General features: G+C 44.9%; 4 protein-coding genes and 1 pseudogene across 10 annotated transcripts; 1 reads left to right on the top strand and 4 right to left on the bottom strand.

Moving 5' to 3' along the window:
- Nucleotides 1-68,899: 68,899 nt before the first annotated feature.
- On the bottom strand, nucleotides 68,900-129,002 carry Papola (poly(A) polymerase alpha). Of its 5 annotated transcripts, XR_007831185.1 has the most exons (23): nucleotides 128,775-129,001; nucleotides 112,800-112,973; nucleotides 111,622-111,688; nucleotides 108,188-108,269; nucleotides 106,423-106,532; nucleotides 105,809-105,862; nucleotides 104,417-104,528; nucleotides 103,523-103,612; nucleotides 103,293-103,431; nucleotides 101,742-101,814; nucleotides 100,384-100,504; nucleotides 99,466-99,550; nucleotides 93,382-93,435; nucleotides 92,841-92,960; nucleotides 91,187-91,296; nucleotides 87,396-87,517; nucleotides 83,448-83,590; nucleotides 81,407-81,507; nucleotides 80,640-80,860; nucleotides 76,132-76,194; nucleotides 74,426-74,500; nucleotides 71,975-72,296; nucleotides 68,900-69,102 (listed from the first exon to the last, which is right to left on the bottom strand). XR_007831185.1 is itself a non-coding variant. In XM_051151069.1 (22 exons), the coding sequence occupies exons 1-22, from the start codon at nucleotides 128,780-128,782 to the stop codon at nucleotides 72,201-72,203; spliced, it is 2,217 nt and encodes a 738-aa protein (XP_051007026.1). In that variant the 5' UTR covers nucleotides 128,783-129,002; the 3' UTR covers nucleotides 71,329-72,200. The 5 variants fall into 5 exon arrangements, 4 of the variants coding, with proteins under 4 accessions (XP_051007026.1, XP_051007015.1, XP_051007034.1 ...); XM_051151069.1 differs by lacking the exon at nucleotides 68,900-69,102 and having other exon boundaries at nucleotides 71,329-72,296; nucleotides 81,407-81,504; nucleotides 128,775-129,002; XM_051151058.1 differs by lacking the exon at nucleotides 68,900-69,102 and having other exon boundaries at nucleotides 71,329-72,296.
- A 9,610-nt stretch (nucleotides 129,003-138,612) lies between these two features.
- On the bottom strand, nucleotides 138,613-200,227 carry Ak7 (adenylate kinase 7). The gene is made up of 18 exons (XM_051151998.1): nucleotides 200,086-200,227; nucleotides 196,950-197,138; nucleotides 194,014-194,122; nucleotides 189,877-189,971; nucleotides 185,510-185,620; nucleotides 179,784-179,864; nucleotides 178,755-178,843; nucleotides 174,669-174,759; nucleotides 172,603-172,680; nucleotides 171,414-171,563; nucleotides 170,068-170,196; nucleotides 169,172-169,301; nucleotides 158,119-158,247; nucleotides 154,269-154,337; nucleotides 150,101-150,298; nucleotides 146,609-146,829; nucleotides 140,403-140,561; nucleotides 138,613-138,651 (listed from the first exon to the last, which is right to left on the bottom strand). Exons 1-18 carry the CDS (start codon nucleotides 200,185-200,187, stop codon nucleotides 138,613-138,615), a joined length of 2,169 nt encoding a protein of 722 aa, XP_051007955.1. The 5' UTR covers nucleotides 200,188-200,227.
- Nucleotides 198,367-199,892, bottom strand: LOC127195405 (U6 snRNA-associated Sm-like protein LSm6; annotated as a pseudogene).
- Nucleotides 200,228-203,770: 3,543 nt separating the features above from the next.
- On the bottom strand, nucleotides 203,771-218,533 carry Gskip (GSK3B interacting protein). Of its 2 annotated transcripts, none has more exons than XM_051151038.1 (3): nucleotides 218,448-218,533; nucleotides 206,554-206,812; nucleotides 203,771-204,655 (listed from the first exon to the last, which is right to left on the bottom strand). In XM_051151038.1, exons 1-3 carry the CDS (start codon nucleotides 218,459-218,461, stop codon nucleotides 204,494-204,496), a joined length of 435 nt encoding a protein of 144 aa, XP_051006995.1. In that variant the 5' UTR covers nucleotides 218,462-218,533; the 3' UTR covers nucleotides 203,771-204,493. The 2 variants fall into 2 exon arrangements, with proteins under 2 accessions (XP_051006995.1, XP_051007003.1); XM_051151046.1 differs by having other exon boundaries at nucleotides 218,390-218,484.
- Nucleotides 218,534-218,743: 210 nt separating this feature from the next.
- Atg2b (autophagy related 2B) lies at nucleotides 218,744-288,014 on the top strand. Of its 2 annotated transcripts, none has more exons than XM_051151026.1 (42): nucleotides 218,744-219,230; nucleotides 229,219-229,381; nucleotides 232,660-232,812; nucleotides 233,224-233,326; nucleotides 235,951-236,113; nucleotides 238,244-238,423; nucleotides 240,455-240,551; nucleotides 241,054-241,239; nucleotides 242,168-242,322; nucleotides 242,413-242,515; nucleotides 244,720-244,981; nucleotides 247,140-247,290; nucleotides 247,808-247,900; nucleotides 248,025-248,213; nucleotides 250,053-250,326; nucleotides 251,822-251,924; nucleotides 252,179-252,374; nucleotides 253,197-253,339; nucleotides 256,045-256,202; nucleotides 256,557-256,729; nucleotides 257,280-257,430; nucleotides 258,875-259,074; nucleotides 259,178-259,258; nucleotides 261,611-261,717; nucleotides 262,194-262,286; nucleotides 262,764-262,834; nucleotides 263,217-263,293; nucleotides 264,142-264,312; nucleotides 265,489-265,630; nucleotides 267,682-267,884; nucleotides 269,018-269,244; nucleotides 270,970-271,075; nucleotides 271,649-271,843; nucleotides 272,645-272,746; nucleotides 277,729-277,807; nucleotides 278,344-278,551; nucleotides 281,095-281,164; nucleotides 281,629-281,711; nucleotides 282,723-282,844; nucleotides 283,276-283,430; nucleotides 284,138-284,287; nucleotides 287,227-288,014. In XM_051151026.1, exons 1-42 carry the CDS (start codon nucleotides 219,069-219,071, stop codon nucleotides 287,455-287,457), a joined length of 6,231 nt encoding a protein of 2,076 aa, XP_051006983.1. In that variant the 5' UTR covers nucleotides 218,744-219,068; the 3' UTR covers nucleotides 287,458-288,014. The 2 variants fall into 2 exon arrangements, with proteins under 2 accessions (XP_051006983.1, XP_051006976.1); XM_051151019.1 differs by having other exon boundaries at nucleotides 270,967-271,075.
- The last annotated feature ends 344 nt before the right edge of the window (nucleotides 288,015-288,358 follow it).

The following is a 288,358-nucleotide window of genomic DNA, read 5'->3' as shown; positions in this document are numbered from 1 at the left end:
AAAATAGTGCCACTCCCTGTGGGCCCATGGGGGCCATTTTCCTTCAAACCACCACAGGTGACCTGGGCTGGACTTGCAGATCGTTAGGAGCTGCATCATATAGGTTTATGAGGTGATGGGAACTGGACCCCTGGACCCAGGGCTTTAGCCTTGCTGGCAAGCACTTTGCTGACAGCTCTATTTGCAGCCCTGCATGTATATTATACGTGATTTGAGTCCACAGTAACCTTGTGACAAGCAGCATACCAGACTCTTGCCATTTTACAGAAAAGGAAACTGAGGCATAAGGTGGTCCACTGACTGGCTCAGGCCTGCTAGTGCGAGTACTACAAGGGCAGATGCCAAGAAGGATGACGGGAGGAGGAAAGTGGAAAGTATGAGCCTCCAGACATGGTACTGGGCCCACACGTGGGCAGGGAGAGCAGAACGCAGACAGAGAGAGCTTCGAGCAGCAGGCAGACTTCTTGGCAGCCCACAGTATGAAAGTGGCATAGGGTGGAAAAGCCTCCCCTCCCCCAATGTGGGTGGTAGACTTTCAACTCTAAAGCTAAGTGATGCAACTGGGAGGTCAACTGACATGGGCCACATTATAAAATTAGAAAGGGGTGGGCTCAGGGCTTAGGGCTCAGGGCTGGGCATCTGACTACCAGAAAATGAATAACACAAGGGCTTCTGGAGCAGGAGGGAATTGATGGGACAGCCCATGGGGCTGAGCAAGTCCCTAAGCTGTCAGGGAGAAGGGTGGAGACTCTGACCTGAAATAGCATCACCAGGACCTGCTGTCTGTGCTTGCCTTTCATTTCTGCAGCTGCTGGCTCTGCACTCACAGCAGGTAGGAAGAGGCCAATCCCACAAGCCTTTGGGAATGCTGGGCCCAGGGCCTCCTTGTTTGAGGAGGAGCCAGGAGACAAACCAGAGAAGGCTGTGGGGGCCCAGGGTGTCTGCCTCCCCAGGGTGACCTTTCCTGGTAGCTGCAGAGAACCTCCCACTGGTGTCTCCCGTCATGCCTTTCACATGATGCCCTGGCGTTAGAGATGCTATTAACAGGTCTTGGTGTCACAGGGACAGGAAGCCGGTGTCACAGAGCCTGAGTCACTGTGGAGCCAGAGACAATTAGACAGTGGGTGCTGGCAGGGACCTTGACGTCATCTTCTGTGTGACGCTCCCCACCTGCCATCTGTACAGATGAGGACGGTGAGGTCCAAGGAGAAGTGGGACCCTCTAGACAACAAGGGGTTCCCTTTTATTTTTTTCTTCTATCCTCTCATTTATTTATTTATTTTTAAATTTTTTTGAGACAGGGTCTCATGTAACCCCGGCTGACCTAGAACCTCTGATGCCCCTCCCTTTGCCTCTCGAATTGGGATTACAGGTGGGTGCCACTGTGCAGTGCTATCAATCAAACCCAGGGACTTCTGTATGCTAGGTAAGCAGTCTGCCAACTGAGCTTCAGCCCCAGGTCCTGCACTGGGACCCACAGCCAGGCACTCTTGACATCTGAGGGCAGATAAGCCTTTGGGGCTAGAGAGCATACGGAGAGACCAGTCTGTGACCTCAGGGTGTGCAGCAAGGCCATTATATGCCAGAGATATCCCTGGTACCGTGACCACAGATGTCTGCAGATATTGCCTGAGTGCCCCAGCGACTGGGCACTGGGTTCACAGCTGAGGTGACCATCACCCAGCACTGGCAGCCACAGCCTGGGTCCTTATCATAGCCACAGCAGAGATGCTGGGCCAGTGATGCCCTGAGACCCTGGGAACTTGAGAGGATGCTGAACGCCACTGAAAAGTCCTGGCCACAGCCGAGGCCAGACAAGGGGAATCTGTGCTTGACTGGCTTATAATCCAAAGAGCTCCATTTTATCTTTAGGTTGAGGCTTTTCCTTAAGTGTCATATCTGCAGCACAAAAAAAAAAAAAGACAGACAGAGAGTTTTCTTTGCAGGGGTCTGCCAGGGCTCCTATGCTGGGACCTTGGGTTGACAATGCCTCGTACTTGCATGTCACAGATCACCTTTCAAGCATCTTTCCTGATTCTGTCCTTATAGTTATCATAACAGCCTGTCACCTTCTGGAAGGTTCTCAGCCTCACTCCTTGGTTCAGAGACAAAATTATATTCTCAAAGGCATGGTGAGGATCAAACCGCAGCAGGAACTCAGGGTTCCCGGCTGGGCATGACTTTTGCAGGGGATTGCACAGGCCTGCTGCTCTGGTCCCCAGATACCAGTGGCCTGTAGAAGAGGTTGGGGTGGCCCTCAGCAGTGGCAGCCACGAAAATGGATGAGGGACTTCAGAGCCTGCATGACACAATCATGAATTCAACAGTGTGACTACACATGAGTGTGCAACGCCAGGAGCTTCAGGGACTCCCCGTCCGCAGAAGTCTTCATCACACCACACAGCTACTCAGTCACCTCCATTGGAACAAGAGGAACACATTGTGGGGCCGGGGGCGGGGCATGACACTGCCTCCTTTGTCACCGGAAATGCCTCTGGTCCAAGGATTCAAAGCACAGTGACACTAGACCAGACTAGGGGCGTCCTGCTGAGGGGCCCCTTCCCGACACTTCATTACAAAGACCTGAGGTCACTGACATTGAGTTAAAAGGTGCCTTAAGTTCCATGCTGCCACCTGCTCCTGTGTGTGTGTGTGTGTGTGTGTGTGTGTGTGTGTCTGTGTGTGTGTGTGTGTGTGTGTGTGTGTGTGTTTGCATGAGTGTACATGCACAAAAGAATACGCACCTAGAGACTAGTCAGCCTCAGATGTTTTCCTCAGGAACCATCCATCTTGTGTTTTGGGACAGGGTCTCCCACTGGCCTGCAGCTTCCAAACAGGTGAGGCTGGCTGGCTAGCTGGCTGTAGACCTGCTGGATGCTGCTTCCCACCGGGCTGGGGGCATGCTGATGGGATTCAGATCCTCCTACTTGCATGGCAAGGCCAGTGCTTTTGGTGACTGAGCCAACCTCCCAGCTCATTGTCTGCTTTTAAAATGCCCGTGCACCTAAGAAAGGAGGAGGACCCTCACCACCCTCCAGTGAATATTCCAGAAAAGATACAGGAACTGCTTGAAGTCCAAAGTTCTCATCTCATCTCATCTGTGGAATTTTGAGCAAGCCATTTTCCTTTTTCTTTCTTTCTTTCTTTCTTTCTTTTTTTTTTAAGATTTATTTATTTATTATTATGTATACAGAGCTCTGCCTGCATGTACACCTGCAGGCCAGAGGAGGGCATCAGATCTCATTATAGATGGTTGTGAGCCACCATGTGGTTGCTGGGAATTAAACTCATGACCTCTGGAAGAGCAGTTGGTGCTCTTAACTGCTGAGCCATCTCTCCAGCCCCGAGCAAACCATTCTCAGTGGTGCCCCAAGCAGCTGTACTGGTAGCTTACTGCACAAGGCAGTAACTGGAAATTGGAGATACTAGGTGGGCCAATGGTAACCCACTGCCTTCTTAGCAGCCTGCCCTTCTCCAAGGACCCTGTCCTGAAGATCCCCCTTTTTTTTTTTTTATCCATTTATTATTTATTTTTATGTCCTTCCTTGAAGAGGAAAAAAAAGGTTGTTTTACCTGTGAGTGTCCAGGAGAGAAGATGAGGAGAGATGGAGAGGAGGGTTGCGTCTGGAGAGATGTGCACGGCAGATATCAGAGGGACCAGCTGAGGATGGATGTGAATACTCCTCAGGCTCCCAGATGATACAGGAAACAGGGTCCGGGACTGGAGGGAGTTATACATAATGAACTTGCTCTGGTATCCTGGGCTATCAGGAGAAATATTTAGCCCAGAACAGCTGTCTGCGCTAGGCACAATCTGGGGAGTCATGAGGCACATTGTGGGAACCGGTCAGTCTACAGGAAGTAACTCTGAAGCAGTCACACCCAGCCCAGCTTCAGAAGTCTGTTCCCATGAGGGACAGCATGCTCCAGTTACGCAGGGACTCTGGCCTCACCACAGGCAGAAGATGCCAGAAAGCCTAAGTTGGGCAGAGCTATCTCCTTGAAGAGATGGATAGCTAGGGACTGAGGTCACAGAGATTTGGGTCAAGCTTTAAGGGAAAAAAAAAAAAAAAGTTCCCTGTCCGGGACATCTTCTCTCACCTGGACCTATTTTTAGAAATTCCTGTTAAGGCAGTGAGGGAAGCCATGAATTCAGCAGCATATGTTCCCCTGGGTGCTTTCCACAGCACATTTAAAGTGGAGTCACTGAGAAAAGCAACTGGGGACACTCAGCAGGGTCAGCCGATGCCCTTCCACGCTGTACTGTCTGTGATGGCTGGCCATCAGGAGTAACCACAATGGCAGCTGCCTGGAACCCATCACACTTGCAAGCTGCGACTTCCTGAGCCACTGGGCCACCACATCAGCATGGATGAGTTGGATGAGGAAACTGAGGCTAAGTGCGCTATAGAACAGTCATCAGAGGCCATGAGACAGGGCTGCAGGGGTTTGAGCCCAACATGTCTCCCACTGGCTACCCTGCTCCTCCTCCTCTTCTTCCTCCTCATCTTCATCCTCATCCTCATCTTTTTTAATAGGGTCTCATGTATCCTAGGCTGACGCCAAACTCATTATGTGACTGAGGATGGCCTTGAACTCCTGATCATCCTGCCCTAGCTCCCAAGTGCTGGGGTTACAAACATGTACCTCCACTCTCAGATTACATGACGATGAATCCCAGGGCTTTGTGCACGCTAAGCAACACCCTACACTGAGGCACAACCCCAGGCTCAGGTTCATATTTTGAATGCTTTATCTCTACCCAGGGGCACTATTTTGAAGGTTGTGGGACCTTTTAAGAGATAGAGGTGCCAGGCAATGGTGGCATACACTTTTAATCCCTGTACTTGGGAGACACAGGTGGATCTCTGAGTTCAAGGCTAGCCTGGTCAACAGAGTGAGTTTCAGGACAGCCAAGGCTGCATAGAGAAACCCTATTGAGCAAAGCATATCACTAGGGGTGGGCCCTTGAAGGCAGTGTCAGGACTGTATTCAGCTGTGGTCTCTGGCTCCTGTCTGTTGCCATGTGAACAAGCCATTGGCACTTGTTCCCACTGCCATGTACCAAGACCTCTACGGCACTTTCTCTGCCATGATGGGGTGTGACTCTCAGAAACAGTGAAAATAAATCTTTCCTCTCTGGTGCTGTCTACGGTGACAGACATATGCAGATAGCAAAAAGAGTGGCTTCAGGGATACGGAGGAAAGGGCCGTGCAGCATCATCCCTCGTTCTAGAGGACATGTTGGAGAAAGGGGGTACCAGCCTTGTCATTCTGCATGAGAATCTCAGGAGAGAATCTGATTGGCTGAACTCTTCTGTAATTTGTCCCTGTTTAAGGGAGGGATGGCATTTTGATTGACAGGTCCCTACACACACACACACACACACACACACACACACACACACACACACACACGTTGACACCCAGAATCACTCCCCATGTGCAGGAGGACGAACAGACCCAGGAAGCAATGGAAGCTTCCAGAAAGCACTTCATTCTTTAAGAGCTGCTGGGACCAGCATCCTAGTGAACAGAAATGGGGTTACTCTGCCTGCTGGCTTCCATGTTCTGCCTTTATGTCCCCTCAGAAGTCTCTGTGAGGAAGGTCACCCGGCACCATGGCTGTGCACAGCCACTTGTGACTTGGACCATTCCCTTGTTCAGTCTGCAAATTCAAACATCAAAACCATGCCTGCAAATGTAGGAGCGGGGCTGGCAAGGGTCCAGTACACCCGGAGCAGGGTCAAGCCTAAAGGGCTGATGACACTGGAAGCCAGGAACAGCAGCAGTGCCCTGTTAACTGCTGTGCCGCCCCCAAACAAGCCCAGGGCCCGACGCCATTGTAGCAGGTGAAAAGAGGCTAGTCTGCCTCGTGGCATGCTCCCAACCACTGCTCTGCTGCAGAGAGAAAATTACAAAGGGCTGCCATCCACCCCTACTGACTCTGGGTGCCTTTCCAGTCTCCCGCTGGCCTCAAGGCCCCTGCTTTTCCTCACTTCCTAACTCACTCTCCTCCTACTTACCCCAGAGAAATAAAACCTTTCCTGCGGGCCCCTCTGCCTCTGCCTCAACTTTGTCCACACCGTGCTGGTTTCGCAGCCCTGGCTTTCTACCCTCCCAGGGGCCTCTCTCCGTGTTCGTTCAGTACCCAGTGTGGTCCCCAGCTGGAGATGGGTGCTGAGGGGACCACTGATGGAATGGTGCCCTAATGAGTGAGTTGGTGGATAGAACAGGTCGCCAAAGCCCCATGGGTCGCTAGCTGATGGCAGAGCCCCAGCTCTCGCTGCCAATCTTCCCGATCCGGAATAAGCCACCCCCAGGTGAATTGCTTCACCCTCCCCTCCTCTGCTCCTTAGATGCACTGACTCTACCTGTGCCTATTTCCTTGAACTCTTCATTCCGAAACCTGCACCTCCTCCAGCTGAAACTTCGTTCGTTCTTCCGCTTTGCAAACATGAGCCAAACTGCTACTCCATACCCAGCTCTGTACTAAAAGCAGACACCTTCCCCTCAAACAGCACTGTGCTGCGCTGGCCAGCAGGAGGCGCCGCTGTGCTCTGACCTAGATCTACACTGGGTTCCCAAAACCAACTTGGGCAACCATGGGTCTGCCAGGACCCGGATGTTGGCAGGTAACTGAAGCCTTGAAGTCCCAATCCAGCCCAGCCTTTCATGTTTATAGCAGTTATTCTTAAACTTCCAGCGTCGTCAACCAAGCAGTGGTGGCCAGCAGGACCTAGCTTTTAGAGGATTTTTATGTGACAGTAAAAGGGGGAAATCTGTTAGTGGCAACTCATTCTTGGAGTGAAGAGAGGGAGGGCAGAGGTGTCTCGTATATATTCAAACTGTTTCTTCCCCCCTCTCTCTGTCAAAATAAATGTCAACTATATGGATTCATGCATGTGTCTGTCTCTATGTGTGTTTTTACAAAGAGGACAGGAGACAGCGCTTCTTGCCTTAACTTTGAGACGCGGAGGTCCAGGATGTAACTCTCTCCTTTTATCCTGTTCCTTCAATTTCAGGCAGTCGATTTCTTCCAAAAGAATCTCTGTTCTGTTACTAGCCCACAGAGCATCTCCAGATTTCAGTTTCCTGCAAAATAAGAGGGGTTCGTGTGCACTGCTAAGTCCCTCGGAAGACTAATGTAGCAGTTTACTATCAATGAAATTAAAAAAAAAAAAAAAAAAAAAAAAACCTTCTGCCTCCATGACTGCACTCTGTCACTTTTCCCACAGGCGTGGTGCACACAAATCAAATCAAAACAGAAGTCATCACGCCCTGTTATGGATCTCAGACACCGTTTCTTTTAATAAAATATGCAAATACTCTGCAGTAAATTGATTTCCCAGTTTCATTCTCTTATCTCTATATTTATTATTCATGACTCCCCCACTCCTCCTTGAAACATAGAGGTGGGGGTGGGGGAAGACATGGGAGGCTGAGTTTCCTCGCTTTCTTACAGTTAGTGCTGGCACAATGTTATGCTTCCGGGAATAAAAGATACCTGCAAACATTACTTCCTGCCTCTGCTGAGACTAAGGACAGAAGGCAAGAATGTTTGCATTGATTTTGTTCTGTGCGTTGAATACCCTGGCCAGCGCAGCGTCTCTTGGCTAAGGAAAATGATGAGAGTTTAAGCTAGAGTTTCTTGTACTTTTTCCAGCTGCAACTCCTTTTTACACAAGAAAATTGTTGCCTGACCTTGTATATATAGGTATATAAAATATTCACATAAAAATTTACTGGTAATAAATAATCAGTGGACTTATTTTAAGCAAGTCTTTGATATATATATACTGTCACATCTGTTAGGGATTTGAGTAAATGTGTATATTGTTTCTTTTTTACATAAAGAATTAAACTTGGAGCCAGTGAGATGGCATTCAATCCCTGGGACCCACACGGTGGAAGTTAAGACCTCACTGTGTGTGCATCTACTCTGCTGCTGCTGTCGTCGCCGCCACCACCACTACCACCATCATTGACTGACATGGAAACCCAGCTTCCAATATGGAAGACCAGCAGCTCTCTAGGAACCTTCTAGGCCTCCAGCACCAGATTGGTACTGCCTGGGCATCCAGCCTCATGGGCTGAACAGCTACTAAGTCTCAGTCTCCCTGATATAGTGACAGCCACGGTTGGACTGCCCATCATTGTTGGACTACCAACAGAGAAGCCAATCTAATGAATTCCCTCTTACTATACACCAACTCCATTAGTTCTGTTCTTTGCGAGAGCCCTTTCTAATATGCAGAACAGATCTTGGCATAAGGACACTGGTGCAAGTGGCTCCCTCTGGAGGCACCTCCAGGAAGTTCAGGAGAGGAGGTGGGGAATTAGGGCAAGCAAAGAAGAAACCTAGAAATACAAGTGCCGTGGGCTTGGGGATCCAGGCTAACTCCTGTTGACCCCTCTGATAAACCTCAAGCATAGCTAGTCCATGGAAGTGTCCTTGTTGGGGGCTGAGGGGAGCCGGAGTGGTGGCCCACCATTGGCCGGGAGATTTCCAAGAACAGCCTCAAGACAGAAAAGGAGTCACAGGGGGCTTGAGGTGAAAAGCTGCCTAAGACTAGAGACAGCGGCCGGGTCCCAGCATCTAAGAGCGGGTCAGCCCAGTACAGCATCTGATGCCTAGAGACAGCTGATGCCTTCCTGCATCAAATGCCAGAGGGCCAGAGCCAGAAGATCTATCAGGAGAATGTGTGACTGTTCTGTGTGACCATCCCGGCTGTCCTGAGTGGGACAGACCAATAAACTACCAGGCCCCCAGCAAGAGAAGGAATGGGTGCTGAAGGTAGACTGAGTCACCTTATCTGCAGGGACAAACTGAGATCGGGGCCTAACTGCCCACTGCCAAAGCTACACACTGCCTGGAAAGGAGACAGGCTGAGCCTCTTGCTCAGTGGATAGCTCAGCCTCTTGCTCGGTGGAAACAGAACAGGAAGTTGCTGTAGCTCTCTGTTGTAGCCATAACTGGTCATCCGTAATGACTCAGATTCAGGTGGCCAGCTGTGCCTTGTCCTGCGGACTCCCCTCCCCCAAAGCTCATGTTTCCACATCCGTCTTCTCCCAGGACGCACTCTGCTCCCTACTGCTGGATGAAGTGTGGGTGCACTTTAGTATCCTAGACAGAATGTAGGGCATCTCTCAGAGCATGAGTCCAGCCAGCTTGGAACGATCCTCACTGTTTAACGGTTGGCGTTAGGGACCATCTTCAACCCTCAGTTGCAGAGATGAGATGCTATGCCAGATGGACAATGCGTCCTTTCCCAGTGAAGACCGGCGAGCCCTCAGGAGACTCCAGAAGTCTGCAGCCTCCTTCTGGGGCTTAGCTGTAAAACGTCTGTTTCCACATTCGTCCCCCAGGCTGTTGTTTCATTATTCAAGAGATGAATTTTTCAAAGAATTTTCAGCCCTATCAGAGAGCAGGTGCCGAGAAATCTAAAAAAGATAGGGCCCAAGACGGCACTTTGTGGAGGGCAACTCCATTCAAGTTAGGTTCCAAGGTGCACGATGGGAACCCAGGATAATCCAGATTAAACCCAGCTGGAGCTTCTTCTCGTGGAAGAGAGAAGATAGGAAGGAGGCAATGCCAGGATGGAGAGGCAGTTCTGCACGCACACACACACGCACGCACGGGATCCCAGCTACCTTGCTTACCTCTAAGATCTTTGTTTTCATTTTCAGTTACCTCGTGATCCAAGATGGCTGTCAAGCTCCAGCCAACTCAATTTTTTTTTTTAACTCACTTTTTTGGGTCACGTTTTCTGGGTAATTTCTCCTCTCTTAGGAACATTTTTATCATCCCCCTGATTCCTGTGCAGCTCGGGATTCAGATGCCACCTGTGACCACAAATGAAGCTGGCTCCCACCTGCAAGGTGCATTAACAAGCAGGCCTAAGAGCCTATTCCAACCCTGCGGTTGCTAATCCTGATACAACCCATGCTGTAGGAAAGAAGGAAGGCTGAAGGCCAAACGGGTCTTCTTCCCCGCTGGAATCTTAAGAAGATTCCACAGGTTTGCCCAACTTCTGCAAGCACCTCATTGGCCAGACTGTCACATGACAACATCTAGCTGCGAAGGAGTCTGGGAAGTGTAGTCTTCTAGCCAAGACCAGCTTGCCTCCATTAGTGGAAAGACAGATAAAGGAGAAGGGAAGAGTGTGCAGTAGAGACACAGTCAGCCATCTAGGATACCTGCGATCCCACAAGCAGAACAGGACATAGAGTTCAACTAGCAGCCTAGAAGGCTGGTGGGAGGCTGCAGAACTAGTCCCTGACCCCTATCCCCATGGGGGCCAGGAAAGGGCTCACAGCCCAGAAAGTTCAAGTTGCCGCACAGCTCTCTGCTCTTATCTGGCCAGGCCTCAAATGCACCAGCAACTGCAGGGCTGCAGGAAGCTATCGGGCCTGCTTGTTAATGAACCTTGCAGGTGGGAGCCAGCTTCATTTGTGGTCACAGGTGGCATCTGATTCCCCCGAGCTGCGCAGGAATTGGGGGGGGGGGGGATGACAAAATGTTCCTAAGAGAGGGAAAATTACCCAGAAATGCGTCCCAAGAAAAGTGAGCTTTAAAAAAGTTTGTCTCTCGCAAAGCATTATCTTTAAGTCCTCCAGCTAGGCTAAAAGCCTGTCCCGTTCCTCCCCGGATTTCTAGTGAATTAATAATGCCACTGATGAATATTCAAAAGTAGGCAGCTATTGTGCCTCCAAGCACATAATTAATTATTCATTACACATTTTTACTCACTGAATTAAAAAACACAGGGTGCTGTGGGAAATGAACTGTGCTTCACGGCAGGGGCATGAAATTCCACACTGCCCCTTTAAGGACTATTATTCTCTATTTGTGGTTACCAAGCAACATAAATGCTGGGCAATTAGATCATGGGTTGTCCCTGAAGACTGATGGGATAATAAGCTGTAGTTAAGTATTAAGTTGACCCAGTGAAGGTCCCATCTGAATAAACCTGGCTAGGGCCACAGCTGGTGTCTTTTAAATGAAACTTTTACATTAAGACCATACAAAAGGTGACTGTTCTGGGAGCATGCGCAGAAATACGCTCTCTGTAAACCCGGCTAAGGTTCAAGGTGCCTTCGCTGGGCACCTCTGTCTTTGTGAAGCGGTGCGGGCTTCGAGTGGCCTGCACTCCTATGGGGCTAACTGGGCTGGGGTCTCACAGTCCAGCGTAGTGGAAAGTCACTTGGAAGGCTTGCGAAAAGGGTGCAGGTACAGGTGAGAACAGGGTCTCTAGCCAGCTAAAAGCCAGACATCAACCTGGCTGGGACCAGAACAGAAACAGGAGGCCAAACAGCCCTGGCAGGAGGAGCTGGAAGAGTGGAAAACCTTGGCTTCTGGGTCCCTTGGCTTCTAGACTCCAGCAGGAAAGCCTCCTTGCCCAGAGCTGGAACTCCAGATACAAGCGCTATACGTCCCCACCCCCAGGGATCGATCTAGGCCTGAGTTCTACCTACATCTTCAAGACAAGTGTCTACTGAGTAACTAACTATTACAATCTGAGGGATGCCTTCATCCCAGGCTGCCGCTTGGATGTGAAGCAACGCTCAGGCTAACGGTCGCAGTTTGCCATTTCTTCCCGTTACACTACTGTTGCTAAGTCTCTTGTTCCACAGGGAGGCTGTGCAGAGTTGTACAAGACGTGCGCGCGGCAAAAGAGTGATTGGCCGTGGAGAATGTGGTCCATTTACTTAGTCATTTTCCTGTCCAAGGGCTGCGTGAGGAGCATGGGGTCTACACTCACATCACCCTAAACACACAGGCTCCTGTCCAATTTAGGATCGTGGAGAACCAGACAGAAACCAAAATATTTGCATTTAGTGTAAGTCTCAAGGCCCTGTGAGCATGTGCAAACTGAGGCTCAAATAATTTGAACAACCTGGCTAGCACATACCACACAGCTAGACTGGGGCCAGGGGGCCACCCGTAGGCTGCTGCCCAGGCTCTGCTAAAGATGAAAGAGAATTGAAATGGATAGCACCCGCGGACTGATGCAGGGCCCAGAACCCACATCAGGAGGCTCACAACTGGCTGTAACTTCAGGATCCTACACCTTCTTCTGGTCTCAAAGGTAACCATAAACACGTGGCACACAGACACACAGATATGCATAAATTAAAGGGGGAAAAAAATCAGGCTACAAGAAGAATCGGTTTTCAGGCCTGGTAAAGCCGCTGACTCAGGTGTCCCTGCACACAACCCCATTTCCCTGCTGGTCAAATCCAGGCTGTGAGCTAGAAGGCCCCCAGGGGAGCTCTCATAGTGACACTGTGATTCTGTGTCTAGCAAGGGCAAACAGCACTGAGGGAGAAGCAAAATCCCTCTGCCTCTGCCTCTGAGGTTGTGCAGATTTTTGCTGCTCTAGTTTGTTGAACTTGAAATGTCCCATGGCTTCTGCTCGTAACAGGAGATGGTTTCGTTGTAGTTGTTGGTCACTCATTTCAGAGACCAAAAGGTGCAAGTTCGGCTGATCTCTGTCTGTGGACACTTTGCCACTCAGAGTCTGAAACAGGTCTCAGTAGAGGGTGTCTAGCGCTGAGACAGGAAGCAGAGGTGGAGGCAGAGATGCAGCGGCAGAGCCCGATGGTGAGGATTGTTGGGAGGCAGGAACAGGCAGGCCCCTCTCTACCGCACCGCCTCCCAGCCTAGCTTCTCATCCGTGGCTTGCATCCTTCCGGTGTGTACTTCCGAGGAGCAGGATTGTTTAGTTTGCGTTTCCATCTCTGGGTTTACAGCAAAGTGCTAAGACAGCGAGTGAACGGTTGCATGCGTGCATGAGTAGGGGCACGCCTAGATTAATGGAGGCATGGGGCCATGGATGGATGCATGCATGGACTGGTAGGTAGATGCCTGGGTGGAAGCATTGATAGATGGGTGCATGGTGGCACGGATGTGTTCATGCAAGCCTGGGTTGTGGGTAGATGCATAAATGAATAGATACATACATGGGTGCATGCATGAATAGATTGGTAGGCAGATCCAGGGTAGGTGAACGGGTAGACGGAAACATGTATGACTACATAAATGGGTGAGTGTATGAATGGATGGATGGATGCACGTATGAGTGGATTGGTGGGTAGATGTAGGGTAGGTACCTAAATGGATAGATGGACGCATGGGGACATCTATGTCTATGGATGCACCCATGAACAGATTGGTGGGTGGGAGAGCGGATGGAGAGAGAATGCATGGATTTATGCAGGGAGGCATAGGTGGATGGAGACACAGATGGGTGGGTGAGTAGGTTTTCCAGGGATACTTAGCCCCACCTTCTCTTGCTCTTTGTGAGGAGTTGAGGTTTGCAAGATGTGGGTCACCAGAAGGTTCTTGAAAAGTTTCTTCAGGTCCCTGTGACTGTGATTGACCACCTTTAAACTGTGAGTCCGTCAAGGCCACTGGAGGCATAGCTATCCAGCACGGCAGAGTGAGCAGCTATGATAACCCCTTATCATTCTCAGAATCAAGTAATTACACAAGAGTGTCGCAGCAAACAGAGGCCTGGTCAGTCAGGAAGAGCACGGAGCTTAGACAAGAGCACCATAAGTGTCTAGCTGGCTCACCTGGCATTGCTCCCACATCAAATCTCTTTTCCAAGACTGAGGCAATCAGAAAATATTGTGAATCCTTCACATCCCTCAAACCAACAGCTTTGGTGCCAGAGAAATGAACATGTTTGAGGAAAGAGCACAGATACCTCAGGCCTGGCAACCTTGGTGGTGATAGACACAAACCTTCTGGCAAAGGAAGGCTGTGGAGTCAACTAGAGTGGGATCATGGTTCTGGTTGGGGAAAGAACAGACCAGTGAGCTAGCCAGGAATTGGACAGAGAGATATAGGAAGTGTGAAAACCATCAGGAGCCTTGGTAAGCTCACTAGAGTTCTCGAAGAAGAGACCTTAGCATGCCCAAGTATCCAGACTCCCAAGGATGCCTCTGGCCTAGGTATGTATACTGAAGAGATGTAAGAGAAAAGGCCAAGTGGTCTTTGAGATGCCTTGAACTCTGAATGGCTTTCTGTAGACATACACACCACAGACCAGAAGATGGAGGATGCTGCACACACCCGTATGTCCTGGGAACTAGGCTTGGAAGCAAACAGAATGAAGCTGATGAGGCCAGTTTAGCTGATGGTGTACACATCTGTAGCTACACATTTCTGTCTAATAGACACCAGGACTTTATCTCAGGCAAGTTATGAGCAAAAGTCAAGGGTGACAACAATGACTCTTAGAAGCAAAAAAAAAAAAAAAAAAAAAAAAAGCAGAGCCACACATTCCAGCCTCCTTGTCCCTGTGACAAACACCTGAGAGAATACTGAGAGAAGGAAAAGCTTATTTTAGCTCGAGGTACCAGAAGTTCAGCCCATGCTTTCCCAGTTTCCTTGCTGTGGGCCTGAGATGAGTCCGGGCATCACAACCTAGAGGATGTGTGAAGCGAAGCAGCTCACCTCATGGCGGCCAGGAAGCAGAGAGAAAGGAAGAAGGGGCCAGTGGCCGGATATCGCTTGATAGGACACACCCCTAGTGACATACTTCTTACAATTAGGCTGCTCTCCTACTTCCCCAACAGTGTCATCATATTATGAAACTCTCGCCTCCATTCCATTAGTGGATCCATCCCCCACTGGTTACCTCCGAGCCCTCAAGTTCTAATCACCTTCGATGCCAAGCAAGACCTCGATACAGGAATCTGAGAAAAGCATCTCAGATTTAACCCATAACCCTGCGCTATCAACGAGAAATTATGAGATCTTCAAAAAAAGCAGAAAAGCAAAGGAGGTGAAGACTCATCGCAGAAACTTGGTCTGAGAATCTAAATATTGGAATTGGCAGACAAAATATCACCTGTTGTAAAGTATGTCTTTTTAAAACACAAGGAACTGCCTTTCAAAATATTAAATGAAAGCATGATGACAATGACTCAAGAAATGGCAAATGCCATTGAACAGAAATCATTTTTTAAAAAATAAAATGAAAATTATGAAACTGAAAGATACAGTAACAACAAGGGGAAGAATTATGAAGTTCCCAGCAGCAGATCTGAGCTGGAGTAGACATGGAACCCATAAGTTTATGAGTGGAAGCAGAAGAATCGATTCACTGGTGTGTGTGTGTGTGTGTGTGTGCCTGAAAGTGTCACCATGGAGCCAATTATCATGTGCTGAACAAAAAAAAATCATTAAGAAACAAACAAAAATAAGTGATCTATCCTTTTAAAAATGGGAAAATACTAGGATGCAGAAAAACGAAGAGAGGTTTGACGACACACAGATGGCTCTGAGCATGCCAACACGTGAGTGACTGACACATAGGAGGGGAGAATGATTGTGAAAGAGCGATGACCCAAATTTCCCCAACTTAATGAAGACATAACATATTCTGCAACATTAATGAGCCACAATAGAAAACTCATCATAGCCGGGGTGCCAATAGAAAACCTTGAAAGAAGGAGTAGAAAAATGACTGGTCCTCAGTATAAACAATACAATTAGTGGCCACCTTCTTGTCAGGAACCATAGAGGCCCATGCACAAAGACAGACACATTGACAGTGTTGAAGAAAGAAACTGTCAACTAAATCCATGTCCATTAAGATGGTCATCCCAAGAACAAAAGTGAAACAGAGACATTTTCTACAACTGAGGCCACTTACTTAGATAAAGATAACGTGACACACGCATACAGAGGGATACCATCAACCTTTAAGCTGAAGGAATCTTGTCATGCATCCACATAGTCAAGCCTGGAGAACATTATGCTAAGCAGAAGTGGAAGTCACAAGGGAGTTAACCCATGGATTCATTGTGTATGGCTCAGTGGATAAAGTGTGGAAATAAGAGGCCCTGAGTTCAGATCCACAGAGCCTACCTGAAGACAGCGGCAGTAGCAACGCATCTGTAATCCCAGCGCTCTGTTCCAGGAAGTGGTGATGAGAGAATCCCAGAAGTTCATGGGCCAGCTACCACATCACCCAAGGGGTCGGCCTTGATGAGCTACAGGGCGTGGTGGCGCACGCCTTTAATCCCAGCACTCGGGAGGCAGAGGCAGAGGCAGGCGGATCGCTGTGAGTTCGAGGCCAGCCTGGTCTACAAAGTGAGTCCAGGATGGCCAAGGCTACACAGAGAAACCCTGTCTCGAAAAACAAAAACAAAACTAAACAAAAGAAACAAAAAAAGAAAACTCATCATAGTCGGGGTGCCAATAGAAAACCTTGAAAGAAGGAATAGAAAAATGACTGGTCCTAAGTATAAGCAATACTTTCGTGTCAGGAATTGCTTAAAGCACACGGTTACAATTCACAATGTCCGCTCCTGTCCAAAGTTCTGGCCTTATAGGACCCATCCAGAAACACTTCTGAGAACTAATGGAGGAGCCTGAGCTCCAAAGCCTATCCCTGTGCCTTCATGTCTAAAATAACAGATAGGCAGACACGTGATAAATAGATAGCCGGGGCCACACTCCCACTTTCCCAGGACTTGACATTCTAGGTCTCACTTCCTTGGAAATGAACAGCAACATGGCTATTACCTCTTTGCACACACACTTTATCTGAGCCACCGCTTGTGCATTTTCTCATATGATCCTCCCAACACTATAACAACGTGGCATAATGTGAACTTTTCCTGGGAAGACATGAACTCGCCCCAGATGGCATCAGCAGACCAAGGAGCCATTCCACCCAAGGGCAGTTTGCTAAAGCAGTGACTTGGTTGTGCTAACTTAAAGGGGCATGGGTGAAGAGGGGTAAGTATGACCCAAGGCCAAGAGTCCACAACAGCACAGTCTCACCTCATCATGGATGACAGCTTCACCATAACTATTATGGTGGTTTGAATGAGAGCGCCCGACTCCCCCTTAAGGTTTATACGTTTGGATACTTGGTGCCCGCCCGCACTCTCCCACCTGCTGCTGGTGGAACTGCTTGGAAAGGATTAAGGGGTGTGGCCTTGTTGGAGGATGCGTGGCCTTGCTGGAGGAAGTATATCACTGGAGGTGGACTCTGAGGTTTTAAAAGCCTGCCCTCATCCCCAGTGCTCTCTCTGATCCTGAGTAGATCAAGATGTGAGCTTTCAGCTGTTGCTGTCATCATGCCTTTCGCCATTGTCATAGGCGTCAGCCCTCTGAAACCACAAGCCCAATTAAATGCTTTCTTCTATAAGTTGCTGTGGTCACAGTGTTTTGTTACAGTAACAGAAAATTAACTAATACATTTATATAGCTAGAGTGAGCCCTTTCGCCCTCTACGTAAGGCAGTGTCTCCTGAGGTCATGTGCAGATGGCGTAAGGTTACACACAGTTGGGAGGAGGTTCAGAAGGGATTAGCTAGAATCAGGAGGGAGGGGTGAGGACCTCATGGTCATCTACACTCTCTCCTATGAAGGGCTGAGGCAGGACTGACCTAAGGCATTCTTCAGTGTTCAAAGCTGCCTTGAGAAAGTTGATAATGGCTGCTATGCTCGGAGGCGGTGAGACCCCCCCTACCTCTGAGAATATCCAAGCTACTATCAAGACTATGAGAAACAGTCAGCACAGCAACCAGAAAGGCCACAGCCAACCCTTAGAAGAAGGAATCATCTGACGTGACATCCAGTCCCCCAGCACGATGCTAGCTGACCAGAAGGCTGCCACTCACAGTGGCTGGAGGAGGGGCATAGCTGTACCAGGACAATAGCTCTTAACCGAGAGTGATACCTACCCTTGCTGAGACACTGCCAGACAGGTGGTGATCAACCTGACCACTGGAGGCCAGTCACGTGACTGTGGAGGTCCTTCAGAAGCCACAGTGTCCTGACTGCAGCCCACCAAGTTCCCAGACGATGCCCCAGATGCACGTGGCCATGAATGCCATTGGTCTAGAGTGGCAAAGCCTATGGCAACAGATGAGGGTTCAACTTGTGCAGCCCCAGCCCTCTCCCACATGGGGAGGAGCAGGGCACACCGTGGAAGGCTTGAGTGTCACCCGCAGACCAACTCCAGCAGGAGTGTGGCTCCAGCTTGACTCCACTGTATCTGCAGAAGGCAAGAGTGCCTTGTCACCTGACTAGTGACTTGCTTGTCAGCACCGCCTTGTCGGGACAGTATGCTTTGACCTGGGGCACTTCAAAGCCTTTCCTCAAATCAGTTCACACCATTTTCAATCACCCCGTCAGAGAGCGTGAAAACCAACAGGACTCTCTTTTGCAACACCACCAACTGGTTCTTTGATTTTTTTCAAAACAGGGTTTCTCTGTGTAGCCCTGACTCTCCTGGACTTGCTCTGTAGATCCACCACCACCCGGCACCAACTGGATTCTTTAGTTTACTATTTTTACCTGGAACTCATTATTTATTTAACAAGCAAGCCCCATTGTGGACTCTAAGACAAGGTCAGAAGAGACTGACTACCTCAGGTTCTAAGGGCCAGTCTACCTCAGTCACACTCAGTGTTACACAGAGTGTGAACCAATGAGCCTGGCTATGTGCCAATAAAACTTTATTTATAAACACATGCCACAGGGAGACTTGGCCTACTAGCCAACTTCTGACCTAGGAACACAAAGAATAGATATGTGTGTCCAGAGCAAAAGAAAAGCAAACTCCTGAAATTGTATTTAAAGGAAAAAAAAAAAAGCTTTGATCTAACTGATTTTGCCATGCAGTGACAAATGCACAGCCAGTGAATGGCCCTGACCTGAATCCCAGGCAGCCCTAGATCAGGAGATGGGTTATACAGCTTGCCAATGTCTACCTCACTTCATTGTCTTGGATTCCCTCTCCTATAAGCTGAGACTGTTAATGCCTAGGTGCAGCATGTGGTTTTTAGGAGGATTACAAGTGTGGAAGTGCTCCATCAATTATAGAAAGCTGTGGCAATGTGGGAATGCTGTGCGCCTCCCCATCCCATGCAATGCCTCAAGGTGGACTCGCCCTCCTAGGAGATGTGGCATATGGGCAGGACCTCTCATCTCTTCACCATGGTTTCCTTAGTGCTCTGAGAAGAAGATAGCAGAGCTTTGGCTACCATAGGGAGTTCACATTTGAGCTTGCTGTCCCAACAACACCATTAGCTGACAACGGTCATGATCTTATATCGTTATAACTGCCTTTTGTAAATATCTGAGACCTGGGCTGGAGAGATGGCTCAGAGGTTAAGAACACCGGCTGCTCTTCCAAAGGTCCTGAGTTCAATTCCCAGCAACAACGCTGTGGCTCACAACCATCTATCTGGTTGCCCTCTTCTGGTGTGCATGTGTACGTGTAGGCAGAACACTATATGCATGATAAATAAAAAATACATATTTTTTTTTAAATCTGATACCTATGCCTCAGGAGCTTCCCATGCCACTCTGCTCCATCGTCCCTTAGAAGGGACCTTCCATGCCTCCATCCCAGGAACTGTCCCCAGTGCTCAGCGTCACATGGCCCTGGTAAGGAATGTCCTCTCTGTGGCCCTTCCCTCTTTGTTTGTCTCAGGAGCCTCTCCTGGCACTCTGATACCCAAGGCCCTGAGCCATGGATGCATGGCTCTGTCTCCCTCAAGACCCCACCCAAGCCTTCCAGCCCACTGGAACCTCATGCCAATAGGCTGAAAACACTTCACAAATAACATAACAAACACCCTCACCCCAGATGCCCAAGTCCCACGGTAGAACCACAAATAATGGAGGAAAAACGGGGTTTTTTTCCTTGCAAAAACACCAAGCCCACAGTAATAATCCCCAAGAAGAATAATTTGGATGAATTTCAAAACATCGAATTCAAAAGAGCAGTTACAAACGCATTCGACATGTTCAAAGAGTTTGAAGACCTCAAAGAAAGCATGGAAACACCTGGATGTACTTGGGGCAGGAACAAACTGATCAAAGGCCAAAGAGTCGCCAACACCTGAAGGAGCCAAGCAATTTAGAATATGAAAACCGAGCTCAGTAAAGAGAAATAATGAAGAAAGCTCAAAGTGAAACGAGGCTGGAGATGAAAAGTCCCAATGAAGGCTCAGTGGGAAAGCTCACCACCATGTGAAAGAAGGGCTGCCGGCCTTGAAGACAAGACAACAGCAGCTGGGTGGCCCTGTCCAGGAAAAATGATGTGAAACAAACAAAAACCACCTATGTAAGATCTTTGGAGCACCATGTAAAAAATCTATGGTTTCTGAGCTTACAAGAAGGAAAAGAATTCCAAGTCGTAGGCACAAAAAACTGTTTCCCACAAAAATCCCAGAAAAAGCTGTCCCAAATCTTAAGAGATGCCCGTGCAAGTACAAGAGGCCTACAGAACACCATGCAGGCAGGACCAGAAGACATGTTATAGTTAAGACACTGACACCTAGAACAAAGAAAGGGCATTAAAATCTGTAGGAGGGAAGGGCCAGGTCACGTGCAAAGGTGGGACCATAAGAACAACATCTGATTGTCCAGTAAAAACTTAAATTAAGCCAGAAGGCCTTGGAGAGATGTAGTCCACGTTTTTGAAAGATCATAGATCAAAAAAACAAAATATTATACTTAGAAAAGCTTTATTTTATAAGTGAAAGATTAAAAAAAAGGTTCCCATGATAAAGACAGGCTTAAGAAATTTGTCACCACCAAGCCAGCTCTCCAGAGGATACTGAGAGGAATTCTTCAGACCACATAGGAAGTTGAACACATACAAGAGGCCACAGGGATAAACAAAGTGACACCAGAGAGAACAAGGACATTGCCACAAAACTGAAAAAGTGAGATAAATTTATGTATATTTGTCAATAATGACTGGATATTTTAGGACTTTTATTTATTTTTAATTGTGTATATTATGTGTGACCGTGTGCATGTGAGTACGGGTGCCCTTAGAGGGTGTAAGTAGATCCCGCTGAAGTTGGTTTTATGTTTGCAAGTCACTGGAACCAAACTCCAGTCCTCTAAAAAAAACACATATTAGATTAAGAAACAGTATCTATATGTTTTCTGCCTCCAAGAAACATACCTCAGAGTCAAAGATAGAGACCACCTTGGGGTAAAAAGGACAGAGAAAGGTATTCTAAGTATGTGAAATGAGAGTAGAAGCAGCCACAACTATTCAAGTACCTAGCACAGTAGACTTAAAGCCAACACTCTCGTAAGAGAGAAGGTCCCTTTGCGTCCCTTAAGGGGACAGTCTATCAAGAAGACATTACAATTCTAAGCATGTGCACCAAACACAGGTGCACCCAGCTTTGTAAAACACATACTACTGGGGTTGGAGAGATGGCTCGAAGGCTAAGAGCACTGGCTGCTTTCCCAAAGGTCTTGAGTTCAATTCCCAGCAACCACATGGTGGCTCACAACCATCTATAATGAGATCTGGTGCCCTCTTCTGGCCTCTAGGTGTACATGCAGGCAGACCACTGTATACCTAATAAATCTTTAAAACACACACACACACACACACACACACACACACACACACACACACACACACACACACACACGATGTAAAGCCACAGAGTAACCCAAAACCAGCAATGAGTGGACTCAGTATCCCACTTTCTCCAGCAGACAGTTCATCCAGACAAAATATAAGCCGGGAAGCATTCGAGTTAATTAGTACCACAAATCAAATGTACCTAACTGACATTTACATAGCGTTCTGCCTAAATGCTAAAGACTACACATTCTTCTTGGAACTGTTTCCAAAGTAGATTATAGATGAGAGCACAACACAAGCCCCAAGAGGTAGAGGATGGTGGAAATAACATCTGTATTCTGTCTGACCACCGGTGAATAAAACTAGAAATTAACAGCAAGAAAACTTACAGAATGTACATAAACTTGTGGGTACTAAACAACACACAATTGATGGCAAATGGTTCACTAAAGAAATAAGATGGACTCATAAAAGCCCTAGAATTGATTTTCATCCAATTGGTATCAAAATACAACATACCCATATGTATAGGATGCAATGAAGGCAATCTTTTTTTCTTAATTTTTTAAAAAAAGATTTATTTATTATACAGTGCTGTCTGCATGTACACCTGCATGCCAGAAGAGAGCACCAAATCTCATTATAGATGGTTGTAAGCCACCATGTGGTTGCTGGGAATTGAACCTAGGTCCCCTGGAAGAGCAGACAGTTCTCTTAACCTCTGAGCCATCTCTCCAGCCCCAATGGGGGCAATCGTAAGAGGAAAGTTTACGGTGATAAGTGCTTACATTAAAAAGTCAGAGAGAATTCAAATAAATAATTTACTTGTATACCTTAATGCCTTGGAAAAACAAAAGTAAACCAAACTCAAAGCAGTAGATAGAAATAATACTAGGGCAGAAATTTAAAAAATGTAAATAGGAAATAAAGTATAAAGAATCCATGGAATAGAGAGGTAGTTTTTTGAAAAGACAAATAAGATGAACAAATTCTTAGTCAAATTAAATATAAGAGAGAAATCCAAATTAGTAACATTAGAGAGAGATGAAAAGGAAAACATTATAACAGATACCAATGAAATTCAGAAACCATAAAGACATACCTTTAAAAACCTGTATTTGATTAAAATTTTAAGGTCTAAAAGAAATTAATAAATTGTTAGATGAATACAACATACCAAAATTAAACCAATATGGAATAACTAATTTAACTAGATCTATAACTAGCAATGAGATTGAAGCAATAATAAAATTCTCCCAACTAAAACAACTTTGGACCAGATGGATTTTCAGTAGAATTCTGATACACCATCAGAGAATAACTAATACAAATACTTCTACAATCACTTCATAAAATAGAAAAGGATGTTTTTATGTCTAGATAGATGCTTTAAGCTGATATAGATGAGGTGATAGATTTTGTTTTACATTCAGAATTTTAGACTCACCAAGATAGGAAAGATGTTTTCTTCAAGATTGCCAAATACAAATAGCCAAATCACTATGAATGTAACATATATATAATTCCTGATTGTTTCATGGTTCTTCTTGCTGTATATAGTTTATTTTATTTATGTGTAATAATATAAATGTATATGTAAAAAGAAATATAATTAAAAAATAAAAGGGAAAAAAGAAAAGGAGCTGAGCGGTGGTGATATGCTCCTTTCATCCCAGTACATCCTAGAGACAGAGGCAAGAAAATCCCTGAGTTTGAGGCCAGCCTGGTCTACGCTTTTAGTTCCAGGGCAAGCAGAGCTACACAGAGAAACCCTGTTTTGAAAAACAAACAAGTGAAAGGAAGGAAGGAACAAAGGAAGGAAGGGGAAGGACACAAGGAAGGAAAGAAGGAAGAAAGAAAAGGAAAGGAAAGGAAATATAATGGTTGGTTCTGTCAACTTGACACAATGTAGAGTCACCTGAAAAGGTGAGGGACTATCTAGATTAGGTCGGCCTGGGGGTTCATCTGTGAGAAATTATCTTAATTAGTTGGACGATATGCTCACTGTGGGTGGCACCATTCCCTAGGCTCAAGCATGCATATTCCCCCCCCCCTTGATTGTAAATGTGACTAACTGCTTCACATTTCTGCCAACTTTTACTTCTCTGCAGTGATGGACTAAGACCTAGAACCATAAACTAGCATAACCTCCCTGCCTACCCCCATTCCCTAAGTTGCTTTTCTCGCATGTGCAGGGGTGGGGTATTTAACCACAGCAACCAAAATGAACCTAATACTCTTGCTGGTCCAATCTTCTGTTTACTCCCCTGTTTCCCCACATGGACCAACCCCAGGGCCTTGGTTTGTGCTAATCTTCTGCCTGCAGTGGCCCTTTACCTTACTACGTGAGGCTCATCCTCTATTTTCTTAAACCCAGTTCTGATAGCATCTCCTACAATAAAGCCCACTAGGTTGGCCCTCTCCTCCCCTCCCCATCCCTTCCCTCCCTGCCTCTCCCCTCCCCTCCCCTCCCATCTCCTCTTCTCTTCTTTCTGTTCTCCCATTCTCTTCCTCTGCCTCCTCTTTACATCTCTCTGCTTTCTTTCCTCTCTTTTCTTCACTTTCCACTTCCTGTATCTTTTTTTCCCCATTGGTTATTTGCCCCTCTTCTCTCTGCCTCCCTCTCTAATGCTCTCTTCCTCCCTCTGTCTCCCTCTTCCTCTCTCTCCTCCTTCTACACCCCCACTCCCCACCCCTGCTGCTCATCAAACAGTCCCGTCTTCACTCCACAGGCTGAGAGAGGAATTTCCCCCTGTTGCCTGCAGGCAAGTTGGTGAAGAATGAATTTTTAATTTGTTTTTTTTTTCCCCCTTATTTGGCTCCTCTACCCAGGAAAGCAGACCTTATGGACCTCCACATGGGACTAGAGATGACACACCTTGATCTCTGAGTTTGGTTTTGTCATTTCCCATAGAAATCAAACTCACACACACAAAAAAATCTAAGCACAAGGTCAGAGAAGGCCAGCCCGGGACTCACAGTGGCTTCACTGTGGCCTGCTGGTGCCGCAGCTACAGGGATAGTGCTGCAGGGGACAAGGAGTCTTCTGTGGGGTTCAGTCCCCAGCGGAGATGCCAAGACACTAGGAACCTGCAGTCGGGTTCAGGAACAAGGTCCCTGGAGGGGACCCTGAACAGATGCACCCACAGCCTTCTTGGAATATTAATCCCAGTTGAGTCTGGAGTCACAGCGGACAACGTGATGCAAAGCTGTGTCTCTGGCGGGAGAAGGAACTTGCCTGGTGAGGTTTCCCTTCCTTGTTTTAGCTGCAAAAGAGAAACTGAGTCATGGTCAGCCTGACTGGGTTCCCACCATCTCCAAAATGTTCTCAGTTGATGGCACAGAGTCAATGCCACACAGGAGGCTCGAGGGGACACTTATCACACCTGGGTCTGTTTTTTACCCTCTGGGTCTAGGCTCAAATGTCACATGGGTGCAAAGTCGGCTTGTGGCCCACATCTGCTTGCTGGCTCTTGCCTCTCATCGCTTGACTACTGCCCTTCCCAGTACCTCTGCTACTCAGCAATTTTTCTTGTTAATTTGTGTCACTTGTTGCCACAACACCTCCTCCACATAAATGTGCATCCCGTTAGACAGGGGCCTTGCTGTTCTCCTGGCCCTAGTACACTCCCTGCCTGGCACAGTGCCTGTTATGTGAGAGATAGCCAGGAAATATCTATGGGGTGGCGGGGGGAGGGGGGGAGTGAATAAGTGATGGGTGAATTAATGAATGAGATTGTCCTTTCTAAGGTTCTGATGTCATCAGTGATGAGACTGGGAGGTCTCCTGCAGGACCAGTGGGTACCTGCCTATGATATGGGCTGGATCCACTCAGCCCCTGCCAGCACTTTGCCACCACCACACTATCCCAGGTCTTAACTGAGAGGGGCTTCTCCCTCTTACCGCTCACTGGGGCCCCACTACAAGAGCCTCACACTCACCAGCCTACTATCCTTTTAAACAAGCCGCATATCTCCTTTGGAGTCGTAATTAAAATAACATATTCACCAGCTGGGTTTTTTTTTTTTCCCCTAGATTTAATCTGCCCAGGCTCTGATTTGCATATTAAAAGCACTAATTAGCCCCTCTGAGTGCTTGGGCACGGAGAGGGCAGTTACTGGTCACATTGTCCCTGCAGACGGGTTCCCAGTGCTCCGGGCAAGGATCCGGTGGCGGCCAAGCCCTGGGCACAGTCAGGCAGCCTTTGTTTCCCAGTATTTGGGGACTGGGAGAGTCCTCAGCTTCTTCCTCATGGCTCAACTTCTCTTTGAAGTGTCGTGTTTGATCTGTTTGCTTGTCTGTCAATTTTTGTTTTAACTCCTTTAGAGTATATGTGTTTGAACCTTCCCGGGCCACACTGGGCCTCAGAGTCCCAGAAAGTGCAGCTAGCCTTCAACCTATGTGACAACCATGAGCCACAAATCCCTAGTCTGCAGTGCCCTGTGTCCCTGCCCAAGGTTGGCCCCAAGGAAGAGCAGGGGCAGTTTCAGCCTGTCGGTCCTTTTAAATTATGCCTTTACTGGAACCATTCAAAGGAGTAGCTAATCGCTGTTGTTATTATTTCCTTAAAAATAAATCGGCGCTGTGCGGAGGCAACCGTAAAAGCCATCGGCCTGCAAAGTGGGGTTCTAAACAACTTCCAGAGGACAGGCCCAGAGGTAGCATCAGCGTCTCCCCAAGATAGCTGCGATTGTCTGCCCCATCTAGGCTGAGCCACTCGTGGCTATGGCAGGGAAACTGAGGCCTAAGCATTGCCGCCGGAACTAGCAACAGCCAGCCATGGTGACAGCTAGGGAGATGGTCCTAGAATCTCATACACTCCAATCCAAGATCCTCTCCTCAGCCCCCTGCTTCCCTGCCCGCCTCCTGCCAATTGCTCCCAGACTCCAGGCTTTCCCAGGTACACAGCAAGAGCTGGGCCACAGTGAAACAGCTAGGTGGGGCCAGTGCTAGCTCCAGGGGACAGAACCAAACCTGAAGTGAATGAAGGCACTGTTTAACAGTGATGGAATATGGCTCTAGACTGGAATGCAGAAGCAGTCTGCAGACCCTGACCTTGGGGACCCTAAGAAGGATACCATGCCCTCTAGGTTACCCTAGAACTAGGGCCAGCCCTCTTCAAGCCATCCCAGTCCCTCTACCCATCCCCGCCTGATGTATCCAAGAGGACAAGTGTAATCCTGACTCTGCCTCCAATGACCTGCTGCCTGGAGGAGCTAAGCTAGCAGCCATCTTTGAAAGGAGTGTTAGAAAGACAGGCTGAACGCTTCAAGGCCAAGTGTATTCTATGTCAGCCTCTGAGTATAGGGAGGAGATAGTCCCAGGATGTGCTTTTTGGAGAGAAGACGGGAGTTACTTGAGTCTGAGGGCAAAACCCTAGAAAGCCAAGGATGAGCTAAAAAGTTTATATCACGTGGTCCAGACAGGAATCTGTGCAAGAGAGAAAGAGCCAGCAAACAATGGGTGTCCTGGAACAAGTGTCCAAAGAACACTGTGGGGGCAGGAGGCAGGAGCTCAAGCCTAGCTGTCACTGGAAGAGGTGGTAGTAGGGTGACTGATGGCGGGACTTGGCAGGTCTAGACTCCTGACCAACCGGAGAAGAGCCAGCCTAGGACGCCACCCGGAGAAGACACAGGGGTGGGGTGGGGTGGTAGTGAAGAGAACTGGGGGCTCGATTTGAGTGGGCTGATATGAAGAGGGGACACCTTGTTCTCAACAAGAGCCATCCGGAAGCCTGTCAGAACAGAAGGCAAAGAAGAGATGATGGAGAAGGCAGTGGAGGAGAAATAACCCTAAGGCAAGGAGAGGCTGGTGCAGTCTCAGAAGTGGCAGGCTTACTACCTGTGAAGACCTGGGCTGGAATATGCCTGAGCGTGGAGGACCTGCTTGGCATCTACAAAGCTGGAGTCCCATTCTCATTATTAACTTCTTTTCTAAATCCTAAATCCCACTAGGAGATTCACATGTTCTGGAATGTTCTTTACACAGGCATGGGGAGTAGAATCCTTTTCAAAAGGAAGCAGGAACCCCATTGCTGGTCACATCTCCCTAAATGTACAGAAGGAAGGCCCATGGTGGACAACCCAAGGCCTAGCACAGAAGCTGAGCTACCGCCATCTCCTCAGAACACACTTGGCTCTGCCCGGAGCCATACGCTTTAGAAACCCATTATCCATGGACAAAGACCCAGACTCTGACCCCCACAATGGGTCCAGTGGGGCACACGAGAGCTGATCTGCAGTCCCCGCTGGAGCACTGATTGGCTGAGGTCTATTGGTACACAGCTGGCAGGGTGTTCAAAAGAGGCCTGCAGGCCCAGGGGCTGTGCAGAAGTAGGGCAAAGGGTGAAGAGTAGTGTGCTGCATCATCTTCCTCTTGGGCTTGTGGATAGAGAAAGCTAAGTTGAAAGCAAGTGTTCTCTTACACTGTTCAGGACACCTGCCTAGGGAATGGTGCTGCCCACAGTGGGTTGGGTCTTCCTTTATCAATTAATAATTAAAACAATCCCTCACCAACATGCCCAGAAGCCAAGCTGACCCAGTCAACTCCTCACTCAGTCTCTCTTCCCAGGTGATTCTAAGATGTGGCAAGCTGACATTTAAAAGTAATCGTCACACTGTGTTTGTCTGACCCCAGGCCTTATGGCCCAGCCCAGGAGATTCTTGGCATTCCCCGCCCCAGCTCCTCAGGAAGCATGCCAGCCTTTCTGGATTCATTTGTAGTTAAAGACTCTCTCTGCCCTGGAAGATCTAAAAATTCATGAGTCCTGCTCCTTCCCCACAGCTTCCTCTTTCTGGGCCTAGGAGTAAGGCCTGGGGTCATGATGGGGTCTTTCTACCCTCCTTCCTGCTAGATGCTTGGTCTAGGGACAGGCCCCTGAGCCTGTCACTTGCTCTTCCTAAAACCAGCTCATACCCCAAAGAGAAGCTGGGACGGAGGCAAGAAAAGGCCAACACCAGCTGCTGGTGGTCAGGAGAGGCCACGCAGGCAACTTTACTGAAGGGCACACAAGTGGATATAGCTCCTGTCACCCACAGGCTGTGTGTGTGTGTGTGTGTGTGTGTGTGTGTGTGTGTGTGTGTGTCTGTCTGTCTGTCTGTCTGTCTGTCCAACAGGTCGCATGGGAGTAGCAGCCCTCCGGAAAGTCAGGCTCCAGTCATGGGCCTGGCCACAAAGCATGAGGTAGGAGTGTAGACTCCGCTGTTCAATGAGAGTACCCTGTGGTTTCCAGCCAGCATCCCACCACCCAGCGGCTTACACACACTGACAGGTACAAGAACACAGCACTTAGTCACAGTGAATTGCAACCAGCAATTCTGCTGGGAGAATTTAGAAACGGAGAAACCATCCGTGAACCAAATAGCTCTCTCCACTGACAGCTCAGATACCTTGAAAGCCATGTTGATTGGGAAGACTCCAGCTGTAGGAAGTAACTAGTTATCAGGGTGTAGTTTTTAAGGAAATGTTTCCTATTTATTTCTTTTCTGTTTGTCTGTACATGGCTGAGCTCAGGTGCCCAGGTACCACAGTGCACCTGTGGAGGTCAGCGATTTCAGGAGTCAGTGCTTTCCATCACTTTGCTTTAGAGGCAAGGTCTCTCTTGTGTCTGCTGATATGCTGCATACTCCAGGCTAGTGGCCTCAGAGATCCTAGCCAATTCCTTCTGTTTCCACCCCACCTTAATGAAGAGTCTCTGAAATTACAGATGTGTGTGTCGCCAAATCCCACTTGTCTTACTAGAGTTCGGGGAGCAGGTCTCATTCATGTCCTCAGGCTTGTGTGGTGAACGCGTGTACCTGCTAAGCCATCCCCACCCCTTGGCCCCTTTGTCCTATATCTAACAGACATGTAACAATAGTGCACATTCCCAGGGTGCCACGTGATGATGCAAAAACACGCTATGGAAAGGCACAATCAAGGTAAGAACATCCATCGCGTCTAACAGTTGATGATTCCTTGTGGGGAAGACTCTCAAATACTCCTCACCATTATCAAGTAAATATAACTTTATCATTATGTTCTATTGCCTTTAGTGCATGCAGCACTCCAGAAATGACCCCTCCCCACTGTGACCTCACTGTCACTCATACCCATTTTCCAACTCTTCCCATTTCTCCATTCTGTGCTTCAATCCCCAGCTCTGGTTACCACTGCTACACTCACTACGAGATCAATGGTTTCAAATTCCACTCAAGGTATCACTGGCTTATTTCACTGACCGTCATGCTGTATGGTTTGCATGTGCACAAGCATGCAAACATGTGGAGGGGAGGAAGCCAAGGCACCATATTGGTACAATGAGGAGGAAGAGGGAGCAAGGTGCAGAGGTGCAGCTGGGCTGGGCAGAGGATGAAATCGTGTCTCCGATGGAGAAGAAAGGTGGATGGACTGCTCAGCCCAATGCATGCATCCAAGAGCCAATATGCAAGGTAATTTAAGAAGTGGGCAGAATGGAGGGAGGTGAAGGCCGTCAGTGACATCATAGAGCCCACACTCCCATGTGTCTACATCAGATAGCAGCACCCGGAGCTCTGGCCTTTCAATGCCATTCACGAGGTGGAGTCTTCCTCTGAATGTGCTCCGTCAGAAAGGGCAGGCCACTACCATTCTATAGCTGGACAAAGTGGGAATCAGCCATCCGTTAGAGTTTGGGGTGGCCAGCATTATGGCACTGCAGTGCGCCACCATTTACACACATGTTTGCTCTCATTCATAGCTATCCTGGGACGCATGTGGGCCACGGGCCTCACATTACACATCCCTGGCTTCATCGACATAAGGCAGCTGAAGCTGTTCCCCAAGTGGGGCGCTGGGGAGATGCTGTTAAATTCAGTCATTTACCGAGTACTTTGTGTGGGGGATGGTATCATCCTAGGAATTGAACCAGGTGACCCAATGACTACGGCTTCTGTCGTCATGGAGGCCACCCATGGACCACTCAACCCAGCAGGAAGCTGCCCTGGGGACTTGTGCACCTCTCTTGAATGATCTTACCTGCTGTGGCTTCACAACTGAGCACATTATGCCAAGGGAGGGGAGGGTGTCAGGGACCTACAGCCAACAGCAGGAGAAAGCAAGAGAGAAAAATTTTCCCTTGGCTTGGGCCAGGTCCTCCTCACTGGCCTCCTGCTCCCCTCACCTGAGCCCTGGGCTCCAAACCCCTCTTGCTGAGCGCCACCCACACCCCGCCCCTGCATGATGTTTCCTTATTTAGAGCCCGAGGCTTCTGGTCCTCCATTTTCCATTGCCTTCCTAGATCTTTCTAGATCCCCACTAGGAGAGACATAGAGGAAAGCATGGAATAGCTGTCACTGCCTTAACTGCCAATAATCCAGAGTTTCCTTTGCAGGGGCCTGTGACTTTGGGCTCCAAGAGTAGAGGGGCTCTGAGCAGGATAAAGGTCTATAGGGGACCAGGCGGAGGCCATACCCGTCTTCCCGGATTGCTTTCCGCCCGGGTAAGTCCCCTTCCTAGCTCTTCATAATCCTGCATAAGCGTAGGGAAGAACTACCTCATTGGAAAACTTAAGACCTAGTCAGTGATGTCACGGCCTCTGGGGAGCCTCCCCATGCCTTGATACACACATGGAGGTCAGAGGACGATGTGTAGGAGTCACTTCTCCCCTTCTACCATGTGGGTCCCAGGTCTGAACTCGGGGGTCATCGGGCTTGGTGGCAAGCACCCTCACCTCCTGAGCTGTCTGTCTCTTCACACCCAATGATCTTTAAAAGGGCCTTTCCCCCTACACATTTATTTGTGCATGTGGTGCCGGGATGGAGCCCAAGGCCTTGCATATATGACGACGATGATGCAAGCACTCTACCACAGAGCAACACCCCAGGCTAACTCTCAGTCTCCCAGCAATGGCAGCTGACTGCACAAACACTACGTATTGGCTCTGTGCTGCGTGTTGGTGCAGAGGTGGGAATGGGGGGCTTGGGAGAGAGATGACAATACATGATGCTCCCAAAGAGATTCGTGGCAGTCGGCAGTTAAGAAATGAACTGCGAGATGACAAACTTAAAGTCAATAGTGAATGGCATAGTGGGAACACATGAGGCATTTGACTATCTTGGGGGCCATGCAAGGTTTGGGGGGGAGATACTGATGGTAGAGGTGAGGGGTGCATTTCTTTGGCACAGGAGCGCAGTTAAACTCCAAGACCTTTTGTGAGGTGGCCCTTGGGTACCCTAGCCTTGTTCTATCCCATCCCCCAGTACACAACTCCCTCCCAACAGATTCCATCATCACAGCAGAGGGCAGGGGCCACGGCCTTCGATTCTGGCCTCAGAGCAGCACCTTGCATCAAGGACTGCACCGATTTGTGAGTTGGCAAATAGGTGCTCAGATTGCATGCCAAAGTCCACAGTCCTAAGTTTCAGTGGCAGAAAGATATTGCTGAAAATAATTGTGCCTGGCAGCACTGGGGCCGGTTCCAAGAGCTGTCCGGTGATCCAGCGCCTGCCGAGCCTTCCATCGCTCTCTACAGCAGCCAGCTGCCTCCATCTCCTGCCCAATTAATCTGGAATAAGCCAGAGTGTGATGGTTTTCCCTTCTCAACAACCTGCTTCTCCACGAAGGATCGCAAAGCCACTTCTCAGTCTCTTCCCTAGTCCCAGCCTCTCTCCTCTCTATCACTCACCCCTAGGCCCTGCAGCTGCCAGCCCCGACAGGTAGATGGTACCAGCTTGTGGCAGAAAGCAACAGAGCACCGTGGAGCTGGCAGCAGAGACCCCTGCGCTGCCAGCCGTTAGCCAATGACTGGAGTCCTGCTGGCTCCGACAACAAGGCCCACAGATTCCCACCCGTTGCCTCCCTCCAATAAGAATGCAATGATGAGCCCTGCCCAGAGTGTGGCTTTGGCCCAGCTCATACCACTGAAACTCCAGAGGCATTCTCCTACAGGCAGGGACCTGTTTCTTTCCCCCACTCCTGGTGCTCAGCAAAGAAGCCGGAAAGTGAGAGGCATGAGGTGTGCAGGAGCAGGAGGGGAAAAGATGCCCAGGTGCCATCAGTCTTTGAGTCTCTCTCTCTCTCTCTCTCAGCTGCAGCCTCAGAAGACACATGCGTCCCATCCTGATTCACAGAGGTGAGCATGCCATGCATGCTGTGTGCAAGGAACCCCTGATTCAGGCAAGGCCTACTGACTTCATCAGGCCCCAAAGAGAGTGCCTGCTTCCTTGGGACTTCTTCTTCAGAGTATATCCATTACTCTATCCACTCATCATGGTGGAGGTGAGGGCAGAAGCCATACAGACTGGACAGTTCTGGCAGTGATTCGAGGTTTCTCCTTTCTTCTTCTATTGCCCTCTTTCTTGGCTCCCCTTTCTCCAATCCCCATTTTTTTTTTTAAGATTCATTTTTAAAAAAAGATTTATTTATTATGTATCCAGATCTCACTATAGATGGTTGTGAGCCAACATGTGGTTGCTGGGATTTGAACTCATGACCTTTGGAAGAGCAATCAGTGCTCATAACCTTTGAGCCATCTCTCCAGGCCCCAATCCCTATTCTTATGTGAGATGTCAAGGCTTCCTTTTGTAGGACTGTCCCCATGCCTGCTGCCATTCTTATTCTCTTCTGGGCTATTTTTGGCTCCAGAAAGGCCTTCTGAGCCCTGAGGATGGCTGCAAATATCCCACGGCTTGCGGGGGGGTGGGGAGTGGGTGGGTGTTGTTCTCGGGAAGTAAATGACCCAAAAAATTATCAACACTGTGTTCCTCTCGGGAACCTGTGAACTCTGGATTCCCCCTTTCCTGGAGCTCCTCTGAGTTGGGCTATATCTTTGGAGTATGTTTGCTTTTTTTTCTTTCACTTGGACACCCCCAACACACGTGCGCACATATGCACGCACAGCCTAGGGTCCCAGCCTCAGCTATCAGGATCTCTCCTCCCCAGCTCATACACCATGCCCCAAACTGCAGACTTCTCCACTGTCCCTTCTGCCCTCCTCTCCCCATGTGTCCCTCAGCTCTACCTCCACCCTACTCCTAAGATGGAGTATCTGCTTTTGGGCACCCACCTTGACTTATGAAAACGCCCCATGTTGGCCCCCCACAGGCACCCACATTTGCAGGAAGTTCTGGGTAAAGAATGGAGTTGGGAATGAGGAAGCAACTATAAGAGGAAGAAGGAATGGGGTAGTTAATTGTCCCCCCAAGATAAACACCATCAAAGTCAAGCAAGGTTTCCAAGTAGGGACTGGCTATCAGCTGGGTTCCTGGCAGCCATGTCAGCACACGAGGATGGGAGGGGCTGGCTGGTATCGGCCGAGCTGGCACAGGGTCTCCACTCATCCAGAAAGTGACTCCAACAATTAAGCTTGGTCCTTTGTTTCCTCTCTCTCTCCCTCTCCTCCCCCGCTTCCTCGAAAACTCTTGTGCCCCACTGTGCAGGGTACCGCAGTCGCCCTCCCTGTCAGGCCGTTTCGCAGTAGTACTGAGGCGCCATGGAGAGGGGCTAATTGGATTTGTTGTCACCTCCTGAAGCTGCCAGGAGCTCACGTCTGCTCTGGTTACAGATGAAGACATCACGGTGACAGGCTCAGAGACAGCTCAGCTGGCATCCCAAGGCCACTAATAGAGCCATGTTGATTTAATGTCCGAGTGGAGAGGTGCCGGCAAGCTGTTCAAGTTTTCCCGTCCAAAAGAAGCAGGGATCTACCATCCGTCATCTGTGGATCAGTAAATAAGCATCCGTGTGCCTCCAGGACCTCGTCGCTGGTGCCACAAAAGAATGGTAAAGTACTTTAAACACGGAGTGGGGACTTTGAAATGGAGCAGCTCTCTCTGGTTTACGCCGCCCTCAGGGAGCCCAGCTAATTCCGCCAAACATAAATTTTACTTAACTGTGTAATTATAAATGAGTCCTGTTAGCTTTAGAGAGGCTGATGAGCAAAAGGTGTGCCCCCACGTGTGTGCCCTGAGGCGTGCAGACATGTGGAGAGACACCATTGAAGATGAGGAAACCTCTTTCTTTTCGGTGGTTTACTGAAAACCTACTGCGTGCTGGGCACGGAAAGATGGACCCTGCCTCTCAAAAGCTCCTTGGACAGCTATAGCCTGGAATGATACAGGGTTACTAATAGGCCAGGAGAAAGACGGATGAGGGGCAGCTTTTAGCTCTGTAGACACTCAAGCCCAGGGTCTGCCTGTAGAGGTCTGGCGGGGGCTACAGGATCCAGACTCTACTGCCTTAGTCCACTCACTGTCTCTTTTGGGCCCTGCTTCATACTCTTTCCAGGCTAGGTCCAATGAACTTGGGTTGACAAGTCTTCTCCCATCAGTCCACTTGTATCCCATGGATCATGTGGCTCAGAGGAGCCTGAGACCAAGAGATATCCTGACAGGGTGCATGAGATCTAACAGTCAAAGTCTAGGATGGCGATGGGTGTTTGAGTAAAGTACCCTGGATGTCTTAAAGCTCAGGCTGCTCCACCCCCCGCCCACACACACACACACACACACCCCACACACACACACAGAACATACAGGGCTTGGCCCCATGTACTAAGAAAAACTCTCCTTCCAGATCCATCATGCCTGCCTCCTCTTCACTAATGCCCACTGATTCTCAGATGGCACCTCAACAGGTACCTGCTGAACACATTACACAGGGGACTGAGCGTCCCAGTACCCAGACCAGCCCCTGTTCACTTTGCTGTTGTTTTGAGACAGGATCTCTGCTATGCAGACCAGACTAGCCTCAAACTCACAGAAATCCTCCTGCTTCTGTTTCCCAAGTGATGAAATTAAAGGTGTGCCCAGCCCTGCTCTTCTCTCGGCTCCTCGGATGCTCTCGCCCCTCAGCAGCACCCATGCCATCCCTTCTGGCCTGATCTCTAACAACTCATTGGAAACAATGACAGAAGGGACCCTACAAGTCAACAGAGAGTTCTTGGAGCTCATCACACTGGGGAGCCATCTGAAGCACCCCCTCCCCCACCACTTAGGAAGAAATGTACCTATAACCAAGTTTTTCCTTAAATGGATAATTTTTAAAAATAAAATTGTAAGTTTTAATTTAATTTTTTTTATTTTATTTTTGTGGATGGGTGTTTTGCCTGCATGTATTTCTATGTACCTGGGAGTGCAGTACCCAAGGCATCCTGAAGAGAATGTCAGATCCCTGACAACCGGAGTTACAGACAGCTGTGAGCGGCCATGTGAGTGGTGGGTTTTGAACCCAGGTCCTCTGGAAGAGCAGCCTCCTCTCTAGCCACAACAGCTTTCTTTTAAAGCAAGATCTCACTATGCCACCCAGACTACTTTGAACTTCTGCGGCTCTTGCTGCTGCCTCCTGAGTGCTGGTTTACAAGCCTGTGTCACCACTTGCATATATAACTTTTTAAACAGATTTTTTTTTTTAATCTAGCTGGCACAAGCCTTTAATCCCAGCACTCAGGAGGCAGAGGCAGGCAGATCTTTGTGAGTTTGAGGCCAGCCTAGTCTACAAAGTGAGTCCGGGACAGCCAAGGCTACACTGAGAAATCTTGTCTTGAAAAAAAAAAATCTGTGTATAGCTGGGGTGATGGCACACACCTGTAATCCCAGCACTCAGGGAGGCAAGAGGCAGGTTGATCTCTGAGAGTTCAAGGCCCACCTGATCTACAAACCAAGTCCCGAACAGCCATAGCTACACAGAGAACTGTCTGAATAAACAAACATGCAAACAAAAAATCTGTGTAAACAGCTCTCTAGAACATAGTCCCTGGCATTGTTGTGAGGGTTCCTTTCCTTGGGAGACACAGACACCATCTACCCCCCTCCTCACTGGGCCCCAGTGACAAACCAAAGTACAACTTCACCCTGGGGAACTAACATGTTTTGAGGGCTTCCTTACAGAACATGGGTGAGGGATTACAGGCAGGACTGTGAGTGACCCAAATGCACTTTCAAGTCTTTAACCAGCATGGATGATGGTGTCTTCACTGCAGAATAGTTGGAGTCCTCCTTTCAATGAACTTCCCCAAGCACCTCCTAAGACCCAAGGCCACATGCAATTAGGGTAGAACTGCGTACAGATGGCTGGGAGAAGCTGCCAGGCTCTCAGGTAAGGGGCCAATGACCCCTCCCACGCCCTCCTTCTATGAGGAAGGTCAGTGGTCAACAAGCCAGATGTGATGGACGCTTGCAAAGGAGCACACCTGATCTGATGAAGATGGAGGCTGTTTGGTTTGGAAGACCACATTCTTTCTACCAAAAACTTGAACGTGGATGCATTCATTGTCTGCTTCCCTCACGGAGCATCGAAGACAAAAAACAGCTCTCCTGAGAAGGAGATAGAAAAGGCAGATTGTCCGCAAAAAAGGAAAACTTGCAGTTGGCTGAGATGCCTCTGTAGTAAACTCAACGCTAAGAAGCAGTGGGGTAGCTACTCTGAGAATCCAGAATAAGGAAAGAGTGACCGAGGGAGCCAGAACTCCCGAACTGACACGCAACCATAAAGAGAACTAGGCACATAGCCCCAACCCACAAAAAATACCACGCACTGAACCTGTCAGTTCCCCTTAAGACACAGGAAAGGGCCTGGCAGTGGTGGCTCATGCCTTTAATCCCAGCATGTGGGAGGCAGAGGCAGGCAAATCTCTAGGAGTTCAAGGCCAGCCTCTTTGGAGGGGACTGTCCAGGATGACCAATTACAGGTTCTGGTCTTTTGGTGTCCCAAGAGAATGACAAGGTGGCCACTAAGCCATCTTACAAAAAATAAGCGTCAGTCCGCATGCCTGAGACAAAAAGGTGTTCTTCCAGTGCTTTCATCCTCTCTCTTAATCACAGGAGGGCAGCCATGATGGTCACAGGACCAAGAGACATAATGGTCAGAGCTTGAGACAAGTCCTTCGAAGAGAAGCAGGAAAGCAGTCTAGGGAAACAGGAAGAGAGGTCATAGCATCCACTAAGCAGTCTTTGGGGCTAGTAAACAGTGGGGACCTCAAAGGGAGTGCACGGGGGCTGGAGCTGGGGTTTGCTTGGTACAGTATTTGCCTAGCACGCATGAAGCCCTGTGCATTCTCCAGAGTTCTCCAGAGGAACAGAACCAATGGGATGAATATGTTTTAAAATAACATATTAGCCAGTAGCATATGCCTATAATCCCAGCACTCAGGGAGGCAGAGGCAGGAGGATCTCCGTGAGTTTGAGGCCAGCTTGGTCTATAAGATGAGTCTAAGACAGCCAAGGCTACACAGAGAAACTCTGTCTCAAAATAATAATAATAATAATAATAATAATAATAATAATAATAATAATAATAATATAATCAATTAAATCAGTTTAAGTTGAAATAGTAACAACAGCTGGATCACACCAAAGAGGCTGAGAATCCAAGAGTTGCTTGGTCCTTGAGCCTCAGCTCCACACCCATCCCCAACCCTCACCAAAAATCTGGAAGGTTCCTGGAAAGCTAGTGCCCCTCAGCCCATGGTGGAGGCCTGGAAACACTGTTCTGATAGAAGTGCGGGAATCCGCAGCAACATGGTAAATAAGCTCGGCAGCAAGAGGGAAGGTCAGGTGAGCAGCAGATGAGGGGCCTTTCTTTTAGCATGCTGTTTCATCTGGGCTGCTGCCAGATGGGGCAACCCCTGAGATAGGTCTTTCCATATCAAGGTGACCAGGTGAGGTTCCCTACGCAGGAGATTTGAATGGACATTAACCCCAGCCATCAGATGCTGGGTCATGTAAACTAGGTGTGACGGTACCCAGCACTCAGCTGGTGGAGGCAGGAGAGGCAGAGATTTTAAAGTCATTCTCAGTTGTATAGCAAATTTGAAGCCAACCGGACATTCATGAGATGGGGCGGGGGACGGCAAGGGCGTTGGAGGGACTGGGAAGAGAAAGAGGAAAGTTTAGGCAGCAAGGGACCTGGCTTTTTCTTACAACATTAAACAGATAAGGTAGTCAAGCTGAGAAAAAAATCAGAGAAGCAAAGAGATACACAAAGTACAAATCCAACAGAACACTTGATGCAGTACACTGCATAGCTGCCTGATGTTTGCTTCTTTGTCAATCTGTGCGCTTTCTGAAAGGAATCAGACATATTCTCTGGTCAGAAGAAAACATCTAAGGACGAAAGCCTGTGCTAGCACAGGAGACAGCCTGTTGGGTGAGCACGGAACCTGCCTGCAAGGTCCCTGTTCTCCATGGGCAACCAGATCCATGGGCAGTAGAGGAAAGAGGCTTCCAGAACTCTCCTAAGTCAGTTTCTCCGTGGCTCTGGGCCCAGCTGGGATAGGAGCTCAGAAAGCATCCCAGAGCCTGGGTCCAGACAAGGTCTATCCCACAATTTCCAGAAAGGACCAGGCAACAAAAGTGTCCAGTTAGTTCCTGGGAGTTTCAGGGACATGGAGATCTGGGGAGTGGTCCCCCCAGACATCAGAGAGGCACTGGAACACACGTCTTTCCAGACAGGAAGACCAAACACCAGGCTAGCAAGCTACAGGGCAGCCAAGACAAGCAGGGCTCACTGGCCTGGTATCTGTGATGGAAGGAAGAGAGTGTGGGTCCCCTGGGGGTGCTGGCCCACCTATGAGTGTCTCTCTCTTGTCTCTCTGCTAGCACTGGCCTACCTGAGCAGCCACAGGTAAAAGATGGGGGTTGTTTTGTTATCAGCACCCTGGTTTCTCTCATCAGGAAAGCATCTGTGTTCAAGCTGCCAGGCACACAGAATGTACTTAGGTGATGTCACTGTCCTATGTCACCTCCTCCCCTTCTTTCTCCCTCCTGTGGTCTCCTTTGGCTATAAGCTGCTTCCTCGGAAGCCCACCATAGCCTCAGCTGCGCAGTTGGCCCAGGATGGAGGGTTTTCTTCCAAGAAGGCTAGCTCACACGGCTTTCCCTGCCTGTGGCCAGAGCCCTGTGGTCCACTTCACTGGTAGCTTAAGCTCCGTTAAAGGCCAGTGGCCAGATCCAAGAGTGTCTCAAGGAAGCCAAGTAGAAGCTATGTCATCTGTCACAATGTAGGCTCCAAAGAATGCCGTTTCCGCTGTGGTCACAAGCCCACTGTGGTGGTTTGAATGAAAATGGCTCCTGTAGGCTCATAAGGAGTGGCATTATTGGAAAGGATTAGGATTAAGTGGCCTTGTTGGAGTAGTTGTGGCCTTGTTGGAGGAAGTCACTGAGGGTGGGCTCTGAAGTTTCAAAAGCCTACACCAGGCCCAGACCCAGGCCCAGGCCCGCCCTGCCCCTGCGCACCCCCCTCCCATGGCGCACGTGCGTGCGTGCGTGCGTGCGTGCGTGCGTGCGTGCGTGCGTGCGTGTGTGTGTGTGTGTGTCTCTCTCTCTCTCACTCTCGCTCTCTCCAGACTTCTTGTCTCCCACTATGATGGTGATCATGCACTAGCCCTTTGAAACTAAGCAAGGCCCCAATTAAATGCTTTCCTGAGGTGGTTGGTGTCTGTTCACAGCAAGAAAACAGTGACTAAGCCAGGCCAGGCCCCAAGGAAGATGCTCAGAGGCCTGGTTCTGATCCTGGTGCTGTGGAGAGTCAGAGGGCTTCCAAGCAAGAAGTCACAGGCCCAGGACTGTGTTATTGTTGTGTTGTTGAGGAAACCCTCAAAAGACGCTGAATCTCAAAGGACAAGATCCCAAATCTGGCCTGGGTGGACAAGGCCTGGGAAACTGTGAGGCCTTGGCTGGTGCAGTAACCCGTTCACCAACAACCTGTGGGCCACCCACTTTGTTCAAGCCTTAAGCTAGGCCAGGGCCTTTCTTGGGATTCTCAAAGCTTTGGAAATCCACCCCTCATAAGCCTGTCTGGAGCAGGAAAGCTGTTTTCTGCCTGCCCAGATCTGGTCTGTCAGTGTGTATTGGTGAAGTGTAATAAATCTCCACACAATGGCTTTTGTTTGTTTGGTTGGTTTTTGAGACACTGTTTCTTTGTGTAGCCTTGGCTGGCCTGGGCTTGCTTTGTAGACCAGGCTGACTTCAAACTCACAAAGATCTGCCTGCTTCTGCCTCTGCCTCCCAAGTGCTGGCGTTAACATGCTCGGCTTCGAGCAATGACTTTTAAGCAAGCATACCTCACATTGACTTCAGCACGACCCTTTCCTGTATGTTATCTGCACATTTGCTCCAAGCTGGAAGCATCGCCTCTCTCTGTCTCTCTGCTGCAGAGCCTTCCAAAGGCACTGAGAAAAGAGAAAGACAGCATGCAGAAATCTGCTGGGCCAAAAGAGTCTGCTCAGGCATGTTTATCGTCTCTGCCCACTCGCTATTGGCCAGAGGAAGACACATGCCAAGATCAAGGTTGCTAACAGGGACCAGGTAAGCCACTCCAGAGGAGATGTGTGGACTCCCCACAGGAAAAGAGAACGGCACCCACTTCATCTGGCAGCCCCTGTGCCACAGGTGTCAACGCACAGACTCAAGCCAGGCCAGCAGAACCGAGAGAGTCATTTCCAGCCTCCCCTCCACCCCCGCCCCCCCCCATTTATTTTTCCTTAGTGCTCCTGAAAAGGTGAGCTTGAGCCTGAAGCCTCTGGCAGCTGTCTTGGTACCATGAGGAGACAGAGTCCTCCCAGTCCCTCATAGCGTTGCCTGGACCCCTGCCACCAACTGGGGCAGGAGCTGTTTGGTTTGTAAGGATTGGTTCAAGCTCTGAGTTGGGTTCTGTCACACGTCACCCAGGGAGTCTTGATGAATACAAGGCAACTGGAGGCTCACTCTGGCTATAACAGCTGGGCTTCCCACAGGCAGGCTCTGTGCCCTCGGCCACACAGATAATTCTTCAGGATGGAAACCGGCAGCACATGTGCTTGATCACTGTCTTAGGTGGGGTTTAATTGTCGTGACAAAACCATCATGACCAAAGAGCAAGTTGGGGAAAGAGTTATTTGCCTTACACATCCAGATCGTTGGAGGAAGTCAGGACAGGAACTCAAATGGGGCTGGCACCTGGAGGCAGGAGCTGATGCAGAGGCCATGGAGGGGTGCTGCTTACTGGCTTGCTCCCCATGGCTTGCTCAGCCTGCTTTCTTACAGGACCCAGCACCACCAGGCCAGGGATGGCACCACCCACTATGGACTGGACTCTCCCCCATTGGCCACAGCTGGATCTCATGGAGGCATTTCCTCACCCGAGGCTCCTTCCTCTCTGATGACTCTAGCTTGTGTCAAGCGGATGCACAAAGCCAGCCAGTACAATCACCTGGAAACTCAAACACGAGTCAGGGGAAGGCATTCATCGAAGTGCCTACTGTGTGAAGCATTGTGCCAGCTGTTTCACACATTTAACATTCCAGCCTTTGAAAACCTCTGTGGGGTGAATGCTACTGCTGAGACTCAAAAAGGCGGAACGGTCCACAGCCCACAACAGAGTCAGAGCTAGCTGGAACCAGAGTCACTGCTAGCCTGTGTGGTTGACGGTGCTATCTCCTACTGTGCCAAGCCAAGTTCTGATTGTCATCATTGGGAGGCATAGTGGGGACACGCCACTGCTCTTGACCTGACCTACTTGTGACTGGGGCTGGCATTTGGCCACCTAGGGCCAGGGCTGGAGTGTGAGGACAGAAAGAAGCCAGTGGCAGGATTGCTTTCTCCTAGCGTCCTGCCCCCACGCTCCTATTAGACCTCAAAACACCTCTCTCGATATGTTCGGCCGCCTCTCAAATCACTCCCGTCCTCGGCCATCTGTATACCTCTTCCCACAGCTCTCCCTGGCTGAAGCCCGCACCTAGCCACATTCTAAGCATATATCAGGACCCCAAACGTCTATGGACATGGTGCCCAAACCCTCTGCCTCATTCTTACTTCAGATCCTCTGCTTCTAGCCTTCTTACACAGAGATTATCAAATATAACCTTCATCTGCAGGAAATATGCAAAAACTGTTTATGTTTGGAAACTGAAATATATGAAACTGAGTCATCAGGCAATTCTCTGCTTCAGTAAGCGATACATGCTCAGGCCAGCAGGCCTGAAATAGCACAGGAAAGCCTTTTCCTTGCTCATCGTTCCTGCCTACGGAGCACTTTTGAGGAGAGTTCAAGGCTGGCAGTATGAGCTTAGGCCCCTCCAAGCCTTCCTCAGACTGAGCCACACTGTAGGGCAGGAGAGGCCAAAGACCCTTATTCCAGCCCGTGGTCAACTTGAGGGAGAAGTGGGTAGGTCACCTCTATGCTCCAGACGTGCCCTGAAGGGCCTAGTGGAGTTCAAAGGCCAGTGATAATTCTTTCTTTCAGCACCTGAGCTGGAGAAATGGAGGAGCTCCTTACCTGCATGGCTGCTCTTCTTGACCCAGAGAAGGCGCTTGGGCACAGCTTGACAGCCCAATGACCTGCCCCTGAGAGAAACAACAGCCTCTGATAGCCACGCCTCAGACAAGTCCTTCCCAACTTGTCCTCATTCCTTCATCCCCTTCCTCTCAGACGTGGCTACTGCCATGTGACTCCTGGCCATGGGAGACACACAGGAGATAGAAAGGCCCCATGGCATAGTGTACTGACTGTTACGAGCCCTGTGCTAGCCCTCACCTTCTGACTGACTCACTGTGTAACCCTACATCTCTCTGGGCCAACTGAAAGCACCCCAAGCATCCCAGATCCTAATTAAGCTCAAATTATGATAGCTCTCTCTCTCTCTCTCTCTCTCTCTCTCTCTCTCTCTCTCTCTCTCTCTGCCCCCCCCCCTCATTTTTCTTTTTTTTTTTACTTTTCAGGACAGGGTTTCTCTGTATACCTCTGGCTGTACCGCAACTCACTCTGTAGACCAGGCTGACCTCCAACACACAGAGATCTGCCTGCCTCTGCCTCCCGAGTGCTGGAACTAAAGTCGTGCACCACCACTGCACCCCTAGATTTTTTTTTTTTAAATCTAAACAGATCCTTGGGAAAGCCTGCCACAAGCACACATGCTCATTGAGTCATTCAACAAACTCTAGCGGAGCACTGTCAGGGAGCCAGATGTGTGCCAGACTAAGGGGTGCTGGGTACATTGAGGCAAGGCCCCACCAGGAGCAGATGCCCCCCCTGAATGGAGAGTACCCCAAGAAAACACCTGCCCAGTCAGTATGTTGCTTCCTCACCCCAGTGTGAGGCAGAGCCCTGTTCTGCAGCTTTTTAATCTAATTTTTAGTTTGCTGCAATGATTAAAGTCTGTGAAGACACAGAATTCTGATGATTTTCCTGTGCCTCAGTTTCCTCACTGGGGATGCAATGGAGGCTGTCTGCATATGTTTGGCTCACAGTAGGCAGTTAATCACGTCTGTGGTGGTTATGGGTAAGATGGCCATTTGTACCCACTGAGCTCTCTGGGGACAGGACACCTTCCTGTCATCTTCTACTGCCCTCCAGCCCTCCCCGTGAGGGTGAGCACTGGCCCAGTCACCAAGTTGCCTTGTGTCTCTAGCCTTGTTGCTTGCACCAGAAACACGGAGGTGCATCCGTTCCCTCCCACTCCTGAGCTGTGGGGACGGAGCTAGACAGTGCCTGGCTGTGACTTTTGCAGCCTTTTCTGTGAATGGACTTGGTCTCTCAGGAATGCATCACCTCCACACACAGATGAGGCAGGGGTGCTTGGCGCTTCACGCAAGGGGAGAAGTGAGGAGAGCGCCTATCCTTACGTTTTAACCCGTAACAACCAAGGAGGCCAATTAAGTGTGATATAGGGCAACTGCAGCTGACTCTCTGGAGCCTCAGCAGCTGAATGAAGATGGATGAGGATGGCAGAGGATGCCAGACTCTGCCCACAGGAAGTTTCAAGTCAACGTGTAGGGCTCCACCCTTCCACAGCCTTGTGCTCTGGATGGAGATGGATCTTGCCTGGTTCTGGAGAAGGATACCAAGGTGATGTTCTTAGGGTAACGTGCGGAGAGATAGAGACGTTTGGACACACATGTGCACACGCGTGCACACGCGCGCGCACAGGTCCTCTCTTGATGTATCCAGTCTGAGAAGCTCATGCCTACGCGGTGCAGACACCCGGATACACAACGGAAGCTGCCCCCAGGAAGCTGTGGGGGAGCAGCGCCGAGGCCTCCAGGATGCTCTGCAGCCTGGCTGGAGGCGTGTTCTGCGTGAGGCAGTACATAAACTCTTGGCAAAGTTGGCTTTTCCATGGTTTGCTGAACTCCGGAACACAGATGTCCCATTTGTGTTTCATTAGCGCCTCGGCCGCTCTGCGCCTCTCGACCTCTGCACCAGGCAATAATGCCCTGGCTCGGGCCCATCCGCACCAGCTGGCCGGGGACCTGCTCGGCCGACCAGGGCTGTGTCTGCTGTCAGCCCTTTCCAGGCGACTGGATGGCTCCTTGTCACCAGAATGTCTCCGCGGGGCTGTGTGAGCATGGGGCCACTTCATGAGACTGGGAGGGCGACTGTATGGGTCAGGGGGGTGCCACATGGTTCTGGTGGATGAGTGGGGGGGGTCTTCATGAGCCTGGGAGTGGACAATAAGAGATGTGCTCAGAGCCTAGCTACCCTGGGGGAGGCTAAGAGAAAAAGAAGGGGAAGGATGGGGGGGGGGGGTCAGTAGAAAGAAACACATAGCGGAGAGGCAGGGAGGAGCCAGGGGTGGATAAGGAAGAAGATAAGGAGGACTATGGGGGTGGGGGGCGGGGGGAGACACGGCAGTTGGAGGTGCAGGCAGCCTGGACCGGGCCATATTCAGCTGGGCTGGGCAGGCCACAGCCTGGAGCAAATGGCCAGGCAGCTTCTGAATCAGACCACATAGAGAAAGCTTTTGGGGGGACAGACTTCAAGAGCAGCCTTGACCTCCTCGGTCCACCAGAGGGCCTGGGCACTTGACGCTGTGTTTCCGGTATGACTTCCCGGGTCTGTGTTCTTGCGGAGGGCTGCATCAGGAGCAGACTGTGTTGTGAGGTGCACAAACACAAAGGCCTTGGGCCAGGAGGTGGCAAATGAGTGAAATCCTGCAGGAAGTCCTGCAGGAAGCTGGCACAGTCCAAGCTCCCTGCTTAGAGGCCCGGGCCCCCTCCGAGGCCCAGAGCAGGAATGCCTGTTGAGAGCTGTGTGTGAGGATGCTTCGGGATGTTGACGCTCCCGGGCCCTGAGCCTGCATCTGCCCCTGGCACACGTGTTTGCCTGTCCTTTTCATCTGCATTGAGGTTCGAGATGGGTGTATTGTAATCGGAAGCCTTGCTGTGGTGAGACTTGAAAAGACATATCACAGTCAAAAAGGGACCATGTTGGGAATGGAGGAGCACCCACAAGGAGAGGGTGTTGGAAGGGAAGGCAAAAAGGCCATTTTATAGCTACTGTGTACACTGTGCTAAGCACATTCAACCACAAAGACACGATGGGGAAAGAATTTTCTAGTTCTTTGGTGCGAAGGGAAGGGAGAGAAGGTAGGTTCTAGCATGCTTGTAAGTAGGATTCACACTCAGTTCCTCAGGCTTCTTGGGCCATCTTCTGTCTGCTCAGGACAGACACTAATGGGCTCAGGAGCTGGGACCTGGCAGTGACCACACCCATGTCCTCCACCATGGGTCAATTTGTAACATTTTCAGCTTTGGGGGGGGGGGGTGCAAAGTGATTGTAGCACCTTCAGGAGAAACGTTGCTTGTAGCTTTATGTTTGGATATTGCCCAATGCTGTGACCACAGATTACTGTCAATCTCATAATCACCAGAGAGAGTGACCAACACTCTACCTATGCTGCCTGCAGTGCTCCTTGCCAGGCTGTGGTCCAGGCACATCCAGCCCACGGTGTCTTCTGTGGGGACACCACCCCAGGGCAACTGGAGGATCAGCTGTCCAAAATCACGGTTGGGTTGAATTGTGTTGGGCGCTCCCAAGTGTCGAGGACATGGAGACAAACGTGCTTCTCACTGCTTGTTCACAACATGCGAAGTCTTCACAGATCTTCTTTTAGCTCATTTTAGCTGTTGTAATTTTGGGGTGACTTCATAGAAGTGTTATTTATATCAACAAATCCAATTACATGTGCAGTCTTGCAGGCTTTCTGGTTACAGTTAGTATTAATTTGTCAACTCGACAGAATCTAGAATTATGGTGTTGGGGGGAATACCTCTGGGCATGCCTGGGGGTGAGACCATCCCTCTGTGGGCGGTGCCTCTGGGCGGTGCCTCTGGGCACGCCTGGGGGTGAGACCATCCCTCTGTGGGCGGTGCCTCTGGGTCTGCCTAAGGGTGAGAGGTCCCTCTGTGGGCGGTGCCTCTGGGCGGTGCCTCTGGGTACGCCTGGGGGTTAACCATCCCACTGTGGGCGGTGCCATTCCCTGGTTGGGATACTGGGCTGAGAAAGTGGAGAAGAGGAGCTGAGCACTGCCAGGCATTCATCATTCTGTTCCTGACTGTTGCTGTTTCAAGTTCCTGGGGCCTTGACTTCCGGGATGCGATGGACTGCATCTTTGAACTGTAAGCCAGAAGAAGCCCTTCCTCCCTTGTTGCTGTCAGGGAAAGAGACTAAGACACTTTCAACCCCCAATTCTTCTGTTAAAAAAGTTTACTTATCTGTATTTCTTTTATCTGTGTGTATATGTCTTTCAGCGTGCCCATGTGTGTGCAAATGAATGTGTGCACATAAGTGCAGAGGTCAGAAGAGGCCACTAGGGCCTCTGAAATCGGAGTTATAGGCAGTTGTGAGATGCTCAGTTTGGGTGCTGGGAACTCAACTCAAGTCTTCTGGTTTTTTAAAATATATTTTATTAATTTATTCATATTACATCTAAATTGTTATCCCATCCCTTCTATCCTCCCATCCCTCCCTCCCTCCCAATTTCCCCTTACTCCCCTCCCCTATGACTGTGACTGAGGGGGTCCTACTCCCCCTGTATATGCTCATAGGGTATCAAGTCTCTTCTTGGTAGCCTGCTATCTTTCCTCTGAGTACTGCCAGGCCTCTCCATCCAGGAGATGTGGTCAAATATGGGGCACCAGAGTTCGTGTGACAGTCAGTCCCCACTCTCCACTCAACTGTGGAGAATGTCCAGTCCATTGGCTAGATCTGGGTAGGGGTTCGAAGTTTACTGTACTTATTGTCCTTGCCTGGTGCCATAGTTTGAGCAGGGCCCCTGGGTCTAGATCTGCCCATCATAATGTTCTTCTTACAGGTTTCTAGGACCCTCTGGATCCTTCTATTTCCCCACTCTCCCTTGCTTCTCTCACCTAGAGTCCCAATAGGATGTCCTTCCCTCTGTCCCACTTTCCTGGTAAGTGAAGACTTTCATGGGACATGCCCCTTGGGCTAGTGCCCAGATATAAGTGAGTATATGCCATTTGACTCTTTCTGCTTCTCTGGGTTAACTCACTCAATATGAGGTCCTCTGTTAAGCATGCTCTCTTAACCACCATAGAGCCATCCCTCCACTCTCCAGCAGTTCTCTCTTTAGGGGCTTCTAGAACTAAACACCTCAATCAAGAAGAGAGAGTGGCAGTCCAGGAGTGACCTTCTCAAGTCCTTAGTGAAGGGGCTTCTGGGTACGCTCAAAGTAGCTGTGACCAGAGGAAGGTTTGCTTGACTCCTGGCAAATAAAAGAGACAGGGTAGGTGCCAGGCACAGTGGTGCACACATGTAATCCCAGCATTCAGGAGACAGAGAGTTTGAGGCCAGTCTAGTCTACAAAGGAAGTCCAGGACACCCAAGGCTACACAGAGAAACCCTGTCTTGAATGCCTCCCCAAACCCCAACCAAACAAAAGTGACAGGTTGGGCCTAAAACAAGACTCATAAGCCCTTAGCTGCATAACAGAATTTCTCTCACTTGAGTCCTGGAGTATCTTGTTGGCTAGGGCAAAGATGGCTATGGATGACAGGCACCCAGAGAGAATGGAGACAAAGATTCTGCCCCAGGCTGCTAAGGAGCTGGCGTCAGCACTCTGCCCTAATGGGTAAAACCCTGGCCCTGCCCCGGGTTCCTGCTTGGAGATGAGTGGTGGCCCCATGTTCATCATTGGTTCAAATGGGCTACCCCTTCAAGAAGGTTCTCATTAAGAAAGTATGTGTCCTGTTTGTGTGTGTGTGTGTGTGTGTGTGTGTGTGTGAGAGAGAGAGAGAGAGAGAGAGAGAGAGAGAGAGAGAGAGAGAGAGAGAGAGAAGAGAAGAGAAGAGAAGAGAATAGAGGGCATGGGGGAGTGGAGAAAGGACAAAGAGGAGCCATCTGAGTCCCAGCCAATCAGAGCCATCTCTATGCTCCTAGGGCTCTCAAAGAACTCAGGGAGACCCAGGTGCCTCCATGAACTGATGGCTCTGGGACTGACGGTGTTCTGGTCACTTCACCTTGGTCTGCTCGAAGCTGCAGCTTAGAGAGGCCACTGCCCATAGCCCAAGAAGGCCTTAAGGTGGAGAGGGCAGGGGCTCTGGGCTCCAGGGCCAAAGGACAAGAAGGCTACTCCCTTGCACTTGGTATTTCTCTGGGTCTCAGCCTTGGGAGGGAAAGGGATCTGTTCTAGTCAGTGACTGACTTAGCGATGCCATGTAGCCTGGCCCCAGCCCACAAAAGGGCTGGGAGCCAAAAGGGGAAGTAGTGTGCACTGTTGGGTAAAGGCCACTTTACTGATGTGGAGAATGGAGAGGGAAGGAGGAGGAAAAGAAGGAGAAAACAAAAAACAACAAAACCATCCCTTTCTACCTCTGCGGTTCATGATGCCTGAACGGTGCATCTGGACTGGGGCAGCCACTCTGCTGCCATGAGGAGAGACCTCCTACAGATAGATCCACATGCTGAGCATGGTCAGGAAGTATCAAGAGCCCAGGGGCTCTGAGATGCTTAAAGAAGTATTGAGCTAGCCACCCTGGGGCTGCTTTTGTCAGGCGACATTCCAACATCTGAGGTTTCCCTTATCTGTAGCGATGTCTCGGGAGAGGCGCTGGTAGCAACGATTTGGGGACCCTGGATGCCTAGGCCAGTTGCTGCCCTTGATTTTACAGAGCCATGACTTGTGTCCTCTGGTGCACAGTCAAGTTCGTCACTTCTTTTTCACACAGTCAGAAAAGAGCACCCCCCCACACACACACACACTGATCAGTAGGGGCGCAAAGTTCTAGGTGCTGATGCTGAACTGATGCTGGCGAACAGTGGCCAAGGGTAAGAGACACTATATATGTGCTAAGATGGGACCCAGTGAGAAATGGAATCCCAATCCTGCCCCCACCCCGTGTGTATTTGTGCGTGTGTGCGCATGTGTGTGTGCGCATGCATGTGTGTGTACATGTGTGTACTCATGCGTGTGAAATACAATATGTGAGTCGTGTAAGAATGAACAATATAAGCTTAGATGTTTATTTTCAACTTTATACTTAAAACATTTCTGAATTTTCTAAAGAGAAAAAAATATTAGCATCTCCAAAGTAGAATGATGGCCCTGAAGAAACCCTTAGCAGGCATCAGGAAGCATGGAAGGGGGATCAGGGACCTGACAGTCAGGCACCAGCACCTGCCCGCCAAGAGGGTCTCTGGCCAGTGCAGAAGGAAAAGTCAGCGGGGCCAGCCCTGGGCTCGCGGCCAGAAGAAGCCGTCACTGCCTCCCTCCTCTGCCTCTGCTCCTTGGACAAATCCACTTCCCTCTAAGATCTCTGAGGTTTTTGTCCCTGAGCCCAAGACAGAGCAAAGGCCCCCAGAAGCAGCCGTGTGGGTGTCATAGACAACCAGCATGGGCTGGCTCCCAGGGAGCCCCTTAAGCTCGGGGAGTTTGGCATGTGGGAGGTTAATTCTCTTATCAAAACTGTACAAAATCCTAATTTTGCAGAGTGGCAATTTGGGGGGAAAAAAACCTCAGCAATGGGAAAATGTTGGTTATGCAGCACAGACATTCAGTTCTCAGGGGATCAATTATAAAAACACTCATTCAGCTATTTCTATTCAAATGAACACCTGAAGAGGAGGCCTCGATGGTTTTAAAAGTGTGTGGATATTACTGGATAAACGTTAGTCCAATAAAAGAGATCATCATCCGCTGCTTGTGTACATTTAAGTTGACACTAAAAAGATCTTTGTGGAGGATCGCACGCCTGCTGCGCCTCCTGCATCTTTTTATCTCTTCGGCCTTTAACGCTTTAGCAACTGAAGGAAACAAGCCAAGCTCAGCCAACCCTCTCAGGCCAGGATGAGTCTGACATGGGTGCTGGGAGGATCACACACAGGTGGGCAGCCACGGTCCTGCCCTTAGGACTATGGAGCATCCTTCTTCGAGGTTCTGCCACCAGCTCCTAGTAAGAACATGAAGCTTCTGCTTGAAAACAGATAGTGAACTGAATTTGTCCTGTGGTCACAGCTCATGAACCGTTCTTACTCAGAAATTAATTTTTCTTCTTTTCTCTTAAGGTCTGAAAATTTCCTGCGTCTGCTCCCCAACATTCACATGTACATGTGCGCGTGCACAATGCATGGATGTGGGTATGTACATGTGCTTACACATGACACATATGGCACATGTGTACACATATGTACACACATGCAAACACATAAACATGGATGTGCATATGTGCTCACAAATGGCTATGCACACACATGTTCATACATATACACACATACATACATGGATATGTATATATGGTCACACATGGATATGCACACGCATACACATGAATAAGCACACATACTCACACATGAACACACATGTGGATATACACATACATGCTCACACATGCATACTGACATACACATGGATATGTACCCATGCTCACACATGCACACACATACATATGGACATACACACGTCCTCACACACATAGATATGCATACACATGCTCATGTATGGGCATACATGTACACACAAGCGGATACACATACACATATGAACACATAGGTATAAACATATGCACACACACATATGCAATTTTCTACCTCTCTTTAAACAGAAATTAAGGAAACCCGTGATCTAGGCAGCCTCTCCACCTGCAGCTTTGGTACATGGAAAAGGATGCTAGACAAGGCCCCAGGAAACTCTCTTCTCAGCACATTTTCTTTTCACATCCAAGAGGCTTTGGTCCAGCATGAAATGTAGAATTAAAAGGAGGGAATGGTGCCAGGACTGTGGCTCAGTTGGTAGCATGCTTGCCTGACATGCACAAGCCCTGGGTTCAGTCTCCAGCATTGCATAAGTCAGGTGTGCTTGCACATGTCTGTAATCCCAGCACTCAGGAGGTAAAGGCAGGAGGATCAGAAGCTTGTTGTCATCCTAAGCTACAAATTTTGAGGCTGGCCTAGGAAAATGGGAAACCCTATCTCAAAAGAAAATACAGAGGGTATTACCCAAGGCTCTAGGATTGTCTCTCAACCTGCAGGTTCAGGACAAGAGCTCAGGAAGCTATGGTTTTGTGGATTAGAAGCAAACATCCTGGCCAGGCATAGTGGCGCATGCCTGTAATGCCAGCATTAGGGAGGCAGAAGCAGGCGGATCTCTGTGAGTTCGAGGGTAGACTGGTCTACAGAGTGAGTCCAGGACAGCCAGGCCTACACAAAGAAACCCTGTCTCGAACAAACAAACAAATGAAAACGAAACCAAAGAACCAAGCCAAAACAAACAACCCCCCAAACACCTCACCCTGTAACCCCAACACTGGAGTCCCTGAGTTGGAGGCCAGCTTGGGCTACCCAAGGAACCCCAGCATCAAAGTAGATGACTTTCAGCCAGGTGATTTTTAAAACAGCCTTTCATAAAAGGCACCTATTTCACCCTCAGCTCTGGAGCCTCCAATTGTAACGCAGGCCCATGCGTGCTCTGGCTTCTCTAACCTTTCCCTAAGGCCTAAGGTAGCAGCTGGTCCCCTCTCCTACCAAGAAGGCATGGCTGTGGGGCCTCCCTCCAGATTGGATCAGTGCTCCCCTCCCTCAAGCAGGCAGTGGGAGAAAAGGGGGCTCCAGGTATCCCGTGGTGAGTATAGCTCTTTCTTCAGGGTAAGCTCCAGTGGCTGGCTAGTATCTCTACTTTATTTAGGTATGGGCCACATCTGCCTGTCCCTGGGCTGAGGAAGGGACAGTGGGAGAGGCAGGGCACACTGCCAGTTGCAGCCACCTGGCGAGCAGGGCAGATTCCTTTGTAGGCTGCTCATTAGGCTAGCCCACTAAGTCCCCATTCCAAGGCTAACAGTGACACCTGCAGTTTAACCAGCCACATGTCACACTGCAGGACAGTAGCCTAGGAGGTGATGGAGTCTCAGGCCACCGGAAGACTCCCTGGAGCCAAGTGGAACCTTGCCATCGGTCCCAGGGATGCGGGGAGAAGACGCAGGGCCCTCCGTCTTACTACAGGGGCCAGCTAGGCAGTAACCAGGACTCTGGCTGTGTCTTCAAAAGCACTGACCTGGACCTGTTGCTGTCCTCATGCAGCCACCAAGCTGGGGTTTCAACTTAGTGTGAAGAGCAGAGATCAGACTGTCAGTTACCATGACAGCAGCATTGGACAATCATCCGTTGGCAGCCTTACCTTCCTGGGTCTCTCTTACTCAGTAAAAAGAGACCACTGCCAGGTGTGGTGGCGCACGCCTTTAATCCCAGCACTGGGGAGGCAGAGGCAGGTGGATCACTGTGAGTTCGAGGCCAGCCTGGTCTACAAAGTGAGTCCAGGACAGCCAAGGCTACATAGAGAAACCCTGTCTTGAAAAACCAAAACAAACAAACAAAATTAAAAAAAAAAAAAAATTAAAAGAGACCACCAACTCAGACACTTTTTACAGACCAGGAGACTGACGACCACAGAAAGGTCACCCATAGCCGTGGTTCCCTGTTCTAGCCTCTGTGTCACAGGATAGTGTACAAGACTAGTGGGTCACTTGGCTCTTGACCAAGGCCACCATGGTGGGCTGTACACAGCTTCTCTACAGACTGTCTCCTTGACACATCCCTCTGGTTTACCTGCACACAAGTATGCGCGCACACATACATACACACATCATGGAAGGTAGCAGGTCAGATATGAACTTCTTTCACCTCTCTGAACCCAACAGCAGCCCTGGCTCCGTTTCCTTCTGTACACTGCCTGTAAGTCTGAGAGCCAGAACACAGGAAAATGAAGTGAGGCAAAGATTTCTTTATAACTTTTCTCAATATTCTGCTGATTGCCAGCTCGGTAGCAGATGTGCTGTGCTTAATGATGCATAGACAAGAAACAGTCCCTAATCCCTAAATGAACTTCTTATCGCTAAATATATAAAGGGGAAGCTATATAAACTCCATTTAGCTCTCTGCTCTTGCAGCCCTCCCATTGAGGAGTGGAAGGAGGGCATGGGTGCCTAGGAGACCCAGTGGAGATACAGGAAACGAAGGTCACAGGCTACCCCACCACAGCACCTACCATCCACATTGTATAATAAACACTCTGGCCATTCCCACCACAGCACCTGAAGGGATGAGTAAGTTTGCAGTGGCCACAGAAGCACAAGTTCACACCAGCTCTTTCCTGGTCTCTCCTCAGGGGGCTCCAGTGACCCCCTACACTGCCTTTTCCCTCTAATCTCAGGTAGAAATGAAGACAAGGTTCAGCAAGGCTTGAAAACTGAATACTTGTGACAAAGGGGTTCATACTGGTCTAGGCATTCCTAGTGAGTGAGTGCTGGGCCACAGTCTCAGAGGCACCCAGGTCCAAGTGGACAGATGTGAGGTCCACGTGTGGATACATACCAACGGTGGGCATCCCAGACATCAGGAGCAGAGAGGGTGGAAGGAATAGCAATGGCTCAGGTCAGGGGCCAGCAAGGAGCTAGAAGGCAAGCTGACGGCAGCCTGGGAGAGGAATTGACCTTCACCCCCAGCAAGTGAAGACTGTCACCCGAAGGCTCCTCTAGCCATACTGAGACAGTGACCAAGAGGGCTGGGTTTGGGTTCATTATTCAGAGACCCGACACCCCACCCCCACCCCCAAGAGGCCAATTCAGGGCCTGACCAAGTAATTTTAAACATCTGTGTAGCCCAGGTGGCCTGCTAATCTCATAGGAAGTGCAAGGAAGCAGGAAGAAGATGGGAAAGGGTGCACATATCCTCAATCCACTGGAGCCAAGGGCCAGTTTATGGATATGTGATGTGGGCGCACTCAGAAGGCTTTTCCATGGCCAGACTCGGGGAAATCTGTATTTCACCTTACGCTGCACACAGCTGGGTTCAGACTGGCACCAGTGCAAATATGCAAATGTGGCTGTATCTGTATTCATCAGGACTTCCCAAGAAGCCACAGGGACCTGGGTCCTTCCCTTCTAGAACCAGCAAATAAAGACAGGAAAGGGGCACGCCAGGGGAAGTCAGGACTAATGAGAAAAGGGTCATTACTGTGTGTGTGTGTGTTGGGGGGTGGGGTGGAGGTGGGAGTGGGAGGGGGGAACGGAAGAGTCTTCCTTAGAATGGTCTCCTGCGGGAAAACATTAGCAATTGGATCCAAATGGCTGAGTCAGAATGCCCCCCAGGTACCCTCACCTAAGGGCCCCATTGATGAAAAACAGGCTCAAAGAAGTAACTGCTGGGAGCCACACATCCTAGTTTTTGTTTGGTTGTTTTTGTTCCTATGTGAATATAGGTTTGTCTTTTACTAATTTACATCAGAACCCAGATCCTTAAAAAGCCCATATGGAGGCCAAGAGTGTTACCTAAATGAGCATTAGGCCTGGCATGCCTACAGTGTGCACAATGCTCTGAAGGGAAGCTGAAGACCAGTGTGCATGCATGGAGGATGCCTGGGTGGTGCTCAGCACGCTCCTCCAGGAGTGTTGGAAAGCCATGAGCACGTTGCGTTGTCAGATTTGGGCCTGGGAACCAGGGCAGTTCTTGGAGCGCCTGCTCTTGGATCCCTTCTCCAGCTTTTCCTGGAGAACTCGTAGTAGTTTGCTTGTTATTCGATATGGCTGAATACACTCCCCAGGGGCTCAAGGTGTGCTGCCCTTAAAAGTTGGCAAGGGGCGGGCTGGAGATGCTCCTCCATCTGAGTTTGGTTCCCAGACCCACACTGGGCTACAACCACCTGCCTATAACTCCGGCTCTATGGAAATCCAATGTGCCTGACCTCCAAGGGCACCTGCACACACACAGACACACACTTAACCATAAACATTTTAAAAAATAAAGTCAGGGAGATGTTGAGACCTCCATGTGCAATACAACCCCACCCTGCCACTCCCAGTAATAGCAAATTAAATTAAAAGTTAATGATCTGGGAATAGTAACACACACATTTAATCCCAGTACTGAGAGGAAGAGGCAAGCAGATCTCTGAGTTCAAGGCCAGTCTGGTCTACAGAGCAAGTTCCAGGATAGCGAGGGTTACACAGTGAAACCTTGTTTTTAAAAAAAAAGAGCCTGGGGTGGCAAAGCACTTCCCTGACAAGTGCAAGGTCCTTGGGTTTGAGACAGCCGACAGTGGCTGTGAGCAGAAAGCAGGAACACAAGCTCACGGGTATCCTATCCTGGTATTCAGGAGAGCTCAGCAGCCCCAGTGCACCTGAAGAGGGCAGGCTTGACCTACAGGATATGGGGTTACACCCTCTTCCCTCCACTCTTCCTTTCCTGCTTGGTTCTGAGATTCAGGGCTGGGTTCCAATGGGATACGTTCCTTGATAGTCAGATCACCCTGAAGCCTGCCTGTCTCCCTTCCCAAGTCTTTACTTCATCCTCTTGGGCAAGGACCTCCTTTTTTGAGGGTCTTGGACATTACTCTGAAGTCGGTCTGCTCCTCAGAAGGACGAACTGTTAAAGTCAAATGTGAATTTGATGTTGTTCTCCCTTGATGCACTTAGCAACCAGCTAAAAAGGAATTAGGGCGGTGACACCATACTGGGCTTTGATCAATGAGTTCTATGCAAACACTGGTTTGTTGAGTTCCAGAAGCCACTTTCCAGGGCTAGCCTATGCTATGCTTCCTTTGTTCATGATTACAAATTTGCTTTTCTCAGTCAGACCCTGCCCTAGCCAGATGATAGACTAGGAGAGAGTGAGGAAGCGGTTACCAAGGTAAGGAGGGTTCACCTTTCAACTCAGTAAGGACTGTCCAGCAACCTAGCTCCACCCACCAGGTGGGTTTCCTGTCACAGTCTGCTCAGTAAACAACAGTACAGAACCGTCATGTCAGACAGAGCATAGACAGGACCACAGCGGTAGCTTCTGCTTGGAGGCCTCTTTGGTACTCAAACGTCAAGACCCAGGGACTGGTTCTTCGAGGGAAGGGTCATTGGTTTGAGTCCTAGCTCCCATGGCTCCCTGCTGATACCCTTAGGCAAACCGCTGGCTGTCTCTAAATCCTCAGGTTCCAAGTGGTGACGTTATCCCCATCAGACTGTTTTGGGATGTGAAAGGGAATTGTTGCGAAGTGCTAGAACTCTGCCTGGTATAGCCAGGTACCCTGCTCTGTCCCATCATCCTTATAGTCCCACATTAGCAAGTGGCTGTCTTCTACAAGGTACAGAACCTTGGAAAGCATTGTCTCTATGCAATTCTTCAGTTACAATGGGAACTGTTTCAAAGGCTTATTGGAAAAATGCAGTGAGATCATGCAACACACCAGCATGTCTAGGATATGAAGTCTCAGACATGGGTACATTATCAGGTACACAGGAGGCTCTTCATGGCAGAACTTAGTGGGTCCTTTCTTCCACTCACCAATGGTTGCTACAGGCATGCAAAACATAGTTCCATGGTGGCTCTCAGGAACCACTCGCTATACACCCACACCCAGTGCTAAAACTCTGCCAGAATGCTTTGAGAGCAGAGGACCTAATCCAGCCTGAAAGACCTCAGCCACCTCAGAACAGACAACGGTCTATAAAGTAGAGCCTGTAGTACAATGGTGGTCAGAGAGAAATTGGGACAAAAGCTTCCACAAAGAAGGGAGTGGCCTTGGAGTTGGACAGGCTACATATGCCCTGGGGTACTGATCCTACACAGTCCAGCCACGCCAGGTACCTGGGCATGAATATCAATAAAGACAAGCAGGAGCCAGGCCCTGCTAACATCAGGCTCTTTCCTCTTTGCCTGGCTGTCGGTCCTTCTGGGACAGATGAGGGCAGCCTAAGAAGCACATATTAGAGGATGTCAGAGCAGGCTGCAGGCAAAGCCCTACCACCCCTAGGTACCCATTCTTAGTATGGGCACAGGCCAGGGCCCTGCTACCGCTGAGTGACATGGTTGTGTGAGGCCAGGGGAGAAGGCAGAAGGCATACACACATTCTTGCTCTGCTGGGCTGAAGCCACTGGTTATGGAGGTGGACATCCACATTGCTTCTCTAGGAGAGGATCCCAAGGACCTGTCCTCATTTCTCCTCTTTCCAACAGCCCTGCTCATGTCCCGCCCCCAGCCCACTCCCTCCCAATAAAGCTACATATTGTTCACTATGTACCCTCCTCTTGAGCCTTCAGTGGAAGCTGTAATTAGAACCAACAGACAGACAAGCACCACCAGGAACCTATGCTTCCCCCACGCCTGTAGGATGCATGTCTACTGTCTTCTGTTCAGGCTGTGTGTGAGCTGCCACACTTGGGGTGGGGTGAGGAATGGGCACCATCATCTATCTGGTCAAGCTCCTGCACCTCCAGGCACGACGAGTACAAAGACTTGGGGGCTGCTGAGAGGAAGGTGGACCTGCAAAACGACAACCCCTCCACAGTAGGTCAGGAAAAACGAGCAAGAAGCAGAGCCTAAGTGAGAAGAGACCAGGAATAATATAGACCATGTTGGGGTGGGGGTGGGGTCCCAGCATTTATCAGCAAAATAGTAACAGCTGTTTCTAGCCTTAACTAGATTCAGTGATGGATGCCAAGGACTAAAAGGCTTCCCCACGGGCCAGCAAGATGGCTCAGCTTGAAGGCATTTGTCATCAAACACAATGGCTTAAGTTCAGTCCCCAGGACCCACATCCCACATGGTAGAGAACTAACTCCTATGAGACGCTCTCTGACCTCCACATGTGTGACACCGCGCCCAGAAAAAAAAATGTTAAAAAAAAAAAAAAAAAAAGAAAGGTTTCCCCAGAGAGAATTCTGTAGATGTGGGTCTTACCTAAACAGGCCATGCCTTCGGTCTCGACAGGTACTACAGCATGCTGCTCTCCCTGCCTTTGTCAGTCAGGTTAGCCATATGGCCCAGGAAGGGAGTAGCAGAGTGGAGCAGTATTCAGTCTCCAGTTAGGCCGATGTGCCAGCTGAGCCTCCCACCAGGACCTTGGGCTCTAAGCATCTATCCCATTCTCAGATACTGACTGCCTTGTGTGTCCTTCACTTTTTCTTGGCTTCTAAAAGCACTGAGCTTCAGTCAGGTCCTGGTTAAGCTGTTTTGACCCTCCAGCTCCTTCACCACACACTGCAACACTCCCAATTCCAACGACCCAGCTCGTAATTGCTTTGTTCACAGAGTCTGCAGCAGGCACCCAGCGGCACTGTGTTTGCAAGACACCTCTCTGCCCCTGGCTAACCCTGCTGTTTGAGGCTCAAAAGCCACATTACTTTCCGCAGCTTCCCAAGGCTGCCAGCCTGGAGCCTGAGCAGCTCTGGATTGCTAGTATCACACTGTCACATTGGGCATTTACACCCGACTCAAGCCCAGCTTTCAGAAACTACCTGTCCCTCCGCAGTTACCAAGCTCCTTCCTTGGCTCTTCAGGTCGGAGCCCTCTACAAGTGCAGCGCTCTTTCTTTCAGTGCGGTTCACATTGGCCATTCTTCTCGAAGAACTTGATTTTAAAGAGGACAAAGGCTACTGCCAGTTTTGCAGAACCAGGACTTCCATGAGGCAGGCTAATCCAAATGACAAGTCTGCCCTTTGGGACACCGCCAACTTGATCTAGTTTTAGACACACTACTTCTGTCCAGAGTGGTCCTAGCTAATGTGATGTCATTTGGAGCAGCTCCAGTGGCCAGCACCAGCAATTCCTTTGCATGTGGGAGGGATGGACTCTTCACAGGAAGAAAACTGTGCCCACTGGAACCATAAGCTTCAGCCCTGCAACTCACTGCTGTTGACCTTCAGAGTTGAGCGTCCTCTACAGTCCTGCACTCTCACCATCACCTTGCCTTCTCTGCATCCTCTGGGGTCCAGACAGCACCCAGCATCTTTTAGGCCAAAGGCCAGTATCCAGAGGTTATCCTAAACTAAGGAGGGACACCCAAGGTATCTTCTGGTTGCTACTAGTCAATAGCTGATGATATCAGGAAAAACATAAACCTCACTTAACATGACCTCAATTATGTTTGGGAAAAGTACAAAAGGAAACATACAGAGCAGTAAGGACTATGCTAGAAGCAGGGTTATGGGTAGTTTCTATTCATTTCTCTGGTTACAAAAGTTTGTGTATGTGTGCGCGCGCACATGTGTGATCATCTGTGTTTTGTGTATGGAGGCATGTGTGCCCAACAAGCATGGGAGTCAGGACGGCCTTCGGCCTTCAAGAGTCATTCTCTCCTTCCTCCATGGAGGTCCTGGTTTCTGGCTGTCAAAGTTGGAGTCACGTGCCTTTACCTGTTGCACCACCTGACCGGCTTGTTTCTTGTTCTGGTTTTCTGTAATTTTTGAAACAGTTTTACCATGTAACCTAGGCTGGCCTCAAAACTGACACCTACTGGCCTCTGCTGTGCATCATCACACCTGGCAAGTTCTTTGCTTTCTAAGTATTAAAATAGTAAGTGCACATTACCTCCATAGTCAGGACAGCACTGACAGACTCAAGAGCACCAAAATTATCTAAAAGCAACTCACCTAATGAAGTTTGCCAACTCTATATGCCACACGCTACCACAAAATCCAGTTAGATGCTGGCGAGCAGGCTACCCACTGACCCACCACCCCAGAACATTCCTAAGACACAAATCCTCTTCGAGTGCAGTGTCTGAGTGTATACCGGCTCACTCCAGATTAGCCAAGGCCTCAAATTTCCAAAACTGTTGAGGTTTCTCCACAGTTGTGCACAGATCTGCCCTTATAACTCTTCACCCACCCAACCATCCCATCACCCCTAACATAACAGCTCTAAAGGCATCCTCACATAAGAAATCCATTTTAGACATTCTAAGAACAGTCATGGCTCAAGATCAGGTTTATCAGAGTAAGACACAAGGTAAAATCAAATTTACTGTGAGGTCCCAAGCAAGTTGTTTTAGCAAACTAAGTCTGTTTTCTCATCTCTAAGTGCTCAAAGCCCCTGCTGTCACCATTTTCCTGGCATGAGATCTATACCTTGGCACCTAAAAAAGACAGTCTACAAATGCAGCCAGCACTGGTCATTTTGGAGGACTGCTCCTAGTGCCAGCGGTCAGCAGAGGCAGGTCTGCCTGATGTCTCTTCACAAGTGGCACACAGCATCTGTCTGTGAGAAAGCATCATGGTGGAGACTCCCATGCCCCCAGCCCACCACAGCTAAAGAGGGCTTTGCTTTACCCCAGATGCTTTCCTTACTCAGGTCCTGCCCAACTCTCACAGCAGGAAGACAGCTTTGGAAATAGGGTGGGAAAGGCTGGTGCTGCTCTGCTGTCTGCAGCTTGCCTTTGTGCCTGCCCTCAATAAGCCCAAATTAGGTTTGTATCAGAACTCTCCCCTCAAAAAGAAAAGACCTTACAACCCTTTAATTTTTGAAACTTTAAAAAACAGATTTTTATTTATTTATGTATGAGTGCTTTAGCTGCGTGTACAGCTGTTGGCTAGAAGGCGGCTTTATAGAAGATATAGACGGTTGTTAGCCACCATGTGGTTGCTGAGAATTGAACTCGGGACCTCTGAAAGAGCAGACAGTGCTTTTAACCGCTGAGCCATCTCTCCAGCCTGACATTACAACCCTTTAAACATATCCTTCCCACATGCCATTCCACATAAAATTCAAAAACAGAAATCTACAAAGAACGTGTTCTATGTTAGTCAGGAACTGAGGTGTCAAAACATGTTGCTGTGGTCACTAGGCCTGGGTGCTCAGAATATGAAGATTCTTTCCCGGAAGGTCAGGGCTTTTCTTAAAGCTCTGGGAGGCTCTTCCAGCACAGTGTACTTTAGATCTGGGACAGAATTGACTGAAAAGGCGAAGGTTTGCTAGCTGAACAGTGTCCAGGTCCCAGAGCAGCGTGCAAGTCTGGCATGATGCGCTTGCCATCTCTTTAGTTTGAGTCACACTCCCAGGCTAATAACCTTCCCCAAGCTCTCTTTTCCCCTCCTTTCCCGGTTTGTCTCGCACCCTGCAGAGGAGCTTACCTGCACTCTCCCACCTTGGGAAGCCTCCAGTGGGGCTATTCATACCAACCACATGTATACCTGCAGCATCCAGGATCATGTTGGCTGTATCATCTGGATGAGTCTGGACGTAGAATCCCAAGCATTCCACCTTCCAAGGTTTGCATTTCTAAATCTTACCTTCAACCCAAGTTTAAATCACCATACATTAGTTAGCTGCCCCAACTGAGAAAAGGACAAGAATTTCCAGCAGTTGAGGCCAAGGAGCACTGGGAGGTGGATAACCAGGGGACAGGCACCACTAGCCCACAGCAACACTGTCCATCTCCACTGGAAAGCAACGGGGCAGAACTCAGACCACACCAAAAGCATCTAACACACTGGGCCTTGGAAATGGGCATTCTCTCTACCACAAAGGTTGCTTGCTGGCTTGCTTTACTTCAGCTAATGTGTTAAACTGGCTTACAAAATGGCTCTGCTGGCACATTTTTATTATGTCCCAACCCTGCCACAGAGTCTCCTATTCAATTCTCACTCGTGAAGCCAGGAACCCTAGCCACAGTGCCACTGGCATCTCAGGCCTTGGTGCTTGGTGATGCCTCACACCCCAGGGTAGGGATCCCTCCTTGGCAATCTCCCTAGAGTAGCTATCTATGCAGCAAGTTGGTAGACAGTGCAACAAGCATGCCTAAGTCCCTGGGCTCACACTCCAGCAGCCCAGTGCAGCATAGATCTGCTCAGTAGTGGCTTTCTGTGATTACAAAACTGCTGCAAATAGCCAGAACAGTGGTGCACGCCTTTAATCACAGCTCTTTGGGGGTGGGGGCAGCGGCTGTGAGTTCAAGGCCAGCCTGGTCTACAAAGAGAGTCTAGAACAGCCAAAAAGCTACACTGAGAAACCCTGTCTCCAAAAAAACCAAAGGAAAACAAAACAAAACCTGCTGTAAAAGCCAACTCCACAAAGCCTGACTGAAGGACGGCTCCTCTGTCATAGAACCAACTAGGTCTCAGAAATCTCCCTCTGCATGCTATGGTTGCCAGAGCCTCCCTAGGCCAAGCACTAAGACCTTCCATTTCACCTTTCCTAGCAGGAATGAGTTAAGACAGCAAATAGAACAGCAGAAAGGGCCAACTTTGGCCGGTTAGTTACCACTGTCGTACACCAGGCTCCTCTCTACTGTCCTATCACAGTGGGCGCTGCTTATTCTCAAGCTTGAAAATGCCTAAAAGCCAGTCACTGTGGTGCCTGCCTTTAGGAGTTTGATGCCAGCTTGGTCTACACAAAGTTCTAGGATAGGTAGGGCTACATGGAATGACAGTCTCAAAAAACAGCACCAACAACAAAGGCCTGAAAGCCCATGACATGCCCTCACATACTAGCTGCTCAACATCATCACAGAGCACAATCCACCCCAGTGCTGACAAGGCAGAAGCTGCTTTTCTCTTCCTTCCAGGCTCCTGGAGAACATAGATACACAAATACAAGGATTGCACAATGCTGCGTACCTATAATCCCAGTATTCAGAGGCAGCTGAGCTACAATCATCTGGAGTTAAAGACCATTCTGGGTTACACACCAAAGTCTTCCAAAAGAGGGGGTGGCGGGGGGTGGTGCAAGCCTCTAATTCCAGCACTCAGGAGGCAGAGGCAGGTAGGACTCTGAGTTCAGGGTCAACTTGGTCTACAGAGTGAGTTCAGGACAAACAAGGCTATACAGAGAAACCCTGTCTCGAAAAACCAAACAGTGACAAACCTGAGAAATGTCTCCCATTAGAGATGGGCCAGAACTTCCTTCTGAAATCTTGGCTCAACCGGAAACTTTTGATATTGCCCAGAGATGGTAATTACAAAATATGGACATCTTCTAGTGCCAGCGTCTGAGCCAGGCTCCCAGGGGCACAGTGAGCTGAGCAATGAGCGAGATGCTACTTCTCAGACTTCACAACTGTGGGAGTTGCCGGGAGTAAATACACAGAGTTACATACTGGGGAAGTGACTAGAAATCAAAAATAGGGCGGCTTCATATATACTAGGCAAGTACAGAAAAGACTTTGTTACTGTACCTAAAAATTAACTTTGTGGGGCTGGAGAGATGACTCAGAGGTTAAGAACACTAATTTTTTCCCCAGAGGTCCTGAGTTCAATTCCCAGCAACCACATGGTGGCTAACAGCCACCAATAATGTGATCAAATGCCCTCTTCTGATGTGCAGGCGTGCATGCAGGCACAGCATTGTATACATAAAAATAAATAAATTCTTTAAAAAAGATTAACTTGGGCTGGAGAGATGGTTCAGAGGTGAAGGGCACTCATTGGCTGCTCTTCCAGAGGTCCTAAGCTCAATTTCCAGCAACCACACAGTGGCTCACAACCATCTATAATGAGATCTGGTGCCCTCTTCTGGCCTGCTGGCTTACAAGTGGGCAGAATAGAGTATAAGTAATAAATAAATAAATCTTTTTAAAAATTTAACTTTGTGGCATATGAATTTCAGTAGTTTTGGCTAGTGAAATCATTTCAAAAAGAAAAAAATTCTACTAAGAAAGAAAAAAATTTTACTAAGAAACAAAAATGTTCACATTTGAATCATATAATAAAAGCCACAGTGACTTTAAAAGTCTCCTTAAAAGAAAAATACTGCAAAATGTTACATTAAACAAAACCAAAACCAAAGCATGTACATGGAGCAATTTTTAAAAATTATACAGACAAGCCAGGTACGGTGGCACACATGTTTACCTCAGCACTTGGAAAACCGAGGCAAGAGCATCTATGAGCTAAGAGACCAGCCTCGCCTACACAAGGAGTTCCAGGCTAGCAACAATGAGACCCTGACTCAAAAACAACACCCCCACCCAAAATCCAAAACCAAAAAGGTGACAGGAAATAACTGTACCCTGAAAGTCAAGATTAAGAGTCAAAAATTGTGCATGTACTATCCTGGCTAATGTAGAATGTAGTTTGAGTCAGTACTGGACTCAAGGCATGCTAGCAAAAAGGAAAGCACACACTCCCCAAATCCTTGTGGCTAAGCCCCTCTGAGTGGCTTAGCGACAGCTTGGGAAGGTGAGCCACACTGGCCCTGTGATGACACTCAGGACCCCTGCTCAGCCAGTGCTTGAAGGATGAAGCCTAGAAGAAATATAGGCTTTCTATAAAAACTACAGGTTTTGTTTTCAGAATAAAATCCAAATTTAGCTCAGTCAAGTCAGGGTGAACTATGAGTACTCTTGAGAAATGACAATTACTTTGCAGTGGGAGAGTCGAAATGCTTATTTGTTTGTTCTGAATGTCTCCTGAACTTGGGATAAAAATGAGAATACAGGCGAAATACAAGAGAAATGCAGGAGCCTAACTAATAGTGCAGCAAGGCTCCAATAGTCTTGGCACAGTGTCCAGGCACGGTCGGCTCTCTGCTGGGGGCGGCATTCTTGGCTGTGAAGGCAGATCATGCCCTCTGTCACTCATGGGGAGCAGTTCTGCCCAACTGTCTCTTTTCGACAACTTTATCATCAATCTCTTTATTAACAACAGCTCCACTGCAGTTAGAAAACGCAAACAAGGATCCATTCTCGTGCCAGATTTCTGGAAATCACATAGCACCAGGCACTACACAGTGTGAAAGTTTGTGAAGAGGGTGTTGTGCCAAGAGAGACAGCGTCTACAAGACAAGCACAAAGCCGGGACATCTACCTTCTAACGACAGACCAGATTGCTTATGCCTAAACTCTGAAGCCCCAAATATCCACATCGTATACAGAGACAAAGGGGAGCAGCAGTGGCCAAGAACTACTCTGAAGCCCAGAAAACACCTTTGCCACTTCGTCTCCAGACACCCTTCAAGCAAAAGCTACTAAATTCCCCCTTGGAGATCCCAAATCTAAACTGTTCCAGGATTACTAGACATCACTATGGAACATAAAAGACTGAGATGGAAGCCTGTTAAGAGTGCTAAGAGCCCCAGAAAACAGGAATGCTTGAATTATTCAAGCTACATATTCTCAGTATTAAATGTTAGATAAAAAATAACTATCTTATAAATTAAGAGAAATGCTTCTAAGAGTGTTGTAAGATATTTTAAGACACATACACATAAATAAAACCCTCACATCTACTTAATATGACAAATGATCCCTGTTCTGCCTATGGCCTCAGCAGGTGCATGCTGACTATGGCCAGTCCCAAACTAAGACAGACCAACCTACTGACCTCCGACCTACCTACCATAATGTTGGACTTCCTGCTAACACTTTCCCTCAACTGACGTCTTTCACAGAGACAGGAGTGGACTACGCCTCCAGAGAACTGCACAAGATGGTTATGACTCTGGTGCTGTTTTACAGCTGGATTTACGAATGTTCTGGGAGCATGCCACGGGTTGTGTGTCTCAGCATTGCCTGTGTCCAATGGAAGAGGAGACTAGAAGACCAACATGGTGATGGAGAGCCAGTTTTTCTCCTTTGACTCGCCACAAAGAAAAATAAAAACTAATGCATCTTTGGGCTTTTCCCCATCAATTCTGGGACCTAGGAAGCACAATTTCACGAAGTCATTCATACCACTTAAAAACAAAAGAACACAGACTCTAAGCTAGGTGGCAGAGAAAAAGAGCGAAGTCAAAAATATACTTTAAAATGCACTATTTTTGCCATTAAAAATACGTTTTCTAGCCAGGCATGGTAGCGCACGCCTTTAATCCCAGCACTCGGGAGGCAGAGGCAGGAGAATCACTGTGAGATCAAGGACAGACTGGTATACAAAGTGAGTCCAGGACAGCCAAGGCTACACAGAGAAACCTTGTCTCGAAAATCAAACAAACAAACCAAACCAAAAAAACTAAACTAAAAAACAAACAAACAAACAAAACAAAAACAAAACCTACACATTTTTTACCCTGTAAGCCAGGGGTGGACAAGACAGCTCAGGAGGTAAAGGTGCTGCCTAACTTTGATACCTGGAACCCATGGTAGAAGACTATGGAAAGGCTGTTTCTAACCTCTATTGATGCTATGTCCCATGCATATTTACTCACTAACAACATACACATGTTGTAACCATACATAAAATTTACACAACTGAAGATTCCCTATAGGCTCAATTTCTGAACCAATATATTTTATTACAACTTATTAACTGAGCATCCGTCACTTATAACCCAACTAACCAAAACAACAGGAAAAGAGGATTAAAGACCATAATAACAAAACCATAAGGATATCCGTTCTGAGGAATGATTCTCCTGGTGTAATCAGCAGGATTTCTTCTGCTGGAACCTGGAGTAACCAGAACCCGGAACCCCAAAGCCTTCCCTCCAGCGGTTTTCTCTAGGAGCGGCTTGAAGTGGAGCAATGAACAGCCAAAACTATCTGAAGTCTCCAAAGGCCCCGCCTCCAGTTCTGGGTTCATTTACATATCTCCTTCCAGAGTCTGTTCATGGGATCTTTTCAGCTGGCAACAATCAAACTCCCACACGAGGTGGCTGGTCTTCTAGGGGATTAACTTCACCTGTTCTCTCAAGACCAGTTTACCATCCCACACTTGGGAAACAGGTTTATCTCTCCTTTAATTCCCAAATCATTTGAGTATGGTGGTACATGACTGTAACCCTAGCACTCAGGAGGCTGAGGCAAAAGGATGGAAGCCAATTATGTCTACAGAGAGGCCTTGCCTCAGAAATAAATACCCAAGTGGCAAATAAAGTAAGTGCAGTATCCTAATTACATTAAATAAATACTATCTGAGCCAGGTGTGGTTGTGCACCACACTCCAGGATTTTGGAGGCTGAGGCAACAGATCAACATGAGCTACTGTAGGTTTTGTAGACATGTTCTCACCTAGTTTGTGAAAGTATGACACGGGTACAGGATGATAAAACAAAGAGAGGTACAATCACGACTTACACACTGGAGTTTCTGGAGCCTAAACTCAAATCCAGTTGTAATAACTCTTTTAGAAAAGGCCTAGGTCCAGACCTGTGCCTGCTACCTTCTCACAGGCTGCCATCCAGCCTGAGAAAGACCTGGACACTCTGGGGCCATGTGTGGCAAGGCATAACTGCACCCCATCAGCAAGCACCCAAGAGACCCTGGCAATGCTGTAGGCATGCATCACCACAGGGTCAACTTTGACAAACACCCAATTGACTTTGGGAAAGTTGGTGTGAGGCATTACCACCTTTAAGAGGAGCCAGAGCTTCTGCTCAACTGTCAGCCTGGATAAGTTCTGGACATTGGTCAAGAGAGGAGCTGTCCACCACTGGCTTTGTGTGATTGAGCGACTACAAGGTTCTGGGGAAGTACAAGCTCCCTAAGCAGCCTGTCATCATGAAGGCCAAAGAATTCAGCACGAGAGCTGAAGAGAAGATTAAAGGTTATCAGAGGTGCCCGTGTCCTGGTAGTTTGAAGCCTCATTAAATGTTAACATGGAAGGCACACAGGAAGGCAGATCAGCCTAGGTTTGAAACAAGGAAAAGGAAAGTGTACTTTAATTCCTTTCAAACACTGTCAATTGAGTAGCAACTCAAGACATTACCAGAACAAAGGAGTTAAAGGTGGATTTGAAAGGGCTGGAGAGATGGCTCAGAGGTTAAGAGCACCGTTTGCTCTTCCGAAGATCCTGAGTTCAATTCCCAGCAACCACATGGTGGCTCACAACCACCTGTCATGAGATCTGGTGTCTTCTTGTGGTGGGAAGGCACATGTGTGGGCAGAATACTGTATAAATAATAAATAAATCTTTAAAAAAAAAAAAAGGGTGGATTTGAAAGAAAGAGCGAGAGCGAGAGGAGGGAGGGCGGGGCAGAAAGTGACCTCTCCAAATGAGTGAAGTCCCATTTAGTAAAGAATTCACTTCTAATGCTGTGCCCCAGGAATACCCATGTCATCAATCACTTGGAGTCAATAGTTATATGAACCATAACAAGACATTTTGAGAAAACCACGGAAGTTTGGGGTTGAGCATACATTGTTACTAGTCTCCATCACTGTTAATCATGTATGATGGGGCTGTTTGTACCTTTCAAAATCACAGATCGCCCTGGGCTGTGGGTGCAGCTTGCAAGCCATGTGCTTTGTCTGTCAAGTGCAGAAGATCCAGGTTCTGTCCCCAGCCCACCAAATAAAAGAGCAAAATAAACCAAATCAATAAATACACAAAGTGCCCCAAAACCCAACAACATAATCCTTCATCCTTACTCCTGGTTGGGGGCAGGGGTAGGTGGGGGTAATAATTTTTAAATTAGTAAGGAGGGGGAAACTAGTTCTACAACCACAAGGAATACCATACAGAGTTAAAGACCACTTGTTTGTATATACCTGAAGGCAGTGTTTAACACAGAACAAAACAGCACTTTATTCACCACGCTCAGGTCTAAGTAGGACAGCATCTATTTGTGGTTTTAACTTAACTAAAAAACAATTCAGGCCCAAAGGCAACTTATTTTCATAGTACTATTCATTTTTATTAGAATTAAAGTAAGCAAGAGTTCCAAACGTGTGTGCAATGCCTTTAGAAAACAATTCACCATTCTGTTGAACGCACGCAAGCACACTAGGGTTGAGTGGCTCAGCCTACAGTGTGAGCAGTACTGATTGGTCCTTTCATGTGTCAGTTACTACTTGGAGTTGCTGACCATTTGCTGCCACCTTGAATGCAGCCAGAATTAACATTATGCAGAGCTTTAAAATATTTTTCTGTGTAGAGAAAAAAACAGAGGTGCTAATTAGAAATATAAACGTTTTATTTCAGAATTTAACTGAGCCACAAGCACTCACTTCTCAATTATTATTTTACTAATTCATCAAGATGCAGAAAATACCTCTGGGCCCATGAGTTACAAATCTCAGGAAGCCAGGTCCAGTCCCATGGCTAGTTGTCTACCAGTGTAGAAACACAGCCAGCTCAATTCTGTAGTTATTAGTGATGGAGCCCTGAGACATTTTTTCCTTATTTTCACTTTTGCTGAATAAACAGCAAACTTACTACATCACTAAGAAGTACCCCCTGAAGTCATGTACTTACTGAAGGTTGTACGTATTTGGAGTTTTAGGATAGATGAATATGCACAGCTGTTTTGGAAAACAGCTTTTATATAAAATAGTCTTGCTACCCAAGACACAAGAGTTCGTCATCACAAATACCTCTTCTTAATGTAATGTGAGGCTTTAAAGGAAATGTCAGAATTTGATCCAGTAAAATAAACAAGATTCAAGCTGCTTGTTTGAAACAATTATAAACTTACCTAAAAAACAACAGTGCCACCTGCTGACAGAGGGAAATGCAAAGTGCTTTGAAAGCCAGTAGCATGAAAGAGCATGGAGTACACCAGCCATGCACATTAATACACAGGAAATCTACAGTGTGCAGTCCAGACAGAACACTACTGCAGAGAATAGAACTGCTCAGAATGAATTAGTGGGTGCTATACTATTCTCAAACTTTTCTCCCAAAAGATCAATTTGTTGTTCACAATATAAGACATATTAGTACTGCAAATAGACAACAAATCTGCCAAATATACCACACTAAATTCCAAATCTTCACTTTGGGCCACACTACATATTTATAAGTAGAACCAATTAGATCACTGGAGAGGTGGTGATGGGGACAACAGTCAAAAGAAACCAGCCAACTGTGGGATTGTGCTTTTTTTTTTTTTTTTTTTATTGTGTTTTCAATGGAGAAATACATCATCTGTTTACAAAATAGCTCTTGAAAAATACAAGGAGTACAGATACTATAAAACAAAGCAAACTCCAGTCATGAGACACTACTTACATCATGCGAAAGCAACAGTCTGATCTCCAGGTTATGAAAACTAGAATTAAAAAGTCACTACACAGAAAAGATCCACGTCTCCAGCCTGGTGAAGCTTGGATGCAGTTACATGGAACGTTCATTAAACTGAATTATTCCCCAATGTGTAAACAAAACGACAAGACTAAATCTGTGCCTGGTGATGTCAATCTAACTCTGAAGCTACACACACAGACACCATTACACATCACCTGTTAGCGGACTGTCTTCTTTACTCAAGTGGTGGGAGAAAGGGAAAGGTGACTGCAGAGCAAGAGGTGGAGAGTAGAAATACTGCATATAAACAAGGTAAGTGGTAAAAGAAAGCCTTAATTAATGCATAGCTTAAGGGAAAAGACTATACTTCAACTTTGGAAATTAATTTAGAAGGACAGGGGAGACTTTAAGTAATTGCAGTTTAACATGAAAATGCACAAATGTGTGATAGAATGCAGCGAAATGGAGGATTCAAAACCATGCTTATACAACAATCTGCTGCTACAGGATTGCTTTATCCAGATTAAGAAAGACTAAGTTTATCAACATCTGGCATCCCTCAGCCGCCACAAAGATGGACGAGAATTCTACTACTTAATTATGAGAAATTATTGTCTTTAAAGGAGGTTTCTCATTTTTTGGTAGAACAAAAAAACCAAACCAAAACAACAACAACAACAAAAAACCTTCAGAAGTGGAGAGCTGACTAAATGTCAAGTGCTTGCTAGAAATGATTTTTAAAATGTTTTTGTATGTAAAATTCACTGACAAATTTTGATAAACTGGTTAAAAATAAAAATTAGTTTAAAAATCTGGAAGAAAATGCCTTTTTGCTTACTTTTAAAATTGAAAATCAATTTGTCTAAGACAGGAACAGGAGTTCTGTGGAGTGTACAAAAATCCTCTCAGAGATCAAATGGCCATCCTCGGGAGATACTTCATAGGTATGGCTTTCAGTCATTCTCAAGTTCCAGCCATGGGACCAAAGTTAGTGTTCTGTGCCATGTAGCCACAGGGTCACCAGTTTCATGTCATGGCTTAGGAAAATACTGCCATTCTGGTTTCTGTGAAATAAGCCTTACCTTGTGCATACAAGCAAAAGGGAAAGAAGAAAAGAGGGGGTGGGAGGGTGGGGGGAGAAAAGCGCTTTTGTTTGTTTTGAAGATAACAGACTGAAGGCAAAAGAACAGAGAGCTTCAGAAAGCTCAACGACCACACTTGTTGGCTGACTGATTTGTATGCACTATAAAACAACTCTATAAATAAAAGGAATATATACTTCTTAATCATAACCCTATCAAAACCAAGTATCTCCTAATTTTTCTTTCAGTGTTTCAAAGTATACCTCAGCCTTGACAATTCACACTAAAGGTTACAGCTGCCTCATAAGGACTGAGCTAGGTGTCCTCTCTGAGGCAGAACAGTGCACCACTGCACAAGGTATCCAATTTAAAGACTAATTATAAAGAAAATTCTTTGGGAAAAAAAATTGAAAATCCATTAAGTTGAAAATCTAAAATTAGTTCTACTTTCTAATAAAAAATACATAAAAGTGCATCATCAGAATAAGGAATCCTTATGCCAGTTTGTATTGCAAATTTTCCAAACAATGCATCATAAATAAACCCGATCTGGATGTCAATTATGGATACAAACATAGTTTGAGGGGTCTGTTTTGCTTTTTTCCTTCTTAAAGGCAGTAATTTTTCTGAAATAGTTAATGCAACTGTTGCTAACACAATAAAAATAGTACTCCTGGCTTCACATACTAACCTGGACTTCCGATCAAGTGCTGATGAGCCCAAGTGAGGGAGGTCACCAAAAACCTAAATCCATTGTCAGTCAGGTCTAGTCTTGTATCCTCCATTCTCCTTTTTTTCTTCTCTTTTCTTTGTTCTTTCTTTCCTTTTTTTTTTTTTTTTTTTTTTTTTTTTTTTTTTTAGCATCTGAAGACAACAGGTTGAGTTGGCAGATACTGTTTATGGACCCTGAGGTGGTTTTACCGATTCAGTCTCAGTTTTATTGAATTCTTGATAACAGGAATAGGATTTGCAGGGAGAGCAGGGATATCAGAAAGGTCTGTACTGGATGTTTTCTGAGAATGAAACAAAGAATACATCATGGTTTAAAGCACCATGATTTACAATGGGATGTATTTGCCATTGTTTTACTTCCTAGAAAGAGATGGAGCTTTATTATGAGGCAACTCTAAACGGTATAGCATGCCGTTTAGTACAACCACATATTTTCTATAGTTGCAGAAATTTCAGAAAACATCTCAACATTTTCATGACCTATCAGAAGCCATTCTAGTAACTTAAAATACCCATCTTAGACATGCTTCCCAAATAAAGAAGAAGAAAGAGAAAGAGAAAGAAATTCTTGGTTAACAACACATATAAAATAATCATTAAGTTAATGTTGGACTGTGTTTAGTCACGATGGTAAGAGCTCTAACAAGAGGTGTTTGAGCACCCTCGTGTGGAGGAATGCTTCAATTCACCTGATACATAGAAGCAGCAGTTAGCCGTTATTTGACACTACGAATTATAAAATTAAACTGTATATAACCTTTAGGGGATTAAAACTTGCACTACACAGATTATACACTAGCATCTTTACCATCCCCAAATATAGAGATAAATCACAAAATGTTCTATGAGAAGTTTCCAAATAGATACTCAGGTTGAAGCATTTGTTAGAGAGTGATTTGGTTTTGCTTTTGGTTTTTGTTTTTTGAAGACAGGGTTTCTCTGTGTAGCCTTGGCTGTGCTGGACTCACTTTGTAGACCAGGCTGGCCTCGAACTCACAGTGATCCGCCTGCCTCTGCCTCCCAAGTGCTGGGATTAAAGGCATGCGCCACCATACCTGGCTTCCTGTGACCTTTAACCCTGAATTATTCTGAAGCTAAATTGGAAATGCTCCCAGTTCATCTGTTATTACCGTAAGATGTGGCAATACTGTATTTAGATACTAGCACCTCCTTGGTAAAGGCCCTCTCTAAATCCTACGACATAAGATGCATCCTTTAAAAGCATCATAACTGAAGTGGGTTTTTTTTTTTCCTTGACTGTCAATCATTTCATGTCAATGAAAAAACTATACTCATAAAAAAAAAAAATACTTTAAAAGGCAACAACAATGGAGTGCCATGGCCGTGAGGATGTGCTCAGTTAAGACAAACTGCAGAAACAGTGGTAAATGTGTATCAATTCAAAGCAAACTTCTCATGCTATCTTAGTTATCTCTCATATATTTTAGTTGATGAAAAGTATAGAAATAAATATGATTTCAGAAACTGAAACACTATAGGAGCTAACACATGAGGAGTATGCTTGCCATGACACACAGATTCCAAGCCACAGCAGAGCACCATCAAGCAGCTGGCTCACGGATGCTGCTCTGATAATCCAGTTAGTAGGTCCTTCGAGAAAACACTGGGTTTTGTGCCAGAATGACCTAGACTGCACCCCCTCCCCCTTAAAAGGATTCAAGAAGAAAACAGCTGTTTCAGAAACAAGATGGTCTGCAAATCAGTAAGATAAAAATGTTTGTGTGCATAAGGAATTCACAGCAAAACAATAGCACTAATCAATTACTCTAAGGAGTTATGTAGTATACGCTGGATAACTAAATAAAATTAGCACTAGAAACTAAACTGAGATAGAAACATCTTAAAAACAAAACAAAACAAAAAACAGGAAGGCTACATAGTGGCATGTCTCTCAAAAACCCAGCTATGCTTAACAGGGAATGAGTGAAATACAATGAAATTTCTGAGTGTTGCAAACAAGCCCATAGAATTAATGTTCCTTGTTTCACTCAGACCTATAAACAAACACATCATCACGAACACAACAGCCATGATCTGAAGGACTTGCAATGTAATGGAGGAGCTACAACTGCTCCTTTTTCTTGGATGGGGTCTCACCACAGGGCTCAGGATAGTGTCAGCTCAGAAGCTTGCCTCAGTCTCCCTGCAGCTGGGACACCAGTATATGCCACAACTTAGCTAGATAGAGCATCCTAACAGCTCAGAGCAACAGCTCCAACTCCAGTGTCTGTTTGCCTTTAAACTATAGAAAACTTACAGGCTTTAAGTAACTTCTCTTCCAAAAACAAAATAAGTATTCTAGTATGAATGCCTATTTTAAACGACTATACCACACTAATAAAAATCACTGACGAACTCGCCATGCTTTTATTTTTTTTACTCTTAGTACCTGAGAGGCCAACAGAGAAGCTGATGCCGGAGCAGTTTCTGACTGAATCACACTTGTCTCCACATCAACTGGTTCCTGGGAGACAAAGAATGGGGAGAGGGGAAGAGAGTTTTAAAAACCAACCAACCAACCAACCCGAAGAACATAAATGGGCATAGTGGCAAATAAAGGAGACAAATTAGCAAGAGGAGCGTGGAGAGAGATGTGCCCATACTACATCATATTGTGTCATCAAGCCCTGTTACAGGTCACTTCCCCATTTCAGATACAAATTGTAGGGCACAATCAAATACCTCACAGTTCCCAAATTGCTCTAACTTGGACATTTTAACAAGTACTAATTAAAGGTATGTACAGGCACTTCAGAAATGTTGCTTAGACAATAATTAGCAGAACAAAAACCCAAAGGAAGTTCTTAACTACGTGGGGGAATGCGTGTTAATAAATAATTACTCAGAGGCACAAAAATTGCCCACATTTGTAATTAAAGTACCCTATGCTGTCCAACAGTCAATGCCTCAATTTTACTGCGTCACAGGGTGGCACTCAAAGGGTGAACTGTGTCATTCCACAGCAGCTTCATTCTCATAAAATAGTATATAAAAACACACAAATGGAAACACAGATAAAAAACTATTCCTAAAATATAAAAATAGGAAACATCACTACCTTCCCTACAAAACTAAAAAGGGGAAATGAGACATGAATAATAAGAACAGAAAGACCCTTTCAGGAGACTATTTGAAATATGTATTAAGTTCTTAAAAATGTATTAAATAAGCATAACTGAATAGCAGATTATTTATAATGCCGCAATGCTACAGTGGGACGATGCAAACTTGTTTTTAATGGAAACAGTTACTGATGATAAGCAACTACTTGGGTAAGGTGTGATTTAAAAAAAAAAACAAACCAAAAAATTTCTACTGCAGTCATTATGCAGATTATATAATGTAAACATACTTTCTTGGTTTGCAAAGTGCATTATAAATAGAAAGTAAAAGGCATTGGTATATATGCATACACACAAGCCTAAAAGGTACCAAAAGAATGGGAATTGGGCTAAACTGAGAAAATTAAGCATCTGGCATATTTCAGTTTCTAAAAATATGTTGTCCTCAATCTTTCAGTTTGAACAGAACCATTCTTTTCCTCAAGCCAAAACCTGCTGGAAATGTTTCGTATTTCTTCTTCTTCTTCTTCTTCTTCTTCTTCTTCTTCTTCTTCTTCTTCTTCTTCTTCTTCTTCTTCCTTTCTTTCTTTCCTTTCTTTCTTACTTACTTTCTAATCAAACCACACTGCCAGACCTAATAGTGAAGGTCAGTCTCAAGGATTGCCTTCAACTACAGGCATCAGGCAAGTACTGCTTCAAAAGGTTACCATCTTCAGTCAAAAGCAGCACCTTCCTTTCTGCTTGTCCCACGGGATCCCCAGCGCTCACTCATTTGTACTGTCATTGATAACACATAAAACCCTTACATGACCATCTTACCTTCTCTCCCTAACTGTAAGTTCGTATCTTACAAACTGTTCTATTCCCACGAAATTTAGGCATTAACTGACACTAAAAGGAAACCAACAGGTCTCTAAAATCAGTAGTAGGGGGACCCCACACATTCCAGTGCAGATACAGTGCCACACTGACAGGCATCTCCACACACCTGCACCTCTACCCGTGCACATTTCTAAAGGCTAAGTTAGTATACCTTTGTTTCTGTTTTATCATGTCCACTCAAAGCAAGACAGTTAGCATCTTCACTTGTTTCATCCTGTTTTTAAAAAAAAAAGCTTTATTCTCCAAAATGAAAAATTTAGATTATTTGCCAATTAACGCTCTAATTTATAAAGTCTTCAAAACTATAAAGATGAAGTATAGTTTTAAAATAGATTGCAGAGTCTCTTCTAACGGGGCTTTCTGAGATTTAGTTAGTAATTTAACTTAGCTGGAATAAGCACTAAAAAATTTTAAACATGATAAAAACTGTTTTTGTAATCCCCGTCACATAAAGTACATTTCCCAAACCACAAAGCTCATGAAGCATTTTCCTTAAGGAAAAGACAGTTCCATGATCAAACAACCCTGAGAATGTAGAACAATAAGATCCCCAGTGAAGGAAGTTCATGTGCCTACCAGCACACCAAATGACTAGGAAATCTTATAAAGAACATTACTTTAACTTTCACAAGCATAACCACCCAAGAAACACTCCTAAGTGCAGAAACAAGCAGCCTTTCTCAGTACGGCATCACCATCCTAAAGAATGCAGAGCCTGAGGTTACTGTGGTCCTAAAAGCTACACTAACACAACTTTCTCGGTTGCAGTGACTTAGAGAAAGTAAACTTCATGTGTGTGTCTGGGCAGGTGTAGGTGCATAAGTGTGCACATGGAAGCCAGAGGTCCACCTCAGGTTAGTTTCTTTATGAGCCATCCACTTTGTTTCTTGAGTTGGTCTCTCAGACCATTTGCTTTCTGGTACTGGGAGCCCAAGCATGTGCCACCATGATTGGCTTTTCACATGATACTGAGTCCAAGTCCCTAATGTTTTAAATAAAGTTTCTTGTTTGTTTGGCTGGTTGGTTGGTTGCTTTTCAAGACAGGGTTTCTCTGTGTAGCCCTGGCTGTCCTTAAATACACAGAGATCCACACGCCTCTGCCTCCCAAGTGCTGGGATTAAAGGTGAGCACTGCCACCACCTGGCTTATATACATTGGGGGGGGGGGGGGGGCTTTGTTTTAAGCATAGAAACTACAGGCTACTTTAAAATAGAAGAGTAAACAATACAGTAAAAAACTAATGTTAATAATGGCCTTGTTTCTTACAAACAAGTTAAAAACAATCATTTGTTATAACTATAAAAATACTGACTAAATGGCATACTTTAGAATTATTGTTGATCCTATTGTGATATATAAACTGCTATGGTTGTTGTATGCTCTTAGAACAAAATGCAGACTCACATTCAAATACTTATGTATATCTAAAATGAAGGTGTGAGTGATATGTAAACGAAACAAGGCTGGTTAGGAGTTAAGTGCTGAGACTGCTGATAATATGACAGTACACTTATTACTTTTCTACATATTTAAAATTTTCCATATATAAAAGTCCCAAGGGCTTAGAAGTATGACTCAATGGCAGTCCACACACGCAAATGGCCACAGGTTAATTTCCAGTATGACATACACAAAAGTTAAAACAAACAAACAAACAAACAACAAAAAAAAACACCTTAAGTACATATGTATCTTAATTTAGCAATATAATATGATAGAACAAACTTGCTATATTAGGATACAATGTACACTAAGCTGAATTGAATTACCTCACAGTATATAAAACCCTCCCATATGAATGGACAAAGACCACTATTTCCATCAAGTCTTTGTTTGCTCTGGTTTTGTGAGATAGCCTCATTCATTATTAAGCCCATGCTAGCCTTCTATTTGTCTACCCCAAGTGCTGGATCTAAAGCATGTGCAATCATATCCAACACATGAACAGAGAACAAAGACCCAGTTAAGGAAGGTTATATCATTACACACGCAAAACAATCTCAATTCAATACCATGAGATGCTAGGCTTAGTACTTCTGACTAAAATTAGTTCTGTAACTGAAAGAGACACTGAGCTTCAAGGACTTCCACTGGGAAATGCACCTGTTTTTTAGAAAGTTCTATGACTGTGCTAACTGGCTCTAAGGAGCCAGAGAAATTCTAAGAAATTTTATATAGTGTGTACGTGTGTACATACACAACACACACACACACACGCACGCACGCACGCACACACGCACGCACACACGAAAAAGGAAGAAGGGCTCAAGAGAGGCTCAGAGGTTAAGAACACTGGCTGCACTTCCAGAGGTCCTGGGTTCAAGTCCCAGCAACCACATGGTAGCTAACAGCAATCTATAATGAGATCTGGTGCCTTCTTCTGGCCTGCAGGCATATACACAGGGAGAACACTGTATATAATAAACAAACAAGCAAGCAAGCAAACAAATAATCTTTTAAAATATATTTTTAAAAAAAGAAAGAAAAAGGAGGAAGCCTGTATTTTAAAGGACATTTAAAAGACACCAAGTAATTTTTTGGGGAGTGGCATGGGGTTTGAAACAGGGTTTCTCTGTGTAGCCTTGGCTGTCCTGGACTCACTTTGTAGACCAGGCTGACCTTGAACTAACAGCGATCCGCCTGCCTCTGCCTCCCAAGTGCTGGGATTAAAGGCGTCTGCTACCACATCTGGCACGATACCAAGTAATTTTAACACTGACATTTTTATCTTTATTTGGTCCCATGTTTAAACAACAGAATATTGTGAAAACAGTGAGATATCAGGGATGCCATATATCAAGTAGGCTAATCTGACTTTGTTCATACTCTTTCTTACATATATGACCTTAAAAAATTGTAATGATATGCAACTCTAGAGAATAACAATAACACCGAGGAGATTGTGTCCCAAAAGCACGTGGTAATGGATGTAGAGGGAAGCCAGGAAGTTTGAAGCTGGTCTGGATCACACAGTAATCAGTTCCAGGCCATCCTTAAAGACCTTATTACTTTACCTTAATAAAAGGAATAAATAAATGTAAAAGGTTGAATTGAGGGCAACGAGTGATTGAGCTCATTAGAACTGCAGCTATGCTGTGTGAACATAACAGCATTAAATGGATGTCTTCAGTGAGTATTTCGTGTTCTCCACACTAACTGCTAACACTTTTTATACTCCAATGGCCACTCTAGCTAGGCCCATGAGCACAAGCATCGTGTAAATACAGAGTGACAAGCCATGTGCATGGACATTCATCACAGCGTGCTCCTTATCACAAGGGAGATCAGCTGTAGAACCCAAAATCCAGCATTAAGCCTTACAGTACCTGAGGTACAAAGAAATCTAAAATTTGTCAGACACAATGGCTTATACCTGTAAATCCAACACTAAGGAAGCAGAGGCAGAAGGATAGCCCTAAAGCTGAGGCCAGCTTGATGTACTGTTTTTGAGACCGCCTCAAGAACAAATTTCCAAATCCAAATCCAGCTCCCGGAAGGGCTCCAATGCAAAAGTCTTTATTAAAGTCTAAATAAATCAGTAACCACACCCAGGAGACTAAGGCAGAAGAATCAAATAAAAAGTACTCTAAAATAAGTACCACAAAGGGCTTAGGAATGTAATTCAGTGGTAAGCCTAGTTAGTATACATATGGCCCTGAATTACATCCCTAGCACCATATACAAAACAAAACAAAACAAAAACCCACCTCACCATAAACACATTAGTTTTCAGAAGCCATCTTGAAAGGGTGAAATACATTTTATCATCATGAGTAACAAATTTTAAGTTACTCCATTAATTTTAGATGTTTCTAAATTTGAGTAGAGACAACTTCACCAATAGTGATCAAAGTACAATGGATACACAAAAGAAACAGGTTCTTTTTTTCTATAATAAAGTAAGTTCCTAAAAACAAAACAAAACAAAACAAACAAACAAACAAAAAAACCAAACAAACAAATTCTGGTACCTCTGGGCAATGGTGACTGTGCTACTAAACACAAACAACAGGAGAGTAACTCCAAAGATCGGACTGCACAGCTAGATTCCTCTTACTTTAGACTCACACTAAAGTGGTGGAGGGCAACACAGCAGCAGGGTACTTGTGTGGCACGCTCAATGACCTGGCCAGATTCTCCAGGACAGGATCCAACCATAAAGACTCCCAGCCATCAGTCAACATAATAATGCCCAGTATTTTCCTAACACTACTTGTATCTCAACACTGGTTTCGACAGTGACTATTAAACACAGATGGAAAGCTTCCTGGTGAGTTAGAGGTCCTAACCCTGAGGGCTAGGGCAGCAGTTCAGAAGCAGAGCAAGCTCTAAGTTCCCTTCAAGGAATATCTAACAGTCAACTAGCATTCAGTTATCTCTGCAAAGGCAAAACATTGTCCAAAGAGCCATAAAGAATCAGTACAAATAAAATAGTCACTAGAGAATAGTACATCAGGCTATTAAGTGGGTATTGCAGACTTGCATAGGAGCTACCCACAGAGTGGGAGAGATGAGGAATACATCTGCAGTAAAGCATGACTGCAGTAAACCACCACAGATGCCCCAAGGCCTTCCTGAAAGTGTACCCTACTAGATTCAAGAGCAGGTGAACCAGGCTGCCATGCCTGTATCTTTTCATATGTATGTATGCACATATACCTCTTCGGTTTTGGTTTTCTTAGGACTTTCTTCTTTATTGGGTGAGGACGTTCTCTTGACGCCTGCTATAGGATTAGGTACTTTCGTTGCTGCATTTCCTGAAGGTCTAGGCGATGGGTTTACCAGACGTGTTGAGGAGACAACTCTGGAGACCGTAGGCTTTGGTGGTGGAGAAATGGCTGGCTGTGTGGCAGTTTGAGGAATGCTTTCGCTTGATGGACCTAAAATCATTAAACATCAAGTCTCAAAGAAAGCTGGTTTCTCCTTATTCACTTCATGAACAACTTTATATGCCAACACTGAAGTGCTAAAGCCAAGTACCAAGCACACATCTGCAACCCCAGAGCACAACAAGTGGCAGCAAGAGGACCAGGAAGCTTAAGGTTAGCAGGGCCATCCTAAAACTCTGCCTTAAAAACAAAACAAAAAGGGGCTTAAGAGATGGCTCAAAGCTTAGGAACATGTACTGCTCTTGCAGAGGACCAGAAATCTGTTGCCAGAACCTACATTAGGAGGCTCACAACCATCTGTTAACTGATTACAGGGGCTCTGATGCCCTCTTCTGACCTCTGAAAACACCACACACATGTACTAAACAAAATATACAAAAGCAGGACACAGACATACAAATAAAATTCAAAATCATTTTTTAAAGTAGCACTAAAAACTGAATCCCCCAACTAAACCAACAGACCCATTTTCCAAAATGATGTATAAAATTAATCATAATGCAAGGACACACAAGAGTGGCAAACACAGCTTCTTACCCCCTGAGCTTTCACTGGAATTTGCTTGTGGCACAGAAACCTCGGAAGCCTGGATGCTGGTCACAGATGCTGCGGTCACAGCTGGAGCAGGACTGTTTCTGCTAAAACAGAAAACAGAAAAGGAAGGAGAAAAAAGAAGAGGGTGGTAGTGGAGAGGTCGATCAGAGTATTTTAAATACAAAACAGTTAAATGTTAACAAAATATGCTACAGATCTAAACAAAATGTTTCTTTGGTTTTAACTTCCCATGCTTCCATAACAATTAAAAAGCATATAAAATACAAACAGCACAAACATAAACATCCCATGGTGTACGCTTCATACAAAAACAGCAGCTGACAAAAATGATGCAGCTATTCTATACTTTAAATACAGCAGTAAGATAATTACTTAATCTGCCACTGAGAATGTACATGTTTTACCTGACTTATTAAGCTGAAAACTGCCAAACACGATTAGTGACTATATTGAACAAAATGGTTCTAAAGTAGCCAGAAGGTTGTGGCGCACACCTGTAATCCCAGGACTCAAGGAGGCATAGGTAGTTGGGTCTCTGTTTTAGGTAAGCCTGGTCTAAAAAGAATCCCTGTCTCAAAAAACAAAAGACAAAACAAAAGGGCTCTATAGTATATGCTATTGGAGTGTGACAGATTCCTAAAAAAAAAAAAAAAAAGTCAAGAAAACCTATAGGGATATAAATAAACCCTAAAAGCTCATCTATTGGCCCAGGTACACTGTGAAGACTCTCAAGTGATAAGAGGTTATTTTAGTATTTTATTTTAACCCCCTGGTCTCTCTCCAGTATCTTTTCACTTACTATGTCACTACCAAAGTCATAAGTCAGGAATAATCAAAGAATGACTCAAGGCTGGCGAGTGTGCTCTGTGTTTACTTCCTAACTGCCTCATGCCTACTGCCCCATCAGACAGCAAGCCCAATTCCTCCCATGTCTTAGATCCTGGCACACCTTCATCTAAAGAAAACCACTCTTTTACTTTCCCAGCTCAACTTCTTGTGCTCATGTAATTATTATTACATTGCCATGTTTAAAAGTTCAACTTTGTTTTTTTAAATCTTCTGAAAGAAGGGGAAAAAAAAAAAATCAGAGTCTCCGGTTACCCACTTCCTCAGCACTCATTCACACCTGAAGCTGGACAATAAAGCCAGGACAATGGCAGCCACACCTGGCTTGATTCCTGGTGCCTATGTTCACATAGCCTAGAATGTTCAGCTTTAAAACTATGGAGACCATGAATACAAGAAAATAATGAAGTCAACCGAGTAGGTAATGGCACTCAGGAAGACAAGTGCACACTGAAGGTCATAAACACTTCATCAATCAACAAGAAGCCTTTTAGAGTCGGGCATGGTGGTTCACACTCAATCCCAGCCCTTGGGAGGCAGAAGCAGGCAGATGTCTGCATCTGATGCCAGCATGATCTGCATGGAGAGTTTCAGGGCAGCTAGAGTTATGCAGTAAGAGCCTGCCTTTTAAAACAAAACATAAAAACAAAATTAAACTAAGCTAAACAGAGCAGGGGGGAGGGGGCCTTTTAGTGCTGAGGAACTAAATTTATTAAATTACTAAGTGTACATCATATTTTGTAATGTGTAGCCCCTAGATTAACTTCTAACTCTGTAAAAAGCATATATAAGTGAATGTAAAATAAAATGTGAATGTTAAGGCTACAAATGAGAAACGGTGGTAAAACCCCAAGACTCACAGGCTCTATCTCCAGGCTGGTGCCTTCCAATAAAGCATGGCCAGTTAGAAAACACCATGTACAAAAAGTGGGAAGGAAAACAGCAGACTTCTCAGTGAGCTCCAGCATTTTCTACTTTATACTTTTCCAGAAAAACCATTCCTGAATGACATCTATGCCACTGGTTAAACTTGCCATCTTACATAGCTAATAATTACTAATTAATTTAGAGAAGTCATTACATTAGAATAAAAGTAAATAAGACTATAAACAGAGAACCCTTCCTCCATTGTGTTTAGTAGACAAGCCCTTCATCTTCTGTGGTTCCCTTGTCTTACCCCTGAGAGCTGCCAGAACTGTTCAATGGACTAGTCTTCATAGCACTAGTGGGTGAAGGCACAGACATGCTGTTATCACTGTCCATAGACAAGTCAAGGCTGCTGTCATTCAGAGCTGTTAACTTGACTCCTTCTGTTGAATGCTGCAATCAAGAAATGGTTAATTTAAATGTCTTTAGGTACTCAAATTTACTAAATTTATATATGATTTCTATTGAAAAGCACTTATCAACAAGTTAAGAAAGTCCATCATGCCATGAGAACTATAAAAAGCAAAGAATTAGAGGTATCTCTTGACTTAACAACAAATCTGATGAGGGCTAGAGAGATGGCTTAGAGGTTAAGAGCACTGACTGTTCTTCCAGAGGTCCTGAGTTCAATTCCGAGCAACCACATGGTGCCTCACAACCATCTATAATGTGATCCAATGCCCTCTTCTGGTCTGCAGGTGTACATGCAGGCACAATACTGTATACATAATAATCAGTCAAAAAACTGATATGAAAAAGTGAATACTTATGCTCATTCACACAATGTAAATTTAAAACTAAAACAGGAAAGCGGTATTTGAAACTTCTATTGGAGGACTGTAAGCAGAGGTGCTTCAGTGCAAAGTCTCTGGCAACCACCTTTGCTAGGACAAGATGAGATGTTTTAGCTGGGCAATGGTGGCACACACCTTTAATCCTAGCACTCAGGAGGCACAGGTAGGCCGATCTTTGTAAGTGTGAAACCAGCCTGGTCTACAAAGGGAATTCCAGAACAGCCAGTGCTACACAGAGAAACCCTGTGTTTTGCTGCTTTTATTTTAGTATTCTTATTTTTAAAACGGTAAAAAGACTGGGCACAGAGGAGTACAACTTTAATCCCATCATTTTGGAGGCAGAGGTAGGAGGATTTCTCAGTTCCAAGCCAGCCTGGTTCCAGGACTGCAGAGAAACTGTCTTTAAAAAAAAATAAAATAAAAAATCCTCACTTTGCCTTAACCCCTGAGCCAGGCAATCCTCCTGTTTCAACATCCCAAGTAGCTAGAGTTACAGGCATATACTATACCCAACATAATGTACAAATTTGTTGTTGCCCCACAATGAACATACAAATTATGTTAAGTTAAAAAACATCACACATGGTGGTACTCACATTTAATTCTAACATTTAGTAGGCTGAGACAGGAGGATTATGAAGTGGAGGCCCAACCAGGGTTACATACTCATTTAGGCAGGCTTGGAATACAGATATAGTCCACAAACAAAACACATTTCTTACCACTCCTCGCTATTCTTTCAACAAAGATCTTTGAAAGAAGGAGATGCATAATGGTCACTAGACTCCTTTTTGAAGGAGGCATAGGGCACGGGGGCGTGACCAGTTCAGGCTAAGCTCGACTGTGGAAGTGGGTACAGATACAGATAGCAAAGTAACTGCATACAATTTGTGTTTACACCAACTTCAGTGTCCTACTTCCACAGTAGAAAATGAACAACAAAAGCCAGGCGGTGGTGGCGCACACCTTTATTCCTAGCACTTGGGAGGCAGAGGCAGGCGGATCTCTATGAGTTTGAGGTCGGCCTGGTCTACAAAGTGAGTTCCAGGACAGCTAGACCTGTTACACAGAGAAACCCTGTCTCAAAAAACCAACACCCTCCTCCCCAGCAAAAAAAAGAAATAGAAAATGAACAACAGCATAAATTATTTTAAACAAGGGACTAGATAGGAGCAAACAAACTACAACCATACAAAATACAGTAAGCACAAAGCAAGCAAAGTCACAAAAATGTGTTTACTGAGAACTTGTGAAAGTGAGTTAACAGTCTCATAAATATACAGATATATATGATCAGTCACTTTGCTGTATGATCAAACAGTAGATAAGAGAGTCTTGGTCACTAACAATCACCAGTCTACTGTTAGGGAAACACAGACTCAAAGTATAAAACCACTGAACAGGAAAACCCAATTAAAGCTATATACCAGTTAGTCAAATGTTCATTTAGTAGTAAGATTTTAAAAGGTATTAGGAACCTGTGTTTCTGCAAAATGTAATTATCTGTTATGAGTTTTTAAAACTACACATAGCCAAGAATAAAAAAACATAGCTTAATTGCATTCACTTTTGAAAACACAGTGTTTCCAGGTTTTATATACAGTGAACTTACATTGCAATGCATGCGTTTTAACCAATTACTGTAGGGCTGTAGTGTGGCTAAAATGGTCACACATGCTTAGCAGAGATCCTGAGTTTGGGCCTCAACACTGAAGAAAGCCAAAGAAGACCTAGCTCATATTTAAGCAACTTCCAATGGGCATTCCCTTATTGGGCCAGGTGTAGGGATGAACATATATAATTAGTTCTAGCAATCAGGAGGTTGAAGTAGGAGGTCTGCAAATCTGAGGCCAGCCTGAGTTATAAAATCAGAAGTATCAGAAGTATCTGGCAAAGCAGTCACCTGAAACTATCACTTCTAGGTATCTATGTACCTACTCCTAAGCTGTAAGAGATCTTGGCATTAATAACACATGGTAGCATGACTATCTACTAAGGCGCTAGGCACAAGTCCAAGTTATTCCTTCTATGTAGTGACGCATTCAATACCAGAAGGTTAAAAAATTGTGTTGTTATTCAAAATACAAACATCAGAATAAAATATCGCTGTACCTCTGGTGACCAGTGAGAGTGATGTCCTTTATAAGTTACTTATGTTGTAGTTACTGTACAAAGCATATCATATAGCCCAAGCTGACCTAGAACCCGCTATTTAGAGCTTAAGCCATCTGCACCTTGCACTCCTCCTTGCTTCCTACCAACCACTGGAATACAGGGGTTGTGCTACAATGCAGGCATAGCAACATTTTTCCTTTCCTTTGGCGGGGGATAAGAGGGGACAAATATGCACTCTATTTGACTTCTAAGCCTCCTGCCACAACCTTCCAAAACTGCTGGGATTACAGGCTTGGGTCACCATGCCTCTCTTATGCAGTGCTGGGGGTCAAATCCAGAATGTTAGACAAACACTCTACCAACTAAGCTACCTCCCAGTCCCATGTACAATACCTCTTAATTTTTCTTTTCTTTTCTTTTTTTTTTAAATTTCATGTGCATTAGTGTGAAGGTATCAAATCCTTTGGAACTGGAGTTACAGACAGGTGTGAGCTGCCATTTAGGTGCTGGGAATTGAACCCGGATCCTTTGGAAGAGCAGACTGTGCTCTTAACCATTGAGCTCACTCCAGCCCCTAATTATTATTTCCTAAATTGGTTAACTTATGAGAAAGAGGAGAGGGCAGGAGGAACAACACAGCAAGGATATGGAGGTCAGAGAATAACTTGCAAGAGCTACTTCTTTCTTTCTAGTCCTAGGGATTGGACTCAGGTCATCATGGACTAACCGCACAACCATCTCACAAGCCCTCTCTCAATTAAAAAAAAAAAAAATTCACCTATTCTCATATAGTCAACAAAAGAAGACATCTTCCTTCTTAAAAGTACAGTTTATTTAAGTGTGTAATGACAATTTTGCTCTTTTTGAAGAAGTTTAAGCCTGGTGGGCAGTGGTGCATACCTGCAATCCCAGCACTCAAGGAAGCAGAAGCAGACAGATCAAGGCCAGTCTGGTCTGCAAAGCAAGTCCAGGACAGCCAAGGCTACACAGAGAAACTCTGTCTTGGGGGAGAAAAGTAAAATAACACAAACCCTAACTTGTTTAGACACTCATGTTTCTCCTTCTGAGACAACATGGTGTATACACACTCAGGGTGTTAAAGGTCTCAGTAACCTCTTTCCAGTCATTAGACAAGTATACAAGCAGAGTGCTGAGTGAGATTTCACTGACAAGTCTGTGAAATGCTGTCCTCAGTTAATAGATCCATGATGAGATGGGCATTCTGAAATACCGGCAGGCAAGTGCAGAGTGTGGTATTGGTGATGCTATCGATTTCCTTTCTAACTTACCTTTTTCTTTTTCTGAAGCACGTGACTAGGCAGCAGTTGATGGAGTTGCTTTCTTTTCACATGCATTGCTGCAATCTTCATATCCAACTCAAACATCTTACTGTTTATTGCTTGCCTATAAACTGTATGACCAGACAGTGTTACGAAGAACAGATATATTTTAGTAAGGGCGAGTTTAACATCATTCAGAAGAACCTTTCCCAACACCTGTCCCTAGTCTGATGCAATCCAATGGTGGGCAAGTCATGTATGTAATAAAGAGCAAGTGCACACTCAACCCATTGGCATGCTAACTTTCTAGGTGCTAATAAACAGCAAGAATAACTATTTAGGAAACACCATAATTCAAAGTACTCTGCACATCTGTGCTCATCTCTATCAGCCACCTAGTCTCAGACTTGGTAAACCACCTGCCACACAGTTAAGGTCGAACAGAAAGGAGCCACACCTGAAGATGCCTCACAAGTCATAAGGGGCTGGAGACACTTGACTTTAAAGAACCAGTGCTGAGCCCGGTCTGTAGTCCCAGCACTGGGGAGGCAGAGGCAGATGGATCTCTTTGAGTTCGAGGCCAGCCTGGTTTACAAATAGAGTTCTAGGACAGATACAAAACAAACCCAAAAAGAACCAGTTGATGAGATTCAACAACAACAACAACAACCCCCCCCCCAAAAAAAAACCCAGTGCTGTTTGTACAGAAGACCTGAGTTTGGATCCCAGAACTCATGTCAAGCAGCTCATAATTGCCTGTAACTCTAACTCTAGGGAATCCAGCTCCTTTTCCATGAGTACCTATAGCCCCACAAACACACTTCTACATACAAAAAAGACCGGGCATGGTGCCACACCATTAGTCCTGACAGAGGTAGACAGATCTGTGAGTTCAAGACCAGCCTAATCTACATAGTGAGTTCCAGGATAATCAGAGCTATATAATGATACCCTGTCTCAAAAACAAAAACCTTAAAAAAGGCTGGGCATAGGCACATGCCTGAAATCCAGTACTCTGGGAGGCAGAAGCAGTCAGATCTCTGTGAGTTTGAGCCAGCCCAGGATAACTGAGGCTACACTGAGAAACCCTGTCACAAAACACCCCACCAATAAATAAATAAATAATCGGGACTAGAGGGATGGCTCAGAGGTTAAGAACACTGACTGTTCTTTCAAAAGTCCTGAATTTAGTTCCAGCACCCACATGGTGGCTCACAAGCATCTATAATGAAATCTGGTGCTCTCTTCTGGCATGCAGGCAGAATACTGTACACAGAAAAAAATCTTTAGAAACTTTAAAAGCCATACCACAAATACTGGTTGTACAACTATAAAACTATGTCAGAACAGTTGGAAACGGAGCAGGAAGAAGCACAAGCAAGTTGCAGAATGCAGTGGAGAAGTGAGTAAGACTGACTGACTGTCAGGTGGTAATAAAGACTATGAACACTGAGCTGTCATCCAACAGAACCCAAGCCACAGAGCCAGTCCCAGGACAATCTCAGCTACAAAACAAAATCCTATGTTAAAACCCAAATGACTTTAGTGCAAAGCAAGCTAACAGTACCTGGGTCCTAGGTTCAATAGTATTCCAGGAAGAAAAACTCCAAGAATCACACACCCCAAGCCTGGACCACAGAAGCCCAGAGGGAAGAGAGCATGGTCACCATCACACTCCCTCACCTGCATACCCCTAAATCTCTAACATAGCTTCCCTAGACTGCCATCAAGAATCAGCTGGGGCTGGAGAGATGGCTCAGAGGTTAAGGGCACTGACTGCTCTTCCAGAGGTCCTAAGTTCAATTCCCAGCAACCACATGGTGGCAGATTACAACCATCCGTAATATGATCTAATGCCCTCTTCTGGCCTGCAAGTGTATGTGCAGCCAGCACTGTATACATAATCAACCAATCAATCAAATCAATCTTAACAAAAATGACTCAGCTGGGAAACACTATGGGTTTAGAGAGGTGGTTTACCTGTCCACAGTCTGACTCAGCAGCTCACAAGCATCCAGAACTACAGTTTTAAGGGCTCTAACACCCTCTTCTGGCCTTTGCAGATATACATACATGTACACAAAATATCCATACACATAGATCCTCACAAAGTATTTTTTGGAAGAAAGCCTGATCCTAACTAGCATTAACTATCTGGCCTGTATCCATTCTATCTAAGTTCCAAGGCTTGCTTACAAATTGCTGTGTAATTACCAACTCTACTCCAGCCCTGCTGGGAACGTTATTCCCCAACTTCATTACCTTTTTAGTCCCAAAGTATACACAGACAATGGACTGTAACAGTACAATGGAGGTAGGAGATGACATACCATAAATTACAAGTAGAACTTGGCCCTTTCCTTCTGCATGAATTGGAAAGCCACTTATGGAAACATGGCCATTTGGCACTGGACCCATGGTGTCTTACAGACCTTAATGACCAAGGTACACAAACAGCCAGTCTCAGAACAACTTACATTGTACATTTTACTACAGAAGAAGAGCTCTGCATGCAGGCTGGAGAGACGGCTCAGAGGTTAAGAGCACTGGCTGCTCTCTTCCAAAGGTCCTGAGTGTGATTCCCAGCAACCACATGATGGCTCACAACCATCTATAATGAGATCTGGTGCCCTCTTCTGGCATGCAGGCATACATGCAGGCAGAACATTGTATACATAATAAATAAATATTAAAAAAAAAAAAGAATGAAACAAAAGTTCTGCATGTCTCTCAGATGGGCCCTGTCAGGAATCCCATGACAAAACAATCAACTTCCCTGTTGACAGTAATAAAAGGACTCTGGACTCTTAGTAGCACAGTGCCCTCTCTGGAACAATCAATTCTGTCTATTCATGCCTTCAGTAACTTTCCCACACCACCCCAGGAAGCAGCCTTTATACACTATCTCACATATACAGACTACTAGGTAACTGACAGCATATAGAATGAGGCATTGCTGAAAACAGGTAGGTTAGAGCAGGAGCAACACTAGGTTTCACCAAGCTTTTTATCTACTGTTTACAGGTTATGGCTGACTAAAAGTAACCCAAACTCCAGAAAATAAAACAGCAGAAAAAGGACTTCTACCTTTCTTCCCACTACAATTAACTGGTGTCAAATTACCTTCATTCTCCCCTCTCTCTTTTCAAGTACCTACTAGGTTAAATTTTTATTAAATGTTAAATCAATTTTCATTAAGGAAAAACTCAGTGGGAAAAGTGAAAATTCTAAGTAATGTGTTTTGAAGTGTGAGATGGCAAATGTTTGAAAAAGAAGAATTAGTCCTTCAGGAAGATGCACTGGCATCCCTTGTATGACTTAAAAAATCATGAACTGCAGTGGACATGTACATACAAATCACATAAATGTTGACAACTCTAACCACCACTTTAAGGCTTTTAACTAAGGCATCTCTCTTATCTTTATCCAAGGATCCAAATTCACCTACAGACACAATCACCCTGTTCCCTGTATAAGCTAACAGTCACTTGACCTATCTTTCACCTAAGTTAAATGTCTTCAAGTTACCAACATTTCCGCCTCATCAATTTCTAAGCTTCAAGATGATTGAAATAGGTTGTATCTTGTCTCAAAATAAACTGTGGCTCAATCAAATTTAAAGTGGTCCCACCTAACTTTAAGGCCTATCTCAACATAGAGAAGTTATTTATATTAAATACTACTGAATCCATTAATATTACTTTAATGGTTATTTTTCAGTACTCAACCACCACAAAGAGCACTATTAACTACATACATCAAGAAACATTTACAAGTTCATTATTCAAGCAAAGACATACCTGTATCTGTGAAAGACTGAATATCATAGGTGAGGTCGACACTGAGATTTTCAGAATTTTCAGTTTTTTTAAACACTAACCCAATCACCCACATCGTGCGAAATTCTTCCCTGCAGAGAACATGACCACAGGCCATTAGGTTTCAGGAGATCAAGGCTGTTGATGGTTTGACAACCTAGGTGAAGTGTGTGGGAAATGCAATCCAAGTGTATAAGCAAATAAGCTCTAAGCCCAAACCCATCAAAACAAGCCCATCCCCCCCCATACCTGTCCTCTAGGCTACTACTAACAAACTCCCTAGATTATACTCTTACTTTCTGTGTTTGTAATGATGAGTCTAAAGTATTAATGGTACTAATAGTTATTAAATGTGTTCACAATAGTAAAGGAAGGAATCATAACACTTCTTGGAAAGGTCTGGGACAAATACATATATATGTATATACAAATACATATGTATATGTATACTTGTACTTTTGCTGGGCATGGTAGCACACACCATGGTAGGCAGATCTCAGAGATTTCCAGGCCAGCGTGGCGTACACAGGGAGACTCTGTACTCTCTATAAACAGTCCCGTGGGGTTACAGCATGCCTCAGGCTTCAGAGGGTGAAGCAACAGGAATCCCAGTTTGAGGCCAGGCTGGGTAGTATGTAAGACCCTATCTCAAAGACCTAATTCAAATAATTCCTTTATATGATTTCAAAGGAGAAAAACAAATCTATTTGCTAGAATACACTGAGCAAATTCAAGTTACTGTTAACCTATTTCCGGATCATCCTTTTTTTAGAGTTTATCACTCACATTCTAACTTCCAAACGCAAAAGAGCAACAATAAAAGCATCAACTGATTTCTAAGACTCTAAACACAAAAGTATGCCTACTTTCCATTTACCATTCTCTGCAATAGCCCACATCCATCATGAATCAGATATTTCCAAGTTTAAATCAAAATATATTCCCTTCAAATAAAGAGCAAAGATAGATGTTTCATAGAAAGAACAGCTACAACTACTATATAAAACTAAAGGAATGTTGAATAATACTCAAAACTGTTATTAGAAAAGACCTATGGAACATCAATTCCTAATTAGACAACAAATACTTCATCATCAGGGACTATTAATGGAGAAAACTAATTTATTTCAGTGCTAATTCTTCTCAAGAAAGTCTTCAGTACTCCTGATCAGAAAAACACAGATATAAACACCAAATAACAGAAAAGACTTATGATCCACCCAAAAATGATAAGCCAGGGAAGAGAAAGACAACTAAGGTACACTACACTTCTTTACAAAAGTTATACTCAGAAGCAGAGAAAAATCAGCAAGTTAAAAATCAATCAAACCACTTCAGATATATAGTCAGGAGCTTATCTGTGGATCTTTGTAAAGCAGACCAAAAAAAAAAAAAAAAAAAAAAAGGAAAAGGGCAGCAGACACATCATCAGCAAAAAGTAAAGCCAGCTATAGTCTACCCACAGAAGGAAATAGTGGCATATACCTGTAAGCCCAGTAAAGTCCAGCCTGAGACAAGAGGACCACAAGTCCAGGGCAGTCTGGGTTACAACCTGTCTTAAATATCAAAATCAAATAACGCATCTACACACAAGTTGAAATGGTAGGGAATGGGATTCGATTGGAAACATGCTTACTTGTCAGGACTTTCTTTAGGGGCTGGAAATGACTGGGGATTCACATGAGCCAGTGTAATAAACTCATTCTTCTCCAAGCTTCCAACCAGGATGCGGATTTTTGATTCCACCAAGCCCACCCTGGACAAATGTCATTAATATTAATGACAGATTCTATTAAAATTCATATTCAAATCAAGTCTTTGTGCAAAAAAGATAATATAAATAGTGTTAATACATACATACATACATATATAAAATATACACAGCAAGGCTATTGACACAAAGATAAAACTAAGAGACTTAGGATCTACCAAAATATGCCAAACTGGATGAAGAAAAAGAGAACTGGACAACTTTAAGCAAACAGAAAGTTTTGAGAATTATACCTGGCATAAACATCAGCAAGCCAAGCCAAGCAATGCTGAACAGTCAAGAAATGAGCTGTGGGCCTTTCTAACGCAGTAAGTCAGTAGGCTCCTCTAGCACCTGATGCCTCCCACACTTGAGTGCTGAGCTATCTATCAGATTCATTTCGGGAATGCCTCCTCCAGCTACTTACCATTCCAGACGCTGCTTTTCCGTGGGCGCACTTGCTAGAAGTACAATATAATGCCTTTGAAGATAAAGACAACACGCTATTTACTTTATTTATGTGCTTTGTGCTGGATCTTATAACCACAGTGTAATAAGCTCCTCACACTTATAGACCAACATTGATGCAGCAAGGGAGTTTGCAATCGGTGTGCATATAAAATCATGAAAGCTAAACTAGATTCCACTATTGGCAAGTTGGATTTTCTACAACAACAGAATAGGAAGAGTAGCTCAATTTTCAAGGAGGAAAAAACATTAAGTGGTGAGTGTTCTACCTAGAAAATCAACAAAGTTGCTTATGGAAAACAATCTTTCAAAAGAAAAGAGTTTTCATGGAAACAAACAAAAAACAAACAAGCTGTTGACACAAACACAATCACTAATATACATACTGCTATAAAAGTTAACTTCAAAAATAACATCAAGCACATCAGGCTTCTGTTAGTATTATCTGGTCTTTATCAATCAAACTGAAGCTGGAGTCAGGCTCTCCACCTACCCAAAATGGTATGAATCCCTGCAACAGAGTAAGACTACCCTGAGAGTAAAGAATGTGAGTTTTACTCAGAACATAATTCTCATTTAAAATGTAGAAATGACATGTCTTTATTTCAATAAATACCACCATGGGCAAGTATCTATTCTTATGACTTTTAGAAGCAAGTACAACTAAATTACTAGACAATTCATTTTTCTTGCACTAAAAAATTGAGTAAATCACAGGGCACAGCAGCACCAGACTCTAATACTAGCACTCTAGGAGGCAGAGGCAGGTGGGTCTCTGTGAGTTCGAGGCCAGCCTGGTCCACAAAGCAAGTCTAGGACAGCCAAGGCTACACAGAAAAACCCTGTCTCAAATTAGCAAAACAAAAACAAAACCAAAAAACCAACAACAGACAAACAGAAAACTGAATAAACCACTCTGCATATTCCTTTTACAATCATAGCAAGCTGAGCACATAAAAAGCTTTGGCTCAAAAGCAAACTGACATTACCTAGTGGATACTAGACAGGAAAGTGGCAGCCTTTGAAAAGTCTGAGAACCTTCTAGTGTTCTTTCACATTTTGCAAGTAATGTTGCCACTCAAAAGCAAAATAGCTTTAGTCCTAGCACTTGGGAGGCAGAGGCAGGTGGATCGCTGTGAGTTCGAGGCCAGCCTGGTCTACAAAGCAACTCCAGGACAGTCAAGGCTACACAGAGAGACCCTGTCTCGAAAAGAACAAAACAAAAAAGCAAAATAGCTTGAAAAATCAAACAGAATTAGCAACCATAGTTATAAAAAATTCATGACTGTTTAAGTCTGATGAATTAGAGCATTTTTCTTCAGCAGTATGTCTCTAAAGAGCTTATCTAGTAAGCTGGGTGTGGTGGTGCACACCTTTAATCCCAGCACTCAGGAGGCAGAGGCAGGTGGATCACTGTGAGTTCGAGGCCAGCCTGGTCTACAAAGCAAGTCCAGGACAGCCAAGGCTAACACAGAGAAAACCAACAACAAAAAAGAGCTCATCTATTAAACAAATAACTCAATTGTTCACAACTTTTTAACTCTAAACACAGCTCTAAAAATTACATGCCACCCGGACAACAGAATGGCATTTTTCTTTGTGAAAAAGTATTGTCAGATTAACTAAATTATCAGACATTTATAAACTCAAGTAGAGAAAAATATACAAAAGTCCCAGACACACAGAAATGAGATGTGTCTATAGAATATATGAACTATACATAGCTATGGAGAACTTCCTTTCCCATTTGGTCAGCATTAGTTAAAAACAACCCAAATGCAGTCAATCAAGAGTCACATAAAAGCACTAAAAGTTCATGCATTTTGTTTATCGAGAAACTCATACAAATCAAACAAAATTCTGACATGCTTAATCACATTTCCAGTTTAATAAGTCAAAGAGCAGGTGACCTCATTATGGGAAAAGAAAGAGGAGATGCAAGCACTCTCAGGTCGTAGCAGCTGTCAGAACTGACAACCAATATAAAACCTAGGCATGCACATGGAACTTCACAAGCATCAAGCTGCCTGCTTTTGACATCGCACAGCTTTTCTAATTTCATCTTAGTACAGTTAAACTGGACTCATTACTCAGGCTGGACAGGCACTTAATCCTCTTGCCTCCACTTCCCAGGTGCTGGGATTACAGGCTAGCATCAATAAAATATCCCCCCACTCCCCTGAAAATTAATACTCTGATTGATCATCTGGATCTTCAACAAATTATTAGATGATGCAGCCTAATACTTTCTATTTGCAAATACAAAATATATAATCCACTTGAATATAATAATTTTGTTGGCAATTCCACTCTTTGAAGCCTATAATTCAATTTGACTATTGGGGAAATCTAATGGGTTAGGAGTTCAAATTTCTCTGTATATTTAGACACTCATATTTATAAATAAATATCTCATAACAAGATTTATAGGATAAATTTATAAACAGGTACATTTAAACAAACTTGATATAAAATCAATTATTCAAAAAGTAAGCTGTAGCTGGGCATGGTGGCACATGCCTTTAATCCCAGCACTGGAGAGGCAGAGGCAGAGGCAGGTGGATTTCTGTGAGTTCGAGACCAGCCTGTTCTACTAAGATCAGGACAGCCAGGGCTGTTACACAGAGAAACCCTGTCTGAAAACAAAACAAAACACAAAACAGTAACAAAAAGCCAGTTCACTAGAAAAGAAATGAAGTCCAAACTCTCCAATTAGTTTTCTAAAAATCTACACTTTTATTTTAGTTTTTGTGTGTGGGTTTTTGTATGTTTGCATGCAGTGCCCACGAAGGCCAGAAGATCTTCGATCCCCTGGAACAGGAGTTACAGATGGCTATGAGAGGCCCACGTGAGTCCTGGAAATTGGATCTTCTGGAAGGGCAGCCAGTGCTCGTAACTGCTGAGTGGCCTTTTAGTCCCAAACTGCTTTTTAAGAAACTAGAGCTGGTATTCAATTCCTATAATCCCTCTAGACCAGATGCATTCCCCTCAAAATGTGGTGATACTCTTCAGGTCTGCCAGGCATCAGCTAGCTAAAACATCTCCAAGGAAAATCTAAGGTTAATACTATTGTCATTACCATTCCCTTAAGATTTTAAGTTTCCCATTTATTTTATTCCTAAATGAATTAAAGTTTATGTGAAAATGTTCTGGGGCTAAGAACATAACCTCAGCTGGTAGAGTGTTTTCTTATGTAAAAAGTTCTAAGAATACTTAGGTTGTTATAAAGTTATTTACCAAAAAAGCATTCTGTAAGTAGGTTTCTTAGCCATTTCATCTCAATACTTTACCTGGGTAGATGACAGCTCAAATACCAATCACTGAAAGAAAAACCTATCTCTTAGTCAAAATCCATATAATTAATTCTGTTTATTAACTCCATAACCAAGAATTACAGTTCACTAAAGTTGTGTTGCTGGTTTTCTGTTGGGAGAGTGGGGGTTGAGGGTTGTTCATGTATCCCAAGCTGATTTTGAACTTGCTATATAGTTCAGGCTGGCCTTCAATCTTGGTCCTCCTGTCTTCGCCTCCCAAATGATAAGATACCGTGTGCCCCACCAAACCCAGATTTTATAACTAATCATAAGGCTCAAGTTTTATACATACATTACACTGATTTTCCTAGTATAGTTCTAGTCCTTGTGAAACATAATGACTAAAATGACTATTATTCACACTTCCTAATGTACATTTGTTATTAATTAACAAGTTAAAAATCTGAAAATACAACACTCAGGAAGCAGAGGCAGGTGGATCTCTTTGAGTTCAAGGCCAGCCTGGTCTACAAAGTAAGTTCAGGACAGGGCTCTGTTACACACAGAAAGTGTCCCCAAAACAAAACAAAAAAAACTTAAAGTATTTCTTAAAACTTTAAAAATTATACACAACAATGTCACCCCTTTCTTCAGGAAAATTCCCACCCTCACCGCCTTTGAAAATGGATGAATCTTCATTTAGGCTCAGGTCCCCTCCCGTCCAAGAATAACAGGGGTATTTCACACAATTTAAAATCCTAAGTAAAGAAAAGGTGCCAGGGCATGCTTCCTACAAACCCAACCAACTTTGGTCACAGCAAACTAAGAATCCCACTTCAAGGTACAGCGTGGTTTCACATGGAGAGACATTTAAACTACTTGAATCTGTATGCTCTGTGAGCCTAGGACAGACCTCACTGTGTTTTGAAAGCATTTGCACAGAGCACAGTGCCTTACATTCTCCAGGACACTCATGTTTAAAATTCTGTGAAATAAACGTGTTGCTACACCCTCATCTTTTTAGTCCTTTCAAATAAAAGTCTAACTGCCTCAGGTGTCAGAGAAAGTATTAATAGGCCCAGTAGTGATGGCCTTTAATCCCAGCACTCGGGAGGCAGAGGTAGGCAGATCTCTGTGAGTTAGAGGCTAGCCTGGTCTACAGACTGAACTTCAGGATGGGCAAGGCTACATAGAGCAAACCTATTTCAGTAAGGGTAAAAAAGAAAAAGAAGCGCTGGGTGTGGTGGCACATGCCTGTAATCCCAGCACTTGAGAGGCAGAGGCAGGTGGATCACCACTGAGTTAGAGGCCAGCCTAGTCTACAAAGCAAGGCCACCACAGCCAGGGCTACACACAAAGAAACCCTGTCTCAAAACAAACAAAACATAACAAAAAAAAAAGAACCCTTTTGCCAGCCAAGACCTTCCAGGTGCTACAGGAAAGACTCAGGTGTGGTGAAGAACCACCAGCACACCTTTTGCAGTCCTTGCAGTGTTGGAGTATAAAAGCTGGAGTAGGGGATGTTCCATGCTAGCATTTGCCTTTCCTGAAGCACAAGAAGCTAAGAAAACAGAAATTTCCATCTTTCTCCAGCTCTTGCAATTATGGGTATGAGACAGGAAAAGGAAGTGCTCATGTTTGAAACTTGGTAACTTAGAAATGCTGCTTTCTGCCTTTGGTGCCTTATTCTTTTTGATGTAACCATATCTCAAGTACGGTAGTTTTCAAGCACTGGCATATATGATTGTTAAATGTTCACTGGTTCTTTCCTCAACACTAAAAAAATAGAATTATCTGCCAATGGGAAGTAAGATCTATAGAGAATTAGCGATGAAACACAAGCATTCCAATACCATACTACTTAGACTTTTACTGACAAAAATGGTGCTCCCAGAACACAACAATAAAACTGGCTCCATCACTGCTTATTCATGCAATATACAGAAACAAAACACGGAGACATCATGGAGGTCATCATTCTCACTTTTAATTTGGGAAAAGTATAAAATAATTTTGCTTAAATTATTATAACAAAACACAATCCAACACAAAATCAAATGGTCAGGAAAGTCTCAAGCATTAAAGCAAAAATTTAAGTGGGACTTTGCTAAATTTCCAACCCAGGGCAAATAAAGCTCGAGTCCATATTTGGTTTTTGTTCTTTCTTTAAGATTTATTGTAACTTACACTTTTCAACACAACACAATTCATGAGGCTTTTAACCTCTAAGGTGTTAAAGCATTAAAGACATTAATAAAAATTATACCCACTTAAATTGTTAGAAAACTATTCGCAGACATATTTTTGAAAGGGGAAATATGCCACTAATTATTGAAAACATGTAATCAGCCAAACACTGACATCCTATTAGGTCTGTGCGTGTTCTCAAATATCCTGATAAGTTTTCAAATTAAACATTAACAAGTTTGTAAAAAGTTTCTTGAGAGAGAACCATAACTAGATTGTTAAGCGCTCACCCGCTTGCTAAGGTGCAAACTGTCCTGGTCACAAGTGATAGACCTAGAAGAACTAAGGCTGGTGACACACAGTAGAAATGCTAGGTCAATCAAACAACAAAACTGTAAGGCTGACACACTGTACTGATAAAGGAAAACAAAACAAAACAAAACCAGTTTACTAAAAATGCTAAGTCCTTTGTGACAGTAAGGAAACTTCTACAGACACTGGAGAGAGACTTGTTCACTAATCTTGTAAGAGAAGATACCACATATGCCACTGTTAAACCACTACTTAAGAGCAACATGGCTGACATGCCTTAAAATACATACTTGTACTTTTGAAAGAAGTTTGGAGCTTCAAAAAGTTTGGACCACTCTGCCTTACTCAGCAAAATTTCATCTGTGATAGCAAGACCTAAATTAAAAACATATTAGAATATTTATGTTTCAACCTAGCAATCTAGAATTTTAAGTAACTTTAAACACACCACATGCATAAGCTATCATCCTAAACATTAGCAAACAGAAGGTTTACTTTATGACCTTAGAGCATATTCTTACACATATTTCGAAAGCACTGGTAATTTTTCTAAGAACCATATTCTTGGTAACGCCATTATTAATAAAATGTCATGCTCACAGGAAGACTCGAGCTGAAGCACAGTAGTTACCTGAGGAAGAAAATTTCCTCATATGTCTTTCTGCCTTTTAAAAAACAACTTACTGCCATCTCTAAAAGGCCAAGAAGTCTTTCCCAATAAAAAGCTTCCTTGCCTGGAAGTCAAGAGCAGTCAACTTAAAGCTGAAAAAGGTACACAGCCTTTTCTACCTGATGCCTTTAGCCATCTTGGTCTTTGAGGAATTAAGATAGCAATTAGCAATACTTTTAAATTTACAATAATCTGGGGCCCAATCATACTCCAAGTTCTTTCCTAGGAGTGTTAAGAGCCCATACATGCCTTGAGTGACCCACGAAGACGAAATGGCATCAGTTCTGATGTTATAAGGCTCTGACAGAGCCCTGACCCAAGCCATAATGTCCAAGTTTTTCAGTGTTGCTTCGCTTTCCAACATACTGTCATAGTCAACTGCTTAGAACGCTGCTGATTACTCTTCAGTATGTAACCAAAAATAAATGCACAAATCCAGCTTGGCAATTAAGTTAAATTGCACAACTAGCTAACTATTGGGTCTGAAACAGTAGGCAGACCCTTTGTGTATAAAGTAAGCAGAAGCAGAAACACTTACCTTGCTTAAACTCCTCAACCATGACCATCCGTGTTGAAACGGACACATTGTACGTGGAGTTCTGTTGTGGGTATGCTGGTGTAATTATAGGCATAAGATGGTACCTATCACTGGGGTTTACCTACATACAACAACAGCCAATCAGTTTCTTCAAGTACATATACAACAGATACTTGGACTTTACCCCTTGTTAAACTGAACCAATGATTACATTTTACTTCATTCATAGCTGGAGGTGAGAAATAAAAAACTTGTCAGGAGATTTTTAATAGAAGCTTTTTACAGAATGGAAGATAAAGGCAACAGTCTGTTCCCATGCTGGAGGTGGGACTACCTTGCAACCTGACTGTGTGCACCTGCTAGGCAAAAACAAAGCAGAACAGAAAGATGTACTTGCAAATTTACTGCTTTTATGAATTCAGCAGAATAAATGAGGGTGCCTACAGAACTACACTTTTGTAAGTGTCCTTATAAAACTCACTTTAAACAAGATGGGGCTGACCTTCCAGCTTTCAGCTTTAGCACATTACCACAGGGTAGAACAGCTCTGGGTTGGGGAGACAACAGAATGACTGAGTAACTGCTCGTCTGTACACTAAGTGGTCCCTCCCCACAGCGGCAACTACAACTCACACTCTCTCTTAACCACCTTGAGGCTTAGGCAACTTGAAAACACTCAGATTGGGGCAGACCCCAACAGAACTTAAAAGATTTTGATATTGTAAAAAATAAAAATTTAAAAATTATAATCTCAAAGAACTACAGTTTTGATTCAAGTTAATTCCTTTTATCAACTCATAAAGCTAATGTTACTTAATTCTAAAAAGTGTAATAAGTAGTAAATGCTCTGTAACTTCTCAACAAAACGAATGCTCTTCCTTTAACCGATCCACTTCTGCATCTCTTAAACACCTAAACCAATTTTATAATTAAAGCAAGGTCACTGCAGTACTGCTTAGGAGTCATATGCTATATAGAAACATTATGCAAGAGCTTTCTAGAACAAGCCAATTTTAACAAACTACTTAGTTCAAATAAAAAAAAAATATACAGGGATTTTTAGTATCCTTTATTTTTTTAAGCACAAACTCCCACACAACTATGACTTACAAGATAGTTCTATATGGAATAAGTTGTTAGTGAAATCTGTATCAACTGTGTACAATTAAATGTGGTTTACAGGGTACATCATTACAGTTCTCACACCAGAAGACAATTAGAGAGCAGGTCAACTCTAACAAGTGTAATATGTGTGCATTCACTCATTTGTAAGGACTGGACAGCCTCCTTGAAGTTTATGCAGGTGACTTTTGTTATTGAACAGTGTGAATTTGTAGGGGAAAAAATAATACACTAACCCTTGGGTCCCACACAGGCAAATTAAGATTGCATTCTTCAGGCTGTTTCAATAGCACTGGATTTGGCCATTCCCTGTTCAAAAAGATTGTAGCACTTGATAAGACTACTGGACATTAGCATCTAAACGTACTCTGTTAAACATACAGCATTCGTGAATGTGACCCTACTTCACTCATTTGTCATATACACCATAGCCTCTCAGATCCTTTCTTTTGACGTTATATTCCTCTATAAAATTAAACCATTTGTTAGCTTTCTCAAACTCATGTCAAATATCTGCTCTGATAAAGCACTATTCAAATAAAGAAGCGTTGTCTTGAGACATCTAATGTGTTATTTACTCTCAACCTTTAAAAAGATTAATCCCATTCAGAGAAAAAAAAATCCTGCCTTCATACTAATTCCATCCATGTGCATGAGAAGTTACTTCTGACTACAGTCAAATGCTAGAAATAACTGTAAAAGTCAACAAGGGCAATCTATTACTCTATACATGGTACAGTAATATAAATATAGTCATGCCACTTCAGTCAGTTATACAGATGAAAAATGTTTGCTTTGCTTAGTATAAATCAAGCTGACCTACTAGAAATGTTTGTGTATTGCCTTACGAGAAGCTCTAAGTCTAATCTCTTCACAGCTCACTCTACATGATAAAGGCAAAGCAGCACAACCATACTGGGAAGATGCACAGCTAGAAACTAAACCCACGGAGTCTAACTGCTGCAAAATGACTACAAAGGATCCATTCTTTTTCCACATGGAAGAAAGGAAGGAATAGGGAATATGAAAGATAATTAGATTAAAACTCTAACTTTTGGGGTCAAGGTAACCAGAACAAACTGGCAGTGTCTCAGACTTTTTTTAAAAATCAAATTTTATCACCATGCACATCTTGATTAGTAAACTTTAATAGCTCTATCCTGGGCTAACAATGAGTCTCAAAGGATCCAGTGACTACATTTTTCAGCCACTTAATATATTTTTAAAACTTTCTCATAAAAGTGACACCTTTAAGGTCTTGTCAAGATAATGAACAGTAATGAAAATTAATGAAAAAAATTAAAGTAAAAAGTAAAGCAATCACAAAAACAATAGCCTATAGATTAAGAAACATTCAGATCGAAAGTAGTGGTGTGTGTGTAAGTTCTACCCAACCTATTAACGCATCAGATCTCAGCACACATAGAGTAGCTAAAGTTCAGAGTTTATTTGGAGGGTAGGCTCACACAAATAGCAGGTTTTATCTGCCTTATGATCCTGGCAGATTTGGGGAAAAGAAACAGCAAGTTAAGGTTTGCCTTTTCATATACAATGTCTCTTCCCAACATGGTAGCTGTTATCTTGAACTAAAGCTTGTTGGGTTTTTGGCGGGACTGGTGAATGAACACAAGGCCTGTGCATGTCAGGCAAGCATTCTAACACTGAGCTACACCCTCAGCCCACAAACTAAAATTGGAATCTGAAACCAGCTGTGGAAATGTCACAGAAATAAGACTAAACTTCAGTGTCTACAATCAATTTTATTGTAATATAATCTAAAAACATACCATTTAGAAAATACCAAGAAAAATTTATGTACAAGAGTTGATGCTATTGCATTTGGATAAAGCTGGCAAGTTCTTGCTACTAGCATAGCCCAGGAAACACCACCGAGGAAACCTAATATATTGGAATAGATGTTGTGCCCTGTTGATAAGGGAAAAGCAAAAAGATTAAGTTAGTGTTGATAAAGAGCTTAAATGTTTTTAATAAGCTAGCCAACAAATTCTGAACTCACGTTTGGCCCACAGTTTGATGGCTCTCAGAGTTAACCTGAAGTTGTCAATGTTTGGTACTAGATGTAAAATCTCATCGGTTACCCTGCAACCTGATTAACAGGAGTGAGAGAAACAGAACATTAAGCCATCAAAGATATTATGATAGTGCTACTCAATTTTCTAAGACTATCCTCAAACTGAGACCTTATTTGGCAGAACAAGTATGTGAACTCAGTAATTAAAAAGGCCTATCCCAAGCATCATGCTAAACCAGAACAGTAGTCTGCCTCCTCTCAAACTTGCAGCTCAAACTGAAACTTTTTCCTGTCTAGATGCCCTGAGGAATTAGTCCACCTAAGCTTCCAATAGCTCCCTAAAGCACTGTAATAAGCTATCCTAATACTTTTTGAAAGAGAAAGCCCCAACTGGGCATGGTGGCGCACACCTTTAATCCTAGCACTCAGGGAGGCAGAGGCAGACAGATTGCTGTGAGTTCAAGGCCAGCCTGGTCTATAAAGTGAGTCCAGGACAGCCAAAGCTACAGAGAAAAACTCTGTCTCAAACAAACAAACAACTCTTTTCACTTATTTGATAACATTATAAAGCAACTATCAAGTGCAAATTAATGGGGGCTACACAGTAAAACCTCAATCACTAGCAGCATTACAAATGTTAATCTTTTTAAGGATCTCAAATACCATTAATTAACAGGGAAAAGTAAGGTCATCGGTGAGCAAATAAACTAGCAGACACTACTCTATAGTCTATCAGGTAAAGAATGTTTTATTACATTCGTTATGCATTTACACTGACTACAAAAACCTTCATTACAAAGCATACATTTTTTAAAACTGTTATTTACTATTTGATAAAAAGCCATTCAACTTCACAAAAGGAAGCAGGCTTTTACATACCATTAAGGCTTCTTATGCATCTTATATCTAGGTTTTTAAGCAGACTGTCATCTCGTAGGTCCAAATCTTCTGGAATAGTCTGCAGTGCTAATCTTGCAAACAAAATATCAATCTAAAACAAAAATAAAATCTAACATTCCATATCTGTCAAACTAATCTTAAGGCATTTCTATTAATAAAAAATTCTTAAAGCCCTCTCATCAACCAAAAACACTGCAATAGCTACAACGGCCTCACAAGAAGCCCACACTGCAGACACAGGCATATTAATCACATGGTGATATGAAATAGAATGTAAAATAGTACATGTCATTTCAACCAGTAAGTCTACTGACTTTGCTACACAAAAACACTAGAATTAACTTTTGGCTTAGCATCTGTAGGAGCTGCAAGATGCCTCCATACTTATAGGGACAAAATATGAGGCAGATATACTCACCCTAAGCTCAGAAAGGAGCTCACATACTTATTTTCACATTAAAAAGAGTAGGTAATGGATGTTACCTTATATTTTAAATACAGATATCTTTATATTTAAATACTGGCTTTTAATATTTAGTTATCATTCTTGCCTACTTATTGAAACCAATAGTTCAACCTTTCACAAATATTAGGTATCTTATATAGCAATTCTAAAAACTCCTCCTGCAACTACATTCGAAAAGCCAGCAGCAAGTTACCATTCTTCCAGTATCTCAAGTTTTATAATCAGAATATTATAATCAGGGCCCCATTAATTTTACATTCGAAGTAAAGTAACTAAGAAACAAGTTCTGTGGCAACAGCTCTTTGTGCTCCAAAACGAGGGTTGGGCACTAGCTCTCCTGTCAAAGTAATTTAAGTGGCCCAGTGTGGTGGCGCACGCCTTTAACCCCAGCACTTGGGACGCAGAGGCAGGTCTACAAAGTGAGTTCAAGAAAACCAAGGCTACACAGAAAAATCCTGTCTCAAAGGAAACAGAAAAAAATAAAACAAGAATAACAAAACAAGGTACTTTAAATGAGGTCAGCTCACACAGCCTCTATCTTTTATTTATCTGTATTTATGCAAATGAACCCAAAGAGAAAGGCTACTTGCAAAAACAGACTGTGTGATATTGCCTGACCCAGAACACAAAGTTCCCATGGGAAGAAGCTACCACAGCACTCCTCTGCAGCAGCTTCCCATCCTAAATCCTTTGCTTCAGCTCATAATTCCACTTGGTGTTGAAAAGAACCTAGCACATATATTCTACAAAGAAGAGGCACCCATTTCCGTGACCAAAAAAAAAAAAAAAAAAAAAAAATTAGTATCAACCAGCTGAAAGTCTTACTAGCAATCAATTTTTTATCTAAACTGACCAAAATTCAGGATAGTCCATACCAAAAGTGGCTGTCTGGGAGTAGGCCTTACCTCTATTCCATCAAAACAGAGTTTGATAACAGGAACAAATGCCTCTTCAACAGCCTGTGAGAAAGTGAACAAGTTTGGTTCTCAAAGCTTCACCATCAGCCCACACTAAACACATCCACTACCTTTTTACTGTCTGTCTGAGCCAGGGTCTGAGTACAGGCTGGCCTCCAACAGACCACACACTAGCTGAGAATACTCTGAACTTCCTGATCCTCCTTTCTCTACTTCCCAAATGCCAGGAATACAGGCATGCTACATGTGACTACTACTGCTACTTTTTTAAAAAACACGGCACTTGAAACTGAACATAGTTTAGCATACAGCTCAACAAAAATAAGTTCTGATGTTCAAAATACTCCATTTCTATCACGAGGAATGTAGCTAGTCATAGATTTGCTGCGCTTGTTTCTATTTCATAATTTCTAAGGAACTTACATGTTTGTTATTCTAGTTTTATTGTAAAATACAAAGGCAAATGCATGCTGAGTGCTTAAAATAGCTTGGCAAATCAGTCAGCTCAATTAAGTGATTCCTCTATCTGTAATAAAAATTTCTCTCAACGTACTATATAGCATTTTTTAAACTCTTCCTCTCTTGCCCCAATATTTACATACTCTTAAGTCTTTTACTTCTTCTTGTAATTTCAATTTCTCATAGAATGAGGTGAAAAAGTCACTTCGATCAACATGTCTTGGTGCAACACACAATGCGTCAATATCAGCACCTTTAAAAAAAACAAACAAACGATCACACAGTGGTACAAAGACTGTCTCTTATGAATACAGTATTTGATATTGTTTGATGGGCTAACTGATGAGCATGGTTTTCTTCAGGCATGCTGTATTTAAAATAAGTGGACTCCATAAAGTCAAAACAAGGGTGAGCCAGGTCTTTCCTGGAAAGCACTTATGGATGGTCTTCATTTCATTACTAAACAAACGCATTTTCCTTTATGTCCTTTGCACTGGTGCTCACGGCGTCTCTGCTCAAAGTATTAAAACTAAAATTTTGAATAGAGAAATGTCCACTGAATGAGGTCAATGCTCAAGACTAGGCTCATACTCAAAGTGACCTGCAGAGCACTACAAAGCACACAGGACGTTATTAAAAGTAAACGTATTACATGAGCAATGAGACAGAGACAGCGGAGTGCCAAGGCATACACAGTCCTATCAGAAGACACGCCTTAGAACATATTCATTCTGGCTTAAGAGTGTGATCTCACCCGGGGCCCACAATTCCAGCTCTTGAAGAGACAGAAGCAGATGGATCTCTGAATTCAAGGCCAGTCTGGTTTACAAAGCGAGTCCAGGACAGGCAAGGCTACACAAGAGAGAAACCTTAATTCGAAAAATTTTTTAAATGATCTCTTCTACATGAGCTGTATACACTGGTTCTCCCTGCCTTTTCTAAAATTCTAACTTCTATTTGTTGAGAGTAAAATTAAGCCCAGTGGTGCTGTACACCTTTAATCCCAGCACTTGGGAGGCAGAGGCAAGTCAATCTCTGAGTTCAAGGGCAGTCTACAAAAAGAGTGCCAGGACATCCAGGGCTACACAAAGGAGCTCAGGTTTTTCAAGACAGGGCTTCTCTATGTAGCCCTGGCTGTCCTGGAACTTCCTCTATAGACCAAGCTGGCAAAAAAAAAAAACACACAAAAAACAAAACTGGCAGAGCACCCCAGATGGGTTCCAAGTACCCACATGGCAGGTCACATTAGTTGTTTAAATTCCAGATCAAAATAATTCAATGCCCTCTTCTAGCTTCTGCAGGTACTTATCACACATGATACACATACATACATACATACATACATACATGTAAATACGCAGACAAAAAAATCCATACACAGACAAAAAAATAAGTTTTTTGTTTTAAAAGAATTACTTTTTTTTTTAAGTAAATATTCAATGTGATCACCAATAGCTGTAACACACTGGTTTGATTTTTGGCTAGGCTGCATTTTACAATGTATCTACAATAAAGAAATGAAGACCAGAGTGACAAAACTTTCTTAGAACCTTGGCACTTTCTTCTCAAACCCAGTGATACTCTTCAGAAAGGAAGAAAGAATCTATAGAGAACTGTCCATAAACTGTAACAGGAGCTGCTCTGCACCTGCACTTTCCAATGAGGCAGCCAGCCAAGTGCTATTTGAAATTTAAAAAATGGCTTACTCCACTGGTAAACTGAGCTCATTACTGTACGGCATTACAGACATCGGGTATAGACATCTGTATGATCTTTCTGAAGAATTTAAGACTCTTTAAGGATTCTTGCTTCCATACTAACCAAAGCTTGAGAATGATTCACTAAAATCTGTCATAATCTTAAGAAATAAAAGTTCTACTAGCTCAAAATAAGCAAAATATCACCTACCTTTCGTATGTACTCCTAGTCTGTAAGATCCAAATGTAAAAATTTTTCCTCCAACATTTTCAATTACAGATTGTGGAAGGTTCTGTTTAACAAAACAATGGTATTAGTAAAGCATCAGGGAAACCAATTCAAATGGCACAACTTATTTCTGAGTTGTTATTTGATAATGGGGGGAGGGTGTTCTTTCTGGCTTTTTGTTTGTTACTCCCAAGTCCTGGAATTATAAAAATGTTATTGATGCTGTACTTTACAAAAGTAAAGGGATGGAGTTCATATTGCAGAGCATCTACCTAGCACGCATGGAGTCTTGGGCTGAAAGCAGCACTACGTTAACACTGGGATGGCGGCACACACCTGTAATCTTTAGCACCCGGGAGGTGGTAGAAAGAGGATCAAAATTCAAGGTCATCCTCAGCTTTATATCGATAGATAGATAGATAGATAGACAGACAGATAGAGAGAGAGATACTCAATCTAAAAACAAAAACAAACAAACAAAAACCACACACACACAAATACAGGGATGGAAAGGTGGCTCAGAGTTTAAGAGCACTGGCTGTTCTTCCAGAGGTCCTGAGTTCAATTCCCAGCACCCACATGGTGGCTCACAACCATCTACAGTGAGACCTGGTGTCCTTTTCTGGTATGCATGCACATATGTAGGCAGAGCACTGTATAAATAATAAATAAATCTTTAACTGCATGCCTATAATCCCAGCACTCAGGGAGGCAGAGGCAAGTGGATTAGTTTGAGTTCGAGGCCAGCCCAGTTTACAAAGCGAGTCCAAGACAGCCAAGGCTACACAGAGAAACCCTGTCTTGAAAAATCAAAACCAAAAACCAAAAAAAGAAAGGTGTACGTATGCACGCATTTAGTCTTTTGGATGAAAATGGAGGGAACCAAAGACCATGTTAAGCAAAATCAGCCAAACTCAAGCAAACAATAATGTATATTGTGTCTCATTTGTGCAATTTAGACAGACACAGAGGTGAAGACAACCAACAGCAGAGGAAGCTGATGGTGAAGTCTAATGCTGAACATAGATGAATGTTAAATACAAAGCCTCTGTTCTACCTATTTACTAAAATACCAAATGAAAGGAGCACTGGTTCAAGAAACTTAATCAAGTCCTCCAGTCCCTGGAGGGAAGAACAAAACTGCCCAACAAGACATGCATGGTACACTCCCTGCAATCCCAGCATAGTTTATAACCCAACACTGTGAAGCTCCGAGGAGGTGGAAGGTCAAGGGCAATCTGGACTACCTGAAACCTTGTCTGAAAAGACAAGGGAGGCCTAGTTTCACATAAGAACCAAGAGGTTCTGACCAGCAGTGGTAGCAAACAGCTGTACTCCCAGAACCAGGAAGGTACAAGCAAAGTCATCACTCGACTCAGGCATCAAGTCCAAAGTCCATCCGGGCTGCATATTAAAACCCTGTGTCAAAATACAAATCAGTTGTGGCTTTGTCTACTTGACTGGGGTCTTTAGGATTCTAAGAAAAAGTTCTCAAAAAACGCATGCTTCCTACACAAGGCAAGTACCAACCAACTTCAATGATTAAAAACACTTAAGCAAGCCAGAAGTGGTGGCAGACTCCTTTAATGCCAGCACTTGGGAGGGAGAGGCAGGAGGATCACTGTGAGTTCGAGGCCAGCCTGGTCTACAAAACAAGTCCAGGACAGCCAAGTGTACACAGAGAAACTCTTTCCAGAAATTAAAGTAGAAAGAAAAAAGAAGAGAAGAGAAAAGAAAGGAAAAGAAAGAAAGAGAAAAGAGAAAAGAAGCACTTGGGACACAAAACCCACCATTTAGAATGTTCCAGTTGCCCAATTTTTAATCAGATGTTTAAAACCTATTTTATGAACATTATCTATTTATCGGAAAACCAAGTCATTTTCACTCTCCCTCTTCTTCCTTTACTTCTCTATCATGTTTTCAGCTGAATAGGAATTAAATGCATGCATTTTCTATTACAACAGGAAAAACTACAGCTATTTATGGAACTTTTTTTAAAAATGGGTCAAATACATTCAACACAGTTCTAAAAACACTTTTTGTTTACCATAAGCCTCCCAATGGGCTCCTTGATTGTGTGAATGAGTACAGTGACATGAATCCAGAGATTTTGACCAGCAGAATAACTAAACAATGGTGTTCTGAGTATCTAAAACTGAAAACTTTAACAAAGAAAGGAGGAGGAGGAGGCAGAAGAAACAACAAAGGGGAGTTAGTGATGGCTTCAAGGTTAAGAGCACTGGCTGCTCTTCCAGAAGACCCAGGTTCAGTTCCCAGCAACCACATGGCAGCTCACAAAATCTTTAACAGCAGTTCCACGGGATCTGATACCCAATTCTGGCCTTTTTAATCACTAGACACATGGTGCACAGGCATACCTGTAGGTAAAACACCCATAAACATAAAAATAATTAATGAAAAACAAACGAAACACAAGCAAACTATCCAGGACTTCTTTAAAGACAATTGAGATTATCAAGTATGGTACAGACTGAATCCAGACCTAGAACATCCCAAAAATATAGTAAACATTTCTTTTTTGGTTTTGTTTTGTTTGTTATTCAAAACGGAGTTTCTCTGTGTAGCCTTGGCTGTCCTGGAACTCACTCTGTAGACCAAGCTGGCCTCGAACTCATAGATACCCCTGCTTCCACTTCCAATGGCTGAGATTAACAGCGTGCACCACCAAGCCTGGCTATGGTAAATACTTTAAACTACTTTCATTTTTGATTAGACATGGGAATCACAACACTGCCCAGGCTAACTTCAAACTCCCAATCCTCCTGCTTCCACCTTCCAACTGATGGGACTGCCAAACAGTGCCATGCCCACCTTAGTCGGAGGAATCCTTCCCTAAAGTAATTCTCAGAAGAGCAGTGCTTCGCAATTACTGGGACCAACTTTGAAATACTGCACACACATTTAAAAAGTCACTAATTTCGGGTGATATAGAGAGATGGCTCAGAGGTTAAGAGACTGGCTGTTCTTCCAAAGGTCCTGAGTTCAATTTCCAGCAACCAAACAGTGGTTCACAACCATCTATAATGAGATCTGGTCTCCTCTTCTGGCATGCAGGTGTACATGTAAGCAAAACACTGTATACATACTAAATAAATAAATCTCTAAAAAAGTCACTAATTTCCACCCAGGTATGGTGGTACACGTCTTTAATGCCAGCACTTTGGGGAGGGGGGCAGAGGCAGGAGGATCTCTTTGAGTTCGAGGCCAGCCCGGTCTACAAAGTGAGTCTAGGACAGCCAGGGCTACACAGAGAAACCCTTGTCTCAGGGGAAACACACACACACACACACACACACACACACACACACACACACACACACACACACAAGACTGAATCCACTTAGGTAAGGCCAATTGATGTAAGACAACAACTGGGCTCTGTGGCATCATCTTACCTTGCTTTCACTGATTTCTCTTATCCATTCTTTCACCAGGTTATTTAATTTTCCCAAAATTAAAATCCTGTTGATAAAGCAATTATCAAGTTACTTATTATTCACTAAAAAATAAGTTATAAATAAGAAGCTTACTAAATTTAACTTTTGTTGTTCTTGAGACATGGCCTTATTACATAGGCCAGGCTGGCCTAGAACTCACAATCCTCCCTCTTACTCCTAGGTGCTCAGGGCAATAGGCATGTGCTACCATTTCTTATTTCTTGTTTTATTTATTTATTTGTTTGCTTGTTTATGGATCTGGTTTAACTGTACAATCTAGGCTAGCCCTGTAATCAGAGAAATATGCCCATCTTTGCCTCCCCAGTGCTGGGATTAAAGGTGTGAGCCACCACATCCAACATCAAAATTTTTATTTTTAAGTAATCAGAAACTTAACAGTGGTTATACATTAGCACTGGTACACTAGATAAAGCATTTCCTTTTCTCCTGGATTATAACTAAGAGCCACCAGAATTTTATTTTATTTTATTTTTTATTTTGTGTAGGTGTTTTGCCCACATGTATGTCTGTGTACCACATGCATACCTTGTGCCTACAGAGGACAGAAGTGGGCACTGGAGCCCCCAGAAACTGGAGTTAGAGATGTGTGAAAACTATCATGTGGGTACTAGAAGTTAAACCAAGTTCCTAAGAGCAGCCAGTACTCTTAACCTCTAAGCCACCTCCAGGCTCCATCAAAAAAGTTAAATTGATCTAAAGGTAGCTCAGTGGAAGAGCACCTACATGCCTACAATGTGCAATGTTTAAGTCCTAACTTAATACTTTTCTGCTCCTCACCCCAAAGAAATCATCATTAAAGAAACAGAATTCTCTGTAGAACACACACTTTTTTTTTCTGAGACAGGGTTTCTCTGTGTAGCCTTGGCTGTCCTGGACTCCCTTTGTAGACCAGGCTGGCCTCAAACTCACAGTGACCCACCTGCCTCTGCCTCCCGAGTGCTGGGATTAAAGGCGTGCGCCACCATGCCTGGCCCTAGAAAACAAATTCTTGAAGTATCATTCTTATGTGAAACAAGCATATTGATTCAGAGTAACCTAACCTACTAAATGAGTGGAGAATGTCTCAAAATCCATTGAGTATAAACATCCTAAAGCTCATGCACACATCTCCTTACCTGCGCTGCAGTTCCTCTTCTTCTTCAAAAACCCCAAAGGGCTTCAAAGTCTCGATGAGTTTCTGTGTGAGTAGGCAGTCAGTCTCCTTGGGGGCTGCTAAGCTGATAGGAGAGGTAATGCCATAGTGCCTCTGTGGCGGCTGCGTTTGTTGTGATCCCTGCGTTGTAACTGGACTAAAAATGGAATTGGATAAACTTTCTTTACTGACAAAAAAAATTCTACAACTTGAAACTAATTAACATGGCTGGACTAGGTACTCTAGTAAAATGCCCAAACTTGTACTTTCTTTTCAAATAGCAACTGTTTCAAATAGAAACAGGCTGGCCACAACTCTATCTACCCTCCTGCCTCAGCCCCAGAATGCTGAAACTACAGCCATCTATCGCCATGCTCAGGTCCCAACTCTTACTTTCAAAGATATTTTGTGTCACAATTATATACATGCATCCACACTTGAAGTAAAATATATCAGTAAGTTATTTATCCTCCTTCAGGAGCTCTAACGCCACTCATTGAAACACCAAAATAAGTAGAAGACCCAGATCAACACACGGCATGTAATACAGAATGCACCTTTATAACTTTAACTTATTCTTTCTGTAGAAACTGTTATTTCTTTCTTTATTTTTGTTTGTTTGTTTGTTTGTTTTTCAAGTCAGGGTTTCTCTGTATAGCCTTGGCTGTCCTAGAACCATAGACCAGGCTGGCCACCAACTCACAGAGATCCACCTGCCTCTGCTTCTCAGAATGCTGGGATTAAAGGTGTTCACCATCACACCCGGTAGCACTGTCGTTTCTAAAGCTCTGATAAACACTGCAGGAAAAAGCAGATGTTTCCTCTGGGCATCTGATGTACTCAGAAGGCAGAGATAATATTGTCAATACAGAACCTGGGCTATCTCAACAGTAAAAGCAAATGCTGGCTATGATATAAAACAGTCTAAATGAGACTTAGAATGTGACTCAACGGATGACGCTCATGTGTAATGAGGCAAATAGCACAGACAAATGCCTATTATGCATTAAGTGCCAGAATACTTTTTTTTTTTTTTTTAAGATTTATTATATATACAATGTTCTGCCTGCATGTACACCTGAACACCAGAAGAAGGCACCAGATCTCATTATAGATGGTTGTGAGCCACCATGTGGTTGCTGGGAATTGAACTCAGGACCTCTGGAAGAAGCAGCCAGTGCTCTTAACCTCTGAGCCATCTCTCCAGCACAGTAAGGATACTTTTATGTACAGATCCACTGGGCTCCACTTTTGTCCTGTAAATACAACAGAGGTAGGCGTGCATGGAAGCCCATTCTGCCTGTTTCTGATAGCCACTTGGCTCTATGTCTTCTTATCACTGCGCCCTCATCTACTAATATGTTGTGTCAGCTTTTATTCAGACTGAAGCCACATTTATTGAATAACTAAGAATCTGACTTAGCTACTGCATCTATCAGTGAATTCCTCTGCCGTTTCTTCAACCTGTTCTTCTCAACTGTGCAGCTTGCTGGACTGCAAAAGCTAGGAATACACATGAACAGCAAACAATTTTCTTTCTTTCTCTCTTTCTCTTTCTTCTTTCTTTCTCTGTTTTTGAGATCAGATCTCTCTGTGTAGCCCTGGCTGTCCTGAAGTAGCTTTGTAGACCAGGCTGGCCTCAAACTCAAGAGATCTGCCTGCATCTGCCACCAAGTGCTGGGATTACAGGCGTGTACCATGGTGCCCAACTCACCAAGCATTTTTCTTTTTTTTAATATTTTTTAAAGATTTTATTTATTTATTTATTTATTTACTGTATATGAGCACTCTATTTGCATGTACACATGTATGCCAGAGGAGGACATTAGATCACATTACAGTTGGTCATGAGTCACCATGTGGTTGCCAGGAATTGAACTTAGGACAACCTCTAGAAGAGCAGACAGTGCTCTTAAATGCTAAGCCATCTCTCCAGCCCAACAAGCGTTCTTTCTTTCTTTTTCTTTTTTTTCTTTTTTTCTTCTGTTTTTGTTGTTGTGTTTGTTTTTCAAGACAGAGTTTCCCTGTGTAGGCTCTTGGCTGTCCAGGACTCTCTGCAGACTAGGCTGGCCTTGAACTCACAAAGAACCACCTGCCTCTGCCTCCAAGCAGTTTAGCATTTTAAAGTTAAAAAAAAAAACTAAAGACTTTATTTTTCAGAATTATACAAAATCTACAAGTAAGGTATAGTTAATCTGACTGAATTCATGTCTTAAGCACTACATATTTTCATTAGTCAAACAGTTATCAAATCGAAACTGGTATGAAAAAGGTAGCCCTTGAAACCGCACAGCTAAGCCAGGAGTGGCTGTACACACCTGTACTCAAGCACTCAGGAAACAGACAGGATGATGAGCTGCAGACAGGCTAAGGTAGCTCTTAGTAAAGTGCTTTTACCGCCCTCCCTTACACACTGACCAATGGCCCAGCACAACTGATCTACTTGATAGCCAATCCTCCAACTGAGATTTTCCAGCTACAGTCCTCCATGACTGTGTCAGTATGTGTGATCATAAATAACATTTGCTGTTTCAGTTTTGTTTAGACAAGTTTGTCATGTAGCCCATGCTAAGCTGTAACTTGTGAATGTTAGGATGACAATGTGCACTGTGCCCAGCTCACATAAAAGGTTTAACTTTTAAGTAAAGGTAGAAACAAAGCCAAGTCTAAGCTAAGTCTGTTTACCAAGTCTAAGTCTGTTCAGTACAAAGCTTTCACAAGTGGACACTGAAATCATGTTTTAGTGACTTTCAAGCACAGTCCAGCTCTGCCTGTGTTGTATAAGACAAACATTGCTCCTCTGCTTTTTTCACCTTGGCTGTTAGAAATTCCTTACCCATCAACTGAGTTTGGATTACCAGCAAAATGTGAACCACTCATTGTGACTTTTCTAAGTCTCATCATTCCTGCTCCCAGCCCTCCTCAAATCTTCAGGTTTCTTACTATCAGACATATAACACACAAAAGCTTGGAATGTTCCTATCAAGGTCACTTTTCCAGTGTCAGGAGACAGGTTCAGATTTATAAATCCACACAAAACTCTTTAATCTAGCTCAAAGCATAGTAGCACACATCTATAATCTCAGAACAAAGGAAAAGGCAGGAAGATCAAGGATTCAAGGCTATTCCTCCATTAAATAAGGCCAGCCTGGGCTACAAAAAAAGTCTCAAAAAGTAAGATAAAAAAGGGGTAAAAATAGTTGTTCACCCTAATTTTGGGGAAAAATTATGTCCACATTAGTCTCTATGATAAAATGATAGAGAGATAAACAATATGCAGAGTTTTTCTTCTTTAACTCAACTCAAAATGTAGCCATCTACGCCGGGTGTGGTGGCTCACGCCTTTAATTCCAGCACTCGGGAGGCAGAGGCAGGCGGATCACTGTGAGTTCGAGGCCAGCCTGGTCTACAAAGTGAGTTCAGGACAGCCAAGGCTACATAGAGAAATCCTGTCTTGGGGAAAAATAAAAGTAGCCATCTAGCTACTGTTTCATCTAACTGCATGATATGGTAATATGCCCACTATAATCCCAGCACTCCAGAACTGAGCAGAAGTTCGCAAACCAGTACACAGAGCAGTGGCAGAAACAAGAGACCCTTCAGAGTAAACAAAGTAAGCATTCCCAAAAGCTGTGTGACTCGTACACCATAGAGAACGTACAAGCATGGAGAGTGGATGGTGCGTGTGGTGTTGTGTGTGTATGTGTTGTGTAGGTACACACTCTCTTGTTAAATAAAAACAAACACTATGGTTCCTGTTTTGAGCATCCAAAATGCCCCCAGAAGAAACACATATTTTAAACAGAAAGCTCATTTGACAATAGTAATTAAATACAGAGTAATAAGCCTGAGGATGTAAGCTCACAGACAGAACACTTGCTAAGGATGGAGGAGACATGGGTACAAAGGAAAGAAAGCATAAGGAACAAAAAAATAAATAAAAATAAAAAAAATAAATCAAGTAAAGTGCTAAAAGCAATTTAAGGTATCTTTTTGCTACTGTTCAGTTTCTAACAAAACAAAAATATACGTCTCAATTTTGGAGAAAATGAACAAAAGCCCTACGAATGAAGACTATAAGCTAGGTCCACACCATAGATATCCCTGATTTATGCACAGCAGTCTCTCTTCCATCCCTGAAAATATCAGGCCACCATCTACCATCTTCCAGAACACTTAACAGCAGGTTTGACGTTTTGCTTTACCAGACATTCATTACTTTGTTGGGCCCAGTGATGCATATGCCTATAGCTCTAACACTTTGGGGTGCAGGCAGAAAGATCAACAGTTCAAAGTCATCCTCAGCTACTTATAACTTCTAGGTCAGCCTGACTATATCAAACTCTGACTCTAAAACATAAAAGATAAAGTCTGAATGTAAGTGGTCCCCAGCATCATGTTCAGCCTCACCTGAGGCCCGCAGCAACAGAACATGGTATAGAACCTGAGACACAGAGCCAAGATAAAGACTTCATCCTTTGAAGTTTATTTTCCTTAGGTATTTGTCACAGACAGAAAACTAACACAGCATTGTGAATATGAAAATGTAGACTGCAATCCTAGCACTGAACAGACAGAGGCAGGAAGATAGCACCAAGCTGAAGGCCAGCCTGATCTACATGGAAAAGTGTAGTGTGGCACTATTCACCAAACTTTCAAAGGCAGACACCAACTATTTTTAAAGATTTATTTATTATTTATACAATACTCTGCCTGCATGTCAGCCAGCAGGCCAGAAGAGGGAACTAGATCTCATTATAGATGGTTGTGAGCCACCATGTGGTTGCTCGAATTGAACTCAGGACCTCTGGAAGAACAGGCAGTGCTCTTAACTTCTGAGCCATCTCTCCAGGCCCCAGACACCAACTTTGTAAAGGCATTTATGCCTAACAATTTCAGCTCTAGCCATCCATCAAAAGCTGAAAGTTCTGACAGTGGGCAACACATTTTTTTTTTAATTTATTCACTTTACATGCCGACTATAGCCCGCTTCCCCATCTCCTCCCAGTTCCACCTTCCCTTCTTCTTCACCCCTCCCCCAGTCCTCAGAACGGGGGGAGTCCATCTGACCCCAGCCTATCAAGTCTCATCTGGACTGCCTGAATCCTCTTCCTCTGTGGCCTGGCAAGACTGTCCCAACAGGGGGAAGTGATCAATGAGTGGACAACAGAGTCCATGTCAGAGGCAGCCCCTACTCCCCATATTATGGGACCCACAAGGAGACTGTGCTGCCTACCAACTACATCTGAGCAAGGGGTCTAGATCCTCTCCGTGCATGGTCCTTGGTTGGTGCATCAGTGTCTGCAGGTCCCCCGGACCCAGATTTGTTGGCTCTGTTATTCTTCTTGTGGAGCTCCTGTCCCTTCAGATCCTTCTATCCCAACTCTTCGGCAAGCCTCCCTGCGCTCTGCCCTAAAGTTTGGCTCTGAGTCTCAATATCAGTTTCAATGTCCTCCTGGGTGGAGTCTTTCAGAGGACCTTTATGGTGGCTCTTCAACCACTTCCAGTGTCTGTTCTATTTGCCCTCTGAATGAGAATTAAGCATTCTCCCTAGGGTCCTTCTTGTTATTTAGCTTCTTTGGGTCTGTGTATTGTAGTGTGGCTATCCTGTGTTATATGGCTAACATCTGCTTATAAGTGAGTATATACATACCATGCGTGTCTTTCTGGGTCTGGGTTACCTCACTCAGGATCATCTTTTCTAGTTCTATCCATTGGCCTGCAAATTTCAAGATTTGTTTTTAATAGCTGAGTAGTATTCCATTGTGTAAATGTACACTTTTTTTTTTAAAGGCAAGGTAGACTAGACTGACCTAATCTACAACACATTTTTAAACATAGAAATACCACATAGCAAGTTGAGTATGGTGACTCTGGGCTTAGAATCCTAGTACTCTGGAGTGCTAAGACAGAATGATCATGAGTTTGGAGCCCTTCTGTGCTACAGAGAAGCTATCTTGTGGGTAGGGAAACAGTATCTAACATTCTGAGTTTCCAACCTGAATGTCCAACATACGACCTCAAGTTCCTATACAAAACACACTTGAAGGAACATAGTGTACTCTAGGGCTACTCCAGATGGAGCGTGTTCGACATCTACTCCTTTCATTTTTAGTTATTTCTTCTGATGATCTAACATTCTAAAATCTCACCCTTCAGGCTGGAGAGATGGCTCAGAGGTTAAGAGCACTGGCTGTTCTTCCAAAGGTCCTAAGTTCAATTCCCAGCAACCACATGATGGTTCACAATCATCTATAATGAGATCTGGTGCCCCTTCTGGCCTGCAGGCAGTATATGCAGGCAGAACACTGTATACATAATAAAAATAAATCTTTAAAAAACAAAATAAGCGTCTTTAATCCCAGCACTTGGGAAGCAGAGGCAGGCGGATCGCTGTGAGTTCAAGGCTAACCTGGTCTACAAAGCAAGTCCAGGACAGTCAAGGCTACACAGAGAAACCCTGTCTCAAAAATACTGCTGCTGCTGCTGCTGCTGCTGCTGCTGCTGCTGCTGCTGCTGCTGCTGCTACTACTACTACTACTACTACTACTAATAATAATAATAATAATAATAATAATAATAATAATAATAATAAATAAGGCCGGGAGTGGTGGCACACGCCTTTAATCCCAGCACACAGGAGGCAGAGGCAGGTGGATCACTGTGAGTTCAAGGCCAACTTAATCTACAAAGGGAGTCCAGGATAGCCAAGGCTACACAGAGAAACCTTCTCTCAATAAATAAATAAATACATACATACATACATACATACATACATAAATAAAGCAAGCCAGCCAGCCAGCCAGCCAGACTCTTCTCACAGAAGAAACACATATACAAATAAGATATCTAAGACTGTTCATTAGAGCCCTATATGCAACACCACAGAACAGTCATCACTGGAAAACTGTTTAATTACAGTAAAGGCTTAGGAAATAATATGCCACATAGAAGTATAACAGAATTCATGGAGTAGCATTTTAAAATGTCCATGATGGCAGGTGAAAAGGTTGTACAATCATGATAACAGCATTTACTGAAATCTCTATCTACATAGTGAGTCAAAACACTTTACATACCTACCAATTATCTTAACTCTACTACTACAAATAAAGACAAGCAACTTCCTAAGTTCACTGGGTCTCCATGTACTCTACCCTTTTACCCTTACGTTTCAAAAAAGCAAAGCATGATGGAATGTACCATAATTCTAGCTACTTTAGACATTAAGTGTGAAGTAAGAGCTTAAAACAGTAGAGGGTATAGGAAGTGGCACAAACTACAATCCTGATACTTGGGAGGCCAAGGCAGGAGGACCTGGAGTTGAGGGCCAACCTAGACTACAGAGTAAGACCCTATTTTAAAAGCAAAACAAAATATCTCAGAAAGCAAAGGCCACTTGCCACCTGACCACCGGAGGACCCTAAACCAACTCCCACAATCCCTACAACTCCCACAACTCCCTCAAGTTGTTCACGAAAGCTATGTGATATACACATGTTTCTACAAACATATAAATCCAATTTTAAAACTTTTTAATTGGGCCGACAAGGTGAATCAGTAAGTAAAAGCACTTGCTGACAAGCTTGACCACATGACTATACTCTCCAGAAGCCACATGGTAGGAAAGAAACAACTCTCACAAGTTGTCCTTGGACTTCCATTTGCACATTGTGGCATGAACAACAGCTCCCTCCCCCAAAACACACACACACACACACACACACACACACACACACACACACACACACAAAAGTGACTTTCAGGGCTGGAGAGATGGCTCAGTGGTTAAGAGCACTGTCTACTCTTCCAGAGGTCATGAGATCGATTAAGGACAACCACATGGTGGCTCACAACCATCTATAATGTGATCTGATGCCCTCTTCTGGCCTACAGGTATACATGCAAATAGAGCATTCATATACAATAAATAAATAAAATCTAAAAAAAAAAAAATTAAAAGGGGCTGGAGAGATGGCTTAGAGGGTAAGAGCACTGACTACTCTTCCAAAGGTCATGAGTTCAATTCCCAGCAACCACATGTTGGCTCGCAACCATCTATAACAAAATCTGTATATATAATAAATAAATAAATCTTTAAAAAAATAAAAATAAGAATAAAAAAATTTAAAAATTTTGCCAGGGAGTGGTGGCATACACCTTTAATCCCAGGACTTGGGAGGTAGAGGCAGGCAGATTGCTGTGAGTTTGAGGCCAGCCTGGTCTACAAAGCAAGTCCAGGACAGTCAAGGCTACACAGAGAGACTCTGTCTCAGAAAAAAAAAAATTTTTTAAGTGACTTTCAGGCCAGCCAGAGCTATATGAGATCTGGTCAACACCCCAAGAAAAATAACTGACAACCACCACCACCACCACCACCACCACCACCACCACCACCACCACAACAACAACAAAGAGAATGGCCATGGAGAAGGGAAAGGAATGGAGGAGGCAGCAGATGACTGCCACACAAAGGACATGTCTGCAGTAGTGTTTTACCAAATAGTTACTGTTTTAAATATTTTGCCAGACAATTTATACAAAGGGATTCTACTGAGGAATCCCTGACTCTGAATGCCGAAAATATGGAATAAGTTGTGATCCTTCCACCAACAGATCCACTATCTAAAACTATCCAATCAAAAACACACCATCATTGCTATGTTAAAACTGAAGCGTACCTTGCTGGCTATTCTTTGAAAGCAATCAAATATGCTACAATAACTTACCAAAAACAATTCCTATGTATTTAAACATCGTTTAAGCAGTTAAAAAAAAAAATCTGGGCAGAAAAATAAGGAACACCTCAAAGGTACTGTAATATGCATTTAATAATTCTGGGGACTGGAGAAAAGGCTCAGCAGTTAAGAGTACTTAACCATCAGAGCGAAGTTCCCAGAGGTACCCATATTGGATGGCTCACTACCACCTCTAACTCCCGCTGAGAGATCTAATGTCCTCTTCTGGCCTCCATGGTCACATTTACGCACACTTCCCACACAGAGACAGTAATTAACAATAATAAAACTATTATTTTAAGCATTAATTCTCAGCCAGGTATAGTGGCTTATCCTGTAATCTGAGCACTCACAAGGCTGAGGCAGAAAGATTTACAAGAATTTGAGGCCAGGCTAGGCCACATACTGAGTGCCAGGCTTTCACAAGAAGTTTAACATTTAACAATAACTTAACAATTTGGGGGGGGGGGGGGCAGGGTAGAATTAACCTCAGATTCTATGCCTAAAACCAGTAAAAATTTATCACTTACTCTATGTTAGTTATACTAAAGCTATTTAGAACACAGCTACTTTTCCTTTTCAAACTCAGGCCGGCTTGAATACTCAATCCTCTTGCCTCAGCCTATTAGCTGTTGGGACTACAAACAGGAGAGCATGCCTGGCTACAACATTAAAAATTTATGAAAAGGTGGGCCATCCATCCAGTATTTAGTAAGCAGCACTCAAACAAATGATGTAAAGGTTTTACCCAAGGGAAATAAACATAGTATTATGAAGCCCAAGACCAAACTTGACAATTCACGGTTGATTGTGAAGGATACGAATGTATGTTGGTCAGTCAAAGGCTAGGTCACTTTCCTTTTCTTCCTAATGTTGTGTTTTTTTTTTTTTTTTTTTTTTAATAAAGAGGTATTTATTTAATCATACGTGTGTTTTGCCTATGTGTATGCATGTGCACCGTGTGTGGCCTAGGGTGTTGAATACTCCACAACTGGAGTTCCAAATGGTTTTGAGCTGCCATGTGGGTGCTGGGAAATGAACCTGGGTCCTCCTCAAGAGCAGTAAGTGCTCTTAACTGCTGAGCCAACTCCCTAACCCCTAAAGGTGTTTCTAACTGTCCCTTTGCTACAGACTCGAAGCAGGGGGGAGGGGGGGACGGACAGGACACGGGCACAGACTTTCCTGTATCTACTTCCCCAGGGCAACTTGAAAGTGAATGGAACCTAGAAAACTTAAGAGTGCATTAGAAAAGCCAAAAATACATTCAATAAACAGTACTGAATATAAACTCCAAGCAGTACAATTTAAATGTTTCTTGTAGTGACTTATGCCTGTAATCTCAGTACTGGGAGGCTTTGGCAAAAGAATCAGGATTTTAAGGCCAGCTTGGGCTACATGAACACTACTGTCAAAAAAGCATTAAAATGCAGGTTGCAGGAACTGAACTTGGATGTACTTTATCTGCAGTCATCTCACTCACCAAAAGCTAATTTTTAAAACATATGGACAATTTTGGAATAGTGGTACATATATGTAATCTCAGCAAGGGAAAGAATAAGACATACAAGAAAAATACCAGTTTGCAGCCAGCCTGCAATGCAATGCATAACAAACCCCTATCTCAACCAACTTAACACACACACACCCTGGGAAATCAAACATGGTTCCCAACACAAGATGGAGTGCAATACTATAATGAGAATACAGTATGGAATCAGGAGTCATTTATGTACCAACCTACAAATCAGGAACTTTAAAATTATTATATCAGACTGGCAAGATAGTTCAATAGGTAAAGGCACCTGTCACCAAGGCCTGATAACCTAAGTTTGATTCACAGGACACACACGGAAAAAGAACTCACAAGTTCTTCTCTGACCTTCACATACTCACTGTGGCATACACTCATTACTCACCACATGCACACAACAGTCAATCCACACATATACACACAAGCAAACAATATTTTAAAAACTATCACAGGCTACTTTTGACCATTAATTTAACCAATTTTAAGGGGAATTATCTTAGGTTTCTATCAGCTGTTATAAAACACCATGACCAAGTCAGGCTTCATGGCCTGCATGGCTTTAAACCCAGCACTCCGGGAAGTAAAGGCAGGAGGATCAATGTGAGTTAGAGGCCAGCCTGGTCTATAAAACAAGTCCAAGACAGCCAAGCTACACGGAGAAACCCCATCTCAAAAAACAAGCCTTTAATCCCAGCACTTGGGAGGCAGAGACAGACAGACCGTGTGAGTTTGAGGCCAGGCTGGTGTACAGCCAAGGCTACACAGAGAAACCCTGTCTCAAAAACCCAACCCAACCCAACCCAACCCAAAGCCGGGTGTGGTGGTGCACGCCTTTAATCCCAGCACTCAGGAGGCAGAGGCAGGTGGATCACTGTGAGCTGGAAGCCAGTCTGGTCTACAAAGTGAGTCCAAGACAGCCAAGGCTACACAAAGAAACCCTGTCTCAAAAAACAAACAAAACAACATACCATGACCAAAAATAACTTGGAAGAAGGGGTTTATTTCAGCTTACAGTTTAGAGTCCATCATGAAGTCAGAGCAGGAACACAAGCAGGAGCCTGAAATCCAGTATTGAAGCAGAAGCCACGGAGAAACACTGTTCACTGCCTGCTCAGTCTGCAGTCTTACATACCCCAGGACCACCCACCCAGGTATGGTACCACTCCCAGTAGGCTGGGCCCTCCCATATCAATCATTGATCAAGAAAAGGCCCTACAGACTTGCCTACAGGCAATCTGACTCATTTGCTCAATCAAAGATGTTTTTCCCTGATAACTTCAGCTTGTGTCAAATGGACAAAAGAACTAACTAGGACAGACACAAATGCAGCCTATGTCACTGCTCTGTACATTATAAGCTGATATTGTACAATTAGTTAAAAGCTGTGTGAACACTGAACATACAGAATTAAAGACACTGTTTGAGGCCAGCCTGGTCTACAAAGCAAGTCCAGGACAGTCAAGGCTACACATAGAAACCCTTCTCAAAAAACCAAAAACAATTAAAGGCACAAAGAAATAAGTAGTAGCTAAGTGCCCAAATTATCCTGTTTTCATGGAAAGTAGTTTTTTAAACTTGCCTAGAGACAAATGAAGGTTAAATTGAAGTGTACTGCTAACATAAAGTTGACTTACCAAGTATGAAATGTTCTACTAGCTGGGCTTGGTGGCATTTGCCTTTAATCCCAGCATTAGGGAGACAGAGGCAGCCGGATCTCTGTGAGTTCAAGGCCAGCCTAGTCTACAAAGTGAGTCCAGGACAACCAAGGCTACATTGAGAAACCTTGTCACTAGAAAGAAAAAGAAATGTTCTGCTGAACCAAAAAATTAAATGTCAAACCAGAAGATATTTTTGCCTCAAGTAAAAACAATGAAGGTGTTCAGGTACTAGGAATCAAGCATATTCATAAATATGCTTATAGAAGACAGCACTCCAAAGACCATAAACAGCATTTACTGAGCAGCAAGCAATTCACTCACATTAACTTTGACACACATACACAATGAAGATCTGAATGAATGAAACACTGTCTGGGGAAAAAAAAAAGACTGAGACAAGAGGAGCACAAGTTAGAGCAACTGTCTCAAAAAAAAAAAAAAAAAGAAAAGAAAAGAAAAAAGAAAGAGAAAAAGGAGAAGAAAGGAAGGAAGGAAGAAGGGAAGGGGGGGAGCTTATTAAGATGGGACAAACTGGGTATGGTGGTGTACTCTTGTAATCCCAGAACTCAGAAGGCAGAGGCAGGCTGATCTCTGTGAGTTCAAGGCCAGCCAACTAGCCAGCATCTCAAAACAAACAAACAAGGGGAAAAGAAAAACAGGACTCTCTGACCTGGGAAAAGGTGGGGGGTGGGGATGGGGAATGGGGTATGATAGAGGAGGAAGTGGACAAGAGATGGAGAAGGGGTGAGTGAATGTGACAGAAGTACATCATATACATGTGTGAAAATGTCACAATGAAACCTATTTTGTAAAACTCAAAAACAAAAAAACCCGATATTGTACCCTAGTAACAGATAAACTGTTGTCTGCTGTATTGAGACAGGGTCTTACTTATATGTAGCTTAAATTGCACTCAAGCCAGCAGAGGCAGGTGGATCACTGAGTTGGAGACCAGCCTGATCTACAAAGTGAGTCCAGGACTAGACTACAGAGAAACCCTGTCTCAAAAACAAAATAAGGGGGCCTGGAGAGATGGCTCAGCAGTTCAGAGCACCGTCTGCTCTTCCAGAGGTCCTGAGTTCAATTCCCAGCAACCACATGGTGGCTCACAACCATCTATCATGAGATCTGGTGCCCTCTTCTGGTATGCAAGTGTACATGCAGGCAGAGCACTGTATATGTAATAAATAAATCTTTACAAAAAAAACAAAAGACAAAATAAAACAAAACAAAATTGCACTCAAGCCTGAAACCCTCTCTCCTCCACTTCCAGTGCTGAGATTATAGGTGTGCATCTCCCTGTGCACTTCTAGAAGTGCGGCACCATGGCCTCATGCAGCATTCCTCATGTCAAGAGCAAAACCAACAGAATTCTTAACTCTGTTAAAAGGACCTCTGTGATGATGGCCCAGGACCTTCCCTCCTGCACCAGCAGACCACACTAAGCCATACACACATTGTGTCCCCAGCAGGACCCAGCTCAGCCTTTGACTCTAGGCCAAGTTCTCCCATTCTCTTCATGGTAAGAGAACTACTGTCTTCTAAATTCTCACTAAATAGCTCTTCCAACAACTTCAACAACATTCTGAGAGGGTGACATGGATGCTACATCACTGATACTGGTACAAATAATGATTTGCCCACTAGCATATGGCAAGAATAGAATAAAACGCCCATAATGATAATGTACTTTGCGTTAATGCAGTGGTTCTTAAACCAACAAACTATTCACCTCAGGGTACATGTGGAAATCTAAAGACATGGATGTGTTTGCCACTATGAGAAGTTACTGGCGTAAACCACTGGCATCCACCAAGCAGGTCAGAGATACTATTTTTTTTTTCAAGGCAGGGTTTCTCTGTGTGGCCTTGGCTTTCCTGGACTTGCTTTGTAGACCAGGCTGGTCTTGAACTCACTCACAGAGATCTGCCTGCCTCTGACTTCCGGAGTGCTGGGATTGCAGGTGTTCGCCACCCAGCCAGAGGTACTATTAAATACCCTGGAAGACATTGGAAGGCCTCCCTGAAAAAACTTACGAGACTTGATTGTCAACAATACTTAGGTGAAGAACTCTCTTAGTAGACTTCCAGAACCTTCAAGTGTTTTTAAAAAGCTTTTGTTTTCTCTGTAACTTTTCAAAGTTTCACCACTATGGCAATCAAAAACTACCACCACTCTCCAAATTATATAAGCAATTATACATCAAATTTAGACAAAACATACAGCCGTGAGCACAGTGCTTTGCAGTGATTCAATACATCTGACCATTCACGTGAGGTGTCGATGATTCAGCCCCAACTTACATGTCCAAATTTGACAGGCAAAGCAAAAACCACACTGGATATTAAACACACTGGATATCTAGGAAATCACAACTCAACAAATCAAAGGCAAGAAAGCAATGGCAAGTGACACCAACACACACACACACACAAAACAAGGCATGCCATGGAGAAGTGACCTTAGCAGCCCTCCCTCAGAAAAAATTAATGAGGAGGAAGGCCTTCCACCTGAGTTAGGCAGTCTTTGGTTTCCCTGTATTGTTTAAGAATGCCGGCACATCCCAGGCAGTGGTGGCGCACTCCTTTAATACCAGCACTTGGGAGGCAGAAGCAGGTGGATCTCCATGAGTTCCAGGACAGACAGAGCTGTTACACAGAGAAACCTTGATTCAAAAAAAAAAAAAAAAAAAAAAAAGAATACCAGCACACTCTGGGTTAAGATAGGATAGCTTGTTAGAAATTGGGTGTAGAGTTCAAATCCCATGAAACACACCAAAAAGCGGTCATCTGCATGCCAATGTCTTGGCGCCTTCATTTTATACATCTAAAATTAATCGCAAAGATAGAAGCACTCAATGTAACTAGAAATTTCTGTACCTCGAAATGCCCATGTGTCTTTTGTACCGGCCCACTTTTCAAAAGTGTGCAGAAATACAAATGCAATGGAATCACACACTGTTCGACCGACCTTCACTCCCAGACACAAGTTACTTAACATAGTTTCTAACCCGAAGTCTCCCCTTTAGGGCTTGTGTCCGTTCTTTAAAAACCACTGATGTACCAGAAAGAACCACCAGCAGGCAGGGTTATCACGTGATAACACCCCACTCACTCACGTGTATCTGAATCCCCACTGAAAAAGACCAAACATCTTTACAGACTCTGTTCTCAGGTTTCTTTGCCCTAGTTCTATGAAGATTGAGTCAACGGGAAATTTGTGAATTTGACATCTATGTACTGGAGGTAATTAAGCCTAACAAATGTTATTATAGAAATACCCTGACACGCCTCTGAAGAAAACATCAGGGCTGAGTAAGGCCAGAGTATGAGAACGTGAAATCCATTTTTAAATTATTAAATACAATCCGAGAGATGTCCTATTGAGGCTCTGTCCAAATTAACTGCGTCGCCTGTTATGGAAGAAAAGCAGTTGCACAACCTAAGCCGTTTACATCAAGGTATGGAAGCCCCCAAGCCCTCTTCTCCTTTTCAATCCTAACAGTAGGCTTCCAAATCTTAATGAGGAATAAGTGGGAGAGGAGGAAATTTAAGTTAAAAAAAGGAATCACGGTAAAGCGCCTAAGTAGATCACGGAAGCCTCAAAGCCTTCACTCGGAATCACAACATGAGTGACCCCAGGGTTGGCGGGATCAGGAAGTGCGCCGAGGCCAGGTTGCCTAGTCACAACAAAGCAGGCAAGGCGACGCCCGCATGCCCGGCTTTCGAGAGCAGCCCCCGGCCGCCGCAAGCACGGCCGCGTTCGGCCCTGGCTCTTCACCCGCTCCGTGGAGGGAAGCGGAAGTCAGAGACTCAGGGGCCGGACGGCGCCATGGTAAAAACGGGACGGGAACCGGCCGGAGACGCTGCCCGTCAGTCCGCACCGGGAGCCGAGCTGCTTGGGGACCGTGCGGGGACCCACGTCCAAATAGCCGGAAGCCGTGGCCCGGGCCGCCCGTGCGCCTCCCCTCCCCCTCCGCCACCCCCGGGGCCCGGCCGGCGTGCGCCTCACTCAGCACGCCAATCACTTACAACGGCATCGTCTCTGGCGCCGGCACCGCCCAGTCACTTCCCCCCCGCGACCGCCGCCACCGCTGCCGCCCTGGGCATGATCCACCGAGGCGGGAGGGACGGGGGCCTGCCTCAGCCCCAGGACCAACCCAGTCCCACACCCGCGCCCCGCCGCTTTAAGCACTTCTCCTCCTTCCCCTTCGTCCTAACATGGCGCCCGAGCGCTACCACAGCAACGTTCTAGAACCGCTGACGCCGCCACGCACACAGAGCGCGCGCTTGCGCGTTCGCCGCACGACGCCGCACGGCCTGGCGGGAGATGTAGTTCGTGAGGTGGGCCAAGGCTGGCCCCGGTGAGCTCATGCATTCGTGATGCTGCGTGGGATTGGTGCGCGAGGCTACGAGCGACAGGCAGTAGTTCCTTGGCGTGGCGACGCTGTCGTGGCGAATGAGAATGACGCGGCCGGGACAAGATTGAGAAGGGGGCGCGGCCCAAGCAGGCGCCACGTGCAGTGCAGTCTAGGCGCAGAGGATGCCCAGGACCATGGGGTGTTCATTGCCAGCTGCCCCCCCCACCGCTTCGTGGGAGCAACAGCCTACTACATAGCGTTGCGAGGACTTAAATGCGTTAGTGCCAAGCACGAGTCTGACCCAGAAGTGTGGCTGTGGATTCCCTCCCCTCTCGATGGCTCTGCATCTTTGTTGCCCAGATGCCTAATGAGCAAATGTGCACGACAGGGGATTCTAGACCAAGGCTATAACCTCGGTAACCATTAGGATTTTGGTGGGGCTTTTTTTTCCCGTGAGACAGGGTTTCTCTGTGTAGCCTTGACTGTCCTGGACTCGCTTTATAGACCTGGCTTGCCTTGAACTCACAGCGATCAGCCTGCCTCTGCTTTCTGAGTGCTGGGATTAAAGGCGTGCACCACCACTGTCCAGCGGGGTTTGTTTTTATTTTTAGTTGATTATGGTTTGTGTTTTTATAAGACAGGGTCTCTTGTAGCTGGCTAGCCCATAGTTTCTGATCCTTCTGGCTCCTGGTCCTGAGTTTTGGGATTACAAGTGTGCACCACCACTACTGGTTTTATGTGATGGATTGGAATAACTTCAGGATGTGAACATTCACACCCAGGCCTTGCCTCTTACGATTTAATTCAGTTGGGCAGGTCAAGGTCCTAATCACGGAATCACCCTCAGGAAGGAGGAACCATGCCTAATATAATTGGGTTCATTTTAAAAATTATTTTGCCGGCGCTGTTGCATACGCCTGTAATCCCAGCAGAAGCAGGGGCAGGCAGATCTCTGTGAGTTTGAGGCCAGCCTGGTCTACAAAGTGAGTCCAGGACATCCAAGGCTACACAGAGAAACCCTGTCGCGAAAAAACAAAAATAAATAAATTGAAAGGACCAGACAAACTCCATTTTGAAAAAGAAACTCCATTTTGTGTTAAACCTAACCAAGGGCTGAACTCAGATTCCAGAAAAACCACAAACTAAACAGAAAAATATTCCCTAGCAACACAATCAGCTCACCTTGGGAAAGTCCAAATACACTCTCTGCTGCTCAAGCTGACCAGCAGGTGGTCTGGCACATAGCAACAACCAATTAGGAGAAGCCAGGCCAAAGTTCCTAATACCCCATGACTGCTTCAATCAACCTTTTCTATTGGCCAACTTGCCCCTACACCTATTACCCAACCAGGAAACGCCAAGGCTTGTAACTCCCTGCTTGCAGCTTTTCTGCCCAAGTGCCATAATCATACACTTTAAAACCTATTTCTTTGTCCAAAACCTATAAAAACCCTCTCAATTGAGACTCAAGGCCACTTCCCTGCATCTGCTGTGTCAGTGCATGAAAGGGTTGGCCCGGGTTCGAATCTGCAGTAAAGGCTTCCTTGTCATTGCATTTGGACTCTGCTTTTAGGTGGTCTGTTGGAGGAGTCTCAAAATTTTGGGCATAACATATGGTGGTGCGTTGGCGGGGAATCCCCCGCGACCCCCAAGACCTCCGACCCAATGGGAGTCTAAGCCAGCCAGCGGTAAGTGTTGTGTTTGCTGTTGTTTGTCTGGCTTTCAGTCTTACTTTCACTTTGTGGTCTTGAGACAATTGTGTACAGGTGGTGATCAAGTCGGCTGAGTGGACTCGCCACAGGGCCGAGAGCACAGGAAGTCTGCAAGATGTTCCAGATTCCATGGTGGTGGGGACAGAGTGGCCCTTTGTGAAGAACCTAAGGAGGGTCATGTGTAGGGACAAGGTGGTCACTCCCACAGCCGGCGTGGGTCGGTGTCCCAGTTTTGGTTTTGCTTCCGATTGGATCTTGGGAGTGCAGTTTCTGTTACTCTTATCTTTGTCTGATGTTTGTGTCTTTCTGCTCCTCTTTATCTGACTGAGACTTGGACGGACGATGGGACAGACTACCTCCAACCGCTCTAGATTTAATAACAGACTGTGACAACCCCCTTTTCCCTCATGACAGACAATTTTAAGAAAATTTGTTTGATTGTTTAAATATTGTTTTATGTTTTATTTTCAGGGTGGGGGAAGGGCCAAACTTCTTCTGGTGGCTGTTCTCATTCCAAAGATTCTCAAGAAAAGAAACAGCAAAAACTGATAAACTAGCTCTGTCCTTGGAGCCAGGCTGGGAGTCTCCTGCCTGGATCAAACTGACAGGAAGCCCAGGGCTGCCTGAACTCCTAATGATGTGCTCTGAACTTCAGCAAGCCCAGAAGCCTCAACATGCTGAGTTCAGGGTTACTACCCCCAATAGGGAGAAATAGGTGGCTGAGCAGTGGGAGCTAATGTGGTGCGTCTTTTTGAGGACTAGATGGTAAGCAGGGACCAGATGATGCCACTGGTAAGGTCCTTTTCAGTCCTAGTCACTATCAGGGGCTATGCATTTTTAACAGGGCCTTGTGTGCAGAAAAATCCTGGGCAGGATGCCAAACTCGGATAGTCCTAGCTTCTCTATTATCTTCCACAGGTTCTGCCTTTAACGTTTAACATTTAGGTGTAAGATGCTTTTAAAATTATGCGATAAAATTAATGAGAACTGTAATATGCTAACCAGACAGGCAGCAAGATGCTCCTCTTTTGAAACTATAGCTAGGAAAAAAAAAAAATTAAAGAAGACTTTCATCTATTTTACTACATGTTTGTTTCTGATTGGCTTTAAAGGTGTAAATTACTGTGTTCTATATATCTTGGTTATAAATGATTGGTTATGGTTGAAAATCTTTAACATCTGTGACAAATAGTTAAGCTTGTAATTTAAGACATGCCATTCTAAACAGCAAATGAAACGAAACAGATCTCCAACAGTACTAGACTTATAAAAGATAAAATGTAAAACAATGTTTCTTTAATGAAGATATTGAAGGCAGGAGCATAGTGGTGCACTCCTTTAATCCCAGCCCTCTTGAGGCAGAGACAGGCAGATGGCTATGAGTTCGAGGCCAGCCTAGTCCACACAGTGAGTCCAGGACAGCCAAGACTAAACAGAGAAACCCTGTCTCAAAACAACGCCCCCAAATATATTGAAACTGCATCTCCAGCATATACCTGTAAACTTTTTATCTAAGGATTTATAGTTTGCTTACTGACTGTGATGTTTAAAATTGAAGTTCAAACTCTTGTTTAAAATATATAAGTGCTATATTGCAGATTTTTTAAATGAATGATTCTAAAGATACCTTTAATTTGAGATATATTAATTTTAAAGATATTCAATTGTTTACACTGTGAAAAATCTGGTTTTGACTTTTAAAAACTATGGTTATACTCTATGACTTCATTCTTAAACAAATGTAAAAAGAATCATTTGTATTAATTATGTTACAGTCAATACAGAGTATTAGTGACTTAAAGGAAACTTCTGTAAATTATAAGTTAGATATGTTAGTAATACTGATGAATTTTCTTTTAAGAAAATTGTTACACTCTTTATTAAAATTGTATTTAAGTAGTTTATTCAGATTACATCTCAGTTGTTGAAAACCATTACATTTTATAATGACATGCCATATGGGAGTCAGAAAAGTTTCCAGCCCCTATATTTAGAGATCTTGATGCTGAAGTAAAGGAGCTCCAATTTAATGGTTGTCATTTTATTATTAACTGTTAAAAATGACTGAGAAGTGCAGATTATCAGTTGGCTTATGAATGATTGTATTTTTAAAATATCTTTGACTGTGCTTATGATCATGAGTGATCGCCAGGATGGGATTTATTTGGCCTCCTATGTTTGTCTCAAAATTAAGCAGAGGTAAATAACTAAATTATTACATATAACTGGGAGATACAATTTGATGGTCAGCTGTCAGTTAAGGAAGGTTATATTTGATTACAGCATACAATGTATCAACTCTTTTCATGTATGGTATATAATTCTTAAAAATTGTATGTGACTTCTCAAGGTCTTATTGTGCATCCCATTATTATAGATGGAGATTGTAAGGAGGAAATAAAAATTATGGTGTATGTAAAGCAGGAGATGCAAATTAATGCAGGGGATAGAATTGCTCAGCTGCTACTGTTTCCTTACATTAAGGGCAAAGCCCCTCCAGTAGAAAGAACAGGTGCATTTGGGGGTACAGGAAAATGTGTGTTCTGGAAAACAATGGTATATATTAACTTTATAAGAGGATATTAGCCTTATCCTCTGAGAGATGTCCTCTGAGAGACTCCACCCAGAGGGGATTTGGGACAGATACTGGGAATCATTGCCAGACTCTGGGCAAAGAGCTGTGAGTTGTATGGAAGAATTGAGAGATGGAAGAAAAGCACATGGCTGGCATGGATGGAGATTTGGCCCAGATGAAGAACATTAGCAAGTATTTGGGATTATGGATGGGAGGTAGCTTGATAGAAATTATTAGAAGCAGATGACATGGATTGGGGCAGGGATCCAACACCTGCCCCTCTATGGCAAGTAGTTTAGGGGATTAATATCTGCCCTGCCCCAGGTTAACTAAGACTTTATTTTATTTTATTTTATTTTATTTTTTTGGCTTTTTGAGACAAGGTTTCTCTGGGTAGCCTTGGCTGTTTCAGACTTGCTTTGTAGACCAGGCTGGCCTCAAACTCACAGCAATCCACCTGCCTCTGCATCCTGACTGCTGGGATTAAAGGTGTGCGCCACCATGCCTGGCTACCTAAGGTGTCTGTGTCTTGATGGATTGTTAGCCAATTAGAAAATACTGCCATAATAAGAATTATAGGCCTAATAATAAACATTTTTAAGCCGTACTGGTACTTTAACTGCAACAGGTATGTAAAGCTAAGAGCTACTGTCACAAACTGTTTAGGGTAATCACAACTTGCTTTTATTAGGTGCTAGTTCAATTTTCTAAATTAATCAGTCAATGTAAACAATCCAGATATGCTAAAAATAGATATACTATCCTATAGGCAGACACTTATCTGCACATTATAAATTATGACATCCAGTCTTATGTTTGTAGGATGTAGTTTACAGCTAAAGACAGACAAGGATTCAGTTCAGATATGCTGACCCTCAAGCTTGTCAGAGATCTGATGAATATGGCATTAAATATATTTAATCTAATTAAGATAGAGAGTCCCACATCCTAGCAGTAACTTCCTAAGGTCTCTGAGAAGATTTTTGGCATGGCAGATAACTACGTCACTGGATTGTGGTATTCTAACCACCAGGCAAAACTGTCCCAACGCTTGACCCGCTGCTAGGCCCAGCATGTACTGTGGACAACAAGCTGGACATCTGAAGAGTTATTGTCTCATGTTTCTGAAAACGAGGTGAGGTCAGTCTCTCATGTTCTTCTTCCACAGGATAGCCTCTCATCTTTTGTGCCTGATGGCCAGACTGCCTATGCCCATGATACCAGGAAACGACAGGAGCTTGGTGAGACAACTGTCTAGGTGGCAGACTGGCTAGTCATCTCTGTCATTTTAATTGATATATAGATTCATCTAGGTTACAATTTTCCCTTCTCAGGTCTCTGATCATATTGACGGCTAAGTTGATGGTAGTTTGACAACGAGGGAACAATTAGATCCAATGTTAGTTCATTAGTCAATTCGTTAGCTAGTTAAAACTACCAGATGTTAGGTAGTTTCTCTTATTTAAAAAGACAGACAAGCTTGCCTGGCTCACAGACTTCATGTTAAAAGATAAACAGATTCTAGTGTAATTTTTTACTAATCCTTCATTTGGATGACTGCTTCCAGTAATCAACTGCATGTGTCTCTTAATGAGTAACTGGAGAAGAAAAAATAATGTAAAGTTTGTATAAGGTCTGAGGATATGAAAATTTAAGTTAAGAGAATCTGAAATATTAGAAGGACTAAGAAGGTGTTTCATAAATACTAGAAGGTCTAAGAAAGTATTTAAAAGTTGGTAATAAAGAAAGTATTTGAGGGTCTAAGAAAGTGTTTAAATGGTAAATGCAAGTGATAAAGATTAGAGGATGTTAAGAAAAGCTTTAAGGTACATAAATACAAGTTGTAGAGTTACAAAAATGACTTAAGGCATATAAAAATAAGATCAATAAAGTTCTGATAAGCTGGTGAAGCACTGACTGCCTATGAATCAGTCACAAGCTCAAGATTCTAATTCCCCTTGGTTGTCTTCTGAATACAGACTTAAGGGTACTTATCATTATGCTAAAAACAAGTTTGTCCAATCTGTATATCATGGCTACTGGAACTGAGAAAAAAATTTTCATGTTTTTATTGGGTCTCAAAGGTATGAGTCTACTGCTACTGTCTTTTACAGTTGTAATATTAATGTGCTTCCTTTTGTTTTTTTGTTTTTATGAGACTAGAGTTTCTCTGTGTAGCCTTGGCTGTCCTGGACTAGCTTTGTGGACCAGGATGGCCTCAAACTCACAGCAATACGCCTGCCTCTGCCTCCGAGTGCTGGGATTAAAGGCGTGTGCCACCACACCCGGCCTAATGTGCTTCCTTTTGTAAGCTAAAATTCATATAAGCTTCAAGAGAATCAAAAAGTCATAGGAACTGGATCCACCTGCCACAGATCAAATGAACTCTAGATAAATTTACCTACCTGTTTCTGAAAATGGAGTTTTTCCCTGGTCTTGGGATTCTTCACCTTCGCCAATTACTAAAAAATTTTAATTCTGTTCCAAGTTTATATTTGTCTCAGCGGATTTTGACCTGGCTAACAGACTCCATCCAGAGATCACCTGTAGATTATAAACTGCTGAGTTCTAGATCTGCTGGAAGCTGATGTTAACCAGCTCCGCAGATATGACTGCTCCCTGTCTCTTCAACTAGATTGGCTAAGCAGATGCTTCTAATAAGTGCCCCATTACCTAGCCTTTGACTAGCTTTTCAGCCTTCCTGGGTCACTGCTAACAACATCCTAATGTCAGCTTGAAGAAGCTACAGAAGAGACTACAGAGTCCATTATCCCACCTAATAGGCTGAAATGCTACATAAAAACAAAAAGACCCTGGCATAAGGGACAAATGGGCCCTTAGTTCTGTTTCTCCAAGTCATGCTTTGTGCCCCTTATATGATAGACTCTATGTTATGTTTGTCCAAAACCACATTAATAATGGTTTGCATCACAGATCAATTCCTCTCCATGGCTGACCACTTTGGATATTCATGCTTTTAGGTCCTTTGCTCGTTTTGTTTCTCCTTCTCACCTTTCAGCCTTGTATCCTAAATATGCTAATACAATTCACATAAGAAAAACTAGGTAGCATCCAACTGATGGTTACCAGCCCCTACAAAATGCGGACCTAGTCAGCTATGAAAACAGAGAACATAGAAGCCCAAGACTGAGCTTCTCTAGTTACTAGGAGAGGGAGAAGTGAAAGGACCAGACAAACTCCATTTTGAAAAAGAAACTCCATTTTGTGTTAAACCTAGCCAAGAGCTGAACTCAGATTCCAGAAAAACCACAAACTAGTCTAAACAGAAAATTTTCCCTAGCAACACAATCAGCTCACCTTGGAAAAGTCCAAATACACTCTCTGCTGATCAAGCTGACCTGAGCAGGTGGTCTGGCACATAGCAACAACCAATTAGGAGAAGCCAGGCCAAAGTTCCTAATACCCCATGACTGCTTCAACCAATCTTTTCTATTAGCCAACTTGCCCCTATACCTATTACCCAACCAGGAAATGCCAAGGCTTGTAACTCCCTGCTTGCAGCTTTTCTGCCCAAGTGCCACCCAAATATACACTGTAAAAAACCCATTTCTTTGTCTAAAACCTATAAAAACCCCTCTCAATTGAGACTCAGGGCCATTTCCCTGCATCTGCTGTGGATGAAAGGGGTGGCCTGGGTTCAAACCTGCAATAAAGGCTTCCTTGTCATTGCATTTGGACTCGGCTCTTGGGTGGTTTGTTTGGGGAGTCTCTCGAAATTATGGGCATAACATAAATAATGTATTTTTCCTTCCTAAAATGTCCACCCCCGGCACACTCCTTATGATCCGCATGAGGTTTGGTGGGCGATGCTTGCCATTCTGAGTCAGCCAGAGTTTCAGGAAGATGCTTTTGAGGTACCTGGTACTTAGGGCTTCCTTATTCCTTCTCTAAAACTCCCTCCCCACCACGTGTGTGTGTCGGCCTCCAGTTGGCTGACCTAAATGCTGGCTTATCTCAAATGGCATGGCTCTTACCCCCTTTCCCCCTTCTCCTGGCAGCCATGAGATTTACAGCTTGCCTGCCCAGAAGATTTTCTTTTTAAACTCTACCCTCAAGCTTCCATTTGAGCCTTTTCTTAAATTGTTTCGTTTGGTTTGGTTTTTGGAGACAGGGTTTCTCTTTGTAGCCTTGGCTGTCCTGGATTTGTTCTGGCATTGAACTCACAGAGATCCGCCCAGAGTGCTGGAATTATAGGCATGTGTCACTCGCCTGGCTTCTTCTTAAATTCTCTTATCGTTGAGACTAGAAGCCCCAAGAAGGTCCCCCAATATCCCTGATAGCCTATGGTGGCTCCCCTTGACTTCCACTCACTTCTTTCCTGCCTTTTCATTAGTAATTGGCCCAGTGATTGAGCCTGATCTTGCACTCTTAGATGCCATCAGTGGGGATGGAACTCCATGTATTGTGCGACATGAGCACTCTACCAAGGGAGCAAGAGTCACTGCTACCCTTAGGATGGTAGCAAAAACTTTTCTTTCTTTCTTTCTTTTTTTTTTTCCAGACAGGGTTTCTCTGTGTAGCCTTGGCTGTCCTAGACTTGCTTTGTAGACCAGGCTATCCACAAACTCACAGAGATCTCCCTACCTCTGCTTCCCAAGTGCTGGGATTACAGGCATATGCCTACAGTTTTTTTTTTAAGATTTATTTTTTTATCTTTATTTGCATTGATGTTTTTGACAGCATGTATGTCTGTGTAAGAGTGTCAGATCCTTTGGAACAGGAGTTACAGACAGCTGTGGGCTGCCGTGTAGTTGCTGGGAAATGAACCTGGGTCCTCTGGAAGAGCAGCCAGTGCTGCTCTTAACCACTGAGCCATCTCTCTAGCCCCCAATGTAGTTATTTATTTATTTATTTATTTTGGTTTTTTGAGACAGGGTCTCTCTGTGTAGCCTTGGCTGTCCTGGACTGGCTTTGTAGACCAGGCTGGCCTCGAACTCACAGCAGTCTGCCTTCCTCTGCCTCCCGAGTGCTGGGAGTAAAGGTGTGTATCACCACACCCGGCCCCAGTATAGTTTTTAATGATTCTACTTTATTAAGATTTCCTCTTCACTACTTCCCGCACACACAGGGAAAAACAACAACAACAACAACAACAACAACAACAACAACAAAAAGAAAAGCATTTTTAAGAGCAGTTTTTCATGTTATAACTTTAACTTGAGCTCTCCCTCTGAAGATCCATGACCAACAGTAATGAATCTTTACTGCATTTCAGGATTGTTCTTGAAGAGATATTCTGCCTACAACAAAAAGAAAACCGTTTTTCGTGTTTTAAGTCTGTGCTTGTTTTGTGTGTGTGTGTGTGTGTGTGTGTGTGTGTGTGTGTGTGTACACACACATGTATCATGGTGTGCATGTGGCAATCAGCATACAACCTCAGGTATCAGGTCTTCCCTTCCACACCTTGCCTTAGTCCGGCTCTCTGTTCATGAAGTTAGCAGGCCTGTGAGCTTCTGGGAAGTCTCTTGCCCATGTCTCCCACCTCACCATAGGAATACTGGATTACAAACACAGGCTCTAGCACCCAGCTTTATATGGTTTCTAGACATGTGAACTCAAGTCCTCACCCTTGAGTAGCAAGTGCTCTACCCAGTGAGCCATCTTCCCAGCCATAAATTAGCAATTTACAACACATTTATTTATTGTCATTATTTGTGTTATAGGTTTTTTGTTTTGTTTTGTTTTCTGAAACAGAGTTTCTCCTGGAGTCCTGGCTGTCCTGGACTTGCTTTGTAGACCGGGCTGTCCTCAAACTCACAGAGATCCACCTGCCTCTGCCTCCCAAGAGCTGGGATTAAAGGTGTGTGCCAGCACACCCAGCCAGTGTTTATAATTTTAAGAGTATATAGTTATTTCCTTCTGTCTTAGTTAGGGTTTCTACTTCTGGGAGAAAACACCAATGACCAAAAAGCAGCATGGGAAAGAAAAAGGTTTAGTTGGCTTACACTTCCACATTGCTGTTCATCATTAAAGGAAGAGGACAGGAACTCAAACAGGCTGGGAACCTGGAAGCATGAGCCAATGCAGAGGCTGTGGAGGGTGCTGGTTGGTGGTTTGTTTCCCGTGACTTGCTCAGCCTGCTTTTGTTTGTTTGTTTCTGTGAGACAGGATTTCCTGTGTAATAGCCCCCTGGTTGCCCGGGACTCACTTTGTAGACAAGGCTGGCCTTGAACTCACAGAACTGCCTCCCTCTGCCTCCCAAGTGCTGGGATTTCAAGTATGAACCACTGCACCTGGCTGTTTGCGCTTTCTTATAGACTCCAGCACCACCAGCCAAGAAAGGAAACCACCCACAATCAGCTGGGCCCTCCCCTGTTGATCACTAATTGAGAAAATGCCCTATAGCTGAATCTCGTGGAGGCATTTCATAATCCTCAACTGAAGCTCCTTCTCTGACGACTTGGGTCAAGTTGATACATAAAACCAGCCTGTACACCTTTCATAACCACAGGCAAAAGGAGCATGGATGGGAGAATGGTACATGAGCTCCCAACCCCTGAAAGCTACAGACACTTGCTCTCTGCTAGAGAGGAGTCCGTTTTCTTTAGGTGTGAGGTCCAAGGTAGTTGCCTATGTCCGCAGGAAAGCCCTAACCAGACTCAGTGGGTTATTCAAACAAGCAAATGAAGGGCATGAAGTTGGAAGGGAGTTGTGGGGAGATCCAGAAGGAGCCTGAGGCTAAGAGGAGAAAGTAGGATCAGAATTGCATGTATATATGAAGTTCTCAAATACTATGTTTTAAAAAAAACCATCTGTATGTAGATACATGCAAACAAAACAACCATATGCATAAAATAGAACTTCAAAAGCCGGGTGTACTGGTGCACACCTGTAATCCCAGCACTCTGCAAGGCAAAGGCAGGCAGATCGCTGTGAGTCTGAGGCCAGCCTGGTCTACAAAGTGAATCCAGGACAGCTAAGGATTCACAGAGAAACTGTCCGGGGGGAAGGGGGGAGACTTAAAAAAAAGATTGTTTTAAAGAGTTCTTACCAGGAAATCCACGGGGTCTTCAGGTCTCACCTTGCAACATTCGTTGAGCCCCCGCATCAGTGTGGGCATCACATAAGTCATCAGGTAGTTCCTTAAGGGGATGGACTGGGCTTCCAGCAGTTCCCTCTCCTCTCTTTTCACTTCCTCTAGCCGTTTATTCTAAGGACATAATAGCACATGGGCATGCAGAGATGCACAGTCAGAAAAGAAAGAGCATGAGAGCATTTGACACTGCTGTCCCCACAGGGCATTAAGACTGGACCTGTTTCCAGGCCAGACTGGTCTATGAAGTGCGTCCGGGACAGCCAATGCTACACGGAGAAACCCTGTCTCGGAAAAAAAAAAAATTTGTTGTGATAGATTTTCGAATCTTTTGCTGAGTCATAAGATGGTTCTACTTTATCTGTTTGTTGATTATTGTACATGTATATATGTACATGGTGTATGTGGGGCCTTGCATGCTACAGTGCAGTGTAGAGACCAGAGGTTTTGAGAGTTGTTTCTCTTCTCTCCGTTCACCATGTGAGTCCTGGAGATGGAACTCCAGGTGTCAGGCTTATGAGGCAAGCATCTTTACCTGCTGAGCCATCTAGCTGGCCTCCTGTTTGCCTATATTGAACAAACATTGTATCCCTGCTATAAAACAACTTGGCTATAGTGTATAATATTTCCCAATGTTTTTCCTACCCATGTACGTGTATGTAATTGTATTCATGTATGTGTGTCTGTGTTGACCAGAGGACAGTCTCAGGTGTCATCCTCAGGAATACTGTCTATCTACTTTGACACAGGGACAGGGTCTTTCAGGCCCTGGAGAATCACCAAATAAGGTGGACTGGCTGACTACCAAGGCCCAGAGATCCTCTTGACTTGGCCTCCCCAGTGCTGGAATTACAAGAACATGCACTGTGCCTGGCATTTTGATACAGGTTCTGGGTTGTAGTAATGAGGAGACAGGGACACAGCTTTCACACTGCCATCTTCAAGAGCATGAGAAGCTGCCTTAATATAAGATTTATTTTTGATTTCAGTTATGTCTGTGTGAGTATATGCCATGTGAGTGCAGATCCCCAAAGAGGCCAGAAAAGGGCACTGGATCGCCTAACCAGGAGCTGTGCATGGTCACCAGCTGTCTGTCATGGGTCCTAGCCTCCAGAAAAGCAGCAAGTGATTTAACTGCTCAGCCACCTCTCCAGCCCCCAGCCCCTAATCTTCTAGGGATTGTGACTCAGGCCATTCCAGGAACGGTGGCTTTGACACAGAAAAGGATTTCATGCCTACCCAGTTGTTGGGGGAGGTTTCATCAAAGATATCAAGAGAGGCTCATGCAGAAGAGTTTTGGAGAACCAGAGAATTCCGAAAGAAGATCTTACCCAAGTGTGGGTGTGTGCTTCCCAAGGGAACGTGGCGGAGTGAGGATTGCCCAAGTGTGGGTGTGTGCATCCCAAGGGAACGTGGAGGAGTGATATCCTGCCTGGATGATGTCTGTGTGAGGGTGTTGGATCCTAGAGTTACAAACCGTTGTAGGCTGCCATGTGGGTGCTGGGAAATGAACCCAGCTACTCTGGAAGAGCAGTTGGTAGGAGGGAGTGGGGACTGAGATGTGAGAAGGCTGTGCTGGTGTTTCCTAATTTCCTCCTTGATTTCTCCAGCAACCCTGCTATTCATTCAAATTTGTGGTTAATAATTTGGAATTTTTGCATTTGTTAAGCTTGCTGTGACAATCTTAGAGAAAGTTCCACTTCCACGTGTGCCTTATCTGTTAGATGGAATACTCGATAGATACAAGTTAAATATAGTTGATCTGTGATACAGTTTAGCAGTGATGTACTCTCGGTGAGATTTTGTTTGGCAGACTCATCTAAATATGAGACTGGGGCACTGAAGTCTCTCACTACTATTGTGTCAGGACCTATGTGACGTCCTATGCCTTTTCATGATTGTTTTATACAAATTTACAATTGTTACATCTTCTTGATGACTGTTCCCATTATTAGTATGGAGTGTCCCTCTTTGTCTGACCAGTTTTGCTCTGACGTCTACTTTATGAACCATATGACTCTAGCCAGGTGTGGTGCTGCACACCTTTAATCCCAGCACGCCGGAGGCAGAGGCAGGTGGATTTGGCGGCTAATATGTCTGACTCAGCAAACTTTCGGCTGTTGAGGTTAACCAGTCCCTTAAAGTCATAAAAGATAGAGAGGCAATAGAGGACCCAGTGCATTTCCTACCCTGTGGGTTTCCTCTTCCCTGGGAGCTGTCAGCCACCAGCTTATGAAGGCTGGAGGAGCAGAAGGCCAGGCACAGAGCCTGGAGGCCAAAAGCAATATGGAGGATGGGAATCACTTCAAGGAGATAGTTGAACTTTCCTTAGGGAGAACAAAGGCTATATAGTCCCTAGGGAGTTGGCGCATGGGACCCTCAGGATAGGTGTATTCAGGGAGATCAAAGGCCATATAGTTCTTAGAAGGTGGGGGGCCTCTCAGGGAAGTGTTCATAACCGGTTGGAACTAGACACCCCAAGGATGTTTGGTTTGCATTTGGCAGCACACTCCAATTATATGAATGGGAACACTACCTAATTATCCTATGGGGGCGGCTAGCAGGGAACCAATGGCCATACATCAAATGTAGTTAGGGGCATCTGTGCCTAAAGACTATCTCCATACGTGATCAGGCAGAGCGTATGAGGCCCTGCTTGGGAGAGGGAATCCTCCATCTAGCTCAGAAAGGCTATCTTTAGTATTAAGCATTAACTGTAAACATTCACTTCTCTCACCTTCTGATTGGTTTAATAAATATCTGAACAGCTTATAGCAAAAGCAGGAGCGGAAGGCAGGACTTCCAGGCAGAAATAGAAACTCTGGGAAAGAATTCAGGTGGGAAGAGTTGCCAGCCAGACACAGAAGAAGAAACAGTGCCGGGACTAAGACTGAGAGATAAAGGGTTACGTGGCAGAACACAGATCAATATAACAAGTTCATTTAAGTTACGAGCTAGTTGGGTAACAAGCCTAAACTGAGGCCAACTTTTATAATATATGTAATATGTCCTCGTGTTATTATTGGGAGCTGGTGGTCCCAGACAGTCCCATTATAATTGGACCCAATGGTTATATTTGGAACCAAATATTTATACATATGCATTATTAATAGCTATTACTGTTCTAGTGCTAGAAAGAGACACCATGACCAAGGCAACTCTCATAAAAGAAAGCACTTAATTGGGGGACCTTTTAGTTTTAGAGGGTTATCCATTACCATCATGGTGGCAAGCAGGCAGACATGGTGCTGGAGCAGTAACTGACGGCTTTACGTCCTGATCCACAAGCAGAAGGAAGAGAAACACTGTGCCTGGCGTGAGCTTTTGAAGTCTCAAACCCCACCAACACTGGCACACCTCCTCCAACAAGGACACACCTACTCCAACAAGGACACACCTCCTCCAATAAGGACACACCTCCTCCAACAAGGACACACCTACTCCAACAAGGACACACCTCCTCCAACAATGACATACCTACTCCAACAAGGACACACCTCCTCCAACAAGGACACACCTCCTCCAACAAGGACACACCTACTCCAACAAGTACACACCTACTCCAACAAGGACACACCTACTCCAACAAGGACACACCTCCTCCAACAAGGACACACCTCCTCCAACAAGGACACACCTCCTCCAACAAGGCTGCACCTCCTAATCCTCCCCAAACAGTTCAGCAACTGTGGACTAGGCATGCAAATAAGAGCCTATTGGGTAATCGATCCACCATAACTATCAATCATCTGTTCGTTCTGAGTTAGCCATCTCCTGGCCCCAGCCCTGATTGGCTCTGTTGGAGCACAAGGTCGACACCAGCAGCCGCTAACTAGAGTGTTTCAAGGAGTCAGATCCAAAACATGTATAGAGTAAGTAAAGAGCACAAGGGGTAGTAACAAGAGAGGCACAGACCTCCTAGGTCTCAGCAATGTGCCTGGCCTTCTGCCTAGAAGGGCACAACTGAGCTCTAAAGAGACACAATGCTGGGCTGGGTGTTGTGGTGTGTGCCTTTAATCCCAGTACTCGGGGAGGCAGAGGCAGGTGGATCACTGTGAGTTTGAGGCCAGCCTGGTCTACAAAGTGAGTCTAGGACAGCCAAGGCTACACAGGGAAACCCTGTCTCAAAAAACAAAACAAAAACAAACAAACAAAAAAAAGAGGCACAATGCTGGCTGGGTGTTGTGGTGCACACCTTTAATCCCAGTACTGGGGGAGGCAGAGGCAGGTGGATCACTGTGAGTTTGAGGCCAGCCTGATCTACAAAGTGAGTCTAGGACAGCCAAAGCTACACAGAGAAGCCCTGTCTCAAAAAACAAAACAAAACACACACAGGGGGCGGGGGGAGAGGAGAGCGATGCTTTTGGCTTTTCCCACTCTACATAATTTGCTGGTTGGACAGGACATGGAAGGCAGCCTCACCCCCTCCCACCCCATCTCTCTCTTTACCCTGGGAGCTATTTCTCGTGAGCTCTCAGATTGGACTCAGGTCTAGGGCACCAGGTTTAAGCACTACATTCCCCCTTCCTGAGTCTTCTCTCAGCCCCCTTTAAAAGATGTTAACCTGCTATCTTCTCAGATCTCTAGCTCTTTGAATAAAGCATGACCTAAAGATGCAATTCCTAGGACTGGAAAGATGAGTCAGCGGTGAAGAGCATTGACTGCTCCTCTATAGGACCTGGGTTCAATTCCCAGCACCCACATGGTGGCTCACAACCACCTGTAACTCCAGCTCCAGGGGATCCAACACCCTCTTCTGGCCTCTGCAGACACTTGTATGCACGCAGTACACAAACATACATACACACAAAACACCCATACACACAGAAATAAAATAAAAAAGATTACATTCCTGTCTGTGTTATTGGTCTCTGTGATGACACACAGGTGTCCTGGCCACCAAAGGTGTGTGCGTGCATAAGAGCTAGTCCCCTTTTATTCCTCAGTATTTATTGAGTGTCTGGTATGTGTCAGACCCTGTTCAAAGCAGGAACGGTACAGCAGGGAAGAGCAAACATGGGTACCAATGCTCACACAATTTGTCTAGGCCAGGAAAAGGCAAGAAAAGATAAGTAAGTATATAAAAGCTACATTATGTCAGATACAATAAATGTAAAGGAGAAAGAAGAAGCATAAAGGGAGTTAATTGTAGCATACTATGGAGAGAGGCCCGAGTTGGTATTTTACATGCGGTGGCAAGGGAGCCTTTTGTTAATAGAGACTAAAAGCAAACAAGGAAAATGTAAGACTACATTCTTTGAGATGGGACTGTTAGAGGCTTCCAGGTCACACTGGACCTTGTGGGCCACAGGAAGTAGTACTGACTTTATTCAGGGGTTCTGGGAAACCCACGCAGAGTGCCACCCGAGCCTGGCCAGCTGCCAGTGGATTGTGGAAGTACCCTCTGGAAGAGGTGTGGAAAAAGACGAGATAACAAAGATTGGCCTTGTAAATCTTGCAAGAATCACTGACCGGAGCCAGACATGGTGGCTCTCTATTGGAATGTCAAGCAACTGAGAGGATGAGGCAGGAGGATTGCTATGAATTTGAGGCCAATCTGGACTTCATAGTGAATGAGAGACCAGCCTGGACCACAGTGAGACCTTGTATTCAAACAGACAAAACCTGACCCTGACCAGAAGCAGAGGGCCAGATTACAGTGCTAATTTTGGAAGCAGAAGCACTCAGTGTCTTAAGGGGTGAGCAGAGTGAGGCGTCCCGGCTAAGTTAGACAGAGAGACAGAGCAAGGAGCATCCGTCACAAGCTTGGCTCACAATGCAATGTTACGGCATGATGGTTTTAATAATTTTATTTGTTATTTTATGTGTACAAGTGTTTGTCTGCATGTATGTCTGTGTGCCACATGTGTACAGTGACGATGGAGGCCAGGAGAAGGCGTCAGATCCCCTGGGACTGGACCCACAGATGGTTTTGAGCCTTCATGTGGGTGCTGGGACTCACCCCCAGTTGCTCTAGAAGAGTGGCTGGTGGTTTTTACCCATATTATGAACAGTAATAGCAATGGCTACTTACTGGTACCAGGTAAAGCGCATGGATGCCTTCTGTAAATAGCACTCAGCACTCGTGACCAGTAAAGCTATCCGGAGCATTTCTATGCTGGCCTAAGTGACTTAACCCCAGCCTTACACAGCCTCGCACTCACCCATTCCTCCCAGCGGGCTAACTTCTCTGCCATCTCCACGGCTTCCTTGTGTTCACGCTCTGCCCTCTCAGCAGCTTCCTTGGCCAGGCGTTCCTCTGCGGCTTTCTTCTCCTCTTCGGCCTTTTCTTCATCTGTTAAGCCGTAATTCCGAGGCTCCCCAATCTCTTTGATGAGCTCTTTGATGGCAAGTCTGTTCTGGGCATCTTCAAGTTTTCCTACATCTTTAAATACCAGAAGAGAGGAGACCTACACATAGATCCTAGACGTGTCTGTGATTAAAAAAGCACTCTGGACAAGTGTGTAAGAAATGGTCATGTCATCATTGCATTGTCTAGTTGGCAGTGAAGTCCAGACTTTCATTTCTCAAGGGTAATTACCACAGTGGAATCTGAGAGTCAGAGACAGGAGGATTTGAGCTTTTCTCTTAGAGCTCTTTTTCTGTCTGTTTGCAATAAGATCACACTACACGGCCTTAAATAGACTGGAATTCACTATGCAGACTAGGCCTCTTGTTCTTCTGAGTGCTCAGATTATAGGCACTCACCTATGCCCTTACTGAGTTTTAGAAGTCATCATCGATCTTCGTGGATCCAAGTAGGAACAGACTGTACTATATAGTCTGAGGGTTATTTTGTTTTATTGTGTGTGTGTGTGTGTGTGTGTGTGTGTGTGTGTGTGTGTGTGTGTATGGTATGTATATATGTTTGCATGCTTTATAGGTGTGGGCATACATGTTGTAGGTGCACTATACATGTGTGCATGTGCATGTGGAAGCCTGAGGTTGACCTCCTTAATTGTGCTCCGCCTTCTTTTTTAAAATTAATTAATTTATTATGTATACAGTGCACATTATACCACATTATAGATGGTTGTAAGCCACCATGTGGTTGTTGGGAATTGAACTCAGGACCTCTAAAAGAGCAGTCAGTGCTCTTAACCACTGAGCCATCTCTCTAGCCTCCTTAATCAAGGCATGGTCTCTCAATTTAAGCCAGAGCTCACTGATAAAGGCCAGTTTAGCTAGCCTGCTTGCTTAGGTAATCTCCCTTCCACAGTTAGCATTACAGATGGGCCACCATGCCTGTCCACCATTCAAATACCAGCTATACCCTGCTATCATATGGACCATTTGTTTCCCTTTGTTTTCATGTTTATTTTATTTTTGATCATGTATGTGGGATGGGGGATATGTGCATGTGTGTGCCAATGCCTGCAAAGGGTAGAGGAGGGTATTAGAGTAAAGAGTAACTACCGCAGCTGGCTTCCCATGTTCGCTTCACAATAAACTAACCATTTCAGATAACTCACTTGACTGTGATGAAGGTCAGACTCCAGGAAGTCTGACTAACATTAATGTCAAGGCCAGAGAGCATCCATATGTGAGCCCCAGGCACTTAGCCTGTGTCTACAGAGAATGAGGGCAGTGACTACATTTAGGTTCTGTCTCTTTCAGACTCAAATTCAGACTGCCTCCCGGGATTAATGACTGGGATTAATGACTTGCATCACTGCTACCCAGCCTGGTTTTTTTGTTTTGTTTTGTTTTGTTTTTGTTTTTGTTTTTGTTTTGACACAGAGTCTGGATATATGGTTCAGGCTGGCTTTGAACTTGTGATCTTGATGCTAAGAACTAAGCCCTTAAAGGGCTAGAAGTATAGCTCAATGAAACATTTGCCTAGCAGTCATGAGGCCCTGGGTTTAATTCCCAATAACAGAAAACAACAACAACAAAAAACATTGGAAAAGTAAGCAAAAAGTGTTTTATCTGCCACCTCATCACTGCTTGACCTCTGACATTTCATTGTCCAAATGCGAAGCATAGCATGTGCATATTGCACTGTGCTCCCCCCCCCACCCCCCGAATATCAGGAGTAATGACAGCGTTCGTGTCACTAGCGCTGGAAAATGTTTTGAAAGGACTCTAGTTTTGGAGACCGTGCTGGCTCATGGGGAGCAGCTGCAGACATCTATCGACCTAGACTGGCAAGGCTTGGCCCTCTAGGGGTGTGTGGGATGGGGACAGAGTCTAGTCCAGCTCTGAACATAGCCTGCAGTGGAACTTGGAAATTCCAGGACCCTAGGAGGGTGGCCAGAGAGCCAGGAAAGCATGCTAGTCTAGAGAGGAGGAAGTCCAAAGAGAGACCAGATCTGGGAAACTGGGAGAGAATGATGGAAAGAGAGAGAGACAGACAGACAGACAGACAGACAGAGACGGGGGTGGGGAGATCCCAGCACCTTCATTTCTGGCTTTGAGGCACCCTTCACCTGGGTGCTTCTTTTTCCTTGCTCTTATGCCATCTCCCTGTTGTAGGCATGGCCATGAAGCCAAACAGCAGAGACAGGCAAGAACGGGGCGGGAGGGGGCTGCCCATTCATTCCTCTTGTCCTTTCTGCCATCAGTGTCTCTCCCTCAGGCCTTCCTGGTCTTGCTATTTTAAAAAACTGGGAGGTTTTATATTATGATTTTTTTTGTTGTTGTTTTTAGAGACAGGGTTTCTCTGTGTTAGTGTTGGCTGTCCTGGACTCACTTTGTAGACCAGGCTGGCCTCAAACTCACAACCATCTGCCTGCCTCTGCCTCCCAAGTGCTGGGATTAAAGGTGTGTGTCACCATGCCCGCTTGACTTTATGGAAAAGATAATGGTGAACATTCTTCTGAAATTCACCACTCTTCCATAGTTCTGTAAGTACAAATGAACATATGTGGAGGTGAAGGGCCCTCACATGTAAAATGAGAGCTTTCACATGAAATGTGCCTGACTTGCAAAAAAAGACATGTAAACGGAGGCAAACCCCAGTCACTATGCAGAGTGGAAAAACAAACCCCTCTTTCCTTGCTCCTCAACCCCGGAAGACATGTCAAGATCCAGAAAACCAAGAGGGAACTCAGGGGTTCACCAAGTCAAGGGGCAGAAAGCCAGCAGGCAACTCAGGGGTTCACGGAGTCAAGGGTACAAGATTGCTCTGCACTCTGGAATCTGGAGTCATGGGTGAGAAAAAAAGAGGAAGCTAAAACCTACTTCCTAGGTACTTCCTGCATGCTAAGCTCTGATACCTGTTTACAGGAAGCGAAGAAGTGTACAGAGGAAATATTTCCTGTTTTGGGGTAGCATGATGTAAGCTGACCAAACTTAAAGGCCAGGAGAGGTCTATGCTGAGCACCAGTGCTTGACAGTGCAGCGGGGACAGAGCCTTGCTCAGGGAGGGAGCCTGGGGCAGTGCTCAAAGCAGACAGCTGCAAACACATCCTTCTTTTCAGGTATAGACCAGTTTAACTTTCAATCTTGTAATCCACTCATATATTTCTGTATAATAATAGCATGTCAACACTCTACCCCCCCCCCCCCAGATCAAATGGCTGTCCCGGAGGAGTGCTCAGTTGATCCGTGGCTTCCAGTCACACATTAAACCCCTAGTCCTCCCTCAGCCCTACAATCCCAGTCTCACAATGCAACAGGGCTGGATGGTGTGTTAGAGGTCACTTCATACGAACCAATGTGTATTGGGTGAATTTCAATTTCGTCAAAGTAGTTGAAGACTGTTTCATCATCGGTATTGATGTCCCGGTAGTTGCTGAGAGACCGGAGGTATCGGTCCTGGCTGTAGTGAGTTCCCGCCATAACACTTTCTGGAAGGTTCATCACTCGCTCCTTCAGAAACTCATCCGAGGCGTCCAGACCGCACACAAATTCTGGGGAGAGGGAAAAACTCTGAGGCCAGCACAGCACAGCAGGGATGAACAGCCACAGCTAACCAATATGTCTGGCCAGCAGCTGGGACCTCACTTTGCTGCAAAGGGCCTGCCAGGTTGGCCTTCTTATCACCTTTCCTGGATGAGAGAAATGCAAGCAGACCTCACAACTCCAGAGAATCACAGCCCAATTGGGAGTATGCAGCATCTGTTTTCTTTTCTCTCCCTCCTTCCTTCCCTCCTCCCTCTCTTCCTATAAAGGCAGCAGACACTGTTAAATAGAAAATCTCTAATAACCCTAAAATGGTCACATCTCTAGGCTTTCACTCCTGCATCTGGCATGCGTGGGAAAGATGTCCCCACAGGATAGGGGAGGTTTAATAAAGTTTCAGCGTTGGTTTTCTAGCTTTTTATTTGTTTGTTTGTTTGGTTGGTTTGATATTTCAAGACAGGGTTTCTCTGTGTAGCCTTGGCTGTCCTGGACTCACTTTGTAGGCCAGGCTGCCCTTGAACTCACAGTGATCCTCCTGCCTCTGCCTCCGGAGTGCTAGGATTAAAGGTGTGCACCACCATGCCTGGCCAAGGTTTATTTTTTTACTTTTAGTTATGTGTGTGCCAGTGTGTATGTGTGTGTGGTGATCAAAGAGGCCAGAGCAGAACACTGGATCCGCTAGAGCTGAAGTGAGCAAGGCAAAGTAGGTACTAGGAACCAAACTCCAATCCTCTGAAAGACCAGGAAGAATGCTGGATTAGTTACTTTCTGTTGCTGTGATAAAACACCATGACCTGCCAGACATGGTGGTGCATGCCTTTAATCTCAGAACTTGGGAGGCAGAGGCAGGAGGATCACTGTGAGTTCGAGGCCAGTTTGGTCTACAAAGTGAGTCCAGGACAGCCAAAGCTATATAGAGAAACTTTGTCTTGAAAAACCAAAAAATAAGATAAAAAATTAAAAAAAAAAAAAAAAAAACCAAAACCAAACAAACAAAAAACCCACCATGACCAGGTATGGCGGCTGGGGCAGCCAGCTGAGAGCTCACCTCTTGAACTGCAAGCAGGAAGCAGACAGAAGGAGAGCAAACTCAAATGAGTATTTAAACTCTTAAAGGCTGCTTTCAAATAGCGCCACCAACTTGGGACCAAACGTTCAAATGCATGAGTCTCTGGGGGACATTCTCACTCACGGCACCACCAGTTCTTAACTGCTGAGCCATTTCTCCAGCCCTCAGTGAGGTTTTATCACATTCAATGCTTGATGCATTTTGAACTGAATTTTATCCAGTTGCCTAGGTGACAGCTTAGGCTCTACCATGGAATTTGCCAAAATGAACTCCTTAGAAGCATTTCACAATCCTAAACCAGGTAGCCCTGGTTTGTTAAAGCAATTAACTTCATTTTTTTCTTTTTCTAATGTGTATGTGTACATGAAGGAGACGACTGAGAAACCCTTTTAGGCATTTCATGTATCTGCACTAGTTTCAGGGTGCATGACTCTCATTCCTGAGCTAGAGAGATGACTGAGCAGTTAAGAATGCTTGTTGGTAGCCAGGCGTGGTGGTACACGCCTTTAATCCCAGCACTCAGGAGGCAGAGGCAGGCAGATCCCCATGAGTTTGAGGCCAGCCTGGTCTATAAAGGAGTCCAGGACAGCCAGGACTACAAGAGAAACTTTGTCTCAAAAAAAAAAAAAAAAAAAAAAAGTTTGTTGGAACCTGGCTGTGGTGGTATATGCCTTTAATCCTAGTGCTTGGAGTTCAAGGCCAGCGTGGTCTATATTTTAAGTTCCAGGGTAGCCAGGATACAAAGAGAGACCCTGTCTCAAAAAGCAAAAAAATAAAATAAACAAGAGTATGCACTTGGGAGACAGAGGCAGGCGGATCGCTGTGAGTTCGAGGCCAGCCTGGTCTACAAAGTGAGTCTGGGACAGCCAAGGCTACACAGAGAAACCCTGTCTGGAAAAACCAAAACCAAAACCACAAAAACAAACAACAACAACAACAAACCAAAAACAAACAAAAAAAAAAGAGTACTTGCTGCTCTGTTACAGAATCACAGTTCTAGCTCCAGAGTTTAGTTCCAAGTAGTCACACTGGGCAGCTCAAAACTACTAACATCTCCAACTTCTGGGGATCCACACTTCTGGGCTTCCAGGCTCCCTAAACACATGTACACAAACCCCCACATTGTGTGTGTGTATGTGTGTGTACATGCATGGGTATCACTAAAAAGAAAGTAAATCTTTAAAAAGTAAATTCTTTCTTGAAGATGACGGCTATCTGGATGTCTCAGTATTTCTAGAAACTTCTCTGTCAGCTGCTCCTGGTCTAAGAGGATGGATGGATACCCTGAACTTTGTTCCTGAAGGACCTGGTGCCAATGAGGTGACTTTTTAGTTACAACTTTGTCCAGAGTTAGTGAAAATGGCTGTTCTTGTCTTGATCACATGAACTCCCAAGTATTCACATATTTCATAAACCACTAAAAATGTAGGGGATCTAGGACTGGTGTGTGTGTGTGTGTGTGTGTGTGTGTGTGTGTGTGTCTACACTTGGGTATGGCATATGAGTGCAGGTGCCCACAGACGCCAGAGGCATTAGATCCCCTAGAGCTGGTGGTACAAACAGTTGTAAGTCACCTGGCTTTGGAGGGCAGCAAGTGTTCTTAACTGTTGAGCCATCTTTCCAAACCCTCTCCATCTTATTTTCTGAGACAGGTTCCTTCACTGAACGTGGAGCTCACCCATTCAGGGACAGATGGCCAGCAAGTTCCTGGCATCCTTTTTCTCTGTCTCCCGCTACGGTTGGCTTTCCCGTGTGTGGGTGTTGGTGTCTTTATGCTCAGGCATCATGCTTGCGGGACAAGCATTCTGTCAACTGACCATCCCCGGCCCTTACAGTGAAGGGCTTTAAAGTTCACTGAAAGGTTACAGAAAGGCCTGCTTGGTGCTCAGCCCAGCGGGTGGTGTGGAGCTGTGTAGGTCACCGTCAGAACAGTGAGATGCTTCTGAGAAAGCACTTGACAGAGCTCACTGCCTTGGCATCAAGGGTGGTCCAGGAAGCTCTACCCCGGCCCATCCTACTTCCTGGGCTGAGTGTCTTCCGGACAGGACCAGACCCATCTCGAGAGCAGCTACTGGGTAGGGAAGGAGCTGTGGATGCAGGGCCAGCCCCTGGGGGGGTGGGGGTGGGGAGACAGCACAACCAGCAGCCAGACCACTTGCATGTCGGCTGCATTGGGCCTGGTGACAGGGGGAGGAGTAGGAACAGGTGCTCTCAGGGAATTTGTGTCCTGGAACTTTAGTGTCTCTGATATTCATCTGTGGCACATTCTCTAACTTCCGAGTTTGTGCTTGAGCAGATGTCCCCCCCCCCTTTTTTTTCTTCTCCCTAAAAATGCATCTAATTCATTAAACTTGTAAAGATGGCTGCCAGCTGTGGTGGTGCATGCCTTAAATTCCAGCACAGGGAGGCAGAGGCAAGTGGATTTCTGTTAGTTTGAGGTTAGCATGGTCTATAGAGCAAGTTCCAGGACAGCCAGAGCTGATAGCAGAGAAACCCTGTCTTGAAAGGCTAAAATAAAATATCATATGGTATAAAAGAGATTGAATAGCAGTCCCTTATACGTGTCCTTGGAGAAGGGAGGAGATAGCCCTGTGACAAGTATGAGACCCCGAGTTCAATCCCCAGCTCCCCGAGAAAAGACCTGTGTGGTGCCATCCACCCAGATGCCCTGGGGAGACAAGAAACCCTGGTGCTCACTGGCTGGATGCTGGCTGAATTGGCAAGTGCCAGGTTTGGTAAGAAACCTTGTCTCACAAAACAAGGTGTATAGCTCCTGAAAAATGACACCTGAAGTTGACCTCCTCTTTCACAGGCATGTCTGTACATGCACATTTTTGTACATATCAAAGCTTACACACACACACACACACGCACACACACGTAGCCTTGGAGAAATATTTTCAACTTACCAGGTATAATTAATTTATCAAAGGGAAACATTTTGCCTTTGATTTCTTCTTCTTCCTCATCATCTTCCTCTAGTAAAACAAAAATATGTGTAGTTATGCCTTTTCTATATTCCTAGGGGTCACAGTAAAAGTTCAAGTGCTATTTTTGTTTTGTTTTGTTTTTTGAGATAGGGTTTCTCTTGTAGTCTTGGCTGTCCTGGACTTGTTTTGAAGACCAGGCTGTCCTCAACTCACAGAGATCCATCTGCCTCTGCCTTGCAAGTGCTGGGATTAAAGGCATGCACCAGCACCATCAGGCCTCAAGTGCTATTTTTTAATTAGAAAAACATTTTTTTGGCTTTTTGACACAAGGTTCACACTGTAGCACAGGCTGGACTTGCGTTCACAGCAATTCTTCTGCCTCGGCCTCTCATTATGTAGCCCAGGCTAGCCTTGAACATTCAAACTTCCTGCCTCTTCTTCCCCTATACTAAAATTACAGGAATATGCCATGCAGACCTGGCTTCAGATGTCATATTGTACATATATGTGTCTATACATGTGTGCTTCTGTGTGTCCATGCATGTGGAGGCCTGAGGTGTACACGAGGTGTCTTCTTCCATAATTCCTTACCTTATTTGGGTGAAGGACAAGGTCTTTCGTGGAGCCTAGTTCTCAGTGATTTGGCTAGACTGGTTGGTCATTCGGCTCCAGGAGTCTGTACACCCCCAATGGCAGGGTTACAGGCACAGGCCAGCATCCCCATCTGGGAGTTGGGCTTTAGCCCTACGACCTCATGCTTGTGTGGCATGGCAAGCACCTTATGAACTGAGCTGTCTCACCAGATGGCATATTTTTTTATTTTAACCTTTTATTAAAATAAAATAATTTATAATATTTTATGCACCAGAATTGAGGAAGTTGAGAGTATACAAACAGCTTACATATATGTGAAACCATCAATATTCCTGATTCCAAGCCTGAACAGGTAAGTACTCAACTAAAATTCCTATTGTGTGCTGCTGACACTTTTTATCTATACTGAATATCTATATAAATTGCTACAATTCCATTTGGTAATTTAGAGATTGCTATTTTGCATTGTTTCTATAGTGGTCAACATGTAAAAGTTACAGATGACATCCCAATTGTAAAAGTTACTTTTATTCACCAGATGTAATGGTTGTCTTGGAGGCTTACTTGCCTCTGTAAGCTAACCTAGAGCTAGTTCTGGAACCTTCTAGTCTCTGTACAATCTTATCTATGCCAAGAATGGTTACAGCCTCTGAGACTTACTCAGATGGCATTCTAACTAGCGGTCCTTAATGAAAACTAGCCATAAACAGACCACTGAGCTTAGTCATATCAGAACTCAATGCCCATCAACAGACAGGTGGATGAAGAAAATGTGGTGTGAAAAATGGGACACTATAACCACTCAGCAAAGAAGGCTAATTGCATGGGCAAACCTGAAGAGGTTATGCTAAATGAAATACAGCAGTCACAGGGCAACAAATAGTGTGTTAGTCCCCATATAGGAGCGGCCCGAAACACTCCAACTCACAGAATAAAACTTTAGCATGGTGATTGTCTGGCACTGGGGGCAGAGGGAAAAGGACCCTTTCTAACTAATGGGTGGGAAGTTTGGGTTAAGCAAGATGTAATCCTAGTACCTGGGGGGTAGAAGCAGGAGGGTCAGAAGTTCAAGGTCAACCTCTGTTACACAGTGAGTTTGACACTAGCCTGGGCTACATGAGACCCTGTCTCGAAAATGAATAAAACAGCAAACAAACACAAATAAAATAAAAACCAATTTCTATCAAGAAGAGTAACACCGGAAGTTAGCAGTGTGGCGCTAGAGATGCATACATAACCGCTGTACTGGTGAATTGAGGTTGCCATCTTGGACCACGTGGATGACAGCAGCAAAGGACAGTGGACTGACAAATATGGGAGGAGTCATATCTAGATCTGGGCACACTAGGGTTGAAGTCCCCTTGTCACAGGAACCCAAGCTCCCATCTCACATATAATTTGAGTGATGTATTCGACCTTACAGTTCTGGCTAGTATGCAGAGGATCTAGCTTATACCAAAAGACAAATAAAAGGGTACAGGGTACAGCATTAAGAGGGTAGATTTTCACCTGCGGTAGTCAGGAGCGCTGGCCCTGAGGGCATGAAAGTGGGAGAATTAGCCTTGCCTTCTCATTGGCTGTAATACTCTGGGAGAGTGGGCCCTGCTCCTCACCTGGGCAACATATTGGTCCTGGCCTTGATGGCGAAAGCGTGAGTGAGCCAGCCTCAAGGGTGTGAGAGCAGGAGATCCAGCCCAGTGCTTCACAGGCACCAGCACTTGGAAGAGTGGACCCTGCACCTTGCCTGGGCAGCACAGTGGAGCTGGCTCGGGGGGCATGGGTGCCAGTGAGCCTCCACAAGGGCATGAGAGCAGGAGAACAGACGCTGCATTGGGTGGCCTGGCCAGAGCAATGCTGGAGCACTCACCCTGGTGGTGTGGATAAAGGAGGACCAGCTCAGCCACCAGCCAGGCCCAGATCCAAGGCTCTGAATGGGCCCACCCTGACATCTATATTATCTGCAACTGGTTGGGTCTCAAAAAAGGGCCAGTCCTGCTGATTCGAAGCTGCAGGATCTTCACGACACAAGGCAACAACAGGATAACTGGGAGGAGGCCTGGTGAGGAGTCAATATTGACGGTGTCATAGAAGCCAAGAGATGACTCAACCAGACCAATGACTCATTGCAATGAACATTTGCAAGTGAGGATGGGTGGACAGAGGGATATACTGTGGGACACACTGTGACACACTGCAGCTTCCACAGTGAGATGTTTTCTATGCTTTGCTTTTTGTTATTGTTGTTGTTGATGATGATGATTATTTGTGGGGGGGGGATGTTATTTTGAGGGGGATGTCACAAGAGTGAAAGGCACATATGAGGGGACGGGGAGCTGAGCAGGATCAGAGTGCATGATATCAAAATCACAAAGAATTGATAAAAGGTAAAAAAGGTTAGTTTGGTTTTTTGTTTTGCTTTGTTTTTGGGGGGTGGCTGTCCTTGAGGTCACTCTATAGACCACCAGGCTGGCTTCAAACTCAGAGATCCACCAGCCTCTCCCTGCCTAGTGCTGGGATTAAAGGTGTGTGCCACCATGCCCAGCTAAGAGAGTAGATCTTATGCTCAGTGTTTGTGCTACAATAAAACAAAACAAAAAACTAAGGGGAATAGCTTGTTGCCAAGCTCCACACCCCAAACTCAGTCCCCAGCACTTACATGATGAAAGGAGAAAACCCGCTCCTCCAGGCTGTTCCCTGACTTCCACGTGCATGTGTGGCATGGACGCCTGGAAAACTGTCTCCACAGTGAACAGAACAGTAAGCTAAGAACAAACAATGTAGAGGCTATGCCCCTAGTGACACAAGCCAAACTGGGCGTGAGAAGCACACGCCTGTGAACCCAGCACTTGGAGGCAGAGGCAGGAGGTTCCGGAGAGTTCAAGGCCACTCACTCACTGCTAGACGGTGAATGAGCAAACAGGTTCAAAGTCAGCCTGAGCTTCGAAAAAAAGAAAAAGTCAGGCAAGAAAGAATGCAATCTTTTAACTAGGCAAATATTTAGACAGACAGTATAAATAAATAAAGCGCATTTTAAAAAAAACACAGATTCGCCAGGCATGGTGGCTCATGTTTAATCCCAGCACTCGGGAGGCAGAGGCAGGCAGATCGCTGTGAGTTCAAAGTCAGCCAAGGACAGCCAAGGCTAAAAAGAGAAACCCTGTCTTGAAAAACAAACAAACAAACAAACAAACAAGTGTATAAACACACAGGACAGACAGAGTGCGCCCACACTCACGGTTGAACAGGTCTTTTGCTTGATCATAGGTCTTTGGGAATCCATCCAAAATGTAACCTTGGTTCCTACAAGGCATAGATTTGAGCTTCTCTTTCACAAATCGAATTATATATTGATCCTCTAGGCGACCTGATTTAAAAGAAATACATACACATCTAAGTTACAATGACTCGTCCTCCACGGGAGAGGAGGGGGTCTAACCTGGGCTGGAAACTGCTATGGAGGCAAGAATGTGACTGAAGTCCCTTTCTTTTGCCCTTACATTAAAAAAAAAAAAAAAAAAAGCAAACCATGACATGTTTTAGTGCATATCTAAAGCAACGGTGAACTGGTCTGCAAGACAGAGAAGGAGCAAGCGGTGCCACCCTTATGTGGGACAACTTCTGTGACACACTGGTGTGTGGAGCTGGGTCAGGAGTGCACCAACATCAAGTTCTATAGCGCCAAGTCCTGCCTGCTGGAAGGATTTCCTCTGCTTTTACTTGTATTTATTTATTATTACTATTATTTATTGCTTTTTTTTGGTTTTTTGAGACAGGGTTTCTCTGTGTATCCTTGGCTGTCCTGGAACTCACTCTGTAGACCAAGCTGGCCTTGAACTCAGAGATCTGCCTGCCTCTGCTTCCCCAGTGCTGGGATTAAAGGCTTGTGTCACCATGTCCACTTAATTTTTTGTTTGTTTGTTTGTGTTTATTTGTTTGCTTTTCAAGACAGGGTTTCTCTGTGTATAGCCTTGGCTGTCCTGGACTCTCTTTGTAGACCAGGCTGGCCTCAGACTCACAGGGATCCACCTGCCTCTACCTCCTGAGTGCTGGGATTAAAGGCATGCACCACCACACCTGCTTACTTTTTATTTTAAATTAATGTGCTTGTGTGTATGCGCATGTGTGTCTGTGTGTATCCTACTGTGCCAGTGTCTTTTGAGGGCAGAAGGTGTTGGATCCCTTGGCGATGGGGTTACTAGTGCTTGTAAGCTTCCCAATGTGCTGGGGGCCTCTCCAGGGACAGCACATACACTCTTAAATGCTGACCCATGTCTCCGGCTCTCCTTTATTATTCTTTTTTTTTTTTTTTTAATTTTTTTTTTTTCTGAGACAGGGTTCCTCTGTGTAGCCTTGGCTATCTGGACTCACTTTGTAGACCAGGCTGGCCTCGAACTCACAGAGATCCGCCTGCCTCTGGCTCCCAAGTGCTGGGATTGCAGATATGTGCCACCATGCCCGGCTTATTCTGTTTCATTTTCTTTCTTTCCTTTACTCCCTGAGTCTTCTCACTGCCCTTCAGTTCTGTTTTCAGGTTCACCTTACTACACTGTAGAAAATGCTTCTGATGAGAAGGAGTTGATGAGACAGTAACGGAGTACTTACTGTGACTTATTGATGGTACATGCTTAGGCTTTAACTCACATGTAACTCCGTGGTACAGCATGGGTTTAGCACATCCTGTCCCTCCCCAACAAAAGTAGGTGCTCAATAAATATTTGCTAGCCCTGAACAGCAAACTCAAGGCCGACTTTCAAAAGCTTCAGAAAAGGGCTAAGGCCTGAGCTTAGTTAGAGGCTAATGCACCTTCCAGGCATAATTGAGGGAGATCCTGGGTTTATTCCCAGCACCCTGAGTGATAATTAACAAAATTAGCACTTAAAGAAAAAGGAAAGTGCAGTTAGGATGTGCTCGCCCAGCCCCCACACTTTTGTTCCCAGGGCAAACTTCTCACCTTTGCCCTTTGGTCAGTTCTTTCTTTAGCCCCAATCCAGAGACTGAGGGGGAGGAGTCTGCTCTCCAGAGCTCAACACCTCCTCCACAGTCAGCCACCCTTCCCCAGCTGTGGTCAAATTCAGGCACAGCCTGTCCTTGCACGTCTTTTTTTTTTTTTTAATTTAGTTATTTTTATTTTCTGTGCTTTGGTGTGAGGGTGTCAGGTCTCCCGGAACTGGAATTAGACAGTTGTGAGCTGCCGTGTGGGTGCTGGGAGTGGAATCAGGGTCCTTTTGAAGAACAGACAGTGCTCTTAAGCACTGAGCCTTCTCTCCAGGCCTCCTTACCGTCTTAATGAGGACTCAATGACAGTGTAAGTCTGGCAAGGCCCCAAAGACTTGCCCAGGGCACATATTGCACCTTCAGCTTATCAGCGAGTCTATGAGGTAAAATAAATAGTTTGAGGCCCCTTGGTGTCATTTTACTAATGACAATAAAATGATCTTATTAAAATACCTCTCAAGCTGGGTGTGGTGCCACAGACAGGCCTGGGGGCATGAGGAGGCTAAAAGATGAAAGAATAATGAGTTTGAATCCAGTCCAGGCAACATAGTGAGTTTCAGGCCAGTCTGGAATTAAAAAAAAAAAAAAAAAAAATATATATATATATATATGTGTGTGTGTGTGTGTGTGTGTGTGTGTGTGTGTGTGTGTGTGAAAACCTACATCTCAAAAATCTCTAAGTAGAAATGAGGCTATAGTCCATCTGATAGGGGGTTGCCCATCATATTCTAGACTCTAGGCTTGATCCCTCAGCATCGCCTCCAGGGCAAGGTGGCACACAGCTGAAATCCTGGCACGTAGGAGTGAAGAGGAGGGGGATCAGGAGTTCAAGACTACCCTTCACTATATAGCCAGTTTGAGGCCAGCCTTGGCTACATGACAGTCTGCCTCAAAATGAACAGACAGACAAAATATGTAAAAATAAGGCAAACCAAAAACTCTCTTTTCTTCTACTTTCAGGGTCACACAGGTCATTAGTAGTAAAGATTCAGAAAGTCTTGTCCTTCGGAAACTAGTATCACACTGAAACAGACAAAAGAGGTGAAAGGGACTGTTTAGCATAAGCAAATTCTTCCTAATGATTCTATGCCACCTTCTTATAAGGCTTGCTGTGATACAAAGAAATAAGAAATAAATACAAACTTAAAAAACCAAAGGACTAAGCTGGATATGGTGGCACTCACCTTTAATCCTCGCACTCGGGAGGCAGAGGCAGGCAGATCTCTGTGAGTTCAAGGCCAGCCTAGTCTACAAACTGACTCCAGGACAGCCAAGGCTACACAAAGAAACCCTGTCGCGAAAAACCAAAACCAAACAAACAAAAAACCAAAGGACTTACTAATTGTTGAACATAGACTTGATTTAAGCAGTTAGCTTTCATTTTATAGAGGGTCTACTTGTTTATTTCCATTTGGTGTACATGAGACTGCATGTGTGCATATGTATATGTGTGGGAGGAATATATGTGCTCTGGTGAGTGTGCCTTTGCGTATAGGCTCCAGATTGTGGAACCCCAGTCACTGTGACTCCATCTCGTTGTAAGACTTTATCTTAGGCCTGTCCTTAGGTCTGTCCTCAAGGTTACCCCAATTACTGTAAAAAAACCACAAACTGTTCCAGGAGAAGAGCCATCCTTGGCCTGAGCCAATTAGGGGACAACAGGAAAGCACCTAATGTCCCCAGATGTTAAGCATCTCGTGGTCAGGCTTGACCAGTCCCCTAGCACCAACCTGACCTTGCTAAATGTCAACCAATTCTGTAACTGCCAAACTGGAAACTCCTGTTCTTTGTCATAACCAGGATAAAAACCCTGCCTAATGGTGATTCGGGGCTCTCCTACTGATCCGCTGCTTAGGTGAGGTTTGAGAGCCCTCAGGCTCCAGTTTAAATAAAGACCCCTTGCTTTTGCCATACGGCTTTGGACTCCTGTTGGTCTTTGGGGATCTAGCGATCTGGACATAACCCAGAGAAGGTCTACTTTATTCCCTTGAGACAGGGTTTCTCAGTGGACCTGGAGCAAGCCTGTTGGCTGGCCAGGCAGCCCCAGCCATCCTCCTGTCTCCACTCTTGACCCCCAGCACTGGGGTTACAGGTATCTAGCTGAGATCCTCATCTACCTGTCTTGTTTGTTTTAAACACTGAGGGTTGCCATTACTTTCTGCTCATTCAGAAGCAGTGTCATAGCCTGCCTCACCCGCGTAAACTCTCTAGCCCTCCACTGAGACCTACTGTAGTTCCCAGCATAACTGTGGCTTGTTTGTTGCTTTTAGCATATAAGAAGCCATTTTGCCTCGAAGTCTCCACTTTGATTATAAAGTAAGATTAAGTTCAGGTTCTTAGGCTGAACTTGGCTGGGAGCTTGGACAGCCTTTTTTTTTTTTTTTTTTTTGGTTTTTCGAGACAGGGTTTCTCTGTGTAGCCTTGGCCATCCTGGACTCACTTTGTAGACCAGGCTGGCCTTGAACTCACAGCGATCCACCTGCCTCTGCCTCCCAAGTGCTGGGATTAAAGGCGTGCACCACCACGCCCGGCTTTGGACAGCCTTTTACTCACAATTCAATACTTGCTGAATTCTACTTGAATTAATGGTTTACGTTCTACTTAAACAGAACCACAATACCCTGCTATGTTCCTGTCTCCCAGAAAAGTGGGGTACTGAAAAGTCCCCAAACCTATATCCTAGGCAATCAACTTAAAATGCTTTGTCTAGCTACCTGGACATTGTACTCAGAAAAAAAAATCGATTTTTATTTTTCTTTCTTTTTTGGGGGGCATTTCTCTGTGTAGCCTTGGCTATCCTGGAACTCACTCTGTAGTCCATGCTGGCCTCATACTCAGGTGCTAGGATTAAAGGCATGCAGCAACACTGCCCGGCACAAAATAGATTTTTTTTTTTGTGTTTACCTAATCAAAATGATATAATGCTGCTCTCTCCCCTTGCTTCCCACCTGGTTACCTGGTTGTTACGTGGTTACAGGTTTTTCTTATAAAAGCCTGCCTTAGAAGCAGACCAACTTCACAGTTCAGCTCCCTAGTCCACCATGTCCCTGGCCATGGTCAGTCTTGGGGTGTGGCATTCTAATAAACCATCAATATCTCACTGAGACTGGTGCTTGAGTGGTTGGTGTGGCAATTCAGTATTATAACGGAGAGGCGTGTCCAGTAGGTGAGGGCAGGGATCTTGTGGCAGTCTGTGGTCACGATGGAATGACAGAGGCATGGCCAGTCCAGTCCAGTGGTTTGAGTGAGGAATGTCCCATAAGCGAGGATGTTTGAACCCGTGATCCCCAGCAAGTGTGATGCTGTGTTATGGAACTCTTAGGAGGTGCAGCCTTGACTAGAGGGTGAGCGTTGAGTGTTTATAGTCTCACCTGGCTTCCTGCTCCCCCTCTGCTCCATGCCTGCAAAGGACCGTGTAAGCCCTCCCCTTCCTGCTGCTACATCTGCTGCTTGCTGCCAGGTCTCCCTGCCATGATGGACTCTTAGCCCTCTGGGACCATAAGCCCAAGTTGCTTTGGCCATGGTGTTTCATCACAGCAATAGTAAAGACAAACCGAGAGGTACATTAAGGGATTGCCTACGTGTCTTTCTCTAGACAACTCTGACCTCCCTAGAGAGAACCCATGACCTCCAGGCAACTCTGTCTGAGACAGGGCACTGCCCTTTTATGTTAACTTGTTCAGGGATAAATGTTACTGTGTACATCTGAGGGTCGTGGTACAGCGTGTAGGATGCGTGCAGGAAAAAGGACGGTAACCATAGAGAAGCAGATAAAGAAAGCCCTCATCTCAGTTACTTGTGACAAGAACAGCCAAAATCTGTTCAACAGAAACCTCAAATAGAACATTAACTGTAATCTGCATGCTGTACACGCCGTCCTATGTATCTGTCATTTTGTATTTTAAAACAAAACCAAAAACATTTATTTTGGGGAGGCTAGAGAGATGCTTAGCAATTAGGGGCACTGGCTGATCGTCCAAAGAAACACACACACACACACACACACACACACACACACACACACACACACACACATATTGGCTTTTAGAGACAGGTTTTATCTTGTAGCCTTGGCTGTCCTTGAGTCACTCTATAGACCAGGCTGGCCTTGAACTCAGTGATCTGCCTGCCTCTGCCTCCCAAGTGCTGGGATTAAAGGCGTGCACCACCACGCCTGGCATAAATGTCTCTTAAAAGAATATGTTTTGTTTCGTTTTTTGAGACAGGGTTTATCTGTGTAGCCTTGCCTGGCCTTGACTCTTTTGTAGACCGAGCTGGCCTTGAACTCACAATGATCTGCCTACCTCTGCCTCCCAAGTGCTGGGATTAAAGGCGTACACCACCACACCTGGCATAAATGTCTCTTAAATTCAAAAACATTTATAATGAGTTACAGATAGTCATGCACTGCCATCTGGGTGTCAGAAGAAGGTGTCAAGATCTCCTGCCACTAGACCTATGGATGGTTGTGAGCCTCTGTGTGTGTGCTGGGAATGGAATTTAGGTATTCTGTAAGAGTGGCCAGTGCTCTTAACCATCGAACCATCTTTTCAGTCCTTTCATTTTGTGTCTTCTGACCCACCTCTCCTACCCACCTCTATCCTCCCCTCTCTTTAGCGTCTATAATTTCCCTTCTAAATTTGCCTTTTTTGTTTCTTTTTCCAGACAGGGTTTCTCTGTAAAGCCCTGGCTGTCCTGGACTGGCTTTGTAGACCAAGCTGGCCTCTAACTCATTGTGATCCACCTGCCTCTGCCTACCTCAGTGGTAGGATTAGGCCTGAGCCACCATGCCCAGCTTATTTGTCTTCTTAAAAGATGTCTCACAAACAAGATATAGTGGCTCATGCCTGTAATCTCAGCATTCAGAACCTGAGTCGGGGGGACCACTGAAAGTCTGAGGTTAGCTACATAGTAAGTTCCAAGTCAACCTGGGCTATCTAGAAAGAGCCTGTCTCTAAGTCTCAAAGAGAGAAAGGAGCAGTCGGGCATGGTGGCACATGCCTTTAATCCCAGCACTTGGAAGGCAGAGGCGGCTGGATCACTGTGAGTTCGAGGCCAGCCTAGTCTACAAAGTGAGTCCAGGACAGCCAAGACTGTACAGAGAGACCTTGTCTTGAAAAACCCAAAAAAAAAAAAAAAAAAGGGGGGGGGCATGCATATCATGTGTGCACTGTGTGTTGTGAGACCTTTCCTTATGTCAATTAGCAGATGCATCCATGTTGCCAGAAGAGGGCATCAGATCACATTATAGATGGTTGTGAGCCACTGTGTGGTTGCTGGGAATTGAACTCAGGACCTTTGGAAGAAGAGTCAGTACTCTTAACCTCTGAGCCATCTCTCCAGCCCTGTTGGATTCTTCTTGAGGTGTGGTCTTGCTGACCTCAAAGTCTAGGTCTTCTTGCCTTGACCTCCGAGAATACAGATGCAGAACACCTGCCTGGTTAACTTCCTCTTCAAAGATAGAATAAAATTCCAGTGTGTGTTGGGGGGTGGGTGCAGGAAAAGTGGGAGGGAAAGAGAGAGGGAGAGAGAGAACGCTTACAGGTACATGTGTCCATGTGGTCAATGTCAGATATTTTCCTCAGTTGCTCTCCATCTTATTTTTTTTTTTCAATTTAAAAAATTGCTTTTAGATTTATTTATTTTATTTGTTATGAGTGCTCTGTTCACATGAATGTCTATGTACCAAGTGCACACTTGGTGCCCGCAAAAGAGGGCATCGGATCCCCTGGAACTGGAGTTATGAATGGTTGTGAGCCACCATGTGGGAATCAAACCCAGGTCCTCTGCAACAACAACAGGTGCTTTCATCTGTGGAGCTGTCTCTCCACCTTATTTTTGCTTTTCAAGACAAGGTCTCTCTACATAGCCCTGGATGGCCTGGAACTCTCTATATAGATTAGGCTGGCCTTGAACTCAGAGATCCACCTGCCTCTGCCTCCAGGTGCTGGGACTAAAGGCGTGTGCCACCACATCCTACTTCTTGCTTCATACTTTGAGACAAGGTCTTTCCCTGAACCTGGAGGCGCCTAACGGGTAGCTGGCTGTCTAGTGAGCTCTAGGCATCCCCCTGTTACCAGCCCCTGTCCTCCAATGCTGGTGTTATAGATGTGTGCCAGGCCTCTAAATCTAGGACCTTGAGCTTGCCAGCAGGCAGTTGCGTCAATCGAACCATTTCCTTAGGCTCCCTCCCTCCACCAGCCACTTTTATATTTTGAGACAGGCTCTCCTTCTCAACCCCAGGCTGGCCTGGAACCCATGTTTCTCCTTCCGCAGCCTCCCCAGAGCTGGGATTACCAGTGTGAGCCACCACACCTGCCCGTCTACTCTTCTCTACCTCAGGAGTTCCCACACTGTTTCCATAATAGCTGCACTTGTCTACTTTAAAACGGATGAGTAAAACTCAACTGGACACAGCTTTTGAATTACCTGCTTTTCTTCTCTTTAACTTTCACTCTCTCTTTTCTGATATTCGTAATTAAAATGCTATTACTAACCCCACATTTTCAATGACTAACATGGGGTTTAAAAGTAGCTGCCAGCCAGGGTTCTCCAGTATATTCCATGCACAGGGAAGATACGGGGTGAAAACAAGTGTGAACACTTGTCCATTTTTTATTTAAAACTCCCAGGTCAGCTGGGTGTAGTGGCGCACGCCTTTAGCCCCAGCACTCGGGAGGCAGAGGCAGGTGGATTGCTGTGAGTTCGAGGGTAGCTTGGTCTACAAAGCGAGTCCAGGGCAGCCAAGGCTACACAGAGAGACTCTGTGTTGAAAAACCAAAAACCAAAACTCCAAGGTCAACCCTCCCACCAGGCTCAGCTCTGACCAGTGAGCACAGGAGTGGTCCTCTGGCTGACTGGCAGATGGCGTGGAGGGTATGACCAGGGCCTCCAGGTACCTCCCCGCAGGGCTGGGAAACTGGTGCTGCTAGTGACATTGGAAATGAGAGGGGATGTGTGAGGGAAGAGTGAGCTCCCCAGGTGTCCTGGCCACCTGTCCCCAAGAGGGTTCAAAGGTCTTGTTTTGTTCAAACATACTCTAGGTTCAAATTCTCAGTTCAAGTAAACACAAACGACAGGGATTTATAGACAAACTTGACGTCCTAGTTTCATGTCTGTTCCTGTGATAAAGTATCCTGACAAAAGCAATTTCGGGGGAGATGGTTATTTGTGAGATGGTGTGCTAGTACAGGTTTGGGGCTCATCACTGGAAGGAAGCCAAAGTGGCAAGAACTTTAAAGAGCTACGCCTGCCAGTCACATCCACAGTCAAGAACAGAGAGAAATGAAATTATGCAAGTGCTTAGCTCCCTCTGTGCTTGTCTCATTTTGAATCCCTTGCCTAAGGGTTTGATGTCACCCACGGTGGGTTAAGGCTTCCCACGTCAATTAATAATCAGCCAATCTGGCAGGCGTCATGGTGGCACACACCTTTAATCCCAGCATTCAGGAGGCAGAGGCAGGCAGATCTCTGTGAGTTTGAGGCCAGCCTGGTCTACAAAGGGAGTCCAGGACACCCAAGGCTACTCAGAGAAACCCTGTCTCAAAAAACCAAATAAAATAAAATAAATTTTAAAAAATCTAACCCTAGCACTTGGGAGGCAGAGGCAGGGGATCACTGTGAGTTCGAGGCCAGCCTGGTCTACAAAGCAAGCCTAGGACAGCCAAGGCTACATAGAGAAACCATGTCTTGAAAAACCAAACCAAACAAAACAAAACAAAAATAAACCAATCTGATAAGGTCTTCAAAGGCCTCAGAGACCTACATAATATGGCATTTAAAGATGTTTTTATTATTCTAAAGATTCTTTGACAAGACAGGTCAACTCCTGGTATACCCAGCCTACCTCAAAGAGGATGAGCATCAAAGAACTTCCTTATGTAGTTGGCTTTAAAAGTGGCAAACAAGCCACTGGGAAAAATGTCCTCATTTCTGTCACAGACAGAATTCTGTCTAAAAAAGTGCAAGCTTGGACACAGGCAGAGTCGACCATCAATCTCTGCCAATACAGGGTAAGCAGGTCCTCAATAGTACCTGCCTCACAAATATGTCTGACAGATATATTGGGCCTGAAGGCTGAAGACAATGCTCCAGTGTTATAGAGAGTTTTAGATTCAGTTTACTGTTCAGGCAGTAAACTGTTTCTGTCATTTTTTCATTTTGAAGCTGCTATTCTGCATTTCCAGTTCACTCAGGTAATTTTTATTCCTTCTCAAGTCTCTGATTGGGTTGATGGCCAGATAGTTTAGTCTTACAATTAAACTTAGTTGTTTAGGGGTTAAGATGTTTTTAGGAGCCAGGCATGGTGGAACAAGCCTGTTATCCTAGCACTCGGAAGGCAGAGGCAGGCGGATCTCTCTGAGTTCAAGGCTAGCCTGATCTACAAAGCAAATCCAGGACAGGGAAACCCTGTCTCCAAAAACCAAAACCAAAAACAAAACAACAACAACAACAACAACAACAAAAGATATTTTTAGGTCTAGATCGATGTTTTAAGTTAATAGAGATGAGATAAGACAGATATTGATTTTCATTCAGAATTTTAGACTCACCAAGATAAGAAAGATGTTTACTTCAAGTTTGCCAAATACAAATAGCCAAATCACTATGAATGTAACGTTTATATAATTCCTGATTATTTCGTGGTTCTTTCTGTTGTATGCAGTTTATTTATGTGTAATAATATGAACGTATATGTTAAAAAATCTAATAAATATTTTTTGTGTACAGTGTGGGTATAATTAGGGTGACAACTGGGAGAGGCCATGGGAGAAGAATAGTCAGTTTGAGGATAGCCTGGGCTATATAGGGAGACCCAATTTCAAAACACCAAAACAAAGCAATATAAAAATCATGTTTGGCCAGGTGGTGGTGGTGGTGTATGCCTCTAATCCCAGCATTTGGGAGGCAGAGGCAGGCAGGTGTCTGTAAATTCAAGGTCAACCTGGTCTACAAAGAGAGTCCAGGACAGCCAAGGCTAGGCTACGCAGAAACCTTATCTCGAAAAGCAAAAAAAAAAAAAAAAAAAAAAAAAAAATTTAAATTTTCTTTTATGTATATGTGTGTCTGAGTGTGGATGTGGAGTCCAGAAGTTATCAGATGCCCTGGAAGTGTAATTACAGGTGGTGACACTTGTATGTGGGTGCTGGGGACCAAAGTGGGTCTTTTGGAAAAGCAGACGAAGCTCTTGACCACTGAGCCACCTTTCTAGCCCACAGGCAGCGTTTTAGAAGCAGACTGGAGCCAGGGCAGGTACTGGCCCAGCTCCTGCCCACTGGCTCTCTGTGCATCACCTGAGTTCTGCTCCATGCTTTCCTTGATGCCGTCCAGGAGCTCCTGAGCATCCTCCACATTCTCCTCCTCCTCCTCTTCCTCACCTTCTTCTTCTCCTTCCCCTGAATCCTTGGGTGCCACGATGGCCTCCTGCATGCCACAGAGGTAATCATGGTGACCATGCCTCACATTGATGAGTGCACCACTAAAGCCACCCAGTAATGTACCCAGTAATAGACACCATGCAAAAGTCTCCGGGTTGTGTGCATCTGCCAAGACGGATAGGGCCTCAAGGTGCTCCTTAACTGTACTTTTAGGAAAACAGTAGTATATCCTGTGCTAACTCTTTTTTGTTATTATTGTTGTTGTTTAAGGCAGGCAGGGTCTTACTACAACCGGTTATGAGCAATTGTTCTTAACTGCTGAGCTAGTTTGTACCTTACTTGAAGGAAACACATTTTGTAAAAATCAAGATTTTTACCTAGTACTCTGGGAGGCAGAGGCAGGCGGCTCTTTGTGAGTTCAAGCCCAGCCTAGTCTACAAAGTAAGTCCAGGACAGCCAGGGCTACACAGAGAAATCCTGTCTTGAAAAACATAAAAAAGAAAAAAAGAAAGAAAAGAAAACGAAATGGAACGAAACAACATAAAAAATGCTCCAGTCAATAAGAGAGAGATGAAGACGCGTACTTGGGTACTTGGGGAGAGACTGGAGACTGAGCTCCAAGCACTGCCTCCTTCTCACAGAGGACAGGTATCCCTGAGGGCCAGCATTTTTGTAACAGGGACCAGCAACAAAACCCAATTAAAATAACAAATTATCTTCAGCATTCCGAATCAGTCACTTGCTTATTACAAGACTGGGGAACACATGTGGTGAGATGAAAAAGACCCCCAATAGCTAGTTGAATGTGTTACCAGCTTGGCAATGGCTTCAGAAATCACGTCCTTCAGTTTGACGTGATGCAGCCTGTAGTACTTGGTGAGCTCTGCAGCGATGCTGGATTTTCCCACAGCAGGAGGACCAAGAATGCAGATCTTGATTGGCTAAGTGAGAGCAGAGAATATTATCTCTTAGCACTCTGGAGCTAGAAGGGGTGTTACTTTAGGACTGTGTTCTCAAGGTCTCTGGACCTAGTAGTCTGACTTCCGACTTTCTGCCTCCACTCGAGGCAGTTGGCACGTGCGTGAATGCTCGGCCCACAGTGGATGACACTCTTAGGAGGTGTGGCCTTGTTGGAGGAAGTGTGTCACTGTGGAGGCGGGTTTTGAGGTCTCCTATGTTCAAGCTAGGTCTAGTGTGGTCCAGTCTCCTGCTGCCTGAGGATGAAGATGTAGAGCTCTCAGCTCCTTTTACAGCACCATGTCTGTCTGCGTGCTGCCATGCTTCCCCCCAGGATGATAATGGACTAAACCTCTGAAACTGCTGGGCACGGGTGGCACAGTCCTTTAATCCCAGCACTCACACTCGGGAGGCAGCAGGCCAACCTGGTCTACAAAGTGAGTCCATGATAACCAGGGCTCTGTGACACAGAGGAACCCTGCCTTGAAAAAAAAAAAACAAAAAACCATGAGCCAGGTGTGGTGGCGCATTCCTTTAATCCCAGCACTTAGGAGGCAGAGGCAGGTAGATCTCTGTGAGTTCTAGGCCAGCCTGGTCTACAAAGAGAGTTCCAGGACATTCAGGGCTACACAGAGAAACCTTGTCTTGAAAAATCAAAAAGAAAAAGAAAACCCATATAATTTCACCCGGAACTTTGCAGTTTCGTGGAGGGATAAGCGTCAAAGTTGGAGTAGATCTGAGTGCGGTGATGGGCAGTGGTGGGGGCGGGACGAGGGCAATGCTGGGCCCCTGTTGTAGTTTCTAGCATGAAGTGGTGTGCCTTTCGTTTGTATACCAAGAGTGAATCCTGCCTCCTGGGGCAGGCTGGCTTCATCCTGGACTAAAGCCAGAATAATGATCTACTCCTTTCTTTAGACTGACCAGTTTCATGTTATCAATGTTCACTTTTAATTGTCTTAAGCTTGGCCCATAAGGTTTCCGTTTGGTTGGTTGGTTGGTTGGTTTTAGTTTTTTGAGACAGGGTCTCTGTGTAGCCTTGGTTGTCCTAGACTCACTTTGTAGACCAGGCTGGCCTCGGACTCACAGCGATCCGCCTGCCTCTGCTTCCCGAGTGCTGGGATTAAAAAGGTGTGTGCCACTTGTCCGGAAGTTTAAAAATGGAAACACCCAAAGCGTAAAACATGTAAGCGACAGTAGTTACCAATAATCCTCGGCTTTGCTTGTACTCTTTGAGGATGCTGTTGATGTTCTCCACAAACCCCGCTTGGGCAACCCAGCGGATGTTGAAATTCTCCTTCACAAACAGCGCCTCCATCCTCAGGTTCACTAGCAGGTGGTCCAGATGCTCTTGCTGGGGGGCGGGGAATGGAGGTTTGTCTTGTTTATCACTGGCAAAAGTGGCTAAGGAAAGCCAGCATCCATACACTGAACAGGAAGTCAATCAATCCAGCACTAAGCGTCTACACAGCACCTGTTACTTATTCCTGCCTGCACTGCTGTCCTGAAGGTGGGACCCCGGGGCCTCACCTGCACTCTTTCCCAATGGGCTACAGAGAAGTCTTCCAATCTGCTCTCTGGAGCAGGCAGCTTTTGTTTTTCTTTTGGTTGGACAACCAGGGCAAGAGTAAGGAGACACCAGAAGTCCAAAACTAAGATTCTCTTCTAGCTCTTTCCCCCTTCCTTTCCACTCATTTATTTCTCCTTTCTATTCTAAGACTGGAACACGTAGCCTAGGCTAACCTCAAAGTCACTAGGTCGCTGAGGATAACTATCGACTCTTCTGTGTCAGGTCTCCACAGCTCAGCGCTGCCCTCAGCCTCCCTAGACCTTCATTCTGTTGTGTGCTGCTGGGTAACGGCCAAGGCTCACACGTGCTAGGCAAGCACTCCACTGAGTTAGCTCCCTAGCCTTTTGTTCTGCTTTTTAGTTTGATAAAGGGTTTCACTTAGTTGCCCAGGCTAGCACTGAGCTCATTTTGTAGCGCAGGCTAGCCATGGACTCAGCCTCCCTAGTAGCTAGAGTTACAGGTGTGTGTCTATCAAGCTGGCTCTAGCCCTTTAAAATATTTTATCAGTTAATATATATTTTGTCTTTATTTTGTTTGTTTGTTTGAGACAGGGTCTCACGTAGCCCAGGCTAGCCTTGAACTAATGATATGCCTTTGAACTTCTGACCCTTCTGTCTCTACCTTAAGTATGGGGTTACAGGCCTTCACTGACACACCAGCTAGCATCTACCTTTTTGAATAATGCAGCCTCATGGTTAGTCCCCCAAAATAAGTATAGAGGGAAATATTATCTCTAAGCCACACCCCCACCCACTCCATTCTGCTCCTTCAATATTATTTAGGGAAACAGTTTTTGGAAAAAAAATGTTCCCCTTATACTGACCGACAAGTCCTTTATCAGGAATGCATTTTCCTTGGGTACTCTCTGGATTTTTCCAGGGCCGGTGTTTTTGCTGATGCACTGTTAGGAAGAAACCAAGGCATTATTTGGTTTGCTTACAGTGTTTGACAAGACTTCTCAGGTGAATGTGAACATAACCCAGCACATGCACTAAGAGACATTTCAGAACAGTACACAGATCGCACACTCACATGCTCTGAAAATACCAGGAAGCAGAGATGAGCAAGCCTTAGTCTCGGTCCTCAGGGACATCAGTGTCCTGTGGGATGTTTGCAGCTCAGCCAAGGGAGTCTATGCAATTGTCAAACATGTGTGATGGGAGCCCATCATTTTAGACTGAGCTCTTGCACTGAGCACCAACAGACCAGACCAAAACAAAGTGGAGTCACTAAAGCTAAAGGTCACATAAGCAAGTGAAATGTACGGATGTTTTGCACATTCCTCCAAGGGACAGATCCTGCAGCAGATGGTTTTTTGTTTTGTTTTGTTTTGTTTTCCTGAAAACTGGAAATTCCTTTTGCTTTAGTCCATAAAGGGGGAAAAAAGAGGCAACCAGGAGAGATCTGACACTACCCAGATAGCTGTGTGTGTGTGTGTGTGTGTGTGTGTGTGTGTGTGTGTGTAAACACCTTCAAATCCTACTATTCTGCCATTGCTTAGTGGGAGCTCTCATTGCCCTAAATCATGAATTAAAAATAAAAGCCAGTTAGTTATAGCAACAATTTTATCTTTAGGTAGTCTGAATGGTGTTTGTTTATTTGTTTTGTTTTTTCTTTTTTGTGTTTGAGACAGGGTTTCTCTGTGTAGCCTTGGCTTTCCTGGACTCGCTTCATAGAGCAGGCTGGCCTCGAACTCACAGAGCTCCGCCTGCCTCTGCCTCCAACCCCCCTGAGTGCTGGGCTGTCTGAATGTTTGTCCTTGCCTCTTCCCCACTCACATGTTGAAATCCTTGCCCTCAAGGTGATGGTGTGAGAGGCTGGAGCCTGGGAGAGGCTGCCGGATTATGATGGTGGGTCCTCTTGCAAAGGAAGAAGACAGTGTCCTCAGAAAATAATCGGGGGGTGGGGGGAGGATGGCGGTCCCTGTCTCTTTCTCCTCTGTTAGGTACAGGCAGGGATGTGCAGTCTGGGGCCTTCAGCAGACACCAGATCCACCAAAAATTTACCTTAAACTCTGTAGCCTCCAGAAGCACAAGCAACAAAGTGCCCTGTTTCCTGCTCTGCCTGAGTTTGTACATTTTTGTTACAGTAACCCACACAGGCTAAGGCACATGGAGGAGACACAGCTCTGGGCGGGGTAAATGCAGTTGCCACCAGGCCTGACAACCTGAGTCCATTCCCTGGGATCCATGTGGTGGAAGAAGAAAACCAGTTCCCCAAGGCTGTCCTCTGACATCTATGTGTGCAATGTGGCATGCAAGTGTATGACGTCATTGGGCTTTAGAGAGGGGTTAGAGACTCCTGATCTGAGAGGAACATGAGAAGGGGACAGATAGGAAGTCTGCAGAGGAGGGTTCTGGGACTAAATCTTTCCTTTTTTTCTGCCCCCCCCCCCCGAAACAAGGTTTCTCTGTGTAGCCCTGGCTGTCCTGGACTCACTTTGTAGCCTAGGTGAACTCACAGAGATCTGCCCGGCTCTGCCTCCCAAGTGCTGGGACTAGAGGCCTTTGAGACTAAATTTTAAAGGTGAATGTCCAGGAGGCCACGGTGCTCTATCTGAAGCTGCTTGACCCTTGTCTAGAGAGCCTGTGTGTTCAGGGAGCCTGTCTCTATCAGTCCTGCAGGCCAAGTGTCACAGAGTCCCCACGTCATTTGTCATGACCCAACCCAATGGTGGCCATTCTGGCTTTCTTACATGCACATACTGGACAAAGGTTATTTGGATAGCAATTTCCCAACACTTAGGCTGCAGTTACAGATAGTCAGTTTGACATGTAAGGGCATTTTTATTTTACGGCTTCCCAAGCTCTGTTAGCACAGGAAGTCAGTAACTATCATTTAGGGGGTACTCAAGTTAGCCCATCAGTATGAAGACACAGACCACTGTACCTTGACAAAGTCTTCCAGGGTGTGGACAGACTCATCCACAGCCACCAGGTAGTGAATCTTTGGCACGTGGTCTATGACATTCTGGATCACTCTATAGGACCAATAAGCACAGTAACCAGACAGGAAGACAACGAGATAAATGGACCTCAACCCCACAAACCACGCAGGCGCTTGGCACTTTGATACGTGGCCTCTGTTAATGTCCACCAAGACCAAGGCAAGACTATTATCTGCAGTCTACAGACAAGGGAGCATTGGAGCATTAAGACAGAAGAACTCCTGAGAAAGAGAACCAGGTCTAAAGACAGATATGTTTGAACCTATTTTCTTTCTTGCATATTTTTCCATTTCTTTTTTTTTTTTTTTTCCCGAGACAGGTTTCTCTGTGTATCCTTGACTGTCCTGGACTCACTCTGTAGACCAGGCTGGCCTCAAACTCACAGCGATCCGCCTACCTCAAGTGCTGGGACTAAAGGTGTTGGCCACCACTGCTTGGCTTTTGTTTTTGTTTTTTTGAGACAGGGTTTCTCTGTGTAACTTTGACTGTCCTGGACTCTCTTTGTAGACCAGGCTGGCCTGGAACTCACAGCGATCCACCTGCCTCTGCCTCCTGGGTGCTGGGATTACAGGCAGAACCACCGCACCCAGCTGGGCTCTAGCATTTATATGTCCTCTGAAAAGTCCCCAGGATTCCAAACTTCACACACTCGCAGACACTATCTGCAGCAGGCAAAGCCACGCTCCTGCCAGAGCACAAGGCAAATCACAGTCAGCTGCTTCCTGCCCCCACACCTGGGATTAAAACATTCCCATAACACTTCTGTGCTGTTTAAAGAATTCTCACTACACAACCTCAGGCAGAGGACCTGACCCCAGCTTCCTCACATCAGGAAGGTTTGTCCACCCAGTGGCTCATGTGAGTCTCACAACTGTGCTTGGGGTCAGTGATTTGCAAAGCGAGACACAGATTCAGGATGTGGTGTTTGTCTGAAAGAAGTAGTGCAGAGGTGACCTGAGTCAGTGACCAACAGCAAGGCCTCATGACATCCCTGTCTGACAGCTGCTGTGACTACCCATCTTTTATTTATTTTTTTTCTTTTTATTCTTTTTTGAGACAGGGTTTCTCTGTGTAGCCTTGGCTGTCCTGGACTCGCTTTGTAGACCAGGCTGGCCTCCAACTCACAGACATAGCCTGCCTTGCCTCCCAAGTGCTGGGATTAAAGACGTGGGCCACCATGCCCAGCAGACCATCCCATATTATAGTGAGAGACATTATGGTGAGGGGCAAAGCAGGATTTTGAGCAGATCTATGGATTTCTAGCAACAACACAGATTAGAAATCTACTGTGGTGGCAGGTCAGTTCTACCTTCATCTTAGCTTCCTTTTCTGTAAAATGAAATAAAAATGTGTACATCTACATGTTTATTTAGCCCACAGTAGAGTGCACATCTAGTCCACGCCTGGTCCTGGGTCCTACCCCCTGCACTGGGTATGAAAAAAGAAGCAATAATAATAATAATAATAATAATAATAATAATAATAATAATAATAATAATAATAATAATAATAAAAAATGTCCATTTCACATCTATTTCATATTAACATCTCAGAGGATTTTAGCTTTTAGCTCTCCTTTCTCTGCTAAATAATTCAGAGTCTTCAAAGAAATCTGCAGGAAGAAAAAAAAAAACTGGAAAGGGGCCAAAGTCCTTTCATAATTTAAAAAAAAAAAAAAAAAAAGGCAAAATTCAACCTGTTTGTAAGTAAGCTAGTAAGGAATGGTGTGACTGGTGAGCAGGCTTCCCCTCTCCCCTCCATTTCCTTCCTCAGTGCAGCTGCTGAGATCCACAGCTTGTCTTCCCTGGGGTATTTTTCTTTTGCAAATGAAATTACCCTCCAGCTTCAAAAAGGACTCACGTGGAGTATTTGGTTTTAAGAATGTAGCCAGGTGAGGTGGTGCATGCCTGTAATCCCGTCCCTCAGGGAGGCAGAGGCCAGCCTGGTCTACAAAGTGAGTCCAGGATAGCCAGAGTGATACTGAGAAACTCAGAGAAACTATCTGGGTGGGGGTGGGGGGGGGCAGGTGAGAAAAACTGAAAAACAAAACTGTGATAACATAATTAAGAAGGCACATTCAATCACTTCTTTCCTTAAGTTAATGTTGGCTTTGGCAAATCTAGGCATTTTTTTTTTCAAGGAATAAGAGAGGATATTGCTGATAGCAGGCTACCAAGAAGAGGCTTGATACTCTATGAGCATATACAGGAGGAGGAAGTCCCCCTCAGTCACAGTCATAGGAGAGGGGAATAAGGGGAAAATCGGAGGGGGGGGGGAGGAATGGGAGGATACAAGGGATGGGATAACAATTGAGATGTAATATGAATAAATTAATAAAGTATATTTTTTAAAAAAGAGAGGATATTGCTGTCTAGCCCAGTTTAGCCCAGAACTGGTCTTGATATCTTCCTCCTTTAATGCCTTTAATCCCAGCACTCGGGAGGCAGAGGCAGGTGGATTGCTGTGAGTTCAAGGCCAGCCTGGTCTACACTGCCAAGACTAGTCAAGGCTACACAGAGAAACTCTGTCTCAAAAAAACCAAAAAGCAAAACAAAACAACAACAGCAACAAACAGAGCCCCTCTCTTAAAAAGGGGAAAAATCTGGGGCTTGGAACCAGCCCCTTGGAGACCAGCCCTCAGGGCAGAGTCAAGCCCCAGCTGTGGGACTACAAGGCTAGTACTCCAACAACAGAGAAGCAGCTACCCACCCTGTCACTAGAGTCAGGATCTGCCTGGGCTGGGTTGAGAGGCTTGGGGAGTGTGGAAAATTCAGGCCAAGTGTGAGACAGGAAAAGCCTCCTCCGTTTGATGAGCCTGTGGGCCTGTTCCCCCAGGGTGGAGAGCACCTTGTGGGGCCGGTTGCTGTTGGACTGTTGCACACCTAGAGTCAAAGTTTCTGCAGGCTCTTTGGAGAAGAACAAGCTCTGGACACTGACATCCTCCTGTCTACTAGGCAATCCTCCTGTAAGGGAAGGTTCTGTTGAGCTTGGTGGATCTCTAGCCTTCTCTAGGCCTCAAACAAAGGCTCAAACATCTGCTCACCAGAGAAAAGACTCAGTGATATTCCTGTCACCTGTTTAGTGTGGGGACAGTGTGCTGATTGAATATACTGATTTATGATGCTTTGCTCTGAGGCTATAGAAGTCCTGTGACCGCTTCCCTTGCCTGGCCCTTCCCTTAGGGGAACTGGAATCTGTGTTCACAGGCCATGGCCTTAGGATAAACGAGTTTCTTTCTTTTCTTTTTGAGGGGGGTGGTTTTTTGAGACAGAGTCGCTCTGTGTTAGCGGTGGCTGTCCTGGGCTCAGTTTGTAGACCAGGCTGGCCTCGAACTCACAGCAATCCACCTGCCTCTGCCTCCCGAGTGCTGGGATTAAAGGTGTGCGCCACCACGCCCAGCATAAACAAGTTTCTTATTTCCTTCTAGGATTCCTATAAGATTTGAATTCTGCACACTGGGGAAGTTAAGGTGGGAGTTTGAGCTACACAGGAAGACCCTGTCACAAAGTGAGTGGAGGTGAAACTTCCTGCTTACAGATCATTGGCTTCTGGAACTTTGGATGTGGGTGTGACATTGACATCCATCTTATCTGAGACAAAGGGCAGAAGAAATGGGTTGCTCAGAATGTGCAACCCAAACCCTTTCTTTCCCAGAGCTGTTTTTCTCTAAGAGATGGAGCTACACTTCTGATTAGAAGTGAGGATACTGGGCTGGGCGTGGTGGCGCACGCCTTCAATCTCGGCACTCGAGAGGCAGAGACAGGAGGATCACTGTGAGTTCGGGGCCAGCGTGGTCTACAAAGCCAGTCCAGGACAGCCAAGGCAACACAGAGAAACCCTGTAGTAGTAAAAAAAAAAGTGTGGATACAGATGCATACAGAGGGAAAATGGCAGTACTAAGTGCCTTCTACATAGCGCTATGAAGAACGAATACACCAATATGGGCAAGGAGCTCAGCACTGTGACTTTGTGGGTTAATCACACATGTTAGTCACCTAGGACAGTCACACTTCCGGGAGACCTCTTACCCTGCTAGATCAAAAACGTGAATGGCTGGAATGACATTGGCTCCATCTCCGAAAACCGGTAGTGCAGGCATCTCACCCAGCCAAGCCATCTGAAGGAGAGACAAGCAGATGGGGTTTGCCTTGGCCTGTATTCCTTCTCCCTTGCAGCCTACATCTGGGTCAGTCCACCACGCCTGGCTTCTGGTTGTCCCTCTTGGATCCTCTTCCCTCCTTACTCGCATCCTTACCAGTCCCATAAAAAAAATCTAGTTGTAAACTATTAGATCTTACTTAATGATCTGCAATATGTGGCAACAGGAAACTTTATTTTCCCAGACGGCTCTTCACCTTGTAGAGTCTTTTCACACTTGACACTGCCAACACTGTCATTTCTCCCCACCCCTCCTAGGTCTCCCTCCCATTTCCCTGTATCCTCCAAATCCTGGGAAATCTGAAGACCTCATTCAGATTCAGAGACTCAGGCAGAAGTCTGAGTTCGAGGCCAGCCTGGTCTACAGAGTGAGTTCCAGGACGGCCAGGGCTTCACGGAGAAACCCTGTCTTGCGGGGAGAAGGGAGAATACACATAGTAGACTGACAAGATGGCTTAGCAGATGACTGCTTGGCACACAGGGACTCCACAAGGCTGTCCTCTGTCCCCTATACTGGAGCTGAGGCATGTTCAGGTCTTAGCACACACATTATATGCACATGTAGAGTAAATCAAATAAACTAAACGGCAAGGAATCCACACAGTCTTGGGGTTTTTGTTTTTGTTTTTTTCTCTCTGAGACCAGGTTTCTCTGTGTAGCCTTGCCTGTCCTGGACTCATCTTGTAGATCAGGCTGGCCTCCAACTCACAGTGATGCCCCTGCCTCTGCCTCCCAGCTGCTGGTACGCCCCAGCACATCTGGCTTAGTCTTAGGTCTTGAAGGAGGATGAAGGCAGGGATGTGGGGTGGGGAACCTGTTACTTTGTAAGCTAACTTGAAAGTGAAATTCAATTAAGAATTAAGAAAAAAAGAAGTGACTTAGTCTTTGAAAAGCCAGACCTTAAAAAAGGCGTGTAAGATGCCTCCTTCCGCTCCATACTGAAGTCCTGTAGCGACTACATAAGTTGCAAACTTTTTGGGCTAAAATGGATAAAACAAAAGAGAGAATTGATAAAGCCTTAGTCATTTTCACCTAGACTTAGTAACTAAAATGGACACTGTTGCCGGTTGTTAGTCTTCTGGGCTCCTTAGGCACTCCTTAGGACAGAGACAGAATCCCTCGTGGGGGGGAAAACAACTACTCCATATAAATAAAACATGTTTCCAGCCAGGCATGGTGGCACAAGCTTTTAATCCCAGCCCTTGAGAGGCAGAGGCAGGCGGATCTCTGTGCGTTCAAAGCCAGCTTGGTCTACCAAGTGAAGTCCAGGACAGCCAGGGCTGTTACACAGAGAAACTCTATCTCAAAAAAAAAAAAAAAAAAAAAAAAAAAAAAAAAAAAAAAAAAAAAAAAAGAAAGAAAGAAAAAGAAAAGAAAGAAAGAAATGTTTCAGGCACCATTGAAATTTAGTGGGAAGGAATAACTGAGTTAAGTCAGAGTAGTTACTTGTGAAAACATTTCTGATCTGTATGCTGGCACTGAGGACAAACATCTTAGGCAGGGGTGTGGGGAGGGTGACAGTTGAGAAATGCTTTGCTCACTTGTCCTGCCTTGGAGTCAAGGAAGAAATTGTTCCAGTTACATTTGACACTGTTCAGGGCTGGGAAGGCAGCTCCATGAGTAAGTGTGTGTCCGCCGGGGCTGGAGAGATGGCTCAGGGGTTAAGACCACTGACTGCTCTTCCAAAGGTCCTGAGTTCAAATCCCAGCAATCACATGGTGGCTCACATCCATCTATAATGAGATCTGGTGCCCTCTTCTGGCCTGCAGGTATACATGCAGGCAGAGCACTGTGTACTGAATTTAAAAAAAAAAAAAAAAAAAAAAAAAAGTTTGTGTTCCCCAAGCATGAGGTCCAGAGTTGGGATTCCCAGAACCCACTCAGTGCTAGATGGCCATTGTGGCCTTAATGATACCTTCCTCTGAAGGTGGAGACAGGATCCATCCTTGCATCGCCTGGATAGTGAGACTAGCTTAGAAAGTTACTGAGGTTGAACAAAGATGTATTCATGTACAATTAGCTGCGCACACGCCTTTAATCACAGCACTCCAGCAGAGGCAGGCAGATCTGAGTTTGAGGCCAGCCAGGTCTACAGAATAAATTCTAAGACATTCCAGGCTACACACAGAAACCCTGCCTCATAAGGAAAAACAAACAAATTGGCTGGGTAAAGATCAGTAATAAAAGCCGGGCGGGGTAGCACACACCTGTAATCCCAGGCAGAGGCAGGTGGGTCTCTGTGAGTTCTAGGCCAGCTTGGACTACAAAGTGAGTCCAGGACAGCCAAAGCTACATAGAGAAAACCTGTCTCAAAAAACCAAGAAAACAAAACAAAACAAAACAAAACAAAACAAAAAAAAAGAACACCCCCCCCCAAAAAAAAAACAACCAAACAAAAACCAGTAATAAAAGCACTTCCTTAGTACATGTGAGGCTCTGGGTGTGAGGCTAAGCACCAGGGAGGAGGAAAGGAGAGAGGAAGAAAGAAGAGGGAGGGAGGGGGAGAGGGAAGGAGAGAAAGAGAAAGAGAGAGAGAGAGAAGGTGTAGTGGCTTGAATGAAAATAGTCCCCATAGGCTCATAAGGAGTGGCACAATTTCAAAGGACTAGGACTTGTGGCCTTGTGGGAGTATGTGTAGGAACCAGGCCCGACTGGGCTGCCTGCCTGTCTTGTTGTTTCATGTCCTGTTTCTAGCAGCTTCCATGTCTGTGTTTATCTTGGTTAGCTAGTCATGTTTACTGCTCTGAGAACGCACCCCTCCCTTCCTCGAGACTTTTCCTCCTGTGTGCAATCACCTCCTGAGGGATTTCACCTGGGAGGAGGATTTCTGTTTTGCTGCCTATAAGAAGGCTCTTCGGAACTCTGGAGGGGAAAAGGAGAATAATAAACCGCTGCAGCAGCTGCTGCTCTGTTAGTACGAAGGACCTGCTGTGTTAGTGCGTGTGCATGAGTTAAATCCGCAGTCCCTCTCCCTCAACTAGGTACCATGGTGGCACGGGCACCACAGGTGTGGACTTTGTGGAGAAAGTGTGGCCCTGGGGGTGGGCTTTGAGGTTTCAGAAGCCCATGTAAGGGCCAATGTCACAACATCCTGTTCCTTCCTGCTGCCTGTGGACCGGGATGTAGAACCCTCAGCTGCCTCTCCAACACCATGCCTGCCTGTGTGCCGCCATGCTTCCTGCCATGATGATAATGGCTAAACCTCTGAACTGTGAGCCAGCCCCAGTGGTGTCTCTTCACAGCAATAGAACATTGACTAAGACAGATATTTATAGACTAAAGGATAGATTTTTTTTTTCTTTAAGTAGGCCTGGTGGCACATGCATGTAATCTAAGGATTGAAAAAGTTAAGGCAAATTCAAGATAATTGGTCTACCTAGCAAAACTTTGTCTTAAAAAATTATTTGGGGCCATGCACAGTGGCAAACACTTTTTATTTTAGTAATCTGTAGGCACAGGAAGACAGAGTTCTCAGTTCAAGGCCAGCTGGGATTATATATTGGGTTCTAGGACAGCAGGGCTTCCGAGTGAGACACTGTTTCACATAGAAAAACAAAAAATAGATTTTATTTTTATGTGCTCTTAGTTGTAAGAACACATGTTGCTTCTGCATAGAACCTAGGTTGGTTTCCCAGTGTCTGCATGGCAGCTACTAACCACCTGTGACTCCAGTTCCAGGAGATCTGCCCCTCTTCTGGAAAATGCAGATAGAAACAGACAGCAAGACACACACACACTCAAGCACACACACAATATATATACAGACATACAGGCAAAACATCTATGTACATAAACTAAAAATTAAAAAAAAGAGAAATCTCATCTGGGTGTGGTGGCACATGCCTTTAAACCCAGCACTTGGGAGGCAGAGGCAGGCGGATCACTGTGCGTTCGAGGCCAGCCTTGTGAGTCCAGCACAACCAAGGCTACACAGAGAAAACCATGCCTCCAAAAACCAGAGAGAGAGAGAGAGAGAGAGAGAGAGAGAGAGATCTGTGAGTTCAAGGCAAGCCGGGTCTACAAAGCAAGTCTAGGACAGCCAGGGCTACAGAAAAACCCTGTTTTGAGAAACATAAATAAATAGATTTCACAATAATTTTTTTGTTTGTTTTTTGAGACAGGGTTTCTTTGTGTATCCTTGACTGTCCTGGACTCCTTTCATAGACTAGCCTGTCTCTACCTCCTAAGCGCTGGGATTAAAGGTGTGGGACACCATGCACACACGGCTCACAATAAATTTTTATCATTTAGAGTTAAGGATGAGTTAGTAATTTATTTTGGGGTTTTTGTTTGTTTGTTTGTTTTGGTAGGCAGGGTTTTGAGACAAGGTTTCACTGTGTAGCCTTGGCTGTCTTGGACTTGCTTTGTAGACTAGACAGGCCTCGAACTCACAGTGATCCCCCTGCCTCTGCCTCCCGAGTGCTGGGATGCTTGGTGCAATGGCACACGCCTGTAATCCCAATAGGCAGAGGCAGGCAGATCTCTGTGAATTGAAGGCCAGCCTGGTCTACAAAGTGAGCCCAGGACAGGCAAAGCTACACAGAGAAACCCTGTCTTGAAAAAAATGAAGGAAAGAAGAAGAAGAAGAAGAAGAAGAAGAAGAAGAAGAAGAAGAAGAAGAAGAAGAAGAAGAAGAAAGCAACCTATTTAAATAAGATGTGCCCCCTGTTTAGACTACCACTTAGTTTTTGTGTGGTGATACAGTCTCCTTTAGTCAATGAGACATGTGAGTGAGCAACAGGGTGTAAATTTTAACAAAATAGCAGAATATAGAGCTGGAAGACACTTAGCTATTCTGATATATTATTCCTTTTATTTTGCTGTCTGAGGATATGTCTCATTGACCAAGCACGTGTAAAGCCTTGGCCCAATCCCCAGCATCCCTCTTGCCCCCAAAGTTGAACTAGAATTTCTAATTCTCTTCTATTCTGTTTGTCCTGTGTTTTGTTGTTGTTGTTTTGAAACTGGGTCCCATTATGTATTCCTGTCTGGCCTAGAACTAACTTGCTATGTAAACCAGGCTGGCCTCAAACTCACAGAGATCCTCCTGCCTCTGCCTCCTGGGATTAAAGGTGTGCACCACCTTGGGCTTGTTTGTTTCTGTCATTGGGGTCTCTCTATGTAGCTCAGACTGGCCTTGAATGCACCTTCCTCCTGTCTAGCCGCATGAGTGCTGGAATTGCAGGTATAAGCCACAACCTCTGCTATCTGTTGTTTTTGTCACTATTTCATACTCAAGTTCACGGATTCTTCAGGGACAGAACCAGTTTGAAATCCCTGTTGTTATATCTTATGAAACCACAAGGTGGCGCTTCAGAGCTGTCATCGCTCATCACTCGATCTGCTTTTTTCTTTTTCTCTTTCTTTGTTTCTTTCTTTCATGCATTAGAACCTTAGGTTTGGGAACCTGTGCAAGTTGACTGGGATGATGGCAGCAGGACCTGCGTCACAGAATTCTAAAGAGGATGAGTGAGATTCTGGAGGGTAGCGTGGAACACCACAGATGAAAAGCTCAGCACCTGTCTGCATGCCCTCAACTACTTCTCAGTTACTACCGGCCACTCGCATCTTCTGTTTTAGTAAAAGATAAAATCGTCATACATGCCAAATAAGACATTTTGCTGTTACAGTAGCTTTTTTTTTTTTTTTAAAGTGATGGTGCTGGGGACTTAACCATACCAGGCAAGCACTCTGCCATTGAATTCTATACAGACCTGTATTTCCCCCTTTTTTAGAAGATTTTGTTTTGGTTTTTGGAGACAGGGTTTCTCTATGTAGCCTTGGCTGTCCTGGACTCGCTTTGTAGACCAGGCTGGCCTGGAACTCACAGTGATCCACCTGCCTCTGCCTCCCGAGTGCTGGGATTAAAGGCAAGCCTACTACTCCCGACTTGTCTCCTTGTTTGTAGGAGGGGCATTGCACCTTTCAAAGCTATTTGAAGAAAAACATTGAGAGAGATTCAAGGAACTAAGAACATGAGGGTCCTTCCTTCACATTTCAACGGAGTTGTTTGCCCAGATCCCATGGTAGGGGAGACGCTGAGCTTAGCCGGGGACCCAAAATAGAACCTTCAGGTCAGTGGACTGGATCATAACCTGAGCCAGGAAGTCTCTGTCTTTGTCTCTCTCTCTGAAAAAAAAAAGTATTTATTATTTAAACAATAATCTGCCCACATGTGGGCCTGCATGCCACAAGAAGGGCACTGGATCTCATTACAGATGGTCGTGAGCCACCACGTGGTTGCCAGGAATTGAACTCGGGACCTTTGGAAGAGCAGGCGGTGCTCTTGCCTCCAAGCCATCACTCCAGGCCAGGAAGTCTCTCTTGTATTGCTTGAACCAAGGCTGACACCTATGGGGTGTATGAGGAGCTAAACCATAGTGTTTACAGTGTTGTGGTGATGTGTCCAGGATGTGCAGAAGCAGCCCTGAGAAGGGCTGGGGGCTGAGTACACAGGGTTGGCCAGCCGCACCCCCTCACACAGAGCCCTTCGCACCCCATGATGATTCGTGTGTTCCCACCCCATGACGACCCCCATGTTCCCACCCCATGACAATCCACCTGTTCACACCCCATGATGATCAGCGAGTTCCCACCCCATGACGATCCGTGTGTCCAGACTCACATTCTTTCCAAATTTGAGAACTATTTTTTCAGCATTGATGTGGTCCTGAAAGTTGAGGTGATGCTTTCTTCTTCGATAGTCCTCTTCTGTAAAGGGGACCTCCGTGTCGTCCTAAGGGAGACACAAGGTGCAAATTAGCGCCCTAGAGCCAAGGGATGCTGCTCGGCCTAAGCCGTAGTTCCTTCCACACTCAATGGAACAGCAACACTGACTGGTTCCCCAGAGTGAAACCCGCATCTCCAACTAGCACAGAGGAATTCATACAGCTCCCATATAAGCAAGTGATAGACAGTCCCAGCGATGGCCATACCAAGGACTCTGTAAAACTCATCAAAATGTCCTCCATGGACACATGCAAATATTATGTGCCAACTGAAACAAAAAATATTCTTTAAAAAAAACAAAATGCTGGGCCTTGGGCCTAGAAGGCTGTGTGGGGGTGGGACTTTCTCATCATGTCTGCGTTGTGCTTTTGGATGACCAGAAAATTCAGTTTTGGGGGCAGGGCGTTTGGTTTTTCAAGACAGGGTTTCTCTGTGTAGCCTTGGCTGTCCTGGACTCACTTTGTAGACCAGGCTGGCCTCGAACTCACAGAGATCTGCCTGCCTCTGCCTCCTGAGTGCTGGGATTAAAGGGAGCGCCACCACCGCCCAGCTCAGAAAATTCACTTTGCTATAACCTGAAAACAAGACCTGCAGGGGTCTTTGTTCAGGTTCTGCTGTGGACACCAAAGGAAGTCGTGGGGGAGGGTCTAGGTTCTGAGTGACAGCTGTGATCTAGCTTTGGGCCACTACCCAGAAACCAGTCTTTCCACTGGTTACAGCTGCGTATGGAATGTCAGAAAGGCTGCTAGCTGTAGCAAGGCCAAACGGAAGCTCTGTGCTTACTAACAAAACTGGAGGCCTTTTGTTGGTTTGTTTTGCGTTTTGACGTAGGCTATCAAGTTGGCCCAGCAGGCCTTGCATTTGATAAGTACCCAAAAGGAGTTGACCCTGACTTCTGATCCCCCTGCCTCTGTAAAAGCTAAAGTTAACTGTAAGCCCCACTTGCCTAAGGACAGACAATTTCCTGGAACAGCTGAGAGATGTCTTCATGTGAAATAACAAGCCACCTGCTTTCACTCCTGTAAACAAGGTTGGTTGCCCCAACTGCACAGGAGACAAGCTTGTCTGGCAGGATGATGGCTAAGTGCCTTGTGGGCTCAGCCTTTATGAGCACCTGACAAAATAATTCAGCATCCGTCTCTGGCAGTCCCCGGGATATGGACCTGGCTAGTGTCCAGCTTCCTCGCCAGTGTTTAATCACGCTTGCTTTAACCAGATAATCATGGATTTGGTCTTTCTCCTCTACCTCCTCGGTCCTGGGATTATAAGCATAGACCGCCACACCCAGTTTATACTAACCAATGTAAGACTACCTACCTTGAGTTTATTTACAAATCTGTTCCTGGAAGCTGTAGACCTCTTCCTTCTGTGGTTGCAGGAACCAGATTGTGTGAAACCTCAACTGTGCTGAGACTATAAACTAAGAAGGGCACTTACTCCAGACAAGAAACAAATTATTACCAGAGACATGGACAGGAAGTGGCGACACATGCCTTCATCTCAGCACTCAGGAGACAGAGGCAAACAGATCTCTGTGAGTTCCAAGCCAGCAAGGGCTAAACAGTGACACCTGATCTCAAACCATGAAAAAATAATATATAGTACAATCAATAGAAGGTGGAATCATTGAGGGCATTCAGGATTTAGAAAATAAAACAAAACAAAATGCATCAGGCATGGTGGCGCATGCCTTTAAGGCCAGCACTGGGGAGGCAGAGGCAGGCAGATCTGAGTTCTGGGCCAGCTGATCTACAGACTGAGTTCTAATACAGCCATGGCTATACAGAGAAACCCTATCTAGAAAAACCAAAAGTACGCCTGGCATGGTGGTGCATGCCTTTAATCCCAGCCCTCAGGAAGCCGAAGCAGGCACATCTCTGTGAGTTCGAGGCCAGCCTGGTCTACAAAGTGAGTCCAGGACAGCCAGGACTACACAGAGAAACCCTGTCTCAAAAAACAAAAAAACAAGGGGCTGGAGAGATGGCTCAGCGGTTAAAAGCACTGACTGCTCTTCCAGAGGTCCTGAGTTCAATTCCCAGCAACCATATGGTGGCTCACAACCTTCTATAATGTGATCTGATGCCCTCCTCTGGTCTGTAGATGTACCTGCAGTCAGAGCACTGTATATGTAATAAATAAATATTTTAAAAAACAGATAAATAAAATTAACAATGTGAAAATTGTGTGACATGCAGATATAAATGGGCCCTCCTCTTGATGGGGGATATCACTAATTAATATCACTAATTAGGACAATGCCCTACAGTTGGAGCTTAAGAAGCATCTTCTCAATTGAGGTTCCCTCTTGTATGTTTAATAATAAGCTATAGGATACTAGAGAATAAGAAATAAGATGCCAGGCAGCAGGTATGATATTAGATGAGGAGTTTATTAAATGAGCACAGGGCATGGGTGAAGGAAAGGGGGAGGGGCAGCCCAGACAGACAGACAGACAGACAGACAGACAGACAGACAAAAAGACAGAGAGAGATAGGGAGAGAGAGGAAGAGAGAAGAGAGGAGGGAGGGAAGGAGGGAGAGAGAGAGAGAGAGAATGAGAGAGCGCCATTAGGAGGGTCTGTCCTTTTATAATAGCTCTGGGCAGGGCCACACCCCTGTAGCAGGTAGGCAATGACATCACAGGTAGGCAGACTGAAGCAGAATCCTAAACTTTAGTTTGTGTGTTATGTTGACATAAGAGTAGCCAGCACACTTCCTTAAGAGTTAATCCAATGGGGCAAGTCAAGGACCTGTCAAGGGGGCACCCTTAGGAAGGTGGGGTCTCCGTAAGATAATGTGCTTTTCTTTTCCAGCATCCCTGCCCTCTAGTGCAGTCCCCGGGGCCCAGGCCATCCTGTGGTTTGGCTGGGGCTGCCTGATATGTTTTTTCTTCTCTTCTTTCAGACACTGGCCAGAGCCTAAGGATGCTTCCTAAGCTCCCCAGCCAAAGCTTAGGCTTCCACACCGAGTTCCTATAGCTGCCCCGCATTAGGTGCCTGCCAGCAGGCAGCTGCCCTCCATGAGGATTCACCTCAAGCCACCCAGCTTTGTTCCTTTTCTTTACCACTCTCCTCCTCCCTTCCTGGCCACCGTGAGGCTTACGGTTGGCCTGCCCTAGTGTTTCCCTTTTAAACTAAAACACTGTCCTCATGCTCAGAAGTTCTTTTATTAACGAGTCCCAACAGGGAATCCCATTTCCCAGGTGTCATATGACGGCTCTGTTGGGACTCCCTGAGATTTCCAGCAATACTTCCTTCCTCCCCTGTAGTGCTTTGATTGGCAGAGATGATAAACCCATTCCTGCACCCCCTAGATGGCGTCCACAGCAGGCAATAGCCATCCTGTAATTTTCATAGTTGAGGAAGCTGACAGCTGAGCCTGGAGCTAGAAAGTTGCCTTGGATACAAGAACTAGATGGGCTGGTGATATACTTTGGATGATGAATTAAGAGCATTAGCTGACAAAAGTGGTAGATAAATGGATGGGATGGATGGATGGATGGATGGGTGGATGGATGGGTGGGTGGATGATGATGGATGGGTGGATAATGGATGGATGATGGATGGGTGGGTGGGTGGACGGATGAGTGGGTGGGCCCCCTCAAACTCACAGAGATCCACCTGCCTCTGCCTCCCGAGTGCTGGGCTTAAAGGCAGGCATCACCGCACACCTGGCATAGATCTCTGTAAATTTCCCAGATTGGTCTACATAGCAGTTCCAGGCCAGCCAGGGTACATAGTGAGACCCTGTCTCAAAACCAACCAACCAAACCTTGCTCAACCTGCTTTTGCCAGATATTCTGTCAGAGCAATGGAAAAGTAACCAATGAAATCACCTTCTGGGACCCTTGTCATGTAGTGGCATCATCCATTAGGTGGCATTTTAAAATTCCTGGTGGCTGTAGCTGGGAATGTAGCTCAGTGGCGGAGTGCCTGGCTAGCATTCATAAAGCCCCGAGTTTGGTCATTAGCACCACATAAAACCTGAGTGTGGCCATGAATGCCTGTAATCCCAGGTCGCGGGGTATAGAGACAGAAAGATCTGAAGCTATAGCCGTCCATGGCTATATAGTGAGTTTGAGGCCAACCTGGCTTACATGAGGTGCTGTTTCAGGAAACAAAACAAAAAAAAACACACAAAAACCCTCACCAAACCTTGGTGGCGTGTGAAATAATTTGAATGTGGTTAGAGCTGACAAACTCGAATACTTGAGATGGGGTGGGGTTCACAGCTCACTGTGAAGAAAGACTCGAATTCCACTCACAGGATCCAGGGGTTTGGATCTCGCCCACGTCATCACTGTCGACAACAAAATAAATATCTTTCGCTTTTCAAAATGGCTGGTTTCTTCATGCAGTGCTGTGGAGCCAAACAAACAAACAAACAAACAAAAAAACAGAGTAGTCATTTGAATCTATATAAGAGCCTTTTTGCTTTATATATATATGCTTAGAATAAGTAAGCATTTTGATTCTTTTTTTTTAATGTGTGTGCATGTGGGTGCCTTGGGTGTGGGTATATTCATGTGACTGCAGGTGCCAGCAGACCGGAGAGGTGTCACATCTCCTTGGAGCTGGACTTACAGGTGGTTGTGAGCTGCCCAAAATAAGCATGGGGGACCTCTGCAAGATGTAGCACAACAGGAGGTAATGGCCTTCTTGGGGTTTGGAGGAAGGCATTGCCACCTAGCTTAGCCTTCAGGTGTGGAAGTAATTTAGGCTGTGTCTTCCCTTCTGCAGCCAGCTTGGGGTGGGGGTGGGGCTCCGCCTTGGTGGCTGTGGTAGAGAGCGTAGGTGGAGTGGAAATGCCAGTTATGAACAAGATGTGATGAGTGTATAGAGCGCACATACACACAGAGGACAGCGAGCGTGTCACCAACAGAGGACTCTGTCACAGGCCGTGCCAAGCCTCCCAGAGTCAGGGTTTAAGGTTGCCCTGAAATGGTCTTGCTGTTGTGCGACCTTGCAGAGGCACAGAGTGAGGTCAGAGGACCCTGAAGCTCTGAGCATCAGGGACATTTCAGTCTTGTTAGGTGACTCCTTACACACTTACACACCACGGCACGGTGTACTCTGGGAAAATGCAGACACTCAGCCTAAGATGAGGAAGCACAGCTGCACAAAGCCAAAGACACCATGCCATGCACAGCTGCACAAAGCCAAAGACACCATGCCATGCACAGCTGCACAAAGCCAAAGACACCATGCCATGCACAGCTGCACAAAGCCAAAGACACCATGCCATGCACAGCTGCACAAAGCCAAAGACACCATGCCATGCACAGCTGCACAAAGCCAAAGACACCATGCCATGCACAGCTGCACAAAGCCTAAGGACACCATGCCATGCACAGCTGCATGAAGCCTAAGGACACCATGCCATGCACTCCTGATCCCAACTTCAAATGTGACTTTGATGGTTTGCTTGTTTTCAATTCTAGTAAAGAAATTGTCATGGCTGGAGAGATGGCTCTGCGGTTGAGAGCATTGGCTGCTCTTCCAGAGGTCTCGGAGTTCAATTCCCAGCACCCACATGGTGGCTCAAAACTGTCTGTTGCTCCAGTTCCAGAGGACCCAACACCCTCTCACAGACATTTAGGCAAAACATCAATGCAAATAAAATAATTAATTAATTAAAAAAAGAAATTGTCTCTTCTGTTTAATTTTGCTCTATGAGCTTTTCCTCTCTGCTGTGTTTCCCTTGGCCTGTTTTGAGAATATGTGTCACACTTCTAGGGCTCTAGCTGGGTCACCTTTAAAAAATGTGTGACACTTATAATAGGTTGAACACGTTCTGCCTGCCCTGCCCCACCCAGTAGCCACACTCCTTGTCTGCAAATATTTCTCTCTCACTGCCAGGAGTTCATCCCTTTCTCCCAGGCCGTCATGCTTTGCTTTCACAGTGTCCATGAAAGGTAAGGTAGAAGAATTCTATAACATTCCAAAATAATGAAGAGTTAGTACAAAGTAATATGTATCATGGAGGATTGTTTCTCTTTTTTCTTTCTTTCCCTGTCCTCTGGTCTGGCCTCCAACTAGCTACATAGCGAAGGGCGACCTTGAACTTTTGATTCTGTCTGCACTCAAGTGTGCATGGGTGTGTATGGGTGTGCAACCTTATACTTGGTTTATGCACTGCTGGGCACTGACCCTGACAGATGAGTGCTCATCTTAGCCACATCTGCAGCCCTGTGGTCGGTCCTTCTTTTCTATCTTTCTTCCTTCCTTCCTCCCTTCCTTCCTCTTCCATCCCTTTCCTTCCTTCCTTGTTTTGTTTTTTAAACAGTTTTGTTATGTAGGCAGTAGGCAGCTTGCTTTCAGGATCTCAACCCTCCAACCGCAGCATCCTGAGTACCACATCTGGTTTAAAGTTACACATCCAGGGACTGGAGCCATAGCTCAGCAGTTGGTTAAGAACGTGTGCTGATCTTGGTGAAGATCTGAATTCAGTTCCCATTGTGCCCACGTCAGTGGCTCCCAACTGCTTATTACTCCAATTCTGGGGGATATGATGCCCTCTTCTGTGCATACACATACACACACACGCACACGCACTCACACACACTCCATACATACTACAACTTTTTCCCCTTAAGAATACACACTTAAGGGCTGGAGAGATGGCTCAGTGGTTAAGAGCACCGCCTGCTCTTCCAGAGGTCCTGAGTTCAATTTCCAGCAACCACATGCTCACCTATAATGTGATCTGATGCCCTCTTCTGGCCTATAGGTGTACCTGTAGGCAGGGCACTGTATACATAATAATGAATAAATAAATCTTAAAAAAAAAAGAAAGAAAACACATTTAAGCCAGATGTGGTGGCTCACGACTTTAGTCCCAGCACTTGGGAGGCAGAGGCAGCAGATCGATGGGAGTTCAAGGCCAGCCTGGTCTACACAAAGTGAGTCCAGGACAGCCAAAGCTATATAGAGAAACGCTGTCTTGAAAAGACCAAAAATAAAAATAAAATAAAATAAATGTGTCCCAGATTCTTTTTGAAATGAAAAAATGGGCAGAACTAGGTAGAAACTTTGAAAAAATGAAAATAATATTTTTGCTCCAGCACACACGTAGAGGGCAGAGGAAAGCCTGTGCGAGCCAGTTTTCTGCTTTTGTCACAGGGGACCCGGGGAGCAAACACTAGTTGTGAGGGTGGGTGGCAAGCACCTTTAGTGGCTGAGCCATCTCCCCAGCCCCTGAGCTGAGTCTGAGTTCAGGTGCAATGAGCCAAACTGTTCTCAGAGTGACCTTCTAATTAATTTTTTTTTTTTGTCTTTTGAGACAGGGTTTCACTGTGTAGTCCTGGCTGACCTGGAACTCACTCTGTAAACGAGACTGATCTTGAACTCAGAAATCTGCCTGCCTCTGCCTCCTGAGCGCTGGGATTAAAGCCATGTAATGCCACTGCTTGACTGTCACAGTGACCTTTTAGAGAGAATTCCTTATTTACCATCTTGTGCCTATGCATAATCAGGGATGTATATGATTAAAATCAAGTGCATCGTGGGAGGGGACACCCACATTGAGTTATATAACTTAAATCTGTCCATCAAAATAAAGCAGGGCTGGAGAGATGGCTCAGAGGTTAAGAGCACTGACTGCTCTTCCGGAGGTCCTGAGTTCAATTCCCAGCAACCACATGGGGGCTGGCAACCATCTATAACGTGATCTAATGCCCTTCTGGCCTGCAGGTGTGCAGGCAGGCAGAGTACTGTATACATAATAAATAAATAAATCTTTAAAAAAAAAAAAAAAGAGAAGCAACCTTACTATGCTCCTTAGGAACTAAACTGCTCCTCTTGAACCCCATAAAAGAAAGCCCCAATGACAATTAGGGCCCTTGAGTATCTTCCCTCATGTAGCCCACTGTCATTTGTGTGTGTGTGTGTGTGTGTGTGTGTGTGTGTGTGTGTGTCTGTGTGCAAGTGTTTCGCTGCATGTATATATGTGCGCCATTCTCACGCAGTGGGAGGAGGCCAGAAGGGCAGGAGTGATGGCCCAGTGGTTAAGCTCCTATCGCCCTGACTGTCCAACTACCATGACCAGCTGTACCCCGAACAAAGCAAGAATGAACCCTGTCCGTTAAGCTGCTTTCGCCAGGGCACTTTATCACAGCAACAGAAGAGACGCGGAGACACTGAGCTACCCAGTAAGACTCTGCCTCAAAAGACGCAAACAAGCACCAAACAAAGCAACCCCAAACAAAACAAAGCGAAACACAAGACCCCTGGGCATTCATTAGCACACTTTTCAAACTTTAGCTACTTTGCAGAGACTCTCACGGTAGCTGTTCGTAAACAGTACTACTCCTTGTGATTATAAAGAGTGAACGGGGTGTGGGGACGCAGCTCAGGGACGAACATCTTCCATCCTTAGCAGCAGTTCCCTATAGCTCACTGACCGGAGGCTGCCCATATGGCTTCCTCTGCTTGCTGTACGTTCTCCGTGATGTTATAGATGACAACATCGCACTCCAGCAAACGCGCGAGGAGGTCTTCTCTGGAGATGGCCTTGAAAAGAAAAGCATTTGCATCAACGAGTCGACCAGGAAACCCAGCCGCCTAGATGGACTGACTGCCTCCGCGTTCGATCTGCCTACCTCCCACCCCGCCCCGGGAGACCCCCACAGAGAGTATTTGCAGAAGCATTTCTATTAAGATGAAATTGAGGCTCACTTGTGTGTAGTTCACAAGTAACAGGCTGAAAACAGCCCGGGAATGGGTGATTTGAAAAACTGCAAAAGATGGGGACCAGTGAGATGGTTCAGTCCGTAAAGCATTTGCTTTGAAAGTGTGAAAGAAGACCTGGATTCAGTGCTCAGATTACATTAAAATGCAACGCTGGCCTTGACGATGGTGGGAAGATCCCTGGGTACCCCTGGGTGAGCAGCGGGCCAATGAGAGGCGAGAGACTGCCTCAGAGGAGGAAGACAGTGTTCCTGAGGAAGCCACTCAGCACTGCCTTCCAGTTCCCACACGCGTGTGTCCATGTGTCTCCAGCCCTTCTCACATCCTTTAACGTTCACCTACCTTCACTCGCTTGGGTGACTATAACAAAGTGCAAGACACTGAGTGTCTTAACAGAAATGCATTCCCACCACATCTGGAGGCTGAAGTCTAAAGCCAAGGTGTACCAAGCAAGATTGGCGCCTCCTAGAGGCAAGAATCAATTCTTTCCCTGTCCTCTAGCTCCCGGGAAGTGATGGTAATGGCTGCTGGGGTGTGGCTTTGTAGAGGCACAGCTCGCATCTCTACCTTGATGCTCACCTTGTGTTCCCACTGTGTGCTCCCCCTCTGTACATTCACCCCAGAAAAAGACCCTTTGAGAGGCTGATATAAAGCCGGGCGTGGTGGGTCTCTCTGTGTTATCCTTGGCTGTCCTGGACTTGCTTTGTAGACCAGGCTGGCCTCGAACTCACAGAGATCTACCTGCCTCTGCCTCCCAAGTGCTGGGATTAAAGGCGTGCACCACCACCGCCTGGCAAGTTTTTTGTTTGGTTGTTTTGTTTTGTTTTTGTTTTTGTTTTTTTGAGACAGGGTTTCTCTGTCTAGCCTTGGCTATCCTGGACTTGCTTTGTACACCAGGCTGGCCTTGAACTCATAGAGATCCACCTGCCTCTGTCTCCCAAGTGCTGGGATGAAAGGAGTGTACCATCACCTCCTAGCGAGTTTTTTTAAAAGAAGGGTTTCAATGTTTTATGTTTTTTAAAAGCTATTTATTTATTTATTTGTACACTATTTTGCCTGTATGTGTGCCTGCATGCCAGAAGAGGACACTAGATCTCATTACTGATGTGAGCTGCCATGTGGTTGCTGGGAATTGAACTCAGGACCTTTGGAAGAACAGCCAGTGCTCTTAACCTCTGAGCCATCTCTCCAGCCTCCTAGTTCAGGTGTTTTTTTTTTTTTAATTTTTAAATTAATTTATTCATATTACATCTCAATGGTTATCCCATCCCTTGTATCCTCCCATTCCTCCCTCCCTCCCATTTTCCCCTTACTCCCCTCCCCTATGACTGTGACTGAGGGGGACCTCCACCCCTGTATATGCTCATAGGGTATCAAGTCTCTTCTTGGCTATTCCGGGATTTTATTGCTGTGATGAAACACCACGACGATAAACAAGCTGGGGATGAAAGGGTTTATGTGGCTTACACTTCTATGTTGTAGTCAATCACTGAAAGAAGTCAGGATAGGAACTCAAACAGGACTGGAACCTGGAGGCAGGAGCTGACACAGAGGCCTCGGGGGGGGGGGGGGGGGGTGTGCCGCTTACTGCCTTGATCCCCATGGCTTGCTCAGCCTGCTTTCTTATAGAACCCAGGGCCACCAGCCCAGCCCAGGGATAGTTCTACCCACAATGGGCTGGGCACACCCCCCCCTTAGTCACTAATTAAGAAAGTGCCTTACAGCCAGATCTTATAAAGACATCTTCTCAACTAAAGTTCCTTCCTTTCAGGCAACTCTAGTTTATGTGTCGAGTTGACCTAAGACTAGCCAGCACAATATGTTAATGAGTTCAGTCTTCAGGCATGAACAGGTCATGGGGTGCACAGAGCTCTATAGTGGGTTTAGAGAGTGGAGGTCCAGGTAGGCAGAGAGAGGTTAGCCTGGGAGAGAAAGGCATCTCTTCTGGGGTATAAAACTGTCTCCTAGTGAGGACAGGGTTCAATCAGTCAGGTGAGGGTGGCACAGCTGCCCAATAGGCAGAGAGACGCAAGGCATTCGAGTCCCCATGAGTTCATCACCTCCACACTATATTCCTTTTCCCTGGAAGGCACATGCATATGGCTTCCATAAAGAGATTTGTATGCATTTGGAAGTCAAGACCAGATGAATTTCTTCCAAAGAATACCTCATTTAAATTCTTTGCTTTGGCCCCCCAATTTAAAGTGGAGACACTGTGGTGTTCCCTGTCACAGTACAAAGATATGTCCTGGGCTGGGGAGATGGCCTAGTGAGGAAAGTGTTTGGGCACAGTCATGAGGGCCTGGGTTGGCATCCCCAGCACCCATGTTAAACTGGATGCATAGAGATGTACGCAATCACAGGTAGTCTGGCGTGGGCGGCAAAATACAACAGAGAGACCCTGTGTCAATGCAAGGCAAAGACTCACTCCTCGCATTTCTGCCTGTGTACTGTGGCATGCACATGCCTGCACCCATGCAAAAAGATGAAATGCAAATATTTAAAAAATATATATTCCCCATGTCCTGTCATATAGCCTGAGGTTAGAACACATGGCTGAGATGGCATAGACTGGAAACAGACCACCGAGGGGCTGGCATCAAAGGGCTTCTGCCCTTGTCAAGTCGTAGGGAAAGCCAAGGGGGCTTACTGAATAGGTCTCCACAGCGAAGTCTGGCCTGACGCTTTCTGGCTTGGCTAAGGTGCCCACGATCTGGAACGTGCCTTCCTTCACCTTCGTGGAGGGAGCTTCTGGGGCTGCTGACTTTGGCTCATCTTCTTCTTCTTCCTCTTCTGCAATTTCTTCCAGTGAAGCCCCCACGACACAGTTAGCTAGGAACTGCAAGAGAACGGAAGTGTCCAGCGCTAAGCAGAGTTTTGCAGTGAGGGGAGAGGCCAGCACGGTGGTGCGCACCTATAATCCCAAAGCCTTATTGAGCATTGTTATGTTATGGTATGTATTAAACACAGAGCTTCACATATGCTAAGCATGTGCTCTACCACTGAGATATTTTCCGGCCTTTATGAAAATGGATAAGAATACCAGGCATGGTCACACACGCCTTTAATCCCAGCACCTGGGAGGCAGAGGCAAGCACATATTTGAGTTTGAGGCCAACTTGGTCTACAAAGTGAGTTCCAGGACAGCCAGGGCTATACAGAGGAACCCTGTCTCGAAAAACCAAGATAAACAAAACAACTGATGAGATAATTTATGCCCTACTTTTTTCATAGGCAATGTCTCCCTATGTAGCCCAGGCTAGCTTCAGCTTTTGAATGCTGGCATTGCAGCACTGCAGTCTTCTTTTTGTCAAATGCTGGTCTCTGGAATTCAATACGCATCTTTGCTTATAGTGTTTCTTTTTGGTGCTAGCCATGTTGAGCTGTTCAGTGACCACATGGGGTCAGTGGCCACTGTTACTGAATAATAAAATAGAAAAATGGTGGCAACTCAGATTTATTTACTTGTTTGTTTTTGTTTCATTGTTTTGTTTTTCTGAGACAAGGTTTCTCTGTGTAGCCTTGGCTGTCCTGGACTGGCTTTGTAGACCTGGTTGGCTCAGAACTCACAGAGATCCGCCTGCCTCTGCCTCCAGAGTGCTGGGATTATAGGCGGGTACCACTGTGCCAGCCTATTTACTTTTTAAAAGATTCATTCAGTAATGTAAAACCTTTATCTTATTCCGGTGTCAATTAAAAACAACATCAACAACAACACTAATCACTATGAAAACAGGCCACTGGGCACACACAGGCTGGAGAGATGGCTCAGCGGTTAAGAGCACTGGCTGCTCTTCCAAAGGTCCTGAGTTCAATTCCCAGAAACCACATGATGGCTCAAAACTATCTATAATGAGATCTGGTGCCCTCTTCTGGCCTGCAGGTGTACATAATAAATAAATCTTTAAAAAGCCAGGTTCACACCTGTAATCCCAGCACTCAGGGAGGCAGAGGCCTGGTATACAAAGCAATCCCAGAACAGCGAAGGTTATACAGAGAAACCCTATCTCAAAAAAAAACCCAAATATATATGTCCAGTTTTTGAAGAGCATCACTTCCTGGTGTGTTCACATCCTTCTTGTTTGTGAACTTACATACAGCACATTGCTTACTTGGGTGAAAGCTTTTCCTGTCAAACGGAAAGCATCAGTTGCTCATTTACATGCTTTTCTGTCTACTGCAGTGCTATATTTGTGTGGCTATCCAGGCATGCCATGTCCCCTTAATAATCCATGCCAGGATTTAATTTCACCACAAGTGGTCATCTGATGATTTGCTTTAAAAGGAGTCACTAGGGAGTTTGTTTCCACGGACTCAATTTTAAATGTTTTATTTATTTATATTTCATGTGCATAGGTGTTTTGCCTCCATGTATGTCTGTGTGAGGGTGTTACAGACAGTTGTGAGGTGCTATGTGGGTGCCGGGACTCGAAACCAGGACCTACAGAAGAGCAGCCAGTGTTCTTAACTACTGAGCCATCTCTCCAGCCCCCACAGACTCATTTTTTAACAGTCTTGGGAGGCAGGAGGTCTGAGTTCTAATCTCCCCTGCTACTTAATTAGCTGTGCAGCTTGGGTACCTTGCCAGCATTTGACTTCTCACAGCCCCAGGCTCCTCATCTGGATCCAGAGCCCCCCACAGGCAGGGCCTCTGCAAGCATGTGTTAAGATTTATCTATTTTTCATGTTATGTGTTTAAGTGTTTGCTGCATGTGCACCATGTGCATGCAGTGCCCAGATGCCAGAAGAGGGCATCAGATAATCTTGGATTGGGGTTAGAGATGATGGTGGGCTATCATGTTGAGTGCTGGGAATTAAGCCTGGGTCCTCTGGAAGATCAGCCACTGCTCTTAACCCTGAACCATCTCTCCAGTCCCTAAAACATGGTGTTTTTTGACAAGTGAACAATATTGTTGTTGTTGTTTCAAGACCGGGTCTCTCTGTATAGCCCTGACTGTCCTGGACTCGCTTTGTAGACCAGGCTGGCCTTAAAATCACAGCGATCCGCCTGCCTCTGCCTCCCAAGTACTGGGATTAAAGGTATGTGCCACCACCGCCCAGATAAGTGAACAATTTAAAATGACAGCTCCTAGGTTCTTTCTTGGGATCTGCTTGCACGTGTGTGTGTGTGTGTGTGTGTGTGTGTGTGTGTGTGTGTGTGTGTGTTTAGGCTAGAGGTAGAATGTCTCCCTCTTTATCTCCATTTATTTTTTTTTCAAACAGGGTTTCTAACTGAACCTGGAGCTTGTCATCTCAGCTAGGCTGGGCGGCCCCAGGCGGTCCCAGGATCTCCCTGACTGCTTCCCAGCACTGCTTGGCCGGTTTTGCATGGATGATGCATGGATGACCTCAGGCCACCCATTATGCTGTGTCTTAAGTAACATCTCCCCCAGCCCTTCTGGAGGTGGGGAAGCTTAACGGGACCTGGTCAAAAATTGTGCCTAGCATAAAACAGATGCTTAAAAAAAGGGTAGATGAATGATTCATGGGCGACGTAACGGCTGGACTTATACCTTGTCTGCTTTAAGTTGTGCCCATAACCCACTATGATCTTTAACAAGCCCTTTCCTCCCTTGAGCCTCAGTTTCCCCATATTCAAACACCTGGGCTTCCAGGAAGGAACATAGGTCCAGCCTGGTTAGAGACAGGTCCTGGAAGCACTGACATGCCAGGACTGGAATCTTTCAGGAGGCCTCTAAGAGCAGTGGTGCAGGCCTTTGCCGTGGGTATGGACCAGGGACGCACCCTGGGGGCCGAGGACCAGTGTGGTCTGGGCCACCGCTCACCTTTCCTATGTTTCCGCTGCTGTAGGTGTCCAGTTGGTTTATGAACACCCTCTGTATCTTCAGAACCTTCTCAGTTGCCGAAGGAACTTCCTCTTCAAACATTGTGGCAGCTGTAGCAGTTGCTAAGGTGAAAGAGTCCGGTTGGTCGCTAAGGAAGAGAGGCGTGGCCTGGGAAGACTAGGAGGGTCAAGCTCTCTGGGGCGTGGCTCGGATTCTGGGTGGGGCGTGGTTCTCCTTTGGGCGGGGCGTGTCCGGTGAGGAGGGCTCTGGATAGGTTGCGCCTCAAGAGCGTGGCTTGGCGTGGGTGGGGTGGGGTGGGGATGGTGGTGTCCGTTGGGGGCGTGACTCAGGGTTTGGACGGGGCGTGTCCGAAAGGGCGGGGCTTCGGTCTTGGAGAGTGCTTTCCCCTAGGTTCATGTACCCAGCGTTTCTGTCTTCTGTACATCTTCTGTAAGACGCTAGGCTTGGGTTGACTGTAAAGAAAAGCAGCTACCAGAAGTTTTGGCCTCCAGGACACGTGGAACAACCATCACACCCCGTGCCGTGCAGCCAGTTGCTGCTTGGTGCACGGGTGTCTGCTGGCTTGGGGTTTGTCTTAATTTGCTTTCTTTTGCTGTGATAATACCGGATCAAAATTTACAGCTTGCTGAGCATCATCCAGGGAAGTCAGGGCAGAAGGCATGAACCTGGAGGCAGGAACTGAAGCATTGACCGTGGAGGAATACTGCTTACTGGCTTGCTCAGCCAACTCAGGGGTAAGGATGCCCAGAATGATCTGGGTTCTCCCTTAGGAATGAAGAAAATGCCTGCAGGCCATTCTTGTGAAAGGCATGTTCTCAATTGAGATTTCTCTTTCCAGTTTGTGTTTCCTAAAGCATTTTCAGTTTTTTTCTGAAGATTTGGTGGCAGCTCCTAGAGGCACTTTATGCCCAGGGAATTCACACATAACCACAAAGTTTAAACTCAGCAAATGTAGATTCTGGGCCTTCTTTTGAAATGAGATTACTTAGCTGGGGGTGGTGGCCTTTAATCTCATCATCAGGGAGGTAGAGGCAGGTGGATCTCTGTGAGTTTGAAGCCAGCCTGGTCTAAAAAGCAAGTCCAGTATAGTCACGATTACACAGAGAAACTGTGTCTAAAAAAAAAAAAAAAAAAAAAAAAAAAAAAAGAGAGAAAAAAAGAAAGAAAGAAAAAAAGAAATGAGATTATGTCAGGAGTGGTGGTGCACACCTTTAGTCCCAGCACTCGGGATACAGAGGCAGATGGATCAATGTGAGTTCGAGGCCAGCCTGGTCTACAAAGGGAGTCCAGGACAGCCAAGGCTACACAGAGAAATCCTGTCTCGAAAAACAAAACAAAACAACAACAAAAAAGGAAATTACCTCAACAACAACAACAATAACATTGCGGCAGGTGAGATTGCTCCAAGGGTGAAGAAGGGTGCCCCCAAGCAGGAGTCCTATCCCTCTGTCCCAAAGAGAATGGATTCTAGCAAGCTATCCTCTACACATGTGCCACAGCAGGCACACCTCTTCCCACAAATAAGTTAATGTAATAAGCAACGACACTTATTTTGTTTTCTTGCTGATCTTCAAAAGGTAGTGTCAGGCTATGACTTTACCCTGCTTGTTGTAGTCTGGTTATACGGAAATAGTTTTAAATACTAACTTGTTAAATGTAAACGCATTAACTTGTTATATGTAAATACGCATGCATAAGGAAATTTGAAAAAAATTTTTTGATGTGTATGGGTTTGCCTGTATGAATGTCTCTGTGCCACACACATGCCTGGTGCCATTCTTAAGAGGCCAGAAGAGAATACTGGATCCCCTGGAACTGGAACAGAGGGTTATGAGCCACACTCCAAGTCCTCTGCCCGAGTAGCCAGTGCTCTTGACCGCTGAGTCTTATCTGTAGCCCCCCCCCCCCCAGCCTATTGATTTTATTATAGCAATTACTGTCTCATTCCTCTAGTCCTCTCCTCAGTGTGTGTGGTGCCTTTTTTATATACTTGGAAAGACCAGAAGGCCGTTCTGGCCCCAGCTACATCGCTCATGGGTGGGCGAAAGTCCTCATCTGTCAAGGGTCGGCAATGCTACACCTAAACGAAGAACGTAAAAGATTTCTTAAGTCGGTGTTCTCTGTTCCCAGATGTGTTTCCTCTTCCATTCGCCTAATAGGAACCAAGCAGCAGGGTTTGCTCCTGAACACTGGAGGGAGCTTGGTGGCCCTGGATAGAGGGTGTTGAGGGTGTCGTGTATGGAAGGGCTTGGGCTCCTCAGGGCCAGAGGAAAGGCTGGCATGCCCTTGTGCGAGATGAGACCTAAGCTCTCTTCATGGACACGCCTGGGGCAGACAGACCAGCACAAACTTTTCAGCTAGCAGAAACCCCACCTCCATTACTGTGAGCTGGGTTCTTGTGCATCCAAGTATGAGGCAAAACTCCAGGTCGGAATTCTCCTTTGGCATTGAAACATATACAATGTAACATGAGAATTACCTACCTTACCTAGTGATGATATATTAACGTTTAACTTCACTTCTTTATATATATAAATAATGTAGAGCACTTGATAGCCCAGGTTTTAAGTAGGGTGATCCTGCCCCCATGTCCCATGTCACTCTTCCTCAGGTTTTATTTTTATTTTTATTTTTGGTTTTTTGAGACAGGGTTTCTCTGTGTAGCCTTGGCTGTCCTGGACTCGCTTTGTAGACCAGGCTGGCCTTGAACTCACAGCGATCCACCAGCCTCTGCCTCCCAAGTGCTAGGATTAAAGGTGTGCGCCACCACCACCTGGCAACAATTTCAGTTTTTAAACACAAGATTGTTTTATACTCAACTCAAAGCAAGTAAACACTTTGATTCAAGCTCTACAAACGTCTTTTAAGAACTTTTAGCCTGAGATTAAGCACGAACAAGTCCAACCTGAAGCTGGGCTTCACTGTCCACACATATAGCCACTGGGCAGCACGCCAGAAGGAGCGCCTCATAGAGCCAGGCTCAAGCACCTGGAGAACTCTGAAGGTGTCAGCAATGCGGATGGAATTCAACCTGTCTTGGCCATTTTGAGTTTTTAAAACTATTTTGATCCTCAGGATTGAACCCAGTGCTTACCCGTGACAGGCAAGTGTTCTACCCACTCCTACTTTTTTCTCACATGAAAGATGCCCATTTGAAAACTAATGACACGCGTATGAGGCGCACCTGAATGCTAATGGTGGCTAAACATTTCTGAAGCAGCTTTGGATGACAACGAAAAAAACACCACCAGGGCCTTTGTGCTTGTTAGGTACTGGAAAACATGCAGCAGCATGAAGTGTTTTATTAAGTTTATAAACACCAAGGACGTAATAAAATATAAAATACAGAGCATCTCTTTTTTAAATATCAAGTTTCTGAATGCTTCATTCATCCTTTGGTTTCAAACCATACAATGCACTCATTACACTGTACACACGGCAATGGGACAGAACTCTGCCCAGCGGCTGGGAAGGAGGGATGCTGCAGAAATACCAAAGCAGTACTTTATAGAAAGTAAGCGTTGAAGCAAAAATACTTTCTGAATATATATATATATACTGTACATTGTAAACAAACATTCGGAATAAGAATCAACACAGGCCAAAATACCGTCTCCTAGGAAACCAGGATCTTCTTCCTTTGAAGTGACACACGCGGAGGATGCGGTGGGGCCTGTTCCTCTATTAGCTCATGTGCTTAGATAGCTTGGAAATGAGTAATTGTTACATTCATTTGCTCACGGTCTGTCCTCTCTAGGTCGGCTGGCTGTTGCAAACAAGGAATAGAGAACTATTTCTGTCCCTGCCTTTCATTTCATTCTAGTTAAATGACATATAAGCAGTTCATCTTCATCAGTGCATTTGGTAATCTATGTAGATTAAGTAGAGCAGTCAATTTCAGTGTTTGTGCAGGGGAAACTAGTTGACAGTTTGTTTCCAGTAAGGCCAGTAACAAAATAACCACTACAAAGTCAGTCCAGGCTAGTAGTAAACCCCTGATTTAGCAGGCTGAATCCAGGTCTGAAGTTAGGTGATTTTAATTTCTGTATCACTGTGCAAATCTAGAATTTTCTATGTAAAAGAGAGTGCTGGCAGCGTTGAAGCCCTGTAGGAAGAGCATGAAGTGCTGATCAGGTATTGAAACGCAGAGAGGCTGTGTGAAAAAATCAGAGTGACAGTGTCAGTGATGCTCTCAAAATTCCCTTAAATGAATCTGAAACCAAGACAATTTATGAGTCAATTAGGTTCCGAGGAGTCAAAAGCCTGCATGTGAAGGAATGATAAGCAGATAAGCCAACGATGCACTTTCTACAAGGATTATATGCAAGATGTCAAGTCTTATGTTAGCACTCTCTACCAGCAGTAGCCCCACTAGGAGGAAAATGAGTCAGGACTGTCCGTCCCTTTTCAAAGCTTCCAGTCTCTGTAGCAGTGCATTTCCAAATGCTTCCCGGTAGGCAGGGCTGAGTGTATCCAACAAGGAGTAGACTGTCTCATGGTAGGGGGTTTGCAAATGATCCTCCACCTGGTCAAAAGCATAGCCCACCACCTACGAGAGAAGGGCAGCAGTGAGCAGAGGCATCAGCTTCCGTCTTGGCACAGAAGGCAAGAGCCAGGTGTCTGAAGGGGCTTGTTCTGCAGTGACTATTTCTCAGCAGACGATATGCATTTCCGCTGTTAGCAATCAATGTAAGTATACCCACTACCGCAACATGCGTCCCCCGCCATGGCTCTTTAATATTACTGTACTTTTCAAATCTCAAAACTTTTTTTTCTTTTTCTTTAGAGAGGGTTTCTGTGTGTAACCCTGGCTGTCCTGAAACTCACTTTGCAGATCAGGCTAGGCTTGAACTCAGAGATCCACCTGCCACTGCCTCTCAGAGTTATGGGATTAAAGGGGCGCATGCCCATGCCTGGCTTTAAAACCATTTTTTACCCTCATTTTTATTTTAAACTGTGTGTATGTGTGCTGGTGTGCACCTGAGTGCAGGTGTCCACGGAGGCTAGAGGCCGGCAATGGAGCTCCTGGAGCTGCAGTCACAGGTAGCTGTGAGTGCTGGGAATCAAACTGGTACAAGAGAAACAAGCATTCCTGACCACCGAGCTCTCTCTCCAGCACCTACCCTTACTGAACTCCATACATACCAATGATCTACCACACCGAGGTACCTTCTTACAGTATACATACAAGGGATGAAGCTTCCCCATTCCAGTCTGCTGCTGAGAATTGGACCCAGGGTCACATATTAAGAGGTAAGGGCTCAACCACTAAGCATTTCTTCCTTCCTGCTATCCTTTTTTTTTTTTTTTTAAATTTTAAAAAGACAGGGTCCACTATACAGTCCTGGCTGGCCTCGATCTCAAGAGATCCACCTGCCTCTGCCTCCTGAGGGCTAGGATTAAAAGATTTCATCTCCAAAGAATTAAAAATATTGTGTGCTCACACACACACACACACACACACACACACACACACACACACACACCCGACACATACACACTCTCTCTCTCTCCTCTGTCTCTCTGGCATATATATGGAAGTCAAACAAGTCTGTAAAGTTAGTTTTCTCTTTCTATTTCTTTTTTGAGAGAGAGTTTCTCTGTTTTCAGGGTTTTTTTCTGGCTTCCATAGACCTCACTCTGTAGACTAGGCTGGCCTGGAACTCATAGAGAGCCACTTGGCTCTGCCTCCTGAATGCTGGGATTAAAAAAAGGCTATGCCACCACTGCCTGGATTCTCTTTCCATTTCTATGTGGATTCTGGCCTTACCACATGCCATCTAGTTGTAGAGTAATTTTAATTCAGAACATGACTGCTCAGGCTAGAAATCACATCCAAAACCTTCTAGGCCTGTGTGATCCAGCTGGAATACAGACATACCTTTAATCCCAGGAGACAGGGGCAAGTAAATCTCTGAGTTCAAGGACAGCCTGGTATAGTGCAAGTTTCGGGTAAAGAAAAGCTTAGGGCTGGGTGATGGTGGTGCATGTCTTTAATCCCAGCACTCGGGAGGCAGAGGCAGGTGGATCACTGTGAGCTCGAGGCCAGCCTAGTCCACAAAGCTAGTCCAGGACAGACAGAGAAACCCTGTCTCAAAAAACAAAAACAAAAACAAAAAATTGAAAAACATACTTCAACTACAAGTGCATGCCCTGCACAGGGCCCATTCTGGGAGACACATTTAGCTACAGGAAAGAAAGAAATTCGTTTAGGTGGTAATGGTTAAAATAAACTGAATCAATACTTTGTAAATGCATTTATGCCCCTAAATTAAGCTGTTCTGTTTTAGTCAAACACCTATTAACTCCAATTTTGAGAAGAATATTTCTTAAGTTTTGTTTGAAGATACCCATGTCTGGTTTTTATGTAATGTCCCTCTTTGTCTTTTCTGATGAAATGATAAAGATAATGCCCTTTTGTTTCTCCTAAAAATAAAAGTGAGTTACCCTGAGCCCTGCCTCTGTGAGCTCCAGGCAGTATCTGTTCCTTTCCTTTGTCTCCACATTGATGTAAGCCACGTCGTCTGCACAGCGCAGGCTTTTGGAGACAAACATGCTGCTGACCGCGAAGAGAACATCGTTTACAACTGCCTCAGCCTCTAGCCGCATGTCCTTCATGTCCGTTCCTTCAAACCCATTGAGCTCGGAGCCTTCTTCAAATCCGGACATACTGCTTAACTCCACGGGATTATAGTCTGTTTCCATTCTGCAAGAAAGTAGTAATCAAAAAAATTTTTTAAATAGAAAGATATTCAAATTGGACAAGGGCAGAAAGCCACATCCTTCACTGAAATATCACAAGAACCATCTCTAGGCCACATACAAATATTCTTCTCCTCTGAAACTTGTTGAGCCAGCCCAAAGTGAAATCACCTCCAGCACCGCTGTCTGCCAATTTCCTGCTACTACGGCTCGGTATGCCACACTTAAAGCACTCAGCTGCTTTTCTAGCCCAAAGCCCACAAGTCCACAGTGCTCCAAACAGAAGCATAGTCAGGCCTGTCACAGTAGTACCTCAGACCCTGGTACCAACTTCTGTCTAGTTAGGGTTTTACTGCTGTGAAGAGACACCATGACCACAGCAATTCTTACAAAGGAAAACATTTCATTGGGGCTGGCTTCAGCAGTTTAGTCCATGTCATAATGGTGGGGAGCATGACGTCTGTGTGTTTGGGCACCTGCTTGCATGGCTCGGTGTGGTGATCAGTCTCCATTTAGCTGGTGGGTCCTGGGAATTGAATTCAGGTCACTGAGCTTGGCAACAAGCACTTTTATCCACTGAGCTAGCTATTTTGCCAGCCTTAAAACACCGCTCTCTCTCTCTCTCTTTCCTGAGACAGGGTTTCTCTGTGTAGACCAGGCTGCCCTTGAACTCACAGAGATCCACCTGTCTCTGCCTCATGAGTGCTGGAATTACAAGCTATCCAACCCCCACCCTGTTTTTTAACTTTTGTCAATCTGTGAGGCAAAGAACAAGAGCTCACTGTTTTAATATGCATTCCTCGGTTTGTTTAAAATCAGAGTTCACAGTCATAACTAAGAAAATGGATGATGCTATGCACCTAAAATCTAAAACTGGGTTACTGTATTATTCCATTAATACACTGATTACAATTATGTTTGGGTTATAGATGTGACCATTTAATATAGTGTATAAATTCAGCTTGGTCTCTGGTGGTTTAGTGGTTAGGATTTGATGCTGTCACTGGCTTGGCCCTGGTTTAAAAAAAAAAAAAAAAATCAGTTTGGAAGGGTTCAGCCTCAAAACACCATGCATGTTGTGTCTTTGCCTTGGTCTTACAGACATCAGAATAACTATTCCATGAGCCGGGTGGTGATGGCGCACACCTTTAATCCCAGCACTCGGGAGGCAGAGGCAGGAGGATCACTGTGAGTCGAGGCCAGCCTGGTCTACAAAGTGAGTACAGGATGGCCAAGGCTACACAGAGAAACCTTGTCTCAAAAAACCACCCCCCCCAAAAAAAGAGTAACTATTCCATGAAAAAGATGTTCATAAAATTCTCTTTGCAGGAGCTGGCAATTGCAAGATGGCATCACAGGCTAGCAGAACAGGCCACCAGATGGTACTGGGTAGCTGGGTTCCAGAGAGGAGAAGATGCCTAGGGGACTTCATGCATCCTTCAGAGAATGATGCCGGGGATTTAGAACTTCTGAAAGTGACTTAATTTATATGTAGTGCATGTTTCTGTGTGTCTGTGTGCTTGTGCATGTGTGCAGGGGCCTATGGGGTCCAGAAGGTGGCGCTGGGCTCCCTGGGGCTGGAGTGACAGGTGGCTGAGTCACTTTGTGGGTGCTGGGGGCTCAGGCCCGCGCACTGCTCTGGAAGAGCAGGAAGTGCTCTGTTCTCTCCAGCCCGGAACTTACTGTTCTGCTGGCTGTAACAGACTTGGTTATTTCTGGACCACCTTTCCCTTGCCTAGTTATACCCAGATTTTCTGAGAGGAATGGTAATGCCTCTTTCCCAGCTGAGTCATCAGGTGATGCAGCTGAGGCTGACTCTGCTCTTCAGTTACAGTCCCTCTTAACCAAGTAACACAGAGACCTTTTCACTCTCTTTTTAGTCCAGTCACGGCACACGTTTGGCAGCCACCTTAAGATGAGGACAGGAGTCCAAGGACAATGCTGACAAGGGGAAGAGAACAGCCGCAGAGACTGAGCGAAAAGCAGGAGAGCCCAGCCAGCTTTCCAACCTCTGTACTTTTCAGTTACTGGAGCCAGTGGAGTCCCCTGACAGTGCTGGCCACAGAAAGCATTCTCATTGATTTTCTGGGAGTCCACCCAAAATCAAAGGCAGTGGCTAGTGGCTGCTCTAGCTCTCTAACAGCTTTAAGGAGGTAAAGAGATTTAAAATACAGAACCCTGATGACAATGAACTTTTTTGTGCCTGGCACGCAGAATGCACTTGGTAAAAACACTCTGTAGAATTATCAGTATGTGCTTGCTACTGATGCTGTAACAAACGGCCACTAACATGGCGCCTTGGAGCAAGTAAACATCAACATGGCAGCTGCAAGCAGCACCTCAATTTTCTTAAAGTTCTGGAGGTATGACGCATAAAATCAAGATATCGGCACGGCTTGTTCAATCTGAAGGGTTCAGAGTACTTCCTTGGCATATAGTCCCTTCCTGTGTCTTCTACTCTCCAAGGCTGCCCTGGGTATGGCTGCTAGTGAGTGCCAAATCTGTTGGCAGCAGACCAGCCAGTGACCTGGTGGCAGAGTGATTTACATTGGCTAATTTCATTAGAACTCCACCCTCAATACTCTGTATGGATTTGCCTCCTGTGCATGGAATGCTTCTGCTCAAACCAGCACTTACAGAATCCATTATCCACTGTCATGGCATTGCACACAGCCTTCTGTTACAGACAGCTGTGAGTCATGTTGGGGGCTGGGAACTGGACTCAGATCCTCTGCAACAGCAGTAAGTGGTTGTAACTGCTGAGCCATTTCTCCAGCCCTGATACACTTTTTTTTCCTTTTCTTTTTGAGACAGGGTTTCTTTGTATAACAGAGACCTGGCTGCCCTGGACTTGCTTTGTAGACCAGGCTGGCCTCCAACTCACAGACATCTACCTGCCTCTGCCTCCTGAGTGCTGGGATTAAAGGTGTGCACCACCACCACCTGGCTTTTCTTTTCTTATTTTTAGACAGGGTTTTGTGTTCCCTAGACTGGTTTTGAACTTGCTTTGTAGCTGAGAATGACCATGACCTTCTGGGCCTCATTCCCCTCCCCCACTTTTTCCCCCCAAGACAGGGTTTCTCTGTGTAGTCTTGGCTGTCTTGGAACTAACTCAGTAGACCAGGCTGTCCTTGAACTCAGAGATCTGCCTGTCTCTGCCTGAGTGCTGGGATTACAGTTATGTGCCACCACCGCCCGGCTGGGCCTCATCTCTTGTAAGTGCTGGGATACAGGCATGCAACTAATAGGCCTGGCTTTACCCAGGGTGTTCTCTAAGAAGCAGACTATTAAGTTAAAGATATTCACTAGTATTTTAAAGTCTAATTTGGAAACCAAGACAACAGTATATGAAATATTAATACAAATATTAAGACCACAAATATGATCATAACTAAAGAAATACACTTAATTGTAAATAGCCCATAACTACAGAAAACAATGCTATGTTTTGCTTCAACTACAGGCTCTACTATTAAGTGTCCCTGTACTTGGGTGACTACACAATCTTCTTGCCTCATGGTGTTCTTATTTACAGAGCAAGGACACTGGACAGCAGTCTCTGTGTGAGATGCTCAATGGTCTGACGCAACTCAGGACAGGGCCTGACTCATGGAACAGGTCAGTCCAACGGCAGAAAGGGTTTTTGTTGTTGTTGTTTTGTTTTGTTTTTCGAGACAGGGTTTTTCTGTGTAGCCCTGGCTGCCTGGCTGTCCCGGAGCTCACTCTGTAGACCAGGCTGGCCTGGAACTTAGAGGTTCACCTGCCTTTGCCTCCCGAGTGCTGGGATTAAAGAAGTGTGCCACCGCTGCCGGCTCAGAAAGGGTTCTCCAGGGGCAGGGAACAGCAGAGGCTGCACAGGGTATGAGTACAGCACTGAGAAGGGCCGTCTAGCCGAAGCACAAGGGCGGGCGTGTCCGGGGAGGATGGGGATGGTCCTCTGGTCCATTTTTTCTCACCCATGCTTTACTTCCATTTCCTTGTTGTTCTATTTGGGCTGGCTAATTCTCAAAATTCTAGTTAATGGCCTTTTTTTCTTTTCCTTTTTTTTAAACGCATGTTTCTAAGCTGGCCTCAAGTTTGCTATGAAGCTGAGGATGAATCTGAACTCCTCTAGAGTGCCGGGACTACACATGTGTAATGACTTATAACTTTGTGTGGTTTTGGTGGTTGCTTCAGCTTTTAAGGCATTTGCTCTATCATAATGTAGCTTTGATGGATGGTACATTGCTCTTCATGTACAGGAACCTTATGAGAGTACACTATACAACTCTGGCTATTTTGTTATATGCTTTCCTCTACATATTAAAAATCCATAGTATAATTTTTTTTTGTTTTTTGTTTTGGTCAAGGTCTCACGTAGCCCTGACAGGCCTAGAACTCAGCGTGTAGCCAAGAATGAACTGACAGTTTAGTCCCTTAACCCCACCTGGGGGCTGGGGTTCCAGGTGTGTGATGTCATGTCTGGTTTTATGTGGAGTTGCTGCTGGGTGTGAACTCAGAGATTCCTGTATGCTAGGTGGCACTGCAGTAGCCGAGCCTGTCCCTCTCCTTTGGAGACTCTAGTTCATCCTTTGTTGTCCCACAGGGGTCCTCCTCCTCAGGCGCTGCTCATTTGCCCTTTCCTTTGTCCCATTTTGAAAGTTCCTGTTACTATTTTTAGATTAGCAGATCTGCAGTACTAAGGCACTGATATTTTTGTTTTGTTTTCCTGAGACAGAGTTTCTCTATGTACCCCCAGCTGTCCGGGAACTCCCTCTGTAGACCAGACTGGCTCCAAACTCAGGTATCTGCCTGCTTCTGCCTCTGGAGTGCCACCGCTGCCACCACCACCACTACCACCATTGCCACCACTACCATCACCACCATCGCCACTACCACCACTATCACCACCATCATCACCGCCATCACCATCACCGCCACCACCATCATCGCCACCACCACCATCACCACCCACCATCACCACCACCACCATCATCACCACCACCACCATCGCCACCACCACCATCACGACCATTGCCACCACCATCACCACCGCCATCACCGCCACCATCACGACCACCATCACCACCGCCACCATCACCATCGCCGCCGCTGCCGCCACCACCACCACCACGGCCCATTGATTTGTTTTAAGATGTCATTTCTGCTTAACTTGTTCAAAGTTTTCTCTACCTTTTCGAATATGTGGAATCATCCCCTGGCTTTAGATATTCTATCTGCTCTTTCTGTTACCTCCTGGGTTAGTGTCAGGTGACATGTTTGTTGCCATCGTGGTTTCTGTGCACTGCTTTACATGGACACAGGTGCTGTGCATTCTCTGCTATCTGATGAGTGCTGTCCTGGATGTAGTGATCTGGAAACCTGCGTTATAATTCAGTCTGCCCTCGGCTTTTCCGTCCGGGCTGCATAGTGAAACCCTGTCTGTTTCAAAACAACAACAGCAAAAACAAAAACGGAACAGAAAGCCTGCTTGCTGCTCTTCCAGAGGAGTGAGTGCAGTTTCCAGCAGCTACTTCAGGCCGTTCCAACAGCTTATCACTCCACCTACGACTCCAGCTCCGGGGCTCTGGGTCCTCTCCTCCTCTCCGTGTGTCTTCTGGTCTCTGTGGGCACCTGGTGGCATGAGCATGAGTCCCTGTACTCACATACACATAACTGAAGAGTGTTGAGGTGAGGTGTGTGTGTGTGTGTGTGTGTGTGTGTGTGTGTGTGTGTGTGTGTGACTTTGTGATGAGCACGAGTACTCTGTACTCACATACACATAACTGAAGAGTGTTGGGTGGGGGGTGCGACTTCGCGGCAGAATGTTTCTTCAGCATGTATAAGGTTGTGGGTTCAATCCTCAGCACCACACACAAGTTAAAGGGACAGTGACAGTTCTAAGTTTTTAACTTGGGTATGGTTTGGAATGATGCATCCGCACAAAGGCTTGTATATTCAAGCCTGGGCCCTCACCCAACACAGCCAGTCACTGTGCTTTGGCTCAGTCGCAAGGATTCTGACCTCGTCATTGGATCAACCTTCATGATAGCTTTGCTAAGGATGACAGAAACTTTCTGATGTGGGGCTCTGTTGGGGTCACCTGAGTGTCTTTGGGGGACAGCCCTGCTCAACAGTGTACCTTCTGTATGCCATTCTGCCTTCCGTCAGGAGAAGCAGTGCAGTCCAGCGCTAGTTTAGTGGACCAAATACAGCTCTCCTCCTCTTAATCAGTTAGAGGCTTTGTGACCACAGCAAACACTAAAGTACATTCTACCTTCCCTATGGCACAAAATGCATTGTTTGCTGTAAAAACAGGCTCTGAACAAACGTGAGACACACTGGGAAGTGCAGGACGCAGGAAGCAGAAGCATCTGCCTCAGAAGCCAGGCTGTTGCTGTGGCAGCGCAAGTAACCAGTGGCATCTGTTCCACAGAAAATGAAAGGTTCAAATTTACTTCATTTAAAAACAGCTATTTAAAAATTGAAGAGAAAAAATAACAATCTGTTATAATTAGCATTGTTTGGAATTTGGACAAAGCTCAAACATTTTTTTTTAAGATAGGGTTTCTCTTTGGCTGTCCTGGACTTGCTTTTGTAGACCAGGCTGGCCTCCATCCATCTGCCTCTGCCCACCCCCTAGGTAAAACATGTTTTAATCTTTATATCCTTTACCTTTTGTCTGTTTGTTTGAGACAGGGTTTCTTTCCCCTACCCCAACCCCGCTCCCCCAGACAGGGTTTCTCTGTGTAGCCTTGGCTGTCCTGGACTCACTTTGTAGACCAGGCTGGCCTCGAACTCACAGCAATCCACCTGTCTCTGTCTCCCGAGTGCTAGGATTAAAGGTGTGCGCCACCACCGCCCAGCTTGAGACAGAGTTTCTTTGTGTAGCCTTGGCTGTGTCTTGGACTTGCTTTGTAAACCAGGCTGGCCTCAAAAATCACAGAGATCGCCTGTCTCTGGAGTGCTGGGACTAAAGGCATGTGCCACCACAACCAGCTATATTTGTTTTCAATGGCTTTGCCTTACATATACTTAATTTTTAAAAATTATTTTATGTGTGGGTGTTCTGTTTGTGTTTGTCTGTGCACCATGTACATGCAGTACCCACAGGGGCCAGAAGAGGGCATCAGATTTCCTGGAGCTTGAGTTACAGATGGAGTGAACTGCCAAGTGGGTGTTCAGAATAAAACCCAGGTCCTTTGCAAGAACAGCCAGTGCTTGTAACCACTGAGTCACTGCTGCAGCCTCACATATGTACTTCTGAAATTAAAGATTTTAAGCCAGTCACTTATAAAATATCTATTTTTAGTTATATGCTGATAAAATTTCTTTGCACTCTTAACTTCAGCAGTGACCGAGACACACACATGCAAGCCACGATGAGGCAAAACAAGGCAGCAGGTGCAGGAATGCACTGCATTCTGCCAAGGGGAAGCTTGGGGGGACATGTGCAGGGTGCTAGCTAACATGGGAAGTCTTCAAAACTAAAAATAAGCAGTGACTTTGTAGCTCTCAAAACCCAGAGATTATAAATGAGATTCTAAGATTATTAGCACTACATGCTAAAGCAAGTAAGCAAGCAAGCAAAGAAACAAAAAGGTGCCCCAAAGTATACAGCTTTCCAGAAAAGTGGGTTCTTGGAACTGTAAGTAGGGCACTTAAAAAAATAATTTATCCTCTTCCGAGGATGCCTCCTCAGACATCAGGTACACATACAGTGCACATTTGTGCATGAAGGCAAAACACCCATTGCACATAAAATAATTTTAAGGAAACACCAGCACTTCCCTTTAAGCCTTCCCTGCTGCTCCACCACAATGAACAGTCGCCGTGGCTAGGACCTTCAAAGGTGGGAAAGCCCCAAGGGCCATGTGTTACTCTCAAGCACCACACAGTTCATATGAAGTGTCCACAAAGGATCCTTCAAACACCCACACAAGTGATTCAGGGCTCTGCTTCCTCTATCTGTGGGTGACTCTGGGCTGCGCTACCATTTCTGAGTTTGAAGAGTCATGAAATTATCAAGATGCTGACTTCTGGATCCTTTCTTCCCCACTTCTTACTTTACTAGATTTTACTTTAGTGCACTGCACATTCAGAGCAGTAAAGGCAGAAGAGGACAAGTGACAGGTATGTGTTTCCTGACAGGAAAGTGTCTGACGGCCAGGTATGGTGGCGTACACCTTTAATCCCAGCACTCCAGAGACAGAGGCAGGTGGATCTCTGTGAGTTCAAGGCCAGCCTGGTCTACACAGAGAGTCAGACCAACCAAGGCCACACAGAGAAACCCTGTCTTGTGTGTGTGTGGGGGTGGGGTGGGGAAGAAAGTAACAGGGCAGGGATCACAAATACTCTAAAGCAAATGTGGCTCCTCAGTTAACAGCACTAGTGTCAAGTGACAGCAGGGATGGCTTATACTATGTAACCATCCTCTCAACGTGAAATAGTGGCAGTATGGCTATACTGAGCGGTCTCTCAAGCAGCCTGGCCAGCGCAGGAGCCTCTGCTGCGTGCTCTAGGACTCAGGCAAGATGTCTCAACATCCCTTCCCTTTGAAGCGAAACTAACATTAAAATCCATCTTTAAATGGTGCTGACAAGCCTAGACAGGGAAACATGACAGAGTGTTCAGAACGGTGCTGGGTGCATGGCAAGTTCCAGAATTATGCTGGGGCCAGGTGTGGGGGCAAATGCTTGTAAACCCAGCACTCGGGCACAAGGCAGAAAGATGGTGAATGAGAGCCCCATCTGCAAGTACTAGGTCAACCTGAGTGACAATGAGACTGTGTCTAAAAAAAAAAAAAAAAAAAAAAAAATCTCTTGGGGCTGGGAATATAGCTCAACAGTACAATGTTTGCTGAGTATGTGAGGTCCCAGGATAGATGCATAGCAACACACACATACCCTTTAGTACATATTATTACTTTTTAAATTAAAAAACACATTTATTTTATATTTTTGGATGTCTTCCCTGCATGTATGTCTGTGCGTCATGTATGTGCCTGATGCCTGAAGAGGATGGGGAATGCCCTGGGACTGAAGTTGCAGACTGTTGTGAGCTGCCATGTATTAGACTTTGGCCCCATGGAAGAGCAGCCAGGTTCTTTTTTCGAGACAGGGTTTCTCTGTGTAGCCTTGGCTGTCCTGGACTTGCTTTGTAGACCAGGCTGGCCTCGAACTCACAGCAATCTGCCTGCCTCTGCCTCCCGAGTGCTGGGATTAAAGGCGTGTGCCATCATGCTCGGCCAGCCAGTGGTTCTTAACTGCTGAGCCATCTTTCCAGCCTTATACTCTTTTTTTTTTTTTCCTTTCTTTCTTTGTTTTTTGGTTCATTTTGAAACAAGATCTTACTACGTAGCTCTGACTGGCCAGGTACTCAGTTGTAAATAAGCTAATCTCTGCCTGTGAAGTGCTGAGAAGAAAGGGTGCACCACCATGCCTGGTCTTGTTTGTTTTCAAATTTATTTATTTATTTATTTTGCTTTTTGAGACAGGGCTTCTCTGTGTAGCCTTGGCTGTCCTGGACTCCCTTTGTAGACCAGGCTGGCCTCGAACTCACAGCGATCCGCCTGCCTCTGCCACTCAAATGCTGGGATTAAAAGCGTGCGCCACCATGCTCGGCTCAAAATTTATTTTTACATATGCCATGGTGCACATGTGGAGGTTGGAGGAAAACTAGGGGAACCTGGCTCTCTATGTAGCCCTAGCTGTCCTGGAACTTGGTCTGTAGACCAGGCTGGTGTCAAACTCACACCCATCTACCTGCCTCTGCCTCCCGAGTGCTGGGATTAAAGGCGTGATGCACCAAGCCTGGATGAGAGTACTGTCATTATTACTTGTAAGGTTCAGCATCTTTTTGAGCCAGGGTCTCCCCATGTAGACCAGGCTGGCCTTGAACTTCAGGAGAGCCATCTGCACCTGCTTTTCTAGTGCTGAGATTAAAAGTGTGTGTCACTATGTTAAGCAAAAATGTCTTACTAGTGTCTAACTATATCTAGAACTCAATTGGTTCTAAGCTTCATGGCTCTATTTTGGTCCAAACAATGGAATCTGGACTACAGCACCGTCCGTTCAGTGATGATCTGGCTATTTTTACCTTTAGTTTTCTAAGCCCCACATCAGGCTATTATCACTGTAGTTAGCAAACTTAAGCCAGTTTTTGTTTTGTTTTGTTTTTTTGTTTTTTTCCTTCTTCTTCTTTTCGAGACAGGGTTCTCTATGTCTTGACTGTCTTGGGCTTGCTTTGTAGACCAGGCTGGTCTCAAACTCACAGCAATCCGCAGGCCTCTGCCTCCCGAGTGCTGGGATTAAAGGCGTGCGCCACCACCACCGGGCTTATGTTGTATTTCTTTTTACTTCACACAATGCACAAGCCCACATCCCTGCAATGGCGTACACGCCTTACATCTACCATCAGCTCCCATTCTTTCTTCTCCTCCCTCCTCAAGTTTCTGGAACTTACCAACTCGTAAGATGAGCCTTGCAGGTGGTGTTCTGCTCTGGAAAAGAACTCAGACATCCAAGTATCTGACTACCTCCATCTCTCCAAACCTCTGACTAAAATACCACGTTTTAAAAATGCCAGGCCTTTCTTTTTTTTCTTTTTTTCCTTTTTTGAGTGGCTCCCCTAGAACTCACAGAGATCCTCTTGAGTGCTGGGATTAAAGCTGTGTGCCACCACCTCCAGCCAAGGGGCCTTTTCTTACAACCCAAGCAAAAAAAAGAGTCTGAGTCAGGTGTGGTGCTGCAAACCTGAAATCTCAACATTTGGGAGACGAAGGCTGGAAGAACTTAAGTTCTAGGCTAGTCTGGGCTACTTGAGTTCAAAGCCAGCTTGAGGTACATGGTGAGAAGACTGTCTCAAAATCCACACTAAACCAAAAGAACCAATTTCGAAGAAGTAGCCGTCATGAGTCAGAATTCTTTAATTCAGTCTCCTCAATCCAGGACTCTGTTTAGATCCCTTCCCAGCTCAAATCATTTCATATGTCTCAGTTCTCGAGTTTATATTATTAATCTGCTCACACTTGGCTGAGGCGGCATTGTTGGCTCAGAGAGGGCAGTGCAGGTTCAAGGTGGCTCAGTGTCAAGTGTCAGGAATGTAAGCCAGGACAGCAAGACTTCCGGGCCTTTAGGGGCTGCCTTACTAAGGAGCCAGCTGCGCCTCTGCAAGGATTGTCTTTCCTAAAAAGAGAAAAATACGGCTGCGCAGATTCCCCGGACAGCACAAAGTATTCGCTGAGGTCCCCCCGCAACCACCCGGTCGGGAGGCGCCGGAATTTAACCGAGAAAACAGTATTGTCGGCAAACGCCCGGAATCCCAAGTTTCCTGGTCGCCGGAGTGGCATACATACTACGGGAGGCGCTCTGCTAACAGCAATCTACCAGACCTACAGGATGCCTTGCAAATAACGCCAGCATGAGGTGGGGGAACAACTTGCTGACAATAGGCACCGGTCAAAACCCGGACAGAAATGCCAAGCCTCCAGTCCTCGCTCGACATCCCGCGGCGTCCGGCTTACCACTTCCCGGAGGACAGCCCAGGCCGACCCGCCCCCAGGCCCCTGTCAGGCCGAATCCCGGTGTCTGCCGGCACTCACCACCCTGCCGCGACTGCGAGGTCAGAGCCCAGGGACAGCAGCCTGCCCGCCCACTCACCTGCGAGCGCCCATGTTGCTCCTCTTTCTCTTCCCGAGGCGTCTTGGAGACAGACTTGCGGCGCCGGCACCGCCCCCGCCCCCACAATGGCCCCGCCCATTCAGTACCGGAAATGCTCCCGCCCGGACTCTTTTTCCAGACTTTGCCGCCCCACAATATGGCGTCACTTCCGCTTGCGCCAGTTGCTCGAGTGCGCGCAGGGAGTCTAGGTCTCGCGAACGCGCCAGGAGCGTCTCGGAGGCGGGAGCGCGCCCCGTAGATGACAACAAATTTGTCGCGCAGTGTCGGAGTCCGCCTCGTTTGAGTCACCAGCCCTCCGGCTCTCGTGCATACTCTCTCCGGACCGACGGAGCGCTTCGGAAGCTCCCGGTCTGGGGCGCCAGTTCCGCTCAGCTTCTAGTCCCCGCCCGGCCTAGTGAGAGCGACACGACGCGGACCATGGGGTCGTCCTGAGGGACAGCGGCGCTGAACCAGCATGCAGCGGCCACCGCGAATCTAGACTCCATCGCGGCCTGGGGACGCCGGCCGGACCCGAAGGTGCTGCCGCTGCCTGGAGTCCAGGTCCGATCCCGAGTAGCCGCCGCGCGCAGCCCCGGCCCCCCTTAGCCGCCAGCCCTCACCATGCCTTGGCCATTTTCAGAATCTATCAAGAAGAGGGCCTGTCGGTACCTCCTGCAGAGGTACCTGGGCCACTTCCTGCAGGAGAAGCTGAGCCTGGAGCAGCTGAGCCTGGACCTGTATCAGGGCACCGGGTCCCTCGCCCAGGTCCCCTTGGACAAATGGGTACGTTGCCGTCATCCAACAGGGATAGGGAATTACTCTCCTTAGGGTGGACCTGAGCGATTGTCATCCAGCATGCGTGACGTTCAGTCCCTCGTTGGGAATTGTTTGGGTCCTAGTGTGAACGGGCTCAGGAAAGTGTGTAAAGTGTAAGCAAGTTTGTGCTCCTAGATCACGTGCTTAAACTGTATAATGGAGGCACACACCATGCGAACAATCGAGTCATTGGTGGGGTGTCCGTGAAGCAGGCCCAAAGGAAGGAGGTGACCAGCCCTGTCCCATGGGCTGTGAGTGTGTGCGGGCGTTCCGAGGCAAACAAACCCTATCTCATAGGATGACGTTCGGAAAGATTAATGATGAAGAGGAGGCAATAGAAATCCCCTGTTACTTGTTTTGGTTTGAATGCAGCCACACAGTGTTTGCCGGGGTGATTGTCTTCATTCCGTGTTGGTGTCTGGAAGAAAGTTAGGGAGGGGGAAGGTCTCCTATGCCGGGTTGCCTGCTTCGCTTGCTTGTATGTTTACAAGGCCAGCCAGTTCGCTCCTTTCCCAGGTTGTGAATGGTTGTGCTGCCACAGTAGTGCTGTTTAGATTCGTCTCTTTGTATCCCGTGATAGATCGACAGGTCAGAAACGCAAATGTTGCAAAAAAACGCTGTCAAGCTGCAAGCTCAGCAGTTTTTAAAAGCCTGTTTCCTACTACAGGTTGTGAGTTGACCTGTGCTTCGTGTGTATTCAGTTCACCGGATAACACTTACAGGCCTCGGGTTTGTAGTGGCTTTTTTTTTTTTTTTGGCCACTGAAAAGCTTAAATTGTGGAAACTCCTTTGCAGTTTGTGTTAAGGGGGTATGCTACAAGGTTAATTGTATCCGAACTAGGTGACTTAAACCAGACAGAGTACACAGGGTAGTTTTAACGGTTCTAGCTTGATAGTTAACACCCAAGTAGTCCCAGGCTTTTACAGTCAGCTGAAATTAACTAAAATTAACCCAAGTTTAGTAACTGTAAGGAGACGGTACACTTCATGCATGCCAGGCACTGTACCAGGCCCCTGCATAACTGCTGACTTTTTCTTGAGACAGGTTTATCCTGTAGCCCCTAGCTACATGAAGGGGCTACTCTTTTCTGTGAGCAAACTCTCTCGTTCAGAGGCTTGCCGATGGGCAAGGGCTGAAGAGATCAAGGGGATCTGACATCCTTGGGCTAGATTTCTTTGGTCTCTCCTCATTGCCGAAAACAGAATAGAGATTCTTTTTGTTTGTTTGTTTTCCCCCTGAGGCAGGGTTTCTTTTGTAGTCCTGGCTCTCCCGAACTTGCTTTGTAGACCAGGCTGGCCTCGAACTCACAGACCCGCCACCACGCCTGACCTGAATAGAGATTCTTGAGGATTGGCTGCTTATGAATGTCTTATAGGAGTGACTTGGTATGCACAGTGCGATACTCTTTAAAGATGACACTAAAACAGCAGGCAGACATTATTATTTGTTTTTAAAATGGCACTTAATACTTTGTCCTGTGTCATGGCTACAAGTGTTACAACAAGAATTCAAATCTGACTCCGAAGCTCATGCATTCTTCATTAGGTAGCATAATATAAGACCACTGAGAAGGTATTCAGGGTTCCCTAAGCATTGGTTTGATTAAGTATTTTCTAGGCTCTTTCATTTGTGTGGTTTTTATTTCATCCTCACAGGCTTTTTCGTTTGTGTGTTTCCTAATTTCATCCTTGCAGGAAATCAGAGATGAGGATATCCGAGTTTCATTGTTTGACTACAAGGTCTCTGGCAACATAATTTATGGATAGGCTTAACCTGAAGATTATTTGTTTCCTTTAAGAGCACTGTCAGCCAAAATATTATGAAAGCTTCCAAAGATACTTGGTGATTTACTTTACTGTGAGTATTGATGATTTAGGATAAGTCAGTGAGAAAAGTGGATGCAGCTGTACAAAGTTCAGGTTCCGAATTCAGTTACTTTGGATACTTGATTTTAATGACTTTCAGGACTGAAAAAAGATGCCTACAGAGATTCATAAACGGCAATGGGGGACTTAAGTCAGTGACATCATATTGTAATTATTTTAAAAACGTATTTTTCTTAGAGAGAGAGAGACCGTGCTGTGTGGCTGTTTAGGGAAGCCGGAGGAAGATATTAGATCCGCTATAGCCAGAGTTACAGGTGGGTTGTGAGCTGCCTGTTGTGGGTTGTTGGGAACCAAACTCAAATCCTCTGCAAGGCCAGCAAGGTCTCTTAACTGCTGAGCCATCTCTCTGGGCCAGCATTTCAGCCCTTAACTCTTAATTATGCACAGGAATTTGTAGGAATTGGCAGTTAATGTAATCAGTTCTTTTTTGTTAACTAATAGGAAGGTGATTTGGTTTTTTATGAGCAGCGATGAAACTACATTTAAACCTACTTCTTTTACTTCTCTTTTTGGGTTTTTGGGGACAGGGTTTCTCTGTGTAGCCTTGGCTGTTCTGGACTGCTTTGTAAACCAGGCTGGCCTTGAACTCACAGTGATCTGCTTGCCTGTCTCTCAAGTGCTGGGATTAAAGATATGCACCATCATGCCTGGCTTAAACCTAATTCTTCAGGTTCTTTGTTCAGAATATTTTTAGGCAGGTTGGGACAGTCTTTCCATATATCAAGTCTTTTATAAACCTGTGTAGCTAATAACTTTAAAGACTAGACTTTTTGTTGCTTTTGGTTTTTGAGACAGGATATTCTTAGGTGGCCCAGCCCAGCATTGAACTCTAAATCCTACTCAGTCTGCCTCTGGAGTTCTGCTGTTTTTTGTTGTTGTTTGTTTTGTGGGTTTTTTTTTTTTTTTGGTTTTTCAAGACAGAGTTTCTGTGTGTTAGCCTTGGCTGTACTGGACTTGCTTTGTAGAGCAGGCTGGCCTCAAACTCACAGCGATCCATCTGCCTCTGCCTCCCGAGTGCATAGAAATGGTTTTAAGCAAAAATCATGGACCAATGGAAATATTTCCAAATAGCTTTAAAATATAGTACATACATTGGCTGAAAAGCAGTTATTTTCTTCCTCATTTTAGAAGTATTATCCTTACCTGGAAAGTCAGATCAAGTAGGTTGTGTGCTTTTGGAAAGTGTCTGCCAGGTGGCGTGCATATACTCTTACCCATTTGACGAAACATGGTTGGCTGGCGTAATTAGTACTACTTTACGTAGGCGGAAGCTGCTTATCTCTATACTCCACTCAGAAATACCTGGCAACAAGGAAACCGGAAGCTAGAGAGTTACTGTCACTCTACCAAGACTCACCGTTTATAAAGATATGCCTTCCTTCCTGGGAATGTGCACTGAAGTCAGTTTTGGTTGCTGAAATAGGGCCCGGAGCTATTGGTCTTTCTGTACCAGTTTGGGGTATGGCTTGAAAGTATTTCAGTGACCCTGTGCCTATTAAGTATTAGGACATATTTAAACCTAAAGTGTGAAACATTTGACACGGAATGTCTGACTTGGCCCTCATACTTTTATGAGTTGCCTGTTGTACTTTTGATTTTATACTCTTCCCTTTGGAGATCATGGACTCATACAAATCTTGAAGTGGAGGTGGGCTAGAGACAGGGGATCTGGAACTGTGCTGCAGTTGGAGTGGCTGCTTGAGTTTTATGAGCTTCTGGTTCCTAGAAGTGAGCAAAAGAAGGAAAGGAAGACATTCTGTCTGGTGGGAGTGAACTTCCTGACTCTTCCTTTTACATAATGAGGGAACTTCACAAAGTTTTTAAATCAATGTATACACACACACACACACACACACACACACACACACAGATTAGATAACAACTTGTAAACATTTGTTTTCTTTCTCCACCGTGTGTGTTCTGGGGCTCCTACTCAGGTTGCCATGCTTGGTGCCAGGAGCCTTTACTCACTGAGCCATCTCTGCTGTGTCCTTTTATTTTAGTTTTTCAAGACAGAGTTTCTCTTTGTAGCCATGGCTATCGTGGAACTCTGTAGACCAGGCTGGCCTCACAGAGATTCCCTCTCCTCTGCTCCCTAGTGCTGGGGTTAAAGGCGTGCACCACTTGTCCTGTTTTAATTTTTTAAATGAACACACACACACACCTCTCTCTCTCTCTCTCTCTCTCTCTCTCTCTCTCTCTCTCTCTCTCTCTCCCTCCCTCCTTTCTTTCTTTCTTTTTTGAGACAGGGTTTCTCTGTATAACAAGCCTTGCCTATCCTGGACTCTCTTTGTAGCTAGCCTCAAACTCACTGCGTGACCTGCATCTGCCTCTAAAACTGGAATTAAAGGTGTATGCCTCCATGCCTAGCCTAGTAGATTTGATGTAGTTATAGAGTGTTTAGCATGTGACACTGTGACAGTGAGATTAGCAGTGATCCTTTTCTCATGAGAACGCAGGATGTTTAGAAAGGTAGGCAGCAATGAATTATTACTTTGGAGCCTTTTAATTTTACTTTAAAACTTTTTATTACTTTGGCACTTATATTTTATAGGTATATGTGTGCATGTAATAAAAATTGACTTCAGTTTCAAGAAGCACTAATTTGCAATTATTTGCTAAATGCTAGAGACTAGAATATGGCCATTTTTTTCTGACTATATGCATAAAACTCATTGAAAATTGAAAACAGAATGGCCCTACGCAGGAGCGAATGTCTGCTGTTACTCACTGAGTAGTTCACGTGGCTGCACCATCAGCTAAGAACCATTAAATCCCATAGGAGCACTCCCGAGGACTAGTGAAGACAGCGTCTTCTGAGTCAGTTTGACTGTGCAGCTTAACCGCTTTCTCCTGCTTGTAGAATAAACTTAGAATTGTCACAGAACTGGATTTTGGAGTTTCTTTCTTTCTTCCTCCTCCTCCTCCTCCTCTTCTTTTTGGTTTCTTGAGTCAGGGTTTCTCTGTGTAGCCTTGCTGTCCTGGACTCATTTTATAAACCAAGCTGGCCTCGAACTCACAGAGGTCCGCCTCTCAAGTGCTGGGATTAAAGGGAGCACCACCAAGCCCAGCTGAATTTTGCAGTTTATCATTCAGTGTACAGGGGATTTTTGGCAAGTACCTATTTTTGGCAAGTATAACCTATTTATATATCTCATAGAGAAACTGTGTTGTGGCGTAGTGGGCCCAGTGTAAGTCCTTGAGCTACTGACTCTGATCAGAGCCGCTTTTCTTTTATATTACCCTTCAGTACTGTGACACAGCCTTCAAACCTCAGTACGGGCCTGGGGGGGGGGGTTAATATAGCCACAAAATGGTGTAGTGAGTTTGTGTATACAGAGAAGAGTCCTGTCGAATTCAGTTTCTTAGATGGTTTACTGATGCTGACAGATCCCTGCGGTGCAAAGGCTAAGTGGTTGCTGTTACATACTTGAAAATACTTTCATGTATTTTAATTGTTCATATAAATGACAAAATTCATATATGCCCACTAGAAAAATTTAGGGAGCATGAAGCTATTATCCTTAAATCCTGCTTGTCTGCAGATGGAAATAGGACAGCCTGATTCCAAATGTAAATTATGGAAATACTTAATACACAAAAAAGCATTTCTGAGCTTACCATTTCTATTTTAAATGGAGGACTTCATTTTTATTGTTAGGCATCTGCCTTAGGGTTTCATTGCTGTGAAGAGACACCATGACCATGGCAGCTCTTATAAAGGACAGCATTTAATTGGGGCTGGCTTACAGTTCAGAGGCTTAGTCCATTGTCATCATGGCGGGAAGCATGGCAACGTGCATGCAGACATGGTGCTGGAGGAGTTATACATCTTGACCTAAAGGCAGCCAGGAGGAGACTACTTCCACACTGGGGGGACCTTGGGGGTGTGACCTTAAAGCCCCACCTCCACAGTGACACACTTCCTCTAAGAAGGCCTAATAGTACTGCTACCTATGGCCAAGAGTTTAACACATAAATCTATGGTGGCCATACCTATTCAAACCACCACAGCATCCAAGAATTTTCTTTTAAATTGAATATCAAGGCTGGAAGCCATTTTTAATGTGGAAAATATAAAACAGAGTGGAGGAAAGACTCTTCCAGGACAGTTACTAGCAGCAGTGGGTTGGTGTTAAAATAGGACTCAGGCGTGCACCTCTACGCCTGCCTGAGCAGTGTATTCTTACTAAACATGGTTATGTTCTGTTCATTTTAGGGTGCCTGTCCCTTTCTCCTCCTTCTCCTCTTCCTCTTCTTCATCTTCCTCCTCTTCCTCCTCCTCCTCCTTTTGAGACATGGTGTCTCTATGTAGTCTTGGTTGGCCTGGTACTCAGCTGTATAAACCAGGCTCACTTTGAACTCACAGATATCCACCTGCTGCCTCCAGAGAACAAAGATCAAAGGCACGCACCACCACACTTGCTTTAATTTCTTACTAGTGACTTGGAATATGCTGCTTACTTTATTATTTTATACTATAGTGATGATAGGCAAAAAGCAAATCATAGTGACTTTCTTATCTCAGTTCAAAATGGTTATAAAGCAGCAACAGCTCGCAGTGTCAAGGCATCTGGCCTGGGAACCGCTTGCGAAAACAGTGCAGTCGTGGCTTAGGCAGGGAGCCACTGGGAGCAGTCATTGAAGTTGATCCTCTAAGAGCTACTGGAGAAGGGGCCAAGAACTCAAAGTGGGCCAGTCCATTCAGCGTTGGTAGGAAATGGGACAGGTGAAAAAGCTGCTAAGTGGTGCCTCATGAGCTGGCTGAAAATACAAAATCCCCCCTTCTGACTGTCACCCATTTCTGTTCTGCACAACAGAGGACCATTCCTCCACTGGACTGTGAGGCACCATGAAAAGTGGGTTGTATGTGACAACCAGTGGGGACAGATTGGTGGCTGCGTGGAGAAGGTGCTCCATTGCATTCCCCAAAGCCAAACTTGCACCAAAACCCATTACATGTGAGGAGTATGCTCAACAAACCCACGAGAAGCGCCCCAAACTCCAGTGCCTACAGTGGCATTGGCCCACAGCAAAGCTCCTGCTCTCCATACATCGTCCACCCGCACACTGTGCAGCCGGCGTTTCCTAAGTTGAACACACTGGGCCCTGGAGTTTCCTCACCCACTACTTTCATCTGACCTCCCATTTACCTACTTCTTCAAGGAGTTCAACAGCTTCCCCCCCCCCCCCCAGGGAAAATGCTTCTACTACCAGCAGGGTACAGAATCCCTCAAATTCTGAAGCAGGGTCTAAACACATTTTATTAAATTTTGTTTGCATGTGGCTTGTGCATGTTGTGTTATAAATGTGGAGGTCAGAGCACAAGTTGACTCTCTCCTTCTACTAAATGAGTCCCCAGAGATCCAGTTCAGTCCTCAAACTTAGTGGCAAGTGCTTTAATGTGCTGAGCCATCTTGCCGGCCCATCGAAGCATGGCGTTTCTTTATGCTACAGGAATAAACATTTCTTATTGGAAAAACAAGACCAGCCGATTGTAATGTTTTCTATTTTGATTAATAAAGATATGTTTGAGCTGGGTGTGGTGGCCCATGCCTTTAATCCCAGCATTCAGGAGGCAGAGACAGGCAGATCGTTTGTGAGTTCAAGGCCAGCCTGGTCTACAAAGGGAGTCCATGACAGCCAAGGCTACATAGAGAAACTCTGTCTGGAAAAAAAAATGTTTGGGTCTAGTTATAATAATTTAAAATCCATGGTCCAAAATTATAGTTATGTGTATCATGTGTTGTATGTATGTATGTGTATATGAGTGTGCTGTGGCATGAATGTTTATTTACTTATGTGTGTGTATGTGCAAGATATGTGCATATGTATGTGAGTGTGCTGTGGCAATCATGTTTATGTGTGTGTGTGCACACATGTGCATGCATGTGTATGGGTTGTGTGTGTAGGTGTACATGAGAGTGCTGTGGTATGCATTTTATTTATTTATGTATGTGTGTGTGCATGCATGTGTATGGCATGTGTATGTGTTCATGAGTGTGCTTTGGCATGCATATGGAGGTCATAGTTTAATTTGTGGTCCTGAGCTCTCTTATTGTCCTTGGGGAACAAACTCAAATTGTCGGCTTTGCCTTTTGTCCCTTGCAGTTTCTTTTACACCAGCCTGATAGAAGAGAAGGGGAAAAGAAGGGAAGGAGAAGCTGAGACTGAGGGAGAATGTTCCACTGTACTGAGCTTTGCGGGGCCTGTTTGGCCGTCAGAGACTACAGGAGGTGGTGGGATTGGGTTTGGCATGGATACTTTTTGGGAACTGTCAGTGTGATTGGTGACTGGAAGACACGCAACTGCACAGAGTATGTGCAGTGTGGAGGGTGAGTGGAGAAACAAAGGCAGAGGATGACATTTATGTGAGTAGTGTGATGGTGACATGCCACAGAAGCCATGGGAGTGAAATAGAAAAAGTAAGGTAGTCCTAGGGGCTAGGATGAGATGAGAGTGTAAGAAAGTTGAGGCCTGGGCCTGGGGTGATGGCTCAGCTGGTGAAGTGTTGCCCTGAAAGCATGAGGAGCTGAGGCTGGCTCTTCAGCACCTTGAGGGAGCTGGGTACTGTGACACCCTGTGGAGCTAGAGACAAGTGGATGCCCAGAGCTGCCAGGCCAGCTAGTCTAGCACAATCAGAGTTCTAGATCCAGTGGGAGACCTTGTCTCAATGTGGAGAGTGACTGAGGAAGATGGGGGATAGTTGGCATTGATGTGTGAGCTTTATGTGTGTACCACACACACACACACACACACACACACACACACACTGGGCACATGCATCTGTGTATTCCCCAGTAAGAATACAGCACAGACACTTGGAGTGTACTCTCCACACACACTAAATAATAATAAGTAAATGTAAACTTACTAGTTTAAAATTTTAAGCCAGGTGTGGTGGCTCGCACCTTTGTTGTCATAAAGAAAGAAAATCTCAATCATTCGATTTTTACCAATAAAGACTCAGGAGCCAGATGCTTGGGTAAAAGCCCTACTAGCTCAGAAAGGCAGAGAAAGCACCCATCTGACCTTTCTACTCAGCCCCCACGGTCTTTTTTAGTGTTTTTCCCCCCCAGATCTCTGTGAGGATCTTGCTGTCCTGGAACTCACTCTGTAGACTAGGCTGGCCTCAAACTCAGAGATCCACCTGCCTCTGCCTCTCAAGTGCTGAGATTAAGGCTGAATGCTGAGATTAAAAGCATGCTCCTGTGTTTTCTTATGTCAACTGGTTGCTTGTTCCGGCTCCTAACCCATGGTTGACTTTATTTAGCTCTTGTTTACAGAAAGCTCTTGGGTTAAAGGTGTGTACTCGGGCTGAGCCACACCACAACCAGAAACAGGTTTTTCCAGTATATAATCTTAGGGTTCACAGTGTGATCACAGAGTAATCAAGTATTTAAATATTCAGTACTCAGGAGTCAGAGTCAGCTTGGTGTACAGAGGTTGTTCTAGGACAGCCAACGCTACACAAAGGAACCCTATCTTGGGGGGAAAATCATCCTTGCTTGTAAGTCCTTGGAAAGTATTTAGAGTTCAGACCAGCCTCCCGAGGGAAGCTCTTTGTGTTAGTCAGGCCCTTCACAGGAGAAGGACTGACTGTGTTATAAAGGGGATTTGATAGAGTGGCATACAGGCTGTGGTCCAGTTAGTCCATCATGGCTATCTACTGATGGACAGTCCAAGAATCCAGTAGCTGTTCAGCCCATGAGGCTGTCTGTCTCAGCTGGTCTTCAGTACACAAGAATCTATGTGTACAGGTGTTTTGCCTGCATATGTGCTTGTACACCCACATGCCTGGTGTCTGGAGGCCAGAAGAGGGTTGGATCCCCTGGAACTAGAATTGCATGTGGTTGAGAGCTGCCATGTGGGTGCTGAGAATCAAACCCCTGGGTCTGTGCAAATAGCAGCCAGTGCTCTAACCATTGAGCATTTCTCTTCAGCCCATCCTTAGCTTTCTTAAATCTCCGATGCTCAGCACATTTGTGGACATATTCACACCATTGAGAAGGCTGACATTCTGTGTTTATTTGTGTGATTTCAAAATGAACTTGGTTTTTCTCTCTAGTGTCTCAATGAAATCCTGGAGTCAGCCGACGCACCGCTAGAAGTCACTGAAGGATTCATTCAGTCAATTTCCCTGTCAGTTCCGTGGGGCTCCTTGCTGCAGGATAATTGTGCACTGGAAGTGACAGGGCTAGAGATGGTCTTCCGGCCTAGACCTCGTGTAGGTAGGTGTGATACACGCGCCCATTCTCTTTGTTTCAACTTTGACCCTGTGAAGGTGGGATGTCAACCCAATTGTAAGAAATTGAGTATTGAATTTATGACTTTGAACTGGATTTGTGAGATTTTTCATTTGATAAAATTTGAGGATTTATCACTGTGGAGGATGAATATGAGTGTATCTTTAGAATGGTTTCCCTACTTGGTCATGCGCCAGAAAACTACCATAGAGATAATATGTGCTTATTTATTTCCAGTTATCTGAGGTGACTTCTATTGTAAAGATTCAAAATATTGTGTTCACAATTGAGGAAGACTGTTCAAGATACATGGAGAAATGTTGGAAGGTCATGAGATTAAACTTTTAAAATTAGTTAATTATTTTTTTTGGTTTTTCGAGACAGGGTTTCTCTGTGTAGCCTTGGCTGTCCCGGACTCACTTTGTAGACCAGGCTGGGCTCGAACTCACAGCAATCCACCTGCCTCTGCCTCCCGAGTGCTGGGATTAAAGGTGTGCGCCACCACACCCAGCTAAAATTGTTGTTATTTTAAATTATGTGTAGTGAGGGGCTTGGGTATATATGCACATGACCTCTGTGTAGGTCAGAAGCATCAGATTCCCCGGAACTAGAGTTAGGAGCAGTTGTGAGCTGCCTGATGTGTGTGCTGGGAATGGAACTCAGGTCCTCTGTGAGAGTAGTACAGCCTCGTAGCTCTCCAGCCTCCAGGACCGGATTTAAAGGGACTTTCATTGGTGAAATCTGAAACAACTGTAGTGTTGAAGAATAGTGACAGTGAGTGATTGTAGCACTACATTTGAAACGCACCACTTCCATGTGTTAATAGTTGTGTTAAGGGGCTTGGCTGGAGGATGTGCTTCTCGACTGTAGAATGTAACAGAGAAATGAATAGAAACGGTCAGTCTAGGTAAATGCTGTGTACATATGCATAAATTATTATCCAATGTATTTTCTGAAAAACAAAAGTTTAGTTGATGTTTCATAGAACTATAGTGATCTATTATGAAAATAGAAATGCTTTAAAATATTTTATTGATGTGTTTATTTTGAGACAATCTCATATTGTATCCCAGGTTGGTCTTGAGCCCAGATCTTCCTGTTACCTCAGCTTCTTGAGTATTGGACTTGTAGCAGTATTCCACCACACCTAGAAACAATCTGGTGTGTGTGTGTGTGTGTGTGTGTGTGTGTGTGTGTGTGTGTGTGTGTGAATGTTGAATCCAGAAGACATCTTCTGGTCTTGTTTCTTAGATTCTGTTTACCTTATGTTTTTGAGACAGAGTCTGATATTAGTCTGGACTCAAGCAGGTGAGGCTGGCTGGCCAGCGAGTTCAGGTGGCTGTTTGGTCTTGTTGCTTGTGCTAGGATCACCATATTAGACTGTCTTGATGTTCAGACTTGGGCTTGAACTCAAGTCCGCATGCTTGCACAGCAAGAACTTTATGGGCTGAACTATCATCCCAGGTTCCTGATACTTTAGTTTATAAGCACAATGCATCTAGCCAGGTGTGGTGCCATATATCTGTGATTTCCGCTCTCAGGAGGCTGGGACAGAATGATTGCAAGTGTGAAGTCAGCCTGAGTACATAGTATGGTTCCATCTCAAAGAAAACAAAACCCCAAAGAACAACAGCAACATCGATTTGATATCATCATCATCATCATCATCTTTTTTTTTTTTTTTTTTTTTTTTTTTTTGGTCAAGATCTCACTATATAGTCCTTGGCTGTCCTGGAACTCATAATATAGACCAGACTAGCTTTGTACTCACAAAGATCCTTCTGCCTCCGCCTCCGCCTCCACCTCCGCCTCCGCCTCCGCAGTGCTGGGATTATAGGAGTGTGCCACTGGTCCTGGCTCTGATTCTATCTTTTAACCATGATGGACAAATACCTCTCCCTTTGAAAAGTTGAGCTTTGAAATATTTTCTCCTTTAAACCAACCCATTAAAAGTCCCTTAAGTTCCATTTCGGAAGGCAGTACTTGTAGTAACGTGTCTTTTTTGAGCAATCAATGTAAGGATTTCCTTAGCAGGAAAGCTCTGGGAAGGGTTCTTAGGGTCATGTGTCCAGTCTTCCCAGGACACTCTTTGATTTCATCTGCATTTATCCTATAGCTGGTGTCCTCTGCTCCTTCTCCTGGCTTCCCTCTTACTTCCTGCAGATGGAAGAATACGCTTTTTTTCTTTGTCCTTATTTTTCTTGGTGACACCTTTGTATTCATTCTTGTCAGTCATCTCTTATCTCTCCTAATGTGTGATAAACTGTCTTAAATGCAAAGCTTTTAATTTATTTTTCTGTCTCTAGTTGGTGAGCAGACTTCGGTTTGCAGTCCATATTAGTCTGCCACCTGTGTTCATTAAGTCAAATTGTCAAATCTTACTGAAACCAGTGCTGTTCAGTTTAGTCTCTGTAGCTGCTTTTGCCCTCTAAGAGATGGGCAAGTGTGACAGAAGGCATCGCTCACAAAAGTCTGTGTCCACGTTACGGGATGTGTGCTGGCTCTTGCTCTGGGGTGGTTAGCATGATGCCATGTACTAGAATTTTGTTTGTTTTGGTTTTGTTGTTGTTGTTGTTTTGTTTCAAAACATGGTTTCTCTGTGTATATCCCTGGTTATCCTAGACTCATTTTGTAGACCTGGGTCCTGGGAATAAAGGTGTGCACCACCATGCCTGGCTGTACTAGGATTTTGTTGAATGAATATCTGAATTTGATAAAAAATAGACTGGACAATGGTAGTGTACATCTTTAATCCCACAGATGAATTTCTTCTTTTTAATTTTTTTTTTTTTTTGTTTTTTCTTTTTGAGACAGGGTTCTCTGTGTAATCTTGGCTGTCCTGGACTCGCTTTGTAGATTAGGCTGGTCTCCAACTTACAGAGATCCTCCTGCCTCTGCCTCCCGAGTGCTGGGATTAAAGGTGTGTGCCACCATGCCCGGCTCCACAGATGAATTTCTGAGCCTGGTCTAAGAGTTCCAGGACAGTCAGGACTACACAGAGAAATCCTGCCTTGAAAAACATAGAAAAAAAATGCTAAAAATAAAATTTGAAATAGGAACATGTTGCAGGCTTTTTTCTTTTCACCTGTATTTTTATTGTTCTGTTGCTATAGACAATATTTAATGTCTAATGTGATTTCTAGAATATTTTCACAGGTAGCATCATAATGTTGAAAATCTATCACAAATATAATATAATATTTTAAGAAATGACATTTTTAGAACTTTGAGAAATTATTTAGGTTTATTTGTACTTTCTGCAGCAACTGGGTCTGAGCCAATGTATTGGTCAAGCTTCATGACTAGCAGTATGCAGTTGGCAAAGGAGTGCCTTAGCCAGAAGCTGACAGATGAACAAGGAGAAGCATCCCAGCCTTTTGAAGGACTGGAAAAGTTTGCGGAAACCATTGAAACAGGTTTGCATCCCGAGCGCCCTCACAGCCCAGGCCTAGGTCTGGGGCCTCCGATCATTCTGTGGCAGAGTCACTGTACTGCCTTCAGTTCTTCAGAGGAGGCGCTTTAAACATCCCATTCAGTTTGAGTGCAGGCTTCTGTTCTCTTGTTTAGTTTATTGCCCCCGTGGGATCGTCAGGCTAGAGATCCATGTGGTCCCAAGCGTCTGCTGTGATGTAACTTGGGCACGTGCTTATGGGGCACAGTGTGTTTTACGAAATACAGGCTTTGGGGACTTAAAAGGAAAGCAGTCTGCTTTTTTATTTTGTTTTCAGACTAGCAATTATTCTTTCCTGAGAGTGGCTGCAGCCTGCAGGGGAGGAGGGCGGGGTGGGCAGGCTCTTACTTGGTTTCCCATTGCTCGTTTGCTCTAGTACTACGAAGAGTGAAAGTCACATTTCTAGACACTGTTTTAAGAGTTGAACATGTGCCAGAAAATTCCAAAACTGGAGCTGCACTTGAAATCCGAGTAGAGAGGTAAGATTTTATGTCTGAAAACTCCTGACCTCACTCTGACTGACATGACCCTTCAGGATGCTTCTGGGGGCTAGAGGCAACACTAAATTAGTGCATAGCTTCAGAGTAAAGCACTGCTCTCTGAGTTATCCTCTCATCTCATTACGGAGACTGTAAGCACCGGTTAGGGGATAATTCTACCCAGTGCTGTGTTGAGCTTGCCTGAGCAGTTTTCTTAGGCAGCGTGAGTGCCGCCATGCTGAGACTCTTACAGAGTGTCTACTTTCCACATGTGCACAGGTAATGTGAAAGACTTGACTTTGTCTGCTTGGTGTGGGTACTGCTGTACTGGAAAAGGATGGTAGTGCTGTTTCTAGGATTTTTGTGAAGGATTATTTTAAGGTTAAATACTCAGTAATAAATATTTAAATCAAAGATAGTGCCTTTGCTTTTTAAGTATACTCACTGGAGCTCTGACAGTGTTGATGTGAGGTAGTAACTGCTCAACCATGTTCTATGGCCTTTCCACAGAAAAGTACATTCAGGGGCACTGGAGATGTGCCTCAGTGGCTAAGAGCATGTTGTGCTCTTCCAGAGGACCTGAGTTCGGTTCCCAAGCACCCATGTAGAGCAGCTCAGCTCCAGGGATCCAATGCTCTCTTCTGTCCTCAGTGGGCACCTGCACATATGTGATCTACACTCACACAGATGCATGCCCCTGTACATATAAATGAAAAAAGTACATTGAATATCAAAAACCCTTTGCGTGTGCATCTATTTGGGGCCTTTTACTAAGGTTTGAACAGATTTTTTAAAAAAGATTTTAATTTTAATTTTTCTATTATGTATGAGTGCTCTATCTGCATGTATAGCTGCATACCAGAAGAGGGCATTAAATTTCAGTATAAATGTTGTGAGCCACCATGTGGTTGTTGGGAATTGAACTTAGGGCCTGTGGAAGAACAGCCAGTGCTCTTAACTGCTGAGCCATCTCTCCAGCCCTTGAACAGATTTTTTTTTTTTTTTTTTTTTTTTGGGTGTGTGTGTGGTTTCAGTCTTTAACAAAGGAACACCTATGAGTAAAGTAGCTTTGGTATAGATCTTTAGAATTAGTGTGCATTACCGTAGGCGGTATAATAACACAGTAACACACACTTAGAACCATGCCACTTATCTCCTTAAACTAGAGATTGTTAACACAAGAATCCAAGACCAAGTCACTCTTATTCTTTGTTCTGATATGGGGACATCTGTGGTCTCACTTATCGAGAGAGTTTCCTGAGGCTATATTTGTAATCCTGGTGCTGGAAGGATGAGGTCAGAGGCGTTAGAGACAGCCTGAGCTACATGCTGGCACTAGGAGGATGAGGTCAGAGGTGTCAGAGACAGCCTGAGCTACATACTGGCACTAGGAGGATGAGGTCAGAGGCGTTAGAGACAGCCTGAGCTACATACTGGCACTAGGAGGATGAGGTCAGAGGTGTTGGGAGTTAGAGAAAGCCTGGGCTACATAACAGGACTCAGTTTTGTAAGGGAGATGGGGATTGTTCCCCTTTGGGTAACTTTAAAAAGTTACTAATTTTTTCCCCTGAAATTTAAGAGCCCTGTAACATTATCTTTCTTAGATTTTAGGTCTCTTCCTTTGTGAAAAATTTACTTTACTTATTTAAATATTTAGTGCAGTGATACTGACATATGTTATAGGTTTTTGTTTTGTTTTTCTTTAAGACATGGTTTTTCTGTGTAGCCTTGGCTGTTCTGGACTCCGGGCTGGCCTCAAACTCATAGAGAGTCTCTGTCTCCTGAGTGCCAGGATTAAAGGCCTGTACCACCACGCCTGGCTCTATGTTATAGATTTTATTTTATTTTTAAAAAAGATTTATTTATTTATTTATTATGTATACAGTGTTTTGCCTACATGTGTACCTGCATGACAATCTCATGATAGATGGTTGTGAGCTACCATGTGGTTGCTGGGAATTGAACTCAGGACCTTTGAAAGAGCAGGCAGTGCTCTTAACCTCTGAGCCATCTCTCCAGCCCCTGTTATAGATTTTAAACTGTATTTATATTAATTATAACAGTGGGTTATGTCTTCACACATAAACAAAATGTAGTTTAGCGCACATAGTCATTCTCCCTTGTCCTGTTTCCACTCCCTCTAATCCTGTTTTTCTTCCTGATTAGAAATACTTCTTTTGCCAGGTGGTGCTGCATGCCTTTAATCCCAACACTTGGGAGGCAGAAGCAGGTTAATCTTTGAGTTCAAGGCCAACTCCGTCTCAAAATCACCCCAAACCAGCCAACCAACCGACATTCTTTGTATGTTTGTTTTGTTTGTTTTAGGGATTCCTGTTCAATAGTCCTGAGTGTCCTGGTACTCACATTGTAGACCAGCCTGTTCTAGAGAATTCAGAGATCTGCCTACCTATGTCTCCTAAAGGCATGTGCCGCCACTGTGGCACAACACTTTTTTTGAGACAGAGTCTTCTTTAGCTAAGGCTGCCTTTGAACTCCTATTTATCTTGCCTCTATCTCCCCCGTGCTGGGCTGCAAGCATTATTACAGGCGTAGGCTATAGAACAGTCATTGCAAGTACATTTCCCAGGAGTTTGGTACAAGTGCCCTTTTGTTGTACCTTTCAGAACTGTGTACTGTGATGAAACTGCCGACGAGTCCTCAGGAGTCAATGTGCATCAGCCCACAGCTTTTGCTCACAAATTGCTGCAACTCTCTGGAGTGTCTCTCTTCTGGGATGAATTTTCTGCTTCAGCAAAATCTTCTCCAGTGTGTTCAACTGCACCAGTGGTAAGAAAAATGAACACAATTCCCAAGACAGGTAGGGGTGTAGATCAGTTGTTAGAGTCAGGAGAGTCAGATTCAAGGGCATCCTCAGATAGTGAGTTCAAGACCAGCTGCTACAGATGGGAGACCCTGTCTCAGAAAAACAAAACAAACCCAACCCAACAAAACAACCCATACATGGGCATGATTTTTAGAAGTTTTAGGTAAAGGCTGTCAGACAAGTGTGAGAGTGCATACATATTTATAATCGCAGCCTTTGAGAGGTTGAGACAGAAGGCGTTCAAATTTGAGGGCAGCCTGGGTTACCAGTTAGTCTCTGTCTAGGCAAAAGAAACTGGGAACTGTTGAATTTCCTGAATACAGCATCCACTAATGAGTCTCCATCTGGTTTAGTAAATCTGGTTAATACAGATATTTAGTTAATATATCTGAGAGCAGCCATGAACCCTTAAAGTTGTGCCTGCCTTGCCATCCTGCTGCTCATTAGTTACTGGAGAAATGTGTCATACATAGCTGTAGGTAAAATGAGATATTAACATCTGAGGGAGCTAATCTTAGTTGTCAGCTTGGTAGGTTTTAGTATCAGTGTGGAGACGAGGCTCTGGGTATGCCTGTGAGGAGTCTCTAGCTAAAATGTGGGTGATGTCATTTGACGGGCTGGCTCTTGAAGAAAGTCAGCAGCACTCAAGCATTCATAGCAGCATGCTTTCTACCTATTGGTCCAATGTGAGCAGCTGGCCTCCTGCTGCTTTGCCTTACCCACCATGGTGGATTATGTGCCTGGACCTGGGAGCTAGAAGAAACACTCTCTCCTTTTTTCTTTTTCTTTTTTTTTTTTTTTTAAAGATTTATCTATTATTATGTATCCAGTGCTCTGCCTGCATGTACACCTGCAGGCCAGAAGAAGGCATCAGATCACATTAGAGATGAGTGTGAGCTACCATGTGGTTGCTAGGAACTGAACTCAGGACCTCTGGAAGAGCAGTCAGTGCTCTTAATCTCTGAGCCATCTCTCCAGCCCGAAACACTGTCTCCTTAAGCTGCTTCTTGGACAGTATTTTGTCACAGCTGGTAGGAAAATGACTCCTGCCGGTCTCATCCTTTCGCATTAAGCAGCTGTGTTACCTTCCGTGAGAAATGCCTGTATTAGTGATCGCTAGCACGTGAGTCACATGTCAAGTGTTTTCTGTTACAGGAGTATTTGCTTCTTTACCACGCAGAGCGTCCTTTTAAATTTATCATGCTTTACGCACAGCATCTCCTTACAAGTGGGTAATTCTGTAATTTGCCTTTTGTAGCACATGTCTTTTTTTCTCTTTATTATCATTATTTATTTACTTATTGAGCTAGCCTCTCACTTTGCCACTGTGTGGCTCACACTGGCCTCGGACTAGTCATCTCCTATCTCAATTTCTTGAGTGCTGGGATTATGGGCATTACTTTCACATTGGTTTGGTTTTCTTACTTATATATTGTGTATTATTTGAACATATATTGTGCATATGTACACACACGTACATATACATATGTGCGTGCATGTGCATGCACACACACAAACTTGCATATATTATATTTGGGAGGATGTATGTGGAGATGAGAGGCCAACATTTGTAGGGTTGGTTCTCCTTTCTTATGTGCATTGTGGGATTGGACTCTTGGGTCTCCAGGACTTTTACTCACTGGTCATCATACTGGCTCTGTGCTGTTTTCATAATCTTTTTCCATTATTTGTATTTATTTCCAAGGTGCCACACTAACAAAGTACCCCATTTTAGTTACAAGATAATGGTATGTTCAGTGTAAGATGCAGTTTTGCATGCCAAATACTCTAGACTTCTTTTGCTGTTGTTGTTTCTTTTGATTTTTTTTTTTTTTTTTTAAAGACGGGGTTTTACTGTGTAGCCCTAGCTGCCCTGGAAGTTGCCCTAGTAGTAGTCCAGGCTGGCCTTGAACTCACAGAGATCCAACTGCTTCTGCCTCCTGAGTTTAAAGTTTAAAGGATTATTAAAGTTGTGCACTTCCACTGCTAGGCTAAGTACTTTATCCTTAAGATGACATTTATCTCTTATACCCTGACTTTATTTACGCTAAAATATTTTAAATAGATACTTTATTTTTATTTTCTTATTATAGGAAACTGAGCCAAAGCTGTCACCTAGCTGGAACCCCAAAATTGTTTATGAGCCACACCCACAACTAACTAGAACTTTACCAGAGATAGCACCCTCCGATCCAGTGCAGATTGGAAGGCTAGTGGGCAGGTTGGAGTTGAGTCTCACTTTGAAACAGAATGAAGTGCTTCCGGGAGCCAAGGTCAGTATTGTTTTGTTTTCTCTACTAAACTACAGGCATTTAGTCTGTACAGTGACATGATGGTCAATTGCTATCTTCTGTATTCACTCTCATTGTTCTGGGCCAGAGTTTTCTGCCTTCCCTTTTATGAAATTGCTCTTAGGTCAGGACGTCTTTATCAGGTCTTTCTCTGACTAGCTGCTGCTGCTGCTGCTTGTCTTCATTTTGTTTTTTCCAAGACAGATTTTCTCTTATAGTCCTGCCTGTCCTGGTCTTGCTTTGTAGACCAGGCTGGCCTCAAACTCAGAGATATGCCAACCTCTGCCTCTGAGTGCTGGGATTAAAGGCGTGTGCCACCACGCCTGGCTTGGCTGCCATTTTCTAAACTTTCAGGCTTCATTTTGGCTAGATACAGCCTTTTACATTTCAAGCTTTGATTTTTATGCAGATAGAAAGTTTTGAATACCATCCTTTGATTTGTATAAGTGTTCTCTGTTGCTTTTAGAGTTCTGCATAATAAGGGGCATTGGAACTTGTGGTAGTTTTATGTGGTGGCATAGTGTTCCAGTTTCAGCCAGTACTGAGCATTTGGAGATACTATTATTCTTGCTTGTGCATTTATGTTTTTAATCATAATAATGAGCTTTTGTTTAAAGGAATATTATATGGAAAAATTAAGTTCTGGAGATCTGCAGTGACAGAGCTTAGAAATGGTGACTCAGTAGACGTAACAGGGCAGCACTTAGCGTTGGTCCTTAAACCTGAGGCCTTCAGCAGAGATCAGATGTTGTGCAGGATTTCATGCTCTAGTGTTTGCGATGGTTGGTGCCCCTGAGTCTATTGTATCTCACATATTCAATTTTAGTGGGTGTTTGGGGAAAATATTGATAGGAATGCCAGGGACTGTCTTGATTGAATTGAGAGGATTTTCTGTTTCCATATTGCACTGAGTTGAAAAGTGCTTTGTTGTCAGTTTCAGTGTTTCATATTTCAAAAGAAAGCAGTGAGTACTTTGTTCCTTGAATTCCAAATTCAAAATGTACCAATAATGAAATATTCCTATGACATTAAAAATGAAACTCCTGATTTTTCATCCTAATAGAAACCAGAGATTGTGGTTTCAATCCAAGAAACAGACTTGTCTAGTAACAAACACGTTTCCCCACTCTGCCCAGCCCTAGTTAAGGATGTGGGCTAGCCATCAGCAGTGTAGAAGGAACCCCATAAAGCACTGCGTCTGTAGGCGCACCAGGAGAGCCGCGACGTGGAGGACTAGGGGCTTTGCCTTGTGTCTGCCTAGGTTCCACCTGAGCTTTGCTTTGTGGATCTGTTTCCTTGTCTGTAATACAGAAACAGTAGGAGCTAGGTGATGGCTTGGTGTTCACTACACAAAATGAGACAAACATGAGGGAAAAGTGTGCACAGAGAACATGAAGGGGAGCGCCTGTTAACTCTGCTTTCTGAAGTTGGGTGTGGTGGCGCACACCTTTAATCCCAGATGAATGTGTGTTCGAGGCCAACCTGGTCCACAAAGGGAGTCCAGGACAGCCAAGGCTACACAGAGAAACCCTGTATCATAAAAGCAAAACAAAACAACTAAAACAAAACGATACTGCTTTATGTCTGAATTTAGCTGTGGCTTCCAGCCTGTGTGCAAAGAAAGCAGCCAGGCAGCCTGGTAGGCATCTGAGAGGCATGCTGTGAGGAGGCACAGTGACTGAGCCAGGCTTACAGACTTGGGCTTCATTGGTTCTGAGGATTTGTTTGGCCTGAGGGTGATGAGTACTGTGTTGTTGATTGTGTGTTCTATGGTCTCCAAAGATGTAGAGACAGAGGGTATGATGCTGGACTTGCTGATATGGAGTTTCTCAGGATTTCCCCTCCTGAAACAACAGTTGGTTGTCTTTATGTCCTTCCGTTGAGATTGTGTGAATTAATAAGTATTAGGTGAAGGTGAAGCTGCCCAAGACCAAGGTGATTCTTATGCCAATGCCCAGTTCCTGATGATGAGCTGGCGATGTATTTATCCTCAACTGTTCTTATGTTTTTAAGTTGGATGTTGATGGACAGATAGACTCCATTCATCTATTCCTGTCACCAAGGCAGGTGCACCTGCTTTTGGATATGCTAGCAGCTATCGCTGGACCAGGCAAGTATGACTGTTGTGGGTATTTCCTGTAATTCTTGAAACTCTTAGGTGAAAATATACAACATACATAGATGAAAATGCATGATTTTGGGGTATGTGACAGTAAAGTTGTATTGTGAGTAGAGATCCTAATCACTTTATTGGATCAGATCTTTTAAATCTGGTGTAAATTATCATGGTGTAAATTTGCATTCAGATTATTTGTCACAGTTATTTTAAAAATTGTTCTGATCCGTGTCTTTGGTTAGACCCAAAGTATTTGGTATTTCATGTATTTCATATAACCAAACCAAACAAAGCAAAAACCATATAATTTGTGTACAGAGTGAGTCATGCAACACCTTTTTAAAAACCTGTTCCTTAGACCTCTGATTGATATAAAAGTGATTTTCTACTAGTGTGGTCAAGTTACCATTTGTATTGGATAAGTGGGGTTTGGGAAAGAAATGCTTAAATAACTAACTTACACATTTACTTTCATTTTTCTTTGCTATACTTGTAGAAAATTCTAGCAAATTAGGGTTAGCTAATAAAGACAGGAAAAATCGACCCATGCAGCAGGAAGATGAGTATCGAATTCAGATGGAATTAAACCGGTATTACCTGAGGAAAGATTCCCTCTCTATGGGTGTGTCTTCAGAGAAAAGCTTCTATGAGACAGAAACGGCTCGCACACCTTCTAGCCGTGGTAAGCAGCTCAAGCAGTTGACACCAGACCCGCATTGTCCCAGATGTGGAGTTAGACTTGATTCTGGTCAGAAGACCAGTGGGAACATTTGGTTCTATTCTCCTGGCCCACCTGTAGTGCAGCAGTGCACCAGCAGTGGGCGCCAGCGTTACTAAGGGAAGCCAGTGTGTAAAAGTGTAGATCTACACATCAGTAGGTTGGGAATAACTGTCATTTTGTCACTGTGTGCTCATGTGACTGTGAGTAGCAGGTACCCTTAAGTAGGAAATGTTGCTGACCTTTCCATCTTCTTGGTATGATTGTGACCCACCATATTATACGATACAGGGATTTTGGACTATATGAGTGCTAGTGTAAATAGCAAGACTGTTGAAATGTGAAATGTTGAACCAAATAGAAAATTAAAGCCTACTCAAGAACGTTTTAGACGTAACAAGCTTGGTTTGTGTGAGGGTCAGACAGTCACTAGAGAGAAGATGCTGAACTGTCAATGGAAAGCTAAATGTCTCTGGCCCCTCCTTCCCATCTGGGAAATAGCTGTACCAGTGAAAAACCAGAGAGTGCATTACAGTTATACAACTTTACTGTTTACAACTTGGTGCTGGAGATAAAACCCAGGGCCCTGTGTAAGCTGATGCCATGTGAAAATCTGAATTTTACCTTGTAAATTGCTATATGACAACTAAACATTTGCTGTATTGCTGCATGTCATGTAAAGCCACAGGGGTTCAGGGGACTTTTTGCTGACCTTGTACAGTATAATTTTTATTGTGCTGCTAATGGCCATGCTCAGACATGCTACTCCAGCGGAAGTGACAGACAGCTGTGCCTCAGATAATCGCAAGCAGGGTTTTGTTACTGTCACTAAACTGTTTGAAAGAGCACATTGGTGGATGTATCATGAATGACGAAGTTTAATTCTCTCCAGAAGAAGAAGTTTTCTTCTCCATGGCTGACATGGACATGTCTCATAGTCTGTCCTCTCTTCCACCCCTTGGGGACCCTCCACATATGGACCTGGAGTTATCGCTGACTAGTACATACACAAACACGCCTGCAGGATCTCCGCTAAGTGCTACTGTGGTAAAGTGTTACTTCATTTCTTCTGGTCTTCAAAAGGCACTTCTAAGATCCTAGACTTTATTCATGTATTTAAAATCTAATCTTTTGTAGCTTCAGCCAACTTGGGGAGAGTTTGCCGACCACAAAGAACAGCCAATAAGAGGGCCAGCGTTCCAGTCTGACTTGGTCCACCCAGCGTCTTTACAAAAAGCTGGTTAGTTTCCAACAGAGGCTTTGAAAATTAAAAGGAGAAAAGTATCTTTAAAATAATATATATTTTTTTCTCCTCCCTCCTTTCAGAATAAAAATCTGATCCATTATCTACTGACTATGTCTGTCTGTCTGTCTGTCTGTCTATCTATCTATCTATCTATCTGTCTATCTATCTCTATCATCTATTTATCAATCACCCGTCTACTTTTATTTCTGTGCTCCTGGGGATTGTACTCAGGGCTTTGCACATAGCCAGCCTTCATTCTGTACTATTATATTTTGTATATGTTTCTTTATTAATTTCTCTTTTAGTCTATGACAGTCACAAAGTTTAGAAAGAAAAGAATAATTGAAGAGTTCACTGAAAAATATTTTAGAATAGTTACTTATTCATTATGTTCTTTTTTGTTTGTTTTTTGTTAATTTTGGTTTTTTGAGACAGAGTTTCTCTGTATAGCCTTGGCTGTCCTGGACTCACTTTGTAGACCAGGCTGGCCTTGAACTCACAATGATCCACCTGCCTCTGCCTCCTGAGTGCTGGGATTAGAGACGTGCGCCACCATGCCTAGCTTTGATTTTGTTTTTGAGATAGGGTCTCGTGTAGCTCCAGCTGACTAGCTTTGATCTCCTCCGAATGTCTGACCTTTTGCCTTCACCTCCTGAGTTCTAGGTTACTAGGTATGCACCATTATGCCTGGTTCTTTGTTTGGTTTTGGTTTTTTGAGACAGGGTTTCTCTGTGTAGCCTTGGCTGTCCTGGATTCACTTTGTAGACCAGGCTGGCCTCGAACTCACTGTGATCCACCTGCCTTTGCCTCCCAAGTGCTGAGATTAAAGGTGTGCACCACCACCACCCAGCTAATATACCTGGTTCTTATTTTATTCTTTGTGTATTTTCTCCCCCCCCCCCCCACTCTCTGTTTATTTATTATGTATACAATGTCCTGCCTTCCCACCAGAAGAGGGCACCAGATCTTGTTGTAGATGGTTGTGAGCCACCATGTGGTTGCTGGAAATCAAACTCAGGACCTCTGGAAGAACAGACAGTGCTCTTAACTTCTGAGCCATCTCTCGAGCCCTAATTTCTTTGTCTATATAAATACATGGATATTCTGGGAAAATCTATCATATGTTTCATATCATTACAATTTAAAACTTTCTGATTTGTGTGTGTACATATGTGTATATGTGTGTATGAATGTCTTTATGTTTGATGTTTGTGTATGGTATATGTATTTGTGTGTGTGTGCACTCATGTGTGTTTGTATGTATAAGCATATGTGTGCACATGCATGTATATGTGTTTATGGGTGTGTTTATGTATATGTGTGCACATGTATGCCTGTGTGCATGTATGTGTGTGTTTATATGTGTATGTGTGTATTTATGTGTGTATGTAAGCCCATATGTAGTGTTGGACATAGAATCTGAGACCTTGGCAGTGCCCAGCTATTGCTTCATCATTAAATTATACCCTAACTTCCTAAGAAGACTTTTCTTTTTGTTTTGTTTTGCTTTTTGAGACAGGGTTTCTCTGTGTATCTGTGGCTGTCCTAGACTTGCATTGTAGACCAGGCTGGCCTCGAACTCACAGCAATCCACCTGCCTCTGCCTCCTGAGTGCTGTGATTAGAGGCGTGCACCACCACCACCCGGCAAGAAGTTTTTTCATCTTTTTTATATTGTTTGGAAGAAAATCGCAGTTTTGATTCTGCACTGGGGATTGAACTTAGTACTTTGAGCACGGTGGGCAATTGCTTGCCACTGTTCTGCAGTTTTGATTTTTATTCTTAAAAATTTAGCTGGACTAATTGCCAAACTTACAGGAGAATTTGGTGTGCTGCTTTTGGTGCATGGGACATTTTGTTGATGTTGTTTTGTTTTTGTTTTTTGAAGACAGGATTTCTCTATATAATAACCCTGGATGTGCTGGAACTCTCTTTGTAGACCAGGCCTTCCTCTGCCTACTGAGTGCTGAGTATAAATGCTTGTACCAAGATGCCAGATTTTTTTTTCTAAGACAATTTTATTGTGCAAAAATTTCATTTTACTGAGATGGGCTCTTGTGCTTCAGGTCCAAGCGTCCTGCAGAGGGGGCAGGGTAGCATCGTTTTAAGATGTCTGCTGTCCTTCTAGCTGCTTGTGCTTACTCTCTTACAGCTAAGGTGCTGCTTAAACTGTCACTCACAGAACTTGATGTGTCTCAGCTCTCCCTTCTAGGTCTGTCTCAGTGGATGAGTCCAGGCCGGAATTTATCTGCAGACTGGCTGTGGGTATCTTCTCAGTCTCAGTGCTCCACATTGATCCTTTGTCTCCAGCGGAAACATCTCTGAACGTCAATCCATTGACACCCATGGCCATCGCTTTCTTCTCATGTATAGAAAAGATGGACCCAACAAGATTGTCAGCGGAAGATTTTAAGTCTTTCCGCGCAGTCTTTGCAGACGCTTGTTCACACGATCACCTTAGGTGAGCTCTCACGGGTACTAATGATACTTCAGAAAGAGCCCAGTACATACTTTTGCACCCCCTCACCTTCCTGCATTGGCTTTTAGTGGATAACAGTTAGTGCAGGCCTGCAGGGATGTTTCCGTGGGGTCACTCCTTCACACCGCGTACTGTGAGAGCAGTGCAGATGCACATCTAGCTGGCTTGTAGCTCCCTCCCTGCTTCTGCCAAGTTTGTGTGACCACATTTTGCCATCACCCCTGCCATCACTGTTGAAGTCATGGGAATAGTTCTTTTTGGCACTGGCAGTGACAGAAATGATGATGGTGGCGAGGGTGGGGTTGATGAGGGAGAGCTTGGCAAAGGCCTGACACTAGGCTGTGGGGTAGGGAGTAATACCAAGCCTGGGCCAAGAGTTGAGCACTTCATTTTCTGCTGATTCTTTGTTGTTGTTGCTTTTTGTTTTTGTTTTGTTTTTTGAGACGGTTTCTCTGTGTAGCCTTGACTATCCTGGACTCACTTTGTAGGCCAGGCTGCCCTCAAACTCACAGTGATCCACCTGCCTCTGCCTCCCACGTGCTACGATTAAAGGCATGTGCCACCACCAGCCGGCCTTTCTGCTGATTCTTATAGCCATGACCCTTCATGATATGAGGCCTAGTAGATGAGCTGACTATACCATCGAATATAGGGTTAGCATTCAAATGCTGTGTATTTTAATATGAATGTGACCTATAAAATAAGTGATATTTTGTATGGTTTATGTATTTTAGAGAATACCTTGTTTTGGAGACAGGATCTCGTGAATATAGTCTAGTCTGGCCTCAACTTTTAGGCAGCCTAAGATAACCTTGAACACTTGCCTCTCCCGGATAGGTGTGAGCTACCCTGCTTGGTTTTAGGCAGTGCCAGGGGTTGTACCAGGGCTTCATGCGTGCAAGGCTGGTGCTCTGCCAGCTAAGCTCTAAACCCTTACTCCCAGCTTGAGGGTTTTTTAAAAGGTAAGTTTTCTGGAGTGTTAAAATTAACTTGTGAGCCCAATGTGGTGGCACACCCCTGTAATCCCATCACTCAGGGAGGCAGAGGCAGGTGGATCTCTGTGAGTTCGAGGCCAGCCTGGTCTACAGAGGGAGTCCAGGACAGCCAAGGCTATACAGAGAGACCCTGCCTCAAACAAACAAGCAAACAAGCAATCACTAACATGGGAAGTAGTTTATGACTCCCATCAAAAGATGCTCTATGGGTTAGGACCCTATGGTACTAATCACATTGAGAAAACATTTTCCTCAGTTTTGTCAGAGTTCCAAATATCTGCCTGTAGGAAATATGACACAAAAACTGTGCACTCCAGCAGCTGAAGTTTTAAAACACTGCATGATTTTTGTTTCTTGGCTTTTGAGACAATATCAACTGTCAAAAACACTGGTCTCAAAGTCACAGTCTTCCTGCCTCATCTTCCTGAGTACCAGAATTTCAGGTACTCATCACCGTGCCTGGCCTGAATGATGTTTTTAGATTGTTTTAAGAAACCATTTCATTGAGCTGGGCGCACGCCTTTGATCCCAGCACTCGGGAGGCAGACGCAGGCAGATCTCTTTGAGTTCGAGGCCAGCAAGTCCTGGACACCCAAAGCTACACTGAGAAACCCTGTCTCGAAAAACAAACAAACAAACAAAAAACAAAACAAAACAAAAAACCGTTTCATACTTTAAAAAAAAAGTTTTTTCATTTTAAGACAGGGTTTTATGTAATGTTGCTTGGTCTGGAACTTGGTATGCACTAGACTGGCCCCCAACTTTAAGAGATCCATCTGCCTCCTAAGTGCTGGTATTGAAGGCATGCGTGTGCCATGATGCCTGGCAAGACCTGAGATACTGTATCCATTGCAGTGTAAGCTTGGGGTGTGGAAGAAGGAAGGGCACTGTTGGGCAGTACAGGCATCCTGGGAAGTTTCTCATAGTAGAGATGTTAAGGAATAGGAAACGTGAAGCTCATTCCTTAGGGATATTAATTGGTCACTAATAGCTTGGACTTGTTGTAGTAAGCATGCATTATTGTATTTTTATTATATACAATATTATGTTGTATATAATTATATACTACTAACATTTGCATGCTCATGCTATGTTGTTTAATCTAGAAGCATGTGGAGACCCTTACATTTTTTTTTAAATCATAGATTTATAGGTACTGGCATCAAAGTGTCCTATGAGCAGAGACAACGGTCAGCTTCTCGGCACTTTAGCACTGACATGTCCATTGGGCAGATGGAGCTTTTGGAGTGTCTGTTCCCTACGGATTTTCATTCTGTCCCTCCCCACTACACAGAGGTAAATACTGAACATGACTTTTAGATTTGTTTTACATTTTAAGAATTGGATGAGCAACAATAATTTTCTTTAAAATGCACCAGCATCACAAAGTGTGCTAGTATTTTTTTGTATTTGTGATTATTGAAAAAAATGTTAAAGTGTGTCCTTTAAGGTTATTCTGTGAAGCTAACAACATTTTAAATGAAAGGAGAGTTACTTGAGGAGGCAAACAGCTTATGGGCCTGTTTTTTCTTTTGTTTTCAAAGTCTTTAGCTGCTGATCTGTTTGAGCCTTTGTCTGCACCGTGCAAATGAGGTGCTGAGTCTCAGGGCACTAGGCTGCTTGAGTGAGGTTGACATTGCTAGGAGGTGACAAAAAGGCAGTTTAGGGCTGCTTTCCTGACTTCGGGGCACTCTTCCCACCTATGGAACTTCCTATGTAGTTTACATGGTTGATTTCGGCTTCATCTCCTGATTTCTGTGGTGGATTTCAGCTTACTATGCTAGCTGTAACTCATCTCCATCCTGTCTTTAAGCTTCTGACGTTCCATTCCAAAGAAGGGACCGCTGTCCAGCTCCCTGTGTGCCTCCAGCTTCACTATAAGCACTGTGAGACGAGGGGACCGCAGGTGAGGGACATCCGAGTGGCCGCCGCTGCTGGTGGTGCTAGGTCTTTACTTTGTCAGAGTTGTAAGTTTTTAAACTACTTTTATAGTTTTGTCAGTAATTATATTGTGCTTTTTTTCTTTAAAGGGTAATCAAGCAAGACTTAGTTCAGTTCCTCAGAAGGCAGAATTGCAAATTAAATTAAATCCAGTGTGTTGCGAGCTGGACATCAGTATCGTGGATAGGTTAAATTCCTTGCTTCAACCACAGAAGCTCACTACAGTAGAGATGATGGCCTCACACATGTATGCTTCATATAATAAACATATTAGTTTGGTAAGTATGCAGAAAGTTGTACATAAACATAAATAGTTATTATGCTTATTGGGGAAATTTCTGAGAAAAGCCCTAATAGATAATATATTAGAGCAATATTGTTCATAATATTAAAAAAATAGACATTTTAAAATTATTTTTATTAAAATTTTTCTAATTTTTATTTTTTGAGAACAGAGTCTTTATATAGCACTGGTTGGTCATGAATTCACTCTGTAGTCCAGACTGGCCTCAAACTCAAGGACCTGGTTGCCTTTGCCTCCCAAGCCCTAGGATTAAAGGCGTGTGCTACCACCACCCACTTGGTAATCTTGAACTCCTGAACTTTGTGCCTCTACCTTTCTAAAGCCGGGGTCACAGTGCGCACCACTTTCTCAATTGTGGCACTTCTTTGTCTTCATACTAGCTAGGTGAGTTTTGGTAATTCCACTGAAAGACATTTCCTGTTGCATTTCCAGCAGGGTGTGCTGTGTGGTATCAGCTGGGTAAAGAAGGCGCCTCAGGAAGGGTTAAGTGAGAAGTAGAGTGTCTCTCTGTACAAACCTCTTTTCAATCTTCTGAGATAGTCCAGGTTGGCCAGGAACACAACTGGGTTCCTCCTGCATCTGGCTTCCCCTAGGTTGATGTTAAAACAAGACAGAGAGGTCACTGTGCAGAGGAGGAATGACTAGGCACACCAGTTGACAGCGTTTGATTGTAGCACAGTGGGATTTGACTTCTTTTTTTGGATTTTGAAAAATATTGTAACATATTCATGAAGTTTTATTTTAATACATTTAATAAATGTGGACGATGTAAAAAGTGAAGGCCAAAGAACACAGAAGTGACTTGAGAATGAGGAGTGACCTGGGCATCACACTGCATTATTCTGCTCGGTTTGTTATGTGGCGTGGTCTGGAAACAGTGGCTGACCGGCGGCTCTAGTGAGAAGTCAGTGCAACAGCGAGTGCCCAGAGCTTAGCTGCTCTGGGGCTGAAGCAGGAGGAGAAGAAGGGAAAGAAAGGGCGGAGACATTTTATTTTCTGCTTATTGTTTTGCCCTTAGTTGGTGGTGTTTAAAGCAGCAGTCCTTCTTTTTCGTTCTTTTTTTTTTTTTTTTTTTTTTTTTTTAAGATTTTATTTATTTATTATTTATACAGTATTCTGCCCCCATGTGTGTCTGCATGCCAGAAGAAGGCACCCGATCTCATGATAGATGGTTGTGAGCCACCATGTGATTGCTGGGAATTGAACTCAGGACCTTTGGAAGAGCAGGCAGTGCTCTTAACCTCTGAGCCATCTCTCCAGCCCAGTCCTTCTTTTTCATAGCCGCCTGTTGGTAGTTCTTTTAAGGCTAAGGCCAGCCTCTATATTTGTTGTTAACTTGGCCATAACTGAATCATTGCCTAGATGCCCTAAGTTTGACAGTGGAGTTTGTGTGAGAAAACCGAACAGGGAAGAGATAGGATAGATCTGTGAAAGTCCCTGGTTTCTAACTTCAGGAAAGAAAGGGTACCTGCTGGATGAGGGAGGGATGGGGACAAGGAGGAATGGGAACAAAGCATAATGACGTGTGTGGGCAAAAATGCCACGAGAAAGCCCATTACCTTTCTGCCCGTCTTACATGCAATTAAAAGTCCCAGTCTGCCGTAAGAAGGAAGCTTCTGAGAGGCCAGACACTGTCTCAGAAGATGAATGTTGAAGGCTTTGTTAGTTTGAATACATTTTGTAGAAAATGAGAACTCGACTTCTGTTAACATGGCAGTGGTCTGTTTGAGTTGTGTGCCGACACTGTGGCCCGTGGGGAAGTGGTGATAGAATGTGCTGAAGTGCTGAGCACCATCCTTTACGTCTGTTTCAGCACAAGGCTTTCACGGAAGTGTTTCTGGAGGACTCACACAGTCCTGCGAACCGCCGGGTGTCTGTACAAGTTGCCACCCCAGCTCTGCATCTCTCTGTCCGCTTCCCCATTCCTGATCTTCGATCAGACCAGGAAAGAGGACCCTGGTTTAAGAAGTCACTTCAGAAGGAGACCCTCCATTTGGCAGTCACAGATCTGGAGGCTAAGACAGAGTTTGTGGGAGGATCCACCCCAGAGCAAACTAAACTGGAGCTGACTTTTAGAGAGCTGGCAGGTAAGACTGAGTACAGCGCTGAAGATGGCAAACTTGGGGACACTGTTAGCGAACAGAGCACAGCTTTCATCCAGAATTGTGTGCAGATTTAGCATAGTTAAGAAAAGGTGCAACACAACGATTGATTTGCTCTGGGGAACTTTTTAATTTTTGTAAGAATGTCATGTTAGCCGTGTGTGTGTGTGTTGAGACAGGGTTTCTCTGTTATCTTGGCTGTCCTGGACTAGCTTTGTAGACCAGGAGGGCCTTGAACCCATAGTGATCCACCTGCCTCTGCCTCCCAAGTACTGGGATTAAAGGGGTGCGCCACCACACCCAGTGCATTAACCATTTTTAATCGTTACCTGCCACTTACTTTGTGCTGATAGGGACTGGATAGCCTGAGTGCGATCTCTGCCAGATCCTGTACTGCGCAGGTCACATATGTGCTGTCATTTCTTGTAGTTGTCATTACCAGCATATGTTAGATTTCCTGATCTGTAGCTGAAGAGAAATGTCTCGCCAGCTCACAGGTGGTAAGGGCAAATCTGTCACCATAGCCTGAGTTCTTAGTCATCACACTAGCTCCTGGGACATCTTTGTAAGCCTGACACAGATCTCCTGCATCTGTGCCTGTGCAGGTAGTGAGGGGGGATTCTTAAATAGGCGTTTGCCAGTGAACGCCATCCTCATGAGAGGATGTTTATGTGCATGCTGCCGTCCTTTATCCCTGTTGGCTGCAGCTCTCTGATTTAGAGGAAATCTAGTGGAGGCCTCGAGACACCAGTGCGGTCGTCAATCTGCACGCACAAAATCCACATAGAAGAGAATGTGTATCTTTACGTTTTCAGTGGCCAGTTAGCGCCATAGTCTTTTCTTTTTTCTCTTCTGCCATGCTGGGGACTGAGTTCAGGGTCTTATAGGCTGGGCAGTTGCTGTACCACTGAGCTATAGTTCCAAGCTATGACTTTTCTTCTGTGGAGAAATAATTGGGGCTGGAGAGGTTGCTCAGTGGTTAAGAGAACTTGATGCAGAACCACAAAGACCCAAGTTCAGATTCCAACACCATGTAACAAGCAGAGCGCGGGCTCACACGTGCCTGAAGCCACAGTGCTTGTGGGTAGAGGGTGGTCTCTGGGGCTTGCTGCCTGTCAGCTTAGCCAATAAAAAGTGTGAGCTCCTGCCTCAAAGGAATAAGATGGTGAGTGATAAAGATGTTACCAGTGCCCTCAAATACATACAAGGAAATCATCACCAGTACTCAGTAGATAGTGACTGACAAGTTTACCATGTTATAATCAGTGTATCTTTCACATGAAACTCTAGTTAAGAATTTTAGTTTGATTAAAAATTCATATTTGTCTGCACATTCTGCCTAGCACAGGCCACATTAAAGCAGGAACAAATGAATGAGTGTTGCAGAGAGTGAGGCTGTGTGGATAATAATATCCTGGTTTAGAGAGTTCTGAGCATTTGAGAAGGAGAGCATTGTAGTAAAGCCATCTTGGTTCCATAGGGTCATTCCAGGAGGAGAAGGGAGGGCCATCTGTCAAGTTTTTCCATGTGTCTGGTGGAGTAGATGGAGACACAGCATCCTCAGATGACTTTGACTGGCCACGGTAAGCAAATGCAGGGGTGTAATGGAATTGTCAAAATGTGGAGCTTTTGGTTAGCCAAGAGTACACTGCTAATGTCCACTTACTTACTAGAGGTATATGCCGTGAAGTCTACCTGTCTGTAAGTGGGTTACAGGAGGCATGGGCTTTGATCAGTCTGATCAAAGTAACATTTAATCAGTGGTCATCGTATATATTTGTATAAAATAAACATGTTGCTTATACTTCTTGACTTTTCAAATTATCTTTGTGATCAGAATGGTATTGAAGATAAATCCACCAGCCATGCATTCCATTTTGGAGAGAATAGCAGCTGAGGAGGAGGAAGAGAATGATGGCCATTACCAGGAGGAAGAGGAGGGAGGGGCTCATTCCCTGAAAGATGTCTGTGACCTGAGGCGGCCAGCGCCATCCCCCTTTTCCTCTCGCAGAGTAATGTTTGAGAATGAGCAGGTAAGAGCAGGGTGACGAACCCTGCAGAGTGCCCTCATCCCAGCACACAGAGATGCTTCCCCCCTGCAGGATGCCCTCATCCCAGCACACAGAGATGCTTCCCCCCTGCAGGATGCCCTCATCCCAGCACACAGAGATGCTTCCCCCCTGCAGGATGCCCTCATCCCAGCACACAGAGATGCTTCCCCCCTGCAGGATGCCCTCATCCCAGCACACAGAGATGCTTCCCCCCTGCAGGATGCCCTCATCCCAGCACACAGAGATGCTTCCCCCTGCAGGATGCCCTCATCCCAGCACACAGAGATGCTTCCCCCTGTAGGATGCCCTCACCCCAGCACACAGAGATGCTTCCCCCTTCTCCTCTCCCATCCATTCCTTCCTTTTCTCTTTGTGTCTCAGGTTAGTTTTGAACTTGTGGTCCTCTTGCCTCTTGAGTTGTGAGATTATAGGCCTGTGCCACTACACTTGGCTAGTTCTTTATTTTCGAAGGAATAGTATAATCCTAACACATGAGAGGTGGAGGCACGAGGATTACAAGTTTGAGGCCAGATTAGGAGATATTACAAGACCCTCTTGTACAAACAATAATAGTATCACCAGCAAGAACTCCCAAACAGCAATAACAACAACAAAAATAATTTGTATTCTTTGTACTAGTTTGTAACTCCAAGATTGATATCTGTGTTTCTTGCTGTGTATTCTCCCTTGTTAAAGGTTATGCTAGTTTTCTTACTCATATAGTTAAAAAAAAAATGCTGCTTATATTTTAAATGTAGGTGGCTTCTTTGATGCTTTTTCTCACAAGAAACTATTATGTTTCAGATGGTGATGCCTGGAGACCCTGTCGAGATGACAGAGTTTCAGGATAAAGCCATCAGCAACTCTCACTACGTGCTGGAGCTTCTGCTACCAAACATTCACATGACACTGCCCAACAAAAGCTTCTACGAAAAGCTGTACAACAGGTGAGTTTGAACTGCCCGCTGCCTCTAGGCACTCCTGCTTCCATTCCCTGCCTTGTACTGTTGTACTCACTGCTGGTGTTGGCCAAGGAGCTGCTACCCTGTGCAGTGCTGCGTAGCTGAGTGCCCCACCCTGTGTTGTGTCTGCTGTAGAAACAACAGTAACACCACCACGTCTTGTAAGCAAAACTTTTATTATGGTTAAATAATCCAATTCTTCTACCTAGGAAATAGAGTGAATGGAATTCTGGGTCATAGACTCTGGTGACTGTGCATCGTTCCTCAAGTCTCTGCCATCTAGTTCATGCATCTGCCAAATGGAGATGGTACCAGGGCTCACCCAGCAAGCCACTGAGGATTAAGTCACAGAACAGTGTCTGGCCTGTGGTGTAAACAAGTTTGCATTCCCTTAGTCTTCAGAGACTGCCACTTCTGTAGAGGGGTTTGCTGGTGTCAGGTAGCCCTTGGTGTGCTACATCTTAGGGTCTCTGGGTTCCCCCATGGACTTCAGCTTGTGAGTCTTAGGGTATGGAGGTATAATTTAGTTCAGTAGTCTTGACAAGATTTTACATACCAAGCCGTCCATCAGGATATAGAAAGAAAATGGAGGCACTTTAAATAAAGTTTTCATTGTTAAAACATTTATTTAATTTGGTGTGTGTGTTTATGTGGTGTGTATGGTGTGTGTATGTGTTTGTGTGCTGTATGTATGTGTGTTTGGTGTCTATGTCTTTGTGTGGTGTGTGTATGGTGTGTGTGTGGTGTATGTATGTGTGTGTATGTGGTGTGTGTGAATGTGTGTACTGTGTATGCGTATGTTTTTTGTGTGTGGTATACGTATATGTTTGTGTATGTATCTGTGTGGTTTTGTGTGTGTGTGTTTAGGAAGACAGCTCTGGGAGTTGGTTCTCCTTCTACCACATGGGCCTCAGGGGTTAAGCTTAGGTGGTCAGGCTTGGTAGCAAGTGTGTTTACCTGCTGAGCCATCTCATCAGTTTTATTTATTTTAAAAAACTGCAAACTTCTTTTAAAGTAAGTGAATAAAGTGCCATACTCCAATAATCCCAGCCCTAGGAAGGCTGAGGATGAAGATCATGATTTCAAAACCAGGGCTTCCTAATATGATCCTGTTTCAAAGTAAAAATAACCAAAGACTATTTAGACCCAGATATAATAAACAAGAATGTGAAACTCACAGGCCACATACTGTGAACTCAGCTGTAGGAAGCTTGGCAAATGAAGAACTCTTGCTAAGGAGAGTCTGCCCTTTGCCTTCACTCTTCACAGTAACAGTGCCTCAGGCCAGAGTCTGGATTTACAGGCCTTGGCTTCTTTGTCCTATAACAAACAACACTGCTTGGGGATATAGCTGTCAATGTGCTGTGTCGAAGGTATGCCATCTTTCAGTGCTGTGTCCCCAGTGTCTTTCACAACACCGCTTCCCACTGCATCATGGTGCTTAGTGCTGCCTTCCTCCTCTTGCTTCTCTCGAGCCTCAAGCTCTGGAGCTGCCTGGGTGCCGGCCTCCTCTGGGGTGCGAGGGCTGCTGCCGCTTGTCTTGGCACCTTGATTGGTATTCACGCTGGGCTTTACAGTCCTTCTATGAGTCATCACCTCGTCCTTTCCTTGCCAGTCATGTGCCATGTGACAGCTGCTAGGCTGTACACAGACCAAGGAAATTAGGCTTAAGTCCTTCTCAGGCCGGTGGTGCTGGCCGTCTCTGAGGCGGCAAGGAGCAGTCAGAGGGCGTGATGGGAACAGATGAGGCGGAGGAGATGTAGTGGCACAAACCTAGAGCGCATGGTGGAATCGCAGTTTTCTTAGCGCTGGGCAGAAGGATGTCTTTGTAGTAGCAAGTCTTTATTGAAGAGGCAGCGTGCAGCCCAGGCCTGCTGTGGCTCTTCTAGTGCCCTTCTTAGGGAGTAGATGTCTGTCCTTGCTTCCCGTGGCCGCATTCATCCTTTGCCTTCTTCTCGGGCAAGATAAGCTGTCTCACCTACTCTAGACAAAGGATCGAATTGAGACCAGGCTCTAATCAGCTTTTCTACTCTTTGGCAATGTGACCTTGGGAGATCACTTATGCTTTGAGTGGTGGTTTCTTCATGAGTAAAGTGGGGTAGTGATTCTCCCGGTGTCTGCCCCGTGGGACTAGTGGGAAGGACAGCTGAGAGGGTCCCTATCGCAGTTTGCCAAATAAAAGCTGTCATGCGCTGAACAGTTTTTCTTCCTCCTCACATTTGGGAGGTGGGCTTTTTTTTTTTTTTTTTTTTTTTTTTTTAATTTAAAGGCAGAGTCTTACAATGCAGCCCTAGCTGGTCTGGAACTTGCTGTGTAGAACAGGCTGCCAGGCTGGCCTCAGACTGCATCCGCCTCTTAAAATTAAAGGTGTGCTTCCCTATGCCTGGTTGTCTGTGAGTTTTGATCTGTAGTTAGCATCCACCTTTAAAGTGCACTTAGAGCTATGATTAGGGCTTTGAGTACCTTAACATGGCTGACACTAGGCGACTGTCTAGTTAGGTGTCCAATCCCAGATTCCGTACTCTGCTCTTGCTTTATAACCGTGGTGGCAGCTTTCGCACTGACAGCATGGCACTGCTGTCTTAGACCTTCACAGGGTCAGTTTCCATTTCCCATCTGAAACTGCCCCATGCACATGCTCCTGTGAAGGGGTTCTCAGTGTCCGCTCATTTTGCACTTTGTGTTTCTAGGATTTTTAATGATTTGCTTCTCTGGGAGCCAACAGCTCCTTCACCTGTGGAGACACTTGAAAACATTTCCTATGGCATTGGGCTCTCGGTGGCCAGTCAGCTGATAAACACCTTCAGCAAAGACAGCTTCAGTCCCTTTAAATCTGCAGTTCATTATGGTAATGTAGTTTACATTTGTTCTAGTATAAGTGCCTCGTTTATTTACAAGAGTAGTAGCCCTTTTAATTGTCAGCTTAAAAATGTGCTTGGACTTTGTTTTCTGTCTGTATTCTGTGATTTCTTTGGAAACTTCTATGAATATTTTCCTATTTCTGTGTCTGTTCTGACAAGAGCTTTGCTGCTCAAATGTGTGATCTTCGGTGTGATCATGTACACGGTTGAATGTCCCTCAGGGAGGCCCATCTCTCATCCTCAGCCCTCTGCAGCAATGCGGAGGGCTCTTGTGATCATTTGTAAGCTGCTGTCGTGCTTAGCTGTCAGAATCTGTAATAGTAGGTCTTTTCCCTGCGTAGATGAAGACAGCGGATCTGAAGAAGAGACTTTGCAGTATTTTTCTGCTGTTGATCCCAACTATCGTTCCCGTAGGAAAAAAAAGTTGGACTCTCAGAACAAGAACTCTCAGAGTTTCCTCTCAGTCCTTCTGAATATCAATCATGGATTAATGGCAGTGTTCACAGATGTAAAGGTATGTTAGTGGCACAGTGTCCTGTAATGAAGTGGGTGGGGTCCTGTTAGTGGGGCGGGGGTGCAGGTGGGCAGAGCAGTGTTCTGAGATGCCAGGTGGCACAGCTACTTCCGCAGCGAGCTTTCTTGCTGACCTAGCTGTAAGGACCCCTTTAAAGGCAAGTGCGGAAATCGCCAGTGAGGGCAGTAACTGTAAATGTATACTTCCTCATTTTAAAAGAGCATTTGTTGCAGAAGACTCATGTAGGTAGCACACATATTATTCAGTGTTTTGAACAATTATTTAGGGTATTGAATGGCTTAAGAATTAGACTGCTTTCTATGAAGTGGGGGACTTTCCTGAGTTAGATTCAGAATAAGCATGCCAGGAGACATTCTTCCTTTTGCATTTAAATAATGGTTGCTGGGGCCTGGACTTGGTGACTAAGAGGCCACCTACTGTGCACAAAATTCTAGATTCTGTCCATGGTACTGAAATTTGACCCAAAAAAGTGACTTGATGTGTATTGTGTTTTGTTTTGTTTTGTTTTGTTTCCTGGTTGCTTTGTTAGCAAGATGATGGAGACCTGATGGAAAATAAGCATGGTGAATTCTGGTTAGAATTCAATAGTGGCTCACTATTCTGTGTGACGAAGTATGAAGGTTTTGATGACAAGCACTACATCTGCTTGCATTGCAGCAGTCTCAGTCTATACCACAAAGGTAGGAGAGCCCTGCATGTCCTTCTCCTCTGCTGAGCACCCGCATGTCCTGCTGGATCAGGACAACTGTGTGACAAGTTATTTTCTGTTGGCAGTTCTGGCTCTATTGCCAAAATCATCCTTACAGATGAAAACGTTTTTGTTTGTTTTGAGACAAGGTCTCACTATGTAGGCAGCACCGGTCCTCAACTTGAGATTCTCCTGCCTCAGCTTCCCAAGTTCTAGAATTATAGGTATGCACTACCACACTTGACTTAAAATTTACCAAATTTGGACTAGCTGCCAGAATTTTGTGAACAGGCACAAAATAGGAGATACTAACACTTTAGTATCTTAGTTTTTATTTTTTGACTTTTTCATAAGTTTTTGCTTTCAGTTATACCAATACTGACAAAGAGAAGTAGGTTGTTGCTAGCATGCTGACTCCTGGCCATTGTGCCACCGGAACCATGCCAGGTTCTGTGGTGGTCTCTGCAAACACAATGATGTAACTATTAGCATGAGGTGAGAAGAAAGTCAGCTTCAATATGACACAGTAGCCGGGGTTGGTTCAAACTTAAGGTCTGACACTGTGCTTATTTCAGGCATGTTTAAGTACAGTACAATTTGAAAACAAAGCCTCCTGGTATAACACAATCCTGTGTGTACTAAGAGGCACTTCTTCCACGAAGATAGGCTCTAGAGATAGATTGCATGTGTCATTTTTTTTCTCTGTGTAGCCTTGAACTCACAAGATCCGCCTACCTCTGCCTCCCCAAATGCTGGGATTATAGGCGTTTGCACCACTTTGCCTGGCTACATATGTCATCTTAAGGGCCTGGGGAGGACGTGGTGTTGTCTCAAGTCGTACAGTAGTGCGGAGGTCACCCACCTCCCGTTTGTAAGTCTGGGGAGCCAGGTGTGGCCTGGCCCTACAGATAGGTGTCACCAGACTATTAACAGCCTCCATTTCCAGCCTTCTGGGCAGAAAACAAGTTTTATATCCTGTGTGTTTAATATTCCTGGTTTTTCTAGTGGTTATCTATGAGCACAAGGACCTCTGTGCCCCCAATAAGGTTCAAAGGAGTACAGGCTTACCCTGGAAATTGTGTTAGACATGTCTGGATGATGTATGCTGCCACAGTGGACATCCTGTGCCTGGCCTCTTGAGATCCAGCACCTTCAAAGTCCAGGCACATGAGAACATTGCATGAATGACCTTGAACCTGTTGTCTGAGACGCACACAATACAAAAATGAGTCATGTTCAGAGCTGTGCTCCCCCAATATCATTTAATGTATGTGAACATTCCCCCAAAACTGCAAATACTTCTAATTCTGAGCATTTTGGATAAAACATACCCAGCCTGCACAGAGTTCTGTTTTGAGTTGTGAAAGTCAAAATAATCACAGAGCTAATTTCAGGTGGTCATTTTGTTGGTGTTTTTCCTTTCATTGTGTATCTAGGCATAGTTGATGGAGCCATTCTCCCTATAGAGACACGATTGCCCTGTTCAACCCGCCCACATTGGTTGGAACCTACAATTTATTCCTCTGAAGAAGATGGCCTCAGCCGAGCTGCCTCGGACGGCGTTGGGGGAGACAATTTGAATATGCTCTCCGTGGCAGTGAAGATACTGTCTGATAAGTCTGAGTCCAACACAAAGGTGTGTGCCTTACCTTGCTTAATGCTCCTGTTGATTTGATTCCTGGCCAGAGGTGACTGTGTAAGTGGAGTAATGTGGCTCTTTGTGTTGTCCTGTGCTGCAGGAGTTCCTTGTGGCTGTAGGGCTGAAAGGAGCCACTCTACAGCACAGAATGCTGCCTGCTGGACTCAGTTGGCACGAACAGGTAAGAGCTGTCACCTGTGTCGGGCCCTTTTAGTACCATTTGCAAGTCATGAATACTCAGCTTGGTGAGCTCTGATGAGCACACACTGCATGTAGCTGTGCCTTCTTAAGGATACTCACAACCCAGAAGGCAGCTGACTCTTCTTCAAGGTGCAGTCCCTATAACTTTTCAGGGGCAGGGCTGCTGTTGACATCAACCAAAAAAAAGCAGGCCTGTTGCAATGGCAGCCTGGAGCCAGTGGTGCTGAGTGCTGAAAATCAGAAGCTCTTTAAAGGCCCCCATATCCCCAGACTAGTAGTGCAGCTTTGTCTCAGGTCATTTTACCAGAATTTCTGCAATTAATGTCCAGTTGAATCCTCCCTATGGAGTAGAGTTAAGGTTCAAAATATTCTTTCTTTTCGCCTGCCTATCTTATGTACCTATTTATCTGCCTGCCTGCCTGCCTGCCTATTTACTATTTTCCATGCCTGAAACCAAACCAGGGTCTCACACATGTTGACTGCTCTACTGCCCATTAAAATGTTTTCCTAAATTTTTATTTATTTATAAAAGATTTAGTGTGTGTGTGTGTGTGTGTGTGTGTGTGTGTGTGTGTGTGTGAGTGTGTGTGTGTGACTGCTTGCTTGAGCATACCACAGTGTTTGTGTGGAGGTCAAAGGACAGCTGTCTTGAGTTGATTCTCTTCTTTTGGGAGTCCCACTCAGGCCATCAGGCTTGGCTTTTACCTGCTAAGCCATCTTGTTGGTCCTGACGTGTTTTAAAGACATTCTGTGGTTGGATAAATTCATTATTTTTCTGTGAGTAAGAATTGTAGATAAGACACTGACTTTGAGCAAGATGTTTACTGTTCTTTATGAAGACTGGAGCCTTGAGCTTCTGTCTTTTTCTTTATTGAATGCTTTTAAAATATTCTTCTCGGGGCTGGAGAGATGATGGCACAGTGGTTAAGTTCACTGTCTGCTCTTCCAAAGGACCCAGGTTCAATTCCCAGCACCCACATGGCAGCTCACAACTGTCTGTAACTCTTAAGATCTGACATCCTCACACAGACATACATGCAGGCAAGACACCAATGCACATGAAATAAAAATAAATAAATACTCTTCTCATGAAAGTATTTTGGAAACATGACTACCTGAGTGTCGGCCTGCCTGTCTGTCAGGAGTACAGAGATAGGTCTGCTTTAGCTAGGGAGAGACTTAGCTTATCCTCTTCATTTGCTTGGGAGTATGAGAGGTGGGTGTGGGTAGAGGACCTGGCTTTTAGACTGAGCAATGTATAAATTAAAGAGAAAGAATTTTAAAAGATTATAAAAAAACTAGATTCCCTACCTTCCTGCAGTGGGTTACTTAGGAAACCAGAAATGCCCCTCCAACTTAGAGCCCTAGCATGCTAAGCAAGTGCCCCACCACTGAGGTCCACAGCCACTGCTTTCCTCCCCCTTCCTCCCTTTTTTCTTTCCTCTTTCCCTTCCCTCCCCTCCCTTTCTCCCCTCTTTTTCCCCTCTCCTCTTTCCTTACTGTATTTTGAGAAGGGCCTTGCTAAGTAGCATTTGGCTAACTTTGGACTTTTGATCCTTCTGCCTCAGCCTGCCAGGTAGCTGGGATTGCAAGCATTACAAGCATGCACATCCATGCCTCATGGAACCAGATTCTTTTGTTTTGTTTGTTTGTTTCTGTTTTTTTGAGATAGGGTTTCTCTGTTTTAGCCCTGGTTGTCCTGGATTCGCTTTGTAGAGCAGGCTGGCCTCGAACTCGCAAAGATCCGCCTGCCTCTGCTTTCTGAGTGCTGGGATTAAAGGCATGCACCACCACTGCCTAACCCAGATTTTTTTTTTTAATCTTACAGTCACATTTTATTTTGTATTTTTCTTTTTTTTTATTTTGTATTTTTCAAGTAGACAGTTTATTTTTCAATTAACAAATAGACAATGATTTCTACAAAGAAACTTTCTGACAGATACACTAAGGTGATATCATAGCGAATTGAAAGACTAGATAAGTGCTGACACAGAATTGATTGTGAGCAAAAAATATCTTTCAAAAATTGATGTCTAAAGTTCTAGAACTGGGACTGGGGTACAGCTCAGTTGTAACATGCTTGCATATCAAACACAAAGCCTTGAGTTCGAAGCTGAGGAAGACCGTGAACGTCTGATTTCCATAACTCTACCTCCTGAGGAAACCAGCTTTTTGAGAAGTAGCCTTTAACAAAACTAGTTCTTTCCAAGAGTTGTTCTGAGTGCACACACTGTTGAAATGAATCCCATCACTGTATTACATACTTGTTAAATGCATTCTAGCAAAATGTCAAATTTCTTCTAAAGCTGGCATTTATGGGTTGTGATTCTAGATTCTAAACTTCTTGAACATTGCTGATGAGCCCGTTTTGGGGTATAACCCTCCAACTTCGTTTACAACTTTCCATGTTCATCTTTGGAGCTGTGCTCTTGATTACCGGTGAGTCTATGAGTGGAACAAAGTAGAATGTTACTTAAAACATACTGACTTTAGAGCAACTAAGTCTGATAACCTGAGTTTATCCCCTGGGACCGACATCATGGAAGGAGAACCAGCTCCCCCAATTTGTCCTCTGGCTTACACACACACACGCACACACACACACACACACACGCACACGCACGCATGCACACACTTACATAAGTAAAGTGTAATAAGAATTAAACATACTAATTTTTGAAAAGTACATACTTCTGCCTACTGTGGTGTAGCACCTGCAGCTCAACACTTAGTCGGCTTAGGAAAGACTGTAAATATGAAGCCAGTCTGTTACATAGTGAGATCCTGTCACCAAAAAACCTACCAAAACAAAGCAAAACCCTCCCCACAGGCCATAGCTGGGTGGCTGAGTTGGAATGTGTCCTGAAGAGTCCTGTTCATCAGGCTGCTCATGTGTTGCTTCTTTCTGCTGCCAGGCCCCTTCACCTGCCGATCCGATCCCTTCTTACCGTTGAGACATTCAGCATTTCTAGCAGTGTCGCCTTGGACAAATCTTCCTCCACTCTCAGGTACCCGTGAGCTCACCCTGGCCCAGCTGCTCTTCAAGTGCTGGAGTCACCGGCTTCCTCAGCTTGTCCTCACCCCAACTGCCACCTGCGCAGAAGCTTTCCTAAGTCAGCAGCATCTGAGCCCCTGCTGTCCTCCTTGAGGGGCCAGGTCCTCTGCGCCTCTCATTACTGGGTTTCAGCTTTAGGGAAGGAATTCATCCCTGAGATTATCAGTTGGTGTTAGGACCTATGGTCAGTTCCCCAGTACCAGATGTGCTTTATCCTTGAAATGGAAACCTTTTAGATTTGGGCATCAGTTGAAATCAGCAAACAACCTCACAAAAGCCTAGATGATGATGTGTTGGCACCTTCATGTGTTTTGGGTCACACTCATGTTTGTGGGCGAGGAGGTACCCTGAGCATGGTGTGGAGATGTGTTGAGGATGCTGTGCACGTACTCAGAGCTTAGTTTCTTAGATACTATTTCCTTTTTCTCAGAATCATCATGGACGAGGCTGCTTTACACCTGTCTGACAAGTGTAACACTGTCACTATAAACCTGAATAGAGGTGAGTTTAAAACAAACTTTGGGGTCAGTTACTGCTACTTAGTTGTATGCGGATATATTAAAGCTATTTTAGTGTGGAGTACTGTTGGAAAGCCGGGCTCTTGTTTGGAAGCTTAACACATGTTGAAATGTGTAATGATTGCAACGTCTTGAGAGTTTTCAGTTTGAGGTTGAGGTTATGGTGTTAGCTATGTTTCTCTTTATTCTAAATATTTATTTAGTGTTTAGTTATTTGTTCTAGCTAAAATCAAGTAAGGTGTCAGATGAGTTACAGTGAGTTTGTAGGATGGGCCTCTCTATACCCTCTCACACTACGATCCTAGTGCGTGTGCAATGAATAAGCAGTTTTAAAACACTCCAATAAATATTGTGTTAAATTTTAGATTATGTTCGTGTGATGGACATGGGACTTTTAGAGCTGACCATAACTGCAGTGAAGTCAGATTCTGATGGAGAACAGGTCGGTTGTAATGAACAGGAATTGTATTTAAGTCCTGCTCTGTGCCCCACCTCCCCCCAAAAAAACCCCAGGGTTTCTCTGTGTAGCTGTCATGGACTCACTTTGTAGACCAAGCTGGTCTCAGACTTACAGAAATCCGCCTGCCTCTGCCTCGCTGAGTGCTGGGATTTCAGGCATGTGCCACCATGGCTGGCTTCAGTCCTATTCTTTTTTTTATTTTTCCAGACAGGGCTTCTCTGTGTAGTCTTAGCTATCCTGGACCTTCAATCCTTTTTTTTTTTTCCAAGACAGGGTTTCTCTTTGCAACTTTGACTCTCTTGGCCTTGAACTCACAGAGATCCATCTGCCTCTGCCTTCCAAGTGCTGGGATTAAAGGTGTGCGCCACCGCTGCCCAGCTGACACTTCAGTCCTGTTCTTAAGAGATAAAAAAATGTAATGTATTGGAACGTTTCCCCCCACCAATTTTGGCCAAAATATTTGAAAACTAGAATTAATTTAAGTGCTTTTCATGTGACAAGACAAATGAATATATACTTTATTTTAGATTTACTTATTTTATGTGTGTGAATGTTTTGCCTGCGTGTATGTATGTACACCATTTGTATGCCTGGTGCCTGTGAATGTCAGAAAAGGGCATCATAGCCCTGGAACTGGAGTTACAGACAGTTGTGAGCCATCATGTGCGTGCTGGGAATTGTGGTCCTCTGTAGGAGCAACAAGTGCTCATAACCTCTGACCTGTATCTTCAGCCCGTGAGGGTATATGGTAGTTCCTATGACTCTGTAGGGGAGTTGGCAACTCTTGTCTAAAAAAAGTGTCTGTCATTTTCTTTCCATGCCCTGTCCAGACTGAGCCCCGCTTTGAGCTGCATTGTTCCAGTGACGTTGTCCATATCAGAACATGTTCAGACTCTTGTGCTGCATTGATGAATCTCATTCAGTATGTTGCAAGTTACGGAGACTTACATGCACCCAACAAAGCAGAAATGAAGCCTGGAGTTTCACAGAGAAAGCCAAAGGTACAGGCAAGGCACCCCATCCCACTGATGTCACTGAGTGGGAGCAACAGGTCCGGAAAGGTGATTCCAGGCCTTCAGTGAGAAGCCATTCTACTATTTGCTCTTTGTTTTAGAACATTAATGTCAGCTGACATAATACTTTTTCAGATTTTGATTATTTTCATTTGTTCTCAGGGAAGAAAACAAGTTGTCAAATGCTGCAAGCAGCTAGGTGGCCGCTGCTGCTGCAACTGGAAGACTTGCTTCTACTCTCTGTCCCACTTGAACGGTGTCACATTTGTTGTGATGTTTTTATTTTGCAGTGCTGTTGGTCACAGCCTTCTCTGAACAGAGTCCTCAGTCTCCTTAGGATAGGACAGGTCTGAGTTCTGTTAGCAAGGGTCTGACTGGCATCATACGCCTCGCTAGATCATCCTGCTCTTTTCTGTTTCTGCATAGTGAGGTGACCGAAGACGCTCCCTCTGCATTTACTTTGTTTTTAAAGACACTGTCCAGTTTATTGAAGAGGCTTTCAACTTATGTCTTTCCATTTTGGAGCCATGCTCACATTTTGGGGAGCACAACTTGGGTTTAATGGATCTTCAGTTTACTAACCAAGTGATGAGGTGGTGGTACTGGAGTTGAGCCCTGTGAACCCCCAATCAGATTTTTCCCTCCTGTTTATATCTCTGCCGCCCTCAGGAGCCCGAGAGAGGAGCCCTGGCCTCCAGGGGCAGCAATGAGGTTTGATCAGAGCAAACATTCTCAGTGAGCCCCTGGCTGCCCAGCATGGTTTTCAGCCCTCCCCCCACCCACACCCCCATTGCAGATCCCTGGTTCTGTGTGCTCCTGAGCTAAGTTGGTGTTTGTTTGGATTTGTTGGTAGCTATTGGGGTGATACTGATTACACTAAAACCTAACTGCTGGCCAGAGTGTAAACAGCGAGTGTGGACTGCTCCTGCGTTGTGAGGATGCGCTCAGCAGGCAGCTCTCTGCTCCCTTGCAGGGTACTCTGTGCCCTGCCTGTCTCCTCTGAAAGATATTTTCACATGGGTTTTGTTTTGTCTGAGAAATGTCTTACGTTGTTTCCCAGGCTGGCCTTGTGTACCTGGATCCCAATGGTCCTCTTGCTGCAGCCGTTCTCGAAGTTGGGAATGTGTTCAGCTTCAGCTATTTTAACCAGGCTTCTGGTTGTAGGTAGATTCCAGTGGTCGGTCATCCTCGCGTGGTCCAGTGCTTCCTGAAGCGGATCAGCAGATTTTACGGGACCTGATGAGTGACGCCATGGAGGAGATTGACTTACAGCAGGCCTCCACCCCTGTCAGACCACAGGCTAATGGTGAGGAGAGCTTTTTCTGGGAGCACTACTAGGGTAGCAAGTATCACAATAACTTTTGCAGTAAGGAACTTACTAAAGACTCATCTGCACATGCGGATATGCACTAGCCATCAGCCTGGATTGTGCTTACTGTCTGCTAGGGGAACAGTCCGTCAGGAGATGGGCACTACCACTGGGAAAATGCCACAGGATGTGGACTGGAAGTTTCATAAGTCTAGTGAAACAGGACTAGTTGGCTGTGAAATGGGAGTGTAGGGGAGGAAGGTCATCTTGGCAAGGCCATAGGATTGTCTGTACAAGAGTACAGAGGAAGGCTGTGTCGTCTGTTGACACCCGTCACAGTAAAGTTGGAGGAGCAGGGAGGGACCAGGTGAGCAAAGAGCTGTTACAGCCACGTGGAAGCATCTAAATACCAGCATTTGTTTCTAAACAGCTTTTCTAATAGGGTGGACATAGTTATTTCTTTGTTTTTCTTTGAGTCAGGATCTCTTTATATAACCCTGTGGTCAGCCTCAAACCCACAGAGCTCTGCCTGCCTCCACCTCCTGAGTGCTGGGATTAAAGGCGTGTGCCACAGTGCCTGGTGGGGAACATAGTTATTTCCAAATTCTATGAACCTTCATTGTGAAATAATACTGAATGGATCTGGGGATGGTTTCATGCTTATGATCCCAATGCACGGGAGACAGAGGGCGTGTCAGGAGCGCACGGATGGTGTTGGCTGTATAAAACATGGCATTATAAACATTCTGCCTTAGATGTTGCATTCATTATACAACTAAGGATATGAACTAGACTTCTAACTTCCTGTGCAGCAGATAGCAGCAGCTGTTATGAGTAGGAAGGGACCCTGACTGCATATCATAGGTGAATTTTCTTTCTTTAAATATTTATTGGTTTATTATTTATATAGTATTCTGCCTGGATGTGAGCCAGCAGGCCAAAAGAGGGCACCAGATCTTATTATAGATGGTTGTGAGCCACCATGTGGTTTCTGGGAATTGAACTCAGGACCTCTGGAAGAACAGCCAGTGCTCTTAACCTCTGAGCCATCTCTCCAGCCCTGAGACTTTTCATTAGACCCTGGACTCTGGCAGAGCAAGGCCCATGGTGCTGTTGACAGTGTTTAAATGCTTGTCTGGGAGCATCTTGAGGCCAAAACACTGATGCATTTTTGTGTTCTTTGCCCCATGTCAGTGTTTGGCTCGAGTGAATAGAGAAGAGTGGGTAACTACTACATAGTGTAACGCGTTCTTGTGCAGACTGCTGGTGCACATGATGTCTTCTGTGATGTCGTTTTTAAGAGAACCAGTGTCCACTGTAGGTTTGTGGAGCCCAGGAATTAGTGTAGCCTTCCCAAAGCAGAGACTCATGGGTTAGGGTCTGCTAGATGCAGTCTTTTTTCCTTCCTTTGCAATGTTGCCCAGGGAGTTTTCTTTCCTTTTCTTTTTAAAGATTTATTTATTATGTCTGCATGTACACCTGCCCATCTGCACACCAGAAGAGGGCATCAAATCACATTATAGATGATTGTGAGCCACCATGTGCTTGCCGGGAATTGAGCTCCCGGAAGAACAGCCAGTGCTCTTAACCTCTGAATCATTTCTCCAGCCCCCCAAGGAGTTTCAAAGATTGAACTCTTAAGAACACTTGTCAGTTTCTTGCACTTGCAAGACAGAACCCTGTCTAAAGTGAAAACCCCAGTTAATGGGAAGTAGCCATTGTTGAATTCTTGAGCTTCTCTTATACTGAGTAATTGAAGGGACTGTCCCTTTTTTGACTCTGTCATTCACTTAATAGAAACTTGGTTACTAGTCATTTGTTTGTACTTCTGAGGTATTTCTGCCTCTTTCTGAAGTGTTTTGGGGGAGGTACTTCAGCCCTCCCCAAGCCCCAGGTTCACAGAGTTTTGATAGGAAGCAGAGGTTTTGTTGTTATCGGAAGTAGAGAAGGTTATTAGGTGAAAGCACTCATCATGTGGTGCTGACCTGTGCTTAAGGTGTTGTTGTCAATGTCTCAGAGTGCGCCAGATTGTCTGTCTTCTCATCTAGGTGTCCTGGATGAGAAGTCTCACACTCAGGAGCCATGCTGTTCAGACCTCTTCCTGTTCCCAGATGAGAGTGGTAATGTGTCCCAGGAGCCTAGCCCTGCTTATGCCTCGCCCACTCACCACTTGATGAGTGACACAGTGACAGGCGTGCCCACTGAAAACGATGACTTTTGCATTCTTTTTGCACCAAAAGCAGCTGTCCAGGTAAAAAATTGATAATACGTGAAACTTCAAAATAGTGTCACAAATTAAATGACCAAGGGCCTCTGAAGACCTTTTCAATCTGTAACTGTTCCCACTTACTTCAAAATTACTTCGCCTAGTAATTTATGTTGGTGCTTTGTAAATGGGCGTTAGACCACGTCCATATTGCATGGCTTAGGAAAGCTATACATTTGCACAAGTTTCTACATAGTGAGTGATGTGCACTTACTGTGTGTAAGGGTGGTGTAGCTGGATGACAGGAGGTGGGCTACAGAGCGGCTAGTGTCAGCTCTGTGGGAACTGAGACGTCTGTGAAGTGAAGACTGATGATGAGGTGAGATGAATGCACGCTCAGAACTGCCTAGCAGCACCCTCATAGGGACTGCATCTGTGTAGTAGGTTCTGAGTGCTTTCAGGTTAAAAAAAAAAAAAAAAATCAAAACAGTTGAACTCAGGATAAGCCTGTAATTAGAAACATGATGATTTGATTAATATGTTGAAATTTGTCAGGTTTTGGTTTAGAATGCTGTATGGTTATAAGCAGTAATAAGAAACACATCTGTGTACTATTCCTTTTTTTTTTTTTTTTTTTTTTTTTTTTTTTTGAGACAGAATTTCTCTGTGTAGCCTTGGCTGTCCTAGACTCACTTCATTAGAACTCAGAGATCCACTTGCCTCTGTCTCCCTGAGTGCTGGGATTACAGGCACTGTGCCTGGCACATCTGTATACTTTCAATTATCAAATAGTAAAAGCCATATTGTAAATTTTAGAAATTATTCATGAAGTGATTTTTTTTTATAGAAAAGATTTTATGATCGATAAAATACAATGTTATATGATGATTAATACCAGAAATTATTACCCAAGATGGATGTGATAGTGCATGCCTGAAATCCCAGCCCTCCAAGGCAGGAGGATTGCTGCAAGTTCAAAGTCAGCCTGTGCTACATAGTGAGTTAAAACACCAATCAGAGCTAAAATGTGAGACTCCAGTTCAAAAGAAATAAATTGTTAGCCCATTTTATACATTGAAGTTATTAAAAGGTATGTAGACTCAAGGAAGCCTATTGGCCTGTGAGGCACACCAGTTATTTGTGGTGAGGTGAGGGTGCTACCTGTTGCTCTGTTTCAGGAGAAGGAAGAGGAGCCAGTGATAAGGATCATGGTTGATGATGCAATTGTGATAAGAGATGACTACTTCAGTCTGCCCATCACAAAGACGGATAGCAGCAAAGCCCCACTCCACTTTCCCATCCCTGCCATTCGCTATGTTGTTAAAGAGGTCTCTCTGGTGTGGCATCTTTATGGAGGCAAGGACTTTGCAACAGCTCCTCCTACTTCTCCAGCTAAGAGTTATATGTAAGTTCATTTGATGGATCGGTACATCTGTCCATAGAAAAACACATGAAATGTATCTCATTATTATTATTATTATTATTATTATTATTATTATTATTATTATTATTATTTAGATTTATTTTATTATGTATACAATGCTCTGCCATACAATACACCTGCATGCCAGAAGAGGGCATCAGATCACATTATAGATGGTTGTGAGCCACTATGTGGTTTTTGGGAATTGAACTCAGGACCTCTGGAAGAACAGCCAGTGCTCTTAACCCTCTGAGCCATCTCTCTAGTCCCTCTTCTTTTTTTAAGATTTACTTATTTTTATGTATATGGGGGTGTATGTCTATCCACCACAGGTGCAGTGCCCACAGAGCCAGTGGACAATGTTGATTCCCTTGCACTGGAGTAACGGGTGGTTGTTAGTCCCCATGTGGGCACTAGGATTTGAACTCAAGTCCTTTGGAAGAGCAGTCAGTTCTCTTAAGTACTGAGCCATCTGTCTAGTTCTTGAGTTTATCTTAAGGATGAATAAATTATACATAATTTAAATGTCATACATAAAGTTGCCTGTGAACCTATTTGTACTTCTCATGTATTCACTAAAATGTTGACTTAGAAGATATTCATTCAGCAAGCATTTTCAGGGACCCATTATGTGTTTATGAAAATAAATTAGACCCATTCCTTGCCTTCAGTTGCAAAGGGAGAGAAGGCCATGCCACTGAATGGGATCCATAAAATTAAGTAGTGTGTTAAGAGGCAGAGTTCATGCTTGCCTTGTATCTAACAGGGTATGGAACGCAGAGCCAAGTATTTTATTTTAATTTTAAACCTTTTCTTTAAGCTTTTTTTTTTTTTTTGGCTTATTTATTTTATGTGTGTGAATGTTTTGCCTTGTCAGTGTCTGTGCACCACAGGCATGCTTGGTACTCTTGGATGTCAGAAGAGGGAATTGGGGCCTCTGGGACTGGAGTTCAGGTTGGTTGAACCACCATGTGGGTGCTGGGAACTGAAACCAGGTTCTCTGTGAGATCAGCCAGTGCTCTTAACCTCTGACCAATACCTCCATTCCCAGAGCTGAGTGTTTTGATTAAGCAACGCAGTATTCCAGAATGTGAGGAGAACAAGTAGAAAGTGTAGTTGTGCTGCAGCAAATGTGTTTGTGTGGTGGGTGGCATAGAAGCTTCCAGGGCGGAAGCGTTTGGCCCAGCAGTTGAGTACCTTTTCTACTTACTGGTTAGTTTGGAACACTTCTGTCTTCACTTAGTTCTTTTCTGTTGTTGACTTGGATTACTGAAGCTTCGCTCTTAAGTGTGTCTAGTGTTCTAGTGTCCAGCATCATAATTAGGTTTTGCTGTAGGTCTGAATATTTAATGCTACTCTAATGGTGGTAATAAAATTGTATTTCCAGCATATTTCCCCTTTGGCCCTAGGACTTGAGCCTAAGACATCGCACATGGTAAGCATGTGCTATGCCACTCAAGCTCACTCTGACCCAGGCAGGTATTGCTGCTCCTGCCTCTGCCTCGGGAGGAGCTGGGATTACAGGCCTACACTACCAGTTTTGGCTAAGTGATTTGATTTGGCTTATAGTGACACAGTTTGTGGAACATTTTAGTACTTCTGTAATGCTTTCTCTTTATATTTTATTAATACCTCTGATGTCCTTCATTAAATTGAATGTTCTTTTAACAAAGGTTTTCCCCCACCTTCTTTCTCCATTTTCAGTAGTCCCCATAGCTCACCTTCTCAGACACCTACAAGGCATGGACGTCATACAGTCTATGGGGGCAAAGGAAGGAACCATGACTTCTTAATGGAAATACAATTAAGCAAGGTAAGATGGTGTTTTGAAAGGGAAGAATCACGTTAGTGGGCATATTAGTGGGGACCATTAGTTATACCCACTCAACAGTCTCAAGTCCCTGCCCTACATGGTAGAAAAGTGCAAGAATCTTGTATAACTCTCACCTCTTTTTCTTTGATGCTTTGAGAAGCCTGAGGTGTTTTTGTTTTCTCAGGGTTCCTAGAGAGAGTCCCCTGGAGGTAAGATAGAGGTTTCTGAGTCCTGCCCAGCATTTTCTTTCTGGCAGTCACTTGAAGAATCACTGGTCTATTGAGTCGTCTGTCTGGGAAGGCCTGACTTTGGACTGCACCTATGGAAAGTCCCCTGTGACATCTAGAGGCCATAGGGACGGAGCCCTGATGGCGTTTTTGTTGGCTGAGAGGCTTACAGACAGCTTAACTTCAGTTCCAGGGCATTCAGTGCCCTCATCTGACCTCGTAGGCACTGCATGCATATGGTGCATAGACAGACTCATCTACAGAAATAGAAATAACATACAATCCCAACAACAACAAAGCCAAACTGAAGTGAAAGTCAAGCTTGCTGTGTTGTTCTGTCTGTTAGGTGAAGTTTCAGCATGAAGTCTACCCCCCGTGTAAGCCCGAGTGTGAGTCCAGCCTCTTAGAGCACCCAGTCTCCAGGCAGGTGTTCATCGTTCAGGATCTTGAAATTCGAGATCGGCTGGCGACATCACAAATGAATAAATTTTTATACCTGTATTGCAGCAAGGACATGCCTCGTAAAGCTCATTCCAACATGGTAAGAAGCCTGAAGCCCCATTCTCTCTTCATTAGTTTTGGAAAAATATTTTTTGTTTGTTTTTTTGTTTTGTTTTGTTTTGTTTTGTTTTTTTGAGATAGGGTATCTCTGTATAGCCTTGGCTGTCCTGGACTCACTTTGTAGACCAGGCTGGCCTTGAACTCACAGCGATCCACCAGCCTCTGCCTCCCAAGTGCTGGGATTAAAGGTGCGTGCCACCACGCCTGGCGCAGAAAAATATTTTATTTTTGTCTAACTGCGGGAGAATTAGAGTAGGGAGAATTACCAGAAGTGGAAAAAAAATGTCTTTTCTCTTTTTAATATGAAAATTCCTGTGTTTAAAGAGTTACTTTGCAAAGTAGATCCCTAAGTATAATTGCCAATATATCACCGTGTGAGAGTAACTAGGATGCTGCCAGGCCTTCATACTTCAGAACCTCAGTGAGGTGGGAACAGCTAGCTGGCTGGCTGGCCAGTGTACCAGCTCTGGGGCTCAGTAGGCTCCTCTGAGCCTGCAGCTGTGCTGCTGTCATTTGCTGTTGCCCTCTGAAGGAAGACTGTATCATAAGATTCTCTTACCCAGGCGTTTGAGGAAGGAGGGTAAATATAATCCTCTTCCTCCTCTTCCTCTTGCTTTTTTCTTTTTTGGCAACTTCTCACTGTCTAGCTCAGGCAGGCTTCGAACTCAGAATTCTGGTTTTCTCCCCTTAGATCAGAATATGATCGTTTACTTTTTAATTTTTTGAACTGAGAACAAGGTCATTGTGTCACTGGGGAAAATGCCTTTTCTCTGTGTTGTAGTTGACAATTAAAGCACTGCATGTACGTCCGGAGTCTGGCAGGTCACCACAGGAGTGCTGCTTGCGAGTGTCCCTGATGCCGCTTCGCCTCAATATTGACCAGGTTTGTGCAGTGAGCAGACTGACTGATGCAGGTATGATGAGAATCATGAGCGAGTCTGTGAAAGTCACACAAGTCAGGGAGACTTGTGGGAAACTCTAGGATAGAGTTATTTGTCAAGGTTGAAATCTTGCCTTTTGGTGAGTAAATGCTGGTATGGTACCTGTTTCCTGCTTATTGCCTGTGTGCTGGGGACTGGGTAATTTTTCCACTCACACGGATGCCTAACTCAGGTCTACACCTATTGTAGAGACTTGAGGGCTCCCCAGTGGGTGAGTGTTAGAAGCAATTGTGTTACAGATTCTGCAGTAGAGTTTTTCTGCCCTATGCAAAATGACATGGTTAGCAGAGAGGCCATAAAAACAGATTTGTGCAAAGCTGTAACGAAAGCCCCTTTCTCATGTTCAGGCAAACATCCTATCACGTTTTCTCGGGCTTTGTGTTAGTGAGAGAGGCAGTACTACATGGATCATAAGCATAAGTGGGACAGCGTATGAAGAACAGCTAGCTCAGCGCCTGGCATGCTAGGCTCTGGAGCAGGAGTGTGAACTCTGACGAACACTGACTAGAGCAAGCAGCAGACACAGAACATATGCAGGATTTAAAAATAGCAAAATCTCTTGATAAGCCTTTCATAGTTTTGGGTTCAGGTTTGACATATTTGTAGATAGTACTATTCATTTGCCTAAGTAATGCTGATTTGGTGTTGTCACTTAAATAAAAATGTGACAGTCTATTGCAAGCAAGTGACAGGCATCTCAAACATCAACTGAAGTGCTCATACTGTACACCGAGCAGCCCCGCTCTAAGAGGGTGTGCCACGGATGCCGGAGGACGCTGGGTTTCTATAGAATACCGGCGGGCTCTGAGCTGGTCAGTCTTCAGATTTGTATTTTTTCATTATGGGGCTGTCTTTGATGGGCATGTTTTTAAAGATTTCATTTATGTGTGTGTGTGTGTGTGTGTGTGTGTATGTATGTACAAATAAGTATTTGCACACCTGTGTAGGTGTGTCCAGAAGAGAGCTTCAGATTCCCTGGAGCTAGAGCTAGAGGTGGCTGTGAGTTGCCCAGATCCTCTGCAAGAGCAGCGATTGCTCTTAACCCCTGAGCCATCTCTCCAGCCCCCTTGCTCTCCCTATTTTAATTCCATTTCCTCATATGCTGGCTGACTAGACATGTACTGAAGTAGTTACGGGGAAGCTGGTCTGAGTGGAGACGACTGAGTCGGTCATTGTTATTGAATGGTCTTACCAAACCTAGCAAGCCCAGTTTTCTTTAATACTGACTCCGACCCCTTCTGCAGAGCTGTGAAGCATAGTTACTGTAAGGGAGAAATATTAATCTTTTTGGAGAAATATTAATTTTAAATAAAACAGTGAAGGAGATAGAGACTGTGTTGTCACACTGAAGGAGAAATGTTCGCCAAGGCTATACGGTGACAAAGCCATGCCACACGGCAATGCAAGCAAGCCTCCTTCTCACTTGCCTATCGAGGTAGCAAGCCGCAGTTATGTAGAGAACCTCAGATTTCAGTTTTCATTGTTTTCTTATGATGACAAGTAAGTTAATGGATGATAATGTTTGGTGTAGCCTCTTCTATCCCAAACTATTGTGACCATCTCCATCTTGATCCGATCACACACACTGACAGCAGCGCACTGCTTCCTCCTGTTTCCAAAAAGCTGCATTGCTGTTGCAGTAAAGTGCGTGTGCACAAAGAGCACCGTGCATGTAGGACAGGCCCTGAGCAGCAAGCCTTGCTGGGACAGGCTTGTTCAGGGGTGTGAGTGCACGATGGAGGTGCATAACCAGGCAGAGGAGATGCAGCATGTGGGGGAAGCAGGACTTGCTGACTTCCCTAGTCTCATGCTTATTTTAGTATCATTGCCTGGAAATCTGTGTAGGGAGGACAGAGTGCAGAGACATCTGGTGAATGCCTTCCCTGCTCTTGACTAAAGATGAGCCTGTCCCCAGCTGAAGAAGCAGGCACATGTAGTCTGCTGTGGTGAGTCCAGCTGATAGAGATAGGCGTGGATGGCATGGCTATGCAGAAGAGGGGTTTGGAGGGCATGGCATGGTCAGGAAGGGCTTTCTGGAGGCCATGATACTACTCCGGCCTGTTCACCAGCTGTAAGGAGTACAAGGGGCAGGTAGGTGTTTCTGAAGGCGCCAGGACTTTGTGGCCTGGGCAGGAGGCTATCCTGGTGCTCACCTAGGGCTGGGGAGGGCGCATCGAACAGCATGTGAACATTTTCTTTAATATTGGCTACAATTCCTCCTGTAGAATTATCAAGCACAATTACTTTGAAAGGGAGAAATATTTATGTTAGAGAAAACAGTGAAGGAAATAGAACTGTGTGGCCACATGGTGTCATCCGGTGTCAGAGTGAGCATGACGTTAAAGTAATTCTTTAACCCTTTAGTCGTACTGTTGATCTGCACTGTCACAGAACCTTGGGCTAAGCATAAATGTTGTTCAGTCAGAGTTTAACACTGAGTATTGAACCTAAGTCTCACACAGATTTTAAGTCTGCAGTGGAGCTTCATGCGTGTTGGGGGCTGAGTAACTGCTCTACCAGGTGACATTCTGTGTCTTCTCTACCCTGTGTTGTCTGGCTTCACTATCTCAAGACAGCCATTCATCTTCCTGGGCTGTGGCTCCGTATAAATGGAAGTGTGTTTGCTTTCTTCCTCTGGACTGTGTGTGTGTGAGCTTCATCTGTGTCTCGGGGCTCTGCAGGGGTCACCATACAGCACCCCCTTACCCATTTGCCTGCTGACTTGCACTGACTTTAGTACTCATAAATAAGGCCATGTAAAATTTGTGTAGAAGGGCTTATGGACATATTATTTATTTCTCTTGAGTAACATATATGCATATGTAGTTACACATGCGCACACATGTGCATCTACATACATGTAGTACATAAAAGCAGAGTCGTACTGTAAGAAGCTACTTAACTGTTTCCCATCAGCAGCCAGTAAAGTTCTAGTTGCTTTGTCCTGGCCAACCTTGGTTCTGTCATCCTTTAAATTTTAGAGGTTGTATTTGTGGCTCCTTGATGGCTCTTTTCACATGCTGACTAGCTATCACTCTATTTTCTCTAGTGAGGTGTCTGTGATTTGCTGTTTTGATAGTGGGACAGCAAATACATACATACATGCATGTACACATGCATACATAATTTACAAAGCATTGTGAAAAGCCAGAGTTTCTTTCAGTCTTCAAGAACAAACCGATACCTAATATTTTCCTTTTTAAAATAGGGTTGTAGTTTAAAAATTTATAACATTAAACTGTCACCATCCAGTGGTAGATAAGGAACAGTATTTAATATACTATTAGTTAGCATGCAGTGCTGAGTATGATATAAATGTACAGGATAAACAGTGTGTACATGTGCCTAGCATGACACAATAGCGAACCCTCTGTGAGCCTGCTTCCTGCCTCAGAACCAGGATGCTTGTTATTAGAGGAACTATTACAGACTTCTAGGCACCATATTACTGAGAATATTGTCATCTGCATCATTTAAATATACTGTAAATGGGATGACAAGTAACTAATTCTTGGAATTTGTGAATTAGACTTTCTTGGTGTATACCAACATTATGACCCTGTAGCTGACAGCCACATTGTATTTGGTGTAATGTTAATGTTTTGTATTTTTATGAAGTTAATTTTTTTTTGATGGAGTGAAGATAGGAAAGAATAGGCCCAGGCTTTCAATTTTGTAGGGTTTTTCCTTGTTATTGTTTTTATGTTTTTCAAGACAGGATTTTTCTGTATAGCTCTAGCTGGCCTGAAACTCAGAGGTTCACCTGCCTCTGCCTCCCCAGTGCTGGGATTAAAGGTGTGTGCCATGACCACCCAGTTTGATTTTGTGTTTTATGCCCTGCATTTGCCAGCTGAGTGTGTGGGCAACTGGACGGGTGTTAGCTCAGAAACAAACACTTTACTTTTCATATATGATTGCAGAAAAGACTGCATCAAATGGGTGATTTAGTTTGTGTTTATTATTTATATATATATATATATATTTTAAATATGTTTATTATGTATACAGTGTTCTGCCTGCCTGTGTTTCTGGACACCAGAAGAAGGCACCAGATCTCATTACAGGTGGTTGTGAGCCACCATGTGGTTGCTGGGAATTGAACTCAGGACCTTTGGAAGGAGCAGCCAGTGCTCTTAACCTCTGAACCATCTCTCCAGCCCTATTATTTATATTTTTAAAGATAGAGTCTTGCTATACCATGGCTAACTTGGAATTTGCTATGTAGCTGATGCCATCCTTGAGCTCTTAGCAATCCTCATGCCTCAGCTTCCTGAATGTTGGAATTATAGGTGTGTGCCTCCACACCCAGCTTTACATCCCGTCTTGAATATCTTGTTTAATGAAGGAATTGTCTTAAGGCAATATAGAAGTGATTAAAGAAGAAAAAGTCCAAGGGAGTTTAGTGGCACAAGGTAAATAAGTACATAAGAGGTGCCACCTGCTGCTAGTAGTGATGTCACCACTGTTAAGAGTGAGAATTGGTGCCAAGAGCAATTGCAAGCATTTCCTTACAAAGAAAAACATTTATAAATAATTTTTAGTTGTTTATGTTTTGTTTTGTTTTGTTTTGTTTTTGTTTTTATCTTGAGACAGAGCATGAGTAGCCTTGGTTGTCCTGGAACTAGTGATACAGACCAGGCTGGCCTGCACATGCCGTGATTAAAGGCATGTGCTACCACATCCTGACCAGTCTTAGCTATTTGGATTTTAGTTTCTCTATCTTACTATGTTGATGTTTTAAATATTTTAATATTTGTAAAAAATAATAGGGATGAGATATGTGTGTTTGTGAAAAGAGCAAGACCAAGTGTGAGTGCTGGAGAGGCAGACCGAGAGGTGCAGTGGCTGCTGTGTAACAGTGCATGATGGAGACAGAGACCTCAGACTCTATCCTGTGAGTTACAGTGGCTTGTCTCCATTTTAGGACGCCTTGTTCTTCCTCAAGGATTTCTTCACAAGTCTTTCTACCGAAGTGGAACTTCTCCTCACTCCAGATCCAGAAGGTACTTAACACATACTGAACATCTGGAAGGGTCCTGTGATAAGGAGGTAGACCCTTGCTTAGGATGGGGTCCCTTCTCAGAATGCCGTGGTAAATTGAGTAACATAATCTGGTACCCGGAGCCCACTAAGTGCTGCTTAGCAGCACACCATTGTGGAGTGTTGGTTGTTTCCCCCAGTGACTACTGACTTAGAGCTGAGCCTGGCTGTGGCTGCCCAGCACCACAAAAGGACGGGACTGCATGCCGCTGGGAAAAGCTCAAAGTTCATATTCCAAGTACATTTTGGTTTTAATTGCTTTGTTGTTTTAGAAAATGTACTTGTAGTGTTCATTCCCATCCAAGTATGTGCATTCCATACCATTTGTGTTAATGGTACAGATGTGTTATGTGACACAGTGATGTAAAGATGGAAGTAGGTTTTCTCTGTACAGGAGTTGTATTTACTCAGTGAAGTGGGCTGTGCAGGCTGATCAGCAGGGATTGCCACCACGGTGCCTGGAAGTAGCATAGCTAACTTCAGACGTGCACTTTTTCAGTTACAAAGTCTCCTGGAGCTGATGTCACCTGCAGTTTGCCAAGGCATTTGAGTACCTCAAAGGAACCAAATCTAGTTGTTTCTTTCCCTGGGCCAAAACAACCTTCCCCAAACCTCAGTGCCAATTCAGTGGAAGAGGCTAATGGACTTGAGGAGAAGGACTTCTCAGCTGACGACACTTCATTTAGTGACCAGCCTGTGTTTTTTAGGTAAGTGCATTGATTTTGCTAGCAAATGAAGTTTTAAAGATGGCTCTGGAGTGTGTGGGTAAACCGACAAGCATAAAGTGACATCAGTGTTCCTTCACTCATGCTGTGGTTTTCATGTAGTCCCTGCCTCACTGGCACCCCTTGTTTATATGAAGTAACCCTGATTTCAGGCCTTATCTATCATTGAATCTGTAGTGGAAGTTCCTCTCTTCTCCCTTGCCCCCTCTCAGGTCTCTATTTGAGTGTGTTTGTACCTCATAACTATGGTGGTGCCCTCTTGCCTCTCCACACACTGCCTTTCCCTTCTGCTGAGTCCTCAGCCCGTTCGTTTCTCTCAGTCCCTGCTGGGTCTTCTGAGGCAGGTGAGCATTCTGGGAAGCCCAGGCGCCCCCTGCATTGCTGCTTGGCTGTGTGGCCAGCTGGCCTCACTCTGGAGCTTTCTTCCTTGGCCTACCAATCTGTTCTTTCTAACTGTTCTTTTTCCCTTGCCTTGTTGGTCAGGATAGAGTCTTGGCATTTCTAGAAAGAAGAGGGTCAAAAGCTACTCCTCCCCTCAATTCTCTGTACCCTCCTTTCATTCCAGGGACACCAGTTTTCCTTTCTTTCCTTCTATGTTGTGAGAGGAGACCGTGGGAGTGCCATCATGGCTGAGGATACAGACATGCAGCACTCCTGATAATCTGTAGCTGTGTTACAGTTACAAGACAGGTCTTGCGGTCTTCCCTGTCTCCTCAGGCAGATGTTTAAAGATAGCTTGTAGGTTGCATTTCTACTCTGGAGGGTCCAGAGCCCTGGGTTTGTAGTAGCTGCTAGTGTCTCAGTGGCTCATTCTGTTGATGAAAGGTAGGTGACCGGCAGGGATCAGTGAGTGGCTGAGTTAAGGTCCTCAATCATCACCCACCTGCTTACTACTTCCCAGAGATGCCAGAAGAGTCTCCCTCCTTCCTTTTCCAGTAGCTGTGGTCCAGCTTTCCATCTAGGCACCGTGAACAATCTCTGGTTAACTAATTATATAAGTAATCATGGTCTGTCTGTTCACACATCTTTTTTTCATTAATTAATTCATTTATTTAATCAATTTACAGCCTGATTTCAGCCCCCTCCTTTCCCTCCCAGTTCATACCCCTTTCCCTCTAGTCCTCCTTCCCCTTCTCTTCTCCCCGCCCCCCGCACCCCCCATGGGTACCAACTCATCCTGGCATATCAAGTCTCAGTAGGACTAAGCACATCCTCTCCCACTGAGGCCAAAGTAGGCAGCCCAGCCAGGGGAAAGGGATCCAAAGGCAGGCAACAGAATTACAGTCCCTGCTCCCAGTATTAGGGGTCCCACATCATGATTAAGCTGCACATCTGCTGCACATGTGTAGGGGGCCTAGTCCAGCCCATGCATGCTCTCTGGTTGGTGGTTCAGTCTCTGTGAGCCCCCGTGGGCCCAGGTTAGTTGTCTCTGCAGGTCTTCTTGTGGTGTCCTTGACCTCTCCAGCTCCCTCAGTTCTTCCCACTCTTCCACAAGACTCCCCAGGCTCTGTTATTTGGCTGTGGGTCTCTGCATGTGTTTCCATCAGCTGCTGGGTGGAGCCTCTCAGAAGACAGGCATGCTCGGCCCCTGTCTGCAAGCAGAGCAGAGCATCACTAAGAGTGTCAGGGGTTGGCTCTCTCCCATGGGTGGCTCTCAAGTTGGGCCAGTTGTTGTTTCGCCGTTCTCTAAGTCTCTGCTCTGTCCTTATCCCTACACTTCTTGTAGGGGAAGAGAAGAGTGGGAAGGGCTGAGGGAATAGTGGTAGGATGAACTTCTCTAGGATGGTTTGGTGTGTAACCAGGAACATTCATTCTGTTGGGAGAAGTTACGTTTCAGGTTCTGAGCATTGAGTTGCGGTCATCTTTTGGAAGGCAGCTCATTTTGTTGGCCATATGCCATCAGCATATAGTTTTTATTTCACTCCCAGAATTCCCAGTTAGTATATTGACGTCTACCTACAAGCATTAATTTCACAAATTCTCACCAAAATTTGCCAGTGTATGTCATTTTTACAATGGTGAAGAATTGAGACTCAGAGAGCCGAGCCATCCACACTTGCATCCCATGGAGTGTTAGGAGCAGGCCAGGCCTCTACTCACACTGAACAAGGGTAGGCTTCTTGTCTTTTTGCTCTACTTTTTGTTTAAGTCTGAAGGCCGCTTTTATTAACTTGTTCTCTGTATGACTTGAGAATATGTAAACATTTTTTCTTTTTTTTCTTAAGAGTAAACATTTAATAAACCAAGGAAAGTTTTTTTGTGACAAAATTTAAATACAATAGACAACATTTAAATAAACATTTAATGAAATAAGAAAAGGTTTTTGTGACAACAGTTAAATACAATAGGGTTTATCTGTTTTAATTTTAGTACAAGGTGGAACTAAAATAAATTCTCTTATTTAAGACATAAGATATATTTATAATTTACTTTGTGGTTTTGTTTTTAGTTTTCAGTTTAACAAATTAGGCCTAATTTTATGATCAGTAATTTGAATGTAAATAACTCTGTTTTTTCCCCCCCAGAGAATTCAGATTCACAGCAGAAGTTCCTATTCGGCTTGACTATCATGGCAAACATGTATCAATGGATCAGGTGTGGAAACTTTGCATGAAAACATAATACAAAATTATCTCTTAAAAATTACGTTTATCTATTGTAAAGGAAATGAAGGCATGAGGCAAGGAGGCACTTGTGTGGGGTCAGAATGAGAGCCAGTGTTCTCCTTCCACTGCGTGGGACCTGGGCATTGAGCGCAACAGCTCACTTTCTCTCTTGGTGCTGTCATGGCTTGTATGTGCGCATGCATGTTCTGCATGAAGTACAATATTTTTCCTTGCTTTAAAGTAAGTGCTAAGGACTGTGAGTGAAATTTCATACATGGTGATCATTAACTGGTATAATGGTTTGTACTATCTAAAATACTTTAACATTTATCTTCTGTATTTTAAGTATTTGTCTTCATTAAAGAATATTGCTTGCACTTGCTCTGGTAACAGCTATGTTAAATGCTGAGCCTCCTTTGTTTAGGGGTTAATTGTCCACTCTTCCTGTTTCAGGGTACATTGGCGGGGATTTTGATTGGCCTGGCCCAGTTGAATTGTTCTGAGCTAAAGCTGAAGAGGCTCTTTTATCGGCATGGGTGAGTAGACTGACCTACTGAGGCTTTAAGGTGAGGGCACTAAAGCTAGTGTCAAAATAAAAGTGGAGTTTCTCACAGGCAGGCATGTCTGCAGGGAGCTTAGCCTTGGAGGAGACTTCCTGATCTGGGCTCCTATTTATCTTGAGGGAGTAGACGTGGTTGGAACAGAATAGTATTTCTTTCTTTTTCTTTCTTTTTTTTTTTTTTTTTTTAAGATTTATTTATTTATTTTGTATATAGTGTTCTGCCTGCATGTACACCTGCAGGTCAGAAGAGGGCACCAGATCTCATTATAGATGGTTGTGAGCCACCATGTGGTTGCTGGGAATTGAACTCAGGACCCCTGGAAGAGCAGTCAGTGTTCTTAACCTCTGAGCCGTCTTTCCAGCCCCAGAATAGTATTTCTTGAAAGTATCTGCAGTTTAGGATTTTTTCTTTGTTTTGTTTTGTTTTGTTTTTTTGAGACAGGGTTTCTCTATGTAGTCTTGGCTATCCTCGACTTGGTTTGTAGATCAGGCTGGCCTCGAACTCACAGAGATCCACTTGCCTCTGCCTTACAGTGCTGGGATTAAAGGCAAGCGCCATCACACCTGGCCAGTTAGGATATTTTAAGATAACTTTCTGAAGCTGTAAATTAACGTATTCAGTGACAAGAGTGCAGGCATACAGATTTGGTTGTGATTACTTGGGCCAACCCTGTGCCTGAGCCATGGATAAGAACAATGGAAAACATGAAGACTTGTGCATGCTTCCCAAGCTTTCTAGGTATCTTTCTCCATCTGTGCTGTCTGTCTGTTATCTATTTACCCACCTGTCTTCTGACTGACACATATAAAGATTAGATTGGGAATTTGGTGGCTGACTTATATGACTCTGTGATATAAAATGTTTAGCTGTTTTTAGAGCTTCTGTAGGATTTTGCACTTGTAATATGTAGATTCTAAATAGGTAACTTTGTTACTTACATATGCACCTTGGTTTTTTCTTTGCACTAACAGTCATTTGCTCCAGTTTGCTAGGTATTGACAAATTGTTCTCATATGCAATCACCGAATGGCTCAATGACATTAAGAAGAACCAGCTACCAGGGATCCTGGGAGGTGTTGGGCCTATGCATTCACTAGTTCAATTAGGTGGGTTGCCTTCTTAATGTCTTCTTGGGGTTACAGATACCATGGAAGTCTATGGAAAGAATGTTTTTTTTTTTTTTTTTTTTTTTTGAAAGAACGTTTTTAAATCAATGTTCTATGCATGCTAACATGCACATAAATCTTTGCCCTTAGTCTATACACACACACACACACACACACACACACACACACTTTATATTGCAATGAAAATATTCTGGATATACCTGGGTTAAAAATACTAAATTTAAGTTTACCCTTTTTTTTTTTTTTTTAACTTTTGGAATGAGTATTAAAACACTTTCAATCGCTCATATGGCTCAGCCTGTATTTCTGTTGGGAAGGCTGACTTCTGGGGACCTTGGTGAGAATGAGACAGGGAGCCACAGGGTTGCACTCTTATCACCTACCGTTCTCGTTGTGGTTTCTGTGTCTAGTACAAGGCCTGAAGGACTTGGTGTGGCTGCCGATTGAGCAGTACCGGAAGGATGGCCGCATTGTCAGAGGCTTCCAGAGAGGCGCTGCCTCCTTTGGCACTTCAACTGCAATGGCTGCTCTAGAACTCACAAACAGAATGGTCCAAACCATACAGGTACTGTTCCCTGGCCATCCTCATGTGGACACATGAGAGTTCTGTACAGCAGCTGGGCTACTTTTTAAAACAGTACGGTGAAGATGTATGAGGCGTGAAACGTTGTAAGGATTTACTATCATACTTAGTTTACTTTTGTTTTTTTGAGACGAAGCCGTTCCCAGGCTATCCTCATACCTTTGGTCCTTAGCCTTCCAAGTGCTCAGGTGTGCACAGGTGTGTGCCACCACACCTGTTTGGTGCTTGGTCATTGCTTAGATATCTAGTACTGAGCATTTAGGCAGCAAAGTTCTAGGATACATGCCAAGTCTGCTTGCATAGTTTAAGAAAATAGAAATCATTAAATTAGCAGGGACTTATTTCACTGATCTGTGTAAAACGATCAGAGCTAAGTTTAAGAGCACATAGTGGGGTAAACAAATGTGCTGGAAGTTGCTCCATGAAGTACTAAGCATTGTAAAGTCGCGTGGGCATTCTGGGTAATAAGAGGAAGGGGCCAAGTGGGTCAGTGCAATCCGGATGCCAGTTTCTAGCTTGTCTTCCCTGTCGATGTTATGGAAGCCCTAAGCTATTGTCCCAAGTGTTGAAGCAGGTTCCACTCTGTGGGGGCTCCTCTACCCCCGCAGGAGAGGACTGCCACACTTTTGGGGCCCAGCTCCCCAGCCCATCTTCTAATTAATTTTTTGCTTTTGACAAAATGAACCCAGGCAGCCGCAGAGACTGCTTATGACATGGTGTCTCCGGGTACCCTTGCCATTGAGCCCAAGAAGGCAAAGAGATTTTCTCATCACCGGTTAGCCCACCAGCCCGTGGACCTGAGGGAAGGTGTGGCCAAGGCCTACAGTGTTGTAAAGGAGGTAAGTAGAGACTTACTCTGACAACTCAGGCTGGCTTCATGCTTTCCTGTTGTCTTGCTTAGGTGATGAAACACCGTCACCAAAAGAAACTTGGTGAGGTCTTGAAAGTGTTTATTTCAACACACCACTCCAGATTCCCATGAGGGAGGTCAGAGCAGGAAGTACCCTGGGAGGATCCTGGAGGCAAGAGCTGAAGCAGAGGCCACAGGCGAGCATTGCTTACTAGTTTTCTCCCCACAGCTCACTCAGCCTGCCTTTTATACAGCCAGGATCACCTGCCCCGGGCAACAATGCACAATCACCAAGAAAATGCTCCATAGGTTTGCCTGCAGTGGAGGCTCTCTTCCCAAATCAAATTGACATAAAAATTAGCCATCACACCTGGCTTCCCCAGAAGCCCATTCACTGACTTTAATGCTTTGGAGGAATCTGTGGGAGTGGAACGTAAGCTGGCAGTAGCAGCATGTGACTGGTGTGAAGCAAGTAGGAGAAAGCCAGGGAGAGTGGTGGGCCGCAGTGGCGGTGGCTGCTCGCAGCTGGAGCTTGCTGCAGGCCGGGCTCTGCTTGTGTTTACCTCAGGTTTGCTTAGAAGTGCAGCTTTTCAGGTAGATCCCAGCCCTGGCCCCAGTCCTGGCCTTCACTGTTCCGAAGGCAGCACAGCTACTCTAGACAGGTTTTTGCAGTTAGATTATGCAAGTGTTCCTAAGAGAACAGAGAGTGTTTACATTGAGTCTGCGTAAAGAGTATCATGTGTATTCTGTAACTCAGCTTTCCGATACATACATGGCCGCACAATGTCATTGCTTGGTCTCCTAGTATTTCAGTGTAGGAATATGTCATTCATCTTTTCCTGTTGATGGGCATTTAGTTTCCATTTTTGTTCCCCGTGTGACACTGAAATGGGCAATGTTTTCTAGCTGTGTCTGAGTTTATGTATGCAAGAAGTCCTATAGTGTAGAATTGGTGAGTGGTAACTATGGGAATCTCCACAGTAGGCTTTTTTATTTTGTTTTGTTTAAGGTTTATTTATTTATTTTATGTATATATGAGTGTTCCATCTGCCAGAAGAGGGCACCAGATCACATTATAGATGGTTGTGAGCCACTATGTGGTTGCAGGAATTGGACTCAGGACCTCTGGAAGTACAGGCAGTGTTCTTAACCTCTGAGCCATCTCTCCAGCCCTCCACACTGTTTTTTTACATTTATTTATTTATTTACTTTTCTGTTTATTTTGTGGAAGTCAAAGGACCAGTGTGTAGAGTCAGTTCTCGCCTGCCCTGTGGGTGCTGGGGGTCTAGCTCGGGTCGTAGGGCTTGGCAGCAGGTGCGCTGTGTTGCTGTCTGCCAGCTCCCCTGGTGGAGCCTGGTGTTCTGAGAGTGTTGGCCTGCCACTCACTGGCTTCCTTCCTTTCACTTTCTTACTCTATGACCCACAGAAATTTGTGGTCATTCTATGTAGGGTTCAACCTCAGCGTTTCATTAGCTGTGCTTTCTGACTACGTTCTGACCACATTCAGAAGGTGTAGCAGGCCTTGTGGCACAGAAGTCGCCTTTGTGGTCTCAGGGAATTGGGCCTGAGATAGATATATATATATCTCGTTCTCTGTTTCCATCCTGTTACCCTACCGCTGAGGTCACAGGTATACACTGGACACCGCCTTTTATGTGGGGCATTGGGGATCCAGATTCACATCCTTATGCCTGAGTTGCTGTGATAAGATACTCTGACTGAAGGACCTTAAGGCAGAGAGCGTTTATTTTAGCTCCCAGTTCAGAGCACAGTGTGTCCTGTTGGGAAAGTCAAGGCAGCAGGAGCTGAAGCAGCTGGAGACGCTTCCCTAGTCAGAAGGTGTGGTGTGCAGTGAGTGCACATTGCTAGTGCTCGGCGTGCTCTCGCTCTTTTACAATTGACATTCCTTGCCCAGGGAGTGGTCCCAACCACAACAGGGTGTGTCTTCCCTCATTGATTCAGGTAATCCCACCGAGGCCCTCTAAGCCAGACAGCCCCTCCTTGAGACTCCCTTCCCAGGTGATTCCTGACCCTGCCAACCCGGCAGTTGACATCAGCCACCTGAGCCAGCTCTAGCTCCTGAGGTCTTTTTCCCAGTCTCTCCTCCATGTCTTAGTCCTGTTGGGCCTTTGTCTGCCCTGTGCCACTGCATGTTTTCTCTGCTGTACTCGCCTCTCAGACCGACAGCTGGGCTCTGGCTTAGGCCTCTGACTGTCTCCTCTGTACTCACCACTGAAGTTGTCAAAATGGAGATGTCAGTGACATAAGTGGCACAGATCCAGAAATCCTGTGATGTTTGACCCTGTCACTGCTGGCATGTGCATGCTCAGCCCAAAGCTTGCACTTGAGCCAGAGGTAGAATGCTGCCAGAGCTAATGTGGACTGTTCAGGCTCCCACTTTGTGTTCTTCGAATTTTCTATGTAATCTAATAAGGTGTTGGATTAGGCTTCTTACCTTAATTGAGTGTCCCTGGTTCTTCTCTAGTACATGACATAGTACAATGCAGACAGAGTGCATGTGTTCCTGAGCAGAGTGGGTTTTAGCTTTCTGTGCTGTGTCCTCTATCAGGAGCATTTGCTAAGAGGCCCCATTTACAGAACTGCATTTAGCTGGAGGGATTAATTGGGCCACAAGTTGCTTTTAGGTCATGCTGTGTTTCTGTGTTTCCTGTGGGCTTCCTCACGTGGAACTAATTCAGCTCCATTTCCCACACACTAGTGTCACAGAGAAATGCTAAGTTGTGGCGCATGCCACTTTCCTTTAGAGTTAGAATGCTGTCTAAGTAGCTGAGTGCAGGTTGCTGGATACTTTGCTTTTCTCTTTTGGTCTAGTTGTAAACATGTTGATTAATGACTTAAAGTCTGTAATATGGGCATCTTAGTTTCTGACTGTGCTTTCTTCCTTTTTTCTGTCCCCCACCCCTGCAGGGAATCACAGACACGGCTCAGACCATTTATGAAACAGCTGCTCGAGAGCACGAGAGCAGAGGGGTCACTGGTGCCGTGGGTGAAGTCCTGCGCCAGATCCCACCGGCAGTGGTCAAACCCCTTATTGTAGCCACCGAAGCAACATCTAATGTGTTAGGTGGTATGAGAAACCAAATTAGACCAGATGTTCGGCAGGACGAATCACAGAAATGGCGCCATGGGGAGGACTGATGCTTCCAGTGTGTGGAGCTAAGGAGCAGGGGGTCCTAGTGGAAGCTTCGTAGACAACTTGTGTAATTCATGTGCTCATCTCAGGAACAAAAGCAGTTTTTAGTTAAATAATTTAATGTCAAAACAACACACAGCCAAAACCTTGTGACGTTTTAGGGCCTGGCTCTGGCCTGCAGGAGTTTCTGGTGGCTCGTGTCAAGGTCACTAGAGATTTGCTGCCATGTTGAATGCTTGCTTTCATTAAAGTGACCATAATTGTACTTGTTACTGACAAGATTTCATTGGGAATGTCTTTGTAAATAGTGTTGAGTGCTTAAAAAATGGAGCACTCTCACAGCACTGGGGAGCATCCTTACAGTTCTGGGGAGCTGGTTTTTCAACTTACAATTTCAACACTTCCGATGCCAGTGAGAGAAGCCACAGGGAAAGCAAGCAGCTAGCCTCCAGTGTCGGGTGGAGCAAGGCCTCACCTCCCCCAGGACTGCCTGCTCTGCTCACCCGGAGAGAGTGAGTGTCACAGACGAAGTCTGCTGTGCTGCACTTTATCCTCTGCGTGCGTGCGTGCGTGCGTGCGTGCGTGCGTGTGTGTAGTGTAACGCAAGGTGTGCTGTGTTCTTTGTGTCATTTATAAGGTTATATAAATATGAAAAGGAATGACTATGTCTCGGAGTTTTTGGTAAAGGAAAATAACCCAAATGTAGTAAATTTCTGTATCCTAAATACAAGTGGAACTGTGCGCTCCATGGTGCACAGGGACCCAGACATTGTGTGTGTCCCCACCATTAAGGACATAGTGCAGACTGTTAGTTGCAAGGGACATTGGAAGTGGGCTTTATTCTTAGGAATTTAAATAAAAATACTCCAAATGTGTCCTAGTCGACTAAAGTACCATTTTTACTTG

This window comes from Acomys russatus, chromosome 1, assembly GCF_903995435.1.
Source record: "Acomys russatus chromosome 1, mAcoRus1.1, whole genome shotgun sequence".
NCBI lineage: Eukaryota > Metazoa > Chordata > Mammalia > Rodentia > Muridae > Acomys > Acomys russatus.
This window is presented reverse-complemented; position numbering and strand designations above follow the sequence as displayed.

Coding starts and splice junctions, on each gene's coding strand:
- Papola (XM_051151058.1), bottom strand. Junction 93,436..99,465: donor AACTTCTTTCAAAAGTACAA/GTATGTATTTTA, acceptor TTATCTTCAAAG/GCATTATATTGTACTTCTAG. Junction 80,861..81,406: donor TTCCAGTGAAAGCTCAGGGG/GTAAGAAGCTGT, acceptor TAATGATTTTAG/GTCCATCAAGCGAAAGCATT.
- Ak7 (XM_051151998.1), bottom strand. CDS start 200,187: ATGTTTGAAGAGGAAGTTCCTTCGGCAACTGAGAAGGTTCTGAAGATA. Junction 194,123..196,949: donor TCGCTGTGGAGACCTATTCA/GTAAGCCCCCTT, acceptor TTTCTTTTCAAG/GCCATCTCCAGAGAAGACCT. Junction 179,865..185,509: donor TTCTCAAATTTGGAAAGAAT/GTGAGTCTGGAC, acceptor TATCCATTTTAG/CCCAAAAAGTTTGCAACTTA.
- Gskip (XM_051151038.1), bottom strand. Junction 204,656..206,553: donor TCACAGAGGCAGGGCTCAGG/GTAACTCACTTT, acceptor CTTCTCTCGTAG/GTGGTGGGCTATGCTTTTGA.
- Atg2b (XM_051151019.1), top strand. CDS start 219,069: ATGCCTTGGCCATTTTCAGAATCTATCAAGAAGAGGGCCTGTCGGTAC. Junction 247,291..247,807: donor TCCCTCCCCACTACACAGAG/GTAAATACTGAA, acceptor CCTGTCTTTAAG/CTTCTGACGTTCCATTCCAA. Junction 253,340..256,044: donor TACGAAAAGCTGTACAACAG/GTGAGTTTGAAC, acceptor TTGTGTTTCTAG/GATTTTTAATGATTTGCTTC.